Here is a 248,565-nt window from a genome sequence, read left to right on the forward strand (position 1 = left end):
AAGTTATGTTATCGTGCTGACACTAACAATCTTTGTTAAAATGTACAACGTGGAAATGCCGTTCCATTAACGTTACAGTAAAAACGTTCTCTGCCAACTTTGAGACCTTCACTCAACATTGTCTTAAGTTACGGAACGTTACTTGTCAGCTGGGTATATCGTCTTCACCATACAATTCTACTGTTTTCTTGATATACAAATGAACGCCTTCTGTATACAATCGTACATGAAATTAAATTCATTTTATTGGCGACCAAAATAAGCTTTCCCTGACCATTCTGAGGCACTGTTGCATCACACCTCTGGGTCCCAGGTTCGAGTCTCCGCCTGGGTCACATGTGAGCGGAGTTTGCATGTTCTCTCGGGGTTACATCCGGGTACTCCGGTTTCCCCCTCATATGCCGAGGCTAACTGGACTTGCTAAATTGCCCGTAGGAATGCATGTGTGAGTGAATGGTGTGTGAGTGTGCCGTGCGATGGGCTGGTCCCCAAGGATGGACGGACGGATGGACGGACGGACGGATGGATGGATGATTATATGGTCATTATATTTACAGCATAAAAACCTAAAAAGCAAGACAATTCACTACTATAACTTTAATGCTGCTTGCAACCTTGAGCAAGGTTTCCAATTACGCCGAGCGGTTATTAGAAGATGAATTTTAAATTTTTTATAGAATATGACTTAATTACATAATAACAATAATAACATTAATCGTCAGTAAAAAAAATAGGGACAATGACAACAGGTTAATAGTGGGTATGTTTAAAACAATGACGATAGTTTCTATCTACATATCATAAGCAGTTATCTCAGTTCATGAAGAAGCGTCTTTCCTTTACTTTTGATAGGTCTTGTTATTTGAGTTTTTATTTTGCCTAAGCAGTGGCCACGCTCTCACTACGAGCCCCTCCCAGACGGTAAATCTGGACGCTCTCCGTCACCCGGAAATAGTTCTACCGTCTTGTTGATGTCACCCGCCCCAAGAAAAATGGCAGAGTCGGAGGAAGAGGTGGATGTCTTGGTTCAGAGAGTTGTGAAAGATATCAACAACGCCTTTAAGAAGAACCCCAATATGTAAGTGTGTTTCTGAATAGGAGAAGTCGAGTCAGCGTGGGACGTGTCATTGCCACGAGAGTGCGGGGGGGGCTTTATCGCTACCTAGCGTTTGTTAGTTATGCCAGTATCGGTCGTTTAGCTAACCGGCTAGCTGAAAAGCCGCAACGTTAATGATGTGCTGATAAATTCACATGTCACGGATGTGCCACTGGCAAAAAGAAAGTTTTTAAAATTCCGTATAAATGTACTAAGGGCGTCATTGCAAGTTACTTATAGGAGTGCTAAGTGGTAACTGTATCTAGCTAGGAAGCTAACTGGCTAGTTGGTGACACTGGGTGCATCTGTATAATCACACAAGTTCCAGTATGGAAACCGGGCGGGATCTCACTTTGCTTGTGTATACAGTTGAAGTGTAGCTTGCGTTTATCAATTTTATTTATTTATTACATAACTGTTTTGGCCGAGAAGAGTTTTAACTTTGTCTTTCTAAATTTTAAGGACTACGTTTGTTAGCCGAATACTTTGCTCAATTAACAGCAAATTAGCTACACATTTATTTTAGGCTTTTATCAGATTTTAAAAAGACAATGCAACGTTTCAGTTGTGTAGTCAATGGTGGGCGCGTATTACGTACCGCATATAATCAGAAACTATATATTTAGCATTAGTCGATACAGTTTGTAGTTTTTAAGACATGTCGCGGAATTAAAATAAAAAATGTCATTTCATATATTCTGTTTTGTCGCCGAAAGCTTTTTTAGGCGTGGATACATCTCTTAGCAATAGGTGAACAGATGTACAGAATTAATTATCTTTCTGTTGAAATTACCACTGCTGTGACTTATAGTTTTGTAATTTGTATGTGTCTCCTTGTAAAAACATTTTGTGAGGACAGTTTAGCTGCCTGTAATCAGTTATCTTGCTGTTGTAGATTTTTTTTGTTGTTGTTATATAAGAATGGCTTTTATGTTGTTGACTCGTGTTGTTGTTGCAGTGATGAAATAGGTTTGATACCATGTCCGGAAGCCAGGTACAACCGAAGTCCCATCGTGCTGGTGGACAACAAGCTGGGCATGGAGAGTTGGTGTGTCAAGTTCCTTCTACCTTTTGTGCACAACAAACTTTTGTTGTACCGGCAGCGTAAACAATGGCTGGAGAGGGAGGGTAAGAGTCTGCACCACTCAGCTATTTATTATTATTATTTTAATATATATTTGTTGACCTCTGTGTTTCTGTTCAGGAAATACATTCCTGTGTATCTGTTGGAAATGGCAGTAGGTCAAAGGAAGATAGTGAATTGGAAGAAAACTACCTCTGGCTGTTCTATCTACCTCTAAAGAAAATGTAAATGACTTTCTGAACCAACTTTATTGTTCATATGCATTTATGTAGCAAAAAAACAAATGGATTTAATCTGCAAGGAGATTTTGTAAGAATTATATATACTGTAAATGAAGGTAGGTAGATCGCACATTTGACCCTATTCGCATGCAAATGCGCTGGTAGTTTTTTCCGTATTCCTTTTCAGTGCAGAGTAAGCATGCCCCCCACCACAAGTGTGTCCCCCACCACATTCACAATGCTTCTGATGCCCCTGAGAATAAGATTTATTGATTCTAGCAGTTGGGAGAAGCTGAGGTACCTTTCTCTTGCACTAGTTTCTTGTATACAAGCACCAGGGACAGAGTGTCAGATTAGGACCCAGTGGTCCTACTTTCATGAAGTAATATAGTTCCACCATTTTAGCATCTGCTTTCCTTTTTAGCTGTTCCAGAGGCTTATACTTTCATTTCTTTATGTTGACCTTAAAAGTGGTAGGTAATTTTATACCTTAGACACGCCCTGTGAAATGAGCTTAACATATTTTTTTTCAGTGTCATAGTAGCTTTTCAGATGACTGAGTAACCCAACTTTTATTTTTTCCTTTACCATTATTACCGCAGGCATGCGGTATATTCATATCTATGATGTACAGAAGTGTTTTTAATAACAGATGTAATTTTCACATAGTTACTTTTCCCTATACTAATAAACTGTGTAATTATAGGATTGAAAGTAAGACCGTGTTTATGTGCAGTATTGATCATATCACAAAGGTTTTTGTTTGCCAAACAGCTCTGGAGATATTAGGCAGATTGGTTTATTTTGGGACATTGAGACTGGAATTACAAGGTGGATTGTCAATGTGTGTAGCGCCATTTTAAAAGTGATAAAACACCCTCTCAATCTGATAATTAATTGTGGCTTACGACCTACTTTTGCATGTTCGCAAACCCATCAAATTTTTTGCAGAAATGTACATGACGACCTGACAGTACTTTTTGTCCCATTGAACAAGATCATATGAATCATTACACGAGTTTCTTTTTGTGTCAAAAAGTCTTGCATGCAAAATTAAAACAAAACAAAAAGTCATCAGCTCATTTTCACCTGGAACACATGCACTGTTCTGGTCTCATGTGCCTTTGAATTAAATGTCTTCCAGCATTGATCGATATCACCTGCACACTGCTGCTGTTGAATCCAGATTTCACTACTGCATGGAATGTCAGGTATGGATTTTTACTACCTATGTCGTGAACTGGCCAGTTGTTATAGCAGAGAACAAGGAAATTATCTTGCATTAAAAACCTCATTTTGTTTTATGTAGTATTTTAGAAGATAACTGTAATATAAAAGCCAACTAATATATCTCAGTAATTGCACCGGGCAGTTACTCAGAAAATGTCTGCGAGGAATACATAAGAGGTTTAGTAGTCAGATTGAACTCTCCCGTTCTCCATTTAATTTCAGGCTTTCTTCATTCTTATTTTTAGCCAAATGAGCTATCTTATTGTTCCTGTAGAGTGACAGCCAGTGCAAGACGGCTCAGTTTAATAGAAAAATATCCTTTATAAAATTTTTAGTGTTCACACCCTTGGCTGTTCAGCACTGTCAGTAGAGTGTAAGTGCAGATTTTATTTTTAAGTTTAGCTGCACATCAAGGCTAGGCTGGTGTTTAGAAAATGTCTCATTTTAGTGTTCGCGTGAAATTTTGCTCATTGCATTGGGAAAAGCGTGCAAATAAGACAGGCCTGCCAGGCCAAGAAGGGTATAATATAATAAATATGTATATGATGATACTTCTACAGTACAGTTTATCATATTGTGGACACAGTTTTTATTAATTGATAACCTGTGACTGTGTTATGCTCTTAAGAAGAACATGCTGAACGTCAAAGTGTGGAAGTATTTTAACTTGAGTAAGAACCCTGTTGAATTTGGCGATGGAAAAAGAAACCGCTGTGTCCAGCTCATCAAAGAGGCATTTGTGGCTCCGGGTGTCTGGAACTGCCCTCAGTCAAGACACTGTGTCCTGCTTTGTTGGGTCATTGCCTGGTAAGGGGTTCTGTCCAAAGGAAGCCCCAGCAATGAGACTGAAGTCAATCCTCAGTCACTGTTACTGAAGCCCACACGCATCATGGCCACTTGACAGAATAACGAGATATTACTCGTTTGCTTAAGGCAGTCCGGTAGGGTTTGATTACAGTGTTACGTTTCCAACATTATGGTTATATAATTGTTATTGTTTTGACAGTGACAGCTATGGGGGTGCAACAATATTTTCTGATTTATTTAATTTTCTTCATTTTTTTCTGCCTTCAAAGTGCCAGATGAGTTGTGATGATTTTGATGGTCTTTTTTTTTTTTTTTTAAGAATTTTGTGAACTTTTTTGTAAATGGGGTTACGTAAGCATCTTTTTTTAAAAAAAAAAACAAGCCTCTAAAAACAAAAGCGATTTGTCCTTTTGTCAAAGCAGTGTTTGTTGAAAGATTCTAGGAGGTGCTGATTTCAGCTGGCAGAATCAAAAAAAAAAAAATTTAAGTGTGGCTTCCAATAAACCCCGAAGTGTTCCTACAAAGAGAATGGAGACAAAGTAGAAGAAGTGAACTATCTACGTACATGTACGTGAAACGTGATTAATCGATATTTCTTTGCCCATGGTGTTGGCTATTTCACGGTCGTTTGGCGGCTGGTGAAAATAAGCACCAGCTTTGCCACCCTTTTCATTCCTGGGATAACAGCATTTTGTTGACTGTAGTCTGGAATCTGTTTGGTGACTGTCGATGGCTTTCTCTCTTCTCAGTACAGCTGGATAGGCATGAAAGCTTAAAGAGGATTAGGATTCTGCATGCTAGTTGTAGTGGAGGTGAAGGTTTTTTTCGGAAACCGCATCATTGATTTCTGTTGAGCTCACCATGATTGTTTCATGCAAAATGAATACAGTTTATAACGGATTTATTGGACTAATGAGTTCAGTTAATCATTTTCCCTACCCTTTTATGTTTGTTTTCATAAATGATTAAAAGTGTAATAGTAATGTAGTATGGTAAAATTCACAAATGTTTCTTTCATAGACAATAATAATACTCTACAAAGACTACAGTAGTGTTTTATGATTAAATGACCTGATTCCAGGCACAGTTAGTTGATTTACTCCTAATTTATTTGAAGTCGTCTTTATGAGAGACCTATGCCACATTGACCAAGCGGAAGGAGCAGTGGTAGCTATTACCCCTGTCTAATGCGGGCTCTTCGTGCCTATCAGAAAAGGTGGGAACTGTGAACTGATAAAAGCCACAATGAAAGAGATTAAGCATCTTCTTGCTAGAACTTTGTGAAGCAGTTTCAGTTACACATTATAGTAAGTGTCTTTTGGGAGTCCCTAGCTGCTCAGCTCAGCACCCAGTAGCTTCTCATTAGGGCCTATTCATAGACTGTACATTTGCTGTCGTAATGTCCTGTCTGATACGCTAATGGGTTGTAATTCTCCTTTATAGTCGTCATTTCTAATTCTCTGGGTTAGTTATAGGACAGCCTTATCTGCCAGCATGCTGATTTAAATAAGAGTCATTACCATGTTCTGGATCATTTATTAGGGAAGCGCTTTTTTTTTCTTCTTTTCTCAGAAGCGCCATGAAATGCGTTATCATATCACATCACCATTGTTTGCAATTGTTTTTGTTTTTTTTTGTTTTTTTTTTTTTTGCATGCTGTTACCTTAGTATTCCACAACTTACTGCAATACCAGACTGAAATGTCTACTGCAGTAATCAGTGAAGTCACCATATTTTTGCCCTTCTTGCTGAGCATTGGCAACGGATTTCAGATTTTATCCATATCGATTCCTAATTATATCATGTCATATTGATGGGAATAAAGGAATAGCCTGACGTTCATGATTAGCATAATGAGAAAAATTATGAATTGCATTAAGGGGGATTTTACATTTATTTAAGAGTGTGTGTGTGTGTGTGTGTGTGTGTGTGTGTGTGTGTTTTTACAGATGGTCATTTTATAAATGACCATATGGTATCCAAGAGTATTGTTGCTGAAATTCCACAGCTTTCCCTACCTGGTCAGAAGTACATTTGCTGACATTCATCCACTCTTCTAGCTTGGAACGTTTCTTAGTTTTGAGCTGTCACTAAATCACTCAGATATAGTGGATGCTGCATGATGTCTGTTTGTCCCTACGTGTCGTGATCCTTTAAAAAGGGGGCTCTCTTTGTCTAGGAAGGAACTGGCACAGTGTGGGGTGCTGAATCCTGAGAGGGATCTGTACCTGGGCAAGCTGGTCCTCACCAAGTTCCCCAAGAGCCCAGAAACCTGGATCCACAGGTGCTGCACCGCAGGCTGATTATGGTTGCTGAATTTTCACCAGAATAGTCTGGTGTCCCTTATGTGATTGTACCACTTCTTTTCCACTGCGACATGGTTTTTAATAGGGGATAGATACCCCAATTGGATTCAAGTTAACGAGTAGATTCAGTCCAGTAAGGTTCTGATTCCCAAATGCCTGATTTGGATTCTATTTGGACTGTTCAGTCAAGGCATTCACTGAAGTGTGATCAAAATAGATTTGTTGTTCAAACATCAACCGACACAGCACAATAGTGCTAACAAAAGTGTTAATATTGCAAAACAACATAATTGTTTGTTACCACTACATGATGAAAATAAGATGACAAAAAACAATATATAAGCATAAAATTTATTCTTGTACTTATCCGTAAATACACCAAAATATTTCGTCCGCTTTTTCCTCTGCAGTTCTTTTATCCAGTCAGAAATAAATGAATTATACCTACAGACTTTTAGTAGCTTTCATTTGCTTACCTACAACTGTTGGAAGAAAAAACAGATGATTAACAATATTCCCATAAATGACGACAAATCAAATCCAATAATATCCATTTTCTCATCGTTTGCTTGTTTTTATATAAGGTCATTTCATGTCACCATAAACCGCGCACTGAATATAACATTAACTGCTCTGCCTTTACCCTGATTTATTGCATTTCAGAGATGCCTTTTCCCTCCTTAAAACATTACCACCAGGTGTCATTGCAACTTAAATCCAGTGTGTCAGCTGTAAAATGGAATCTGTTAATGTACCCACTCAAAACCTGCCTGTGTACATGAAAATCACACCTACAGACCTGGGCGTAAAGTTTCCTTGTCCTTTCAATTGTCGTAATAACGTTACATGTCCTCTAAAACACATCCTGTTACTGTCAATCAGACAGGCGTTATAATTTCTATTAGCTGTATTTGCTGCGAACTCGATGCCATTTTAAATCCTTCCAAATCCTTGAAACCCTTTTTGAAAAAGCTTCAGAGAAGTGTCTTTACATTGTCATTTAACCTTACGCCCTAGTTGTGACCTTCACATCGTGTGATTTGTTCTGCTGTGAGGTTGCTTATGACAACTTCTAAATTAATTTGACTGTATTAATGTTATCCAGTTGTCCCTGTCGGTTTTAGTGAAGCTGCGCTGGATGTTTATTCTTTGACTCTGCCACAAGCATAGCTAATTTCCCTAGTTTAGCACTTCTCTGGCGCTTGGTTAAATTAGATCGATCCGGCAGTTGGATACAGTAATGGGATACCATAAGACTGGCATTGCTCCACTCAAGATTGGTGAGGAGCACTGTGGTATTCCCTGTTACAGCTTGAGGGTTTTACTATCTCTGTTTTCGTTATCGCTTGTGTAATTTGGTGTTTTTAATGGTCTCGTTAAAAAGCTAGTTGACCCTTTATCTTGGCCGTTACTGTTCTTTCATGTGAAAGTTAGTGATGTGGGTCGATTTCCCACACAATTATGTGACTCTGGACCGTTTATCCAGTAGGATTTCTGCCCATTTAGATGGCTGTGGGTTCTGGTCCAGTGGCCAGCAGATTGATCATATCACCACTGAGCCCTTGAGTAAGGCCCTTAACCCCGGTTAGCTCCAGAGATTCTGGCTGACCCTGTTCTCCAATCCTCATTCCAATATCGCTGTTAAACGAATGTAAATGTGTTGTACTGAGCTCCACTGTTCGGCCACCCCAGGCGCTGGGTGCTGCAGCAGGTCCTGCGACAGTGCCGCCCGCATGCCACGGAGCAGAAGGAGCCTGGAGAGGTGGAGCTTGGTGGGGCACAGGGCTCGCCCCCCGACGAGCGTCTCCAGCGGGTGCTGCGGCAAGAGATGAAGGTGTGCGCCGAGGCTGCCAGCCGGTACCCCAGCAACTACAACGCCTGGTCCCACCGCATCTGGGTGCTGCAGAACCTGGCCATGGGCAACCTGAAGGTGACCCCCGCACCTCGCCGGGCCACGTGTTAATTCCATTAATCCCATTAATCCCAATGGGAGATACACTTAAATGTGTTATCGAAGTTTTATGGGACCCCATTGGTGCATACTTGCCCAGTCGTTGAGTATGTGCATCCACTATTTGTGTTTTTACTACTCACTTGTGCAAAGCAAGCCATGCATTTTCACGTTCATTCACCTGAGTGTTAAGGTAGCAAAGTTCAAATGTTTAAAGGTACAACAGCAGCTCTATTTCTGGTAATCCTGCTGGTAAATTCAGTCACACGTCTGTGCTTTAGCTATCGTGTTTTTACCTTCTGCCACCCTGTTGGGCTAGTGATCACGCCTCCACCAACAGGCATCGAAGAACGGGGGTGTTCGTTACATTCTACTTAGAGGAATATGTAAATCTGTGGAGCTTTATGCAAATTCTTACCCTTTTTAAAACATTGGTCAGCATTTTCAAGCAGAGCAATTTTCCTTTTCATTCGACTCATCAAATTTGTTTTAAGTTTTATTGCAGGAAAGAATTGCCTTTACATATTATTCCAGGTATTTGAATAGCTTTAGCATATTCTGTGGAAGTGCGAAGGCACGCCTAGCGTATCAAGTGATGAAAGTGGGCCACACATTAAACCAGAAAATACAACATATAGAGCTATAAGCGATTGTACTATCTGTAGTGAATCATTTTGTGTTAACTTCTGTGTTTGGGAAAACAGTGGCTTAATGTCTGGTCTTGTTGCCTCTAAGGTTGGGGGTTGGAACCCTGCCCTCATTTTGTGTATATAAGGTTTACGTGTTCTTCCCGTGTTGCCTCTCATGGACCAGGATGTGCTGGATAAATAGTTTGAAGTTAATGGAACATTTTGTGACAGTGAATCTTAACGCCTGGAGAATATGAGTGACATTTTGGCAGCTGATCCTGTATCCTCTTTGGTTTCTTATTCTGTACAGATTCTTCATGATGAACTGTCTTCAATGAAGCTCTGGGTGTCCACGCATGTATCTGACCATAGTGGTTTCCACTACCGTCAGTTTCTGCTGAAGGCGCTAGTGGCGGAACTGGGCCAAGCCGCGGACGCCTCTTGTGGCCCATCGCAGGATCCGCACCACGGCCACTGGCCCAACGGCGACGGCGCCGCTGCCGCTGAAGAATCCCGGACAGCCAGCATACCCGAACTCTTTGACAAGGAGCTGGAGTTGTGCACTGACCTGATTGAGACCTACCCGGGTCACGAAACGCTTTGGTGTCACAGGCGAGTCCCAGCTTGATCAGTGCCAAATGTGTCTCGCCTAATATGGAAAAATCTTGTGCTAGCATCGCATCGGATTTCTTTACTGGTGACTGTTGGTCCTCCTGTTTTAAACCCCCCTGTTTTAAACCCCCCTGCCCCCCTGTTGGTTATCGGTTAGGGTCAAGGGCTGGCTCTGTTTGGATTAGGAACTGCAGCTGTTGGTTTTCCCTTAACTACTAACACCAAAGTTACTGGTAACACCCATGTTACTGCAAATCCCTGACTGGTTTAATCTACTTCTTGATAGTTCAGTAGTGTATGCAGTTATTACCAGTGCATCATCCTAGTCCTCTACCTAATGACATCACTAGCTCCTGCTATTGATGAGCGTGTGTGTGTGTGTAACTATCGCACTTATCTCTGGCAGGCGACACGTCTTCTTCCTCTGGTATCACTGGAGGAAAGAGCAGTCCCAGGATGGTGGACGACAGCCATCTCTCCTCAATCACGCTGATGAAACACTCAGTGGTTCCCTGGGAGCCAGTGCAGGTAGGAATGTCCAAGCCATGGATGTAGACTCGGCACTGGAAGACAGCAAACAGACCAACTACACCCAAGACAGCAAGCGTCTAAAACGGGGACCCATGCAGCTCTGTCCCGGGCTGCCTTCTGAACACAGCTTTGTCACCAAAATCCTCAGCGGCTGCCGGAGCCCCGAGCAGGGCCGTTTTGCCACCGCCTACAGGAAGTGGCTGGACTCTGTGATAGGTCAGTGACATCTCAATTCTGAAACCCAATAGGTCATGTCTGTATCACCCACACTGTGAGGCTGGGTGTCCAGGCCTCGTTTTCCCCTTCATAATGAAAATTGGATTTTCAGTTAAAGGTCTGCCTGATGCTACTTGTCACTCAGATCAGGTACTTCTGTAACTCAGGTCTCTCTCTGTCCCTGAACAAGGTTTCGCCTCATCAGCTGAGTCGGTCGTACATCATTCTCTCTCAAATAACATATCATGTGAACCTTCGCCTTTTAAGTGACTCGGTCTTCCAGACTTTATCCGCTTTAACTCCTAATTAGACAGTACATCTCATCAACATTTCAGTAGACATTTGAATACCTGATGAAACAAATGTCTTAATACAAATTAATGCTATTGACAGCGTTGAACAATTTATTTATGATACAGCTGTCATGTTTTGTTACAACATGTATCTAACGAATGGTAAGTCCGGTAACTACTGGGACCTGTGGAAATAATGGATGTACTGTTAAAACTACAGTGAGAGTCTTCCGGTAGATGGAACAGAATGAAAGGTGACAGCGTCAGCATTTAGCTTGAATGCCTTCCTTTATGGCTTTGCATTTGTCTGGTTTGCGTTTTTGAATGTGGTTGGGGGTTCGGCTGCAGATGACCAAACGTAAGCACACTTCTCCAGAGCCAGTATTACGCTTATGGTCAATGTATTGCTGTCAGTAACGGAACGCTATGATATGACAGTCTGGTGTTTAAGCACAACTATTACTGTTCACCCGCTCATTTAAAAAAAAAAAAAAAACCTCTCAGTTCGGTCACCGGTTCTCATTCTGAAGGGGAATTTTCAGTCTTAAGCATCTGATCATGCAACATGCCGCCACGCTAACATTGTTCTTACGACTGCTGTTCTGTTGTTTTGTTTTCTTATATAACCAGTGTATTTATTTGTGTTCATGCTAACAGAGTTTAATTTTGGTTGTATGTTACTTTACCTGCCTTGTACTCATTTGATTGCTAAATCTGTGCTTCCATGTGGCACTTGTCATTAGTGGCTGCGGAAACAAGGAGTGGTTCTGTGAAAATAAAGGCAAACATGAATAAACGGATTTCAAAGAGTAAAGTGAAAGTGGGAATACTCCTTCCATAGCACTTCGGCTCTGCCGCGGCAGTATCGTTTTCACACTGTCAGGACGTACTGTACGGCAAATGGGGAAGGACACACTAATTTGTTCAGTGGTCATTTGTTTTGTTCTTGTCATGAGATATTTTGTTTTCAAATATGGATGTAATGTTATTAGTGATACTAATTATACAGTTTTGCAAAAACTAATTTTTTTTCTTCTTTTGCTGATATGTATTGGCAATACCTCAGGTCTGTGTGTGTGGAGTGAGTGGTGTGTCGACTGGGTGAACTTTTAAGTGGTCAATCCCTCTCAGAGCTCATTTCTTCTTGGGGTTTTCTTCCAGTTACTTTGTGTGCAAATTTTAAACTCACCGGTTGCACAGATGAGAAGTTTCTGTCTCACAAGTAGCCCTGCTGAGTTCTGAATCTTAAGCACTAAAATGCACCGCATCATAAATCACTGCTAAGTCATAGTAAAGTGGCCCCTTAAAACAGTCAGTGTCACTTACTCTCCCCTCCATTTCTATAGTATTATGATCTCTGGGAGATGGCGCGGGTATGTGGGGGGCAGGTCATGCAGGCCTCAGGGTTGTAATTTCCCTGGAAATTGCCACCACAGCTGTAATGAAATACCAAAACGAGAGGAAGAGCAGTGTCTGTTTGCCCTGCTCTGGGATTCGAACCCGCAACCTTCTGTTTCTTTGCTAATGACCAGACACAAAGTAATATATTATTTTAATCTGGATTATAAAAAAATAAATCACTTGGTTCAAAAAACTGCAACACAAATGAAAACCAAGTAGAGGAGTGATGTAGCTGGTGGGGTAATTTTATTTATATTTCAGGGTTTCACCTGTTACTTGTTGCCATCATGAGTACATTTTGGGTGTTTCTGTCAACATTTTCTGTTCTCTGTTACAAATGACCATGTGTAGAGAAGGTGAACATTACGAACAGGAGCCCTGGTTGCTAATTCTGTTAGTAGTAGTTTGTGTGGTAGTTGCTTCAATGCTTTTTAATTCAATGCCTATGAAATATGTATCTATTTTGAGTACATGTGCACTTTGTATACAAATGAACCCAGGTACAATTATATTTGGTTGAATTTAGACACTGTGGGTCAGTACAAAGATTGTACCAGTAATGTTGGTGAGCTGCAGTTCAGTTTAATGTAGGTTAGCTTTCTGGTGTTGGAACAAGTTCATTCTGATAACACACGTACCTGGCATAATTTGATACTGAATGGTATGGACTTGTGAAAACCATGCTGTATTAACAAACACCTACAAAAAAAAAACAAACATTTCAGTGTTGGCAAAACGGCAGTCTTGGAACAGTTCTCATGGTTGAAGATTGGCCTTAACACAAACTGACATGGAGTCCTTGTATAGAAAGAATGGCATCGTATACATGTTCTCCTCGGTAACTGACACACACTGTACATTATGACATTGTACATTGCATACACTATGTGCTTATAACTTGAACCATCATACAATAAAATGTCTGTACCTTTCTATTATGAAACATACTGTGCATTGAACCTCCTTGTATGTTCCGTATGTTACATTCTGCTAACGTTCCAAAAGGGAAGGATTAAAGTTTTTGTTCTATTTTCTGTAACGATTTTTAAAAAAGATCATCTGTTATTTCTCCTGTTGAATGTTGTCTTACGAACTGTGACTTAACTTAAGGGACCCAGAGAATTACTAGTACTGGAAATTTTCCAAGACTCCATATCTGATTTAATTTGCCATCTTTCAGTTGTATACCTCACTCCACTCAATTATTCCTTTTTATGTAATTAGCTTAATTCTTACCGGTGAAGAAGGGCATTGATGGGGGGGGGGGGAAGTAGTAAGTGAATAGGGTGCAAACAGGGTTAGCTGAGTGGGTGCTAGAACGGACATCTCCCTTGGTTTCTGGGAGTGACAGAAAGATGACTGGTGAAAGCATGTGGCTGCAATGGATGAGGGTTATTATAAAGAACTGAATAGCCTTGAATACATTTAGTAAATGAGCAGCTCTGTGTAAGTGCTTCAGTGTTTCTTGGGTTTAAGTGACAGCAGGTGTTGCATCCGTGTTGTCAGGAGTTGTTGCAGACAAACGCGAGCGCTTATGTGGAACATTACGCCATGGCAATATGTAGCTATTAATTGGCCTTTTGCATTCTTATTTATTTTTTTAAAGATGTTTTTAAACATGGGCTTGGTTTTAGAAATACACTTGATTTGAAATGCAGCCTTAGTTTAAATGTCGTGCACTGTGCTGTGAGTGGTTACCCAGATGCTAGTGATCTTTTGAGGGCTTCCACCTAAACACTAAGCTGTTATATGCTTTGTTTAGAGAAATACATATATATATCTATATATCTATATAATTAAAGTATATTTAAAAAGGCAATCATTGGATTTGTCTTACTGTGTTTTTGGGAGAATTCTTGTTTTGACTATTAAACCAAGCAAAATATTGTAGTACCAAATTGTCTTTCTGCAATTCACTTTTATTAATCAAAAATGCTTTCTTGTGTCTCATTTGTGAAACTAACACAAGCATATCCATTTTACTACTTTAAGGGTGTGATAACACATACCTTATTAAATTAAATTGTAAATCTATGCAGAAATGTTTCTTTAATGAAGGTTTTTGAGCTTAAAAGCAAATGTAGCTTTTGTAGATTTTCATTTTGTAGAATTCCAATCCCCATTGTCGCAGCCCACCCCCTCCCCCCTTGAATATAAATTTATAATAGGAAAGGTGTTCATATTCATAATGTCTTATCTGTAATTTTGTATTTTAGACTAATACATTTTAAAACCACTTTTTTCACCTTTGCAGGTCTTTCATGTACAACTTGCTTACCGAGTGAAAAAATAAAGTTCTAAAATATACTTTGTTTTCTTTCCCCAAAGTTGTGAATTCCTTCGTCATTTGAATATTCCAACTTGAGAATTTGTTCAATAAGCACATATAATGAATCTCTTCTTGCCTGTTGCACAAAAACTCACCTTACACAATGTACTGTATTCTCTCAATAAACTGAATTACTGACCATGCCAACTTGAAGGCTTGTATGTTTATTTTGGTTCACCCAAGTTGTTTGCTCGCTCATGTTCTGCTGTATGGACTGTTAGCCGAGCCGTTAGTATCACCCTGTTTCTTATCGAAGTTAATCTATTCATCCAACTTCCTTCACCACTTATCCAGTACGGGGTTATGGTTGGCCAGGAGCCCACAAAAAGAGAGCAAGGCCCACTGTGGGCAGGACCCCTCCATTGGAGAACACAATCATCCTCATTAAAGGCAATGTAGAGATACCAGTTCATCTAACTGTATGGTTTTGTACCTGGGGGACTGTATGTAAACACGGGGGGAATTAGAGGCAGGAGTTCAGTTCTGAATCCTGGAGGTGTGATCCTACAGTTCATTAGGTTTCCACTAATTCCCATATAATAACAGTACTGAGGTCTCTGCTGCCCAAAAACCTTCTGTTCATATCAAAAATTAAAATCTCTGTTTTGCTCATTTACATAGACTTTTTCTCAGTTTGCAGTTTACAAGAGGTGACTGTTGGTATGAACATCACCGCTGAAATCACAAAATACTTAATACATGCAAGTACATTCCAGGTGTGGTATTAACCTACACGGTTCTTTCGCCACTGAACCTAGTTGTACTCTTTATTCTCATGGCTAATAGATGTTTGTCAACAGAAACATTAATCGGAAAGTCATATAGAAACACTATTTCAGTTCCTCGTATCAGTACTGCAAATGGAACAGTGCACAATAGTAAAACCGATTAGCCTGGGGTCCCTATTCAGAAACGACTTTGAACAACACTCTTAAGATCGAAAAGGCGTGTTGAAGCAAAAAAAAGAAAAGATCTGTCTGCTAATGGATCATTTAGACACACAGGGAGGCTTGGGAGATGAGCCCTCTTTTAAAGATGCATTTGGCATAGTCAGTAATCCGGTATGATGTCACAGTGCAGAGGGAGGGGTTGCGCTCCCACGGACAGCTGCCGGGTGTAAGAGGCAGGGAAGATGGTGGAGTCGCTCCGATCCCTGTGGTCCATAGGGGCATAGAGCCGCTACTGATGACACACAGGTAGGATGAGATTTTTACTTTTGGGTTCAAGTTATCCGGAAATGCGAAATATAAGCTCATTAAATAGGTTATGAGTAGCAGTATGTAAGCGGACTGGGGAACTGCGATGCCTTACCGGCGTTGTACTGTAAAGCTTAACGCCGGAGAATTGCCGGTCAGAGAGTATTTACAGCAAGGGCAATGGCCCGATTGATGATGCACATTCATCACCAAATCATCCCTCTCATCAGTCTTGCATTAGTGTACCTGGTTTGCTGAAGAAGATGTCTTGATTTGGTTAGGTTTGTGTAGAAAAACGCGAACGCCCACTTAATTTATTTTTACATTTGTCCACTCGGCACAGCACATGAAAGTGATCGGCGCTGTATGTCATCGAAACATTTACGTGCGCTTCCAGCTAAAATAGTAATCTGCGGGCCTTTTAATTTTTATTGTTCAGTATTAAATGCTCCACCCTTTCAGACTACTATTATTGCAGGCAGTGGGTTGGATAATCTGTTATTTTGATGTCATCTGAGTGGGGAAAAAAATCTAGTTCACTCGCTGCAAATAGTTAATGGTGCACAGTGTGGCGATGGCAGGTTTCAGAGCAATCATACAGTAAATCCAGTTCGATTTGTGTCAGCTGCAGTTCGGAAACTTGGTATGCTAAGGGCGTGTGGGGAATAGATCAATGAATTAGTGCGAAACACGGACCTTGTCGCCCGATGGCTTCGGCTTCGCAGTGTGTAACAAACACCAACATGGGTTGTTGCATTGTGGCAGACCTTGTATGACAGCGATTGTCCGGGGGTGACTTTGTCAGTGTCGCAGACGCGGCGGCAGCCCGTGGGGACCAGGAGCGGTATTTTTTGACAGATACTGCACTACAGTGTGTATGCAGTTGAATGGCGGCCGCAGAGTACGCTTGCGCTGTAGGCGCTCCGGACCTGCCTTTCCTGCCCAGCACTTGCCTCCCTAGTAGTTCACGGTTGTGTCAGATTGCCTGCAGGTAGGAGAGCGAACTGCCGGTGCGCCGCGTCGCCAGAGGAGATGATAACAGACGTTTAAGGTAAACCGCGAAGATAAGCTTTCTAAATATTATCAAGGCTCGTTTTTCTTTAAAAGGAAAAAAACCTGCTTTTTCTTTCCAGTTTCGGTCCCCTTCTCTTCCTCCGCAACGTTGCGCCTTTTTTTTTTCTCCTCCCATTAATGGTGTTTGACCAGGCAGGCAGGTAGAGTAACGTTTACGACAATGTCAGTGAATCCCATGCATTGATAGGCTTGTGTGCACAAACGCACATGTGCAGAAACAGGCGCTCCAAAAGTGATGTTCCAATAAACATCGTTTAGAAAAGAAAAATCTCCTTGTATTTAACACGTATGCACGCATATAGCTGTTATCGGCATTTAGCGCAGTGCTACACAGGTGCATGCTGCGAAATAGGATATCAATAGCAGGGAATATTTGTGCTGCACTTTACCTTGTGGACAAGGGGGTATTGTTTTATCGGGAATGCGGTCGACGCGATGTAGGATGTGTGGCTAGATGTAGGATTTCAGATTGTGATGCGGACAATGGCGTATTTTAAAGGTTGTGCATGTTATCAGTCTTCCTTTAATATCAGCAAGCAGAATCTGATAGCAGAGATAACGATGCGTAATACAGAATACCAACCCATTATATACTTATACGCTATCGTTTAGAAATGGCTACAGTATGTATAACGCTCAATGCTTTAAAGTGTTTAAGATCATTTTTTACCAAACTTGTTTGAAGTGTGAGATATATCGGTTTGCGATATTTTTTCCTAAAAGCGGAGTGTTTATTGTAATCTGCTGTTTTCAATGAGAGAATCTGTCACTAGAAACTGCAAGTAATTCTTTCTGAAAGAGTAAAAATATGCCGGTGTACATGCAGCGGTGTTGCCTGTGTGATAGCTGCTGCTGCTTATTATCACAGCTGCGAATACTGATCAATAAGTCGCGGGTCAAAACAGTGCGGCCGACACCGGTCAGATGCTGTCAGTTTTGTACAGTTTGCTACTCCAGTCACTGGAAAACGCTTTGCATGCATTTTACATAGGCTGCATGCATCTGCAGTGTGAAGTTTCTGAAAGGGCACATGATCAGTCAGTTTAATATTGGCAAATGCTAATATGTTCATGGTTGTATGAAGACAACAACAGGATCAGTACTGCAGTGTAGGAAAATTAAGTTTCATCATTGGAATATTAATACTGAACAGCTTCCTCATCACAGTGTAATGTAATGTATTACTTGTATTTGTGTTTGCATGTAACTCGCTGGATGTCGAGTGGAATGTTTGCGCTGCGCGTGTCCAGTTTGGTTTGTGGCAGCCATGTTATCTGGTGCCTGGTGGCTTTATTTGATTCTGTCATCATAACATATTTCCTATTTTAACAGTGTGGTACGTAAGGCTGTCAGTCCGGCCTTGTGCAGGAGCTGGTAACTTGCCTGGGACTGACACTGTAATTATTCTTCAAACAAATAATCATTGGGGTATTTCTTTAAACGAAGGAAAGTTGGACTGGAATTGTCTCTCTCTTAGTGTTGATTTTATTTGGGTTTTTCATGGAGGGAGTTACAGATGAGGATCAAATCCGTTCTTGTGTTTTAAATGGTCTAGGCAGGTAAAACCCGATGAATCAGCTGCCTTTGGTGGTTCTGCGATGGTCTTACCTCTATGGATGACCATCATCTTAGCTGCTGGTTAGCTCACACACAAGGCACTTGATCCTGTGGAACTGAACTTCAGCCTGGAGAAGCTGAGAGCAGAGGAGACCTAATTAATGCTGTCTGTGCTGTCGTGCTAGTTCTGTGCATCATGTCATCTCTGCTGAATGACTTCAGAAATGTTTGTTTTTAACGGTCATAAATATACATGGGCTAAATGGTGTGAACCTGTTTACCTGGAGATGTCAAGTAACTTGAATTGTGTTAAATTTCGTATGAGACCATATTTAAAAAACATGTATTTTTCTGTTCAGAATAGCTCTTCTTGAATTATTTGAACCAAAGGAATACCAAATGTTAAGGAACTGAATGCCACAAAGAGAATCATAAAATAACAAAAGATTTTAAGAGTTATCTATTGAATATGGGATGTTTATCAATACCAAGATTGCAAGGAATTTACTTGTGTTCTTGGGAAGACCAATCTTGCTAACTTGCCTTCCAAGAATGAACTTGGGGTGCAATGAATCATGGGATTGTTCTCGTTGGCAGGGATACAACTTTCTGCATCCTTGATATTTAGGGCGGGGCAAGAACTACATCTAGGGAATTTTACCACCCTCCGTACTTTGGTTCTTGAGTATTGGAACTGTACTTTGGCACTGGAAGATGATGTCACAAGAACACAACAATGGTCATATAGACATTTATATGCACCCATTGAGTGGAATTCAGAACCAAAGTAAATTCCATAAGGACCTTCATTTGGTGTATTTAATCATGCTTCTGGCCTGCTTCATTGTTGCTCTGCAGTGTATCAGTTCGGTTGAGGAATTAAAAATGTAGTGATGAGGAAAATAAGTATCTTTTTCGTTGTGGGTGGCAGTGTTGGTTAGTTATTACCACATCGTCAGATTCATGACTAATTCTTCAAATTCATCATAATTTACCATCACCACTCACCCCGCTACTCTGATATGGATGTTTCACGTGAATGCACGCACGCACACACGCAGACCTGTACTTATAACTTTGTGGGCACTATCCATTCATTTACCCATTCAGTCCCAATTCCCGACAATGACATCCTTATCCCCCACCCAGCCCTAACCTCAACCATAAATAACCAAACAGAATACAAGATTTTTGATTGCAGTCACAGATTTGTATAAAATTGAATTTCCCCTTTTGGGGACAGAAAAAATGGCCCCCACATGTCAAAATAACAGGTCATTATCACATTGTGGGGACATTTGGTGCCCACAATGTACTGTACATGTCACTCTCACACACACACACACACACCCCTTCATATCTCACCTTACACACACACACACACCCTTCATATCTCACCTTACACACACACACCCTTCATATCTCACCCATCACACACACACACACACACACACCCGATGGGAATGCCTCTGGAGCACCGAAATACACTCTTTTCTTCCTCATTAACCTGCTCACACTTCCTGTCACCAGGACCACCTCTGTGCCGATTAGGGAGCGCACTCCCTCCCTCCAAGCCCTAATCACCTTCCGGCTCAACAGCCTGTCTCTTTCATCCGAGGCCGCTCGCTCGGTCGGCTCGCCGCGCAGCAGGGCAGCGCCAGCGATCCGGAGCACCGGGCCTGATCCGTAATCAGGCCTTGCCGCATGATCCCCAAGAGGTACCGCCTGCCTGGGGCTCGTCCATCAGTGTCGGCGTTGACGGGCCCCATCTCCCTGCTCCTGTCAGCCTTCAACTGATGTTTGGTTTTCGGCTCACGATTAAAACGGCCGGGCCCGGAGGTGCTGGCAGTGGGGCACTGGAGGGGCTTGGCACCTGGGTGTTCGAAGGATGCCCCTTTAATGAATATTCACAGCAAGGGCAGACCATCTCACAGCCAGCTTGTTATTTTTCCAACTCGCTTGCGCCGCAGACACACGAGGATAGATTACATATAACACGTGCACTGAAATTTAATATCAAAATATTGTAGGACTGGCTCATCTCCCAGGGTTGGTATTCATGACCTTTTTAAGTTCTGGAAGCAAAAAAATAACAAATACTGCAATACTACCTTCCCAAGCTTCACGGGTTTTGAAATTAAAATTCTGAGGTTGCTTTATTTTTGAGGCTATGGCTGTTGTTTTCCTCTCCACATCTGAAGTGTGTCCTGCAATCTCATTTTTAATTATTAGCCGTTTTTTAATTGCAGAACTGTCAGTCGCTCTTTATATCACTCCTAGCAGTTCTGTTCACTGTTATTTGCTGCTGCTTCCGTTTGCTCTGCAATAGCTGCATAAATTATGCCCTTTTATTTTTGCTCCAGTGGTGTGAAAACGTGGTAAGAAATCGGTGGTATTATGCTTATTTGTCTGAGAGGAGTATTTCTTACTCATCTATATTTACAGTGCTGCTTGAAGATGTGAGTCTGATTTATTTTTTTTTTTTAGTTTCTTAGTTGTGTTCTCATAAAATCTTTACCTGAATTCCTATATTTTAATGAGGATCATCAGAATAACAGCCAAACACGAAATAGCTTTTCATTATTCATTGAGCAAAATATCTTTATGTAGGAGAAACGCTGATCAGGATTTGTGGAGAATCTTAGAGATTTTCAGCAAGGTTTTGCTTTCAAAACAGCTTCAGCTGCCCCAGATCCGTGCCTTTTTCCATGGACAGTCATCTTCTGGGTTTGCCATTTCATTTCTATGGTGCTGGGCTCTCACTTTCGACCCCGAACTCCAAAGCATGAAATCTCTTCTCCGTAATCCATGTGATGGTGGAAGCTTGAGTTCCAGGGTCTTAAGCTCATGTTCTTCTCCAGAATATTTTGGTAATTCATTGACTCGCTGATGCTGTGATTTGCACCCCCATAAGTAGTAGTCACCCCAAACCGTCACACTGCCAGTGCAGTTCTGAGTGCTCTGCTGCTGATCTGTTGGCTGACCTTTTATGAATGACATCGCTGTTCAGCTGGTGTCCCACCAAGGCATGAACGCAGTGCAGCCGGGGAAGGTGCAGCCAGGGAAGTCAGCTGGTTCTTGGTTATTGTCCTTTTTAAAATTGACTATCGCTTTCTCGCCAGTCTTTTTCTAGGCTTTTCCCTGCCGATTTGGTTAACTTGACATCCTGTCATTTACTGACTTGGGTATATTTATCTCATTGCCTGAGGTAATGAACCTTGCGGTTTATTTTTTTTTGTTGCAAATGCACTCATTCTCCATTCATCCATCCATCTTCAAGGACCGCTTAGCAAAAAAAAGTCCATCACAGGACATACAGGGCATGGTTCATTCCAGACAGGATGCACAGATTGGCAACGCCGGTCACCCTAAACCACACGTCACTGGAGCATGGAAGCAAGGATACCTGGAGAGAAGCTGAAGGAACTCGAGGAGAACAATGCAAACTCCTTTTGAGAAGAAGGGCAGGAATCAAGCCTGCATTCCTGGAGGTCTGAGGCAACCCACTGACCCTCCATATCGTCTGATGAAAAGTTACCTATTTTTACTGAACTGCGTGTGTCAATTCCTGCACATAATACATGTGCTTCATGAATGTCTTCTGCATAGTACAGACTGATTTTGATTACATCACAGGCTTAGCAACTGTGAATCTGACTATTTCTGTTCTAGATTTTTTTTATGAATCAGTGATTCATACACAGCCTCACATTTGTCAATTATTTTCCTTGTCACTTATTTTGTGGTTATTTGCAATTGTTCTTTCATAACTGATGTTCCTCTTTGGAGTGGGATGTTGCATGACAGTATAATGATATCAAAATAGGAAATGGTAGCACTGCTGACTGCACATGGTCACCATAACGGGTTCAATGAATTAAAGTATGTTTTAGTACAAACTTGAATATTTTGCTAGATCTTCTTGTGTGGGGAAATGTGAGAGCAGGAAGCACAATGAATTTGCGGTACTTGGTTCTACCGTCTTGCTAGTTTCTAGACATCATGCGGAATGTCTAGAACGTGCAGTTCTTTTAAAGCGCGATGTCTGTGAAGTTCCTGTTTACAGATACCGGTTCTCTGAAGGACATGTTCTTAAATTTGTATTGTCCAAAGACGCACAGCACTTCAAACCCGGCTTCCCTGCTCGTTGCTCTGACCCGATGTTCTCCAATAATACTCGTTTATCCACTGCTTTTCTTCGATGACAGCTCTCTTCCTTTGTTGAATGAGCGTGAAGTAATGTAAGTTGGCAGCTCGTGTTTACTTCCATTGGAATGAGAATGAGTAAAGTTACATAAACGCCTTCGCCGTTTAAATGCTCGGAGCAGCCATTGAGAGCTTTAAGGTAATTTGCACTGAAGCCTGCTGCCGCGTCTGCTTTTACATTCAGCTCTGATCCACCATGTTGGTTTGTTTTCTTGTCTGGATTTGTTACTCACTGGTACCTCAGCCATCAGTGTTTTGCCCACTAGCATGTGTTCCCTGTCACTTCTGTCATTTTTTTTATTCTGCACCCGGTTCCTCCGTAATATACTGAGAAGCTCAGCATTATTCCCATAAGAAAGGTGTATGCTCAGTGAGCAGAGCGTCACTCAGTTTGATACAGCCTAGGTGATCTAGAACAGACCTAGGTGGACCTGTTTTGTATTTTTGTGTTTTTCACCGGCCCTTGCAGTCAATATGATGAAAAAAATAAACGGGTGAAGTTTTGTGTTTAACTTCCATAAATAAATACAAATTCAAGTGCTACTTCTACATTGGAAAAAAATGGCCCCAGCTGTTATGGTGAAACTCTGACTTGGTCCTACACAGAAGATTGTTGCCCTGAGCAGATTTAGAATCTAGATGTACATGAACAGCCCAGGAGTCTGTCTCAGGCAGCAAAGGGACACATGGCAGGGGTGCATGCTGGACAGGATGCTAGTGAGCACAAGATAATTAATACAAGTATCACTGTAACACTTAACAGGTTAAAAGGGCATTGGTAGTTTGTGGCACAATCCAAAAGGTATTCAAATAATGCCATATCCTCGGAGCTGGACATTTGTAGCTGACCACTTGCTTAAATGTAGGTAACCTGTTGTACTGGCAGATGGGGAAAGTTCAGGTCCATAAAGTACAAATCCAGACTAAGATTTTGTTTCAACCAACCGGTTGAGTATAAAGAGTCACATTCACAATGTGCTCAACCGGTTGGTTGGAACAAAATCTTGGTTTGGATTTGTACTTTCTGGACCTGAACTGTCCAGCTCAGAGTACTGGCATGTCAATGAGCAGACTTGAGCTCTCGGTGCTGGTGGGTTGTCGTTAAATGGCTCAGAACAGTTTAAAACGTCCCTGAAATATGATTTATGCTTGAAGCGGTCGCAACAAACTAAAGCTTCAAGAGGCTTTAGCTTTCATAAGCCATTTGTTGGCTCCTCTGTTTGGCTTGAATTAAATCTCTTTGTCTGGTGTAACCCCCGAGCCCCATTGTCTGAGCCGGTGACGTCTCCGTTTGAATAGGCGGGACAAGATGGAAGACGGCAGCTAACACTAAGCTTCCGGTTTGCTGGAACTGGTTTCAAAACATCGGATCAGTGACCGTCACAAATTTACTTAGGCTGTTCTTATCCGTTTTGGGGTGTGCCGTCAATTACACTGTGCTAATGAGTGTGTTCAGCCATTGCTACTTCCTCAGATTTTTTATGAATTAAAATGATTCTCTCACATGCTAACAGGGATACGGCGATTGAGACGGACCAGTCATTGTTATCTTTGTCAGAAGATTTTTGATGCATGGATGATTCCCTTGGATTTTTTTATATTGAGGAAAAACTGCAGCAGAAATGTACAATAAACGTATAAAGGTGAAATATTGATTTGATAATATTTTGGAGGTGGAGCATGTTTAGTGTGTACAGTCTCTTTTAAAGATGCAGCTCTACCCTGAAGATGGTTTGGAATTGTGACTGTAACCATGATTTTGAATTTTGTCACCAGAAATATGTAACTCGGATCATATTGAATCTGCATGTGTATTAAGTCACATATTTCTATTGAAAGGACTGACTGCATGAATAATTTATGGTTTGTTTTTTTTTTACGGTGTGTAAAAATGAGTACGTGGCAGTTAGGTAATAGTAAATGGTAAACGTGCTATTCTGTGATACTGACATTGAGAGAGACTGTTACCCTGCCTTGCATCCTCTGCTTCTCATGATTCACTGGTGCAATGAGAAGACGAAGGCGTGTTGGCAAGACGCTCACGGGGGATTGTAAGAGGCCACAGACTGTGACACATTAACACCCCACCAGGCAGAGAACCGTGGGTTTGTTTTTCTTTATGGAGATGAAATAAATGAGGCGTAGGTTTCTTCCAGTGTACAATTACGGAACTAGACATTAATTAATTTACCTGTTGTAGTACAACTGTGGGTCGTGTGGTGGTTTAGGTCCTGGGACTGCAGTCTGAAGGTGGACATTACAAGTCTTGGGAAGGGCCGTGCATTTCACTGTGAAAGGCTGTAGGGTCGATAAGTTAGATGTTAGATTTTGTGGAACATCAAATGAAGAAATTTATAGACCCAAGTCTTCCGTGTAAGTGTTTTGTAGGAGGAGGCATTTAGCCCTACTTGTGAAACGCTGACATATAATGATTCATTAAATAGCAATGAGTATATTTTGGTGCTGACGTTGACTAGCCTCGCTAAATACTCCACTCCCCTTCCTTCTTCGTCACGTCCTTTTCAAAAGGCCTCACCTCTCACCAGTATCCGCTCCTATCTACGTGCATCGACCCCACCAGTGTTAACACAGAGTCATCATCTGAAAGAGCAAATGATAAGTGAGTTATGCGAAATGCTGACTCAGCTAATGGTTCCCCATTCCTCCGTGCTAAAGGCACCGTCAGCATTCAGCCGGGGATTTACAATTCAGATCTACGTCTCTACGTGTACGATTCACGGGCTACCCAGGTGGCCGAGCGCTGCCGGTTTTTTGGCAATCTGCTGCTAATGGTGCAACTAAGGTGACCTTGATTTGAAGAGAGCCAGTTCCTCATCACCATGGGAGTTTTATTGGCCTACATTTAATATATCAATATCTAGGACAGATTGTACGACTCGCGAGTTGAAATGTAGACTGGCAAAGACTTACAATGGCTGGCAGCAAAAGAGCACCTCTGTGTTTCACTTCTAAATAACTTTGAGCAGACCTGTAAGCCGGCTTGTTGGCAACTGAGCGTCCTTCTGGGGCTTGAAGTAGCTGCTCACCAGGAGCAGATCGGAATATAAAGGCTCGCTCCTCATTTAACTTGTTAAAGTCAAAACAAAGGAAGCCTAAGCCTTGAAGGGCACACTTAAGGGCTTGTTTTGGAAATGCTGTTTGGCTGGCTCTGTTTATTTTGCTGTAAACCTCTACTGTCTGTTGCCTTAATATCCCAACACAAGAGATGCTAAGAAATGGTTCAGTCTGATTTAAGGCCTTGCTTCACTTCCCAAATGAGTCTCACTTCCGTGTTTATTTTTGAAGATGAGCGTGGGAGTGTGGGAGGGGACGGTGAGACGCCTCAGACAGTGTTACGGTGCTGCACAAATCAAATATGTACTATGTCTCTCTCCCACACAAGAGAGTTTTATTAAAAGAGTCTTCTGGAGCTTATTCTAGTATATTCTATGGATAAAAAGGTATACTAAACAATCTTGCCGGAGGGCCTCTTCCTTTGAGTCATTTAACCACAATCTGAGCATAAATTCTATTGAATTTCTTAGCTGACACAAGGCAACAGGCTCATTTCAAGCAACAATCTCAAGTGGCCTTCAGCACCATTCTACCTGTTGCCTTTGGAAAAATTTACAATAATGCGATGCGGTGAGGCTATACTCTCGTTCTAATGCTCACTGCTAAAGCACGAAGCTTTAGCCTGAGTTCAGGATACATTAAAGAAAGAGGTTGCTCAGAAATATTACATTGGATCCAGCTGATTCAAATTTAATATAAATTCTAGGCATGCTGTCCTGTTTAATACAGAGCCGTGCAACTTCAAAAATACGGCCCAGTGGAGGCACTCAGAAATCCAGGTGAACTGGAGTCAGACGTCAGATAGAGACTTTTGTCCAGTTTAAAATGTAGTTCCTTGGCTTAAAGGACTTCCACAGCTTCAGCTCTGGCTTTAAATCCACAATATCCACACATCCCAGTTTTGGCTTCTCGGCCTGGATTTCTTTTGAGCCACGGAGCCTAATTAATTTCCGAAGGAGACGGCAATGAATACGTGGTACATTCGGATTTACATATTTCCAAGTCTCTCACAGAATTAAGCGGAATTTTTAATGTTGCAGGATTATTTTCAGCTCCAGCGTGCGAACCTTTGAAGGCACATAATTATCTTTAGCAAGGTACGCCTGATTCGTTTGAGGGAAAAGGAGCTTTTCTGTGAGAAGAAAGAATGCTGGAGAAACTTGAAATGTGGGTCAGATTTTATTCTCAAAGTATTTATTAATTGAGTTTAAGGGGCTAGATCCTGCATCGTGGTGGAAGCATTAATCCACACAACATGGCGATGAGTTTCCTGTTTTATTTACGACTAACAATTAGCACTTCAAGGCTCTTCTCTCTCTTAACAATATTTATACCTAATTAGCATTATCTTTACTCTTTTGGTTTCAACCTAGGAGGCTGAGGTCAAATTCAAGAAGCTTCCGGTTTGGTCTTTTTTTAATGTGAATTAATGTTATTTGTTAAATGGTAACAACAGGGCACTTGATGTGTTCTTTGATACACAGCCTAAAAAAAAAATAGATGTTGATTTCTTAGTTATCAAAAGATGTTTTGGATAATGATTGGTATGGTGATCTTCCTCTGGTATATAGAATCTAACCTATATTAAATATAGCTTAGGATTCTAACTGCTGTGTCACCAGTACCGAATCATTTCTAGATTGGAAGCTCATTTCTCGTCAGATTTGCACTGATCATTACGTCACTGGATGCAGCGGGCTGCCTACATGTGAAATTTGATTTTATTGAATGCACGAAGTCGCACGCAGCTTATTTTCAAATCAGGTTTCACTAGTAAAAAGATTGGGCAAGGATTGGCAATCTCAACCTTACAAATTTGTAGTATTATTAATGGCAGAAGAGTAAACAGATGACAGCAATAATTTATTGCTCAGTGTCCAAGTGTACATTTGCTATTTTTAAAATAGCACACCCTCTGTATAACTGATGCTGTATATACTACTGAGGCTCTGGAAGATGATTAACGAGCGTGGTATCACACTGTCACTTGTGCCAAGGTTTCATTTGTCAACATCCTGTTGGTTCCTCGAATTTCTCATCTGTGTGGTACCTTCTATTATTTTCCCTTCTATCTATATTTCAAATCCGACGTCCTAGATATTTATTGGCAGGGAGAGAGAGGAGCAGTGATTGAGTTTGTGGAGCTGAGCGTTAGTCTGTGAAGACGTGTCTCTTCACCACGTTAAATGGCCTCGTGGTCCATGTTCTCACGGAGCACAGCAGCTTCACACCAACCCTGTAGCAGGAGTATTGAAGAAGACTGGGGCTGTCGGGATATTGCAATCATTTGGTGAGAAGGAGCTAAGTTGAGAGGTGGCAGAGGTGTCCTGGAAAGAATTGGTGGTAGCTTACAGGGGTTAATTTGTAAACATTATCTGAGGTCATGCTACTTGAAATTATTGGGTTGGGTAGCGAGGGGCGGTTTGTTTACAGTCACTCTTACAGTGAACAGGCACATTGGCTGCAGGTACTGCTACTGTGTATCATTGATAATACTGAAACAACCACAAAATGTAACATTATTTTCATTGTATTTTAGATGGTTTGTATATTAATTGCAAGATTTTTTAATGGTTATTCCATACATATTTGTACTGTGTGTGTGTGTGTGTGTTAACATGTGAAAACAACTTACATATTGAAAGCCATGACTATGGATTTCATGTTAAGTTTGAAAACATTCCTTCATGCTTCAGGAGCAGTGGTTTCTCTGGTGATAGGAAGTGTTGAGGGGGAGACTGTAAACAGAGCACAGAAGCTTCTGGAAGTGCATATTGAACCATGGTACTTGTACATTCATGTGGAGCACAAGGCCAAACAGTTGACCAACTGCAGATCAATTGACTGCAAATGTCACCCTGGTGCGTGAGCAGGCAGCTTAATGAAAAACGACCAGCGGAAAGCTTCGGAGCGCGTTACACTGTGGCTGAGACGCAGTGCGGATCACGCTAACCGACACCTGGCAAGGTTCAGGGAGAAAGAAGTGGTCAGGTTGTGGGCACCTCGACAAGGCAGAAGAGTCATGTGGTTTGGGGTATCTTCAGGCCTTTTTTGGGAGTGGCTGCGTAACTCCAACAGAAAGAATAACCGAGAGCCAATAAGGCTTGGTTCCAGCAGCGTGAGGCTCTCGGGGTTTCGTAACACGGGCTAACATGGCTCAGACATATGGGTTCCTCTCCCTCTCTCCTCCCTGCAGCAATGTTTACTGAGGCTGGGCACCTTCAGCTTAAGCAAATAGTGCTTCTCCTTCAACCATGTCACGTCTGTGACAAGAAGCGAGTGCTTTGTGCTGCTCTTAACCCTTTCATGTTTTATTTGTGGCATAAAGGTGACATTACTGATTATGAAGTGCCAGAGACAAATTGGATTTTTACCGTAGTATCCCTTTGTTTTGCATTTACCCCAGAAAATAGTCAGACTCTTCTGTCTTACTGGAGAAGCAGAAGTAGCTCGACTTTACATATTTAAAAGGAGAGGAAGGGAAATTACATAATGCCCGTCTTGTGATTTTTACTCCCTTTCAAAGCCAAATTTAATTTAAAAGGTTTAAGCATCTTTTTATGTAGAACTGTTGGGGAGGTGTTGACTGTTTTTTTTATTTATTTTTTATACCCAGCGAATAAAAAGTCGTACTACTGGCTAACTGGAGATGAATGCTTAGAGATGGAGTTGCATCCCTTGGTATATATACCTCTTTTTTTGATCAAAGCATAACTTTGCTGTATAAAGCACCAGATAAAAGTAGAAGTGCACTTGCTTGATGCTGGTGATCTTTACTAAATCCATGGCAACCTCAACCAGCATGACTATCACGGCATGCTTGAAGGGTGTGCCATTTCATCGGGATTAAGGATGACCAGGTCATGCTCGAATAACTTGAAACGCACCCCAGAATTGTGAAAGAAGAATTTAGCGAAGAAGGAAAGTGAAGGACAATTCAGACAAATTACCTGGCCTGAACACGGATGCCAATCCTGTAACACTTGTGCAAGGCGAGTCAACGCAAAGCAACTAACCACAAGCATCCAACATCTTTGGGGATTGCTGCAAAACGGCCGTGAAGACGTGCCGGGTGAGTTCCTCACGAAACTTGTGAACTGAGTCATGCTATGCATGTCTGTGTAGATGTTGTCCTAGCAAATGCTGGCTATTTCGAGGTTTCCAAGACTTAACACTTCAGTACTGCGCCTGTGTGACTATTCATTTGTGTACGTATAGCTATCCGTCTTTTCATCCATGCATTTTTGTGCTGCAGGTCGGGCTTGTGGGGGAGCACAGGGCACAAAGCTGGGGTACACCCTGGATGGGACTTAATGTGTGGATGCCAAGGGTGAATAGAACACATAAGAACGCAAGCAGCATGTACCAAAGTAATGAAGGGAAAGTCACCTCTTTCAGCCTCACGTGTCGAGCCCCAGCACTGTTCCATCCCTGGAATCCCGCTAAGCCGCCATGCTTTACTGCACATGCTCAGTAGCTAAGGGTACAGTAGCATGTGGCATCAATGTCCTTGCCAGCTCAGATGTCACCTTCTTGGCTTCAGGGAGAATTGGCCCCGTAGCCTCTTCTCTGTGCCTTAGTATGTTCACATGCTGGCTGAGTTTTGCTGTTCTGTAGTTTAATCAGGCGAACCCGGCTCTTTCTTTGCATCAATTTGTGTTCGTTTATGGCGATCCTGTTTTGTGAATTAAGTGGTTACTAAGCAGGGAAGCAAATCTCGTTTTCTCAAAGTCATTCCCTTGACTTTGCACAGGATGTGTTTGTAAAAAAGCAGATGGTTATATAAAACTCCACAATCTTCACAGGGGAGGGGGGGGGAGTCTGCTAATCAGAGTGGAACAGCTTGAATTTGGTTTCCCTGATGTTGTCACATGGTTTGTTGTGCTACTGATTGCTATGCAGCATTTGGGACCAGAGATTACTCTTCTGGAACCCGCCCCCTTCCCAAAGGGAGCAATTACAGAGGGGTGTAGCTGAGGGATTTTTGTTGCCAGCAGACCAATGGGGGCACATCTAGGTCCTGCTGCTCACTACTCACCACACTACGAAAGGGGGGATTCATATTAAACACATCAAATGTTTGTAGCACAGACAAAGACAATTGGTGTTTTGGTTGCTAATTTGTCTCATTTTTTACTGCATTTGAATCGTCTGAACAGATATCAAGACAGAAATTGAAAACACTCTCTGTGCTCAGTATATTCGTGGATAAAGAAAAGTTGCCTTCAAAAACCAAACTTGAGCATCAGTTTTCACAATTTTACAGTTACACACCTTAATTGCGAAGGTTTGTTTTTTCCTCTGTCATCTAGAATGCAGTGTAATGTAATAATGTAGGCGGAGGTCTCCACCCGTCCGTTTTCTGTAACTGCTTGTCCAATTCAGGGTCGTGGGTGTCTGGAGCCTACGGGTCCAAGGCAGCGACCAATCACAGGGCAGCCCTACAGACAATTTGGTCATTCCAATTGGCCTGTTTTTGGACTATGGGGGAAAACAAAGTACCCAGAGAAAACCCCACAACGACACAGGGGACACATGTAAACTCCACACACAGCACCTGGACAGAGACTCAAACCATGGTCCCAGTGGTGTGAGGCAACAGTGTTTACCAAAGTACCACTGCAGATCTCCACCCACTTCTTAATAATATAGAAATAATAACAGTGGAGTGAAGGATGTCGATTCATTTCAGTAGAATTGGTGTCTTATATTTGTATTTCTTAGATTCTTCCTTTTATTGAACATCCATATAATCATCCTCCATCCGTTTATCGAGTACAGGATCGGGGGGGGGGGGGGGCGGACCACAAGACAGGATACATGCACGCAGAGGTAGCAAGTTCAGGTTCAGAAAGTACAAATCCTGGTCAAGATTTTGTTACATCCATCCAATTGTAAACCATAAACCAGTTTAAACTGGTTGGTTGAACCAAAATCTTGATCTGGATTTGTACTTTCTGAACCTGAACTTCCCACTTCTGCGCACACACAGACACAAGTACACAAACTCACACATTTTGGGCAGTTGGCAAATTCCATTTGGCGGCATGTCTTTGTTCTGTGGGAGGAGCTTAGAGTGCCCAGAGAGAACCCACGCATCAACAGTAGAACAGGACAACTGCACACGAGGCTGGGGGCGGCGCTGGACCCTGCCAATCCTAGAGGTGCGAGGCGTCAATGGGTGGCTGAAACCATAGATAAAATCCAGTAACGTTCTGTCCTTCGGTTAATGCAGCAGTTGAGGATAGAGTCTTGTTGGACATTGGTTTGGGAAATAAATTTAGGTTTACCAATTTTGTAGGCTATTGCTCTCAAATACCTCGGAGAGGGACATTGGTTTGAGTAGGAAGAGAAAATGATGACCCTACTTGGCCATTCAGGTTAGGGAAGGAGTTGAGACCTATTGAGCACCAGACATTAGGCTGTTAGAGAAGATCTGCGGGCAGCTATGGTCACGCATGCATGGGGCTGTAGGTTTAATATCTCACTGGTGTGCAGTTCAGCGAGTCAGGAACATGTGCCTGTGATTAGAGGGTCGCTGGTTTCAGTCCCATGTTTTGCAGAGTGATTTTTTTTTGCATGCATTCATCAATACCAATCTAGATCAGGAAATGGAACTGGAGTTGGGATTGGAAAAAAAAAACTATGGGGAACAGAACTGGAATTGAAAATAGAATTTCAGGGAGATTTAAATTCCAACTCCAGTTCCCTTTCCTGATTTGGATGGGAATTGATGGATGCATTCCGGAATGGCCCCTGACCATGGCCCCTGACCGTGGCCCCTGACCGCGGCCCTTAACCCCGAATTGCTCTATGGGCCGTCTGGTCCTGCATTCTTAAAAACAGTGTATCGCTTTCTGCTAAATAAATAAAAAAATATATATAAATAACCATAAGTATTTTAAACGACGTGCTGTCTGTCGTAGCTTCAGCACATGCATGTACAGTACGTGGGACTCCAGCCCTTATTTTTAGGGCAGAGATATCTGATGCAGTTTTGATTCAGGCTTCGGTTTTACGCTGTTTTTCTGCAGATCGCTTATTCCTATAGCATTAGTGCTATCGTTACTTGTTTTGCAGCTTGTTTTTTGTTTTACTTCGAAACTTAATGTAAGAAGCATAGAAATGCAGGTTTTTAATCATCGATATTAATATAGCATTTTTTTCTCGGTGTGGTATCACTGGTTTTTCACATAAACCTGAAAAATGAATCACGGACGACAAAGACTGTTAAAACTTTGCCCAGGAGTAGATAGAATTTTGTTTTTTTTAAAGACAGCAACTTAAAAATCACTGCTTTGTTGGCAGAGTAGGTAACAGTAATAATAACTGAAGATGCAGTGTGCTGTAGAGATGCATTGCCAGTAGGATTAGCCTGACACGTACAAAACACTTGAAGCCACTTTTAACAATTACACTGATACGATGAGAGGCAACCTTATTCGATGGTAAATGAAGATGCACATCCAACAGGGGAAAATGCATATCACATTCATCCCAGGTTTAATATTTACATGTTTTTTCACACATTCCTACCCTTGTTATCGTCGCTACTGGTGCTGGTAAACAGGGTAATTCACTACTGCAAACAAGGCGTGCTGTTTCACAGTTCAGTGCACTGGGAGGGTAGCTGTGTGTGTCTGTAATGGACACTGATGGAATGTTCCAGAAGTATTCTTGCAGATTTAGCTATGCACCCAATGAGTACATTCTTTTTTCATTTTGAGCATGTTTATTAAATATTCATGATTAACTTGACTCAACCATATCTCACTTGTGTGCAGATGCATTTATTGTACAAAGACTATATGCTGAAATTATCGATTTTGGAAGAACTTATTTTTCAGGCATTGATCACTTACTGTGTCACGGACTAAATGACCTCATTGATTGTAAGTGATACCTTCTTGCCCATTTGGAGGCGTTACTATAACACAGGAACTGGAGAGATACTCATTTTACAAGCAGAATTTGTTTCTTGGCCCTGATCGAACACTGTACCCATGCATGTCAGGCTGCTAACGCAACCACATTTAGTTTATTTTTATAAATATGATGCATAAAACATTAGAGACACCAGCCTGATGTTGCCTTGCCCCCTTTTGCACTCCGCAAAGCCATTATTGTCGACTCCTGTAGTTCTGCTGAGTGTCTTTTGGGTGGTAGATCATTCTAGACACAAGGCTCTTGGGCTGGAAAAGCATGTGCAGTTCTCGATACACCCGGAACACTGCACCTGGGACCTACTGTCATGCCCCATTCAAGAGAACTTAAGTTTTTTTTTTTTCCCTCACACTCTCTTTCTTATATAATTGTCTCAATCCTTCAAAATGCTACTGTCTTCTCCCCCTCAGGGACACTTTAAGTGGATTTTTATATGTGAATTTATTCAGGGGATTTAGATTTCACATGGATTCACCTGCTCATCCTGTGTGCGGGAAAGATCAGGTGTGTCTAATGTTTTTCATTCTTATTGTTTGGCCTTTTTCATTATACTGAAGAAAGCCGCGTGAATATAAGCTGGCCCAGGGTTCTCGATGGACTGGAGAAACCAGGGCTGACTCTCACTGGCAGACGGGCAGAGCTCACCGAGTGGAGCGGGGGTCCTGCCGAGTTCCTGAAAGCATGCCTGGAGCCACAGAGTGAATTAAAGAGCACGTTTACCCCCAGCCCACCCCCCTGGTCACACACGGTCATCCCGCTGGGGGGAGCGGAGATCGCTGTCGGAAACGCCCACCAGAGACCTGGATCCGGGAAGCGTGTCGGCAGGACGCTGCTTTAAGTGCTGCGGTTAGTGCTCTAAGCGGCCACAGCGAACCTTCCGCCTATATCTGACGATTTTGCCTGGGGAGGGGAAGCCGGCAGCTACCGTGGGCAGGAACCAGGGACGTGTCTTCACATCGCCGCAGGCCTGGCTGTGCTTGCCCTCATTTTCACATGGATGGTGGACAGTGATAAATAGTTTGTAGGTTTCCTGTTTACGGTTTGACAACACCTGATACTAAGTCACAGTAGAAATTAGTTGGGGTGGGGGATTTGGTTTAAAAAAAGGCATGGGGGGTGTATTTACCATTATAATCTATAAACATTTGCAGGATTATTCCTTTGCAGAACATGCTCTAGCTGAAAATTTTCATTGAGCTTGTGCTTTTAACCAAATATATGGATTTATTTAAAAAAATGCATTTCAAAATAATATCTTACAAATTCAGTTAGTGGGAGTATCAACCAGGAAAGGAAGAATTGTCGGAAAATGAGTGGGTTCCATCCCAATATGTTAAAGTTTATCTGTGTAGCGGAGCACGCCGAGCACACACGAGTTCACCAACATGAGCTTGGAGCAGGACTGGTCAACTCGACACGGGAGGTCAGCTAGGGCGTCGACTTCTCGGGGGGTGCTGACTGGGCAAGCCAGTTTCACCTGTGCTGGGTCACCATTAGGGAGCATAATGATGTTCATATCACCGGGGAATCAGAACTGTAGCACAGACACTAAGCATTTGGTTTGCTGGGGCGTTTCTGCTGCCGGTGTCTTTTAAGGTTCTGCTTCATTTAGTGGTTGACTGTGCTGTTCATGAACAAACACGGCTCTCCTCCTAAATTGCGGACTTCAGCAGAACACAACTGAGGAACTACATCCCTCTCAGCACCGGCAGGGCAGCTGTGGATCAGTGCCGGTTCTAGACCATTTTAACTGGGGCGAGGGGGGGGGGGGTCAGATTGGGACCAGTTGTTCTGCTGGGGGGGGGGGGGGGGGGCAGATGCATTTGACCTTAATGTCCTTCAAGTATTACTTGCACTGAAATGCTAACATTAAGAAGCAAAAATAAATTTGGAAACCGATTTGTGGTCACAATTTGCAGTTTTTATAAAAATGTATCTGATTTCCTGTTTGGACTGTCTTGCTTCCTCAAGCTTGATTATTTTTGCTGTCATTAACTTCACCAACTGAAGCGACTCGACCACCCAGCGCCCACATGTCGAGAGCGTAAAAAAGAATGTGCTTACGACCATTCCCAGCGCACAAAGTATTAGCCCACATATTGTACAGTGTATATATAGCGATGATAATAATCATAGGGGTTATGGGGGTGTCAGCGGACCTGTTCGGGACGGAGCATGCCCAGACTCAGGTCTCATAACCACAGCAGAGACTGTACCACCTGATGCAGCTGAGGGAAGTCAGAGTCTCCTTGGCAACCCTAAAAGCACCACGGAGTGCATCCTGTCCATGAACACTGCATCCCGGTGTGGTTCCTGTACCACTCCGCACCGCGTAGCTCTGCAGAGAGATATTTGCATAGTGGAACGCACCTCCAGACCTGCCCTCCCCTGTCTGAGAGACGCCTATATCAGTCTCCGCAGAGATCATTTAGGACTCCGCTCATGCCAGTAACTGCCTGTGTGTCTCGCTGAAATCAGGGAGATGCCTGTCCTGTCTGATGTCCGAAACTGGGAGACTTCAGGGGAGCCTCTTTCCTCAGCCCATCAGCTTGCTCAGCTTGGACGTGCCTAAAGCCATTTGTACAGCTGATTGTTAGTCAGTTACTGCATTCCATGTCCACTGCAAGTTGCACACCTTCACGACTATGCCCCTTGCACTGTGCTGTCTCCTCTGCACTGTAAAATGCATATTTTCAATGTGTAGTCTTTTTATTTTATACTGTATACATCCTATATACATTCCTTATATACATTCATACCTTGTACAGCATCGCCCCTCTTCTTATATTCCTTTATTGTATTAAAATTTCCACTTATGAAAATTCTATTGAACAACCATATTTCCATTTCGCTGCAAGTTGTACTTGTATAACTGTACGTGATGAATAAAGATCTGGAGTCTTGAATCTTGGAATGTGCCGCTGATTTGCCAAAGTCATGGGGTTGCTGTGTGGCTCAGTGGGTTTGGAGACTGTGCCTGTGATTGGAAGGTGGCAGGTTGGAATCTGAGTGTCGTCAGCAGAGTGATCTCACCACTGGGCACTTGAGCAAGGCCCTTAACCCCCCTCCCCCAGCTGCTAATGCCTTGTGTTCTCTGATGCCTAGGATAGGCCTCAGCCCCCCACAACCCTGACCAAGATAAACAGATGGAAGGACAGATGAAATAACAGCATCTTTCATGTAACAGTTTTTTTGTTCTTTATCTGCTATAGAAAACGGCATATTGTAAAACGTCCGCTGTGATTTGGAGAGACTCCTGCACCAGAGGCTATTAGACATTGTTAAAACCAATCTGAACGAGAGCAGTCGACATGAGCCGGCTGTCTGGGTAGCCCGTCCTGGCAAGCGAACTCTGTCATAAACATCACATGACGCACCAGCAAATGGCCTGCAATCTAGCAGACAGACTGTTTCAGCTTTTTATCATTCCCCAAAACAGGCGAGATGATATTGCTTTGATCCAGTTATTCGGTCAGTGTCAGTCTTTCACAGTGCTGTAAACCTTTTATAATTCATGTTCCAAAACGTGGAGCCGCATTTCTGTTGAGACTGTATGGTTGGTTTCGCATGTTGTTTTAAGCACTAGCAGTACAGATCGTGCAAATGGAGACCTGGTATATTTGGCTGTATGGTGTGCTTATTAGCTTATTGGTCAATGTATCAGGGGTCTTTCTCAATATCTGTGTGATCTTGGATTATTTCATTATTTGGTCATTTTTTTTCCTGCTCTTAATATGGGGAACTTAAAGTATGTTTTTGGGCCAGTCAGGTGAATTCCTGAAAGTTGGTGTCCCCACCCTTGACTCCACATGCAAAGCCGTGAGTAAAAGGTACAGAGCCACTCCTTGTCCTTGAAGGGCCAGTCATGTGATCGCATGGGTTCATGTCAGGTTTCTCACAATGGTTAGTTGTCTCCGCTGGTTATTTCTGAGAGTGTGTCACCCCGTCACTGAGCTTGCACCCGAGCCGGCTTTGTGGCACCCTAATCTCATGGGCTGCAAATCCTTTTATTATTTTTTCCAATCTCCGCCAAAAAGGCATATTTCCATTTGACTTGGGGGATTGTTTCGTGCACCCCTGCCTCCCCACTTTGACCGTGTGGCTCGCCCCTGCTTTCTGTCTTCACTCTGGAAGAAGGAAACGCCAAAAATAAAACTCGGACCCGTTCTCCTGTTCGGAGATTCCCAGAGTCACATGGACACCCCCGCGCCAGCCCGGCTTTCCCACAATATCGTTTTCAGAGTTCGCCGGTCGGGTTGCCGCTGTAGCCCTGTGCTGGTTCAGTGCTCGTGGAGGCCAGGTGTCCGTGAATTCATTTTAATAATAAGTGCATAAAGGGCAACCAAAAAAAAATAATAGAGCAGAAGTAATCCTTAAAAGAACAGGACGGCTGACTCCTTCTGCGCTCTCACCCATTCACTTGCTTTGTTTCCCCTGAAGGACCGATATTGATCTTGTGTGGATTTTCACTCCCTTACTGACGTTGTGCCCGGATCTCCACTTCCCCCGCTTGTTTGTTCACACAGCCGGTATCTGTGTCCTTCTTCCCGCCGGGATGCCGTGCGGCATTTTCACGTGGCGTGAGCAGTGCGTGCCGTTCGGTGGGGAGATACTTACGTGTCTCCATTCGATTTCCCCCCTGGATGACAGATGAACCGGGGGCTCTGTGACCTCGTCTTCATGCATGAACAGAGAGGGAGATACTAGGGGCCTGATATCAAAGTCTGGAGCGTCTGGCTCTTCTGACTCCTTCTTTATGTTACTTCTCCTCCCTACCCGCTCCCCCTCTCCCTTGTCTCTCTTCTTCTTCCCCTTCGATATCCCCCCCCCCCCCCCCCCCCCCATTGCACAGTGGGTCTGTCTGACTTGAAGTCCCCTGTCTGGTGACACTGGGCCTCACATCACACCCAGCCTCTGACTAAGGGGCGACTCTGTCCGCCTCCATCGCTCAGCACGCAGGACCTCCAGAACATCAGCTCTCTGGACCTGAGCTCCTCGCCTGGGCGGCAGCCGAGCCCCACGCTGAGCTTCGGTCCCAGGGAGCCGCAGAGATAAATGATCCAGGAAGGTGAGAACTTTCGGGGCTCCGGATCTCTCTGCTGCCCTCCGTCTCAGCTCCCAGTATGATGTCAGAAAAAATCTGTTTCTGGGCGACCAGGTCATGCGTGGAAAAATAATCTGCTGCGTGTTTGTCTCTTCCTGTCATTTTTTCCCCTTATGTTAAAATTAGGGCATATTTGTAGCCTGATAAGGTGGAAACAAGCTTTTAATTTATTTCAGCTCTAATTAAATGGAAGGTGATGCAATATCTGGGGTTTGCACCTATCTGCATGTTACACCACCATGGCACCAGAGGATATTAAATTTATTTTTAATAAAGCACTCTTCTCGAAGGTTTAGCGACGTCTGATTTGTGCCAGTTTGAGGACGGCTGGGAAAGCGCTGGTTCCTGGTGGTGTCTGCCCTACTGCAATGTCAGCTGGTTTATGGTTTTTTAAAATCGCTTCCTCAGTTGGTGGACTTACTGGAGCATTCTTGGTAATCATGGCAACCATGGATCGTCTTATATTTCCCATGGATATAATAAATAGATAGATATACTGACGCAGGACCATCAGAAAAACAAACGTATTGTCTTCCATGTTTGTAGTCATATGAAGCTATTGTGGCTTTAGGTATCTATCGAGGTGCCCGATCTAAAAATTATGCTGCCAGTCTGATCGCTTTTGATAATTTTTCATTTTATGGGCACCGTGGTGGGTTGGCGTCACAGCCATCCTGTCTCCTGCTTTGTGCCCTGCGCGTCCTGGCAGAGGCGCCAACCTCGTTGTGTCCCTCCGCTGCATCGGTGGATGCGGATCATGCATGACGGAGGGATGGGTGGATTTTTTCACTGCGGCTCATTTTGTTGCATTCGTGAGTCGCTAGCCAGCGGCAGGCCAGCTTCACGTGACGTTAGTGCTTTGCTGCGGGCTTCTAGCTGTTAAACAAATGGGGTCTTTTAACTGTGATCTGTAACCAACAATCTGGTTTACACAGCCGCAGTCTGATCTGGATGCGGGTGGCTGATAAATTAGCTTGTGCATGGGTCGTTATGCTCATTGGCCCTCTGGGCTCTTTGTTATGCGTGTCACTCCTCTGTCGTTATGCTCACTGGCCATTTGGGTTGTGTTACAACTTCCATGCGCCCCCCCCCCCCCCCCAAACAGTGGGTCCAGCGTGTCGAATCTGGGCCGGAAAGTTAATGGGCCTAACGAATGACCAGTAAAGGGGACATCCACCCCAAAAAAAACGCAACGGCTCACACGTGCATCCACATCGATACAGACACTCTTCTGTGGTACGGCCTGTGCGAGAAGCCTGTACGGCGTCCCTCCTGGGGGGGAGGGCAGATGGCAGCTTCGGCACACAGAGGCTTGAGTGTGAGTCCTGCCCACGGGTGGGGCCATCTGCTGTGGCTCCTTCCCCCAGCGCTCACGCTCAGCCCCCCCCGCCTCCCAGTGTCCTGGTGCTCGGGCCGCGTCAGAACCTCTCTACGCGGGCGTGTTGCGTCGGTCCGCTCTGGTCCCGCTGTGCAGCACTGCGTGGCTGAAATGTGTTCCTGTTCAGTTTGTTAAGGAACTTTTTGTTTTGTTTTTCCCTGGTTCTCACAGTAGAATATTCAGTATAATACTGATACTTCTTTGATTCCCATGTGGAAATGGCCTTTTTGCCTGTGCCATCTCGCTCTCCGTGAGACACACAGACAGAGATACAGGTGAGTGCAAGCTCAAGGGGGGGGGGGGGGGGGTCAGTAGGCAGGATCAGTCAGCATGCAGCATCCCTGCAGCAGCTGAAGTTATGGGTCTTGGTCACCGGCACAACTGCAGCATCTCTCTGTTGGCCACGGGATTCAAACCAACAACCTTCTGATCACAGGCATGGAGACGTAACCCACTGGAGTTACACACCATCAAGGCAATATGAGAACTGTACATGTGAAAAGAATACAAATTTTTTGTCTTCTGTTTTTGTTTTATTTATATGATACTGTAATTTATGGGTCACGGTTTTCGTATTGGAGTCCTCTGGAATTTGTCATGCGTGTGATAGCTGATCACGCTGATTTCCCACTGAAATCCTCCCTTAAACCCCTTAATGTGTGACCCTAACTTGCCGAGTCACTTTAGTTCCCTGACATTTATGGTAAATGGTCATTATTAGGTGAAGATTACTTGGAATTTGGAAGTTTAGATGTGACATGGTGTGATGAACTGTATATCCAAATCCAGCATATGGGAATTCTTTGTTGCCTAAACTGTGCTGCACTAAAACCCCAATTACTGCTTTTCACATGCACTGTTAATAATAAGCCACTAATTATGTTTTCTTCCTCCCTCTGTCACACTACTGTGACCGTAGCTTCCAGTTGCCGGTATTTTCTACTGCCACAGCAGGCTAAATTCACCAAACGAAGGCATTACATTGTATTGCCTCACATAATGGATCTGCACGTATGTTAGATACCAAACACTCATTGGCTTCACTTATACAAAATAAATAAATAAATAAATTAAAATAAATAAATTAATTAAAATAAATAAATAAATAAATAAATAAATAAATAAATAAATAAATAAATAAATATTTCTCGTGTTCGTGCTGGAAACACTATAAAATTATGGAATTTTACAGTTAATTCAATGGGAGATAAAACAAATACACAAATAAATTTTGAGAAAATGGACGGTAGGCTTTTAAATATGCTTTTTAAAGACGTTCAACTCAATTTGATCGGAGTGTGGCTAAGTACATGCTCTGGCCCATAATGCACTGTAACAGCCAGAACAGCGCCATGTCTCTGTTGTGGTCAGGAAAGGAATCGCACCTCTATTGCGAGCCACTAGAGCGCAAACGTGCATATTTGCTGCAGGGAAATTTTGCACGGTTTTGATTTCAGTGAGACAGGAGCCAGAAAAAAGATCCAAATGAAATCTGAATCACGTCGTTTCTCTATAAAACATTGATAAAGCATTTTATAAATTCTACTACAAGCATATGTTAAGCCATTGATCACTGAGGCGTGAGGACTGTAGTGTAAACTGGATGGGATTGAATGAAACATGTAAAGGTTTATTTGCAGCAATTCCTAGGTGATGTACCTTGCACTATCCTGGGGTCAAATTGACCCCAAAAGCGCACGATAGGTGACTTCTCATAGTAACATAATTATTGTAGGAGTGTTTTAGTGATGATAGTCCTTCACAGAGCCTGTGTGTGTGTGTGTGTGTGTGTGTGTGTGTGTGTGTGTGTGTGTGTGTGTGAGGGCTTGCTTGCCTGTTTATGTGGGTGTGTATACATTTGTTTTTCTGCCTGCGACAGGTCGCTTTTATTTTTATCGTCGATTAAGTAGCTGTTTGTGAATCTGAACTTTGCAGTGCTGAGTCCATCTAGGCACCAGAGAGCTTACGTGCTGGTTCTGCTCCTTAGAGCCGCTTGTGATGTTGTTCTGCCCCTTTGCATTGGCTCAGGGGAGTGCTGTCCATGCTGGAACACTAACGGTGTCGGATGGTGCTCGGGTCGGATGATTCATGGAAAAAGGCTTTGCCCATTACCGTGTATCCTACCATACATTTTCCATAACTCTTTATCCAAGGCAGGGCTGTGCTTGGAGCCTATCCCAGAACAGGGCATGAGGCAGTGGACACCCCGGATGGGACGCCAGTGCATCAAAAGACACACATACTCAAACACTATCCACAATCTAGAACTCAGGTGGGGAACCTGATCCATGTACAGCCAGTGTGGGTGCGGGTTTTTGGGATGATCTTTCAATCAGCCAATAACTGTTGGTCCCCAGCACTGGAGTTGAGAAGCACTGCAAAAACCCACACCCACAGCGGTTCTCCAGGGATCCGGCTCTCCACCCTTGATCTAGAGACACAAATGCATGCAAGTGCATGTTTTTGAACTGCTGGAGGGAACCAGAGTCACGCAGACAGAGAGAACATACAATCTGCACCAGGCAGGAGTGTTAGATCCACAGCTGTGGAAAACTGCAGTTTTTTCCTCTCACTGAGTCACTGTGCTGTCCGTATATAAAACCTGCTTTGTGTGATTGAGTAGGTATGGCCGTACACACGACATATTACAAGGCATTTGCCGAATAACACAGGCTGCAGTAAATCTCATGGGAGAGTGTTTTGGCAAGGACTCGTGCAACATTCGGAAAGGAGGAGGACAGCCGAATATAAGATATATTTTACATCTCCATGTGAGATCGCAGGGACCATGCACAGTGTCCCCAAGATGCCAGAGAGAAAAAAAAGGGGGGGGGGTCATCTTCCGTTGCCCTCTAGAGTAGAGGATACTGTGAAGGGTTCAAAAGCAGGTGGTTCTGGATTTGATTTCCAGCAAGGGCATAACATTCGGGTGCCAAGGACTCCAGGGTCTAACTGTAGACCTTCTGCAAATAAGACCCAGTTGTTTGGAAAGAGTCATGCATTGAAATATGGAGGAGTTCATTTATGTATGCAAACATATTTCACTGCCCATGTACTTTTAGACGTGCCCTGACCTTGACTTGATCTAAGCGAGCTGCAGTGATCCATTTTAATTTAAATACGGCCCCCAATCCCCTGGTTTTCTCATTGCCAATTCTATTTAATGCTCGGCTGTCTCTGACACTGCTCTGGGCCTGGCAGGAGGCAGAGAAGGCTGCAGTGCTCTGCTCTGGTTGACACCCTTTCCAGCTCAAGGCCATTTTCACACTGTGGGTCACCACCACCACCCCACCCCCAAACCACAGAACAAGTGCTGCATCGCAGTCATTTCGATGGTCCCTAGGGGGCGCCGATGTGACATTGGCTCACCCCTGTGCATGAATGCTTTCTCTTGCACTTGATCACTGCTGAACTCAGAGTGACAACAGCTAATTGTATCGCTGCAGGAAGGGTGGCTTGAGACGTAGTAGGGCTTCCCAGTCCAAGATCCCTGGGGGATCTACTGTGTGTTCTGCTGTTTGCTGCTCGTCGAGCTCCCAATTAATCGGGTGTGATTACGTTCTTCAATGTCTTATGACTGGCAAGACATGAGAGTTTTGATTTCTCAGTAAACGATTTAATACGCAACAAATTAATTGTGTACTTCAGTAGTTAATTGAAGATTTCTTTATCGTTCCAAGCCCTTCAACAATTAGGTGACTGATTGCTAGGTGCATATCCATTGTTTTGTTTGAGGCATTTGGGAATTGAAGTTTCACCTCTTTATTTGTGGACAGTACCAGGTAAAAGTTTGGACCTACCACTCCAAATGGTGGATCACTCTGCCGACCCAGGGATTTGAACCAGCAACCTTCAGAGTCCCAACCCACAGAGCTGTCCCCCCCCCAAAAAAAATGTTTTCTTGTTTAATACTTTTACATATCTTATTTTATAGTTTTGATGTCTTTATTCTAAAATATAGAGAATAGTACAAATAGCCTTTCTTTGGAACAATTTTTTTTTTTCTGACTGGTAACTTTTTTTTTTAAAGGCCTTTCTCATTAGTGTTTTGTACCAGACCTGCCAAGGTTGGGCACATTTATAGGTTATATAGCGAAAAAGACATGTTCCGAATTGCCTGCAAATGAAATGACATTTGCCCTAAGTCAAGGTACAGCTGCTTTCACATTCTCTCCTTTGAAATATTCAGGGATAGGAGTGAAGCTTGGGGTCAGAGATTAATGTGGCGCATTTGAAGCATCTTTCAGGGTTACGGTGCTGCTCAGGGGTCCAGTGGTGATGTGATCATGGGATTCGAACCTGCAGCCTTGCAGTCAGGGGGCACAGAGACCTAACCCGCAAAGCCATGCACCCCCATGATCTCTCTCTCCATCGCCCGTGGATCGTGCAGAGTGCCATCGATCCCAATACTCCTATAAACTTGGGCTGCTGTCTCTCTGATCATCGCGTCATTGTGACAGCGAACCTGGTGGCAAAATATCTTAATAGGTTTTCTTATTGCCTTAGTGGAGGTTCAGCTTTCTCAGCACTGATCTATGTGTGATGTCTGATGTGTGTGAGAGAGCAATCACACCCCGAAAATGCTGTAGTGCCGTCACTGCCTACATTTATATGGACGCCATTGTGCTTCAGGTGGAAATCTGCCTTGTTCTTAGCAAACACTAGTGGCATTTAGGTATGGCAGCTTTGTAGCTTTTCTAAATAGGTCATATTGTATTTAGAGGAAGGGCATGTCCTGGATTTTGGGGGGGGGGGGATTCCTACTTTTTGAATGCTTAATACCTATTGTCATGTGATATGTAGTGTTACATTGTCCATGTAGTGTTACATTGTTACATTGTCCAGGTAGTGTTACATTGTTACATTGTGGCACATTAAATGTATTTTTATACATGTTCAAAAGACATGATTATTTTTATTACCAGGTTGCTGCACTATAAAAATAAAGATCTTTGCAGGCCACCTGGGATGGTCACTTCTTGCAGTTTTACATATTCAAATAAAACTGACGACGTGCGCATTGTGTTTGCAGCTTCCTCTGAAATGTGTTACATAGGAAGGAGTGAAATTAAAACCCATGAACATTAGCTAGTCCTCTTTGAATTAAGAAACTTGAAATAATTAGCAAGGGCTCCGGTTGGGGGAAAATCACTAAAATCAGACATGGAAATTAGCTGCCATGTTGCTGGAGAGACTGAGTAAATGTTCATTGTTCTTTGCGAAACGCAGAATTGTGACTCTCCAGACATCCATTAATGATATGTTGCAACAGCTGTTATGTTTGCAGTAGACGTCCCAGTAGGTAATTATTTAGCTGTGCTTTTAAAGGCTGCTGTAAAGTATTATAAATCCATATATGCCAAGTTGCTTTAGTCCAATGGCGGCCTAATTTAGCCTTATGGTCAGACTGAATTGTGAAATATTTCACCATTTACAGTGAGCTGTGTTCATACACTGAGTTAGTGAGGCAAGTTACACCTGGTGGAATTGCAAGTGGGTCTCTAGGTTATAGACAGAGATAATACGAAATTCTCGTCAAGACAAAATATTGACCTTGACCCTCCCTCCCTCCTTTTGGTATTTGTGTGGCAAAATGCAATTAAGTCTGCGATGGCGGGGGTTTGTAATCTAATCTGTTCATAGTAAATTGCAGGTCTAATTTGATTTGCCTCCCAGCAGATCAGACTGTGAGACAGGAGAAATCCAGCTTCAAATGAGGTGTAATATATCTTCTACTAACATCATGTTACCCCAAGGATGTCGTACCTGCTACAAACAGCATGGACTGGCCGCACAAAACAAGACGTCCACCCTGACCCCATCTGTCATCCTGGAGCCCTTCGTGCCAGATGTTTCATGGTTTTTCATTCCAGCCACGGTCCACTGAACCATATTCCTTTGGCTGCCGCTGGTTTATCAATGTCATGCGGGCCGTGCAGTGCATGCATTTACGGCTGTGTTTTGAATTACATTCAATGCCATACACAGTTTCTGAAGATGGGGTCACACATTCGAGATACAATGTAATATAACCATTAGAGGTATCAAGTGGTAATTGTGTCACTAAGAGCTCCCCATTAAGCAGGGGCAGATCTCAGGGGGGGTTTGTAAAAATGTAGTCACTCCTATTCAACCCCCACCAGAATAATAAGAAGGAAATATGGATCATTTAATTTTCCAAGGGGATAGAAGAAGCATGGTACATGGCAGTACCTCTCCCCCATAAATATAACTGCCCCCTGATGGCTACCCCGATCAAAATTTTCTGTTGGTGCTATTGCCATGTTCTCCTCCATCCATCCATCTTCTGTACCTGCTTGTCCAGCACAGGGTCACGGTGGTCTGGAGCCTCTCCTGCAGGGGAAATTCCCGGAAGATGGGCACGAACACATTGCTGAGCACACACTGCATTCATGCAAACCTGCAGGGTATTTGGAATCTCTAATTAACCTCAGCAAGTTTTTTGACTGTTGGGGGGGGGGGGGGACTAGAGTACTCGGAGGAAACCCCACGATGACACTGGGAGAAGATGTACTTCTCCACACGCACGAACATGAACCCCGGTCCTAGAAGTTTGAGGCAACAGTGCTATCATCTGCCGCGCCATCGTTTCCCGAAAATGACTGAACATGCAGTGCCGCGTGTCCCCTTCACTGCGAAATGCTTGTGCCTTTTGTTTGTCCCGTTTGTCCGTATTTGGCCTGATGAGGTGTCGTGCCTCGCACGCATTCGGTGACTCACCCCACACCGTCACTGGCGATATGAGGCACGGCCTTTTAATGATCCGCGGGGCCTGTAACCGCGTCTCCATGCGCCGCAGCGGAATGGTCCGTTATTTCTGCTGCAGATTTTTTGTTGCCCATTTTACACATGAATTCACGTCGCGTTGTGAACGGGACTGCAGTTGGCGATACTTGCACCATTCGCATTATTTGAGCTATACTGCACATCTCCGTTTTTCCACCTGGTTTTCTTTTTCCTTTTTCTTTCTTATTCTATATCACTTTCTCTTCCTTATGTATTAGTGTCAACGCTTTATCTCACTGCAGGTTACGGTCTGACTACACTGCGACAAGTGTGACGAATAAAAATCCTTGAACAAAAACAGTGAGGGGAAAAAAATTAAATAGTCATGGCCTGTAAATCTGAACGGTTCAGGCGAATGATAGCAGCAAATTATCTGTTAGTGTTTTAGGACAAGGTGTTCTTGGACGCTGCGGGTTGGATGAGTGCGGAATTCTCTATGACGTCATTGCTAGTGGAATGTTACTTTGACACATTCTGAATTGTTGTAAGTTCAACAGTAATGTCTCCTTCTGTTCAGCAGTTTATATGCATTGAGACGTTTCTTGGCTGGGGCGATGCTCAACATCACCTTGTTCCCTGTGCCCCCCCACCTAACATATTTGTATCTGAAAGCTGAGGCTTGGTAAAGAGCAGCCAAAGGGCAGCGTGTGATGCTCTTAAGTGTATCTGAAGGCGCCGCAAGAACGACACAAGCTTGTTCACATGCCCACCGTCGGCATCAGTGTTTTCTTAGACCTTTTTTCTTCATTCCCATTTGTCCTCCAGAGGGTAGAGTGAGTGAGCAGAACCCTGGTGAGGTTCTCAGGTAGAGAGCAGCAACAGGAGAGCTGTATGCCTCCACTCCATCTGGGCGTCCCCCGGGTCACGCTTCAGAGATGGAGATCACAGGGATATAGAGAAGGTCCTCTTCTTCATCTCTGGCCTTCACAGCTACTGTCCAGCATGCTGTTGCTTCCTGCAGCTGGACCTGTCATGATGAGCATCAACTGGAAGTCTAAAATTCATGCACTGCCTGTCAGCTGTGAGTGTCGAGGTCTTGTGGTTCTCGCTGATGACTTTATAGTTCGTGGTTGATCTGAACTGTATCTTTTTTCATCAGTCTGTGTTTATCCTCTTCACCCCTCGTCAGACTGGGGCTGATGGACCGTGTTCGCATCTCACAGCGCCCTCCCACGTGTCTAATGGCGCAGACCAAGATCTGGCATGCAACGGCTGCCCCCTTCCCTTCTAATCGCATTGTCCAGTCCACGGTCGCATTTGCCCGCTGTGTAATGCGCAGCTCCTTCCTGGCTTGGCTGTGCAGTCAGGCAGGGGGCGCCGGTGGCCGATTAAAGCTCCGTGGTGGATCTTCCAGTCACCCGCCGGAGGCGGAGCTCCGTAAAGCGTGATCCCATCGGCTGGCGCGTTCAGCACCATGAAATATTCATTCCAGGAACACGTCAGCTGTTGTGCCACAGTGCTTGTTTGGTTGCTTGTTTGATGGGTCATGTGACCGCTGGCCCAGAGCGATGAAAAGCCACTCCTCTGCTTTGTTTCATATATGATTGCTAGTCTGTTTTACCGCCCAAAACACAGTAACTATGCCGGCACTAAAACTGAGAAGAGTTTATGTTGAATGACAGCGTTTTCTTCAAAACTGAGTAATTAGTTGAACTAAGAAATATTGTCATAAGATAAAACAGAAGACCTGATTTCACTTATAACTCTGTTTTGATAAAATATGCAGGGACAGTGTTTTTGTACGGCAGTGTAGCAAGTTGATGATGTTGATTTAATGTTCATTTAGTATGAATGATGATTCCATTTGAACATAAAGCTCCAAATGATTCTGTTAATATGGAGATATAGTTGTGTTTCCATTTTATGGCAGATATCTTGACTAAATAAGTATATATGCAGAGTTTCAGCTGGACAGTTTGCCTCCACGTGTCTCAGCGGTAACGCAGCCATTGTGGTCTGGGGCTGTGGCTGGGTGTTGGGAGGGGGGGCATGGCAGCTGCAGGCCGGAGGTGTCCATCAGTCATTTGTAATGTCCATCCCTGTCACCGTGGCAACCGAGTAGCCCGGACCGTGTGTTTTTTCCCCTTTGTTTAAATCCTTTACTGCTAAAAGGATCCTTAAACCACTGTTGCTGCACAGTTAAAAGCCCTTTTCTACCTTGTTTTGAAACGATGCCCAGATTCCTTCCCAAGGTTCTCTGTCCTTGTGGCCATTATAAGCATTGATTTCAGCTATTTATTTCATTTTGAGGCTGTGACTCCGCCTGATGGGGATTGCAGATGTAAGGAGCATAAGGGCAGGATTGGCGGGTCTGGGTTAGTGCTCCATACCTGAAGCCTCATCAGCCGTTGTGTGGGTAGGGTTGGCCCATGTTGGTCGGTTGGTCTCGTTCTCTCTGCAGTTCCACTCGAAGGAACGTTTATGGGACGGCTGGCCAGCTCTCCCGACCAAACAGGCTGGGTGGTACATTATGGATCAGCGTCTGTGAGGTCTTTGTCATGCAGGAGTTAGAGTCCTATAGTCAGGCTGCTGCTGTGTATAAAAAAAGCCACGTTTAAGTCATTACAGGCGGTTGGTCGTATGAGTTTCTCAGGGAATCTGGAGGATGGATGACAGATCAGTGACAAACACGCACATGTTCGCCGCATCTCACTGGGGTTGGCGTGCCTGCAGTAGGACACACGGCTCGCGGGGATGAGGGTTTCTCGCCTTTGCTTTGCAGGTGGTGCAGTGACTCTGCTGCATTAAGTGAGTTTTGTGTCTCTTGTTTGTCCCCGCAGACTCTGCGCCCTTGTCCTGCATGACCCCCGGCCCGAAGGACAGCATGTGTCGTGTGTAGACCTGAGGCAACCATGAACCACCTGAACGAGGCGGAGCGGGAGGCGGAGCGGGAGGCGGAGCCCGGCAGCGGCAGCCTGGAGCAGAGCGAGGCGGCCGAGGCCGAGATGGGCGAGGTGGAGCCCCAGCCATACGCCCAGCACCGCCGATCCGGTCGGGCCCGGCCACAGAACGGGCACAGCACGGACGGCGCCCCTGAGAGGCCGGCGCACCACCAACAGGGCGGCGCGCGGTATCGACGTTATGAAGGCTCGGGTGGTGGCCGCACCCGTGGGCAGCGAAGGGGGGAGGAGACAGAGGCAGAGCGGCCGCACGTGCCCAAGCCCATCCCACGTGCAGGCGTGACTCGGTACCGTCGACAGGGGGATGGCGAAGCTCGCCTCCGCGCCCAGCAGCAGAGGCAGAGGCAGAGGCAGCAGCGGGAGGCAGAGAGGGCGGAGCTCCCCCCACCCGCCCCGCCTCCCCTGGAACGTGAGGACCCCGAGGAGGACGAGGGGGCGTCTGGCCTGGCCCGCTCTGGCAGCACAGAGAGCGGCTTCCACAACCACACGGACCGAGCCGAAGGCGATGCTGTCATGGCGCTGGAGCCGGAGCGGGAGGATGATGGCGTATATGGTGTGCCCTTCAGGCCGGAGGCCGAGGGCTACACGGAGAGCGCCGAGGCCGAGCAGCACCAGCCCCACCAGCAGCCCCACTACCTGCCCCAGCCGCCCCCGCTGCCCCTGGAGCCCCTGCCCAACGCCGAGCGGCCCCTGAGCCGGGATGCTGAAGCCCTGAATCCCACCTACTCCAGCTACGTGTACGCTCAGCAGCCCTACCAGGCCGGAGAGGCAGGGGGCGCCGGAGAGCCGGAGGACGAGCCGTACTCGGAGCCTTACGCCAGCTACGGCATGCAGGAGCACGTCTATGAGGAGATCGGCGATGGCCCACCAGCGGAAGGGGAAGCCGAGAAGGAGAGGATGCAGCAGCGCAGGGCTGGCTTCCGCCTCTTCGAGCAGGAGGACTTCCGGCAGCAGGAGGCCGTGGGCTCCCGGCTGCACCACTATGACGAGCGCTCCGACGGCGAGTCTGACAGCCCTGAGAAGGAGGCCGAGTTTGCTCCCTACCCCCGCATGGACAGCATGGACCAGGAGGAAGACATTGACCAGATCGTGGCCGAAGTCAAGGAGAGCCTGAGTTCCCAGAGCCTGGACCGCATGGGGGCGGCAGAGGAGTGGGCCGAGTCGGAGCACACCTCCCAGGAGGAGCTAGAGGAGAGGAAACCCCCGGCGGATGAGGAGGAAGTGCATGGGCTGACCGCAGCCAGCCCCTCGGAGGAAGCAGCCCCGCAGAGGGAAGGCAGGGAGAAACGCGATGCCATCTCACTGGCCATCAAGGACATAAAGGAGGCCATTGAGGAGGTGAAAACCCGGACAGTGCGCTCACCGTACACCCCCGATGAACCCAAAGAGCCCATTTGGGTGATGAGGCAGGACCTGAGCCCGACCAGCGAGTGCGAACTTCAGCCCCCCCCAGGGGTCGATGTGAGTATCGGCGAACGCCGCAGTCACACTCTGAAAGGCTTCCAGGTTGGCAGTAGAATGTTACATCTAAGGGCAAAGCCAATGCGAATAGCTTAACATGGATTTTACCTTCAAAAATGGTAACTGTCATGCTCATTATCACAGGAAGTAACTCACAAAAGTAAAATTAAAATGACAGAGGTGGAAAGTCCCTGTCCATGAAGTTCAAATCCAGACCTAGTTTTTGTTTCAACCAACCAGTTGATTAATCTGTGACTCTTTATATTTTGATCTCTTTATATATACGCACACACACAGGGTAACACCTTCTCTCTGCATGTTAATGCAGCAGCGTATGAGGAGAAAGATCTCCAGACCCATTTCTGTATTTGTTGGCCCCATCAGCAGCTAAGCGTGTTTGTTTTCTGGTAATTCCACGCTCCCTCATCTTTGCCTTTGTTTCCCGTTATCCTGCTGGTAAACACAGCGCCCCGATTAAGCTTGCATTCTCACGAGCTGTAGAGACTCTCGTGGAGATGAATGGCCTGCCTCTGTTAACATAATGGAAAGACTTTGGCTTATCGGGGGGCCTCTGGGCTTCATTTGTATTCGGGGGGCCACCTCATGCAACCCGGGCCGCGCAAATAGACTCGTCTGCCCGTCACTGACGGACCAGCGGTGAGACAGAAGCCGATAATCGGACAGATTGGAAAAGACAGAGAACGCAGTACTGCAGATAGCAAGGGAAGACGCAAAGCAAAGGGTAAGACCGTGTGTTAGTGCTGCTTCTGTAAAAGCTGTGTTCCAGCTTCAGGCCTTTTCCTGAATCTAAAGGTGCCACATGTGGTAGAACCATATCTGTTTTTCCTATGAAACCATGAGACTGAGTGAAGAAACAGACGAGATGAAAAAGTGTCGCAGAGTGGACAATAAATGCTAGAATCAACTTGGGAAATATGCAAATGAAGAATGAGTGTCTGGATGGACTAATTGTTTAGCAGCTTGGCATGGAAATCCGCAGGAAGGTATCATTAACATGCAAGAAGAAAGAAAAAAAAAAACACTGTCATCAATTTTACAACTACTTCTGTCTTTTGTTAGGGAAGCCGGTGCCAAAATCAGACAGAAATCTGCTTAGAGGAATTTCGCAAAGAAATCTTCCAAGAAGCCCATGGAAAAATGCGTAACAATCCACACCGGGCAGAGGTGGGATAAAATTACCCGGCATGAGTCAGCAGAGGCACGGACTGACCTTAAAAATACATCATTATGAAGCCAGGAGATGTGCGAGATCCCAGCCAACATCCCAGCCTGTACCTTGAAGTAGCGTGATGATAGCACTGTTCAGTCAGAGTCAAATAAGCGATTAGCTGACGTCATTAACATTATAATGTGAATTAGGGAGGTCTTATGCGGCTCCAGTCTTGTGTAAAGAAGAGGCCCCTAAGAAAGAGCTTCCTAATTCAGCGGAACTTTTCAGTAAGGATGTTTCAGTTGTGCTTGACAGACTCTGACAGACCTGGTGGCCCGGAGAGCACTGGCTGTACTTGGAGCCGCTGTCAATGGGAGCGAACAGAGCGGTGGTTCTTTGCAGAGTGTGGGAGGAAGCCGAGGAGACAGCGGTGTTGTGTGTCCTTATAAATAAACTAAAGTGCGACTCGGACCGGCTCCACCAGAGACACCTTAGAAGCCCGCGGTCGCGGCCGGCAGCGCGTGAGGTTCGCGGTGTTTTCGGAATCCTTGGTCTGCAGCAGTGCGTTTTCACATAGAAAGTCATTCAGTTAAAGACCTCAACAGCTGGCCATTTCCTGTTGATGTTTGTAACTTTATTTACACAGGACACCCAACCATAAACACCCCCAAACATATAAACAAAATCGAGCATATATTAAGAACCTATAAGGAAAACATAGATTTAAAAAAACTTAGTTTAATGTTTAGTTTATTTTTATTGGAGTTTCAATGCAGACTGCTAGATTGTCTAACTAGATTTTAAAAGAGGATTTACCTTAATTTTCAGCTATATTTATGGCAGGATATGAGAACTTTATTAATACCGGGGGAAATTCTTGTAGTAATTTGCAAGCTAATTTATGGTAGGGAGGGTTAACATCCATCCATGCGCCTATTGCATCAAATAGGGTCATGATGTATTTTTGAAATCTTTTCGAAAATTTTGCATCCAACCGAACACTGACCTTTGGGTGCAGATTCTGCATCATTAATGCACGTGATGGTGATGGATGCATGAGCAGCATCGCTCTCACCCACTGGCAGGAATTCCTTGGGTTCTCATAGCAACATGCATATGGATGCAGATGTAGTAGCAGGCTAACAGCAGACAGTCTGTTCATTATGTATCACTATTCAAGGATTTAATGGTCAATTATAATAAATTCTGTTCACAGTTTAGCTGACATTCTACTGTTCACAGGTGGCCCTTCTATCTTTTTTTATAGTTTAGGTTAATTAAAATATTGTCTGTCTTTGGACCTTATTTACTAATTATTTTCAATCAAAATGTGTCGTTGCTATCATAATATGTTTTGTTTATGGTTCCTGTTCTTTTCGCAGTTGCAGTTAATTAGATCTTACTATGAATATTTCAGGTTGCGCGGTTAAATCAATAATGTGATACAGAGTCTGTATCGCGGCATAATGTCTGCAGTCATAAAGCCTTGTGGTGAAAACTGCCCGACTCGTAGATTTGAGCAGGCGGCCGGAGCTAAAAACGAAAGGGTTTCTCGTGTAACAGAGTAAAAGAGAGACTGATCAGAGCTGCCAGAGGCCCCCAGAGGCCCCCAAAGGCCTGCCGGCGAGACAGAGATTGTTTTCTTCTCTAAACAAAAGCTGAGAACGGCTCACACCTCACTCCATATGAGCCGTCAGTCGTCATCAAAGTTTAGAGGAGTCGCCCGGTAACCGTGCCACAGACGTCACTGTTGTCTTCTGCTGCTTTCATCAGGGAAATGCAGAGATACGCAGGAATGGTGAGACTGACCTAGGTAGACCTCCTGTGAGGGACTATGTTAGGGGAATACTTTCCCGGTCCGGTCATACCCATCTGAAGACTCAAAGAATGAAAACTAATACTGAAAAATTTAATTAGTGTACAATTTCCCTATTAAATCTTTATTTCCTTTCTAAATATCTTTCACACCGTCACTGGCATCCCATCCCATCCCTACCACAGCTTCATGGCCTTTGCTACTTGGATAGGATCCATCCGCACCCCACCGGTTAGGATATGCAGTTGAAGGATGTCAGTCTGTTCTTCCAGCTGTCTGTCTGTCTGTCGGTCTTTCTATCGGTCTCTCTGTCCGCCAGGCCGTCTGTCTGTCTATTGGTCCGTCTGCCTGCTTGTCATTCTTACGAAGCCCCTCGAAGTCAAACTAAGGCACCAGGGGGGACAACATGGAGATTTTTTTTGAGCGAGACGCACTAATGAAAGTAGGTGCTCAAAGTACAAAGAGAAGTAAAATTAGAACTATATAAGTAGAGTCCTTCTCTGTATGGATGTTAATTAGTTACAGTGTTGGCAGAAATGATTGTTGGCATTAGCAGTCGTAATTAAAATATGAGAATATAGCCAAAATTTTTCATGAGCTTATGCACAAAGTAGCATCAGGGAGCCTCCTGAGGGCTACTGCAGTGGAAGCGAGGTCAGTCCCCCAGCAGGGCTCTGGGTTTGTCGCTGTCCACAGTGTAGCCGCTTAATTGGCTCACGCTCCATCAGATGGATTAGGCGGCCGGTTCCTCTCTCCCTCTCTCTCTCTGTCTCTCCCGCTCGCTCTCTCTCTCTCTCTCTCTCTCTCTCTCTCTCTCTCTCACAAAAACTGCATTGAAGAAGGTGGCCGACAACACAAACATTGTGGGGAATTTTGTATCAGTCAGTGAGGCCATGTCCTTCTTAAGTTGTTCGAAAAAAGGCATCGTTTAAAAAGTGACGTAAGATAACGTGTTATCGGAGGCCACGCCAATTTGATACTTTTCCCAGGACCCGAGGACTGGGTCTGCCCAGTAACACTTACATCACAGCGTCGCACGTACGCCATTGAGATGGGATCCACACTCTTCTACCGCCCCCTGCCCACGTCACACTGTCGCTGTCGGATTCTCAGCACGTAAGTGCGGTCCAGTCAAACCCTGCCCCCTCCCCTCAGTCCACCCCCCAGCCCAGCTGCACCATGAAATCATACCCAATGTCAATGATGGACTTGTGCAGAAAGTCCTTCATGCTCATTGTTGGAAAAATTATTATGCTCCATATGTGATACTTCAATTGTATAATATACCAGGCAAAGCTCTTGATGTTGCTTGGTGTTGAATATCAGTCAGTCCTTTGTAAACAATTCTCCTTCATCTCAGCTCCTATTGTTGGGGGAGGGATTGTTTTTTTTTATTGAGAGAAACTAATCAGTTTTTTTCCCCAAGGAAAAGGGAGGAATAGTCAATGAACCTGTCTCAGTACAGAGCCACCTTCAGTACAGAACTGCTTCAGCCAATCAGCTCTGTCGTCTTAAAAAATAATCTATGTAAATAAATAAAATATAGAGAAATTGATCCAGCACAACACAGACCCGCTCTAAAGCACACGTGTGCCTCAGTCAGATCCCTCCGTTATTGTTGAAGACCATTGCACTCTGATTTGGCTGCTTTGCTGACTTGATGTGACCGACTGTGTCCAAGTTTACAGTCTGTTGGGCATGAAGAGAGTATCAGCTATCAGCCAGCTCTTTATATGTAAGCGGTATATGACTCTACTACACACACACACATATATATGATAGAACTATTTCATGGCTCAGTCCATTGTCTGGGAATGAGGATTTATAGTATGTAGAAGGTCCATAGGTAGGGAGTAGGAATTCATTCATTGCCTGTCAGGTGTGTGTTAGATATGCATCAGCGCTCTGGTTCATGGTGAAGCCAGGCACCATTCTCAGTAAACACGTACATGAATCACATGTTGGCGCTTGAAGGCATTAGCCCTTTCGTTTCCAACAAGAGCTGATTTTCCCGCTTGTTTTTTTTTGTTCGAATGTTGATATTTTCCTTGCTGGAATGAAGGGGTCAAGTAAGAAAATGGTAATTTGGCAAACGAGGGAGCCAGCTTGAGGGTAACTGTCGCACCTCTCGCCGTGTTCCAGGCAGCTCCGGAAACACGAACGTCACAACAAAAAAGGGCAGTGTAGTGTGGTGTAGAAAACGGTACGAAATAAGTCTTTACCACATTATGTTAGACTAGATTTTCCATGCGCCACATTTCCCCTGCTGATCCCGCCACCGTCTTCGGCTCCATCGTTCAACGTCAGGTTTTTTTTCCATAGCATGATTTATTCAGTGTGAGCTGGAGAAGCAGAAAAGATCAGGTGTAAATAATTAAACAGGCCTCTGTTAGCACAAGCAAATAAAAAGCGTTTCTTGGCGTGCGTTCACGAAACACAGCACCTCATAGATGTGTGAGATGTACAGATAAAGGAATAAAGCAGGAAATATGGTTTCTGTTATCAGACACCCTGATTATGTGACTTGAGAACAATGGGTTTTCTAAAACTGTCTCACTCTGCTCAAATTGCTCAGTTGTTTTCCGATATTGGATTTTTTTTTAGAGAGTAGAATTTATGAACGTTTTTCGATTTCCATCACCGTAGACGTAAGGAGAAGCAGAGATTATGAAATTGCGTTGGATTCTCCTGTTTTTATGAGAAAATGAAATGAAGTATGACTGTATAGCATATACAGTCCTTATAAATAAACTGAAGTGTCCACAAGAGAACTTAGATATGTTTGATGCATGGAAAGATTTATAAATGGCGAATAAATATTGAGGATGGATGGATAGATGGATGGATGGATGGATGGATGGATGGATGGATAAATAGATGTCTCATTATGATATGAACACTGAAGCTATTACAGTTTCAGTCCCTAATGGGATTTGCTGAGATTTATAATGAATGGTCACTCCTCACTCTAGCATGGATTGAGACAGTGTGAGTAATAAGACAATCGCAGGTTTAGACCTGGTGAAACTGAGTGCCTCAGCTCTGAGTCCATCAGGGTGACATAGGTTAACACCCACGTTTGGGCTGACGGGAATGAAACAGGGTGACATCCAGTCGGACGGAGTGGCCCGGGTGTAATTGGAGCCCCTGCACCCCCCTCCCCATTCACACGTGGTCTGTCACCGGAGCCCGGTTCCTCTCCAGGTCATTGTTTCCGTCATTGTGCGTACAACCTGAGTAAGAAGCACGGTGCGGCCGGCTCTCCATCGCGGGGTCTTCAGTCTGGGATCTGCACTGCCGTTAGACTCGTGATCTGCAGCGCGCCATGGAGAATTTCTGGATGTACCAGGAGGAAAGTCACCAGGGAGACGAGGTTCGGGTCGGGCTTTTCTTTGTGTGCGTTTGAGGTGGTCTGGGCTCGTTCCTGTTCGAGGACGTGCTGCTTTCGGTCGTGTGCCGTTTCCTGACATCGTCGTCCATTGAAACTCGCTTAACCAAGAGTTAGTGGAGGCTGGGGATTTGTAGACAGGAAAATGTTTAGTCTGTGTTGTTCACTGAGCTTACTAGTCACTTTGGCATAATATATAACAAAAACAAGCAAGCATATATATATATATATATATATATATATATATATATATATATATATATATATATATATATATATATATAATATGCAATGTTATATTTTTTTATATAGTTTAATCGTTCTTTAAAACAAAAAAAACCCATGATGTATGGATTAGATCTATTTAAAATTCCAAAATGGTTGACTTCACAACAGTTTGAGGTTTTAGGTTTTGGCCAACCTAGGACAGAGGGCAGGAAATTCAGTCCCAGCAAAGGAGGGGAGTGAGGGCTCTGTCCCCCATGTCGTACCCGAGGAGATGCATGTCCGCTGTCGCCTGACCTCCTCTCCTCTTTCCGCCGCGGAGGTGCACACTCACACTTGCCGAGGCTGGGCTGGTGGACTGCTGTCTGACAGAAGAAGTACAGTTTCAGTCGTAGTATCTGTTTCATACTCCTTGGTCATCGTGACCGAAGTCATGTGGCAGCAGTCGTCAGCCTTTGGTCTGATATCGCCTTTGCTTTGGAGAGATGAGTCACTCTCCCCCCCTGCTTCCTCCGGAGCTGCGGTAACTTTTTCTCGTTTTTGTCTCCTCAGTCCCCCAGTTCAGGGTCCACCTCTCCGCAGGGGGCAGGGTCCTCCAGCAGGCATCCAATGCTGCCAGAAAGGAGCGACAGCTTTGACTCGTCTCCTCCAGCCGGCAAGGAGGTGCAGTCCGCAGTGGCTCTGGAAACAGCTGGGGGGGAAGGAGTGTTAAACTCAGAGCTACCTCAATTAAGACACTTATGCAACTTCTTCTACTTTTAACAGCCCATGCTTACCACCTACCATGTATTGTATGAAGGAACGGTAGTAGCCATATTCTTGATGTGAATGCCGAGTCGGAAACAAAGCCTGGCTAACTTTTGCTTTTTGTGTGAGAAGATGATTTCGTGTTTTTGTAAGCTGTCCTTATCCTGAGTCTTTTGTTGTGTGTTCGCAGTCCAGGAAGAGCCTTGCTTCGTTCCCAACCTACGTGGAAGGTGAGTGTCGCGAGCCAGACCAAAGCGAACAATGACGACAAGCGGTCAGTGAGCCAGGAGACTGACGATATACACGTTTGAGAAATCGTTGTATAATTATAGAATGCAGGAGATGATGGATTTTAAGTAAAGGCTACGTATCGCCGTTAGCTTGAGAGTATGACTTAACGTGTGTCACCAAACACCCACACGTCACCTTCCTGAATTCCAGCGGTAGTTTAATTCAGTTGGGCCTTCTCCGCCAAACCGCCATTACCACGTCACTCCGTTTAATGACGTCCTCTCTAGCTAGAAGCGAGTTATTTGTCTGCCATGGCAGGTTGACGGGCTTAGAGAGTGATCCCTGACATTAAAGTTTCCCGGGTAGGGTGTCTGTGTTCGTGTGAGGTCTCCAAGGCTTCCCTACCTTGACCATACAATCATACACGTTCGTAATGGTTTGCAAGAAAGCAACACAGGTCATTTTCAAACTTGTAATTTTCTGCCAGGCAGGCCGTCATGCTCTGTGACCTTTTAGAAATTAGGACCTCTCTTTCTCTCTCTTGCGCACACACACACACACACACACACACACACACACACACCACTAATTGGTTTTTCAACAGCAAACCTTTCTTTTTCTTTTCTCCCGGGGCCTTTAATGCTTGAAGCCCATTTATTGCACCGAACAGCAGCTATTTGTTGTGTAATTGAAGCTGCTTGTAGTAAGAGCCGGGGAGCAAATTTTTGATTGCATAGGATGTCGCCTGCTTATTGGTGCGCAGCAAAGCAGCAATTTATGATACCTACCGTGATGGTTTTTTAGTCGAAATCACAAATCCCAGCTGGGGCCTGTTGAAAGTTCACTTTAAAATTGCCCACCATGTGCATTATGTACAGTTTTGATATTGTTGCACAAGTTCAAGGCTCTTATCAGCAGTCAAAAAGAGAGATACCTCACTCAGGCATACGGCTCTTGCAGTTCCGAGTGGGTCTCCAGGGGCTGAAAGCTTGTCACGCACTGATTCAGAACATGTCACTGGCTGATGATAAGGTCGGCCCCTCTGTATGAATTATAGCCCCTCTTATGTCCCCCAGTTAAAAATGAAGTCCTAGAATCGCCCCTGTGGATGTCACTTTTGATGTGTGATATCTGCTTCTGCTCCTCCTGCTTCTGCATGTCATTGTCATTATTACTTTCGTATTTTGTCACGCAGTACCTGGGCCCTGTGACCCGGAGGACCTTATCGATGGCATCATCTTCGCAGCCAACTACCTGGGCTCCACCCAGCTGCTGTCAGACAAGACCCCCTCCAAGAACGTGCGCATGATGCAGGCACAGGAGGCTGTCAGCCGCATCAAGGTGAGGCTCCGCCCTCAGGAGCTCTCCGCGCAGCTCCTCCGTCACCCTCCTTCCCATACCCAGAACAAGATGGCCGACTGAGCGCGTGCGCGTCCGACATATGGAGACTTAATGGTTTGTTAACATACCGCACCGGTTACTCGGGGTTTCTTCGCGTTTACTTAGTGGTTTGATTCTATTTTTGATCTATTCAACATATATTAATATATAATTTGTTTGGGGGGTTGGGTAGGGGCTAGAAGGAAATGTGTGTAGACTAAGTAAAGGTTAATACACTCAAGCAGTGCATTATAGGTTTTCAAATGCATGGCTGTGGGGTCAAAGAACAAGGCAGTGCGCAGCAAACTGCAGTGACTAACATACAGTGCAGTGCTTGGAGCACGTTGATCTGCTTATAGGCGGTTAGTATTACTTGGCATGCACGTTCGCACCAGAAGACATTATTTTCTCAATTACGGGCCAAAAAGTACTTTCTCCCCCCAATGATTAAACATTCTGTTTATTTTCCGTTCATTTTAAATCGTGTTCTACATATGGAATTTTAAGCAAAGTTAATTAGCATTATAATTGTACATAGACTTACGACTGTGATTCGTCTGGCTGGCACTACGTATGCGGCTATAGACAATTAATCATTTACCATCATCATCAGAGGAGGTGCAGGGGATTGTAGCCAGAGGCGGGCGGGCGGGTGGGGTGGGTGTGGAGGTGGAGGGGGTCACTTTGTGATATATTAGGGTGCTTTGGACCACATTTTCTGACACCTTGGTTCTTCACTCCACTTTACTGGAGATTGGAATCGTACTTCTAATGCACACATAATGATTAATAATCTTTAAAACAAGAAAGAAGTACATTTGTATGTTTCTCCTTTAATTAAAATGTTCTGGCCATAGAGAGTATAGTGCCGCTAGGATTTCTACGTTGTGGTATCATTTTTACAATTTAGTGTCGTGAGAGAAGAGGTTTTAACATATATATATTTTTTAACATGGTGCTTGACTTTGAACATGAAAACACTTATTACCGCAAACAGCTGATGCATGCTCCAGGGTCGCTAAAGGGCAGCATAAATGCCGAGTCGATCTCATGAAGCACTTCTGTGTTTATCGGAAGCCTGTCATTACGATGGTCTTGCCCTTATACAAAGTGATTCATGTCTAAGCAGTGATAAGACTTGTCAAATATCCCATTCGTCCATTTTCTAGCCGGTTGCCCTGGTCAGGGTGGAGAGGTGGTCTGTAGCCTATCCCAGGTAGCATTAGGCGCAGGTCTGGGGTACAACCTAGACAGGATGCCAGTCCACTGAAATATATGAATAACAAATAGACCATATGACTGTCGATGCAGCTTTGTATGTTTACCCGTCCTTGAAAATAAGCTGTTCGGGAATATTTGCCTTCAAGAATTTCAAAGATGTAGCGTTACCAGTGAATGGGCTATTCTGATGCTTGAGTGTTAGAGACTTTCGTTTCTCATTTCATGCCAGCTGAGCTGGGCTTTCCTGCCCATCAGTGCCAGTCTGTCTCTTGTCTTAACCGCCCACTGAACTTGTATTTTTTTCATGTGAAAAAAAAAAGTAACAAGCCAAAGATTTCTTTGACCGTTTGTTTTGACAAGGCATCATCGAAGTTCTTGTTTTCAATTTTGATTCAATTTTTCGGTCCCTTTTATTTATGGTACGTCAGGAAACCCTCCAGAAAACAGAACATTGAAATCAGACACTCCGGAATGTTGCACTGACTGGTTATTTTGAACTGTGTGTTTATCTCCCTTTCACCCACAAGATGCATAAAATTCCCTACAGTGTGACTGAAATATGGTTAACGATGTCATAGCTATTGGGCTGGATATCGTAATTTGCATTCAGATGTTTCGATACTCAGAAAGCTGTAGCTATGCCGGCATCTAGATAATTCACATTCTTTGTAGCAACACAGACCTCTAAAATAGTGGAAAAGTGTTTTCACTGCTGAGACATATTATATTAAACCACTGTTGTATATAGCTGCATGAATGGCAAATGGATAACGTGCATAGAGCAAGGCTTACAATGATAACACAAGTAACAGCCAAAGAAACATTATGCAGGTTAAATTGTTTCTATTTTTACATTGTGATGCTGTAGTTTTCAGTATGTTTTGTATATGAGTTAATGAGGCCATCAACAATTGCCATCCTGAGATGTGAAACTACAGGTTGTCTACTTTCTTTACTCAGTATACGCACTAAATTTCTATTTTTATTAACAAAGTCAGAGGATCTTTATTATCTTAGATCTGACGTTGAAAATTGACCCGCATTTTTAAACATATATTTTAGCATAGCGCTATACTCAACCTTATTTATGTGTTCAAGCTGCATTTCAGCTTCAATTTTTGTTATACAAGCAAAAAATACATATACTAAACCATAATGCAGTGACTGGGGTGTCTGAGGTGACTAATCCTCTGCTACAATCAAATGCAATGACATACATAATCATTCACAAAGCAAGTGAGCCACCTGGTGGTTAAGCAATTAAATGAAGACCATTGACTGCTAGCATAGGATAAGCACTCGGGATCAACACTCGGGATCAACACCGGGGATCAACACTCAGCATGAGCACTCAGGATCAACACTCAGGATGAGCACTCAGGATCAACACTCAGGATGAGCACTCAGGATCAACACTCAGGATGAATGCACAGGACCACAACAACACATTGAGCCTCTGAGCTTCTGGCTTGTTATAAATAAAGGGTCACTATGGTGATATTATGCACCATGATCACTTCTTTCTCTTTCATTGGTCTCGGTAGAAGCCTTTGGCTTTAAAATAATATTCCCAGCCTTACAGATTCACACACACACACACACACCTGTTCCTCAACGTGTACATTTCTTGTGCTATGGTCTTGTGTGACCCCTCCCCCCCCCACCCCCTCCCCCCCCACCCCCTCCACCCCCGCCGGCACCTCAAACACCATAAACTGTAACCGCCTCTGCGGATAACTTATCACTTGTGTAATTACCTTCCACCTGACCCCCAACCCTCCTGCCTGACCCTGTCTTCCCAGTGCTGCTCTAACCATTCTGCTGTCTCTGTTTGTTCCATGCTAAGCAGACGGCCCAGAAATTAGCCAAAAACAGGAAGAAGGTGCAGTAATTCTTCACTGGTTTGGTATTATTTTTGCCTGTTTCTTTAAATCTGTGCCTCCTTTTCTGTTCCTTTTTTTTCTTGGTGCATTTTCTGGATCCGGCAACCAAGTAACACTTATTCGCCCATGACCGCAAACATTTGGTTTCTTTTTTCCATTCTTCATTACACACCACTTTCTCGTCCTCATTAAGCTGTAAGCAAAGAGGAACACGTACCCCAGTAAGGACCTTTCACAGCATGTCGGCAGTGAGTTGTTGCTGGATGCAGAAAATGATGGTGCCGGAGTGATGCACTGCGCTGTGCCTGTCTGTTAAGTGCTGTTGATGTCGTTTGTGTGCATATTTCGAAGCTTTTTTGTTTTTTTTTTAATCTTTTTTTTTTCCTTTCTTTTGCATCACGTCTTGACAGAAAGGCGGTACATTAGGCAACGTAGTGGTGCAAGATGATGCCTCTAGTGTAACTGAGTCTGTTTATAGCCTTCTGAAGCAGCACTAACCTATACTCGCTCAGTCTGAAGCCCGTTTATAGCCTTCTGAAGCAGCACTAACCTATACTCGCTCAGTCTGAAGCCCGTTTATAGCCTTCTGAAGCAGCACTAACCTATACTCGCTCAGTCTGAAGCCCGTTTATAGCCTTCTGAAGCAGCACTAACCTACACTCGCTCAGTCTGAAGCCCATTTATAACCTTCTGAAGCAACATGTACCTACTTTGCTCAGTCCGAAGCCCGTTTACAGCCTTCTGAAGCAGCACTAACCTGCACTGATTGCCAGAGCTTCGTTGAAGGGAAAGAACTTGACATCAGTCACATTGACTGGCATTTGGGGCTCTTCTGTAATTTAAGGCATATTTTTGGATCTGTGATACTTTTTTCCCCCCACTGTTCACCCTGATAAATTTTTGAAATTTGCTCATGCCACTTAATATGCAAAAACAGAAGAAGAAACCCTTCACAGTAACTCAGGCTGTGTTCTCTGGTCCTAACATCGTGGCATGTTGCTTTGACCTCTGACCCTTGACTTCAGGACTGGATGTGAAGCAGGTCTTTTCTAACACAATGATGCTTCCCCTGGCTTTGACTGAGAGACTGTTCCCATTCATTCCTCAGGCTCCAGAAGGCGAGGCCCAGCCAATGACAGAGGTGGACCTCTTCATCTCTACCCAGAGGATTAAAGTTCTGAATGCTGACTCACAGGTATATTGTAGCTATATTCCTCCCTATGGGAACATGTCTACCGCAAGTGCAAAAAGGCGCAAAGCACAAAATGAGCAGAAATGGGTGTTAATTTTAAGTTATTAAGGCATAAGCCCTCAACAGAATAAAAGGAATACCGGAAATTGTAATATTTTTTATGTACGTATACCTGCGTTTTAAAATAATCCAGGTAACACCAGCTTCCCCATGAGATGCTGCTTTGAATGGTTTGATTTTAGCTCTGAATTTTGGGATTTTGTACAATGTCGCAACCTAAACTCATGTTGTTTGCATCCAGAAAGGAATATCATAGGTCTTCGTTAAAACATCACTGATCGTACTGTTCTCTCCTTTGGGTATCATAGTACCGTATGTGTTAATGTGATTGAAGAAATAATATCGCTTTATGACCTTAACATTAACGCCATTTGTAAAAATGCCCTATAATATGAATATACAGACGTTGCATTTGATTCAGTCTGGTGCCTGGCCATGCAGAATTAGTTCAGTGTCATGTAAATAATTGAGGTTGCTGTCACCACAGGAAGGCTGCTGAATTATTCATTGTGGTTTGTGTCAGCATGACAGAGATGTTCTAGGTACTAAAAGACTGTCGACCAGTGTGTTTCAAGCAGATCCTGTGTCATTGCTAATCATGGTGCTTAATTTTTAAATATTAGTTTGGTTTGAGGTTTTTTCCTGCAGTTCTCAGCCATCCTAATGAGTGAATATTCACAAAGGATTGTGCATCTCATCTTCTAAAATCGCATCAGCCGTATGTCAAATAACATAAATAACATTATAATTAGCTATTTTATTCTGCCCCACCAGTCTCTCCAGCACCCCCCTTTCGTTCCTGTTTTTCACCCCATTCCTTATACCTTCTTCTCCTCTCACGGCTGTGCTGTTTGTGTCTTAAGGTTCCCCCCCCCCCTTCCTATCCTGCTTTATCTCACATTCTCTTTCAAGCTGAAATAAATTTAACCAATTACACAGCACCTCGTGTAAAATAAGTCTTGTGAAATCTGCTGTTACGGTCTTTCTAGTAATTAAGTTTTTGTTTAATGTGGAGAAAAAAATATTCATAAAATTAGGAAGTGCTCCATTAAGGAACACTAATTCTGGAAAACAAATTACTTTCTTAAATATTACTGCATACTTCCCTGGATGCCAGAGAAATGTCATCCATAATTGTGTTTGTAAGAAATAGATTTTTTCCAACCAAAATTCTTTATTGAAGTCTCAGAGGTCGCAGACTGACCTTAGGAATTTCTTGGTGGGACACATAATCGGAAAACCTCAAAACAGTACTTTCTCTTGGATCTTGTAGATCCAAGTAGTTTTTTCTCCTTTAAATATAATATTTTATAAAAATGAGCCTTCGGGGATTTCGGGCCTTCTTGAACCCATCCCTTCATCCTTTGATCAGGAGACCATGATGGACCACCCCCTGAGGACCATCTCATACATAGCAGACATCGGGAACATTGTGGTTCTGATGGCCCGGAGGAGAATGCCCCGCTCCAACTCGCAGGAGCCCCTGGAGGCTGCAGACCCTGCCCAGGATGAGAAGCGTCAGTACAAGATGATCTGCCACGTCTTTGAGTCAGAGGATGTAAGCAGCCGTACCAAATTCCCCCTTGTTTCTGCCTTTGCTTTCTCTTCTTTCTCCTCCTTTCCTTTTTCCCTCTATCTGCTGCTTTGTAGCATTATTGCCTTATCCCATCTATAATGGTGTTCCCTCATCACGCTGTCAGAACGATGGTTTACAGGCATTCATATAATTTGCAGAGCATTTTCATTATTCTGCTTTACGTCTATTGTGCTGTGTTAATGTTCTCCTGCTATTGTTAATAGCATAAGCCAGACTCAGACTGCATTAATACACGTAGCTGCACCACGTTAGATATTTAATATTGCATTATATATAAAGATGTGCTGTTTTCATGAACATTCCTGAAGCTTTAAAATAACGAGGCCATTTTAACTTCAATGAAGTGTGTTCCCACGGCTGAAGGCCTTTCTGAGATCTTGTACAATTAGTCTGCTGCTCTCCACCGGTTCCATTTACTGCTGACATAATAGACCTGTTCAGGAACAGCCCTGACAGATACTAGAAGAGCCATTCTGAGCAATTTCTGAGATATTTATGTTCATTCAGTCAGATCTTCAGCCCAGAGTTATAATTATTAGGCCAAGAATCCCAGCTGTATCAATAATGACCAGGGGCTCAAACACTGCTCTACCTACAAGCCTTCTTAAGGGGGGAGGACTATCTAAAAAGGTAATTGTCATTAATTTCCTAATGAATCATGAGCTCAGAAGAGCAAGCACTTCAGGTTAAGGCAGCGGTTTGGGTCACCGGTCCTGTAGTGAATATTTCAACAGCTACTGCAACTTCAACCTTTTGTTGAATTTTTTGTTCAGCTTTGTTATGAAACAAGTGTTTGGGCGAAATGGTATGAGTGCTGCATACCTTCCCGCATCAACAAAATGAATTCAAGCAAATCATCGGAAGCAGTTCATAACAGGAGCGTTGTAGGCATAGGTGTTGCTGAGAGCGACCCATTCAAAGGCACATGGAACGGCCCAACCGGGAGCCGCGTCCATGACATTTACATCACTCTTTGCTACCAGATGTTTAGTCAAACTGCCGGTGAAGGATGTTTATTAAAATGCGGAATTCCAGTATGAGAGGACGGGACATTTTTGTGAATTAGGTACTGAATCAAAAACTCGGTACTGCATCAATGTGACACAGAGTATTAGCCATTTTGCTCTTTATTCTCTTTACGTTTATAACAGGGTGTCAGAAAGTAATGACTGGATATTACTGCTTAAAATGTTTATTTCATATTCATCCGTCCTCTGAGCACTTATACTGGTTAAGGTCATCTGGAGCCTGTCTGGGGCAGCACAGGGAACAGAGCTGGACGAAACCCTGGCCAGGAAGCCAGGCCCCTGCAGACACATGCCCCTACTCGCACACTGCAGGCCGTACATGGTGCCAGTTAGCGAACTGTCTTTGGACTGTGGGAAATAACAGGGGGAGCATGCAAACTCCATGCACATTTCTGGCCGTCCAGTCCTGGAGATATGCACTAACAGCCCTATGCACCAATACTACGTTATACAAAAATAACAGTAACGTTTTTTTGTTTTTTTGATTATTTATTGGAGGTTGGGAATTTTTTATTTGCATGTAAGAAACCATCTGAGAGTGGAATTTATTGCACTCTCGTTTTTAAGTAGAATAAGTTTAGTCAACTGCAATTGTGGAGTCTATTTGCTGCGCGGGCAGCTTGTGAAATAGAGCATTATTTTCTGAATGCTTCTTGAAGCATCAGTGCTCACAATGTAGCGGCCAAGCTGATGGAAGGTCTCCCCATCATTGATCTCCCTATGCGTACCCTACCCCCTACCAGGCACAGCTCATAGCCCAATCCATAGGGCAGGCCTTCAGCGTGGCCTACCAAGAGTTCCTGCGCGCCAACGGCATCAACCCCGAGGACCTGAGCCAGAAGGAGTACAGCGACCTTCTCAACACGCAGGACATGTACAACGATGACCTCATCCACTTCTCCAAATCTGAGAACTGCAAAGATGTGAGTGTGTTTGACTGGGGCAGACCAGGTCACGTGTAGCCATGTTTGGGACAGACCTTTCTTCTCTTATTTGCATGGTAGCTAATGATTTGCTTGTCTTTACCATATGGCAAGATCATAGCATATGCTAAAAACATGGTAATCATCTGATATGTCAGCTGAGAAAGACACATTTCTGATACACTGTGTCATAAATACACAATCGTTTTAATATTTGTGTGTCGGGTGGTTATTTTCCTTTCTCGAGTCTCCAAGGCTTTTGGCTGTCGAAATTATGAGAGTCCATCTGATCAGTGAATAGACAATCCCTGCATGCATTTTAAGAGTTTGACTTCTTGTTGCCCATTAGGTTTACATAGAGAAGCAGAAGGGGGACATTCTAGGGGTGGTCATTGTTGAGTCAGGATGGGGCTCCATCCTTCCCACCGTCATCATCGCCAGCATGATGCACGCTGGCCCAGCTGAGAAGTCCGGCAGGATCAATATTGGAGACCAGATCATGTCCATAAATGGGACGAGCCTGGTGGGACTGCCCCTCTCTACCTGCCAGAGCATTATTAAGGTAATGAGAAACGCAAGCTCCTTTTGTTAAGCAAGATACTTAAGCTGAATTATTTTAATAGATTCATCAGTGTAAATGGGTAAGACAATAATAACATCAACAAAATAACACCAGAAGAACAACACTGAGATCAGTCTAATGGCGAACCTTCATCTGGCTGCTCCGTTGATTCGCTCCAAAGCACTTCACTTCTCTCCAGTTCAGAGCAGAGATGTGATAAGTCAGCCAAGGTTTAATGGTTTCTCTGACTCCCCCCTCTTTCCTCCAGGGACTAAAGAATCAGTCTCGGATAAAGCTGAACATTGTTAGATGCCCGCCCGTTACCACTGTTCTCATCAGGAGGCCAGATCTGAGGTACCAGTTGGGCTTCAGCGTACAGAACGGCATTGTGAGTATCTCTTGTGACGTTGAGCTTCACGTTAGGAACTTCTCACTACTGCAACTCAAGAACTTGGCCAGAAATCACAAACCCGTTTTTTTTGTAACTTATGGTTACGTCATGGCAGATTTGATAAGTCTTGGTGATTGATTCACTCATCTGGTCTTCCCCTGAAGATCTGCAGTTTGATGCGGGGCGGGATCGCGGAGCGCGGCGGGGTCCGCGTCGGCCACCGCATCATTGAGATCAACGGCCAGAGTGTGGTGGCCACACCCCATGAGAAGATTGTGCACATCCTGTCCAATGCAGTCGGGGAGGTGAGCTGTTTTGCACCTCGACGCTTTGAAAGCGTTCTAAGAAGTAATTTTGTTTAACTACAGGTCTGAAGCACTCATTCTTGCCTTCCTGTAGATCCACATGAAGACCATGCCGGCTGCCATGTACCGCTTGCTGACTGCCCAGGAGCAGCCTGTTTACATCTGAAGTTGACCGGAATCCCGACTTCTGACCTCAAATCCACAAAACACCCCCCCCCATCCCAGGAATCCCCCATTGCGCCCAGAGGCTGTAGTACTCTGGTGTACAGTGCTGCGTCTCTGTGTCTGTCACATGTCCCCATACTCCTTTACTTTTGTGTATACATGTGTGTGTGTGTGTGTGTGTGTGTGTGTATTTCTACATTTATCATTTTGTCACCAGCTTTTTTCTTAAACATTTTTTTATTTTTTTTTTTTTAAAGAATTTCACTGCCGCCGTTTAGTTTAAGTAGCCTTGAACATATTTTCTCTTTGAGAAAAAAACAAAAAAAGTATTTGGAAGAATTTGAATCTGCGCTATCATCCTGGTGAGAACATCGCAGGGTAGCGGGGTTACACTTTAGTTACTTTCTTCCTTATGGTGGTAAATCTGTCAAGAACCATAAGATGGGAGTGTTTTCTTCGGTGGAGCTGAGAGTTAACAAGCATTCCTTATGCATTTCATTTTGCTCAAACTTTAAAGGGAATCCCTTATCTTTGGACGCTAACTAGGAAACTGGACCAAAGTAAATGCTTCGGAGAAATTCCTGAAAGTTTCCAAAAGCACATTTATATAAGGAATGCTGTTTAGGATTTACTGTTATCCAGTGGGACATCTCACATTTTCTTTTTTTCTGACAGTAAAAGGTGTGTTAAAATGATGTAAACTAAAGCATAGTTTATTTTGGCTTCATAGTTTAGTAACCATGGTTGTTGCTCTAGAGACGGGTCGATACACAGAATCACTGTAGTCTTTGTTTTTGTGACTTAACTCCAAGAGATGCTGAGTTTTGTTTGTTATATTAGTTGATGTCCCTGCAAACAACAGCACAAACAGAATTTTAAAGACTTGCACATTTGGGCATGAGAAAGGCATATGAAAACAGTTCCTTTATAGCTTGTGAGGTCTGCCATGCTTGTACCGAGTGCATAGCAGGTACACTGTAAATAGAGAGTAACTAAGTTGCAGTGTAACTACAGAAAAAGCTAAACATCCTTTCAACTGCAAACATGTCACAGAAAAGACTGGATCATTTTAGTGCTGCAAGAGCACTTGTTAAGGTTATTTGAAAAGTACCCTTTCATCAACACTTCATTATGGTTTGTTAACATTTACCATGGTGACTCAAAGACCCCAATTAGATCTTTTCTTTAAAAGTGCAATAAGTACAGGGAATTTCCAGTCTTAAAACAAGGAGCACTTTGACCTTCGATAATTTAATTTTATGAAATCTCTAATATCTAAAGAAAGGTAATTATTTTTTTCTCAGGGAAACCATTCTGTTTGAAACGTTCATATGTGGTGGTGGGGGGGGGGGGTGGTGGTGGTGGTGACAGTTAACATTCAAATGATGCATTTTAGGATTGAGATTGGATTGTAAATTAGGTTACTTAAATCTGTACAGGAATTAAGAAAATACATATTTATATGAATGTCCAGTTATCTGGATGGATTCAGTGATTTAATTTGTTGAACACCTTATAGCAGCAGAAATTCATTCAGGCCATGATGTAATGTTGTACTCTTGTTTGAGTTTTATGACACTTTGGCCCAGGTAACATGCCCTACATGATCCTTTCGAGTAGCTGGAGAATTATGTTGTGGAAATTCAACTTCCAGAGGTAGTTAGTTTAAACCCTCTGATACTGACTGATTGTAATCATGTCTATGTGCTTAGTTCTCCCTCGGCTGGTTTCTGTATATATATTATGATAAATGAGTAACTGAAAAAAATCATTTGAATTTGATGGTGTGAAATATTTCAGGCTTGATAGCTGTGGCATGTTGGTATCGTGATTTAAAAAATAATTTATTAGTCAAGCTGGAAGGCAAGCAAGGATTGTATAACATTTAGGTCATACTTTAAAATACTTTGATTTACATGTAAAATGTAATTGGTTTACATATCAAGCATCATATAAATATGGAGGTAACTGGTAATGTTTTTCTTAATTTTTACAATAACATGCATGCAGAAAATATGAATCTGTCCCATGGCCTTGGTCAAGTACTGGACATTACCTCAGCTCTCCTTTAGACGGGTCATGAACTCTGATGAACTGCAGCCCGAAATAGCAGGTCTGTGCTTTGGATTAATGTTTACAAAGGGGTGCAATGTATTTGGATGGTCAAGCTGCAGTTATACACCAACTTCCTTTCCATCACCTGGTCTGTGTGCATCTTTTCCAGTCCCCCGCCTTATTAGCGTCAAGGTTATCCTACGCAATCATGTTGGCCTTATCGTTACTATATATATATTTTTTGGACAAAACGAGAATGACAAGAGACCACTTTGTGTCGCATGGCATAGGGATTCATCAGCTTCATCATTCTTGCTTACGGTTTTCATGAAATGTGATTTCCCCCCCCCCCCCCCCCAATTAAAAATTACGTAGCGTTTAACCAAAACCAGCTGCAAAACATAATAGTGTATAATTCTTGTGGATCCTTTGTGAGCCAGACTCTGGAAATTTTGTTGATATATAGATTGGTCTTTTAACCAGACACTACCGAATACAGATTTTGACAGACATGTTTCATGTAACTCTTAACATGTGTCGGGTTCAGTGGTACTTTAGCAACAGATGATGATTGTGAAATTAATGTACCTTGGGGCGACTGTTGTGAAAAGAGCTTTATAAAAATAAATTGAATAGTAGTGGAAAAGAAACGTTTTGAACTCAAGACACCCATGTGTCAAATGCGTGCACCTAGTCTGGGCAATGTAGAGGAGTACTAAAATGCAACAAAGATGTCCTTTGTATAAAAGAAAGGCATTGAAAGACACTTGAGTAAATAATGGCTGTGGGTTTCACATAGTCTAGTGTTTATAAAATGCACTTGTTTTGAATGTAATTAATCTTAACTCTTGTTTGTCAGTATGTCAAACTCTCTGTAAAGCAACAGCAATGTTTATTTATTTGCTAGCTTTTTCTGTGGCGTTACAGTTATAAAGCTGCATTCCTTCCCCAAGGCTGGAATGTTTGTAACAGTATTTACAACAATAAACTACTTGCAGAACAATAGAACTGTAGTCGTTTATGTTACTCCCTGACTGGGGGTTCGGGTCTTTATTGCATCTGTTATAAGTTATTTAGTTGTACAGCTGGATACTGTACCATTAAGTGACTGGGCAGAATGCACCTGGCAGCTGGGAAGGCATGAGGATGGCTACCCACAGGAGGCCCTACAGCAGGTAGGACAGTGCTTAAGAGCCAAGGCTTATAATTAGTGTTGGCCAAATGAAGCTTCATGAACCACTTGATATATCTTCTGACCCCACTAGATGGTGCTCTATCTGAAAAATGCCCCAAAGCAAGCCAAGAGCACCAACTAGTGGGGTCAAAAAAATACAGCAAATGGTTCATGAAGCTTCATTTGGCCATCACTACTTATACTAGAATTTTAGCAACTCAAGTCTAAAGAAAGACTGCATGTAGATCCTGTATTTTCACTTTTAAAAAATTATTTGAATAATAAATTAACCATGTCAGCCAGTTACGGACTGAGCATTCAGGTCGACATATCAGTTCCAAAAAAAACACCACTCATTCCCCAATGCCAAATTTATTATCTCATGTTCTCTTTACACAATGGAAAACCATGCCCTTGTTTACATTTCCAGGGGACAGTGTGATGCCAGTTCACGCAGCTGTAAGCTGCTGCATCACCGTGCATACAGTATGGCAGCAGAGTTTTAGACGGCTAGATGGCATTAACTCTGAGCGAGGTTAGTCTGCAGTAGGTATGGGTTTATCACGGGACAGACCCATTGGAAACTCCGAAGCATGTGATAATACTACTACCCACGATTTCAAAGCCGCCTTCCTCCTATCACAAACCTGTACACAGTGACAGGGGGACGTGGAAGGACCCTCCACACAGGAAGTACATCACGCCACATTGCTGAGGGAAACTTATTGGGTAAGCGCCACCTTTCACACCTCCCTGCCTCAGCAGAGACTTCCATAGATATGGAGACAAAAAAGTTAATACACAATATTAAAAAAAAAAAAATGACAACTAAGGTCAAATACACACATGTAGCTCTTTTATAAGTCAAATTTTTAATACATACGTGAATATTTGTTCCTTTGTTATATACTGATTTTTTTTTATATGCAATTAGATGAGTATTTTGGCATATAGTCTACAAAAGAACCAGCAATTATATATGCTTGGTAAAGACAGAATAGTGATAAGTATCACTCTGTTCTCAGCAGAAAACCCAAAAAAAGGTTTAATATTATTCCCAACTCCAGTTTGAAAGAAATGCCTTGATTCGCACCCTGTCAGTAAAACTGAAGGCACTATCCTGAAAGGGAGCTCATTCTAGCAGTGAGGGGGGCATTTCAGGGTCTACTTACCGAAAAAAAAAGGAAATGCGATGTCTGGGGAGCCCAGCGGCTGCAGGGAGTCTCATCTCCAGGAGGTCACATGCACAAACAAGCACGCACACGGGAAAACGACGCACGCCTCCTCAGAGTAGACCGTGTCTGGAACCGGCTGCACACTGCAATCCTTTATGAAGCAGGTTCTCCTCAGCCAAGTGCAGTGGAGGGTGTTCTCCACTAGAGGGGGTGCCAACATAGGTATTCTTTGTCAGCATTGGCTTCTTAGAGGACAGTCTCTCTAAAGACCCCAATAAGGCTGTGGGGACGTTCGTGCTCGGCCCGGGACCCCGCCCGGGACCCCGCCCTGGAGCTCTTCCTTGAGCCTGCCTTCCGTTCTTCGGACGGTAGCTCCTCCTTGGTGAAGGTGCTCAGGTCCCCACAGCTGTGCAGGTGCAGCAGGGCTGGCCGTTTCCTCAGGGGTAGTGTCTGCGAAGCCACCACGGGTTGCGGTTGCAGCTGCGGCGGCTGCACTGGCTGCGGCGGCTGCACTGGATGCTGCGGCTGCACTGGCTGCGGCGGTTGCACTGGATGCGGCGGTTGCACTGGCTGCGGCGGCTGCGTGCGAGGGCCCTGGGGATCAGTCATCATGACCTGAACAGGTAAGGACAAGGAGAGGATCAGATACACTTCTGACCCATCTTTTGATGGCAAGAGGAAACCCAGATAATAAGCATGCGAACTCCATGCATATGCAGTGGGGGCTGGGATTTGAGCCCCCAACCCCAAAAGTTTGAAGCAACAGTACTACCCACAGAGCCAAAAAGCATGAATGGTCAGATTAAAACTAAGTGCGCCTCTACAGCAGCCGCTCCCTATCGCCCCCTGCTGCTCACTGACCTGGTCGATGAAGCTGGCACTGCGTACGGCCTCCTCCATATGCTCCTGGTCGGAGCGCAGCACGCTCTTAATGCTGTTGACCAGCTCCTGGACCTCCGGTGTCAGGCTGCTGGAGGAGTGCTCCAGGAAGCGAGTCACCAGCTGCTTGGTGTCCTGGTAGCTCTGGTAGTCAACCATGGAGCTGGGGCGGGGCTTCCGGTGCCCCCCCCTGCGAAGTGTCACCGCTGCGACCTCGGGCCGGCCCTCCGTCTGCGTGGCGGCCTCACAGCTCAGCACTGCGGAGAGAAGGCAGCAAGACAGCAGCGAGATTAAACACGGTCTTATGACGCACTGCAACACACTTCGCTCACTGGCGGTTCCTGTGTGTGCATGTGTGCGCACGCGCTGGTCCTCTCAGCAGAGGTCTTGAAAACTAAGATGATGTGACTACCGCTGTGACTCTGAAGATGTAATAGACTATATTTAAAAGGCTACTAATGTGTCTGCTGACAGATGGAGGAGCCGAGGAGCCCCCCCCATCTGCACACACAGCAAAAAAAAAAAAAAAAAAAAGTTTGCGTGTGTGATGAAGATCAGGGGTATGATGCAACTATTTGCAATTTTAAAGTTTTAATTTGCACCATTAATTAGAAATAATTTTTTTAATACATGTACTTTTAAAAACTTTGAAACTTGGTTTTATTCAATAACCTCCTAAATTCGGGTTCAGCTTCAAATTCTGTGTCAAATAAGAGAGACAAATCCAAAAATATATTCTACACAGACAGTTACTAAACATATGATTTACCCACAATGTGCACAATGAAGAATGACACAGAAATGATGTCTGACAGCATATAAATAAATAAGACTATATTGATCCCACACTGGGGAAATTTACTTGTTGCAACAGCCAGTAAATAAAAGGCAATAGAAAAGAAACAGACCAAAAAAATACTGTAAGAAATACAATAAGGTGAATATAATAAATAAATATCAATTCTGAACATAAATTATCTATACTGTGAGGCTCCCTGCACTCAAGCTAGTCTCAGCTATCAACCTCTGAGGCATTTTTGACACTGATAGCTGTAATCTCTTTGGGGAAGAGGTAGTATATGGTTACAACTAAAACGACGCTATCAAATTTAAAGCAGATTTTAAAACCTGACATTTTTAAAGGTGTAGGAGATATGTAATGAGTATTGAATGAGTATTGGACAACATGTAATGAAGACAGGCCACTTTACTAATATGCTGTACTTACACCGCCCACCGTGATGAGCCCCGCCCACCCTGATGCACCCCGCCCACCCTGATGCGCCCCGCCCACCCTGATGCGCCCCGCCCACGAGCTATTGCATTAGCACCACTCGCTACCTTTGGTGGTCAGGTCCAGCAGGATGGGGTCGCTGTTGGACCTACGGACATGCTGCCGGAAAGGATCCCTGGAGGCCAACAGGAGAGCCTGCACAGGTCTGCGCTGTACCTGGGGGGGCGTTGGGATGTGCGAGCATCCTGGAAAACAGCCAAAGTACCCCCCCCCCCCCGATAATCCCGTTAGCACAAGGGCTACACTGCCTCGTTAGAGATGACAAATGGGCGCCGGCTGTGGCATGTGAACCCGCCCCAAGCGAAGTGGGAGGCGGCTCAGGAGCAATTGGGAGAGGTGGGGCGGAAGAGACAGAGATGCCCCAGAGGGTGGGTTGGCATACGGGAGCGAAACTGCCCCCCCACCCTGCCTGCGTGCACAAACACATGGGGCCGGACCAAATGCGCCCTTTGTCAGGAGTCCCACCAGTGGCTCCTGTCAGCATTTCTCTTTAAACCCCCCACCACCACCCCACCCCACCAGGCTGCACAGCACAAGACCAATAATACAGGCGTACAAAATAATTACTAACAGGAGCCAGCACCATGCGATACAATATTCAAATTCTCGATAGCTGGTCGGTGCCTGGAGCCAGTTTCAGGAAATGAGAGGCGCCTTGGAGAACAGGAACGTGACGCATCTCATACGGTGAAATGTAATATATTTTGTGCTTCACACAAAGCGCCACTTTCAATTAAAGAGAGCCAAGTACCAAGAGTATGATTCAGGCAGCAGCATGCATACCGGGCGGGTGCATGTGTGTGTCCTGCGACGGACTGGAATCCTGTCCCGGTTGCACCCCAGCCTTGTGCTCCGTGCTGCTGGGAATGAGCTGCAGACTGTCCCATGACCCTGACCAGACAAAGCGGTTAGAGCATGGATGTCTACCAGATTCATCTATACCGCAATAAACTCAAACAAAAGGTGACATTACTTATACCATTATATGTGAACATGCATTAGAAACTATTATAATACATGCATTTATCTGTATAGTGGAGATGTCAGACATCTCAGAAATGAAAATACATTATGCATAGCTGCTTGAAATTACAGAAAAAAAACCGAAAACTGACTGAATTATAGCAAATGAATTTATCAAAATCATTTTCCCTTGACAAATGGCAAAATGATGCCATTTCACAAATGAAAATAAATCTCGGTAACATTCCAAAAAAGTAAAACAGGTTGTATCTAAGGACTCACATGATTTTCTGCAAGATGTGTTAATTTCTAATCTGTTTGAGAATTTTCATTAAAATGGACTTTAAAATTCTAGAAAAGGTTTCCCCTCTTAATTTTGGTGAATGTCAACATGTTATTAACAACATCAACAAAACGGACAAATTCTGATTTGAAAGTGAGGTTTATTGCTTTTAAAACCACTTACAATCCCTAATACTTTCTGTGGATTAATGGCCTTGCAAAATGTGAGCAGTCAGTCCTGCTAAAAACGCCTGATATCACACCACGAGTCGCACTTGTATTTGCACAATTTCAAGCGGAGAGAAAAACCCTACGCAAACTACAACGATCTTAGCAAAAATCAGCTATGCAAGTGAACAATAGTGATGTCCGATTTGTGACTGTATCACAAACCGGTTCTTTTTCAGAGAATCGATTGAACCGGTTTTCAAATCGGACTTTTTGCACATCCATGCATTTCACAGGTCAAAGTCTCAGATTCTAAAAATCTAAACGTATTTGACAAATTGTTATATAAAAACAGAAAAATGTTTTTATACACTTACATTTGCTTTTTGCAGGCTGTCTGCAGCCACGTTGCCTTCACTGCCCTTCTGCATACCGTACAAAATGATGGACAAAATGACGCGTCATGAACCATTTGGTGTAGCTTTTCACCTCCGCTACATGGTGCGCTCTGTTCAAAAAAGGACACTAAGCATGCCCCAAAACAAATCAAGAAAAATACAGCAAATGGTTCATGAAGTGTCCATCACTACCGTAATCTGCTGTATTTGTGCTGTGTAAATGCTCAGCCATATGGTGGCTGTGGCTCCAGACAGCGCTTTATGGGCCATTTGCTGTATTTCCTGCCAATACTTGATGGTGCTCTCTGGTCAAAAAGGGCTCAAAGTATTCCCCAAAGTAACCCAAGAGCACCATCTAGTGGGGTCAAAAATACAGCAAATGGTTCATGAAATGTCCTTTTTAGCCATCATTACTCCTAACAAGGGTCAAACTTTTTTGAGAAAATAGTTTATCGTGATTTTTATTGTGATATATTTTTTTAAGTCAAGCTTCAGTTCAATGTTCAGCGAGTAATACATTTTAAACATATGACGCGTTACCGCGAGACAACATCAAAATACTGGTCTATATTCTAATGCAAGGATGAGAATGTACAGATATGAACCGATTACAAAATGTATTTATTGTAATTTTTTGTAAATTAGCAGAAAACAAACATAAAACAATTGACAAAAGGTGACTGTATTAAGTTATATAATGTAATAATAATAAAAATAAAACAATTGCAGTAAAAATATAAAACAATTGGGATCCAGCGGCTAATGTTGTTTGTACCCCAAATAAAAGGACCTTTCTGTAAACAATCTCTGACCATGAAATAGGTAGGCAAATCATTTATAGCTAAGCAGCGGAATCAGTATCTTTGCATAGCGCAACGTTTCCGGTTTGTGCGCAACATACGCAGTCATCTTAGGCCACTTCTGTTTGGTGAGCATGATTGGCACGTGAGGAGCACGGCATTTCTGATTACTGTCACGCAAGGAGGACAGCATGCATTTGTAAAACTATTCTCATGACCGTGTTAAGCCTAGGGTCAGACGTGCTGAATAATACACATCCTAAATCGCAGCCTTTGCGATTTGCATAATCATATTCTTTAAAATTGCAATTTCAATTTGAAATCAGCAAATCATTCATCCCTACTCCCCACTCTCGGCAAGTGACAAATTAACAAGTTTAGCACGTTCAGCTGAAGCGGATATGAGGTGATTCTCATAAGGCCCATAGAAGACATCCATGCATCCATCCATTTCCGTAACCGCTTATCCTACTGGGTCGCAGGGGGTCCGGAGCCTATCCCGGAAGCAATGGGCACGAGGCAGGGAACAACCCAGGATGGGGGGCCAGCCCATCGCAGGGCACACTCACACACCAGTCACTCACACATGCATCCCTACAGGCAATTTAGTAACTCCAATTAGCCTCAGCATGTTTTTGGACTGTGGGAGGAAACCGGAGTACCCGGAGGAAACCCCACGACGACATGGGGAGAACATGCAAACTCCACACACATGTGACCCAGGCGGAGACTCGAACCCGGGTCCCAGAGGTTTGAGGCAACAGTGCTAACTACTGCACCACCATGCCACCCCCCCATAGAAGATATTGATAATATAATTTATAGATGTATTATTATTTCTTCTTTTAAATGCACATAATTACATTACGGGGCACTGGTACCATTATTATTTAATCCATTTTGTTTGCTATAAGTTACTACGTCTTGGAGTCACGTTCCCCTAGCTCTGTTTTTCCTATTGGATATGTGTATTTTAGTATGTGATTTTAGTGAATGTAAGATTTTTCAGGAACGCTTTAGTCACATTGTAGCAGGATTGACTGTATACACAACGAAAGCCTTTACTCTGTACACATCAGCCACTGGCATATGCAAGTCGAAAACTTCATGCTTCAGTATGTTTGATGCACCAAAGGAGTTTCCCTCACCTGCTCTGGTCGTCTGCAGGTCACAGCTCTCACTTAGACCCTCGGTAACGATGGTCATCTGAACTTCCGTCTGCAGGCAAGGCAGGCGGTTATAAAGGCTAGGGCTAACCAGGCAGAAGAAGCATGCAGATTATTTAAATCACCCTCTCGGCCATAACCGCGGCTGCGCAGCAAAGACAAAATGATTTTTGAAGCATATTATTAAGATGCGGTTGGGTTTCTTTACATCATTAATGTCGATGATCGTCGATGTTTACATAGACCAAACCCACAAAACCTTGTACAATAAATATGTACCTGGACTGCAGTGTGTTTGTAGGAGAAAAAACCCAGACCTGCAGAGGATTACCAGAAGGAGAATTCCAGCAAGGTACCTGGGAGGAAGTGTTTTCCGACTGTCCGGCAATGGCTTCGTAGGGTGGGGGAGGGTCCAGGGGACAGAAGACCTCCACCCCCTTGATTCTGGCACCATATATATGAGGCAGAGGGATCACGCTGTCGCCAAACATCCTACGAAAGAGTGACCCACACATGAACCACGGAGTCCACCGTAAGTGGGAGTAGACAAGACGAAGAGGCGGGGGAGGAGCGTACCGTCGAGCCAGTCGAGGAGTATAGGAGTAGAAGGTGGAGAAGTAGGACGGGGGTGGGGCCGGCGGGACGAACTCGTCCGGGTCGGGGACATTGGCCGTGTCCTCGCCTTCCTCGGCTGCTGACCGGGGCTCGTCCTGCTGTAGAAAAACAGCCTCAGTCACCCCTAGAGCAGCACAGCTATTGGTCAGCTGGTGGCGAATCATTGACCAAATCGCTCCTTCCTACAGCTCGAGTTACCCTGGACAAAGGCCTCGGGCATAAGCCAGTCACTCGGGTCTCCTTTATGCTAAAAACTCAGCCAGTTTGGACACTATAAATGATTACATGCCAACTTATGGTCCTCATAACAACCTGAAGACTATGAATAAAAAAGAAAACTCAACACACCCAATTATCTATACGAAACTGAAATAGGCATGCTTGCTGCACCCAGGAAATACCCCCCAAGCAAGCGTATGCAAGCGGATGAGAAGATGCTGCGGGGGGGGGGGGGTAGTTTGATGCTTGCCGACTCACTCACAGCACAGGGGCGCCGCGCTGCGAAGATCTGCAGGTACCGCAGGGCGGCAGCCACCATGCATACCGCCGTGGTCAGGGCATTAAGGGCGCAAAGGGCAAACAGAACTTTCTGGAAGGGGGAAAAAAGGAAATTTTTTAAATTGCAGTGGAGTGAAGAGAGGAGGACCAGCACTGGACAGAATCACTCTAACAAGGCATATTGACACTAACAAATAGTAGTCGATTAAAATTATGCCCTCCTATCTGTGCAAACCTGGATCAAGAAGGCAAAGGATGTTTTCCTATATGATGCAACAGCAAAACCGGAGTAGGGAGCCTAAGGGCACTTTTCCACCACACCAAGTATGGTGCTTTTGGTAATCTCAGTAATTTCGCTGAAAAGTAAGTAAGGTACCTGGTGTGGTGGAAAAAGCGTAAAAGTAAGTATGAAAGCCTCTCTCACATACACAGTATTTCTAGCATGCTTTCACTTTGACATAGTTAAGCACCCCCCCTCCCCCCACCCAAACATCCAAACCAGAAGTCAGCCACGAAGGGCTCGCACTTTCCATCCCTTGACTATTCCTTACATACTCTCTGCCTTGTGGGCCTCGCCCATACCCAGACGCACGCAGACCAACCTTGAGCAGGACCCTCATGGTTTCACAGGAGTTGCCGGGGTTGAGCTTAAACGTCTTCTCGTCGGGACACTCAGCGCTGAAACCGTCGGCACAGCACAGGCAGACGTCACCCGTTAAGCTCTTCGAAGGGGAACAGTAAGGCACACTCAGGTCAGAGCACCCGTATGCCGATGTGCATTTACACCCCGCTTCACTGAAATGGTGAGGGTTATGGTAGGACTGCATTATTCCAGTGTATGATGGCATATATGTCAAGGTCAAGATCGACATGTTAAATGAAGAACAAATAAGATAAAGATCTGAATGACTGAGATAAGGGTCAAATGGTTATGGCCAGACTAATGGGTCACAGCATCTCCAAAACAGCAAGGCCTGTGAGGGCTCAGTCAGCCATGGTGACTACCTGGCCATGGTGTTCAAAAGAGTTACAAACCTTGATTCACTGACAAGGTATTGGGCAGCCAAGACTCATCAATGCGAGATGTGAATGAAGGCTTTCCTACAGGACAAACCAATAGACAACATCCCAGACCTTGAAATGCACTGTCATTACGAGATCGTGGATGTCATTTGCTTCATGTGGGAGTAGTCACATTGTTTTGGCTCATCAGAATTACCCAGAAAGACCAAGAGTCTATTGGCCTTAGAAGAGCTTTAGTCTGACCTGCTTGGCATGCTGAGACCCTCACCAGATAGAGGATTGACGAAGATTTTATGTATGTATATATGCTCCAGTGTATAGCGTTATTATGAAACAGTCCTGCCAAGGCTGCGTGCTTTAATACTGCAGTTAATACGGTAAAGCAGCTCCTCAGGTCTGACAGTGGTGCACTGGCTGGCAGACTGATACCCAAAACCTAAATAGTCAGGTCTCAGCATCAACAGCACAGTCTCCTATGGCTTTACTGACCGCATTAACTTCTGAAACAACTCCAGCAGAATACAAAGTCAAGCACAGCACACTTAAGGAGAGCTGAGGTAGAAGTTCACAGTTTGAGATGGACTACCTCCTCAAGACAGTGTGCGCGCAAAATAAATTGAGAAATGCATTGTTTAAGAGGTCTGGCTTGTCCTAATGGGCCTTCCCAATTGAACTGAATTGATTCAAAAAACCCCATACAGACAGAACCCACATTCAATCCCCACTGTGCCCACCCCCCACTCTCTGCCAACTGAGAAAATGAGTAATGAGCCCCCAGGCCCCCCTTAGCCTAAGCTCTCCCAGCCATTCCACAAAGCCCACACAACGACAAGGGGCTCATGCATGCTTATTGAACAGGCATCGATACAGCGTGTCGTGGAATACGACCAGATATTCTACACTGGCGGGATTCATAATGAATAATTAATTTTTCAAAATACCACTAACTAAAAATACTAAGCTTTTTTTTTTGTTTTGTTTTTTTAAAGAGGCATCACTGGTTAAATATGTCGATATTTTTGGCAGTGATTTGGGAAAAAATAGTGTCAAACGGGACAGGGATAAGTTTAGTGTCTCCACTAACACGTGACCTCCTAACATGTGACAATTAGTCTGTGGTAAAAGACTGACGGGGGGAGGGGTTGAGTGAATACAGAGATTATAAATAACTCCCATCCATCTCCTACTGAAGTAAAGTTGGGGGGGGGGGGGCTCTCCATCTGGAGTCGACAGGTTTATGCGTCTCTTTCTAGACACCCCGCCCCCTCGATCACCTCCAACCACCCCCACCATAGCGCCTTGTGTTTTAAACATATCATTTCACCTCGTAGAGGGGGACAGGCTCCTCAGTCGCTTCTGAAACACACACCAGGCCAGAGCAAACGAGTGCCGGTGCATGGATGAGTGTAGAGGTGCCATCCGTCTCCTGGCATTTTAGGGGCATTTTCGTGTGAGAGTTCACCTTCAGGTGGGGCTGCTGCGAAGCCGCTGACAGCCCAGCTCCGTGAACAGATGGCTCACCCAGGAGGCACCATTAGTCACTCCGAGAAGAGAGGCTGCAGCCAGCAGGGCACACAGCAGGGTGCCAGTAACCCTTCCCAAACCAGCGTCCTGCATTTCACCGGTTCGCAACGGGAAGCATGAGGAGTTTGGAGGGGGGGGGGGGGGGGGGGGGGGTGTGCCGTGCAACATCCTACGGTTTAACCTACACCGTTGATGCTCCAAGGTATTTGGAGTGAAACATTATACGTTCATGATCAAACGGAATTCCTTTAAACCACAAAACGACTGACTGCGATCACACGGATGTGGAAATGGGTGCATTTCCAATCGATATTGCTCATTGAAAAGTACAAATGACATGGAGCAGGGTACTTGGTGCAGACATTCCTTTACAGAGGATGCAGAACCATGGCCGATGTTAATAAATATCATCCAGGAAGTGACTCTGCCAGGCCAGAACCGTCACTCCCCATTAGCCGCAAACTTAATTAACTGAGCATTACAGACAGATCAAATTAAGAACCTATTTATCACTCGCGGTACAATTTAACTCGAAAACATGACAAACAGAACATAATAAAGAGAGCAAGTGAATAGCACTAAGGATGAACCCGTGATTATGAGAACTACGACAATCCACTATGCTAAAAACAATTAGCTTATAATTGTTATCCACTATTATCCATTTCTTAAGCTCGTTGTTCCTCTTTGTGAGTCATTCCCGTAACCAGCAGCAGATATGACATACTTCCTGGGAAAGTACAATAAACATATCACCTCGATATGCTAATTCCTAATAAAAGAAACGATATCACGTCTGCATGCCGGGTGAGATGTCTCACAATTTTCACATTTTCACTCCGTGTTCCACTGGAGTAGAAACAGGATATTAACGCTAATTAACTACTGGATCATTTCAGCACAGAGTTCAGTTGACAAAGGTAACTTCCTGCTCTTCTTGTCATGTCTCACTTCCCATCTGACACCTAGCAGCTACTTCCTAAACCTCATTTATTCATCACGTTGTTTTTTTTTTTCTTTAACAGTTAAAAGCGACTTCTCATTTCCATACTGGAGAGGAGCAAGTTGGATCATTTAAGAAAGCACACTGCTGCAAGCTACAAGATATTAGCATGTCTTTTTTCAGACACGTGAATTTTATTTTAGATTTCCACGATGACTATTTTTAAATTAACTGTCTCTACGCAATGGCAGTTTAAGTTGATCATCAAACTCAATGCTATCCATGAATAATCAAACCTGCCAACATGAAGTTCTCAAAAATCCTGCTAGCGACGGCTTTCACATCACTGGTTCTTACCATAATAAGAAAAAACAGCTCGATAAGAGTAAGACGATGGTTTGGTAAATAAGTTCCCTTACTTTCGTGACTCCAGTAAACCCATCTGTGTTGAAGGTGAGGAGGTGGGGGGTGTAGGATCAGCCCACAGCTGGATTACGGTACCTTGCTGGCTGAGACCTTGCTAATCTTTGGCCCAAGCCACTCCTCTTTCTGGCTTTCGGGGAAGCGCTCTGAGAGGCAGTGGTGCCCAGAGATGGGATTCTCTCTTACCAGCTGACAGTGAGGCTTGCCGGACACCAGCTGTGCTCCCTGACAGCATAAGATAAATCCAGCCAGGTTGAGCAGGACACAGACCACGGAAAGGAGGACAAAGAGGTTCACCTGCAGGAGACAAGCATGTAACTATTGGGGGGAGGGGAGACAGGCATTGCATTGAATAATGCTGGGTAGAACGAGAGGTGTTCAGCACATGGTTTACATTCTTCTGGATTCCAATATCTTCGTTAATATCTTGCCCACACCAGGAAATATGCGAGGTCTTCTGGGGCCAAGCTCCTGCATTGTGCTCTTCAGTGCCGTAATTTATAAATTACTATCCGGGGGTAAAATGGGAACTAAACAAGTTCTCCCAGAGGCCAGACCCGGGGTCCGTCTTGGCTTTAAGGATCTACCTCCGTCTGTGACTCTCAGCCAGCCTCTCCAATTACAGACCATAGACGCTACATATTAACCTGGCATAACCTCTCAGATTAAAAACACAGCTGTCAGAGGTTCCTGATTGGCTCTGCCCCGGAATGGTATATGCTTTGTACAAGCACCTTACATATAGACATCATTCTGACAACAGACCACATACAATGGCTTCTGCAACAGGAGAAATAAAGCACATCACAACATTCATTTCAAATGAAGAAGCGTCTCAATAAAATAAACACGTACGTTTTTACAGTGACCCAGTGATGATACTTAGTAATACAGAGATCGATATATAACAGCAGGCAGAGTAGAGAGAAAATTGACTTGTAAATGTCACTGGAACCTCTGCTTTACTAAAATTCTCCAGAATACAACTGCTACATGCTTGGCTTAACTCTAGCACTAGAGAACAATTCAGTGTTTGCAAGGTGCGACTTTATGAAAGAACAACGCCGACGTCGAAATGGCAGAACGTGCGAAAATGACCCGTGTGAAAGATCTACTCTGAAGAAGCTCATCTGTCTGCTTTTAACGTGAATCTCACTTTCATATCAGACTGCAGATTCGCAGCATGATCCTCTTACGTCAGAATGCATGAGCTATAGCGTGTGCCAATGTTGAGCCGTGCAAGAGCCTAAATTTATAGCCTCTATATAGCATGCAGCAATAGGTAGCCGTACTGATCTCATAAGCCCTGACAACATACGTCTACTTCTAGGCCCGATTTGTGATTGGAGACTGTGAATAGATGCTACAAAATTTGGCCCCGACCCTCCCAATAACACTCCTGAAATGGCCTTTGGTGAAACTTATGAATAGACTGTGAAATTGTGCGCACACACAAATAGCATGCGGCCATGCCAAATGCTGACTGTGGAATCTCTCTTACTAATAGACAAACACTCATTCAGGCATTAACACAAAGGTACACATTCCGGAGAACTTTGAACAGTTGAGTGTCCACAAAATGCCTTTAGTATAGCTAACCAAGGCTCTCCCAGAGGACCGTAAGTCGCCAGGACTTTGTAGGAGAAATGTTTACTAATAATCATGGTAGCATGGTGTAAAATTCTGTAGAACGTTGGAAAGGTTTATTTAAGTTTTTTTGTCTAACAATGAAAAGCAGGTCTATACCAATAGTAGAGGCTCAGGCCTATAGTCACAGGGCATCACACTCATTATAATTTGGTTTTCTCCCAAAATCAAGCAAGGGCTACAACTCAGCTGACCATGCGACTTTTTTTATCAGAATATTATTAGATGTATAATTCCAGAAAGTTTGGTATAATACAGGGCTGAAGACTAACACATGTACGGACTTAAGCCACCTACCAGAAGCAGCATTGGTCTTCTCCATGTTGTGAGGCCTATGATTCCTGAGACTATAACCTGCGAAAAGGCAAAAAGGAGTGGAGTAAAAAAGACAGATACGCAGAGTGAAGAGACAAGACGCACAAACACGGAGAGGCAAAACCGACATCCAACCATGTCAGGCATGCAGGAGAGCACATGCACCTACATGTACTGTAGGGATGGAAGTTAAACTTTTCATAACGTTTGCAAATAACTGGTGAGCAGCTGCAGGGCAGTGGTGAAGGTTTTAATGCACTGGAGAAACATACAAGATGCCTGTGTTGTGCCTGCAAGAAGCAGGCAGCACATCCACTCCTGCTACCATGAATGTCACAAGGCACACAATACACACTGAATGTCATCTGGACATCAGGAGAAAAGTGTATTCAGCTATTTTTTAAACTAAAGGAAAGCATAAAGAAAACCTGAACTATAGGCACGTAAAGAGCAAACAGCTATGAAAGGGGGACTACACAAGTGTAATGTTAGATGGCCCTTTCCACACTCGTAACAGTCTAGCTGTTCTAACACCACTGCTATCAAAAAGCCAATACTAGGTAAGTATGAAAACCTCAGTAACATTTTAAGATGTGATATGTGAAAAACTACCAGCCCTCCAAAGTATTTAATCACAAAAAATATATATTTTTAGGATATTTATGGAGGAGTTAAGTATGAAGAACAAACAGCCACGACTGCCTTTTTAACAATTTTACTGGAAGGGTGTTAGTGCTTGAAAACTAGAATGAAAAACGTATTTTAATATCAGTTGTGCACCTCTACCCAGTTCTTTAAAGGAAGCCTCATTACTCAAATACCAAACTCAAATTACTCAAAAACCCATAATCAGAAAAACAATATAAAATTAACAATTTGAGCCTGATAAAGATAAGTGGACTAGAGGACAGAAAACAATATAACTAAGTGTGTATGTCACATAACTTTGATATAAGAACATGGAGGCAGTGTACACTCAGCCAAAATATATTTTGCAGTTGCAACAGATATCAGAAGTTGCTGAACCAAAATGCAAAGGAAAACGCCGCAAAACAGTCATGCGCTTTGACAAGCTCCAGAAAATCAAGTCATAACCTGTAAGTTGGCCTCAACAGCAACAAAGTTACTCCAATCAAATATCTGCATTGTAAGGGGCTTACAAAACCCTACATATAGGTATAACACAAAATGGCTAGTTGACAAATTTAGTTCTGCAAACAAGTTTATTAGAAACAGACTCAAAGCATTTTGAATCCAAAGTGGTGCTGAACAGCTTTTAACTGGTTAATTATCAATTATTCCACAAAACAGACCATAGCAACTACCATAAAACAAGAAAAAAAAGCAATGTATCAGGTACATTACTAAACTGACACACTGGTAATTGAGATACAACTGAATGACATCACTGCGGGATAATTACAGAAAAACTAAATATAGCGAAACATCTTCACCTATGACCTAAAAAGCTGACTCCTTATATAGCACTGACTTTCTTAATATAGTGTAATGTTAATTACTGAGACACCAATTTGGTGAATTCAGCTACAGTATTATAGTACATAGAACAGTGAATATATAGCATAGATTCGTATATAGTTGATATAGAATGGTAGTGGAGCCCTTGCTATTGGGTTAGTTATGCTAAAACTGAACTTGACACCAAGGTGAATATCTGCAGTCAAAGTTTATCCTACTTATCTGGGCCTTAAACATTAACAACAGTATTGGTTACCTCCAGATAGCCCAAAGACAATAACATCAATTCAATTCAATTCAATTCAACTCAACTCAACTCAACTGAAGTCAATGCAATTACTGTCTCCTAATGTTCACTGACACTTGACTTACAGCAAAATCGGATATTCAGCTATCAAGCCAGCTTTCTCAAACCATCTCCAGACCATCAAGAACAAGTCTGAAGGCTCTGACGCTATTATGCACCTGCAGATCACTGGGCATCACACTGGATACGAATGGTGTATGAGTATGTATATAACTGGAAGAGGTGAGGATTTTCAGAAACAAGATATTCCAATACTGTACAACACAGTACTGCTGTCCCAGGCATCATCGCCAATGTCTTTTGGCAACACAGCCACTCTGCTAATATCACCCACAATAATTAAATGCATAATCTTTTTAATTCATAAAACTAGTGTTACTAGAAATAGTTACATGCATTCTTCCATCTTCCACCCCCTGATCCAGATCAGGGTTGCAGGGGAGATGCACCCTGGCCAGTTATATTCAAAGGCACACTTTTCCACACAGATATTTCAATTATTGCAATTATGATAACGTTGCCATTTTTAAATACTTGTTTCAGCCACTAATTAGACTGCATTAATTGCACTCATTCGGGCGAAATTGTAACACCATGGCGGCTGTCATCGGGTCGAATCAGAGCCGTACCAGTCACGCGGTGCTCGACATGATTACTATTCATTGTTCATTGTATTTATTCCTCATTAAACGGGCTGGTTTGCATGTTTAAATACAAGTGAAAGCAGCCGGAGTGGCACCTTACTCCGGCTGCAGTGGCCGTTTTCAGGGCCCACTTCTGGGGGATACCTGTTGATGTTACCGCGCCGTTAACTCAGGTGTGCGACCGATAAACGCCCGTTAAAAAGCTGCCGGCTTAGTTAGTCGCTCACAAAGCAAACGGTTCCTGGCTGGTCGCGCCTGTGCGTGTAGCATGCTATTAAAATTAGCCAGTAAAATACGGAGCCGCGCAGAGAGAGCGGATGACCACGCCGGCCGCTCCCCGAAAACAGGGCCGGGAGTCACCAGAGCCGTACTTACGGAGGACCCGGCCCAGAACGGGCACGAATTCCGGATCGGCGGCGAGCTACTGAGCGACAGCGCTCCGAAGGACAGCGCCACCATGGAGCAGCCCAGCACCAGCTGCAGCAGTCCCAGGGACAGCAGCGGTCGGCCGGGGAGCAGCGCGGGGATCAGCCGCGACTGGGAAGCAGGCATGCGAGTCGCACCGGCAGAAATGCAGCGGGGGCGACTCCTGTGAGCCGGATCGGCTAACTGAGACGCCAGCGAGACCCCAGCAACAGGACAACAAGATCCAGGGAGGACCACAGGCAGAGACATCGAAGCGGTTCAGTCCGTGAAAGAGCTGACGGCGCGCAACAAAAGCCGATCCACAATGGAAGGCATCACGGCATTGTACTCCTCCGATAGTTTCCCCCCCCCCTCTTTCCTTTTTTTTTTTTTTAGTTACCGAGTCTTTGTCGGGATATTTTCCACCAATCCATTATTTATTCTCCCCATGTTCGTCTACAAATAGCTGAGTTTTAAGTTTTAAAATAACTGCTCTGTGACCGGGTGTTTGGATTGCATTTCACATACTTTGGCAGCGGGTCAAAAAGGGGAGGGGACGCGCTCACTTCGAAGAACCACATGGGCGCAGGGCCACCACAACCTGCTTAAGGCTCCCGGTTATTATTCAGAGCAATGTCGGGGGAGTCTGTACATCCTGCAGTCATGCATTGTAAATATGCAGCTGGAAAAAACTTGACTATAGTGATCTATCAGTTTAAACCCTTCCGTTCTCTCTCCAGGGCAAGTTCTGTTGATTTAATAAGTCTTGCCTCGTTTGGGGATAATTGATGACTGGTGTAAAGTTTACGATTAGCATACCGATTCAGTCACATCCCGTCTCTGTAATAAACCGGTAAGATGAGTATAAACCGAATGGATGGTTGCCTTATCCCATTATACACTGCATCTATTTCTACACGGAGACAATTTGATGTATAAAGTGTCTTAGCGGGGCGATTGAAATCACCAGGAATTGTTATATTTGTATGCATAATTATTAGTCGTGAATGATATTTATAATGCTGCTGCAATCTCACAGTAACCACTGTGACTGCTGCTAATTGCCTTTTGCTTCATAAACTCATTCATGTAACGCGAGATGGAGCATCTGAGATGGTCTACACAGACTACCTGAATTTTATACGTAATCTTATATAGTGATTGCTGTTTCATGGGTGGTGATCCGTTTACCCGATGTACCACAGAGCAGGAAATGGAGAGGCTGAACACATTTATAGTAGTAGTTTTTCTCCGTTAGTCTTCCAGCTGTCTGGCAATTGAGGTTGGCTGTACTGTATCAGAGAGATCTCACTGCCAGACATTTCCTGGCAAAACCGTCTCGTTGATCTACCACTGTATCTATCTATGGAAGAGGGAGGTACCAGTTGGCAATGGAAGGGCAACACTGAAACTCCATTAACTTAAACTGAGCTGTACCCAGGGGCGCAGTAAAGGGAGGAGGGGAGGGTTAGCTTCATTCCAATGGCCCTGGAGTGACAGGAGCCATAAAAATGCAAAACATAACTAGATTTGGGGCCCCATATAATATGCTTTCATGGGACTCAGAATCTCTAGCTGTACCCCTGGCTGTATCACATTAGTTCCAAGCTTGGTACCAAAATCTTGAACTCTCTCATTCTGTAGATCTCCAGGAATTTCGGTGTTACTGTCGACGGTAATTCTTCACTTTGACCATGTAACAGCCCTCACTTGTTCTTGCTCGTTTCTTCTGAAATATATCAAAACTGCTACTTTACTCCACAACAGTTTGCCTGTTGCAGTCCATTATAAGATCATTCCATCACTTTGAATCGTCCACTCCCTGGTTTTCATTCCTTAACCCTTCACCTCACAGTCCCATCCCTCTGCCTTTCTCCATATTTCCAAGCCCTTAACAAAGCAGGGCATCCCATGCTCTGAGCCCTTATTCTCCTGGCTAACTGGCACATTTTCTGCAAATCCAAAGTAACCACTAGTGGTTTCTTTTCTCGTCTCTGACAGTCTAATCTCCAAATTCAGACGGTCCGCCTCCTTGGGGCCCATTGTGCGTTGGATTAATCATCTTTGAGGCAATCTTGTGATTTATGTAATTTGCCACACCTATAGATTTTGCAGTCAAACACTGTGATTTTTAATCACCGAAACACTTTTTAAAATCAGTCTCAAATCACACGTTTCAATAAATCTATAGGTGCAAAATATACAATCACCAAATTTATTTTAATATATGTAAATTATCTGGGTAAGAAGGCAAACTTACTGTTTAAGTAACTAGTGAAACTAGTAAATTAATTTCATAGTTGTGTACAACGAGTGGAAAAAACTGTGGGAAAACTGGGTTAATCACTTTTAATAGTGTATATAATAAATATCCAGGACACTTACCTAGCCCATTCTGCAGAGCTGGCTGGTACAGCCAGATTGGAACACATGGGAAATGACCAGCTGCTCTCAGACACTTGCTAAGGCATGTTCCAGTCTCAGCCTGAAGCTGGGCAGTACCTCAACCTGGCATCAGTTACACAGAAGCTTTGGGTTTCTCAGTAAAACTGAGATGCATCATTAAGGAAAGACTAACCTGAAGAGGAGGACCGCCAGCATACAGGGTTCCTGCCCTGCAGCAGAGACTGTGACATTTACAGTCAACTTTTATTAACATCCTTTAACTCCTTTCATGTTGTTCAAGTCATGCGTTATTCCATCTTAACTCAAATAACACTACAACTGTATAATTATATTATCACTGGGGCTTTGCAGTACCGTACCTGGAGGTACATTTGCAGTTTTGGAATTTCATTCCAGCACCAAAGATTAAGAGCTCTGCATTATTTACAATTAAAATGTAGCAGCATCCCAACATCACATTGTCAGGTTCGTTACATAATTTATTTTTCTTAACTGATAATAATAATACAAATCCAGCTGTTCAATAAAACTTTGAGGCCAGACTCCATTCAAATCACATTTCTCAGGCTATATATAGTATTTGTGAAACACACTTGAGCTCCCCCTGGTGGTTAACTCTGTAATATATGCAAAAGCAGGCCACAGGGATTGAGGTACGTGTCTATACATCACGTAGTAATGAAACATTTCTTTTACCAGTGTAACTTACTAATGAAAAAGTGTTCAACGCAGCAGAAACATTAACAGAACTGGTTTATTATTTCCTTAGTTTTTTTTTCCAGAGTGAGGATCCCAGAGGCCAATGACATGGCTAGAAGTTTGTGTACAGAGTATGTGCGATTTATTTTAACACCAAACTTTTGTAAAATACATTTTATACTGCAGTAAAAACAAGTGTCTTTATATTATTTATTATAATACTGTTTACCTTTTTAAAAAATTAACTTGTTAGCTTTATTTGTATTTGGTGTAGCAAATTAAACTTCAAGGGCTGACGCAAGACCAAAGGACCATGGTCTCACTCTTCTCACAGTTATATCCAAACAAGCGGAATGCTGCGAATGAAAACCATGTTTGAAACACTTCAGCTTATACATGAAAATACAGTAAACCAACATATAATCAAGCAGATGTAGTATACATTCAAATTTTGTGGTCATAACACAATATAAATTTAACACTTTCATATTCCAGCCAGTCTTATCAGAATCCCTATTCTGAAACAGACGGTTCTGACCACACGCCGCTAGCAATGAAGACGGGGGGGGAAGGACATTTATTGTTAAGGATCTGGTGTTGTTGGTTCCCTGTTATCCCTTCAGATTTGATGGTTCTCTGCTCGCAATGGGCTCGTTTGTTCTACGTGCATCACACAACCATGGTGTTCAAAGGAAAAAAGGCACTTCAAAAACACATTAGCAAATCCCAGTGTGCGCATGTGTGTCTGAGCGTGTTCACAGGAAGGCAGGAATAGATGGAGAGAAGGTGACCAAACGTGTAATTACAAATGAGCCGGTGACACAAACTGGTAGTCGTTTCGAGGTTTACAAAAACAAAACGTAACAAAACAGGCTGCAAAAAGTCAATAAGTTTTGGTTCGAAGTAAGAAAAAGGGAGACGTGGCGATCGTTTCCAGCTGCTCTGTAGAAACTGAAATGTTTGCATAGGCAATCGAAAGTGGCTCCTGATTAATAAACAAAACAAGTAAATACAAATAAATCCAACTTTTTTTTATCCACATGGACAGATATTTGAACTTCTTAGAAGCAAGGACAACTTAAAAAGAGGAAGGCTTCTGAGTCAGCAGCAGGGAGTGTATGTACCCTGTGGAATGGTGGCCGGCGGCCGGCCGAGGCTGTCTGCCTCCATAGCTGCCTCTACAGCTCAGTGTCCTGGTACTGCTGTGAGCTGGCAGGGTAGCCCCGTGTGTTCTGCTCGGCCAGCTGCTGCCGGTAGTCCTCTTCCCCGCCATGGTAATATGCTGGCCGGCTCTCAGTGTAGGGCTGCTTGGAAGGCGAGGTCTGGGGCTCTGGGCGCGAGCTTGAACTGGGCACAAGAGACGAGCCGTTATTCTGTCAGCTCAGTAGGTGGAATCCCCCCACCCCAAAGACCACTGTATCCTGGCCTGATCATACAACATTTGCATTTATTTATTTAGCCAATAAAACCAAAGTGACATACTGCTGTGAAAGCAGGGTGAGCCAGTCCAATTGGGGCTAAAGGCCTTACTCAAGTGCCTAACAGTGAAATGATTCTGCCAACCATGGGATTTGAACTTGCAACCTTCTTAAACTGTCCTAACCCCAAAAACCACACAATGCCCATTTAGTACAACAGTTAATCCGTTTAGAACCAGGTCACATTAAGCAAACTGTCCCAAGAGTTAGGTCACTTGCTGTTACAACCCTACTGTTTACCCCTGTTGTTACGCCATAGCCACAGAGGGGGGCGCTGCTGGTATATCACTGCATTAATCTAATGAAGCAAATGGGGGGAAACTAAAAATGATTACAATATTAAAGTGGCTTTAAATGTCTGAAAAGAAATAAAATGCTAGTAGTGCAGCTGTTAAGGAGCTGCACTCGTGAATGGCTGGGGAGTCCGACCTGGTCCCAGAAAAACATCAGGCTGTATAATTTACTAAAATGTAAATATCCTTACAAATAAGAAAGAGAAAATCAATAATAAAGAAATAAGAGTAATGAACAATGTTTTTGCATTTTCTACTGACTGAATTGCTTCGTCCGGCAGATGTCGTGTGGACGTTGTTCCAACACTTGAAACACTTTCACTGGAAGCTCAGCTCACCTGCACATATGCCTAGTCGACTTCTTGATGGCATGAATGTTTGTAACATGCTACTTGCCTCATTTCACTTTGGACAAATAAATGTAGTAAGTGTAAATAAATATAAATAAATGATACCACATTTTTCCCCTATGACCAACAGTTTATATAATCTCAAAAACATCGAGAAAGTTCTGCGTGATGAGGCATAAGCTGGGGCGGCATCAAGTCCTGAGCAAAGACAGAACAGATATATTCCTGCCCTGATCAATATAATGATCACAGTCAGATGATTAGATTTTGTTCTTACCCTATTGGTTGCGGCCGGCTGAGGTCGGCCTTTGGTGGCTTCAAAGGAACCGCATAGATATCCGGATGCTTTTGAGCAATTTCCAGCTAAAAAGCAATATGACAATAGGAATAAACCAATCAATATGCCTCACTTAATGGCCAAACACCAGTATCTAGGCTAAGCTAATGTAAATGAAAGCAAACAGGGCGGTGCTGCATACGAATGCCGAGCTCACCCTGGCGTTCTGGGCTTCCTGCAGCTCCAGCATCCTCTGCGTCCGGGCAAAGTGGTCCATCTTCTCGAAAGCTTTCACCTTGCCAAGAAAGGACTTCTGGGATGGGTCTTCTGGGCTCGCCGGCACCTCAGCCCGGTCACCAGGGGGCTGGCTGTCAGGCGTGCCCCTGGGGATGCGGGACCGGTAGGTGGGTTTGAGGGCAGTGGGGGGTGGTAGGGGCTTTCCGCTGTAGGAGTCCTGGCTGCGTGGGTGATCACTGCTCGTGGGGCTGCTGGAGTGAGAGTCGTAACCTCTGCGGGGTCTGGGCTGTACGCGAAGCCCCTTGTCTCGGGACTGTGCTTTCATCTGCAAGGGTAACAAACCTTGTCCACAACAGCCTAGAATGTACAACCGCCCACAACACATACAGCACTCTTGTGAGTGCCCCTGGAGAGACCCAGCAGACGTGGTCTTACACGAGCCTCACCCAGATTCACAAGTTTAATAGCACCCAAAGCTACAGTGCTACAGTACATCCTAGTTCAAAGCATATTTCCTCCAATGAGTGGGGGGCGGTAGGTTGCTGCAATCACAGCAGTCTGTGAGCTAAAACCTAGAGTGTGGTATCCAAAAAGCAAGCAATCTCCATTTATTACTTTCCAGTTCTCATGAACATGGTGACGTTCAAAATAAAACCCAGCTCCTTACTTCATAAACTCAAACATCTCAGAATGATAAATTAACAGAACCTCTGAGTAAAATCTGCAAGACAGAAAATTGCATAGAAGTTTCTTTACAGTACATAATTCACTTGATATATGCTGCAAAGAACCTGTTTCTATAATGAACAGAACCTTATATGTATTTCAGACCAATATTGCAGATGACAAGCTACACAGAATGGATTTGGAGGGGTGTGAGTGGAACCCTATGGCATCACAAAAGCTACAGAAATCCTGCTTTGGACCACTGAGCCTCTCTGTGATGAGTCAGAATCTCAGGGAAGACACATTTGCCTTGGAGCACCATTCTTTAAAAAGAAGGGTAGTCAAATATTTGTTTTTTTTTCTTTTTATAACAGGATGGAGAAAGAGAAGGTTGTGTGTTGGTGGCTAAAGGCAGGTAGTAGTAATAACACAGGTTCCTTTCTGACTGCCCTGCTCATTACTCTCTTTCACCTCATGACCACCAATCTGGCACTACAATAGTGTGGTTAATGGCATCTAGGAGAATAGGAAAGGTGCGGGGGGGGGGGGGTCTCACCTTGGGTGTTTCAGGGACAAAGGAAGGAGGGGGGCTAGATTCCCGAGGTGCCTCCCGAATCCCAAACGTCTTCATGCGTATTCGTGAATCTGGGCTCGGTCGCCTCAAAAGCTACAGAACAGCCAATGGCAGAAAGACCGGTGTGAGGGGAGAGGGGAGGCTGGGTTTGGCCCTGGGCACAGGGAGGCTGCCTCAGGACTAGGGCTGCTCGATATCACATCGCGGTTACATGACGCCTGCACAATAACCACCAGGGTTTTCGGTAATGGGCGAAACGTTTGTCCGGAAGCTGGCTTTCAGTACTATATGGATGTTTACTTACGCCCACAATTGGTTACGCAGATTTGCAGTGTGCCTAAAATGGTAATATTATGAAGCCCAAAAATTAGTATTCTGCATAAATTCGGCGTATCCTTATGCTTAATAAACGTGTGGGACTTTAAAAAGCAAGAAGGACCACCGACATCGTCTTACCTTGTTTATCCACAATATCTCCTCTTTATGAAAGATGATGGGGTTGCTGAGCTGTGCCCTTCTTCGCAACCACTTCAGTGCTTATCGTTTCCATGATCTACCAAACTAGTAGCATGTGCTGTGCTATGCTAGCTGAATTTATACAGATGTCTAACTTTTGAGTGTCGCACTACACATCTTACCTACTGCTTACCAAACTGCGGCCATGAGTGTAAACTTATGAATAGCACCAAAATGCCAGCATCCGGACAAACGTTTCACCCATTGCCAGAAGCCCTGGTCATTTTTGCAGAAGCGCCATATAATGGCGAATACGTCTCAATGTGATATCGTGCAGCCCTACGCAGGACACAGTCTGACGATAGACGAATGTGGGCCTGTCCAGAAGAATCCGTGTTTGGTCGGGATATCATGGGTTATTTGATAACACAGGGCCAATTAAAGCAGGGATCCTCAAAAAAACGGTCCTGGGGCCGGAATCCAGCACAATTTCCAGTTTTCCCTGTTCAAACATATCTACTAATATATATAACATATCTACCTGATAATTAGCTAATTCGGATGTGTTCCATTAGGGAAATGTGCTGAATTGTGGCTCTCCAGGACCGGAATTGACTAATCCTGAATTATAACAGCATTTGAAGGTGTGTTTAATGATGGCTAAGTAGATGGTACACAATGCTGATATTTTCTTTACTGAATATACCGAATACTGAACTTTAACCTTTATGCTGAACTTTAAACTGCAGGCTCTATTTCTGGTATGTTTCTTCAGTTCCAACAAAAAAGAGAGATATTGTCTTGATAGTTATACTAACTTCACAATGTAAGGAGCAGAAGATTCATTTCCACTTTTCACGCAATATACATATATGTCTGTGCATATATTATATGACACGAGACCTTCCTCACCAGAATAGACTGCAGAGAATGTATTATATCCAGTATTGTGCGAGACCTCACCTCTTCAGCTAGGACAGGCTCGGAGGATCGACTGATGGCAGAAACATGCGGTTCGCCTATCGGCTCGTCGGGCTCGTTGTCAGTGTAGGCTCCGCCCTCATCGGCCGTGTCGTCGTAGTCACTGACAAGCCGGCTATCCATACTCAGATAGTCGGCACTCATGGCTGAGAGGTAGGACATGCGATCGTCATGGAGATCAAGATCCCCCTCTGTCAAGTCCAGCTAAAAGAGACACATGATGGATCTTTGTACAGAGAGGAACGAAACAAAAACAAAAACAAAAAGAACCAAGCTGTAGACCACCACCAACTGAAGAAGATGTTCAACAAAGCATGCAAAGAAAACATGCACAAGAGAGGGATCGGAGGCTCTTCTTGGAGTGTGAAAATCTAAGATAATGATAGAAAGAATGAAGTAACTAAAGGACATGCATTAAAAAAGTTGTTTTACCATTAGAAAATATGCATAACGTGAAGAATTAAAGAGGTGGAAAGACTGCCAGCCTTCATAAGGCTGAATCGAGAAGCTGGGCTACGATGGGATGCTGGTTTTTAGCATGTGGCCCCCGCCTCCATTTACCTTCCCTTCGGACACCCAAACGGCCTGAGCCTGCTGCTCACGTATGGAGTCCTTCACACTCCCGTACCACGCGTCATTGGTAGAGTTCAGATCGATCGTGGCTGAGGGGATCAGAAGAGGCGGCCAGAGGAACACAAACGACATGTCAGATACAAGATAGGGAGCGAGCCAGCAGTACAAGCATAGGCTTCGGTAAGCTGCTTGTTTACCGATTGCAGACTCATCTTTGCTTTTGAACTGTAACAATTAAGTAGCGTTTTAACAGTGATAGTACTTGTTATTAATCTATTCCGTTTTGTCCAGAAGTTAATTCCTGTGAGTGCGACCTTTGTCACATCCATGCAAAGCTTTGCTGCTCAGACTGACCAGTAAAGAGATGTGAGCAGGTCTTCCTCAGCTTGACCGCCTGGTCGTGCAGCTTCCGGGAGCTGCGGTTGGAGCCTGGGATGAGACGCTGCCGCATGCTCTTTACTCCCTGCTTGCTGTCGGGGTTGAAGAAGATGACGATGGGATACCACTGAGTGTAGTTGAGTGTGTCCACAGCCTTTGGCGTCACATCCAGCAGAGCGTGCTTCTCCTGGGTGGTGGAGCGAGAAAGGGGGCGTGGGTGACAGCAGGTCAGCTGACCACCAAACGACCTGAATCTGCCTCTACATACTCGCGATGCCGACAGAGAGCGGTGTGACCCAAACCTGCTCAATAATCTGCCGGATGGTGTTAAGGCGCACCACGCCTGGGGACTTTTCCGACCCCGCATCTTTGGGCTCTGTTTCTGAGGGAGAGATGTGAGACCGCCATGAATGGAGACTCACTACCCAAATAAGTGTGTAAATAGTGCAAATGAGACTTAAAGTTGGGGGGAAAAAAATAATAAAATAAAAAATCAAAAACCCTGTCGGCTTCAGGACTGTGAGCTTCCCTGGACCACAGTCTTGTTGCTACATGACTGCCCCAGCACAATGGTGTAGTACTTACTGGCAATCAGGAACTCATTAGGCAGATCTGAGGACAGCTTCTCAATAGCTGCATCGGCGATGGGTCCAAACAGCACCACAGGTCTCTTGAAACCAGCTGAGACAAAAAGAGCAAAGCAAGGTCACACTCCGGCATGTTTCCTGCTACATATATGTGCAGCATCCAGGACTGTAAGGCTTCAGTTAATCAACTACCAGTCGAGAAGTGGCTCCGTGTCCCCAACCCTTGTCCTCGTGGCAGCTTATCATTCTGGCCTAAGGACAAGTTACACTGCAGATGCTTCCAAATCAATAAATCTCATTAACGAGTCAATAAAACGCATCCTAATGTGCTTTGCACCACTGTGATCCTGAGACATGCTTGGGAGTGCAGATTTGTTTTCTTTTCTGCCTCTTCTCGTCGCTCCCCTGTTACTTTCCAAGCTCTCTGAAAAGCCTCTTTTTTTCCTGAGAGTCTGCAGCCACAGATGGCACCTGGGATCTCCAAAGGTCCAGATATAAGCAGTAAATCCCTGATAAATCCCTGCACCAAGTTTCAGTTGATGTAGGATGAGCACGATATCTCTATAACATGGTTATACAACCCTGTCAGGTGCACCTCATATTTGACTGATATAATCTGGTCACTCTTGATTAAAAGGTCACCTGAAGTGTCCAATCCCTCAGAGGCCATTGTCTGTAAGGGGACATGCTTAATCTAGAGCACACTGTAACAGGCAAGGGAGTCAAGGAGACTAAAAGGACTTACCTTCCCGTAAGACCACCCTCTCATAGGCAGGGAACCGGGTGCCGATGGAGGTGGAGCCCATATCATCGCGGGTCTTCCGAAGGTCCTTTTTCCGAGCTGCCCTTTGGCCACGCAACCTCCAGAAATCAGCCCTGTCGTTTCCTGCCCCCTTCTGAGAGTTCTGAACACTGGCCATTTGATCAGCCCTGATGATGAAAGACAGAGACGTCAAAACATTTCCTGTGTGTAACTTTTATCGTATTATGTATGAGCTGGTGACTATATGCTGCTATCAACCTGGAGAGAGACCAAGCTCTGTTAGGGTACAGGCTCGTCAAGGGAAGGTAAACGAAGGACACACTCCAGCCTCATCCTCTGTCAGTCTAGTCCTTCCTCTGACATTTTCTCGTGTCTAAGCATCTAATACGTTACTTACAAGGGATTGGATGAAAGTAGCTGTAAAGACCTTTTATTCCTGCTGGGGGCCCTAACTCTCCTCCTGTTCTCTATCCCCTGCGGACTGGCGCAGGGAGGCGTGAGCCACTGACGAAGCTCTGCTGAAATTGATTTAACACCTAGCACATCACTCACAGCTGCTGGGCCTTACGCTAAGGGCCTTTCTCATTCTCACCGCGTACGGTGCGAGTTTAAAACCTCAGTGCCGCAAGCCGCATGTGGAAATGCTGGAAGCTCACAGTGTATCGGGGGGGCTGATGCAAGGCATTCTTCAATTGCGTCCTACAAGAGACTCTAAAGGTGAAGAAAAATGCCAAACATCCTGCAGCACAAAAGGACTGTGGTGCTAGTACAGGTAATATTAGTAGCCGTAGTAATAATGCGCAACCAATCCAACAAGAATAGCGGCATAACAGCATCAGCGTTACCTGCTTTTATTCGGAATGATGCCCTTCTCCAGAAGCCGGTTGTCTCGTCCGACTCGAATAGCCAGCCAGTTGCCCAGTTTTCCATCATACAGGGTGTCCACCACCTTAAAGATCTCTCCCCGTGAGAAGGACAGACCCTGTGGAGACTCCTTTTCATACTCAAAGTGGGTCCTGATGAAGAACGAGTCCCCTCGGCCAGATGCCAGGATGTCCTTGTAAACTGGAACAAGGCAGAGAGACAAATGAGCCTATGGTTGGGTCACCTCCAGTAGGAGCACCTGCACCTCTCCAGCGTTAAATTACAGAAAGCTGGGCTGCACTAAATATAGGATGTAAAAATACATTTAACATCAAACACAGAAAGAACTTCACTGTGATACTATATTTGAAAGGGTTAACTGGGCCAAAAAATGTACTTGGTGTACAGTCCTCCACAGATGGCTAGTGAACTAAAAATGTATTTCATGAAAACATCATTAATACGATTATAATAGTACTTTCACCCTTTAACTAATGACTTATCCTATTAAGGTTTGTGGGAGGATCCTGGAGTCTATTTCAGGCATCACAGGGCACAAGGTACAGCCTGGATGGGATACCAGTCCATTGCAGGGCACATGTGCACACACACGCAACTTAGATACACCAAAAAGCACGTTAGTCTGTGAGAGGAAACTTGCATGACACGGGGAGAACATGTAAACTCAATACAGGGAGAAAAAAGGAGGGTTTCGAACCCGCAACCCTAGAGGTGTGGGATATCAGAGCTACCTACTGAGACACCGTGCCTCATGAGTGAATCTTAAATGTATTTTGTAAATGCATACAAAATCCTTTTTTAGAAGATATCCAAGCAATTATTGCAAGAAGAGGGATTGTTACTGCCACCTGCTGTTCACTTTTCTTTTTACGGAGATGAATGAGGCAGTAGTTCAGAAAAATCCATGCAGTCAGAAGTACTATACACGACTATTGTATTCTTAGTGTCAGTATTGTAACGTTGTACAAATTCTCAATGATATGTTGCTACAAACCTTTGTAAGTATCTCTGCTGTGACAATACAGTTTCCCATTATTTTTTTTAAATGGGGCTAAACTAGTATAATTTTCTACTTAGAACAATAACACAACCCCAAATAAGACTCTTCACCCCTCCCTACTTTATCATTCTGCTCTTAATTCCCCCCCCCCCCCCATACTCCCTGAAGCTCTGAGCCAGTCTGATATTTCCCCCCCTCTCAGCCTCCCTCTGGTAGGGAGGGGCAGTTAGCCGGCAGTCCCCTGGGGGGGCGCTGTACCGGGCAGGGGGACAAATAGCAGCAGCTACAGCCGAGGTCATTGCTACCCAGCCCACGTTCCTTCCGGTTGCACCCTGGCGGGACCCAGATACCAGAGTTGGTGGGATTCCAAGTTCAAAAGCATCTCCAAATGCTCAGCCCTCTCTCACCCACCTGCTTGCTTTACAGAATTTGACTTGCTAATGGATTACTGCTCCACAGATGAGCCCAGGCTCACACAGGCCCAGCAACACACACACAAACGCACAGACACACACACACACACACACACACACACACACAAGCATGCATATCGCCTCAGCATCGTGTTAATGTCAAATCTGTACTGCAAAGTAGGGCACCTCGCTGGCAGTGCAACACAGAAACTACCCGCATAATCAAAGGGACCTGGCACAGTGGTAATATGACTGTCCTCGGTCATGCTGTATTGCTGCTTGAGGCAGGATGGCGGTATTATAGTATTACAGCCTTGGAGAAAAACACACAGAGAATCTTGTATCACTGTGGGCTGGATGAGCCTGGAAACCCAGCTTCCAGATCGCATCCTGTTTCGCCGCTGTCCTGGCATGCTGTCACGTTCCAGAGCTTGCTTTGCATATTCTAAAAATGCCCTTTTCCCTCATGCCAATCCTGCCAAGGGTGGGAAAGAGTTGTCCCGGCACCACGAAGAGCATAGGCCATGATGTCACCGGCTAAAACTGGTTCCTGCCAGTTCTTTTTCTAGTGCCGATGCTACCAGTTAAACTATGAAACAAAGATGGCTGTGAGCATGTCGCTGTTAAAACACTCAGGCTGAACAACAAAAGTCTGGTCTGCAGTTCACTGATGTACACAATGAAGGACTCATCATTTTCATTATGTGTCATTCTATAATTGCATTAGTTTTAATATTTTTTAAGCAACACATTTAGCTATTGTAGATATAGACTGATAAAATGAATGAGCCCTAATGAGCCCTTGCTGCGTCTTGCGGGGGGAGGGTTACTGCAAAAATACTTACAATGTGATGTGCATTCATGTGAAAGCGGCCATTGTCACACCCCTAGTTCTAGAACGTCTAATTCTCAACTATTAGTGCCATGCCACTGATGTAGACCTCTAATGACCACTGTAACCCCAAAGCCAGTAATTACGCGAATTGTGGTTAGAAAACAAAATAGTTACTGTTGTGTTTTTTAAGGGACATGCTGAAAGTGTAGACAGTGGGTGTTTGATGGGAGTGGGGGGGGGTTGGCACACACCATCAGACTTGCTCTGTGCCAGTATGGTCATGGTGTCCCCTTTAGGTATCTCCAGCAAGAACAACACTGCTTCCTCTCGGACGAGGCCCCTGAAGTCGACATTGTTCACCTGGAGGGATGCAGAGGGATGCGATCAGCCAGAGTGCAGCTCCGCGTGACACCAGGCATCTGAATAGTCCAGTTACAGTGCAGATGGTGTGTCATTAAATCCCACTGCTAACACCAAACAGCAGCAGACTGGAGCACAAGATTTTCAGAAATCGGTACTTGTTTTTAATGGCTTATACTAAACTTTCTCAGATGTCTTAGGAGACTAATTTTCTCAAGTTTGTAAAATGACAGCTGCGAAAAATGTAACAACAGCGATAATCAGAATTAGGGAACACAAGATATCACAGGATTTAAACCATGACCATCTGATTGAAGGTTATGAGGCCACCTGTCCCCTCAAATGGCCCAAAACATTATTTTAAATTATTTGCCAAACATTTCAGTATAATGGGGTATATGTCTGCCTAGTAAGTATATAAGAAACTATGTATTACAGGACAATATGAGTATACAAGACAAAAATGCAAATGCCCACAGGAGTAATACGGCTGGATATGTGAATGAGATTTTTTCACATTTTATGCCATCAATTTCCAAAACTTCCACAGGAAAAACTTGGAAATTTGGGATGTTGAAACCCTTGCAGACTATGATTAATTGCATTCACCACATGGGCATATGCTGGTATCCTGAGTGATAAAGAATGATGTAAATATAGCCGAAAGACACAGGCACCTTCATAATTTGGTCCCCGGTTTGGAGCCCCTCTTCCTCGGCAGGGCTGCCCTCCTGAACTCCTGCTATGAAGATACCCACATCGTTGCCCCCAGCCAGGCGCAGACCGACACTTTCCCCCTTCTGGAAGCTCACCATCACAGTGTTGCTCCTAAGAAATGAAACAAGCACAAGTTGGGGCTGCTCTCTGACAGCTAGCCATGTACCACTTGGCTTCACCACATGGTGGCGCTTAACTAAAAACACCACCAAAGCTAAATCAACTGCAATTGCACTGACTTGTGAGAGACATTAGTGAAATACGTGTCATATGGAAGCCTGAAAGCTATCAGGGATATCTTTGAATCAAAAGCAAAATATCTTTGAATATTAAGATAATCCAGCTACTAATGAAATTTAAGTACGTTATTAAAAGTATATTACAATAACGATGAAACTAATTGTATTCAACCAAGAAAGGAAATGACATTAATTTAATTAAAATAAGCGCATTACTGAATTAAGCTTTTAACATCCTGTACAATAAACACTAATTTGATAACACGACAGTTTGTTTCACAATATTGTTTTGCACAACAAAGTTTCATGGCAATAGCGCTGAGCACCGCTGTCAGTCTCATCTCTCTGATCTCGCTTTCTGTGCTTGGTCATATGTTACAGTGCGATCCAGTTGTCATGTAAACAAATGCTTTGTACAGCTCGGTTCATAAAAGTTCTGTGCAACTTTCAGTAATTTTACTTTTAGGTTAGAATATTATAGCATTAAGCATAGAGCATCTCCTAAAAGTGCATTTTAAAGCTACTTACCCATAAGTGGCCTCGTCCTCCGGGCTGGGCCTCAGCAGAATTTTTGGAGTTGCATTAACGACAGCTAAAATACACCATTAAGATTATTAAGAACACAACTGATAAAAATAATGTTATATAATTACGAATAACAATACTAATGTCTTGGTCTAACATGTTTTCTTCACAGATTAGATCTATTGCAATAGCTAGTTTCCGAAATTTGCCAAGCACCATTTATAAAGCCTTTATAAACATATGGATGGTTCGAGGCGGATGGATACCAGGCGGATGGATACCAGGCGGATGGATACCAGGCGGATGGATACCCGGCGGATCCTCCGTTCGCGGCTCCTCTGCATGCTCCTGCTGGGGTTGGTTGTCCTCGGACCCCCGGAAAGAGGATGGCATGCTACCCGCCCTGCCCTGTTTGCTCTGGGGCTCATCCCTGCACACAAAAGTGAAAGGGGGAATGGAAAAAAACATGCAGTTCCCAGGAAGATGGGGGCAATATGGCCGGAACATCATATCACAGTATACTATCTGAATTTGTAACAATACTGGACGCATATTACATTTTAAAATCAAAATCTGCTCTATTAACACAGACTGATTTTGGTTCCACTTTACAATAAGGTTACCTTTTGTCACTTACAAATGGTAGTAACTCATTAATAAGAAGAAATCTGGTATAACTTGCTTATCATTGTCTAGTTATGATTTATAAAGTGTTACAAACCTAATTAATAACCTGCTTTTAAACCATTTATAATCCCTTTATACGGGTAGCCTTATTGTAAAGTGACACCCTTATTTTTTAATTTCTGAAAATTATTAATACTATCCACACATCACCTGGTCTGATCACGGGTTTCACAGAGGTGAGTGACTTTTCCCTACTCTACACTCCACTCTACCAAATCAAGATGTTTTAGCACTACGGGTGGAAAAGCCAAGCATGGGCATTCATTTACTGCTATCACACTCATGAAGGGCCACTTACAACCGACTTGGAGAGGCACAGTTGGGTTGTGTATCCTATGATTTTATACCACAGTGCTGAATTCTCGAATCTGATTGGTCAGAAGGGTGATGTGATTGATTGTCTATAACCGTACATGTAGTGTCAGGTGAATCACAGTAATAAATCTGTGCATCATTACAAACTTTAATTCAAACTAACATTACATAAAATTCCAGATGAACACAAATTTTAAATAAAGGAAACTAAAAATTAAAAATGTTTAATCATTGGAAAAAGACAGGAGGTCTACTAATGTGTTTTTGACATTTGAAAATAATGTCTATGTACAAACATGTACATCAGATTTGTAGTTACAATGGTAAAGGCGGGTTAATGCGCAGCCTGCTGTTCTTTAACCTTTACATATTGTCTTAATAGATACTTTGCCAAAACAGCATGCAGCTCTGGTGGTATTTTAAGTGCTTTTCTCAATAGCAGCAGGGAGAATACAGACCAAAATGTCACAGCCTTTCCCACTATGTGACTATGCCATGCAGGTGACCAAAAACCCAGCAAGACAAAATGGAGGGTGGTTATGGGAAATGGCAGACTACAGGAATATTCTGGCCTGTTACCCGGGCTTCTCACGTATCCTCTCGTTTGACGAATGCGACGAGAGGTCCGAATGACGGGAGCGTCTATCATCCTGCGGGGAGTAGGAGCGATACGACTCGATCTCAGAGATGTCTGCAAAAAGGGGAGAGATGGATACATTAAACCGCAGCTTTTCTGTTCCCACTTTGCACCCAGCAGAAAACCCTCCACACTCCCTCCACAAGCCCCAAGAAGCACCAGCAGAAGTCCTCGCATACCACAGTAAAGCAAAGTTAGATACATTTCTGCCTCGTTATAATATCTGAAAATTAAAAATATATATATACACACACACCGCTGCCTCCTTCAGCTCAAGAGTTGCATTTAAATTTGATATCTTGATATCTTTCTAGCAGTGACATGTGCGCATTAAATATTTATATTATTCCATAATATAATTCCATAATACAGCATTTCTGGCTTTATGACTTTTGTATGGGCAATTCAGGCAAAGCGTATGTGCGAAATCTACATTCTCCAGCATGAATGATATAAAAACCAAACAGAAGAGGCAGTGCCCAGCATGTCATTATAAAGAGGCAGAGTACAGCATATGCATCGTAAGAACAACCTCAGAAGACCAAAGAACCCTAACCAGTCTTTACAGGACCCAGGTGTGAGACTTCGGCAAAGAGCAGCTTGAATTGTCCTGGTAAACAATGTCACAAAATAAACAAATTACACGCTTCTGCTGTTCCCCTCAGGATAAATGTCACATTTTAAGTCCACAAACTTTTTATTTTGGCCCATGTTTCCCCAGGACAATTCAGAAAATCATAGTTAATTTACACAATGAATTAATACACAATTAGACAGCAGGACGACATTATTAGGGCCGTTAAGAGTTTAAAGATGAGGGTCGGACCAAAAAGCAGGCTATCGTTACCAGCGTTTAATGAGAGCAGTATTAGGCCATGTGGTACCCACACTGCTCGCTCTCAGCCTGAAGAGAGAATATAACACAGGGTGCATTTTCTAAGAAGACGACGTCTGGTTTCCAAGAAAAGATGCGGCTAGATTTTCATTTAAGGGTTTAAAAATGGCACAGATGTGGGGGACATATGCAAAGAACTACGGTTTTGAACTGATTTTTCTTTTTTTTCCACATTTGGTGTAGGCTTTCAACCGAAGTGCATTCATCCGAAGATTCGCAAAGAAAGTAAAATCTCATATTTAAGAATTGCAGGAGGCCAGCGAAGCCCAGCTGTGAGATATGGGCCAGCTCCCACAGAACGTGGAGACAAATTACAGTTTACATAAGGCTGGAAAAAGTACAATTACAGTTTACTTCCTGTGGGGGGGAGGGGGAGTCAAAGAAAATCAAGGGGAACAGACCCGGAAGTCTGTTAGATCAAACAAAAATGAGTGAGATCACAGTGCAGAAAAAGCTGGCATTGTAAACAGCTGGACTGAAGGCCAGTGACCACACTGGGGGCTTCCAAAGTGTGCCAAAACAGGTCAGCCAGACCGACCATAAGGCTGGGGGGGCAGCGTCCTTGACCCCCCATCAGCCAATCACACACAAGTATAAAAAAAAAAAATTAAAAATTTGGGGACGTTGTTTTATAGTAACCATCACAGCAAAAGATAATAGCTTCTAGTTACTGTTACGATCCATGTTCAGAAAAAAGACAGATGTTCAAAAAGGTGCACAACATTGTAGGATGATTCCAGGAAGCTCACCCTATTTACAAAGAGACTTTAAAAACTGCCAAAACCAGACAGGCACATTTGCAGCTATAACATGAACACTGTGGCAAGAGAGTGAGAATCAATTTATGCGAGATCAAAAGTAATGGAGAATACAGCTTAAGGTTCTCCACAAACAGATAATAATTTAAACTTAATAATGCATTATTATTATTAATACTAAAAAGATACTGCAGAACTAAGAATGTGAGCTCCAAGTCTGCAAGTTAAGAAAAAGCTCACGTCCAGAATGACACAGCCAAATACGGCATTAACTAAAATAAATCACACCATACAAAATAGAGCATAAAATATTTTTATTGATATTGGAAATACGAAAAAGTTAGCAAAAGATAAATGCAAAAGCTTTACAATTCTGTCAAGGCACAGTCATTTTACAGATAAATGGCAACAAAAAGGTGAGTCTCGGTGTCCATCTGTTAAAAGTATGATACTTTATCTGTAAAAAGAAAGACACAAAATAGATTTTTTTGTAAAATCAAAATCCTCGGTCAAGGGAACTTCCTGGAATGAAATGCAATGAAAGGAAAATAAAAGCATGGAAGATCTCATAACCGAGTACAGAACACAAAACGACAAAAAAGAATCAGCCGGATTATTTCAATCTACAGGATGACACAGAAGCTACCAGAAATGCGAGACAGCGTGCCATGTAACCCGGCCTGTATTTTTAAACCACTTAAACTCTTAGAATGCCCAAAGGTTATTCTTAGATTCAGTGGGGCTCTGGCAATTTATTACCAGCAGGAAAAATTCTACCATACTACACAGAATATACGTCGCTGAATGCGAGGGATTTTTAAAAGAAATGGCAAACATACTTTTAATGTTAAAATAATTCAAAGTGATGCACTATGGCCGTTAAACTGCTAACCTGAGTAAAACAAATCATAAAATAAATGGTGTTGCCTTTAAAACCGATCATTAATCCATTGGTATGAGACCTCTGGCCGAGGTAATGGACCATGTTTAAGAGTTGACACCTAGACCTTGATTACTGCACTCTGGTCAACAGGAGTGACCCCCTTTGATCAGGAATAATGTTGTACACTGTAACTCGGATGGGCGCAGCCACGACGGACCACAGCTCTGCACCTGCATTCCCCGGTCAAGCGCGCAATCCGCTGTTCTGTAGCACGAGCCTCTCTTCCAGGATCTCGCTCTTTGAGGAGCACTGGTAGCACAGAGATGCTCTCACTCCGTTTCTGTACTCACCATCAGGCTCCGAGTCGCTGTCTGCCAGAGCGGGGATGCGGATCAGGATCTGCCTCCGGTCCCGCTGGACCACCAGCTGCAGCTTTCCCCGGGATTTCTCAATTAGCTTCCCGGCATCGGCCAGGGACAGGTTCTCCGTGACCGTCCCGTTAATCTACAGGGGAGGTGGAGGGAACTGGCATGAATGGAAAGGTATCGGGGAACATGGCGACACCCAGGCAGAGCCTTGTGTCACGTAGAAAACGCAAACGAGACGCAAAAGCGGGTGCCGTGTAACCGAAGGTAACCCCAGAGAAGACTACTGACATGGTCTGGCCATCATTCAAACCTGGGCAGCATGGCACATCACACCTGTCAGCCAATGTGTATCAGTGGGACACAGATTCAGGCACGCAAACGATTTAGGACATTAAGACACAGATCTCGGGCCCATGAAATGATTATTAAGCTGTTGTAAATATTAGCAAAATAACTTCTTCCAAGACATGTTCCAGGAAGCAAGACTTTGCATCAGTAGCATTAGGCAAATATATAAAGGATGTAGATTTTTTTGCTGGTAGTACCTGGATATATCAGAATGCATCCTTACAGAGGGAGAAGGACCAAGAACCAGCAGCGCAACCTCATGCAGACAAGATCCGTGCCCAGAGTGTCATTTATCCTGCTACACTGGACATCAAACTCATGAGCCCAACAAGATCCTAACAGCCCAACAGTGAACCAGTCTATGGTGTTATGTAGGTACCTGCACTTTTACGATTATTTTTTTGAGCAATGTCAATATTTTTCTGCTTTGTCATCAATCAAAGTCATTTTGGTGACACATTACTTGAGGGGGCACAAATAATGTAGTAGTACACTCTTACTTAATGTGTAAATTAACCAGAAACTAAATATTAGTTACATACTGATCCTATGTCCGTTCGTCATTAATCAGGCAGAACAGTTTATGTATTTTGTACATTTACTAAATTTGTACTTGAGTAGTACCTGAGTTAGCAAGATACTTGTGCCCCTTTAAGTAAAGTGCTACCACAATTTTTTAAATAAACACTGGGTTATACTGAACATTACAGGGTTTTAATTTATTTACGAAGTTTACACCTTCAAATTAACAGGCTTTCAGGGATAAAGAATCAGATGCCACTGTGAGAATGTGTGAGAGTGTATACATATGCCCACAAAGCTACGCCCATTTATGCGTTGGTGCTGGAAGTCACAGTAAGGCTCTGGGTACCTTGAGAATAATGTCCCCTTCCCGCAGGGTCCCATCCTTGGCTGCCAGACCAGTGCTGGTCATCTCTTTGATGAAGATCTGACTGCCCAGGCGAAGGCCGTACTCTGGAACCAGACACCAGACGGTAAAGACACAGGGACTGGTCAAGCAGGAGGAACCACCAACACCCAGAAACAGACGCCACCTCAAGGAAGGTCAGAGGTAACATCACTGCCCACAAGCCGCTGGGATGCAGCCTCCATCCCTTGAGCTCTAGGCCCAGGATCTCCATAAAAACATCACATCATGCACCTCCCCCAGTCACATGCTGTTATCACATTGTTTGCCTGCATAGATTTATAATTGCATTGCGAGTACGGAATAAACAGCAAAGCCAGTCACTCACTGCAAGAAGAACTCGCAAGTAAGGGGTGAGTCAGGCATAAACACGAGAATATTCCAGTGAACCTTGCGATCAAAAAAAATAAAACAAGACAGCACCACAGCAGTCTTTCACTTTGGTACAATTTAATTCAGTAAAGAAATAAGACTGGCCCTGTTGATTTAGGTAGAATTTCACAGGAAAAAAGAACAGGACCCAAGCGTGGCTGAGCTGTCATAAATAAATAAAGTGCTATATAATTAACTCGCGCTTCTGTAATACTGGTGAGATCTTACATGCCACACAATGCCATAATTGTGCAGGTACAACATTTCTAGCTGAAGTGCAGAAGTCCTACCTTCGTTGGGCCGGTTCTTCACTAGGAGCACGTTGATGGGCTTCTCCAGGCACTCCCGGTCGCCATCGTGGGCGCGTGGGTCGGGGGATGGGGAGCGGTCCGGCAGCTGCTCCCTGCTGCGACTCGGCAGCATCCGCTCATCGGTGCGTGGCTCAATTCTCCTGCGCTCGTAGCTGAGATCGCGGTTGTTGTAGGTCTGGGTGGGACTATTGAGGTCACGGTTGCGGTCGACGCTGCGCCCCCTGCTGTGATCCTTCAGGTAGCGGCGCTCGGGGCTAAGCTCGCGGCTCAGAGTGCGCCCCCTGCTGCCGTCTCGCCGGTAGTCCCGCTCGTCGCGCTCCACACTCCTGCCCCGGCCGTACTCCTGGTCGCGGCCATATCCGCGGGTCCGGTAATCGGGCTCCAGGTACGCGCCCCTCCCCCGCTCCTGCTCCAAGCTTTGGTCCCGTTTGCGGGGGTAGCCCAGGCCCCCATTCCCCTCGGGCCAGCTGGGTTTGCGGCTGCTGAGACTGCTGTGCCGCTCGTACTCGTCGTAGTCGGTCGGCCAGTCGTGCGCTTCGGGGGAGGGGGGCGTCTTTACAGTCTGGACGGAAACCTTGCGGGGCCTCTTCACTGTCTTTACAGAGCACACACAGGAAGAGCTAGGATTACGCATCACTGCATCCTGCCAATGACTGAGTGAATTATTAATGCCCAAGCCCAATTATAAATAATAAAAGTGTTAATCCACTCATTTTAGGTCTGGAAATGCTGTCTTAGGAGGTTAGCAATGGTAAACTGAAAATTTTTGCTAGGATGCCAAATGAGAGAGAACACAAGCTGAATGGCGTCATATTACCCTCCACTATTACGCATTTATTTATATTACTAGAACCCAAACATATTATCTGCTATTAGATCTAAAAATATAAATATTAAAATATTAAGATAAAATAAAAATATAAAACATTACTAAAATATCAAAAACTACCTAACCCATAGCAAACTAATCATAAGTAATAGCAAAATACATCCTAACCCAAAAAATCCTCTACAGGAATAAGGTCTTTAGAGTAGACATGAATGAGCAATTTACTGAATAAGACCGAAACAAGCCTTTGAAAAAGAAAAAAAAAAATTGTTTGCAAGATCTTGTTTCAGTATTACATTTGTTGTAAATGGCAGTTTGAACCATTATAAATGAAATACAATCTTTGTATGTTATGCAAGTTTAGCTAAAAAAAACTAGCAATTTACGATATTGTGCTACACATAAGGCAAGCTGGTTAAAACTTATATTTTATATGAAATATTTTCCACAAAAGTGGGAGACATTCTCCGGAGAACAAGAGCAGAAACACTCACAATTTTGGCTACTTTCCCACATTTTCTCAGTTGCTGCACAGCAAATGAGTGAGGCACATTATCCATGGGGATGGTGTTGACCAAAATAACACGGTCATTTTCGCTGTGGGGAAATAAGAGTGACGTTCGGAAAACAGAAGACGCTGCCATGACTACCCATCATTAAGTACAAAGAAAAATGCACTGAATAATTAAGTTGCTACAGTCATTACGTTCACCTTTTTGATCACCTGGTAACAACCGATGTCTAGGAATAGTTATAAATAAAATAACTGAGCCTTCTAATTTTAGGTCAGGAGATATTTTTAAAAAAAGAATCTACTGGTATCCTAGCAACTGTAAATTACCTCTGCCCATTTATGGTGCCTAAGTTACTATACTGTGGCTAGACAGGTGTCATTTGACAAATACGGGCAGAGTGGAAGATTGACAGGCGCAATAGCAGAAGTGTAGTGTGTACTAGAGCTGTCCGTCAGCTGGGCCTCCTGGGAGAACATCTGACACGATGATGGACGTCTCCCCGCTCTCCACATTGGGGTTGTCCCGCCCGCCCGTCACCGCGATGCCAAACCCCATCTTGGAGTCCTACATGCAGGCAACGAAGGAAGCAGAGGAAGACAAAGAAGAAAAAAAAATCGCTTAGGGCTTCCACCGGCTTCGACGGGAGGCTCCGTGATGAAGCTGTACATCAGAAAGGCCAGAATTAACAATGATTCCTTCACACTGATGCTGCACCCAAGGCAGCCCTGAAACTAGCAGGAACACAACCTTGGAGACGAAGCTCACTTACACCTCCGTGCCATTAAGATGCACAGGCCCTTGATTTATAGCACCATATATAAAAATGAGAAATTAGCAGGTAAGTCACAGCACATCCCTCACGTGGACCCAAAGCTCCACGAGTTACATGTTTATCAGTAGTTCTGCTTTTGTTCTTTGTGGATTTCACAGAAGTTCCAACAGCGAGGGTGATTAAAATGACATTTTTAAGGTTTAAAAACAGAACAGGAGACCACTAACCACTATCCTGCGTGATTATTTTCCACTGGCAGGGCCGCTGATTATCGGCATGCATTTTAATGATTTCTGCATCTGTGCTCGCATTCTGCTGTGATCTTTTGCTCCGGAGACAGTGAGCAGTAGCCCCCCCTGTGCTGATGTGACGCTGAGCGGGGGTGGCAGGTCTCACTCAGGGCAGGCTGGTGTTCATGGCTCTCCGCCATGCCTCTGGTCAGGATAACCCGACTACGCCCCTAGCGGTGGGGGCCTGGGGTGCCCTCTAACTCCCCCCCACTCCCCATCTGCACTTAATCACATCCCATACACTGACTGCTTTTACGCTCCCCTTTCAGATGGCTGCCATGGCAGACACTCTGGTCTATGAGCCCTGCTCTTCCTTCTCGAATGCAACAACATCGCTGGAATAATTATTTCGAAAGCTACCGTGAGCCAGAGGCACAGACGAGCGCCTGCTTCCTCACGGCTCCTCTTGCACGCATCATCTTAGAAGTCCGACTGCTACCTGGGCTGCCACAGGCGCTGGCGGCCATGTAGACGGCAACGTGTAGTGATGAGAGAAATGTGGCTTCACAGTCCGCAGAAGGGGGCACTGCCAGGCTCCATTAATCATTGCCGGGTTTCCCCCACTGGGAATGGCTGGGCAATGGTTAAAGTAGCTAATGACAAAATTACTCCATCAGCTTTAGAGTCCCACATCTCCCATTTCCATTATTTCAGTCCAATTTAATAAATAATAAAACTTAAATAAAATTATTAACGGCTCTTTTTTATCCCCTTATCTCAACTTTAGGAATAAGTGTGAAATCCAGCTTGACGATGAGAGACTTCAGATTCTTTCGAGTGACACTCTTTTTGTAACCCATCTGATAAGGATAATAATTGCCTCCACAGGGAAATTATGCTGTAAATGGGTAATCCGGCATATATGATTAAATCACATTTGTCGACTTGTAATTGTAGGCCAACATTAATAGGTCATTTTAAGGACCATTGGTTTCCAGCCTCTTAATTTAAAGTCACCTCAGCACAACTTCAGTGGGTCTGTCAGGCAACGATAACGGGATCATCTCAGGAGTCACTTCACCTTCAGTCTCTCATAATTGTTGCGTCTTCCACCCACAACACTGACTTTTCTAATTTTATTTAATTAGCCATTTGCTGTGATCGGTTGATTACGATATAGCATTCATTTCCTTTTGCTCTTAGGCTATTTCCCCAGCATTCTCCAGCGTAGTCTTCTTTTCCATGGGTCAGCTGACTGCGGATTGGTACATGACAAAAGCATGATTTGCTGACGTCAAAAAAAGAAGTGTGTGCTGGATTTTCTGATCAATCCTTTCCTTTTTTGGCTGGACAGACTTTTCAAATATCCATTTTTTAATAACAGGTTTTACAGTAGACAATTCGTAAGTATGAACTGTCCGTACGAACTGTCTATATGTGACAAAAACACAATCCCCGGAATAATTTCCGGAAAAACATCTTTTGCCGGTTAAGAGATTAGCTTCATCAGCACATTAGTGTATCTTCGCTCATCCCTCCACCCATCATCTCAAGGTAAGTTCTGTGTAAGTGGGCTGAGCAATAAAGAAAGACTGCAGGGGACGCTGGAGGGCACCGGGCTCACAGGAGAGCTGTGCAGGAGTGAGAACTCACCCGCTGTAATGTCACAGTGTACTGCTCCCAGATGGTCTCCTCCATTCCTGAGGTCTGTGGGGGGGGGGGGGGGGGAGAGATTAGTGACCGAGTATGAATTCATAACACAAACTGATATAATTTGTAGTATGTGGACAGTAGGAGAGAACTATCAAATACTGCTAAAGGTTTTTTCTGCTAAGTCAATTGAAATCTCAGATGGGCTATAATGGAAAGTTCATTCCACCTGAGGACAGGAACGCCCTCCAAAAAGACACACATACAGATCGATGGTTTAATGATTAACCAAAACTGACCAATGTGACCCTAACTCTTTCACAGTGTTTTCTAACCACAAAACTGACGGCTTTGCTCAAAATGTGAAATATTTAATGATAAGCTGAGACCAACTACTCTGGGGGAAAAGAAAAAAAAAAAAATCGAAAATAGAAAGCAAACTGCACAAACACACAAGCCTAAAGGAGCACATGACATACACACACCCCACACCCTCCCAATTTGGTGATTTCATTTGATTGGTGCTTCCAGATATTCAGCCTGGAGTGAGAACACACGGTAAGCAAACAGGCATATTCACTTCCCCTCACGGGGGGGGGGGGGGGGAAGAGAGACACAAAATCAGCTTCCTTCTTTAGGCACCAGACCTCAGGCAGCATGAACACAAAACAATGCAGTGTGTGCGGGTCACATATAGATAACATTGTGGGGACCAAATGTCCACACAATGTGATAAAAACCTGTTATTTTGATGTTGTGGGGACCGTTTTTTGGGTATCCACAAGGGGAAATTTAATTTTAGAAATATCCGTGATAGAAATCAAAAAACAACAAACGTTTTGTATTTTGTTTGGTTACTTGTAGTTAAGGTTGGTGCTGGGTAGGAGTTCTGGTCGTCATGTTGCGATTAGGGCTTTGCCAATAGAAATGAATGGAGAGTCCCCTCAAAGATGATATTACAAACCTGTGTGTGCGTGCGTACGTGTGTGTGTGTGTGTGTGTGTGTGTGGACACGTGTGCGAGCGTGCCTGCTCGAGATTACCCTCCACCCCGAGGTCGGCTACAGTTCATGCAGGGTCAGTGCTGCCCAGACGACCCATGACTGAAAACATGAGGGCAAAAGAGGATCAGGCCACCTGCCCCCACATTCCCATAAAAAGAGCATTAAAGCTTAATGGGCCCATTCAGAAGTTTCTCAGTGTCCCCTGTTTTCTGCGAGTTACAGGTATGCCAGTGTGAAGCCTATTAGTGTTTTAGTGGTTCACAGATTCAAGGGGCTTTCTAACCACCTTGACGATTGAATGAATGAATTAATTAATTAAAAACACACACCCCACAACTGTCATTCTGCTTAAGCAAAAACTGCAAACGGACGAGAGAGCCTCCCCAAACCCCACGGTCACTCCCCAGGAGTCTGGCCCGCGGGCCCCCATTCTGACAGCCTATCACACAGCTCAAAAAGCATGTCTCTTGGACCGAGACTGCGGACACAAGCACCCCAGAGGGCCCGGGGCCCCATCCCTCATTCCAAAGGGTCACAGAGATGCCAGAGCCCTCGGCAACCAATGAATAATCAGCAGATACGGTGCGAGCATCTCATCTCAGACCTCACCTGCTCCCACGCTCCCCCCAGCCTGGCCTTACCCCCCGAAACCCTCCATCCCCTTTCTATGCCAAGGCTCCATCTCATTGGCAGCTGCCTTAGCTATGTGTTTCACGCCAACCAGAAAATGAGGCGGCACACCCACCACGCTAACATGTGGGTCACGCCCCTCAAATGTACACAAACAGGCGTGGTCGACAGCTAAGAGGAAAAACAAGCACGCATCACCGGCCAAACGACACCGCCTTACAGAAACTGACAGCCAGGCAGAGGTCCTCATACAATGAGACATTATTATTGTTGTCGCTGCTACGCTGACCCTCCCATCAGATTCCCCCCCAGCACACAGCCCATGCAGCGTGATGACATCATCCCGGGCGGCGTGGGCATGGTAACAGCCACGCCTAAAAAGCCACATAGCTGAGCCGTGAACAGCACAATGGTGCCCCAGAGAAATCCGTTAAATCTCAATCGCTCGTGAAGCACACTAATCCGCCACTTAAGAGGTGGCCATCTGCAGCCTCCCAGCTCACAGCGAATCAGGGATCAGGCAGCTTCAAGTATTGCTTTTGATTACTAAATGTTAGTGGCGCAAAAGACGGCCGCGAGAGCCTGTGCCGGCAGAGCCCTGTGAAAAATGGGACGCATTCGGTGACCAGCACGCGGTGATCAGTGAGGCATGTGAACCCTACAAACAGCCCTGCGTACGAGACACTTCATGAGTATCTGTTTATGGCTATCAACAAACACTGGCAACCACTATCAGCAACCAGGATGAAGTTGAGGAAAACCCTAACCAGTCACCCTTCTGGCAGTGCAAGATCCGGGACTGTACTGTACAGTGGGAGCATTTCATTGTTCGGTAGGACTGTTTACTAAACACAAAACAGCGTAACTGCATATTTTATCAAAACTGAGTCATGACTGAAATAGGGTCCAAGGCTCTGTTTTATCACATGACAAATTATCTTAGTTCAACTAAGTACACACAGTTTGAAAGAAAACGCTATTACTCAGCTACCTACTACATATACAAGCATACACTCAAAAAACATCTCAGCTTCAGTGTTAGCATAATTAATGTGTTTTGCCTTTGTAGGGCAGAATAACCAATACCAGTTTTATCATCCAATTTTATTCATTTTGAACTAAAACTAAGTCTGACAATTATGAGCATGTTCACAATCCGAAACAAATTATAGTGTGTTTAGAGAACAACAAAATGACCTGTCCTCATTATGTGTTTATTAACCGTTACGTATCTATTGTAGCAGAACAATATTTCTGTTATTGCAAAACGTCTAAATGACCTTAAGCCGATGACTCCTTTGGATTAAAGGCAACTTCAATTATTTGTCATGTTACATAAACAAATAAACTCATCTGACTAATTCTTAACATGTTCAAGATGTTCAAAATATGCAGAATGTTTCATCTAGAAACTGGTCTGATTCCTTGTCTGGTGATGTGTCTCTGGACCTCATCAGTAATGCCGTCCTGCAGAGGCTGAGAGATAAACCTTTGTCAGAAAAATCAAACTCATATTAGATGTGTTAACCGTATTAAGGAAGGCTTAGCCCCTCTAGTCTAACAGAACCATCTGTCCCAATAAACGCACAAAGACAAAAAGCGGATTACAGGACTGCAGCACCTGGGTTTCATCATATCATTTAGAAATGAGAAAACGCCTCAGTTTAACCAAACTGACATGCAGACAAGCGATGCCGCAGGGAAGCTGCCATCCACGCATCCGAGCGTAATTTCCAGGGCAAGTGTTCGGGATTCATGCATAACACCAAGCGTTTCCATGGACTAAGCACTATTCAAAATGATCCCACCTGTGTACTTCCACTCTTTTCTCACATTCCGCTGCTCTAATACACACAGACTCATCTTTCCCAGGCAAATTCAAATGACTGAACTGCACCAGGACGTAGCGAACAGGAAAAAAAAGAGCCGAACATTCGCAGACCAACCAGAAAGAACTACTATAAATATCTCAGACATACACTACGATACGCTAAAAAATATTTTCCCACACTAAGAAGCAAACAGAATGAAAGAGATTAACAAAAAAAAAAAAAAAGTCAGCTAAGTTGTAAAAGCTCTTTACTCTGATGCGTCCTAACGACTTATCGCTACTGCAACGACGCCACAGCCCTCCAGACCATCCTGCAGGTCAGCTTCTCACGAGCAGAGCAGCGAAGTCCCCCAAGACGTCTCAAACCCGCATTGAGTTGAATCAGATAAAGAGAGGTCATGATGAGGACCCCCCACTCCCCGATGCCCTACCAGCTCCAAGAGGCACGAGGTCCCCCGGCTCCGCCAATAGAGGAGCAGGAATCCGCCCGTGGGTGCCCTGGCCTTGACGCGCATTCCGTACGATGCCCCTCCGCACTCCCCATGCTGCCGCTGCCACCGAGCCGGGCAGCAGCCGAACAGCAGACGCTCCAGGCTCATCTCTCGCTGGCCCTCACACTTAATTGAGCCAAGGAGATTAGGCAGCCCAGGCAGAACTAAAAATAACTCACACGTTGCCCGAGGATCCGGAGTCCCTGCACGGCACGCGTCCATCGTCTGCGCAACGCCGCCTGCATGCCGGGTCCCGGGCTGCGTCGGCTGCCGGCCGGCCACATTCCGCCATGCTCCCCGCCAGGGGTTGGGGTGTCATTCACTGCCACGGCCCGCCTGGCCTCAAGTTACGCAACCCTAATACGGCGCTGGCCTACTTTCACACATGGCCCCACGCCTCATTCCTACAGCTCTACACACATTTATGGCTCAAATAAATGGATACGCAAATGGCAGCACCCCCTTAAATATTTCAAAATCCGACAGTGTGGGATATGAAGTTCTCTTCCAGGTCAAAAACGTTAGTTTTTTTCTCGATGTTCTCAGGCCAATGAGATGCATGTAGGTGAATCGGTGCCTCTAAGTTGCCCGTCGTTTATGATCCTTGGTGTGTTTACTGTGATGGACAGACATCCATCCCCTCGTGCTCTTCATTTCCTAGGATGGGCTCCAAAATAAGTGTGACTGCATGTGAGATTATGGACAATGTGACCCCTGATTACTGAGCAATAATCAAGTCACATTTATCAGATATAAAAAGACTTTCAAATAATAAATATATAAACAGCTGAAGGATGGCTAATGTTTTATTTATTAATATGAACTAATTTCTAGCGAACTTGAAAATCTCCTTAGGCAAACAGATGGAAATGATTCCGGAAAAATCCATCAGGACCCAATCGGATGCCTGTTTAATTATGAGTGGGGCCATTAATCTGTGTTAGCAGGCCCCCTCACCCCAGCCCTATCTGGCTTGCTCCCAGGGGCCAGCCAGGTGAGCGCCATGCGGCGTCGACAGAACCGTCTCCGTTATCGAGCCTTATTGTTTTTATCTGTAGCAGACAGACATGGCCTAGAGAGAGAAGCAAGAGTGCCTTCGGGCAAGATTCCACGAACGCAGTGTGCGAGGGAAGACCCGGAAAAGCCCACGCAGTAAAGAAGATCGCTTCTGTCTGGCATGAACGACGGGGAAGGATTACCTGGGGATCAAAACTGAAAGGGAGCCGGGTCGGCCTGCTGTGTGAACCCCGCGCACGGGCACTACTGACAGCAGCATGCAGAGATCAGCTGGAGGCTGGGCCCTCGAGCCTTAGCAATAAAAACACTATTTTTAACTGACACCTAACCCTTGTTTCTGCGAGGAGGGGCCCTGTAAGTGATCTCCATGCACTGAAAACAGACAAACAGGGAGGGGCGTGCCGCTGAAACGAACACCCACAACGCACATTTGTCTCACTCCGTTTTGGTGTTCACTCCATTTAAACTTCACTAGGAGAGATGCCAGACATTCCGGAGTGAAAAACATCCGAAAGACAGGATGCTCCATTAAGTCAGGGGCAGACTAACACGTGCTAAAGGGGGCCTGGTTAACGTGTTCACGAGCAGTTTGTGGTTTTGATTTCGCGACCCTGAACGTGTCGGGAAGATGAATGCGCGGAGGAGTTTCGCAGGCGACGAGAATCGATAGACCTCGCATCACAGCCATGGCTCAAACGCTTCCCTTCTGCTGAATATACAATTAATGCTGCAGCTTGACTGTAATGGTTCCTATGGCATCTGACATTTTTTCTTACGCAAGGTAGAGCTACGTGTGGAGATGGAGGTATGGCTTCCTTATACCACATTTACATTTGAGCACTGTTACTGGGGGGGGGGGGGGGGTGACTGATGGCTAAAGTGCTACTGCTATTAAAGGTCTCCAGTCAGACATCAAGCTGCTATCAGATACCCAAGGATTACCACACCTTCCCTGAAACACCATTAACATATTTCCCAGCTTTACAGTGTGAACCAGAATAAGGGTGAATATCATTAGGCTTGCATATGAAGAGGACAGACCTGAATAAATCACATTTGTCATTCTAGCCGTAACAGGCCTCGACTGAATAAATCTATAAATGAGGAGGGAGAACTGCTCAACAGGCTCATGGGACAAGCCATCACTCTGCCAGCTGCTCTGTGATGAGGACAAAGCGAAATTAAGACACAAGTCGAGGTTCTGCCTCCAGAGCCATTGTGCACCAATCATTCCTGAAGTTAACGGAGGCCACTTTGTCTACTACAAGGAATGCATGTCTGCGTGTGCGTCTGTGTGTGTGTATAAAAGTGTGCATGTCTGTGTAGACAGCGTGAAAAGCGCAGCCCATCTGCAGGTGGTCCTTGCCACATATGGAGACCTCATTTCCACACCGTCTCCGCCCACCTGTCTCAGCAGGTGTAACGTGCACAATCACAAGCCGGCCACAAGGGCAAAGAGGAGAAGCACACCATAAAGACAGCCAAACCCAGGGCAAAGGGATCCAAAGCAGGTGTAACAGTAGACTCATACAGAAATGAGCAGAGATCAGCCTGCAATTGGCTGTGCCCAAGTGACTGCATGTGGTCAGTCTGCCATGTGGTCTTGAAGTCTACCTACAGCATTGATCCCATTTCAAAATGACACTTACCGAACCAATGCTGCCATGTTTCCAGTACCTTCCTATTTAAAATAAAGCCTCTGTGCATAACATTTGATGAGCATGAACATTACATAAGATGAAACCAATCACCGCCCCCTTTTCACTATTCACACCGAAATCTTATTATGCGATTGGCTGATACTTCTGAAATGGTACTGAGGTGGGCTTCTGAAGCAGTTTGAAAAAAATGTATGGTACAAAACCAGAACAAATAGATTCTATTTTGAAGGATTTCACAGTTTTAAAAGGACTTTTATGTGAACAAGACATTTCATTCCAAAGGATGAAATCCTGAGTACTGCAAGTAATACCACAATGAAGAGAGATGTGAATGTTCATGTTGTAACAGGACTGACACCTCAGCTATCAAGTGACCTTCACCAATCCTTGAAAATTTCATTACAGAGCTATTTGGATCATTTTGGACTAAAGCACGTTATGAGACACAGAAGATTTCTTTGTAAATCCTTTCTTGCACTCAAGCATTTGTTTGTTAAACAACCATTGCTGTATAAGTCACATATATTTTTAAAATGTACTTTGTGTGTCGCATTACTCCCTGCTGTAAGAATGAATGACTCTAGATAAAGGTAAATCAGGCTATCACCCATAGCAGCTGTATTAAGACACTACAGGCAGGTTGTAGAAGGAAAGTTCAACATCTCAGTGGCTGGAGCTCATGTCTTATTGAAGTTCTGCTTCCCTTTCATTTTAAATATTTAACACATCTTTTCCTCATAAATAAAAAAAATGCATTCTGGAAGTACTGGAGTCAGTAGGAGAAGAATTGAGAGGACTGTGTGTGTGCGTGGCATGATTCAGATGTGAGGACGTTATGTTGTGAGCATCAAATGTCCTCACAATGTGATACAAACCTGTTATTTTGATGTTGTGGGGATCATTTTTTTCTATCCCCACAAGGGGAAACGAAATTTTATAAAAATCTGAGACTGCAATCAAAAAACTGAAAATGCTTAAAAAAAAACTTTTTAAAAAGTTGTATTTTGTTTGGTTAATTGCAGTTGAGGTTAGTGCTGGATAGGGTTAAGGTTGTCATGTTGGGATTAGGGTTTTGCCTATAGAAATGAATGGAGAGTCCCCATAAAGATACAATTAAAAAACCTCTGTGTGTGTGTGTGTGTGTGTGTGTGTGTGTGTGTGTGTGTGTGTGTGTGTGTGTGTGAGAGAGAGAGAGAGAGAGAGAGAGAGACACCAAGACACACACAGACATATCACTCACAGCGTTCATACTTCCTGCAGGGGAGGTAATGGGACGAGGGAAACCGGGAATATAACCATCAAAATTACCAGCCTTAGATTTGCCGCCCCAGTGTGCTCCTGACACTTCTGCATTTATCCGGTCAAACACATTTTTGCATTATTTAAGAGAGTTAACCCATTGTGGGATATGGTGATATAACTCCAGCTCATTAAATGAAGGTTTCTTCTTCAAAGAATGCCGGGGAAAAAGAACAGCAACGTGACTCTCACAGATAAAAATCCCTCTAGTGAGAGAAGTCAGCAGTGACTTCACAGAACATCCAGAGCAGCCTAACACAGATAATTATTCTTACTCATATTTATTATCCACTAGATACTACGTGGGCAGTTTAGATAAAGGCCGCTAACAGGGCAGCTGTCAGCCAATGACACTGACGGTGAGGTTTTGGGGGGGGTAATAAAGCGAGCTCTCGCCCTGCCAGATCAATGCCGGCCACTGATGCATGCCATGTGATGGTAGCGCATCAGTGACAGCCTTCTGAAGGGCGATGGAGTGGTTTTTTAAAGCCAGAACATGAGTAAGCATTGAGCCGGCTACCTTAACACACCTGTCACAGCCACTGCGTCAGCAGGATGCTTAAAGAATGTCTAGGGCCACGCGATACAACACAGTCCCACTGGAATGGGTTTGTCAGTTTACAAAAGGCAAAAAGATTCAATTCGTTAGATTTTTTTCTACATTCATATATTTAATACCATGTCTAGAACTTTGCCATGCTGCTGTCTGAGGAAATCCTATCCGATCTAGAATCCCTTCCAGGCAGTTCACCTGCATTGGATAAAGACTGAGTTAGCACTGCAATTAAGCAGTGACAGAGAAGCACTGAAAATGAAGGCCCACCACCTTCACCTCCATCAATAAAACCGACTAACTGGCATTAAGAATGCATACTTCCATCTGAAGCACTAGTCGATATAAAAGAATCCTGGGTTCAGAGGTTTCATCTTTCTTTATTTAATAAATTTCCTAAAACTGGAAAACCAAAAACGATGGTATCACTGTGTATGGCTGACATGCCTGCAGATGCCCAGTGAAACACAGTACATTTTAATAAAAGTAGGACAGTAAGTTTTTACTACATCATGTTTAGTGCATTACAATTTGTACTTAGGATCACGGGTGTAACCAGATCAACCAACCCAAAATAAACACCAGCAGAACAATACAATACAAATCAGAGAAAGTCCAAACAAAATACACACACATACACACACACACACACACACAAGCAAACTGTGGCACTATGTTCGTCCACGTTAGTCAAATTTATTTGTACGAAAGGTTACTCTTAAACATAAGCCTCAGGGAAGCCTGCCAAAACGTGATGCTGATGCATTTTAAAGACGTTAGAACGCATTTCCACCAAATACAGGCAGTGTAAAAAATGAAGGACAGCAAGTCATTCAACTTCATTCTAATCAATTTTTCTACATTTCTTGCCTAGAATCTCAGCCGTTTCCTGCTATGCTTTAATCAGAGGCGTATATTATTAAAGGTGCCTTGTCCACTATGTTTTCCCATCCTTCTTTTGCACTTAACCAAAACCCAGAGAGAATAAAGGTGCCCAACACCACATTTCATATACTGGTTTCCATGGCCAGAGCTAAAACTACATCAGGGACCCACAAAGAGAACTGAGATTGTAAAGAATACATATAACAAAAAAAAGTAAATCAGATTCTCTAGAAATATATTTACGAGGAGATGCAAACAGGCATTAGGGCAGGAGGAGCTCGGTATCTCTGTGAGCTTCTGAAACAGGATATGCTGCTGCTGATGGCTCTGACCTCCTCAGAGGCAGACTGAGTCATTAAGAGATCGCCATTACACACATGCCATTCAGAACCATGCGGAAGACAATTGGGTATCAGCAGATCAGCACTGCTCAGAATTACGACTTTCATCTGAACACTGAACAACATCCGTGTCAGAAGCAACTGCTTATCAGAGCTGTCAGGACATCTAAAGCCAAACAGACCATTAAATGAAATCAGGGAGAAGTCGGACACACCCACACCCACACCCACACCCACACCCACACGATACAGCATCTCCACTGGAATCAGATTTTTTAAAGAAGCTCCCAAACCCACCACAACGAAGAATGAAGGTGTTCAAAGTGACAGCACTGTGACTCTTGGAGCTGGTACGTCATCACAGCCTAGTGATTACAAAAATAGATATTACTGAAAATATCTCCCCACTTGTTTTGGCACTTTTATACTTTTATTTCTCCATCCATCCATCCATCCATCCATCCATCCATCCTCTAACAGCTTATCCTGGTCAGGGTCACAGGGGGGTCTGAAGCCTATACCAGGCAGTACAGGACACAAGGTTGGGTACACCCTGGACAGGATGCCAGCCCTTCACAGGTTACAGATGCACTCACATGGACAATCATACATAACGGGCAATTCAGAGATGTTATTAGGTAAACTGCACGTCTCTGGACTGCAGAAAGACACGGGATTACCCAAAGGAAATCTGCATAACTCGGCAGACTGAACCCACATAGGGTGGAGGAGAATTTTTAACACCCAACCCCGAAGGTGTGAGGCAACAGAGCACCAATACTGAGCCAACGTGTCACCAATAACATACTTCAGCTTGTGAAGCGGTAGAGGATGACGCCTATACACTCCTGCCTTCAGTGGTGCTTGTATTTCCCGTGACATAAAAATTCTGTCTTTGGCATGTATCCATCTGGTAGTTTCCCAGTCAAACCTACTTTATCTTAACGGTGTTCATTCAACGTTGTCGCCACAGCCCGGAAAAGAAAGCCCAATCCTCGCCAAAGCATTAACAGGCATAAGGCAGTCAGCCAATCAGGAACGCCGAGTCAAACGACTCACCTTTAAAGTTCAGCCTTAAATACAACAAACCTGACTGCACAAGTTCCACGTCACAGTTGCTAAGGTCTCAACGCTCAGGTTTCTCTCCTCAGTGCCGAAAGGCATCTAACGAATAAACGCCTGCATGACCCGGCTGAAAACGCTGGACCACAAATGGGAAAAACATACTGACAAGTTCTTTAGATATTTGTAACTCATATGACGAATGATGCGTGAGAGCTAGTGGCCCATGTCACTGAATAACTGCTTGTGATAAAAGCGTGTGAATCTCAGGCGAGTAAACACAAAGATACCTCCCAGAAAGACTAACAAGCTGTCAGGCGCTCAAGACAGTCATCCTTTATATTACCATTAGAACAATAAGATCTAAATAATTAATAACATTCATTAACCATACGGACGGGGAATGTTCTAAGTTCTGAATCATCATTCACTTGTTATGACAAGTAAAAGAACATAAAATGCAGACACCCTCCTACAAGAACTACAGGCACCCAATAGGTTAAGAAACAGCACATTTCAGAAGCAGCACCTTCATCTTCACCTTCCGTTGAGACTTGGTGTTTTTCTGCATTCCATCAACATGCAAAAACTTCCTGAAGCACTGAGGGAACGCCATTAAGAGGAACTGAAGCAGGTGACACACAGCTGGCCAGGTGTGCGACCAGGGCTTACCTGTCTCCTGAATCTGACAGCCATTTTGTGCGCCCAGTGTAAAGAGCTGGAGAAGCATGTGAACAGCAGCCCTCAAAGCTCGTCGCGTGCGTGCTCAGGTGAAATCCACCCTGCGACCATCAAGTACAGCTCGCACAAGACAAAATAAAGAACAAATTCAAGAGAAGAGACTTTCTCCCTCTCGAACGCCAAGCCGACCAAAATGCTTTGCAGATTGATGGAGGGAAACAAAAAGCAGAGACAGAGGGACATAGGCTAGCCAGCACCACACCTGCATTGAGCCCAGCCAGTCAGAGCTGCCCTCTCGATCCTGAAACATAATACAGCAGTCACCTGAGCCTTATTCCTTTTCAACAGGGCTACGGACATCCGCTTTAACAGACATCTTCTCCATAAATAAACCTCTTCATTTTCTTTGTATTCCTCTCAATATCTATGAAAAAGACTGCTTTTGAACAAGTGCCTAAACAGTATATTAATTTGTATTTTCTGAAGTTCTTTTTTTTAAAAAAAATTTAAAAAGGACATGCTAACCATTACAATGACTATCATAAAATGAAGATGACCCACCCCCCCCAAATTAGTCACTCACTGCCAGGAAACACCTGCTCTTGGTCACAAGGCAGACGCTCTCTGAGACCATCACACTGTCACATGGTGATCAGTCTGACAAAAGCTGGGTACGGCAGAAGTGTGCAAACAATTAAGCAGCACTTGCTCGAGTGATCATGTTATTTCAGGAGGTCTGAGCACATAAAAAAAAAAAATAGATACAGAGATACAGTCCATAGTCCTCGTGTTGATCTGAATTTAAAACTCCAAGTCCAGCTCCACCTCTCGCTGTGCTTTCAAGCGGACAAACAAAGCACCTCTTTAGTCCTAACTGAATTTGGTGTTGTTACTACAGCCATGTTGGAATACTCATCTACTGAGCTGCACATCAGCAGGTTCTATTAGGCTGGGAGTAGCTGGCGAGTAAACATATTGTAGCTCCCCATTTTACGTCCTTATAACATGGTACAGCATACCCTCATTTAAAACACGCTCTTCACTTAGAATACTAAAAGCTCTCACGTCTGTGTGACATCAACACATACAGTTTAAACAAAAATGGTTCTTAGAAACATTTAAACTATATGCGGCTTGTTGTTTCTATGCAGAAATTAGGTTCTCCATCCGGCTGGACTTTACTCCCTTGTTGTCAAAGGAAGTCTTTTCAAGTTAAGCTAGGGAACAGATCTTCTTCCTCTCCACTTCTGCCCAATTAGCCAGAGCTTGTCCATACGTTTTCTTGTCAAACTTATTTTGTGTCCAGTGTTTTGTTTCCCCCTGATAAAGATTTTTTTTTAAAGGCATGCTACACTATCAAGCAGGCAATCAGGCTTTAGGACCGTCCATTGTTCTTGCAGGCCTCTGGAGGAAGTTCCACACTAATTGTGTCAGGACAAACAATGTAGTAGTGTTCATGCCATTTGAACCAGCTACAGACTCCACCCTCCACAATCAGAGATGTTATGCAACAATGGTTCCAGCTTTCCTTGTCAACCAACAGCACATACATTTTTTTTCATGGATAAAAGGCAAGAGGTTTGTGTTACCAAAATAGGTGCAAATCATAAAAAGACATTTAAGCGTAGCACAATATCCTGCAGATTATCCCTTGTAATTAATTATAACTACATAGCACAAATAAAAGGACATATAAATACCACAATAAATATAGATATTTTTAAATCACTTGGGATTGCTTTTTTCCAGATGGTAGCACATAGGAGTACTTGAGAGAAGCTGTCATGATGAGGGTGATAAACTCTGCACCTTCCTTAACTAAACTCATATTTGTCAGTGGGTTTACGGGTTTAAGCTAAAGCTTCATTTATAGGACTACAAAGTCACATAAAGACCACCTGACAAGTTTAACTAGAAAAAAAATACTACAAAATTTGGCAGTTATTCATACCCCTGTAAAGGGACAACATATAAAGTTCTTTATCAGCGGATCTCTGAAAGAAATAGCTCACGGTCTACTGAAATGCACAAAAGAGTTATATTTTAGTTTCCGTTAGCCAGGTGAACTGACAAAACGCACATCCTGAGTGCACTGGGAGGGGTTATTTATAAAGGAGCCCGTGCCCCAAGATCTCCTGACATCTTCGTTTTATTTTCTTTTACGTTCCATGCTCTTGACTCTCGTCTCCGCTTCCCTGTGGACCCAAGGGTGTGGTGACAAAAGCAACAGAAAGGAAGTTCCCTGCAAACCGTCCTTTTCCTGCAATCTCTTTGGATGGGCCGTGTTGTATTAGTCATGTTCGCAGGGGGAAAAAAAACAACAAAGCAAGACAGAAACTCGGGCCGCAGACTATAAGCAAGACAGGCCTGGGGTCGTGGACTGTCCTGTTATCTCTCTGGCATCCCACTGGCATAAAGGTCATTCCGAATAACTGCTGAAATAGCAAATTCTAAGAAAATTTAAAAAAAAAATGGCTTTGGGGCTGATTTCCTAAATAAGCAGAGGCTCTACGTCACTGATGTTCCTAAATAAACACATCAAGGCAAAATTTCTGTAGAGGTGGCTTATCCCATCAGCATATCAGCCGTCATTCAGACAGATCCCGCGTTCCATCCTGCGAACACGCAGAGGCTGTGTCTCTAGTTATATCGCCCTGGCAGCTTGCCATCAAGGCACATGCACGAAAATAGCTCCGGCTACTGTTGTTAGGGGAGATAAATGAAAAAAGACGATATTACTGTTGTCATGGAGAACGCCAGTTTCACATGGAAAATGCACATGCAGGACATTTTACCAGTGAAAGTATTTCACTTCAGCCTAACATCCAACGCGTTGCGTATCTCAAGTATTTTTACAGGCATGGATGCCATAAAGAGTATTCGACACTCTGGAATGAAAATTTGGATATTCAAATATTTCAGTATTACTACCACATGAAAGACTTGAAATTCAAGGCTAGAAAAGTCACTTCCCTATATTCCCGCAACAGCTTACTTTTGAATATACCGCAACTTTACAGCAGTAACGGCTACAGAGCAGGAAAAAGGTAAAACACTATAGGCTTATGTTAACCAGTGATGAAAGGAAGAAGTTTAAATTAAGCTCCGCAGATGCAGCAATCTGGTCTGAATATATTGACCCTAACCCCTTTCAGAAGCATGTGATCTGTGGGGCGGGAACGCAAATTAAAGAGCTTCTTTCTGGTTTGGCTGGGACTTCATAACTTGCTTTCAACATCCCAGATAAGGCACTAAAAACCATGGAAGTGTTTCTGTGGAGCAGGATGTAATTAAAGATGAGTGCACCACCCACTCTGAGTACCTGGCATTTCTACACCACTGGACTCACAAACTGGTTGGAAAATTATGTCAGCGAATAAGAATCCCCCGCACTTCACGGAGTCTGTACGTCACAAGCCAGCTGGCACAAACTGCTTAAGCCCAAACCCCAAACTCAATGTCAAAGTCTGCACATTCTCCATTATTTCCAGTAAAAGTCCAGCTCACAATGTTTAGAGATGAAAGAATGAGTCACAAGTGAGAAATGAGGGCTGAACTTCAGCCCTGTATCAGCCATGCAAACAGGGCGCTGTGAGAGCTACACCCAAACTCCTTGCACACCTGCCCCTGAACATCTCTTAGCACTTCTGAACACATTCTGACAGAAGCTTTAGCCTTTAGATTATTTTTTAGATTTCTTTTTTTTATTTATCTGTCCTCTCCCTAACACTGATAACTTTACTTTTACTCTCAGGTTATTATTCTGAAATTAGGGTTTTTCTTTTTCATCATTTCTTTGTGTGCTGAGATTTCATGGTAGCCAGATCATAAAATATTTCTGACAAAAGTAACAAACATTGTAAACCAAGTCTTTGGCACAAGTAATAATAATAATAATAATAATAATAACAGTAAAGACAGGACAGAACAGTGAGTAGCTTAGCCATACCAACCCATCCTATCATTACAGACCAACAACCTCCAAAACCATCTTCTGGAGAACCACCTGCCTTAGCTTCTGCCAGATATCAAAGTAACAGGGGTGGGTTGGGGTGTCACACTTCTTTGCCAAATTTTTAAGGGCAAAACTAAATTTAATTATGTAGATATATATACACACACACACACACCTATATATATATATATATATATATATATATATACACACACACACACACACACACCTATATATATATATATATATATATATATATATATATATATATATATATATATATATATATATTAAACCCTTAAACATAGAATCCTATGCATTCAGTTTAATCAGTTATAATCCAAGTTGTAAGGAAGAAAGGCAGCGTGACACAGCATTACAGGAAATACTGAACAGAAAAGGTCAACAGCCCATAGAATAATCAGTGCAACGTCAGAGGGCATCCAAGAGCCTTGTGAGAATTCATCCAATGAGTTTAAATTTTAACTGAGGCAAGCTCTCCATTCAGTAGGACAACATTTACAAATCCCATGGTCGAAACTCCAGCTGCACAAACAAGCTGTCACTTGAAACTACATTTCTTTAGCACACCTCCACTCAAATGCTTCAGTACTGGACACTGGTAACAGAATTATGAGGTCAGTATTGCTCTGCAGCCATGATTTACCATTCTGTTGTGTTCCCATTTTTGTTTTGAACCCAACATTCAATATGATTGGACAGATTAATCTGCTAACCAACCCCAAACCAGCCGGTACAAGCCAGAGATTAACTTTCTTTGCCTCAGTATTACAAGTACAGCTTCACACTGGTACAACAGTTCCAGGGGTGCATAGACTGTCACGTGTTCCTATTAGAAAGGTACACTTAAAAAAAATCTCTGAACAAGTTATGAAGTATTTGAATAAAGTTTTAAACCGCACTTCACCAGGTCAATTAAGCTACTACTATTGCGGCATCTGCCAACAAACACGATATCTCAGTTCGTTAAGACGGGTATTAATTCGAAAATCAGCTCACAGTACCAGGATTCAGGAGACCTTAACCGGCCATCGGAGCTAAAGCTGTACCTTTATCGCACACAAGATTCTCCCAGCAGAAATACTTCCATGTAACATAACTGGAAATCGTCATTTGTAAAACGCTCGCCATGAATTTAATTCGGGATTTCGCAAAGAAGTCCGGCCCCATTCTGCTGGAATGAGAAAGCGCCTTAATGACTCAACATTTTACTAGAAATCTACTGCTCTTTCTAGGTAATGAGCCCCAAACTTGCATCGAAAGAGTTTTCCTCCACAGACCTCCGAATTTAAGGACAGCGGTTGCTAAGTTACTTAGGTATGCCTGCCTCAGGGGAGGATGTGGCATTAGTCATTTTTTATAATAAAAACTCACGGTTTCCATAAACATAGATGTAATACGGTTTCAGCATAGTTAATGTCATACTCATAGTGACAGAACTAGATGAGAAATGCTTACAGAAGCGCAACATTGCAACAAGTCTGTACCACACTAAAATAAAAAAAGGCCAAAGACATTAGCAATTTAAAATACTACCCGAATATCTTGTTTTCTATAATTTCCTATACACACGTAATAAAGTCAAGGACATCATATAAAAATCACGACGTCAGAAAACCGTGAAAGAAATATATACGGTGCCATTTTAAATTGGATGAGAAGAACTGGGAGGAAAACTCAACAGGTGAACTGCGGTGCCCGAGTTCGCGATCGCAAGCGCGTCAGAGTTTTTATTTCTTTACAACTTTTTAATCTAATGTTATGTTCATTAATGTATTGAGGAAAATAAAATGACAAGATCTGAACAGTTTTAAAAATATAAACCGTAAACGATAACGGGTCGCGTATACGGTATATAAAGCTAGCTACTTACACCACCGTGCTCATTTCTGCCAGGGTAAATCACTCTCCCCCCTTTTACTGGCATCTTCTTTCTTTAAACTTGCTTTACAAAGTTACGGATATTTCTGTACACTTCGTTAACCGCAAACCAAGCAGCTGAGCTCTATAATGTGACTGATCTTCTTTTGGGCTTTTCAGGGGCTAACGAAAAGCATGGCTCTTGACAGCAGTACTTCTTCCACTCTTAAGCTTCACGAACATCGGCTTCTTGAGAACAACCCCAACGGATTCTAAATAGCCTGAAACATTTTTGCAGGAAAAAAAATTCAATCGACCCAACCTACTTTAAGAACGTACCACCATCGGGCGGGGGGCAAGCTGTCTTCATTATTTAAAGGATAATAAATATTACGCTCCACTATCGTTTTATTTTTGTTTGATTGTCCATAAAGAACGCTGATTTAAAAAAATGTTATTTTATGCCCCCGATAAGATGCCTCAATAGACATGATTGTTTTAATCTTCTTAGCTCTCCCCTCAAAATATTGGATTACTCCAAGTTGGTTACATTGATTTAACTGTTATCTGAAAGTTCCAAAGCAAACAATTGTGTTGTCTGTTTATGTGGACATTGCGATCATTGTTTTGATCTTTCGGTTTCTAAAGTGTCGTATACATCTCGGACATAATGAGGAAAGTATGTGGCTACTTCTCTAACGGCAAGAGTGTTTACCGTGAGTGGTCGCCGCTGGTGTTGTACGTGTTTTGCGATGACCCACAACAATGTATTTCGAAATTACTGCGTGAGTTTCGCACGCAGTCAACAGCGTGGAGTATACCTCGTAGCATACGGTATATAATAAAATAAACTGAAGAAAAAAAACCTCGAGGTATTTTTCAGAATGCGTGTCTAAATATATTAAATATGCAAGCAAATGAACAGAAGGTCAAATGAAGCTGAACAATCCCCAGGCAGATTTCAGAAGTTTGAGTTTACAGTGTACATTTTTGTTTACTAAACCATCCATCCATCCATCCATCCATCCATTTTCCAAACCGCTTATCCTATCGGGTCGCGGGGGGTCCGGAGCCTATCCCGGAAGCAATGGGCACGAGGCTGGGAACAACCCAGGATGGGGGGCCAGCCCATCGCAGGGCACACTCACACACCATTCACTCACACAGGCACACCTATGGGCAATTTAGCGACTCCAATTAGCCTCAGCATGTTTTTGGACTGTGGGGGGAAACCGGAGTACCCGGAGGAAACCCCACGATGACATGGGGAGAACATGCAAACTCCACACACATGTGACCCAGGCGAAGACTCGAACCTGGGTCCCAGAGGTGTGAGGCAACAGTGCTAACCACTGCACCACCATGCCGCCCCTGTTTACTAAACCGATTAAGTATTTCTTTTATTTTTTATGATGTGAATATCATATAATGTGACAAGAGTCCTTCATGTAATAGATACATGGTACTCTCTTCTTAAATATAAGCAAATAATACTCATGAATTGTGTACGAAGTCAACACAGGCTGGGCACAAAATGACCAGACATTTGCACACTGCCATCACAAGTACAATGCCTCATTATCCTTCCCTGTCCACCCCCACCCAACACAGGCAGAGTAGAAAATGACCAATACTGAACTTCTGTTCCAGCTACACATAAGGTCACTATGAGATGCAGTGTTATAGCTGTGATGGGCCAGCAGTGTGTGTGTGTGTGTGTGTGTGTGTGTGTGTGTGTGTGTGTGTTGGGGGGGTTGTATTTATTATATTGTGGAGACCAAATGCTACCACAATGCAGTCATATCTATTACATTTTTAGCTTGTCTGGACATTTTTCCACAGTATTAAACCTCAATTTTATAAAAATCTGAGATTGCCAACAAAAACTAAAATAGCAAAAAGGCTTATTTATGGTTAAGAAGGCTGGGATAAGGTCAAGGTTACCATAGTTAGGATTTGGGTTATGTCCACAGAAATTAATGGAGAGTCCCCACAATGACAGGTGTGTGTGTGTGTGTGTGTGTGTGTGTGTGTGTGTGTGTGTGTGTGTGTGTGTGTGTGTGTGTGTGTGTACACTTGTGCACCTTTTGTTTTTGATCAGCCTGGACTGCACGAAGGCCACACATTCACATCCCCCAACCCCTGGCCCCTGCGTCTCACCCAGCTTGTGAAGATATTGGTTTAACTGCACTGCAGTGGCCTAAATGCCAATACATACTTAGACAGTACACTGGAATATTTGAGCGATGCTCACTCTGTGTCTGTGTCTGTGTCTGTGTGTGTGTGTGTGTGTGTGTGTGTGTGTGTGTGTGTGTGTGTGGCTGTGACTATGCGGCTGGGAATGAGCACTGGTATGCGATGTTACTCCTATTTTTGGTCATCAAATCTGGCAGCAGAAGGTGTTGTGTGTGCTGGCAGAGCTTGGGAACTCACTGAATTAAACACCTAAACTGAATTTTGATATTAAGATGCATGGTGTGAAACACTGCAATCTCTGCAACTGGATTAAAACACATTAGTCCAGTAATATTAACATGCCACACTGTCATCACTGAATTATTTATTCAGCGCTTTAGATTCCTATGGTGTAGTGAAAGAAAAGAAACCATTTTTAATAGTGTAGGAATTAATACAATTAACGTAATGAGTCACAAAGATCAGTCCTGAGAAATCCAGCATGTCTGATGTCTGGTTTGCTTCATGGAAGGCCATTGGGAATTTTCAGTGAGTTGGTGTGTCAAACTCACTAATTAAAGTAGAGGAACAGAAAATATGGTAGAAATAAAGCTCCCCCTCCCCCCAAGGATAAAAGTGTTAAAGATTTCTGGCATCAGTCAACAATCTGGCCTGTCCTTCATGTCATCTGAAGGGTAAGGAAAAAAAAATCTCCAATAATCTAAGACAACACCTCAGCGTTTTCTAGGATTTAAGGTGAAAGGTGATGGGGGTGGAGTAACAGACAGGGACAAAGGAGGAGATGGCATGAGAGGGAGATGAAGAAATGTATGGGCAGATTATACAGCAGATCAAGGAGAACAATCTGCTATAAAAACTTCAGCTCAACATCCATTTTTTCTGCTATGCTTGTCTGAGCTGTAATTGTTCTCATACTCAGTAAAGATGTTTTTCATAACTCTGCCAGTTATTAAGGGATGCTTATCTGTGCACATTCATTTTGGGTGATCAATCAGTCATCTAAATAAATAAATAAACAAACAAACAAACATGTAATGGAATTTGCCACTACTGCATTTGAAATATGCATTCCAAGGAAGGGAGATGGAACACCATCTGAATGGGATGAATTAATGATGTTGTGAAAAATGTGAGAAGCATGTGAAACCAAAGCTGAGTTTTCTACAACATTTTCCACAATAAAATTTGTGATGTAAATAAACATTATGCACATATCCTCGAGTATTTTCAGAAGGGATAATTTGGCCAAGAGTTGACAAACAGGTTATTATCATACAAGTTTCTCCAACTAGAAATTTTAAAGAAAAAAACATTTTGATAACTAGGTGAAAAGCATTTTAGTCAGACTATTGCAAGAATATGATTAAAACCAAGTCTTGAAATGTCTGGAATTGTCAAGTTGCAAATAAGTCAAAGGTGCAACAGTAAATTTACTGAGAACACTTCTCCGGGGGGGGGGGGGGGGGGGGGGGGACTTTATGTAAGCAATAAATATTACTGTAGCTTGCATACATTATGTAAATAAATAGTGACCTCAGAAACAAGTTCATTTTCATTTTTGTCTACATCATGGGCAATACAGTGAATCCTACACTCATTCACTCCCATATCAGGTAGACTTTTCTGCTTCCTGGTAGTAAAGCCGAAAGATCCTTTAGATGCCTTCCAAATCAGCAGGTAGAGAGCATGTGCTCCAGGTTGCTGTAGTAGTGCCCCCAAGTGTTCACCCTTGGTAATTATATTCTGCATGAACAGCATGTGGTGGCATAGAGGACAAGAATGTCAGCATACAAACAGCACCAATCGAAGAACCTTCCAAATTTACCAGTGTTCTTGTGCAACTTGGAAAACGAAGATCTGTTACGCTAAATATTGTCTGCAACTTCATCTCTGTCCTTGAGATATGGATTTAAGATGGGAGGTTTTTATGCAGTCTCAGTTTTGTTGTAACTTGCATTATAATGTGTAACCGGGAATATGCATAAAGTATTTGCTTTGACCAATCATAATCTTGATACAAATGATATTTGGTCCCTATTCTTATTGAAATAAAGGTTATAGTCTTTGATCTCATTATATCTCTCCATGCAAAGTTATCTTTGATGCAGATTTAATTAAACAGCTGTGCAATAACTAAGACTCCAGTAATATCCTAAATAAACAGTTTGTTTACTTGAACAAATCAGAACATTTTTCAAATAACTATGCTTAAATTCACATAACTGGTGTTCAAGTGCATCCATCTAGGAGAAATGTCATCCTGGATCAGAGTTTCAAAATAGACCTAAATAAACAAATTTAAACTACTAGAGTCTTAGCTAGTCCAGTCAATTTAGTACAGTGAATATTGTACTCTACTCGTAACTGATTTACTAGAATAATTCATTCTTGTGTTACTTGATTTAATAATGTATAATAAGGTACAATGTGAATGTGATCAACTAAAAAGGTGGCATTTCCCCAAAGATATGAAATGATGGTGTTAATCACAATTTGTGACAATAACGGACTACAGGTGCAGAACCACCAAGGATGGCAGGAGTGACGTTTTCTTCCTCTACAGGAGACGGAGTGAAGGTTCGGCTCAAACCTCCCTCCCTGACGCAGTAAAACCGAGCGAGTCATAGAGGAGACTGATGAAGGTCACGCTGGTAAGCTCCTACGTACAGCCTCTGCAGGGCTGTTGCATAAATCAAGCCCGTAGATCTGCAGGCTCAAGCAGCCAGATGTGTCAGCTTGCAAGTAAAATACATCTTCTTAAGGGTACGGGGGGTCTGAGGACATAATTCCACTGACAGGAAGTATGGCCGGGGATCCCCACATGGGACGATAACCCCCCAAGGGTAAGTGAGTGACACATACAACACAGGCCCGACAGCCATCTGTCGGCCAAAACTTTCCTAAAATGCCTGCTCTCAGAGTCCGCAAATACTTCCAGAATATTCCAAAAAAGGGCAGGATTTTTTTTTTGGAGATTCAAACTATGCCAGGTATCATCATGATTATGATTAGGAAAGTTACGAGAAAAATCACTGACTTCGCTCATTTTCCCTTTGACCTCAAACAGCCCATACCAATGAAGCTGAGAATCAATAGACTCACAGACCTACTCACAGACATTTTCTGCATGTCTTAAGAAAATATTTTTATGGGACCATAGTACAGAAAATCTGTGCAGTAATCACAAATGTGTATAATTTGCTGGTTTTATATGGGGGGAAAAAAAAACAAAAATTAATGAAATCTGAATGACTGAACAGCTACTTTCAATGTGAACTCCTGCAGTGTTATTATGGGTTACCTTATGGATCTTTTCACAGCTTTCAAACACACCAAAACGAAGAGCTTTCAAATGAACAAAAAGTTAAACACAGGATATTATACCTCCTTTCTACATCCCAAGTGCCAGCACGGGCCTCTAAAGGAACCAAATATCAATCCAGCAAAAAAGGAGAATGAAAACAAAAGAAAAATACCTGCTGAAGCTTTGAAAAACTGGACACAGACAGCCGTCTCGTTTCTGAAAGGGACCTGTACTGCACTCCGGTATCCCAGTAAAATGTATCCCAGGAGGTGCTGGCAAGGGACAAGTCTGTGGCACACTGGTCCCTACAATGAAATTAGCAATTAGCCAACAGGCATTAACACTGTGGTTAGGGAAAACAGCCAACACACATTAACCTGAGGAATGTGGACGAAATCACAAGGAACTGTGACAACCTCACACTACTGACCACCCATCCGGGGTGAGCACGGACAGCATTCTTATGCTAAAGTACCCCAACATATAGAATGTATGAATGCATTAAGCGACTTGAGGGAACTCGAGAAAAATCAACCAATCAGATCGGGCGTCAAAAATGGGGTTGTACCGAAATGATTTGTACCGTAACTGCTTACTAAGATGCTTACACCAAATATTCAATCCAGGGCACTGAGTACTTTTTGCAAGCGACGCACTGGCAAAGGTGAATTTTTATTTTGTTCACAGTGTTTGAAACCTACAACAAAATGTTATGACTAATGATAATTATTTGAAAATGAAATGAATACACTAGTATTTTGTTTCCTGGTATCTGGTTCACAGTGTACGACTGACAGGCACATACAATCCCCACTGCAGAACCTCAAATTGAGGGGAAATACAGGATTAGATACAGAAAAGGGTCGCAATAACTCATGCATATTTTACCCTCTAAACTTCACTGTGACCTGATGACATTAGAGTCTATTATTTTATGGGGGGAAAAAAGTGTGAGAGTCTGTTCAACATGCAGGTACAGTGATGCATTCTCCTTAGGATGGGCAGGGCATCACCACTGAGATAATGTGATTTAAGGCAATATTATTTTTATAGAAGTTCTCCTTTACATTTGGCAAAGACGTGGCTAAGGTCAGAGAAACTCATACGGAGCTTCAGATTAATTCAAAACCTAAATGCACCAACTAAAAAACATGAATATTTTTGTACTGCGAAATAGGGACACCATAGGAACGATGTCGAGATTAATGTGGCTTCTCCATGTTTTTTTTTAGTATATAGTACAGAATAACTTTGACTGCATGTAGGATAGTAGAACAAGAATTTGTAAGCCGACAGAGGGCTTTAAGCAGAACCACTCCAGTAAAACATCCAGCCATATAAACGCATAAAAATCACAGCAGATAAAAGCGTCAGCTGAATTACTGACAAGCATCCATCCATCCATCTGTCCACTAAAGGTTCATGGCAGATCTAAACATTTCCCACAAAGCAAGGGACACAACGCCGAAGTCACCTTGGATGGGATGTCAGTCCCTCACAGGACACGCAGTCTCACAAATGCACACACTGACATACACATTGACACACACCATTTAGTTACACCAATGCATGTCTTTGGACTGTGGGGCGACAAGTACATGAAAGAAACCCACGAGGACATGAGGGTAACTCGTAAACCGCACACACAGAGCTAGGAACAGGAAACATCTTGATGAAATTACGCTACGAAATAAAATTCTTATATTCTGCCTTTTGTAGAGCCACTGAAACTCAGAGGTAACCCTAAAACATAGCAGTTTGTTTACCAATATGTCAATTCAAGTCCGTTCTGTACACCCTTTTAGCTGATAATGGATGTAATGACATAGTACATCATTCGTCTTAAACAGCTCATGCTGTGATCCATATTTCTAATTAAAAGTAATAAAAAAGAATTAATAAAACCAATTTGACCAGGAACTTGAATAAAACACATGATTATTAAACCCAAGAGGTCCACCCAGGTCAATCTGGGGGGGATGATGTGTGAGGGCAGGGGGGGTTACGTGTGTAAAAAAAAAATCACTTCCTCAGGGGACACCGTCTTTCCACAAGGACAAAAGATACTTCCATCCCCCAAATAAATGACGGCAGGAATGCCGCGTCCATCTTACAACACCTCGGGGCCCCAGCTGCAATCAGCACATTTCAATCCAATTCCAGCTCCTGTCGTTTAATCAGCTTCTCGCAGGGAGGAAAGGAAAGCACAGTAAAAACAGAGCAGACTTGCATCAGGAGTGCTAAGAGCTCCACGAAGGAACTGCGGAACACACGCGGAGATTAATGCCGGAGACGTATCGAACGTGACAGAAGCCGGCAAACGGCCCGGTTCCGGGGGTAAACCAAGTAAAGTGATCTGTGTGTGGTAAGGGACAGCTACAAACAGAAATGGGGAACAAACAAAGAGACACACAGCCCTAAACAGTGCTAAACAAGTATGTTTGAAGGAGATGTACCCACCCACAGTCAGAATGAGCTTGGGATTGAGCACAGAGAGGCTGGGGCTTGGCTAAGAGCCCTGTGAAAGCGGAGCTTGTGGTGTAAAAACTATCCATCCGACAAGCTATCAGAAAATGAAATACAAACACACACACGCACACACACACACACACAAAACCAGGCAGTGCCCGCCTGCTACTTTTGCTTGCATGTATGTATGTATGTATGTGTGTGTGTGTGTGTGTGTGTGTGTGCGTGTGTGTGTGTGTGTGTGTGTGTGTGTGTGTATGCGCGTGCGTGTGTCAGTACGTGTGAGTCCAAAGTTATGTTTCGGTATCTGCGCCGGCATGAGCGATGCGTCCTCCTCAGACTGTCATGGGCTAAAGCGCAAAGCAGACGGTGTCAGATATGACACCTAAATACAGGAGAACAGTGGGTGGAAAATAGAAGCTGCATCCGAAATTCCTCTGAGCGGCTAGAGGAGGAGGAGGAGCTGGACGCAGACTCCAAGGCAGCTCGTTACCGGGCAAGGCGGGGAAGCACCTGGGAACGATGACACAGACACCTGCTCCGACGCCGCTCCGTCAAAAAGTATATTTATCTGTAAATATGCATGCGCTCCCCTTTTTGTGCATTCCACAAAATACACACACATTTTTTACTACCCCCCACAGCAAAGGAGAAATGGTGGGTGGGGGGCATTGCATAGAACCCTCATTAAACGTTTATGTCACCAGTGACATTTAGACTCGGCAGAATCCAGCAAAAGGCAAGCAAAGGTTCAGTAAGGTCCAGGTAGGTGGCGCTAGCCTGTGGGGTCGATCAAGGTCGAAGGCATCGGCATGATTATGGATACGAGGGATGGCGGAAACATGCTGAGCAAGGCAAACATCCATCTCAGACCCACTGCGGCCCGCCGGCATTCATGAATACCCAAACCGGGTCCGATCGGGGCCTCTGCACACTCGCCACGTACACAACCATTCCCCGCAGGTGCGGTAACATGGGCGCTCAGCACCGTGGAGGCAGGAAGTTAAGAGCGAGTGCTGTTGCAGCATTAAACTGCGCAGCTGCAACTATAAGTAACCCCTAATTGGCCCACTTTACCAGACATCATCCTGCTTTATCCGCATATCTGCAGGTAGAGATTTAAACTTAAAGCAATATTTACTTATTTAAAAACAGGAATTAAATGGCCGCTGTGTTACCGTTAATTATACAGTTTTTATTACACGATCCTCGGGTAGCCCTAAAGAACGGGAGAAATCCTTGCTAAAAATCAGGGGGGGTTGGTGCGGGTGACATGTGCTCTAGGGCTGCCTCCCAGAGGACACTGTTTAAAGGGACACAGACAGATTTCTGTGCCCGCCTGAACCGGGGGCTCTCTCGTGGAGAGATCCATCTGCTCCTGCTTAATTAACACTGCTGCACGAGTCTGAGGTGCACGCAGTGGGGTGGGGGGAGAGAGAGAGTGGGGGGGGGGGGCGGGAGGAGCAGATATAATGCAATTAATGCAATCATGGAATATATGAATTCCATGAATATAGCATTATCACTTCTTAAAACCTCAACTGCTATAGTAGTCTCTAGTTGTTAAGCCTTGAAAAATGCACAGGTGCTGTGACTAACGTCGATTCAGGATGCACATCGGCGTGGGGTGAGGAGAGGAGGAGGTTAGGCCAAGACATAGGGAGCAGGAGTCAGGGCCCGACAAGGACAGAGGGAAGAACAGAATTAACCTTCCCTCACCTGTCCGGTGGAGTCCCAATGAAATCTCACTTCATTTTCACCCCGCTTTCATTTTAGCAAATGTTTGGCAAATGGGGGAGGGGCGCACAGTGGTAATACTTTCCTCCTTATTAGTTACACACAAAAGCTGCATCCAGAGATCTCACACAAAATTGAATATTTACAGCAAATAAGAATCAAATAACACTATTTGTCATGATGTGCTGTATACATGCTTAAATTAGAATATGATGAATTAATTGTGGCAATTTCTAGACACAAGAGCTTCATCCTTTGATTACAAACCTGATTGTGTTCATATTTAACAAATTTAGTTCAGGCTCTCCAATTTAAATTGTTTCGGTTTTGACACAAATGTGTTTTTCTTTGTGTCACCCTACTTTTACAATAAAACAGGACAAACATTACCTTGAAGAGGTATTTCAGGAAATGTACACACACACACACACACACACACACACACACACACACTCACACTCGGGTACAGATGTCCGAAAAGCATAAATCACATGCATTCGCTTACACACCCACCTACACATTTGCACCAAGTGCTGACAGATTGCTCATTCTACCAGGTCCATGTTAAACCATCCATCCATCCATCCATCTTCTAAATGTTTATCCTGGTCTGGGCTGAGGGTATGTGTCAAATCACCAATCTTAATCTGTCCCCCTAACTAAAATAACTAAAATATACACAACATCATTTGCTGCTACAGAAAGTGAGCTAAACTGCAGAATAAATGGATGTCCAGCTATCCCTAAGAGAATGCTTAGGCTCTGCTAGCTCCTTTCTCTCCAAATAGCCTATATATAGACCAGCTTCATACCAAACATTATTTATAATTTGCTCCCATCAACTGATTCACAGGAGGCTGTCGTCTTATTCAGCTTGAAGGAGAGATGTGTTAAGTTCTGAAGTTGCTCTGGTAGCTTCCCTGTGCAAAACTCGTAACACGGTGCTTTGGGAATGCATGGTATATAGATTTCACTTAAAATACGGGCCGCTTCAATTAATTCCACTGCCGAGTGGAATCTCAGTCAATCTCATATGAGGATACATTATTTAAATGCTCTTCAGTTTCTCAGTAATAGGAAAGAGAAGTGCTAAAGGTTAACAATTAATGTTTAAAATGCCTGTCACACACACTTTATTGCAATTCTAATTATTTCAGTGCCATTAGGAATCGCACAGTTTCACATGCACATCCTCTCAGAAGCTGGGCAGTTCCTGCGAAATAAGCACTGATGCAGTTCTGCCCATCTTCAGAGTCTCCGTGCCCATATTTAGGTGTCAAACATTTTCAAAGGGAAATGTCCAAACTGGAGGGTGATGCCAGAAAAACTGAGAGACAGCTGGGAGGAACTGGAAATGGTACATTCACAGAGCGAGGTGTCCATCTAGTAAATCCTCTCTGAATTTACAGGAGGAGCTGTTTGACCTTTACTCACACATATACTGCGAAAATGAACATGGGTGGGAAAACAGCCCATCGGTGCCATCAAGCTGCCTCAGATTCTCAGAACTAATATCCCTAGTTGGCCCCCTGAGTCACATTTCACCGTTTAAAAAAAAATAAAAATTAAATCACATTTTCTCCACAGACACGAGTTTACGTGTTATTGTATCTGTTTTTATCTACGTGTCATCTTTCCCAAAAGCTGACCTGGCCAGACGACAACCCACTGCTGTCAGACTTTACAGGGTTTATCTAGGACATCGATCCATGCGTCCAAATCGCTCGATCGATAGGCGAACATTCATCTTCAGAACAAGGTTTATGGCGTGTAAGGAGCTGCCTGATTGGAACAAGAAATACAACCACTGCCCCCCCCCCCTCACCCCCCCATAGCAGATTCCCATGCAGGTCAGCCGTCGTGGCTCCACGTTCTGCTGAATGGACAGAACACACATTTCTCTCTCATCCCCACAGAGACATATAGGACCTGTGTGTGACACAGAAATGTTATAATCACTGTTGCAATAAGCATGTGCGAGATCACAGTCCAGAGACGCATGGACGGCTTATGAATTACGCCTTAGATAAAACTGCTGAACTGCTGCTTCAATAATGTATCACTTCCCTGACTTTTTTTTTTTTTTTTTTTTTTAATATCACCGGTGAGTACACAGCGCAGATCCATCTAGGGTTATTGCCACACAGGCCATCCTGACACAGTATTTGTCAATGCCGGCATTTTGCATCTAAGGTCAAAAGAAGACAGCAAGCTGAGGCAGAGAGCCGCAAACAAACCACCTACAGACCACTCCCTGCCGGACCCAACACACTTCTGGTGAGCGAGCTCACGGTCAGTCCGACAGAAGGTAACAGCCCGACATAGTTAATGACTGCTACCACACATTTGCCTTTCAAAGAGGTTAAAAATCAACCAGCTCAATATGAAAGTCTTTTAATATTAACTGGCACCCCTCTGCTTACATTTCCTTGCGACTGTCTTTCTTGTATTTGAAGAACACAAATTCTTTCACTAACTCCATCACTGTCACCAGTGTCCTCTTTTTATCCCTCTTTTAAACCTCTACTACCATGTGACGTGCGCACACACACACAGACTCCATATACACACACATACACACACACACACCCCAACACAGTCAAACACGAGCCAAGCCAGGCTGCTGCAATCCAGCACACACAGCCAGGAGCGCTGAAGCTCTCTCACACGCACACACGCTAACACATTTCATAGTGCACAGCACAGAGCAAAAAAGGAAAAACACACACATAACACTAACAAAGGACAGAAAAGACGAATGATATAAAAGCAGGGACAGCATATATCAAAGCCAGGCAGAAAAATACCACACTACAATCTAACTAAGCTAACTACCATCCTTTTCTGACTGAAGTTGTTCTCCTCTTCCACACCAAAGGATGAGTCTACCTTTCCCTCCGCCCAGCAAAAGCATATGTTGCTGGAGGTCTCGAGTATATCCGAAATGAAAGAAGAGATTCCCAGACGCATGGTGGCTGGACTGGAAGGGCAATCGCGACTGATGAGAAAGCTGGAGGAGAAAGAGGCGTGGACTCCTCGGCTGTCAGAGCGGAGTGCTTGGGCGGACCGAAGGGGCCCCGCTGTGGATGCTGCTGACGCTGTTACCGCTGCTGCCGCTAGCGCCGCCGCCGCCGCTGCAGGACCAGCGCGATGTGCCGTGCTTCTGGCGCACGCTGACTAAGACAACAGGTGCAGCCTGCGAGCGAGCGAGCGAGCGAGAGCACGCGTCCCCCTCCCCGCTCCCACGCGCACGCACGGGAGAGGCAGCGCCGCGGGGACACGAGCCGCGAGCCGAACGACATCCGCGGAAACCGCTACTATCCTTTACAGAAACTCTTTTCGAATGTATAAAGTATCAGTGAAAAATACTGCTTTAATCTTTATTTATTTTTTTCTTGGGGTGGGGGGAATACAAGTATTTTTGTAGGGTATAAGCATTACGCATCTTTCTCTACAGCAGTGGTGCTTGTCAAAATTACACATGCACCCAGAATGCATCTTGGATGAGTGACGAAGGAGAGTAGTAGTAAGCTGGTAATATTTCAGCAAGACCTTTATCTTAGTCTGAGAAACAGGGAAGTGAAAAAATGCATCCCTAATTCCCCATGGTTCCTTCATTCCTTCCAGTGCTGTGTGCCGCCTGTCGCTATAACTCCATACAGTCTCCCCCATGGTGCCCCAAATTTCCTGTGCCAAAAAGGACATCCACCAGGACATCGGTGATCCAACACACAAAGCATGCTGCTGTCAAGCTGATTTGAAGTTTCAAATGCAAAAGAACTATGTGGTCATATGCTGTGAACTGTTAAACCTGGAAAAAAAAGTCTCATTCTATATTAACACCAACGCACGCACTGAATGGTCTGTCCCGTACTGTTTTTCTTATTTATTATTATTGTAATATTGTATATGCAGGAACTGAAATATTGTGTAATTATACACTCACGACAAAAGATAAATTATGTAATAGTAAGTGCTACATTAATCTGATGTCAGGAATTCAAAATGACAAATTTGTTTTTTTTGTTCAGTTTAAACCAGTACATATACATATGCTGACACACACAGACACAAGCAGATCCTCACCTACAGCAGTTGCCGTTTAAACAAATCCATGTCCAGTTCATTACATTTTTACAAGAATAAACCCAGAAAAGCCAGCAAATGATGCAGCAACGATGTAGGAAGGAGATTTCGGGGGTGGGGGGGGGGGGGGGGGGTGTAACACATTGATAGTTTTGCCAAAGTTTCGTCCTTCATTCTGAATTTAATATGCCTATTGTTTAACCTAAAAAAAAAAAAGCTTACGTTACAATCCATGTATAGTGTGTGTCATTGTCAGGCAAACAGGGGCAAAAACCTGATCTGACAGCGAGTCCCCAGTTCTGGTGCCTTAAGCAGAATAAGAATGTGCAGCAGGATGCAAGAATATGGTACAAATCCGGAACACAGGTAAGCAACTGTAGGCTGAAACTTCTGCGGTCGTGTAAGCCATGCCAATGCTGTTACAATATTAGTTACTACACTGGGCATTTACACTATCTTAATACTGCATGTTCTGTGAAATGTGATAGTGAGATTTTGTTGTAATATGCAAAGGTAATGTATTCGGCTGAATAACTGATGTTGCAGTTCTGCGTATTAAACATGTACCTGACTAATGATACATACTACATAAGCGCACACGACTCATACTTGATGGGCCAGCAAAATGTTTCGTGAGGGACCCCAGGGCCGATCTCTCTATCCCAGTGCAACCCTGGAACACTGTACAAGTAAACTGCTCCGATAAAATGGATCAGCTGAAAATGCAGGCAGTATATAGTACACTACCTGCCAGTGAGTAAAACACCAATACAATATATTTACATAATTTTACATTTTAAATAGTCTAAATACCCCTGTTGTTACCATATAATATTACACCTTAGTACAGCAGCAATAAGACGACATAAGCAGTGCCGCTGCCATCCAAGCTGAAAGCGACTGGAACGCGGCTTGCGGCTCGCGGCTCGGCCCCATCTCCTGCCATCGCAATCACCCCTCTACCGGCTCTGCCTCTTCCCACACTTACTCTGACAGTTTCCACGGCTTCCGCAGGGGTGGCAGCAATTCCCTTTTATTGAGGGGGGCAATCCCAAGGGCTGCCCGCATCACACTGATGAACTTCTTGTACTGCATGCTTTTTTTTATTATTATATACAGTCACCTATTTTTTTTACCTTGAAAGTCTATATCCCGAAAGCCCTGATACTCATTTAGCAGTGCATAGTTTTTATCTTCCCTCCTATATAAACACACAAACTACAGCCAGACCAATTTCAAAATCCTTAAGCTGAAGAAGAAGAAGAAACTAGAATGCTTTTGGTGGATCTCAAGAGCGTCACTCTTACATAATTGAAAAGGACCTTTGAACATTACACCAATGAAAATGCTGCAGGGGGATAATTGTGTACACTAAGCCTCAGCAGATAATGTGGATTCCCCATATTCTCTGTAATCCCTAAATACAGCTCACCCAGCTCTCTGCATGCATGTTAACCCTCCACAAGAACACGTTTTCTTAAAAAAAAATAAAAATAAAAAAAAAAAAGTAAAGATTTACAAGGTGGCTACCTACCTCACATTCCTCTGCCTGCATGCAAATAACTGGAATTCTGGGTTTTGTTCCAGTAGAAAAAGAACAGGGGATAAAAACAAAATGTCCACTTGTAAGAACATGAGCTTATATTATAATTACACAACAGGCTTACAGGGACAGATTATGCTGTGTATAGTTCGTAGGATGAAAGGTACATGGGTCCCCACCACCAGAGCAGCAGGTGAGGCTTGGGGAGAAAACAAACAAATGAATGAGCCTGGAAATGATGCGACGTTTTCACACTGACAGATAAAACATGACATGCCTCTTGGGGTACAAAGATTCCCCTAAATCCAGCTGCACTTCAACCTCCAGCGCTGAACAGACAAAGACCTTCTGTATCATAATCGACATCTGACCTTAACTCTTTTTAACCACTTACCAAACAAATCCCAAAATTCGTATCAATGCATGTGGCTAAATGTCACAGTTCATCCCACAACATTCAGGACAGGAACTTTACATATTTCTAGAGCTGTCATGAATGCTCAATTTATTTTTAAAGCATTGATTAAAATTTGCTTTCTTGGACTTTCAGGTTTGAAGGACTCGCCAGATAATGAGAGGTTAGCCATAGATGGAGGTCTAAGCTATGTGTCCTTCATCCTTTTGGAGTAGCTTACCCTGTCTATCATTAAGCAACGAGTTTATCAAAGTAGTCACATCATTTCACATAATATATAATATGGTACAAAGTAACCACACAATATTAATTTTTTTTTGTGAGCGTAACTTACTGATGGTCTCAATCCAGCCGACCATCGTGGTTCTTTTGACGTGACAATTGATTGTTATCGATATTGCATACTGTGCACAATGCAGCACATCATGTATGGACTATTGAGGATGGCATGGTGGTGCACTGCGTGGCATTGTCACTGTACAGTGCCACTTTGTGTGTGTGGAGTTTGCAGGATCTCCCCATGTGTGCTTGTACTCGATTGTCCAGGTTCCTCCAATAGTTCAAAAACAACTTAAGAGAATTAGATTGCCTAAATTCACCATGTGAGTGAGTGACAGGGTTGCAAACTTACGTTTTCAGACTCTCACGCTCATGCAAGAAATCTTAGAGCAAATCTATATATTATTCCATTATAAACCTAAAATTAGCTACAGCAAAAGTATTAGGGTAGTTTTAAAAAACATATAGACCGTTCACAAGATAATAAAACTCTTACAGACATGTAAATGTGTGGGCAAACTGGCACTGCAACCAGCAGAATTATAGGTACGATACACACCCTATGAACAATCATGACCAAAGCTGGCAGCCCCAGAGTAAGTGTGCACCTTGCCATGAGCTGGTGCCCTGTCCAGGATTGGGCCAACTGCAGTATACATTGTATAAATATTAAATTACGTATACACCACTACTCAATTAATAGTCAAATTAATCAGTAGATCACTCGATTATTACTATAATCGAGTGATAGTTCCATATATTTGACAAAAAAGGTACGTTTCTGAGACGAGAACCCTTATAAACATAAATTATAAGCACAAAATCCAGTTTGAGTTACTTGGAATTAAGTGAATGTTACATATGTATATTATAAAATACTGCACTGCAGCCTTTAGCCTGCAGTGTACCAGCCTAGCAAACCCCACAGGGCCGTGTGTTTAGGCTGCTGTTCTCGATATTTATCTTCATACCATTGTATGAGTGTAAAACACCTCAATCAGGAAAAAAAAAATTGCATACGGAGAGAAAGCTTTCATGATACAGCCGTCCTGTTCTGTGATCTCGTGTCTAATTAGGGCTTCGAATACATTTCATAAGTATCTCATTTGCCTTTGAAAAAGGCCTAAATAGAAACGTATAATTACTCGTTTCACTACTGAATGATTATTCAAATGTGAATTAAAAATAGGCAGTCCCCGGGTTAAGAACGTCCGACTTACAGACAATTCGCACTCATGAATGGACAGCCATAAAAACCTATTACGTTAAAAACTCGGGTGCAAAACACTGGTTCGTAATAACGAATATGCACGTTACTTTGTGACGTTTGCGAGAACATTGTGCAGCTTCAGCAGTTCATCATCTCGAGGTTCAGTATAGCAGTGCACGCAGTTATTTTAATATTACTGCACAATCATTTTTATTATGCATTGCATTATTATTTGTCTGACTTACATACAAATTGGGGAACGGATCTCGTTTGTAACCTGGGGACTGCCTGTACTACCTCAAATATTACATGCGTTATGTGGACTGTTCTTTGTTTTCGCCCGTTTGGGTATAATGCAAATTAAAAGAAATAACAGCAACCTAAAGGACACCAAAGAAGAGAGAAAAATCATGTTGTTCATCTGGGTACAAGCCATAATTTTCACAAGCAGAGACAGCTGACGCCGGGCCTGATGCAGCCTTGAAGCAGCCAACCCTCTATCTTCAATAACCCCTTATCCAATTCGGGTTACAGTGATCCTGAGTCTGTCCCAGGAAGCATACGGTATGTTCTGGACGGGATGCCAATCACTTGCGGATGCACACGCACGCACATACAGCTCACAGATGAATCACTCAACATCCAACACAGGAAATACTGTAATACCGCTACTATAAAGCTAAAAGTGCTTCTGCGTCTGGTTTACGATTACAGGACTTTATACATTATATTCACTTTCTTTGTAATCTGGAAATGCTGTTGACATTCTGTATGTATTATGCATAAGTTCAAGCTCACAGTTTACTACACTGATTGATTCATTCAGTGTCCTTTTTGCTTAAGACAGTGCATTTTAGCTGCAGTTCCCCTTTAAAAGGCATCCCTGCGTAAAGGAGTTCACTGGATTTATGGTTATTCTATGAGGGGGTAGACAGACGTCTTAATCTGGAAAGAAACATCTACGTTACATTCAGAATTACATTTTAAAAAGTGATTTTTGGCCATTCGATTCCCAGACAAGCCATTAACAAAATATCCTAAAAGCATGTTAAAAATCATGTTACATGGCCTGTGATATCTTTAAATGTGTGAAAATGGGAACAGTTCTCAATTTTGCAATCTGCTTTTAATCTGGTAATTATTTGTTATCACCTGCAGACACTGCAGCAGTAGATTAACAGTTAAATAGCTGAATAGCATAAACACATTTTGTGGAGTCTTTATATCTTTAGGAAAGAGATGTTACAAGACCAAATGAAATGGGACAGGAACCTGCGCAGTGGATCTGGAATATTAAGGGCTTTTAATGAAGTGGGGAGTGTGTCTCTTTGCTTTCATTCATTTTACTAAATTAATCAAATCGTCCTGTTTTCTCAGCCCCATTAAATCAGCCTGTTTCTCCACAACGTTAGAGAGAGAGAATCCACAGAACCATCAATATCTCTCTATGGCCGTTGTAATCAGCTTACCCAAGAAATTTGTGTCTAGGTCATCCCTGCCTCAATTTTTCTTCAATTTTCAATTCCTCACATATTCACACATGCGCGCGTGCACGCACACACACACACACACACACACACACACACACACACACACACACACACACACACACACACACACACACACACACACACACACACACACAGGGAAGCAGAGCAACTGGATCTTGCAGTCTGACACGTCACCACGAGGTCCAACTCGGCCCAGCCATCGACGGCTCCACACCAGCAGAAGGCCGCTCCGCCCCGCCCCTGTCACAGCTGCAAGGCGCGGGGGCGCGTGCTCGCCTGGCACCCATCCCTAAACCCCCGCTTTCCCAAGGCCGCCATCCATTCCAGCACAACTTCAAGAAGTGACGCGGTACCGGAACTTGGCGGGCGAGGCATACAAAAAGGAGTATCAAGCCACTGACGTGTGTGTCAGAATACAGAATGGCGTGTGAGTGCAGGCAGCGGCATGAGGGAAACGTACGATGAGGACGGCGCAGCCGGAGCGCAGAATGCTGTGACACGTCGGCTGCAACTAAGCAACATCGGCTTTCACCGCACATCCTTCATACCGTCAGCCATGTTTACTAATCAAAATGATCTGCAACCTGCCATCTTTTCACCACACACACATTCAAAGACACTCATACTTACACACACACACTCACAGACACACACACCCGTAATCCCAGCACTCCATTAAATATTTCACAGATGGGACACCCAGCAGGGCACACCCATCACTAGGGCTCTCAGTCAGACAGCCCTAACGCCTCCAGGGGTCCAAAACTGAGTGTCAACCTCAAAGAACTTTGGGGACTCCGACTTATAAGCAGTCAAACTCATTAAGCTCAAATAATATGCTTGCGAAGTAAATATGTCCAAGATTATTAGCCACCAAAGTGCAGTTGTCAAAAGCTAACTGCAGGCAATTTTGGCCCCCCTCCTTACAGCCCACAGAACCAGAATTTAACAATCCAACCCCCCCGCCCCCACCCCCAGCAGCACATCCTCTCCATGAATTCTTAAATGAATCTCAGAAATCAGCTCTGCCAACTTCTGGAGGTCTGCAGTGCAAGTGTTACCTCGGGCTGCGGTATTCTAAAATCCAGTCAGCCCACCCCCATGGGGGGGGGGGGGGGGGGGGTACTTCAGAAAATAATAAACTCATCATTCATGTCCAATTTCTTCCTGTCTTTCCATCCAGGACAATCGAGGAATGAGTAAACACATGCCGCCATGCGACGCTGGAAATCCTTCAACTGCAAAGATGGGGAAATGAAGACAAACAATACACCCTGATCACTGGATCCCACTGATAATTCCCAGCCTTATTAAGATGGGCTTGTAAGATATCAAGATAATGAGGGCCAGGATTTCAGATCTTGTTTACTTCTTGTGTAGCACCGGGCTGTAACTTTACTAAGAATTATAGGTACGATACACACCCAATAAACAATCATGAAAATACCTAAATGATGAATGCCATGAAGTGGACCACACAGTGGTTAGCTTAGCTTGGTAAACGCCTCCACAGCCACAGGCTCGATCCCCAGCTGTGCCATGTACAGATCTCCTTTTCATCCAAAATATAACACAACACCATTGCGCACCAATCTGAATCGGTTCTTCAACACATTTCATTCTTACTCACCAGCTCGGCCCTCCCCCAACACCCCACATGCAAAGACTCCACTGCCACCCCACTTCCCAGACCATCTGCCTCTCTCCTGACCAGGAGTGAGTTGAAGAAACTCCATACGGACAGCAGCACCATCCAACACAGCACCGCTCTACAAGAAAGGCCAGGGCAGGCACTACTTCCCAAGGAAACAGCGTCCAGCGTACTTCTCTGCACTGTGGCCTTCTGGCGATGTGACATCAGTTAGCATATTAACAGCTAGGAAAAACTAAAAGGTGACGCAGCCTTATAATAAGTTGAACTATTTCACGGTTCATTTTTTGACCCTGAACCCTCTGGAGGTAGCAGTAGAAAAGAGGATGGTGGCAAAAATTGGTCAACATTATGTGCAATTCTGTCCTCGGCCTCCAAGGGGCGCTCTCCTAGAGCCCCTTTAGCCACTGGCCCATTCCACCACAGTGTCCTAAGAAGCACTGCTGGGGATCCTTCCTGCCCGCTGCCATCAGGCATTGCGATACCTCCCCCAGGCATCATGACAGTATTTAAAAGACAAGGGCGTGCGGCATACTGATACACAACAATATGCATAAAAAGTACACCCCTCGTAATTTACATATTCTTTACTTATATATTTTGCACACAAGTCTTGCATTTGCACTACACTATAGAGTCTAAAGTATGCGGACACCCCTATTAATTGAAGGAATTGCCTAATTGGGACACACCTATTGTTGACACAGGTGAATAATTAAACAGTCAGTCACGCAATATCCTGCAAACATAAGCAGCAGAACGGGCGGTTGTACTGGAGCGGTTAGCGACATTCCGCTTGGCACGGTCACAGGGTGGCATCTTTCCAACAGGTCAGATTCACAATTCTGTCGTGCTGGAGCTGTCCCGGTAAACCGCAAGCGAGGTGATTGTGAAGGTCAAAATGTCTGGGACAGGGTTATTGAAGCCCTCAAGGTCCGAGCACTGCTGATTTTCCAGCCTCCTTTTACCTGCGAACCAGGTGTGAAGCCTCCTGTCAATCAGAATCAGTCATTCTTAAGCTACCTGGAAGAACTGAAAACAAGGCCTTCAGTGTTCCAACACCTAACGGCAGAACATTAATCCAGAGAAGTAGGAGCTATAGCAGCAATGAGCTGGTTTAATGCTCTTGGTTTCGGAATGAGCTGTTGAACAAGCTGGTGTCCACAAACTTTTGGCCATATAGTGCATGTGTTCCTTTCTCTTCTTGGGTAGGCAACCAATTTTCCCTTAGGATGAAAAAAAGTACATATCCATACATTATATGGCCAAAAGTATGTGCAATCACCCATTCTGCTGCTAATGTCTGTTGCAGGATATTGCCTAACTGTGCTTAATTATACACCTGTGTCAACATCAGGTGTGGCTTAATTAGCTACTTCCTCTAGTTAAATGAAATGTCCACAGCTCCACATACTAATGACCAAATAGTGTATGAATGCATGTATACCCTGATCAACCACAACATTAAAACCACTGACAGGGGAATTGAATAACATTATGTCAATACAATGGCACCTGTAAAGGAGGCCATTATATATTAACCTGAACAATCAGTTATTGAAGTTGATGCTTTGGAAGCAGGAAAAATGGGCTAGCATAAAGATCTGAGTGACTTTGACAGGGGCCTAATTGTGATGGCTAGGTCAGAGCATCTCGAAAATGGCAGGTACTGTAGGGCGTTCCTGGTATGCAGTGGTCAGAATCTACCCAAAGTGGGTCAAGAAAGGCCACCCAGTGAAGCAACAATAGGGTTATAAACGCTCAAGGCTGACTGATTCATGGATCTGCTACTAATGTCACAGGACACCTTCAGAGGTCTTGCCGAGTCCATGCCTAGATGGGTCAGAGCTGTTTTGGTGCCACAAGGGGGACATATTCAATATTAGGCCGGTGGTTTTAATGTTATGGCTATGTGTATATATCAGCTGTTGTATGCAAGTGCTTACGTACAATCTATAAATAGCTCAGTTTCTGACTCTATGTACATATTTTTAACATTAAACACAGAGATCAATTAGACCTGTTAAATAAATAATACCTTACCTACTTCATTTTGTTTGTACTGTTCCACATACACTGGCTTAATTTAACATAGAAATGATAATATATAATGTACTCTGTACTTTAGCACTTAAGCATTCTGTCAAGAAAGGGTTATAAATTGTATTTAACAGAATGAAAAATGACTTTCCATCTACCAAATACTCCAGTATTAAGTTACAGGGGGAGCCTGGAGCCTATCCCAGCTTTGGGCATTACAGGGGAGACATGCAGGACAGGATACCAGTCCACAGCAGGACATACACACAAACCACGGGCTATTTACCAATGCCAAGTCACCTAACCTCATGTACTTGGACTGTGGGAGGAAACCGACACAACAGCAAACTCCATATACGCAGGGTGGGAGTGGAATTCAGACTCCCCCCAACCCTGGAGATGTGAGGCACACCTGTGTCCCCCCCCCACTGAGACACCATGATTTGACTTTACAAACTGCAATTCCACAAGCATGAAACAGATTCAAGAGTGGAACTGCTTCATATCTGACGTGCAGAAAACACACCTCCTCTAACACATGAAGTATAAAATGCATATACTTAAAGGTATAACAGACAATTGGAAAGACATTTTGTGGATACTGGCAGTAATACCAAACCATTCAATTATGCTATAAATTAAAACTACAAAAACAACAGACAAAGCAACAGATGTCTCAAGTGTTCATACAATAAGCACCTGTCAAAAAGTGGTTTTTATATTGCACTGCAAACTGACGTCACCTCCCAATAATCACAAGCAACTAATACAGCCCTCTGGACCCCCTTAAATGGGTGGAGACCCCCCCCCCCTCCCCAATGTTATGCCCTTGACCACAAGGTACAGGATGTTCGCACAACATTCACAGAAAATGATGCGAAACTGCCGACTGCTAGCCACAGCCAGGGAAGTGGAGCACAGAACGCTCATTTTTATTACTTATAAAAATGAAACCGCGAACATGGCTAACAGCAAATTTGATGGGAACTGCCCTTTAATCACTGCTTTAGGGATTCTGCAAGAGAGGACAAAAGAAACCTGTTTGCTAAAAAGCTAATAGTGACAAGCCCGATTAATAGATTTAATTTTATATAATAAATATCCAGACTGTCTGTGCCCAGATGCTACCCTGAGAATCTGGCTAACAGCATATGTATGTGTGCGTGTGCGTGTGTGTGTGTGTGTTTAAATTAGACCTGCAATACACCGTTAGCAGGGAGTCATAGTGTCTCAGCAGGCAGCCCTGTAGCCTCACGCCTCCAGGGCTGCCAGCTTAAATCTCAGCCCCAGCTGTGTATGTGGGGTTTGCATGCTCTCCCCATGTTTGTCTGCGCTTCCTCCAGCTATGTAGCTATGCCCAATTCTGAATAGAATCCAAACTCATCACAATCATGTTCTAGATACGCAGTTATGTGTGAATGGATGCATGGCCAGATGAGCAGATAGAAATCATAAACATGCTGGTTCCCAGGCGAACTTCACACATTCAAAATGGGTTGTAGGAATATTCTTAATTATTATAAACTCACACAATTTAAAATATGCCTTTACTGTAGGTGTGAGCTCTAAATATTACACTGTCTCGACTGTGATACCAATTATTTTCGGTTCCTTTTCGAAGCTAGGGCATGATTTTCCGGGAGTGGGAAGCCTCATCCCAGCATGTCCCAGAGAGACTTTCACAGTGGCGCGGGGGTGTGGAATATTGAGACAAACTGCTGTGATATCCAGCAACTAGGAGATTTCTCTCCTTCATCAGCAACTTTATTGCATACCTTTCTTTCAGAGCAAATGTTTCATAGCAAAAAAAAAAAAAAAAAAGTCTCACGACTGCAAGGCCGAGGAAAACCGCAAAACTTCCCTGGGACTTCAGTGACATCACCATGATTGTCTGTGTACCCGCTAGCTGTGGACATTGAAGAAGGGACTGTCGAGCTCCACTAAATAATTCGACACAAACCGCCTGCCACTGCACTGCCTACCCCTTATTTCTACTTTCTGACTGTATTTTTCCCCCATGCAGGACATTTCCCTCCAAAAATAGATAATATCACCCCTTTCACACAACAAGCAGTATCAACAGAGACCCTGTCCTCTGCGCTTCATCAGTGTCAGCCTCTGACAGGCCTATCGCGCTGGACGCCGGCCCACAATAAAACGTGCCCTTTATTTCTTGGATGGCGCTGAGAGAAAGAAACGACTCTGTGCAGATTATTTCTCAAGCAACTGTGGGAAAATTTAGCAAGGTCTGGCTGGTTGGCTGATGGGTTGGCGTCTGGGATCCAGATGACTTTTATTCCAATGCAAGTTTTTTTTAGAATGATAATTAGTCCAGAGAAAGAAGTAAGACCACACAGTCACACACACACACACACACACAGTGTGGATAGCTGGCTGGCTGGCATTGACGCAGTACATTCACCCAGGTTACTGCTAACATTCGTCCTTGTCTTTTGTGACAGATAAAACTCCAGGTATGCATACATTATAAAGTTAAACCATTTCCGTGACATGAATATTTCTGCTATTCAGGTGCATTTTTTCCCCCAGTGTCCTCAAGAGAATTTCTTTCTGAGAGGTTTCACTTGCAGCAATACAGTACTTTCAGCAATGAATTCATAATCAGGTTCTACACAAAATGTATTATAAGAAACATTGCAAGAATTATAATTCAGACAAACATTAGAGAGGAAAAATGTTACAGAATCCGGCAGAAGAGCCAGAAAACGAAAAAAAGTCCTAATCGGTCGCAGAGGTGCATTTAGTTTCTGTTTAAATTTATGAATCGAGCAGGTTAAAGCAGGTTAAGAAAGAAACGTCCATACAACATAAACACAACGTTCAAGAGAGTATATATAAGCGCCCACCGGTTCCCAGGCTGTTTTTGAAGTATACAATTCACGCAAGTATATAAATATAATAAACGTACCCAATAGCAAAAACAACGGAACAAGAAGCGATTCTACTTATTCTAACGAATGATCTACATGGAAAAAAATGACGATTAAATACCTATCAAGTGGAACGGTCTAGCTTGCCCCACACCCGATACGACCAGATGTAGCAACACATGAAAATACCTTTACTACGCATACTGTGAAGTATAAAAATTCCCCATTACAAGCCTCTAAAATTGGCAACTTTAGACTTAAACTTCAATAATGCCGGTTAAGTCGAATCTCTCGACCGTCCAGTACACCGTTAAGCTAAAAGGTGGCGTTTTACGTTACCTTACCTCGGGAGTTTACAGCAAAGTCGAACCGCAAAGCATGAAATCCGGAAAACACCTCAGGCGAAGCAGACAGTCGGAAGACGGCTTCCGGGATGGTACTGACACCCGATCCAGGTGAGAGTGAGCCACGGACAGGTAAAGGGGCGTGGCCTTGCGGCCGCAGGTGACCCACGAGCTGCGAATTCATTTTACTGGGTGGTTCGGGGAAACTCATTAATATTCATGACGGAAGCACGAGCTGATTGACCAGTGAGTGCCTTAGACAGAACTCGTAATAGGGTTAGGCACACAGTATAAATGTTTAGGTATTACTACATTCATACAAGTGTCCATTTAAGGACACAATATGTACATGACACCAGTTAGTTAATGAAGTAACGCTACTCTACATAATTTACCTTATCACCATTAGCCAAACTTTTGGCAGCAAAAAACATGTCGAAGGGAGTACGTTCACCGGCCAATTAGGTAGTGCTTCTTCGTGAATGTTAATGATTTTTTTCCGAACTACCTGTAAACAAAAATCGCCCCTGGTGGCTCAGCTGCATCCGCAAGGCCACGCCCACAGCGGGCGCCACGTCAGCGCGTCTGAGCCGCGGGTATCACTGTGACACTCCGTGTCGGGTGGCGTCTGCTTTCACTAACCATTCGATCAATACTTGTTAAATAAACTTTTTACGTATAGATGAATATAACATAACATATAACAGGGATCTTTAAAAAATGTCACTTAGCAAAATGTATTTATTTATGTATTTATTTATTTATTTGACTAGCTTTATTTGTTCACACCAGTCCCATGATAGAACCTGGAGAGGAATTTGAAAAAGCAAGCACGTCTTCAAGCTATATAAGTAACAGCGTCTCGTGAATTTAGTCTATTTTCACTTGTTAGAGATGGGTAAGATTACTTACCAGTTGCCTCGCAGACCTTCTGAGATATAGGGCCATATTCCAAGGGGTAAAACATATAAGGTTGTACGATACTTCCATGTTTTATTTTCACATATGATTTTATGACATAATAGACCAACAGTCAGGCATGGACTGGTGCACAGTCTGTCCTAGGCTATAGCCTATACCCTAGAGTCCTGGCAAGCAAGAGAGTCCAATTCCACTTTGGGAAAAATGGAACGATTAGTAAAATCAGCAACATCTGAGTGTCTGTGCTGGTTGAGGTAATCCACCCCTGTATATGGTGGTCTTGGAAATTAGAGTACTGGCTTGCAGTACTGGTCCCAGCCAATATAATGCCTTAGGCGAGCATCACCACCAGCATCCTCTGTCTGAGGTGAAGTGAAATTGGCTGGCAGATCAGCGCCCCCTCAGAAACTGTCGCCCTAGGCCGCTCCCTATAACACCTACAGCACTGATCGCCCCCTGCTGGGTTGGTTATGAGTCTTCTGATGAAAAGAATCTTATTCACAGGCACATGAACTCTTTGTTTGGGCAGAAATCAAGATGAAGTACAAGGAACATTCATTCTTTTGACAACAGCGTTACGTAAAAGACCCATGCTGTAATCACTTCAGGGCAAGTGACCTAACAGTGTAGCCAAAAATTATTTGTACACTGTGAAGGGTCAATGGTTGATGATGAAATTACATATTTTGAAAACAATTCCAGAATGTGTTTTGAATAAGTTTTTATTGTTCCTTTACACAACACACATATAATTGTACCATTTTAAAGTTTGTTCTTTGATATTCTCAATATCATTTCCAATTTTGACCTTTTTTTCCCCCCACAGTGTACAAAATTTTTGGCTACACTGTATATGGGAAGATCAAGAGTAACATTACAACTCTCGTCGAGACATGAGGTTGAGATGTCCCTTGTCTCGTGGAACCTGCCCTTCAACATAGAAGATCAGTCCTCTCTGGCATTTTAATTTGATTTGAACCCTGATTGGCTCCAAAACCATAACCCTTTGTGCTGGAACTGCAACAGACCTATGAACAGAATCAAACATCTTTCCTTTCATAATGGAAATTGCAATAACAGATTACATTTATATAGTGGCTCTCACAAACCCAAGGTCAGTTTATCTCTTTTTTACTTCTTCCTTATAAACATCTACTCAGTAAAGGCAGAGAAATGGTCGTCAGACAGGAAAGTCCTAAAGTCATGGAGAGACCGAGGAAGAGAATTCCAGAGTTTATGGGTCAATAGCACTGAAGCACCAACCATCCATAGTGAGAAACCTGGTGCGAGGGGGGAGGAGTAGAATACTTCTAGATAATGGGAGAGGGAGGGTGGGAGAGTAAGGGGTCAGGAATTCAGAGGTAAGGGGGCACAAGGCCATGTAGTGCTTTGAAGGTGAGAAGCAAGATTTTGAATTTGATACAGGACAGAACTGGTACCTAGTATCATTGTGAGAGAATGTGGGGTGTAAGCGGTATCTGAGTATCAAATTACACTGTGCACTATATTATACATACACACATACACACACACGCAAATATATAGTGGAGTTACCAATAAAAGGATATTTGAGAACTCAGAAGAACCCACAAACCAACATTTTATTAAAGGTAAAAAGCCAGAAAATCCAACTGACATGAGCTTAAAACAATGGGTCTTTTGTCCATCTGTGTCTCATAATCCTTTTTTTATCTGGTGAAAATGGACTGAGTATATCCTGGGGGAAAAAAACAAGAATTCCACAGGGCTGTAACTGTACAGACAGGTTTTACAGTAATCTGATGGATATTTTCAAAAACAAGTCACAAATCCATAAAATCATGGGCAGTTATTGAGCAAAAAAAAAGTAGGATTATTAAATGACACCACACATGAAGAGGCCTGCATATTTACATGAACTGTTTCACTATATGGAAGGGCAAACCGGATCTTATAGACTGGAGCACTATGACTGTTGGCCTCATCTTGATTGCATTAGGGCTACAATGCAAACATTTCTAGGTTTGGGAAACGTATAAACAAACAGAAGCAGTTCATCCATACAGCCAGGTTCAGGGATGAATCAAATGTGACAGGTCCATGTCGCGCTTGAAAATGGCTGAGAATTCCTTGGAGAGCAGGTTCTGCAGGCAGACGCCGTCGTGGGAATAAACCCAGTGTGTGCCATTCCAGTCATAGCGCTTTGGACCGCTGGAGGAGAGGACGGAAGAGCAGAGGTGAGCGGAAAGCCGCTGGGATGCTCAGAGGCAGTGTGGGGACCTGCCCCTGGGCTCGACATAGAGGTCGAACAAGGCCAGCAAACAAATTCTTCAGTATTCAGTGACACACACATGCAGGTTGGATTATAGTAGTAATATTCTGGTCCTGCCCTGACAGACAATCACACGAAGCATTAATGTGCTATAAAGCTAATACAATATACCAGGGGCGCCCACACGTCTTCAGCTTGCAAAGCTACTTATAAATGACCAAGTCAAAATGATCTACCTACTATAAAAATGCAAACCATATATTTATTTATAAATACAGTATTCATTATTATTATTCATTTCCCTTTGCGATAAAGTATTTTTGAATTGAATTTAATCTACAATATATGTTAGTGTACCTTGCGTAACTGCAGGAACCCATATTGCATAGTACAACTCCGGGACTTTAGTTCCTTCACCTTCCTCTTTTTCAGCTCGCTTTTCAGAGGGAAGTTAATGTCGTAGTTTTTATGAACAGTCCGAAAATGCTGCTCCCTTTCCCTTCTTCGGAATAGCAATAGCAGACTGACAAAAGCACTTCGAATATGACATTGTGAAAAAAAATTCGTCCCATTCCGTATGGAAGTGGTAGGTTTTTGGCTTCCTACTTGGTTCAGCTCCCCCATTCATTTTTATACCCTTTAAGTTTAGTAGAAATGAACTGGAGGCCAACTAGGCGACTCGGTACTTTGCTAGAGTTTTGACTTAACGTGGTGACCCGTGTGTCAAAAACAGATCAGATGTCAGACTGGCTGCCCTGTACATTAATCAAGTGACAAACAGCCTATCATCCATCCGAAATATGACATCATCCATCCTCTATTTTTTTTATGCCATGCGATCAACCCACACTACCTTTGCGATCGACCAGTAGATCGCGATCGACGTATTGGGCACCCCTGCAATATATGTTTAAGGTTGCTGTAAGTGAAGGGTGGTGGCAGACAGTGCTTTTAAGATCCAGCGTTGTGTTTACTCTATGACGGCCTTGCCGAGAGACTCCGTACCTCGTTGGAGATGAGAGCCAGATCTGTCTGTTGGGCGTCTGCTTGTTGATGACGTACGTGCCATGGTCTTGGCCCACCTTCACTGTCAGCACCCCACTCTGTCAGAAGAAAGCAAAATGGGTCTCATCACCCCCCATAGCGCCTGACTAGGTGGCAAGAGAGCGCTAAACACGATTAGAAGGCAGGCAACAGCTACTGTAGGGCCTCAAATGCTTTTTTATCATCTATGCCATCAGCTCACGGTCAGACACAGGACCACAAACAGAACAGCCAGCTGTCCCAGACCTTATTGTTCTCAAACCCGCTGCCTTTCAGCTCGAATACATCCGAGTCCACAAGATGAGTAATGATGAGTCTCTTTCCTTCTCCTGCGCCCTCTCTCCCCGCTTGCAGACTTCCTCCCATAGCAGCAGACTGGAGTCAACAGCTGAGCGAATGAAATATGGCAGGAAAATGCACCGCCATCGAGAGAGAACCCCGCGAGCAGCCAGAGGCCCTACAGAGTAACGCTGTCACCGTGCTACCACACGTCCCTGCTTGGAGGGCATGGCAGAGACCCCTCCTGCCTTTATCCAGCGAAACACCTTCCATACACGAGCAAACAGTCATGCTAGCTCAGCCTACAGCACACAGCACACACACGCCGCTAACGTGCTAACCCCAGGTCTGCAGTGGCCACCGGCTTGACACACACAGTATGAAACTTGTACCCCAAGTTTTCCTTTATCCACTACCTGTGAAAGTAAGACAAAAAGTTTCATTGAAAAGCCTTTCCTCAGAAATGGAATTTTAATATGCAGTCCTGGCTAAGGCTTCTGAATCTATTTGAATTAACTTTCACAATAAATTATTTTAATACTGTACTTACAGTAACCTACCTTACTGAGGCATCGTGACTCGATATTTTCATTTACAGCTAGTAAGGTGACCTCCTAACTGCTTTACTGTTAACAGATATACCAATCTTAAATTACTATTAATTTAACCAATGAAGTAACTAAATAAAGCAGATTTAAAAAGACACTCGGTCCAGGGGTTGGGGGTTCAGACCCCAAGTGAGAAATCATAGTTGATTTTCTTTTATTTCCTTTAATTCTGCCTGCAGCTACAGCTGCAGCTGTTTTTGAACCATTCTGGGGCGAGGTCTTCCACTAGATGCTGTTAAAACTAAAAATAGAAATGCAAAAAAATCTGGAGCCTGAAATAATCTACTGAGCCATAAAATAAAAATAAATAATAAGATCTAGCTCTACAGGGGAGGTCAGAGACCTGTAACGGTGGGCCCTTACATTTTAATCATTTAATTTTGCCTGCCTGGCTAGAAATTCTCAGAAAAAGGTTCTCTCAGCCACAGAAATCGGAGATGTTGATTTTGGCATTAGCAGTCTTGGGGGGGGGGGGGGAGCCGGCCTCACAGCCAGGCAGGCAACATTCCCCAATCCGTTAGCACCGACGGGTCAGCGCCAGTCCTGCAGAGTGATTTAAAAAGTCACGCTGGCATTAATCACCATCGTGCCGGCCGCTCAGAGACAGACACATCGGCAGAGAGCGTTATAGATCTTACCGGGGCATTTATCCCAGAGGAAATCTGCGCTCGAGCATCCTCGGTGCTTTGGCACATCCCGCAGCATCAGCCTTCATTTGCACACACCCCCCCCCCCACCCCCTGGATGGACCCCCTCCTCCTCCTCCCTCAGGGAAACCGACTGCCAGCTGTCTGACGCTAATCTGACTTGTGGATGAAGCAGAGGTCAGAGGGAACAGTGCAATGGATGAGCCAGCACTCCAGTCGGTCCCTCCCCCCACCACCCATCCCCCTCCCCCCCGGCTTCCCCAAAGGGGGGGGGGGGGGGGGGGGCATCCAGCGAAGTCAAACATTTACAGATCCTTCCTTCCTCACAGCCAGTTAGTTTAAAAAGCAAAGTGCCCCCACCTCCGTCTGTGTTCATGTACCGTGCCTTTGCAGTTCATGCTTCACGGATCCTGCCTGCTAACTAGGAAGCCGCTCCGGATTTTTTCTCTCTGCTGCGAGAGACACGACAGCCGTCAGGCAGTGTGTTCAGCTCAGACAGCGCTGCCGCTCACCCTCGACCTTAACGCCTGGCTGACCTTGTCCTTCGCATGGCCCAGCAACTGCAGGCCTCATCCGCGGCGCAGGCCTGTGTTTAAAGTCACGCTTTCCTCCTTTATGAGTGCTGACCTGCTCCTCTGAAGCAATGCTCTCTTTACAAGAGACAATGTACGTATTTTTGTCCATCGCAGTAATACAGTCATAAGTTATTTATAAGAAGTGGGATATCATTCGGGAAATATTTGCTTAAAATTTTTTTTTTTGGATAAAAATTCAACCTAAAAAGTAATGTTGAGGGACTCGAGGTCCCGGCAGGCCTTCCTACTTAAGCAATTTTCAACGTTTTTAAACCCGAATGCAAGCAACTGTCAAACGACTCCTCTGTGAGGCCATCTTGAAAAATTACAATTTAGTTTATAGGTCAGAATAGTGCGAGGAAGTGTTGCGACTCACAGATTGGAGGGTTCCAGACTGCCGTGCCAACTGCGGCCGGGCCCTAATTGTGCTCGTTGGACTGGATCATAAATCAGTCCCAAAATGGGGACAAACAGAGGCTCCTCAGCACAGTGTGGCTTACAGGAGCAAGATCTCAAACCGCGGTACTGAGCAATGTTGCGATTATTCATCTTTCAGCGTGGCTTTGGAGCCTCCTTCCTGAATTTTAATTCGCTGACCATAAACAGCAGGCCGCAGCAAATCGACCCACTTCATCTAGTCTCCTTAAAGGCACATGACCCTCGGACTTCTTACTTAACACTGTGGCCTACACTGGATATGGACAGAACCCTGATACACTGACATGCATAGACACATAAATACACGTAACCTGTAAAAATTCTCAAAACTACTGTCTTTAAGAAAAACCATCCACAATATCATTTAACTGTGCGAGGAGCCAAAACACTATGACCACCACAAAGTGAAGCGAATTAGGTTTACGATCTAGTAAAAACGGTGTGTGTCAAGGTCTGGGATGTATTAGATGGTAAGGTAACATTTTGTCTACCTAGTAGACATGTTGAATGCAGAAGAGATGGGCAGGAACAAACATCTGAGTGACTGTGACAAGGGCCACATCATTATGGCCAGATGACTGGGTGAGAGCATCTCTGAAACAGCAAGGCCAACAGAAGGGCTACTGCAAATGGCAGATAACTGATGATGGCTATGGGAATAATGTGTCATGGCAGACAGGGCATCAAGCATACATATGGGGCACAGTAGCCCATGGTGGCTCCTATCCACTGTCAAGGACGCCTACAATGGGCACCCAAGCATCTGAACTGGACCTTAGAGAGATGGAATTGCTCAGCTGGTCCACTGCATTCTATTTTTTGTTCCCTCCTGTGGATGGCCGGGTATGGGTGGAATATCTGAGTGACGTGCTGGACTAATGAGTCCGATCCACGGCTACGTAGCCCAATACACAGCAGGGCTCCATGCAATGTGTCATGACACATCACTCCTGTGATCATCATCAAAGTTACCCATCACCTGTGCAACAGTACCCCTTCTGTTGGTCTGTACCACATGGGATTGTCTTCATTCACATCTTACATCGATGAGTCTTGGCCACCCAACACCCTGTCGGTGGTTTGTGGTCTTTCCCTCCTCAGACCACTCTCAGAAAGTACTCACCACGACTATAAGCACCCCACAAGCCTCGCCATTTTGGAGATGCTCTGACGCAGTCTTCCGACCATAAAGACTTGGCCCTTCTTAAAGTCACTCAGATCTTCATCCCTGCTGGTTTCTTCTGCATACGACATGTCGATTACAAGCACCAAATGTCAGCACACCATCTAATATATCTCAAACATTAACACAGACCATTTTCATGAGATAGACAACATTATTCACTTCACATAAGGGCGGTCATCGGTGTGTAGTGCAGCAAAAACTACCCCTGACTGAAATCATTCTAGATGCAACATCTACCCCTAGTGGATACTTTAAGGACTGCAGTCGAAATTAATGGCAGCAACAATGTCACTTGTCTTCATTTTGGAAAAGAACAGAATAGAATAACATTCATTCCTGTGGGGAAATTGTCATTTCGCCAATTCCACCTTGTTTTCCACGAGACAGACATACATAATAAGTCAGACACACAGGTAACAGCACAGGGTCAACCAGTGTCTAAAGCCCTGGAACAATTAGGGGTTGAAGGCCTTACTCAAGGGCCCAGCAGCGGCCGACATCAGTCTGCTGGCTCTGGAATTCACACTGCACAGTCCAAACCTACTGAGCCACATACCACTGCATTATAATATGAACATAGCATGAACATACTTACAGAAAAGACAACGTCATACTCTGGTGAGGTGAAAGGCTCGTCGGAGAGATCCTCAAAGTATTCCGCCAGTGTCTCCAGAGTTTCATCTGCTAATTTCTCATACAGTGCCTCAGATACCTCACTGTAAGATTAGAGACAACTATTAGCTATAACAGCCAAATTAGCTGATCAACTTTTTAGTCTTTTATTAAACTAATAATAAATCTTAAAATACTTAAAAGATTTTTTTTGGCCATGAAAACTCCAAAGGTTATAACTGTTTAATTAGACCAATTCTTAATTAAAAACAGATACTAATAGAAAATTAATAACTGTATTGGGCTAAAATGACTATTCATTATCTGTATGAAGTGCACACACTAAACAAGGTTCAGATTTAAATAAACATTTCTAACTATTACTATTTCTTTAGAACTTGAAGAATCAGTTCTTACCCTGACTGAGCCTTTTGTTCTTCGGCACAAGCAACACGTGTTAAGTAAACATTTCTTTTTTGCGTCCTCAGCAGTAGTCCTGGATCTAATAACTGTAAAACAGAAGGAACAGTTGACGGTTAAACGCATTTACTGTATGTAATGAACAATTCTGAAGACTATACAGGTCACAGGAAAACGGCGAGCGAATACCCTGCCGGTTCGGATGGGCGTCCATTGGTCACGGACAGGAGAAGACGCGGTTCTATCACGAGTCCGAGACAATATCTTGTCATGCTAAGTCAACATGAAACGAAAGAAAAATATCCATTACTACCTGTGCTTAGAAGGGACGGATACCTAAGTTATATACTCGGTTTCTAACGTAATGCCATGGGCCGTCAAAACTGGATTTGACAATGCACTAACATGATATCCATTTGCTGTGAAATAGTTAGATTGTGGGTCACTTTAACCCCGTAAAGTGTTTTAAAGCGTCCACGTTCCTTTCAGTCTAAAACACGATTAACTGTCAGTGACATTGCTGCCCGGTATCCTCGCAGCAACTGAGAGCGCCGAGGGCTAATTTATGTCTAATAATGCTGCTTTCCTTAAGTACCCACCTGGTGTAACGGGCATCTGCCCCCCTCGGAGTGTATTCTAGCAGCTCCCCGTTCTTGCTTTACTGTCGTAGTTAGATGAAACCGGTAAAACACCAAGCGTTTAAGTGCCAAACGTGACATGGTCGTCTGTCTGTACATGACAAATCTAATCCGCGTTATCGATTGTACGTGCCTGGGATCATGCGCTTCCTACTTCTGCCTGAAATCTCGCGAGAATATAACTCGAGCTCAGGAATGCCGGTCGTGTAGTTTATCTATCGCGTTTTAGTGAAAATGCACGTTTTACTGCATGTCCTGTCATTGCTGGTAGTAACTCATTTTGCTGTCTTAGGGCTTCCTTCAGATATGCACTGATATATATATATGTACTGATATACTGAAATTAATGTTACTGATAATCTGTTGATTAAAAGTACTCTTTATAAACATAATCATCGTATTATGAATGTTTTACATGTTTCTTTAATTAGGGTGACCAGATAATCCATGTCTGGGAGGACACATTGAGCTAGGACAGGATTTTTAAAATACCATTTTAATTAAAAGAAACTGGATCTCAGTTAAGTACCGAGTTGGCTATTTAGCCAAGCACAGGTGCCATTCAGATTTAAAGTAGTTTGTAAAACCCGGAGTAGCTTGAAGTGTCCTTCCTGACATGCCTAGTATCTTTAATCAGTCTCAGTGTTGTTACAGAAGGCTGCATTCACTTGTTATATTTGTTGTGCTATCTGTGAGCTAGCCTTCAAAACCTATACACAGGGCCAGTCAATCCTATAAGCTACAATAGGTGACCCCATGGGACACCAGTTTCTGAGGAGATAGAGACATGCCAGTCAGTTTCACTTTGCCTCAGATGGGGGGGGCTAGGGTGCTACATCGTCTAGGATCGGTACTGCGCGTGTAATATACAACACAGTGGGAAATGAAACCATATTAGTTTATGATGGAATTTACAGGAAGCAGGTGTCTGCAAACACAATATATATTATATTTTGCATTGAACTCTGCTAGTAGTTGCAACAGTAATTCCTGCTATTTGTGTTGAAGCAGCACGAGTGAGAAAATGGGGCAGGGGCGCCGCTAGCAATTTTGGGCCCTATGACAAAATATGAGGTTGGGCCCCCCTACCACACCCATTCAGATCTCTGGGGGCCCCTAAAGGGCGTGGGCCCTTAGAACTGTCCCAACTTTCCCCCCCTTAGCGGCGCCCCTGAAATGGGGTGTCATTATATAAATCCTCCAGCACCTTCTAACACCTTGTAACAGTAGCATCCAATGCTTCACTTCCTCGGCTTGAGCTCCTACTCTTCTACTCCCTCCCCGCAGGCTCTAATGAATCATATGCTTATCCTTCAGTTTTAGCCATAGCTAGAAGCTGCTCTTCTCAGCCTTCTCAGCCAGCTCCTTCAGTATCTTCTTTAACTTAACTCCTGACACTCCAATGTCCTTCAATAGATGCTGAGTAGATGTTCCAAGAAACCTTGGCAACACACATGGAAAAGTTTTAAAAAAAAACAAAAAAACTTATGACTCTAATGCATTTTACCCAAAGCTCTTTATATGACATTCAAATAAATATGCAATTCATATATCTTAATGTGTCATTAGACATATATGCAAATTACACATGGAATTAATGTACCATCAAATATATATGTCTGGCAGTCATGTACAAGCCATATGCAATGTATGTGTCATTAGTCATATTTCTCCTTTATTCATGTAAAATGCATATTTAATTTTGTCAAACATATAGGTTTTACATTCAAGTACATCCATCCATTTTCCAAACCACTTATCCTACTGGGTCGCGGGGGATCCAGAGCCTATCCCGGAAGCTATGGGCACGAGACAGGGAACAACCCAGGACAGGGGGCCAGCCCATCGCATGGCACACTCACGCACCAGTCACTCATACATGCACACCTATGGGCAATTTAGTAACTCCGATTACCTTCAGCATGTCTTTGGACTGTGGGGGGAAACCCCACGACGACATGGGGAGAACATGCAAACTCCACATATGTGCAACCCACGCGGAGACTCAAAGCCAGCTCCCAGACGTGTGAGGCAACAGTGCTAACCACTGCACCACCATGCCGCCCCCATTCAGGTACAATGCATATTAAATGCATGTTTTGTCAGTATTAATTTCTATGCATAATTCTTTGCATAAACTCAGCTGAACCATGGACGTCGTTCCACACAGCTAGAATGAGTATTTTGAAAAGGTAACATGCTTTGTCGCTTGATGCATTCACTTTGTGTTCTGAGGACATAACATGAATTTTCTCATGTTTAATTAAACCGACTGAATGTGGAGTGATCACACGTTTTCATTAGAATAACATAACAAAATAATTTTTTACTAAGAAGCAACAAGCAATAAACAACAGCAAGCAATAAATAAAAATTTTCTACCTAAGCCACATGTTATCAAGTAGGGTAAAATGTAAAATTCATGTGAAAGTTTAATGTTTTTCCTATAGGCTTGTCCCTTGAATTCCTTGCATGTTAAACACTGACTTGTGAACAAAAAAAGCATAATGCATTGTTATATATAACTGAAATAAGAAAAATGCATGATAGTCTTATATGAACTACACATTTTCTTTCCATACGGGAATCCACCTCCAGTCCGTTCTCCCTGCAATCCGCCCCCAGCACAGCATGCTGCTGCCTCGTCCTCTCTTTGGCTCCACCCCCTCCTTTCCATGGCATTGTAAGTTCAGTCATTATAACTTTTTTAGCTGTTATAGACTATACCTCCATGTCAGGCCTTAAGGAGGTGTTGAGGATGTCAGTGGTGAAATTTGGCTGCTGGCTAAGGTCTACTCTCGTCTTCCAGTTATTTCTGGGAGCTAAGATTATTCTGGCTGTGCAACATCTTCAGGCTTCACGAGGTGATTCAGCTGTACTTGTGTCGTGATGTTTGTTTGCCTTAACTCTGCACATTTCCAGGTCTTCCACCTACTTGCACAAGACCTGGTCATTGTGCCACCTGCGTTACCCATGAGCCAAGTCCATCTCGCACCACCTAGATCTGATTAGGTACCTTAATATTGCCCTTGGTATCTTCACAGATCACTCCTCTCAGGTCGTCTGGCTGACTTGCAGTCGCTGCCTGATTGCTTTCAACGTGTATCATTCTTCCTCATCCTGGCCACTTCTGTGATCCGCTTTGCTTCCCTCCCCTCTCCCATCCCAGACCAGCTCTGTTCTATCAACAGTCTCTCACAGACTGGTCTGTTGATCCCTTTATCCCCAACAACACTCTGCCTTTTGCCTGCTTGTAGCCCAAAGAGGTTGACTTGAATGGCAGTTTTAATGCATTCCTCTTAAAGAAAACAGCATCTGAAAGACATTGATACAAACGCAGTCATTTCCTGATGTAACTGTTGGCTTGGGCATCCATATTTGCAACTATGGCAATTTAACACATGCTCCAACCAATATTGTTATAGTGCAAACTGGTAACACCAGACCTTGAAATAGAAGCCCCCTCTTCACCATCTAAGCCCCCTCTTCACCATCACTGACATCTACTTATCTCATAGCTCTGCTGTATATTCACCCCCCCTTGCTGTTTTGTCAGCATGGGGAATCCTCCTCTGCTTAGCCTGATTATCCCTAATTCCTCCCCAAATGGAGAGGCTGCAGAATCTTAACGGTATAATCGTCATCCTAGCCAGGCCCAGTGAATCCCATAGGTGATACAAGGCAGCCACTTGGGATGCTAACTACTGAGGGCATTATGCCAGCCAATTTCACTTTGCCTCCAACAGGGGGTGCTGGTGGCGATGCTCGTCTATGGTGCCACATCGGCTAGGACCTGTACCGATCTGTACCAACTTTGGTCAGTTGTCTGGCGTGAGATTTTCAGTTTGAGGCAAGTCTGTACTCAGATGCACACGCATTTACATGTAACAGTTTCATTACCTCATAAATAGTCTGTAGATGCCGCTTTTGGTGTAGCTAATTTTAGGTTTATAAAGGAATAATATAGATTTGCTGTAAGATTTCTCACCAGATGCGTGACAGCTGGCAGCCCTGTCATGTCAATAATTCCTCCAGCCTCTTCATAAGTCCGGTTGCACATTCGGCTGTTTTGAGAAGGCTTGTGACGTTATCTGTGCCGGGCCAGGAAATCTCAGGCCAGAATGTGCTCAGGTTCACCAGGTTGTCTGAGGATGACCTCAAATGTGGCTGTGAACGATATGGCCGAGACCCAGCACCTCATCGCCCTTCCCGCTTCCAGCTGCTGCCAACCAGTGATGCACTCGTGCATCCTGTGCCATATCGTCATGTCACCATGGAAACTGCCTGTCAAAATCCCGATACATGCTGGTATGTGGAAGAATTCAAATGTGAAGATGAAAAAATGGTGAGGAACTGATCCATAGGCGTCTGGCAAGTCTAGCCAGACCAGATGGAGGTCTTTGTTCTCCCTTTTAGCAGCCTGGATCTGTTCCCATATAAATGAACTATGTGATATACACCCAAGAAAGCAGTCTTCTGAAGGCTTGTGCGTAAGGTACTAAACCTGAAAACCACAAAAACAATGTGTGGGTGTATCACAAATGTTGCATACCTCGGTAAAACAAAACCCTTTCTACATGGGAATAAAAACACGAATAAAACACTTTTTTTTAGCATAACAGCTTATTTATTTCTTCCATATAGCAGTATCTTTTCTCTATAAATATGACTTTACATTCAGAGATTAAAATATGTTCATCTTCAGCAAGCTGTATACATTTTTAAAGTGAATTAATAAATTATGGTAAAATCCAAAAATCTAGCACGAGCGCAATAATGATATCCAAAGACTCTGATGTGCTCTGAATCATTATCAGCTTTTAAGTGTTGAAAATGTAATATTACATGGTGATGTTGAGGATATGCTTAGTTCACAGATATCCTGAGAAAATGCAATTTCAGAAACGATCCTCTGAAACCAGTCGCGTATCAAAAAAAAAAATCATTTATCCTTCATTATTTGTGCATCTTTTCAACATATACGACATATAATGTATATGTGAGAATGTGTAAAAATGTGCCTATTCACTATTTAGTGATTTGGTAACCAACCAGAACCAAACTGTATGACAGTATTTATTACACACATTCATCATTACAAACATGGAAAGTGCTTTTTTTCTAAACAAATGCACAGTCTGACACCTCTGCAGACCAAATCTGTCCAGATAGGGTCACAAAAAGCTTCTGTAATGGAAATAAAAGGTGGCGTGTTCATCACCCTTCCCCATCACTTCGTCACACAGACCCGCTGATGGGCAGACAATGTCAACACACCCAGCACCTCTCTTCTGGGGAGGGCACTGGGCACACCTGGCATTGGCATACATATTTTAAAGGAATGTTTCTGACACAAGCCACTGCAAAAGCATAATGTTTGCTTGCATGGATCCAAGGAAAAGCGTAGAAAATTTGCAGCCCCTGCGTTCAGGTGGTATAACCATTGGTGTGATTGCTTAGATTTTCTGTTCCAGTCTGCAGTGAGTGGGCGTCCTCGTCGCTGATTGGCCAAGGCCCACGGCCTGCGGACCAGGGCGTGGAACGTTGGATGAAGCCGCGCTCCAGTGGAATGTGATGCCCGCCAGATGGTTGACTAGAAGGACGTGGTGGAGAACAAGCCGTATGCCCCTCCCCCCCTTACTGAAAAGGTGGAGAAGGACCGTATTAGTAATGATGCCATTTTATGCGATAGTCATTTACATAGGAGACATGCAACGGAAAAAGACTAAAAATACACTATTTCAGTGACGGATCACATAGGTATCCGTGTTCTGCAATGTCTAAGTATAGTTAATTACATCACCCTTTTATGATTAAATTTACTGCATTGTATGTTTTTTTTGTCACTTGTATGTACGAATTACAAAATAAAAAAAATAATAAAATAAAAATAAAAAGTTTTTTTTTGTGAAAAAAGGCCTTAACCCTCACACCAACACACTCTTTACTAGTGATGGGAAGGTCATGGGGTTGAATCCTGTGGACAGCAGAGTGGTCATATCATTGCTGGGCCCTTAAGCAAAGCCCGTAATCCCAAAATAATACGTAAATACGTAAAGCCCGTAATCCATGTCTCATGGGAGAATAAGAAGGGGCAGGGAAAACTAAAGAACGCACCTATACTCATACTTGTGTCTCTTATGAAATAATAATGTAAAGTACATTATTGTTATTGTTGTTGTTGTTGCTTGATTATAGCTAAGGAAAATTAGATCTTAAGAAAAAATTAGCAGTATTACAATTATCAATGCCACAAAATACATAGATGTAACCATAAATGTGACCATAATTAAGATCTCTGATAGGGATGAATACATTGCAGTTAGTTTCCCCCAAAAGAGCAGTCCAATGGGACTAAATATTCAAAGGAGTTTTGTGATCGAAGTTCGTATTAAGGATGCTGTTCAGAGAGATTAACTTACTAAGTAGACGTCAAGCACAGAGCCGTCGTCTCTGTCCATATCCAGTGTAATTTGCTCGGGTGTCAAGCAGATGGCGCTGTCCTCCAGCGTAAATGTGGAGCTCGTGGCCAGTTCATCTCTGAGGGGGAGATGTGAGATAAGTATGTGATCAAAAGGCTGTACCTCCAATCAGAGCAGCCAGAATCATAGCTGGGGCCATCTAGGTTAAGGATTTTGCTCACATGAACTTCAGCCTCTCCTGGAAACTGAACCAGTAAGCTTAGAACTCCTTAACCACACCATTTATAGGCTGTAAGCCAACGAACACAATTTACCATCCCAGACACACAGTGCTGTGGACAGCGAGGACACCGGTCAAACAGAAGATGGAGGGACACTAGCGGTAACACTAATCAAACTCAAGATCTCACCCAGCCTCTAAAGCCAATATCTCAGCTCATTACCATTGCTTTCCGTTAGTAATTATAAGCTTTAAATTGAACATTATATGCATAAACTACTTATACAAGAATACATCTGTTATTCAGTGCAGTATCAACAACTCATTTTTATAATAAACTTCATGGCCATATCTGAGAGCAGTGGCTGTTTCTTATAATCTGTAACATTTCCTGCCGTCTTCACGTGGCATGTATTCATGCAATTCCTATAAAATGTTCTTCGTGTGATTAGAACAGAACGTTATTAAAGATGCACGATGTGCTGCTTCAACATTTCATGCATTAAAATAACTGAACATATCATTCTCTAGTGTCCACCCTCAAGCAAACAGATAACCAAGACGGATTTGCTCCAATCAATTATCATCTGCCATAATTAACCAAGCACATGATGTAGTTCACAATTGTATTTCTGGTCTTTGATTTGTACATTAATAGACATTGTTTAAAGGTGCTACTTTACCCTCTTCTCTGAAGGGAATTTTACAAAATGTTCTTCTGTTTTTAGATGTCCATATGGAACATTTCCACGTGGAATCACATTTTGAGAACGTGCTTATGAAAATGTGCAATAGAATTTTACACGTATTTAGTATACACACAGTACTGTATGATTTAGTGCTGTAGTCCTGACTCTTTATGCCAAATAAGTACGGATATGCATAGTACGGATTCGCAGAGGTGAGGGATACAGGAGACTATGTGTCTGTGGTTTCATCTCTAAGTATCTACACAACATGTTTAAGCAGATCAAGATGTTTATCAGCCACCTGATATAAACCATCTTTTTATCATAAGCGTTTTCACTGACTTTCTGCAGGAGAAAATTGTCCCTATGAGTTCAAAATCATTTCACTTGCTACCATCCATCACACTGTTCCTCTAATAAAGGGTCACAGTAAGCTTGGACCTTCACGCAGGGGACACCCTGGATGGGGTGCCAGCCTTTCACTGGGCATACACTGTACAGCGAGTGGGGGGCATGGATCAAACCTCCAAGCCTGGTGGTGTGAGGCAACAGTGCCACCAATCGAGCCACCGCCCCTCCCTACTGGCATTCTGCAGACCTCACACTATATACACTAAGGACATCCAGCATCAGAGATCAATGAAACCACAATGTGCCAGACATGATCCCTGGTTCTGAGCAAAATAAACAGCAAAATGCTCATCTTTCAACATGTTTCAGTTATTGTTTTATAGTGAAAAACATAACAGCTTCCTGCAGAGAGCATCCTCTAGGCTCTAACAGAACTGAAACTCGGAAACATGTGGGACAGCAGTTGTAAAGCCAGCAGGATAGGGTCGCCATTGGCTGAGACGGACAGGGCAGGGTCGCCATTGGCTGAGACGGACAGGGCAGGGTCGCCATTGGCTGAGACGGACAGGGCAGGGTCACCATTGGCTGAGACGGACAAGGCAGGGTCACCATTGGCTGCGACAGACAAGGTATTTTTTCCATTGGCTCATTTTTAAAAGGGTGAAATTTCACAGCAATGTTACCTCTCTGGCTTATGTCACTGTCTGTCATCCCTCTGATGCCCATTTATGTGTTTTACATTTAAGTATAAAACGGCTCCTCTCAATGAACAACACCCGACGATTTCGCTGCAGGGATTCCACAAGAGCATTCAGCACAGCAGGCTGTTAAATGCAGACACCACAGAGGGGGCACTGTGTGAACGCCACACGAAGTCAGGGGTCAAAGTATAACCAGGACAGTAAGCAATAATGTGGTGACTGCTACAGGGTGGGGCGGCGAGATGTCGAAATGCCACATGATAAAGCAATAGGCGCATTTTCCCTGATGGGTACGTGAGAAGCTGACAGGCGTCTGCCTGGTGCAAGAGGGTTGAAAAAAATATATAAATATGTACAGAAAGAGTACAAAGGTAGCATGAGAGATATCGCCTCCATGTCGCCTCTGTATAGGTAGGGATCCAGATAACAGCCGGACGGGTATGGAAGTGGGTGGGTGGATTTACCTTTGCTTTGGGTTGGCCTCAAGGCACTGCTGGGTAGTGTAGAGGGAAGAGGAGGAGATAGTGGTGGCCATGGAGCCGGCCTCATAGAAAGCTACAGGGAGCAGAACCACATAAGTAGGAGTCAAACACTATGACAGGGATATTCAACCTGCAAGTGACTCTCTGGCCCTTAAAACTTTCAGAAACCACTTGAATCTCTTGTCCAAGGACAGTGGGGGAAATGGCTCTGATGGACACTCTTTGGAGAGCATCTGATGTCTCGTCAGGGTCATATTTTATGACTCACAGTGCAGGAAGCCCAGTCCTAACGGCAATGTGGCTCCTACCATATAGCGATTATGATAAATTGATTAAAAAGTGCAGCATTTGCACATTCGACAGCAAATACAGCAGAACTATACATCAAACCACTATATAGCACTATGAAAAGTCACTAGGAAGTCAGCATCTTTTCTAATAGGAGGAGCAGCGCTGCAGCTGTCTGGGAGCAGTACCTCGTCCATCCAGACTGGCGAGGCTCCTTGTCCCGCTGAGTCTGTCCTTCCTCTCCTCAATTCCGTCTTCGCTGGGTGAGGACAGGATCTCTTGCGAGGACGACTTCAGGGCCGGGATGGAATTCCGGGTCCTCTTGGACGGGGACGGCCTGATGGCTGATGGAGAGAGAGACCATTAGACGGATGGACGGCATCATTGCTCTGGTGCTACAACCAAGAGCTGATGCTTCTAGTCGAAGAGGACCATGGGAAAGGCCATCGGTAGCTTTGGCGGAGAGCTGCTGTGGACAGCTGTACTTTGATGGAGATAAACGTATCCTGAAAGATAAATGCTGTGACGTACATCAGGTGAACATGTCTTACATGATCTGACCCAGTGTTTTTCAGTCCCGGTCTTGCTACCCGTTCTGCCTGCTCATTTTCAGTATAGTTGTCAGTTATGGTTGAGACAGTAATGGAGTACATAGAAAAATTTAAATCATGTCCATGACAAACGGACATTAACTTTTTTCAGCTCAGTAACAAAAATTAAAAATTAAAAAGAACACACAACCCCACAGAGTCTAGAGTGAACACACAAACCCACAGAGTCCAGAAAGAACACACGACCCCACAGAGTCCAGAGTGAACACGCAAACCCACAGAGTCCAAACAGAACACGCAAACCCACAGAATCCAGAGAGAACACGCAACCCTACAGAGTCCAAGACCGAACATGCAAACCCACAAAGCAGAAACAGGACTCAAACTCACAACCCATGCTTTTTATATACAGCATAACTTTGAAATCCACAGTAGCTAAAAATAGTAAATTATACTGTAAAATGAAAGCAAACAGCACGCGCCCATTTTCATGTAAAGCAGAAGTAATGCACTAATACACCCCAGGAATCTCACTATTGTTTAGCCTTCAGGAAGCTGTGGCGTAACGCAGCCTGCACAGGCAGCAGACTCTGTGCGCAGTATTTATAATATCCTGCCTATTCCTACTAACTACAGCGACATCGGCAAGCGGTAAGTCTTTACCAGAGATGTCATAAAAGGGTCACGTCACAGCAGAGATAACAGTGGCAACATAACAGCAGAGAGACATTAAACAACAACAGGGACAGGACTGTTGACAAGGTGAGAATCAAATGAGGTTGGATCTGATGAGTCTATTTCCAACCGCCAGATGAAGCTGTAACATCCTGTGGGCTGAACTCGCACGCGGGCGGGTGCAGTGAGCACCTGCAGGTTCTCATGGCAGCAGCCACGCGAAACAAGGTGCTCAAATGACACTGGTGACCTCCGCAGCTACTGACGAGTCACCCACACCACTTAGAATGTACTTCTGTTTGATTAATCCAGGATCATTTTTGTTGAATATGAAAAATGCACCTACATCGCCACCTCTGCAGGTTTTTGAAGCTGCCAGGATACTTACTTTGAATCTTCCTGAACACTGTGGAGCTCATGAACTTTAGAAATCTATTAGCGTAGAAACTGGGTCTGTGTACCGACACAGAGTCCTAGAATGAAGAAAATTTGATTTAGTCTTTTTGTCCTCTTGGACGGGGAAAGTCAAACAGAGTTTCACGTGCGCATGTATGTCGTGTGACTTACGCCATCATACACAAGCGCTTTCCAGGAGTGTTCCAGCTTCTTAATAAACCTAAGGGAACAGTGAACGGAGGAAAAACATCGCAGTCAGGAATATTATACAGTATGATCCTCCTGCGGCTGATGTGTCAAATTTAATACATGAGTACACTTTCAGTAAAGTGACATTTTCATGTTGATGCCAAAAAGCACTCATGAAATTTCAGAAAACATGCAGTACACATTTCATCATATACATAAATAATGATAAAAATGTAAACAGGAATAAAACGTCGTCGAATGCAGCAGACATACCTGTAAGATTGCAGGATGTCGATAATACCCAGAAATATGAGAAGCCTCTCGTCTTTGTGTGTTTTGGCAGGAATGCCACCCATCCTGGTAATAAAAACACGGACAATTCAACACAACTGATTCGCTCTCTTAACTCTTTCTTTTCTTGTCTTTCAGTTGAAAGCAAGTTAACTTATCGGCGCAATCAACGCACCAAAAAAACGACACCTGTACACGCCAATGAAGAAGCAGCATGTCTAGGCATGAATGTCATTCTTTGGCAAGGTCACAAATTCACTAGGAAGTGCAGGACTGTCCTCCATGAGTTACCCTTCATTTATACATACACTGCAACACTTTGCCCATTAAAATTATGAAGGGACTTCTCGTCGTCCAGATCATGTGACCCACTGTGTTGGCGTACATTTCTGAGTGTCAGCCTCCCCTGTCTGGAAAGCGGCTCACAGTCACTCACGTATCATCAGTGGTGAGTGCCTCGCCCGCCTTGCCGTCCCCCTGAATGGACTCCATGGCTGTGGAATAGAGAACCTTCTGGGCCACTGGACGCTTGCCGTCTCCGCAAGCTTCTGCTATGTCCCCGTCCTTCACGCTCTGGTCCAGCACATGCACCCCCAGCAGCAGGCTGTAGTCCATGATCTTGAAACTCTCCAGCACCTGAGCACGGGAGAAGGAGCGCAGCGGTCCATTACATGTCCTCGACCCTGCATTTTGGTGATGAGAGGACTCAGGTCAAGTGGGTTTTAAACTAAAGCCTTCAGAAAGTATCTCAACGAAAGAAAAATAACTGGACCCTCTGAAAGACAAGTGATTGACCTGTGAAAAGAAAGTCTCTCTTCATTTCTGTTGTAAAAGAAGACCCATGTTAATTAAATCACAGTTTGCACTACTAGTTTGCCCTATTATCCCATATATACAATGGCTGTTGATTTCTTTTGACTTCTGTACTGTTTGTACCACAATTTAGTGATGGACAACAGTGGTGAAATCTGTTAGAAAGAACCTTGTTTTCATTTAATATAATTGTTGATATCATAGTTCTACATCTTCTAAGGCCTACCTGTTAATCTGATGCACACAGCACAAACACCACAGTGTAATGAGGACTTTTTAAAAGGAGTAACCACAACACGTGTTGAACAGTGGGGTCCAAAATCCCATGGTGCGTGGTGTGTGACATCAAGCATTTCTCCACGGAAGGCTTAGGGAGTCAGAGGTCAGCTGAGGATGCCACCGAGGCCTGTGTGGAAACCAGGCCCTGGATTTAAAATGCCCGCTTTGCTTTAATCTGGGCCTTTAATCTGGATCGTTCGAGGTGCAGTAACTCCCTGAAACACTCCCAGCAGCCACCTCATCTGCAAAGGTCTGCCACCAAGGGAAGAACCGGAAAGGCTTCGTTTGACCTGCCAGTCACACATTTCCTATAAATTACTGTGCATAAAAATATAACCTTCACACCAAATTTCTTTGTGTATGTGAGCAGCCTGATGACGAATTCATGTCTCAAATCCCTTGTCATGTGCCAGCCCACTATTTTTGGCTCTGTAAATTTCAGCGGAGATTAGAGTAATGCTTTAGGGCTAATAGGAATTTTAATTAAATTGATGCATTTGCATCGCAAAAAGCTATTTCTAAACACCAGTGTTAATTTCACACAGGCCCTGCGCTCCTCATTATTACTGAACAGACCATCTAAAACGAGAGCTGCATGTCGCATCAGGCATTACATGCGACAACCTGAACCAGGAGCAGTATTATTTTCATAATTCTGAAAGAAAACACGACTATTCTTAGATTTGCATACTCCTAGCCTCCAGAATGAGTCCCGTTAGCGAAAGAAAAGCAAACAAATATAGCATTTATTGGCATTTTTTTCTGCAAATTTAATCATGTGTTTTTTTTGGCAAAGTTTATCTTGTGATGATTTGTCAAGCTCAAAAAGTATGCTGGTATGTATACCTTACATTCACATTTGAGCATGTTTATCCTGGTACTAACAGTGCAGTAACACAGCTTACCCGGCGATTGCTGGCTGTTAATTAAATATGACGTCAGAATGTTTAACAGGAGTGCTACATGAACTTGAATTACAGTCACGCAAAAACACACAAAGAGACAATAGCCACTGACACACAATATGAACAAGCAAAGAAAATGACATGGCCTTTGAGAACTAGGCTTAATGGCGCAGGTACTGCGTCACAAGGAAACTTACCTAACAATCTCCCAGCCTGCAGCTGTGTTTCGTGGTATGTGGTTTTTGAAAGCAGAACCGGATTCGGAGGTAAGTGAATCCTGTCCTACTGTTTCGTTACAGGCAGTGCTTTTGGCTGGCTGGCTTTTTAAGATCTCTACGCATTGTTCATTTCAGACATTTAATTTTTTGACCGTGCCCTGCAATGGATTGTTCACCCTGTGCTTGACTATTCCCTGCCTGGCACCTATTTCTGCCATAAGTGGCTGCGACCCGGCATAGAACAAGCAGCATAAAAGATGAATGAATGAATGAATGAATGAATGAAACTGCATTATAGATAAACGTTTCTCACTCTTCTGGTATCTAATTTTAATGACTTGATGCACAGTATAAAAGGCAGTACACACTAAAGTTTTTTTGCCCAACAAAATACAATTACTAACAATGCAATACAGTTTTTAACTACCAGCACACTGTCTCTGTTGCCCTCCGAATCTTCTGTGCTCTGTTTCTCTCTGCTGAAGCACCTCACACAAATGCAAATACGTATAAGCTCATTCGGAGCCGCTCGTTTCCCGACAAACCTCTTTGCAAGCTTCCTGAAGCGCCCATCATATTCAAATGTCCACCCTTCTGATAACACAAGCCCCAGTGTGGAAATAGCCACGCCCATTCAGGCGAAAGTCAGCCACGCAGACAAGCTTCAGCTTCAGCTTTCACCCTAATATTGCCGCAGTTCATAAGAAGGGGCAGAAGTGCTAACATATTTAGCCTGAAGCGAGACATTGTTTTTCATGTCGGACTACATTTCTAATAATTCAAAAAGCCCAATAAGCGGCCGATTGTGATGCGGAGAAGAAGAAGCTCAGACCTGTTCTGAGCTGCATCCTCTGACATGTCTGCTTCAGTACGCCGACATTCTTGCAGTGGAAATGCCCCCGGGAGAGGTGAACGAATGAATGAATGAATGTTACGTTTATATAGCACTTTTTAAGATACACAAAGTGCTTTACAGAACCAATGGGGAGCCACTTGAACCAGCACCACTGCGTAGCCCCCACCTGGCTGACGCGATGGCAGCCATTCTGCACCAGTACTCCCACCACACAGTAGCTATGGTGGGAGGTCAGGAGAGAATTCAGCAGTTAGATATAGGGGATTTGATAGGGCCACAGTGGGTGGTTTTAGCCTGGACTTCAGGGAACCACCCCTCCTCCCTGCCTAAGGATCTTTTATGACCTTGGAGAGTCAGGACCTCAGTTTTACGTCTCATCCGAAGGACGAGTGCCCCCGTCACTGACCCCCCTCCCCCATTAAGCTTCCGCTACTCCAGGCAACTCAGCTAATAACCCCACCCCCCCTACACCCTACCTGCTTCCTGCTTTGGGCTAGAAGATGCTGAGTCAAGCTTTTACTGTCAGGGTACTTCAGCCTCCCCAGAGCTTTGCAGTGCTGACATTTCAATTGGATTTATTTCATTGTTTAATCAATGAACAAATAAGTAATCCATCCATCCATCCATTTTCCGAACCGCTTATCCTACTGGGTCGCGGGGGGTCCGGAGCCTATCCCGGAAGCAATGGGCACGAGGCAGGGAACAACCCAGGATGGGGGGCCAGCCCATCGCAGGGCACACTCACACACCATTCACTCACACATTCACACCTATGGGCAATTTAGAAACTCCAATTAGCCTCAGCATGTTTTTGGACTGTGGGGGGAAACCGGAGTACCCGGAGGAAACCCCACGATGACATGGGGAGAACATGCAAACTCTACACACATGTAAGGTGGAGACTCGAACTCGAGTCCCAGGGGTGTGAGGCAACAGTGATAACCACTGCACCACCATGCCGCCCCCCAAATAAGGAATAATAAACTTAAATAGATCGTAATTAAAAATAAAACCCGCAGTATTTAGATACAGGGAATGCAAGTATTTTCTTGTTGGTTATTGGTCTTCATAGAACGGTTTTCTGGTGAATTTCTGTTCTGAGAAAGAATTTTTGGAGATACTCTGAGTGTTCTGGTTCCGGAGGTCCAAAGCCACATAGAACATAGAGCAAAAGGAATGCACCCTAAAGTTGAAAGCGTTACAAAAAGTTTACAACATTTTCAATGAATTCTACAATATGTCTTGTCTAGTATCAAGAAGCTCACGGCAGTAAGAGATAAATGTCTGGGCACCATAATGATTAGTATTTAAACCATACTAAACATTTTCTTCTCTGAGAGCGTTTCGGAAGACCTAACAAGGCAACAATACATGGAGGGGATACTTGCACATACATCAGGAAACAGGGAAGTGGAGTGTTCCGTATGGTGACGACACTGTGACACACTTTCAAGATGCACGCAAAACCTGGAAAGACAACTAACTTCCAGAGCAACAATTCCACCCACACATCTGTCTTCCATAATCCAGGGTCAATGTCAGAGTGAAATGCGATCAACTTATGGGGAAATGCAGAATCATTCTGAAAAAAGCCCATGTAAATACGAGCAACCAAATACACACCATATATCACGCGACGTGTTTGCTGATATAGGCAAATATAGCGTGAGTTATAACGAGCTGATTCATCCATCTCAAGCGAAAGTCAACAAACGGAACAAAAATATACTTGGACTTCTGACCTAGACTACGGTTGATATGCCAACGACATTTACATTGACAGGCTGCTCTTGACTTAAGTGAAACCGACTTCCGTAAATCCAGACTTAAGATATATAGTTTATGCTAACGTGAACAGGTGACGCGTCTGTAAGTAAATTTACTGCGAAAATACAGTATTTAAAACTTTACCTTTTCATTTATTTAATATACGTTATTCCGTACATATATGGTTAGTACAGTGGGACCCCAATACCCGTGGTTTCAATAACCATGGTATCAGTTATCTGTGGCTTACTGTGGTCCAAATAATAAAAAAAAAAATCCAGAAACAGTAAATCTCGGCTAAGATATTTTGAAACGAATACATTTTTCTCTTTACAGATTATGTACAGGCACATGATACAATCATTTTCACTGGAAAATGTATAACAGTAGCCTAAGTTTTTTCTTTGTTCCTTTGTCCTTTTTCACTGCTATCATCCCTTGATACATTTTTTCATTATATAATCTCTTGAGAATTAGGCTAAAATGTCAGAATCACTTTCATTCGAGAGAGTACAGTACTGCAAAATACTGTACAATGTACTTTATTATTACTGTATTTAATGTTGGTAATGTCCTACTGTACATAATTTATCAATTAAACTTTGCCTGTACCTGAAAAATGACATTATATATGGGGGCCGCAGATGGTTCCCTATTACCCCTGGTTTCGGCAATCCGCATATAAGTTTAGGAACGTATCACCGATGGATACGGGGGGCTACTGGATATTTTTGACTTATGTGTTTTTCATTATAAGGTGTCTTAAATGGTAAATCCGATTTATGTAAACTAACGTAAGGATTTGTGGAACAGAATATTGCCGGCATTTATTTATCACACAAATGGGAAAAGCTTGGAAAGCAAGATCACATATCGCCGCGGGAGCAGCTGAGGTTAAGGGCGACATGATCACTCTGCTGGCCACAGGATCAGAATGCACGACCTTCTGGACATCCGAACCCACTGAGCTACACACCACCCGAGTACCGATAAACCTAAAAAGGCTCAGGATAAATCCCATGATTAGCTTGTCATTACAATTGTCTTACACAGCAGGGGGCGACGTGGCACACGCAGCTTGCACCGTGACACGTGCGATTGCGGGTCCTTTCAGAGGCCTGCACTGCAGACCTCCTCCCCAAACCCCTCCCCCTTTACAGCAAGGACCAAGGGTGCAGAAGTAGCAGGCTTGAGGGGGGGGGGGTGTCTTGGACATAGATGACGAAGATGATCACAGCAGTGTGTGTCTGTGACTCATCGTAATTCGTTCAACCTTTGAGCAGAAACCCTCCAACCTTTCAGAAGCCATGTGCTATATAAGGAGACAGGGAACCAAAATGCTTGGGTGAATGGGCAGCACGTTTCAGCCCGAGCTTCAGGAACCTGTCCCAACTTCCCCTTTCTCGTAACGGCCGAATGGTAATGACAGCACTGAGGAAATGCTTTCTTCTTCTGAGGGAAGTTGAGCGCAAACAAACAAGTTCCTCCAAGGTCAGCGTGAGGCGCCCAAGTCAGCGTGGGACTCAGTCCTTATCTGACAGCTCGATGAATGTGACTCGCACTGGCGTCACCATCCTCTGAATGACCACGGCACGGCAACACCTCTGGCAATTCTGGACCAGCAGGGCCAGAACAGGCCAGTGCTCCTCCCTCGGTTCATTTCATTTCACATTCCTCAAACCTGGCATTTCCCAACCCGTTCTTCAAGGATCCCCAGACAGTCTGCATTTTTGCGGGAACTGGGAGAGGGCAAAAATGTGGACTGTCTGGCAGGGAGCAAAAATATGGAGTGTCTGGCAGGGAGCAAAAATGAGGACTGTCTGGCAGAGAGCTGGGAGGGAGCAAAAATATGGACTGTTTGGCAGAGAGCTGGGAGGGAGCAAAAATGTGGACTGTTTGGCAGGGAGCTGACAGGGAGCAAAAATGAGGACTGTCTGGCAGAGAGCTGGGAGGGAGCAAAAATGTGGACTGTTTGGCAGGGAGCTGGCAGGGAGCAAAAATGAAGACTGTCTGGCAGAGAGCTGGGAGGGAGCAAAAATGTGCACTGTCTAGGGGTCCCAGAGGACCAGGTTGGGAAACACTGCTCTAATCCCGCGGTAATCCTGGCCAATGACGTGGAACACCACAGAATCTCATTGGATGACAGAGCTTATGCCTGACCCTCCCCTCCCCTACCCCCCACCCAACAATTTCCCAATTGATCTCAGTTACGGCGCAACATGACACACATGCTTCTGTATCAGTCAGGGCCCCCGACGTGGAGATTTTGCTGGCTGGTCGCTGCACTCCTGCCTTAGAGCTTTGTGGGAGCCTTGGTGGTGGGACGTCTTTGACAAACAGTCACGTCTTACTACATTACAAAGAAAAGCGGAAGTGGGGGAAAAAATGCAATTTCAGATGAGGCAGCATGGGAAGTCAGCTAAGGAGAAGAGGAGAGGAACTGAAGGGCAGGCATTGGCCAACAATGTGTGCCAACATTTCTGTCAAATAAACACTGATATATAATAGCTGATATTCAGAGAAGGCTCCTAAACATCCATCCATTTTCCAAACCGCTCATCCTATTGGGTCGCGGGGGGTCCGGAGCCTATCCCGGAAGCAATGGGCACGAGGCAGGGAACAGCCCAGGATGGGGGGCCAGCCCATCGCAGGGCACACTCACACACCATTCACTCACACATGCACACCTACGGGCAATTCAGCAACTCCAATTAGCCTCAGCATGTTTTTGGACTGTGGGGGGAAACCGGAGTACCCGGAGGAAACCCCACGACGACACGGGGAGAACATGCAAACTCCACACACATGTGACCCAGACGGAGACTCGAACCCGGGTCCCAGAGGTGTGAGGCGACAGTGCTAACCACTGCACCACCATGCCGCCCACGGCTCCTAAACAAACCTTCTTAAAGCCCTGTCTTAACACATTTTGCTGTGAAACAACTGAAGCCTTTCCTTGAGAACCTGTTCTTTTTGCCGAGAAGAGTTTTAATCGGCTCTGCTGTTTAAAGAACTGTCACATGTTACCTACTCAGATGTCGCGAGTCAGCAAAACTGGGCTGGGAGTTAAACTGCTGATATTTGCTTTTAAAATGCCTCCCTAACCCTTATTAACGTGGTACAGACGTCAGCGAAGGGGTGAGAGAACCCGAAACATTACAGAGCGGCACGGAGGCTCAGATGTGGAGGGAATCATTTTGTAACGTGACAAATGAAGTATTTTTAAAGTTCCGCTCTGTGGCTGGTGCTGCTTGTGGGTCTAATATCTAGCAGCGTGTGTGTGTGAGTATGTGTGTGTTCCTGTGAACTTCTTCTGGTTTCTTACCACAGTCCAAATACATGTGGTTTATGGTTTATGAATTAGTTTCTTCAAACTATATTATGTGACTGTGTGGAGGCCCCGCCAGTGTGTACCATTGCCACGTCCTTCCTGCTGAGTGTTTAGCTGCCGCCACGGCGATAAGCGAGCACTAGGCGCTAGGCGCGAATGCAGCACTGACCCGGCAATCCCGCTGCAGGGTCTTCATCAAGGCGTTGTAGGTCTCAGTGTCGAAGTACAATCCGTCATGCATGTCCTGGAAGTCCAGGTCCTTGTAGGTGGGACAGGCTTTCTCGCGCTCCTTGCGGTTTGCCCGTCGCTTGTATGTCGAGCCCTTCAGGTCGTACTTGTAGTGCATCTTCACAGAACGTGGTAGCACATTGTTCATCACCACCAGCCGGATGTTCATGCCTCCCGACTGGACGCAGTAGAGCCCGTAGAACTTGGGCAGCAGTGTCCTGGGGTTCTGGTTCAGGTTCTGAGAGGAGCAGAGCGCAAATCCGGGAACAGGAGCATTAGAGGAACATCCTGACTGCAGATGCGGACGTATATTCTCTATTATACAAGTATTTTCTTCATCATAATGTGCACAGAAAATTATGTCTAAACGATCTTCATGTTGGTGTAACATTGTGATATTGTGTCTGTCACTGTCAGCCATTTCAAAACCTCCCCTAATGTCACCCCAGTATTTGGAGTAACTGTCAAATATACCAACTGTATTTGTTTACTCAACTACAAACATACCACGTTTGACTAATCAATACCGCATCAAGTAATTTAACTAATGAAATTCATTAACTAAGTGAGCTGGTAGTAATTTAGTAAATACATGGAATGGTTAGGGTGCCCCCCAGGAGAGGTCTGGGCATCCTTTGGGCATTCATTGGGCATTCTTCTAACCATCTAAGACATCAGTAGGTTTTTGAAGAACACATAAAATTCTTGCTACTTTTTACTGTTTCTTTTCATTTGCAAATATTCTGACGTTAAATTTGGTCTCTGAGCAAATATACACTTATCATTCAAAAATATAGCTTTAAACTTTTTCTTTCACTGGCCAAGACTTTTTTTATAGTACTCTACACACAGTGGTACCATTAGATGAGCACTCAGAAAGGCACCTTCGCTCCCAAGGTTGTGATGACCTGAGCCTATTTCGGCAGGAAAAAGTCACAGCTATGATGATAGCCAGCACCCTAAGCCCAATACAAACTCCGGGGTGATGTACACTGGGAGAGAGGCCGGTTCTGACCAGGCCCGGCCCGGCCTGAGCGGCTCACCATGTAGTAACCCGGGAGAGAGGCCGGTTCTGACCAGGCCCGGCCCGGCCTGAGCGGCTCACCATGTAGTAACCCGGGAGAGAGGCCGGTTCTGACCAGGCCCGGCCCGGCCTGAGCGGCTCACCATGTAGTAACCCGGGAGAGAGGCCGGTTCTGACCAGGCCCGGCCCGGCCTGAGCGGCTCACCATGTAGTAACCCGGGAGAGAGGCCGGTTCTGACCAGGCCCGGCCCGGCCTGAGCGGCTCACCATGTAGTAACCCGGGAGAGAGGCCGGTTCTGACCAGGCCCGGCCCGGCCTGAGCGGCTCACCATGTAGTAACCTGGGAGAGAGGCCGGTTCTGACCAGGCCCGGCCCGGCCTGAGCTGCTCACCATGTAGTAACCCGGAAGAGAGGCCGGTTCTGACCCGGCCCGGCCTGAGCGGCTCACCATATAGTAACCCGGGAGAGAGGCCGGTTCTGACCAGGCCCGGCCCGGCCTGAGCTGCTCACCATGTAGTAACCCGGGAGAGAGGCTGGTTCTGACCCGGCCCGGCCTGAGCTGCTCACCATGTAGTAACCCGGAAGAGAGGCCGGTTCTGACCCGGCCCGGCCTGAGCGGCTCACCATGTAGTAACCCGGGAGAGAGGCTGGTTCTGACCCGGCCCGGCCTGAGCTGCTCACCATGTAGTAACCCGGAAGCAGTTTTTGCAGGAACTCGGCCTCCTTGTGCTGCACGGTCTTGATGATGAACTCGTCGTCACTCGTGAGGTAAAACAGCGAGCCGCTGGCTCCAGGGTTGGACAGCTCGATGAGGGGCTCTTTGCAGATGGAGTACTGTGGGGGGGGGGGGGGGGGGGCAGAGGGAAAACAGGAGGGAGGGGCTTTACAGAGCTGATGCTGAACAAATCCAGATTTTCCCTCCTTGTCATGCTTACGCACGCAGATCCACACGCAAACCCTGCAGGCCGATCCCGCCCCCCCGGGAGTCCAAGCTGTAGGTACTGAGCGCAGACACAGGGTGGAAACAACAGGCCGTGTTGGATTTCATGAACTGGCATCCCACCCAAGGTGCCCCCCCGTACCCTATGGTGCTGGGAGAGAGCCCCCCCCCCCCTCACCCACACACTGACCAGGATAAATGATTGAAAGATGGATATTTGGATAAGGGGTGGGAATATTTTGGACCTGGAAGGCTGTGTGACACTGACACCCCTGATGGCAAACAGAGACCCGGCAGCAAAGAGAAACAGCAGGGACTGTTGAAGTTGGAAATAAAAGAGCATGATAAGAATCATCGGGAAGCAGGAAAGACGTCCTCTTATTACAGCCCATTACGCGCATTTGCATACAGCTCCACAGGGCCGAGCGCGTCTACGGGGAATGAATTGAGACTCTGTGTGTGCGGCCCTTCAAAGAGCTCACAGTAAACGATTCCCGCTGAATAATGCATGTCTGTTAATTACGTAGAAAGGCAGGTTATTCGTCACTCTGGTCTGCAGGGTGACATCACTGCCGCAGAGCGCTAATTCAGGCCTTTAACAGAAACATGTAAAACTGCAGGGATGAGCGGGTGGGTGGGGGTGGGGGGCATGGGGGGGGGGGGTGATCATGTAATGGGACAATGCTAAATAACTTTCCTTCACACCAATGTTCAGATTAAAATGTGAAAACCGTATGAGGATGACATGTAAGAATGAGCGAACGCTGGCCGTCCCTTTAAAAGCAGGCGGGTCGGAGAGTTCCGAGGGTGTCGGATCCCTGCAAATCCCTCGATCGCGTCGTGACGAACGCCACAACTCCCCCAGGTAATTAACCCCGATTCGCTTCTGCCACGTGAGGCACATGATTAAAGCGGCCGATGCGAAGGCGCCCTAAATTACCCCCCCCCTGCCCCCCCCAGATAAATCCAGCACACAGGATTGGAAGCACTCCAGCACGCCGCTTTCCAGTGCTCGTCCCCCTTTCGCTCTCTCTCTCTCCCCCCACCCTCCAGAGCGGCAGGGTCTGCGTAGGCAGCAGCGATGGAAGCTGCAGAGAACAAAGGAAGTTTCTCTCTGTTCTGCTATCAGTTCGTCAGCATCTCTGGATTCCTGTTGTGTGGAATTCTGTAACTGGGGCATGTTCCAGGGCCCAGGGATCACCTCCCATTACGCCCCCCCCGTGTCACACCGTGTCCCACTACGGCAAATTCCCGTAATACTCCCTCAATATTTTTCCAGTGAAAGTTTTAAAGGCTTCCTCACTTCCTTTTCGAAAGTGTAACTGCAGCGGAATTCTGAGACTGAGGTAAAAACTGAGATGTTTGCGGTTTCTGGGTTAGCGAGTGAGCGTGCAGGAGACAGGAAGCAGACCATCAGGGTCTGAGGGGAGGAGGGCAGGGTGGACCTGTGGGTGTGGCTAGAAGGGGGTGTGGCTCAGTGTGCATCACATGTGGGTGTGGCTAGAAGGGGGTGTGGCTCAGTGTGCATCACATGTGAGTGTGGCTAGAAGGGGGTGTGGCTCAGTGTGCATCACATGTGGGTGTGGCTAGAAGGGGGTGTGGCTCAGTGTGCATCACATGTGGGTGTGGCTAGAAGGGGGTGTGGCTTTGTGTTCACCACATGTGGGAATGAATGGCTGTCATGCAAGGCCATGGCTTGGTGGGTGTGTCTGTCACATCCCAGAACTTACCAGGTAGTCATCTGGCTTGATCCCAAAAAGCTCCCGGAAGTAGCGGAAGGCCAGAGGGGCGTACGTCTTGAAGCGGAAGTCCGGGTAGTGATGCGCAGGGGTTAGGTTGCTGCCCTCACTGAGCGAGTCCGCGTGACAGAGGCAGGTAAACAAAGCAAGACAGGCGTCAATATTACATAAAATCAAGCCATCCACCCTGCAAATACATAATAAGTACTAATGATACAGAGTGTATATAATGGCTAATGATATACTAATTAGGAAGACAGCAACCAAACCACATGGAGTGTAATTAAATGAAGACACCAAGCAAATAAAAAATGCTGCACACAATTAAGCAGCAACTGAGGCAGTGAGTTTGTTTATCGGCTTCCACTTCACCTACAGGAGCTTCTACGCGTTTAAATGGAAGCGCAGATGAGTGTGACGTCCGAGAGTCTTCACCTGCAGACCTCTCCACTGATCCGTCTCTGGATGGCCAGATCACCGAGGGCACCAGGCCTAATTAATATGGCAGCTGAGATGCTTTTAATCTGTGCCATGCTCTTAAAAGGTTCGCTTGGATTCTGACCTCCTTTGGGTCCAGCAGTCGATATGCTAAAAACCGGAATCTTCTCTCAGTTTAAAAACATACTACTAACCAATTCAGAAATCACTGGAACTTGCTCAGTCACCAGTGCTTGTTCACCATTCCCTATTTCCGAATGAACCTTCCGTGTAAAAGCGTTTTGTTTTTTTTTTTATCGCAGACACATTTGCATTTCTTTTGGTCTTCCATGGTTTGTTTTCAAACATTTAATATTATATAAATTTGATAAAGAACTTTTAAAGGAATTTTAATGTATTTATGATTTCGTAATATTGCAGTTATGCTTAAATATACAGTCTCTCCACAAGTTAAAATGGCGTTATTTTCCGATAAACCTATCGTAAAGAGAAAATATCGTAAGGCAAAAATGCATTTTAATGCAGCACACCTAACCTAACAAACATTATAGCTTAGCCTAGTCTACATTGAACATGCTTAGAACACTTACATTAGCCTACATTTGGGCAAAATATATTAACACAAAGCATAAAAAATTCATTAAAAAATTCATAAAAAATCAAATGTATCGTAATCGAAATTTACGTAATTTATTGACTAATGTACTGAAAGTGAAAAACATTTCCCCATCCCAGGGAGCGTCTGTAATTGCACTATATGCCATTTTCAGGCATCCCGGGTTAGGTACAGTGATTTCGGGCTGTGATGATGGTAAAAGTTGTCCCCCAGTGGTGGTCAGATTTCTGAGACTTTACACGGCATCTACAGGCGTCAGGGAGCTGCTGTCAATGTGCGGGAGACTCCGGGGCCTACGGGGAGAGCTGGGATGTCTGCATTTTGTATTTATTTACTGCGATCACATGTCCACCCGCGCTTTTCGCGTCAGTGGTGAAAGTGTTTTTTAAATGCAGTGCTGTCAGTGTCCCGTGTCTTTACACAGTCATCGCAGTGCGTTGGTCCCAACGCAAGCTGGCTGTTTGGCAATAGAAGAATCGTAAACCTCCAATCTTAATGGAGCCATCGCTTTCCTCCGGACAGTCCCCAGAGTCACACGCTGTGTTTTCACAGCAGATTAGCCGAAGCCTCGCAGGTACATTTTTGCACTGCGGTGCCAGAGAGCAGGAGCTGGTCTAAGCGGCTTTTCCGGGCCTTGTCTGGGTGAGGCATCAGCGGCTGATGGGGCTCCAGGTCATTTATAAACGCCTTAATTAGGCCGTTCAAAGCTCCGTCGGCTCATTCTCATTCCTGTAATTTTACCGATTACATCATATTTGCAACTGGCTGAGAAGGTTTTCAAGCAAAGAACGTTTATATGGATTTGTGCAAGACAGAGTAAATGGACTGCATTTATATAGCGCTTTTCTACTCCTACGAGTACTCAAAGCGCTTTACATTTCATGCCTCACATTCATCCATCCACACACTCATTCACACACCGGTGGCGGAGGCTGCCATGCAAGGTGCCAACCTGCTCACCGGGAGCAATTTGGGGTTCAGTGTCTGGCTCAAGGACACTTTGATGGGGTCAGGAGGAACCAGGGCTCGAACCTGCAACCCTCCAGTTGCCGAACGAAAGCACTACCTCCTGTGCCACCATCTTCCCCAGAGCTGTTTAATACCCTACTTTTTATAAATTATGAAATGCACTGCAGTGTCACCCTTCCGCTGAACATGGAAGAATATGAAATATATGAAACTGAATGTTTTCTTGAGTTTTGCGTTAAATGTGTTCCCATAAGGTTTGCAGCTGCAACTAGAAAAAAAATAGCTTGCGTAATTTGCCAAAAGAATAAGAATCTTTCTTGTAAGAATCTTTTGTGTTTAATTTGATTAATATCCATAAATGTAGATGACCAAACGCAGAGAGCTTTAATGTGGGGGGGGGGGGGGGGGGGCTGTACTGTGTTATAATACCCCTCCAGTGTAATTAGTCTGTACTAGCTTTGAAAATTCCCCTGGATAAGAGCACCTTCCAAATAAAAGACGTTAGACGATAATATTATTTGTTTGGTATAAGCCCTTATCCAAGGTGACTTACATTAAAAGGGCTATTATGTTATTTTAAGCTGTTTATAAAATTGGTTGTTTGCAAAACAACAACCTAAGCATGCTTAAAGCATTTTACAGGTCTCTGTAAGCTGCTTCCAAACGTACCTCATTTAAAGGTACGTCATTCATCTGCATATGATGTGTGCATGGCTCTAAGTGGTAAATACTAAGCAGAAAGAGTGAGAATTTCCGTATTGTCATTGTACGCAATTTATAGGACACTGTCTGACGTGTACCTGGGAAGGAAAACGCTCTCCACCACATAGAAGTCCTGCATGAGCACATCCCTGTCGGGCTTGGAGGTGAGGTTCCCCACCGTGTAGCCGATGCCGAGCTGGATCGCGCCTTTCAGTGCGGACGACGTGGTCTGAGAACCAAAGATAAACCCGCATAAATTTAAAAATGAGCAGATTGCAACCTGTCTCTGCTCCATCTGCTGAAAAACAACCTGTGCGTTTCGTGCAGAGGTAGAAATTTCAGGTCCAGATCTAGATTTTGTTTCAACCAACTAGCAGAGTACTCTACGACTGTGACTCCTTAAACTCAACTGTTTGGTTTAAACTAAACTGTGGTCTGGATTTATACTTTCTGGACCTGAAATTTCTACCTCCTGCCTCATGCAAGATGTTCATCAAGTTCACTTTCATTATCATACCGAAACAGCGTATAAATTTTGTTGTTCCTGTTTCTAGCTATTAGTCCTACAAATAAACCAAAATCCCCATGTATTACACCAAACTAACAGACAGTGTGAGTACTAAGCTTTGGCGTGATTCCTAAATTTTTATTTGCTTAGAATTTTCAACCCCTAAAGGCTGAACAAACAGACCAGATATCATCGGTCTATGAAGAGGTCACCTTAAGAAACACTATGCAACCGGATTTAATTGCTTTATTAATAATCAAAGGATCGAAGCCGCAGAAATACGTTTTCAGTAACATAGTAAGAAAAGAAAACCCCAACCCAGCTAAACATTGCCCTACATACATCTAAAACCCTGTGACTGTAATTCTCAGTTAAGGAGCTTTCAGCGAATCTACTCATTTACAAAACAAAATCACAGTGTCTCAGTACGGAGCCCTGAATGGACCTGTTCAAAAGTTAAAATGCTCTTAGTAAGTGGAGTGCACGCGAAAGTATCTCATGCGCACACGAAAGCAAGTCTTGCGTACGTGAAAGTCGCGAGTACGTGAAAGACGTGCGTACGTGAAAGTCGTGCGTACGTGAAAGTCGCGCGTACGTGAAAGTATTTTGTGCGCATGCGAAAGTAATTTTATTTTTTTGCACAGGCTGCTTCAGGGGCTCCGTACCTCAGTGTTACTAAACTTGGGGGAAAAAAGACTAAAATCACATCAAGGCTCATTTCCCTACTGGTACCTTCTTGTAGGTCTTCTCCCCACTTGTACTGCGAGACCCTCCAACTCCATTTTCTGTAGCTGTTGACATCTTTTGGACAGAAAATACATTTAGACAGAGACATTAATATTTTGTAAACTGAATATTTGAATGCAATTATTTCATGTTTTTCAGTAATCAAATCAAACGGTTACACTGATTAGAATTTGTAGATATAAATTATGGGCCTTGCACTCAGAACACTACAACATGTTATGAAGTGTTGACTTATCTTTCATATGACCATATTGATGGTGCTGTGAATGGAAAGACTATCGAAGTCTTAATCAGGGAGGGTACCTTGCTTAATGAAAAGCTCCGTTGGTTGCCCGGTGTTTACATAACTCATTCATGAGGTCCGGGGATCCAGAAGGAGCCTGCCGATGAACAGGAGAACATTAGGGTCAGAAATGCATCTCCCCGACCTGGGATCCATCATAACCATTCACACAACATATGTCCAAGAATGAGGGGACTGCGGCCATTACAGCAAGATATCAAGACAATGAATCAAACTAATGATGCCAACCAGCAGAAAAGTTAATCGTCTCTGTATTAAAATGCCACAGGGGGTAAAAGAAAGATAGATTAATGGATTAGTCCATTAATCTCTTGGGGTTTTACTGAGAATATTCCTCCTCAAAGGAACAATGAACCTTGAATCTCTAGGCCTCCCCCGTAACATGCAAAGCACGCTAAGTGCTATTAAACGTGGATAAAGAATCTCAACACAATCACGGCGACCACTGTTATCCACAACTGGCCCGCGTGTGCAGACAAACTGTAACACATCATGATGCATTATAGTCTGAAGTAGTGTTTTTCAGCTCACTGTGGGGATCTGGGGACGTGCGAGTGTGTGATGCCTGTGAGCAGGCTGCAAAACTTGGCCATTAGTTGTCTCCTGAATGGAAAGGATTTACAGCTATGGGGCCTGCTGCTTTATGCTGGGCCATATATGGAGACTGATGTCTCAGAGAAAGTCCTAAACACCATTAAAGCTTGATTAAAGGGTCAGCTGAACAAAAAAAAAAGAAACAATTAATGGATACTGAAGACCTTACAGGACCAGAGGTCCTGACAAAGTAAACAGAGCCTGAGTAGAGGACTGAGCAGCGGAAAACAGTCCCAAGCAGAAATGACGTCACCATAGAAGACCTGGCATCTTTTTCTACACGTTGATGTTTCTCAGAATCGTGGCAATAATTTCAAGCACCGTGGTGGCAGGCTGTCCTGGGGTGGCTCAGAAGAGATGTAAGTGAACGCTGAATGCGGGAGCAGAAAACCTCCATGCTCATAGTTTGACGAACAGGAGTGCCGTTTGTTGTTTAATTTTCTGGTTGCTATAACATGCCACAATGATAGCATCTAATTTAATTTAGAACAGGCAAATTCTTGCCTATTAGGAAAATGAGATGGTATGTGTGGATAACAGTGCACACACTGTGTTGTATATGTATTATTTAGTTGTAAACTTTTGATTCCTCCACTGGAAGGTTTCTCATTCTCATATTCTGTTTAGGGGCCTAGGGGCAACGCTTATACATCTCTGATGTCACCATTCCAGCTCTGCTCCTGGGTAGAGGGGATCTTCTCCCCGTAATTGTGAGTGTTTTGTTGATATTGCTTTCTCCCCAGAATGCCATGACATTCTGTTCAGGTGAAACAATGACCATGTGTGTATTTGTGTGTGTGTGTTTTTGAGAGAGTGAGAGAGAGAGCAACGCAAAAAGAGCCAGCGAAAGCACCCTGAAGCTCACTGGCAGCCAGACACTGAATGTAGCTCTTCTGGCCATAGTTAGTTCCAGTGACTATGTGAACCTTAACTGGAAACTGACATTTTCATTAAAGAGACACAGACAGGTGACGATTTGACAAGGCTAACAAATATCCGAGGTGCCAAATGGAGTCCGGATGTCTCCATGCTGGATCCTCCAATGCTTATTTGTTTTCCAGTCAGAGAAGCAAACCGGGCACGTGTGCGGCTCTCAGCCTATTTAAGGGAACAGGATGGAAAAAAGGGGGGAGTGACCTCATTCTCATACTGACTGCAGAGGCAGGGATCTGTGCGAGGTTGCGGGGGGGGGGGGGGGGGGGGGTGATGGGGGGAGATCAAAGGTTCTTGCAAATTCAGCTCACCTGATAGTGAATAAGGACCAGTTACATTCCTGGTCATTCCTGCTAAAAGAAACCAGAGTGTGAGATGTTCTGCTTATTGCTTATGTGCAGATGAAAGTCACAGGAATGTGATTAAAGTGGTAAATTCTACATAGGTGGCGTGTTTTATCTGTCCTCTCTCAGGTGTTGGAGGTTCGCAGGGCTGAGATTGGGAAGATCCCCGCAAACAGCAATGGGGCTGTTATCTGCATTCTAAGTGAAGTTCCACAAGACAGAGACTAATAGCACTGCTGTTCTGGAGGGCAAAGCCTGAAACACTGTAAACGCTGTTAACGTCAATGTTTCAGCACGCTGACGTCGGCCAAGGAAATGACTCGCTGTGCGACTTCCTCTGCAAGGATACTGGCAGGCAACACATTCCCGGTCTCTGATAACCAATTAGCTCTAATTAAGTGACGCTTTTTGATGTCGACAGCAGGATCCCCATCAGGGCGTGTGTGAGTTCTCTGCTTATCGCTGCCATTCTCACTCCCTGTCATCTGGTTCTATTTCTCCTTTCCACATTCTTCATTACTCTAAATGCCACCTTGGAGCTTCTCACTGTCTCTCCCCGAATAAAAATCAACTGTATTAAGTGTGTAATCAGCAACCAACCACCACCAAATATAAGCCCAGAATGACTTTCCCACACGTTATCCATCCATCCATCCATCCATCCATCCATCCATCCATCCATCCATCCATCCATCTGATCCAATACTAATTGATGTCAGAGGTGAATCACAAAAGCCTGGACCCACAAGTTCCCTGATGTTTCTGAAGCCTAAACTAAACACCTGGATAGAGCTGCACAGCATGGTCATGAAATATAAAACACCATTTGACTTAATATACGCCATTTCCATTTGAGTTACTGCAGCATTCGGACATAATTTAGCTTCTGGTCAAGCAAAATAAAATAAAAAAGGTGGAAGCCAGCATCATCCCAGCCTGGCGTTTCTCTACACAGACCCCATGAGACCCAGGGCCATGGATACATCCCCAGACTCTGGACCAAAACCACAGGATTAAAACATCTACATTTTAGACTATCAGCTTTCATATAATGAACACACGTGATCATGTGACTCAACTGGTCCCACATTCATAAGCTCTTCCTGCATGTTAGTCTCTTATTTTTCAATACATAATTTGTTGGGTTGGCGCTGGTAGGGAATGTCTGTGACGGTTTATGTCTGTTCTGGAATTTCTTATGAAAAATACCTTTTACTGGAAATATGTGATGTTTATCTTCGGCAACCTCAGTGGCTCCCACTTTAACTTTCAAAAAAACTACAGGAAAAATACTCCTGGCCAGAGAAGACACTCTAAAGAGCTTGGACTGATCTACTCTGATAAGACGTTCTAAGCCCACAGCCCCCCTGCCAAAGAGATGCCTTGTTTCCTTAACTAAGTTCATGTCTGACCTCGCAGAAAAAGAAAACATATTTTGAAGCCTCAAGGCAGTTCAAATAAACTTGTACCATAATATTTGGACCATGCATACTACGCTCTAGACAGCAGAATTAGTTTCCCCCCAGAATGACAGATGACGCTTTTCAGAACGCAGTCTGTTAAGAATCACCAACAGGTTACGCTTTGTCTGCACACATTTTGATATTTCCACACCCTGCGTCACATTAATCACCATTGTAAACATATACAGAACTGCATTTAGCTTCTGTTTATTTTTCTGAAGTGCTTCATCCCAACACAGTCGCCCCAGAGCACTTTACCTTTACGTATATAAACAGGTACCGCACACTTTGCAAAGAGAAAAAAGCAATGAGAGGAACAAAAACCTGTTTGGCTGGACTAGGAGGGAAAAGAGCTCTGCAGGTTTACCAGAATGTGTAAGTGGCACTAATCTTTATGTCTTTATATTAGGACAATAAATGAACTGATCCATTCATTTAAATGTGCTGATGAAACTCAGTGATGAATGAAGAACAACATGGTTACCTGGTTTCACAATCTGTTTGGAAGATTTTCCCCTTTAACCTATTTATTGTGATAACCATGGTTTTAATAAGGAATATACAGTATCACGACTCTGGGTTCTAATCATCGTGCACATAAGAACAACCAGCGAAACTCTAGGGTCTTGGAAAAAAAGCAATTCGCCCTTCACTGTAGAATGTGAGGAAATCTAAATTACAAATGAAATCACTGCTGTGAAATCTGGCTCCGCTGGCAGCCCGAATGCAAAGGGATACGTCACAAACCAGCAAAATCAGTCCGGTCCAATCTCATATGACAAAGCACAGCTGAAAGAAATCAATATCAAAACTCCCTTATAAGTTCATTAAAACTATCCCCCTCCACACCTGGCCAGTGATTGGAATTCTTACTGCATCCACAAACATAAACACAAACACGGTAGAGGGGTTGCCATAGTAACCTGGTTATGCGACTCTGAGCTGCGGCGGACGGAGTCACGGCCGTCTTTCAGAGGCCCTGGAGATCGTCAGTGTTGTCTTTGTAAGGATGGGAGTTTTGGCGGGGGGGGCTGAAAACAATAAGGGGAAGGCGGCAGGGGCACTGGCAAAAGTACAATATCATCGCCATGCTGCCATGCCCCCCACCCCCAGTGCCAGAGATTAAATCGTCCTAATGCCAAACCGGCCCCCTAGTGAGATGGTCTTCTCATTGTATGATCGGTTTAGTCACCGAAGGGTAAATCAGATGGATGACAGCTTCAGAGAGACCAGGCCAGACCCGTGGCCAGGAATAAATGTTATGGTGGGTGCAGCAACCAGAGATGGACAGTCCAGGTCCAGAAAGCAAAAATCCACACCAAGATTTTGTTTCAGCCAACCAGTTCAGTACTTTGTAACTCTTTATACCCAACTGGTTGGTTGAAACTAAATCTTGGTCTGGGTTTTTATTTCCTGGACCTGGACTATCCACCTCTGCCTGCAAACCTACCCCCCAACCCCCCGAGACTTTGGAGACCAGGGAGATTTTGAGGGGCTTCAAACTCATAATTATACTGCCTGGCTTTGCGCGTGATCTGTAACAAATTTCAGGGGAGGAGTGGAGGGTTCAAAGCCGTTATTTTACTATGTGGCCACGTGCCTGTTTAAGTCACATGTACATGGATATTGCATTATAAACACCACATGGACAGTGATAAGAAGGGCCAGTGAGCCAGTGAGCTCACAGAAATGACGGCAAAGAATCCTCCACCAGGTTGACCACGGCTGATTTTTACTCACTGCTTACAGTGTAGCAGTAAATAACGGAGGTGCACAATCCTACAACTGTCCTAGGTTTTGAGCATGTTTATGACAAAAAAAAAATCCTTCAAAGCTGTAAACAAAAATAGAAGTGTAACAGTATCTTCTCAGCAGTGCTATTGAAATAGTTTGCATATTACAAAAAATAGCCACTATGTTGCGAAAGGATAGTTTGAGCCCGTTGATAGATTTCCTGTGGCCCGGAGCCAGGCAAAAATGCATTATTAAATACTGTAGCTGTTATACTGGCTTTATGCATTCAATTACAGCAAAATAATCCAAGCAGCACCTGCACAGGCCTGTACTTGGACTGCATTGCTGATCGCTGTCTAACTTAATCTGCTTCAAGAAACTCCTTCGCCTACTTACATGTCCGCCTGACTGGTATTTTCATGTACTATCCTTTTACTGGCCACTGCTAGGGGGCGGCATGGGAGGGGAGCAACAACAACAAAAATAACAATAATGTACTTTACATTATTATTTCATGGTGGTGCAGTGGTTAGCACTGTTGCCTCACACCTCTGGGACCCGGGTTCGAGTCTCCGCCTGGGTCACATGTGTGTGGAGTTTGCATGTTCTCCCCATGTCGTCGTGGGGTTTCCTCCGGGTGCTCCGGTTTCCCCCCACAGTCCTAAAACATGCTGAGGCTAACTGGACTTGCTAAATTGCCCATAAGTGTGCATGTGTGAGTGACTGGTGTGTGAGTGTGCCCTGCGATGGGCTGGCCCCCCATCCTGAGTTGTTCCCTGCCTTGTGCCCATTGCTTCTGGGATAGGCTCTGGACCCCCTGCGACCCAATAGGATAAGCGGTTCGGAGAATTGATGGATGGGCACTGCTAGATAGTTTCCCCAAAAAAAATCACCTTATCAGTCACACAATTTATGCATTTATTGGTTCCAGGTTCTGCCATCCTTGTTTGTATCCCAAGCAGACAAACAGATGGAGGAATGAAGCACCAAAACCAAATGCCTTAAAAAACCAGAATAGTGCAAGAGAGAGAGAGAGACTGAAACATGCCACAGGTCCTCCCAACCCACAGCCGCTGTCCCCACAGCTGCCCTTCACGCTGCCTGTATCAATGTCAGTCTCCGGCTTTCGCAGGGTCACTCTGGTGCCGCGGCAGGCCAATGTTTGCCTTGCCTGTTGTTTTTCCTTGAGGCTCACGACTGAGCTGTGAAAACATCTCCTCTGATAAAGTCAAATGAACTTTAATCAAAATCAAACAATAAGGCCTGGTGTACAGAGGGAAGCATGTACAGAAGCCGTATTACTGCACTTTAATTTTTATCATGCTCTCCATGCATCCTCCAAACCTTGTTAGGCTCATGAGGTTTACAAGACTATTTCCATTACATTTAATAATTTAGTTTTTGTCAGCTAGCCCCTGGTGCAATCAAAGGACATGTTCAAAGGCCCAGTAAGAAAAAGGAACATCGCTCTACCAGCAGTGGCATTTGAACCGACAATCTTACAATCGCAACCACAGAGGTCTAACTTGCAGAGCAACACACATACCGTTCACAAAATCAAACCAAAGCGATGACATGGAATATTTGGGGTAGACAGACTCACTTCTCTGAAGTTAAACCTTCAAATCCCGCCTCTGCCCTGTATGTGCGGAATTACTACGTGCGCCTCGTTTCATGTGAGTTTTTCTTCCAGGTTTCATCTGACAGACCAAAGACATGCAATTAGGCTATGACTGTGTGCCTGCATGCATGTGCTATGCAATGGATGGTGCAATTGCTAAAAAAAAAAACTCACATCAGCTCTCATGTGAGAGGTTTTGCATGTAAGTGGAAAAGTGTTTTATAGCCTGATGAGAGTGAAATTGACCATGTTGGCCTCAAGTTTAAGTGCCATGTTAACATAGAGTTAATTCTGTGCATAAATCTTAGCTGCACTGAGAATCAGGCTGGTCAGTCAAGGCAGGTGTTTCCTGACTCAGGGACTGCTTGGACGTTGCAGGGCACAGAAGAGTCTTGCAGAAAATCCTTCTACAAACTGCCAGAGACTGGAGACTTGGAAGAGAATTCATCTTCCTGCAGAACAGTGACCCGAAGCGTATAGCAAACGTCACATTGAAAGGACTTAAAAATAAAAAAAGTCAATTTCCTACAGTGGCCTGGGCCGGAATTCAATTAAGAATCCACTGGAGAATTAAGAATTTCTGTTCCCCTTCTGTTGCGCAGTGGGGAATAGGAGGAAAATCCGATGCCCACATGGTCAAAAGTAGTAGAGAATCACCCATCCGTACGTCTGAGCGCAGACAGAAATTCATGCCCGAAAGATAAACAGAAGAGCGGAGCTTAACGACGACAAAAAGCAAACAGAAGGAGGGTCCCGTGGCAGAAGAAGCAGACTGGCAGGGAGCGGGATGGCGACTAAGAGACCGCGGCTACATCAATGAGCGCCACGATTGGCAGACCCAAGCCGACAATGGCCGACGTGACCGACACATGAAATATTAATAAGCGACATTATATTAAAGATCACTGCAAGCTAGGGATGGATGTACCTACAAAGTGCAGCTGTTTCTTTGATGTCATAACATGTAAAACGTCAGTCACTTAAGGACAACCCATGTGCGACTGGCCCAGGCTTTTTAGATAATTCATGGCTCAGAGGACAGAGTTTGCCCCTCGGGGGACCTGCTCATCTAAAGGCCCCAGTCTGGCATTGTTTTACCATACAAAAGAGTATTTGTTCAGTTATATGAATATGGGAATTGAAAATATACAGAATCTATTACATAGTATCTGTAATAGTCAATGTAGCTCAAAATGCCATTTAGTCTGAAAGCCAATTGGTGATCCAATCCCCTAACAATGACCTCGCATTAACATTCTGTGCAAGTTTTAGCTATGGCAAAACAACTTTTTAGGTTTCCAAGGACTGACATTTCCAAGTAACTCCATTGTGGATTGATCTATTAACACCAGCTGGTGTAGCGAGGATGGTAGACCAGGGGCAAGAGTGTTCCATCCTACATGGATACATGGCTTTCTGGTTGGACCGGTGTGAAAAGACTACAGCTGATATGAGGGAAACCTCTTGGTTTCATGCTAATGGGGGGGGGGGCGCAGGTTACTGTATTTACTTTAACTTCTTTTCTGGAGCTTATCTGTTCATTACACAGTTAAAAGCAGCATCAGTATTTCACCTTATCTCTGTTCAGAGCGGGTTCATTTTGTTTTGTACGTTTAATTCTAGATAACGGTCCGGCGAATCGGGCACTGCACCGGCAAGTAGATAGGGACTCCGAACGATGAAGAAGCTGGAGATCAGCGCCAGCAAAGACATTCAAGGTTACAAAGGACCACGTGGAGAACAAACAAGTGGGGTCTTGGTCAAATCAAGCGCGAAATTTTACGCACGTACAAATGACCTCGTTCTGGGCATATTGTGAGAAGGGCCAACACACACCAGCTTGGAAAATGTTGCTGGAGGTAGACGAGGACGACCAGCAACCAGAGGGAACAATGAACATGTTATTGAGAAGACAGAAGACTTTCTGGAGGAACAGTGTAACACATAATAGTAATAATAATAATAATAATAATAATAATAATACCTACTTATCACTGCACACCTACTTGTCAGCTACAGGACTGTCTTTCCCTTCAGCCCCATCACCCTATGAGCCCTATGGGCCCCTCAGGATGTAGACAGGAGTGGAAACCATGAACATACCCAGAGGTTCATGCCAAACGCCCCCCCCCCCCCCCCCCCACCATCGGGAACTACGGCCCTCCCAATTAGGATTTGCATCAGACCACAGTTCACAGAGCACGTTGTGATAATCCTCACCTACGTGAGGCTCCCCTCCCACTTTCCAGACCACCACAGACACCCCTGACTGCTTCCATGAAGCCCACGGCCCAACAAAACACAGGGAGGAGGAAGCCGGACAAACAAAGTACATAAATAAAGGACCAACACCCACGAACTGGTAAGGAACAGACTGCTCCCGTCCAACAGACCTCAGTCTGTGCGGCTTCAGGGAAGCGGCACTTTTATTATAGAACATAATATGCAATGAGATAAGCGGTTAAGTGTCTAAACTATGATTCATCATCCAAGGCATCCACTAATATCGTCACGGTAACATGGACAGAAGTCCGCCGCCTGTCTGAAAGTCCACAGCGGCCTGCAAAGCGACAGCAGGGTCCAGTGTCTTTGATAAATTCATCTCCCTCCACATTTCCCACAGGAACCATCCCTACGTTCACAGCCGTAAAACACCTCCCTGACCACCCCTGAACACACAGGGCGCACAGCAAACGACCGACGCAGCTTTAAGCGTTGGTGTGGCAACTAAGACAGAACATAAAGAAACACCCAGTATGTAAACTGAGACGCAAGTGCACACAGAACAGCAAAACATACACAAACCAGATACCAAAGGATGGTGTATATTCTCTCTGTCTCCCTGGCAACCCCCTCCTTTCTGACAGTCAAAATGTCTCAGCCTATATTTGCTCAAATGGGAAACCAAATTGGAAAAATTCAAATGAGGGAGTTTTCAGAAAAGCAACGGGCAAGTCGTCTATTCCTGTAACAGACATGTAATGGCTAGTCAGGCTCGAACATTCACCCAACGCAGAGTCACACACACAAACACACCAAAACAATCTCTCAGGTTAAAATACATATATTTCCCCTCACCTTAAACTGGCAGCCAGGCAAACGCTGGCGGCTCCCTGCCGAGAATCGCGTGTCCGGACGGCGGCTGTGTTAACAGTAATAACTCTTTCGGAGGCGATTTGGTGGTGGGAGGGGAAAACAACAAGGGCCCATGTGACGAGCGAAAGGGCCGAATACCAGACACTAATAGGGACGTGCGGAAACGGCGGCCGGCTGAGCGGGACACGGGGCCGGAGAAACATGCAGCTAAAAAAAAAGAGAAAAAACCACAAGAGTCTTAGAATCACAGACGTGGGATTTTCATAATTCCGTGAGTCTCTAAGCAGCAACAAAACTGTCATTGTGTTAAAACTAAGGAAAACTGGCACGGGGGGGGGGGGACAAGTCCTGTTAGTTGAGCATGCAGGTCGTGACTTAGATTGAAGGGACTACCCTCACCCGTCAACGTCATAAGACAGTCCAAAGTACATTTATTCATGAACTGCTGGAAGAAACTACGGGGACTGCTTCCAGAAAGAGGAGAGGCGAGGGGCAGTGAGTGCAGCACGGCTCGGAAGAAGCCTGCATTTCAGAAATCCGCTCGGTGTTGGAGACGGACGAGCAAAGGACAGAAATGGAGAGCGTGGCGTGAGCCTCACTGGTGAAGTGATCACAGCGCTTTCCGAGGTTCGAGGTTCGATATGAATGTCCTTAAAGTGCCACTGCTAGCTGAGAATCAGGCATTAAGGAGAATACCATCCCAAACCATTGAAGGGAAAAAAACTGTTCCTGAAGTGCTATGGGAGAGGTATAGTGCAGGGACTGGTCACCCTGCTTGATGATGTAAATCATTTTTATAAAAATGACTGCTAAATATATTAAATGTAAAGCAACCCTAAAAAAATGGGGCATCAACACTGTTAAAATCCATCCATCCATCTATCCATCCACCTTCTGTACCCATGGGGCCTCTGGAGCCTATCCCAGAGGCCACGGGTGCAAAAACTGTTAAAATATACTTTAATAAGATGTAGCAAGAGAATCATAAACCACAGTAAAGGTAAAATAAGCAGAAGCGATTCTCCCATCCAACAATATTTCATAAGTGCTTATTCAGTCCAAGGACACAATGAGCCTGAAATGCTATCCTAGGAAACGCGGGACACGAGAGGGAGGACAGCCTGGACGTGACGCCAGTCCATCGTAGGATCACAAGCACAACCACACGCTATGCACCACATCAGCCAACTGTGTGTTTGAAGTTATTAAGTTATTAAGACTCAGTGAAGCCAGAGCAACTCGCTGAGGTCTAACACCAACTGACCCAAAAGCGGCGTTTATACACGAGGAAGGACTTCTGTGGCTGCAACCGATTCCCTGCCCAGCAACATTCTTAGCACTTCCGTTTTTCCCCAACACTGAGGAACCTACTGCCGGTGTCATTTACATCAGCACAAATTTCCTCTGTATAAACAACTCTTTTGCATAAAGAGCGTGGCCAAGACAGAGAGTGATTTGCATGTTCATTGTACCTTCTGGTGCAATGGCATCCTGTCCAGAGTGTGTCCTGCCTTGTACCCTGTGCTGTCTGGGAGAGGCTCCAGGCCAACCCAGCACCCCTGACCACAATCAGCAGATGGGTGGATTTACACTGATTTTTGCTGCAAAAAACCCCCACACCTTATATGTCTAATGTCCACCCAGACCACCTTCCTACAGACTTTATAAATGTTTCCAACAAAAAAAGCTTAAAAAAATCCCGAAATGAACATGCCAAAGAAATCAAAGCAGGGAGTGATACAAAACAGTGGAAGATTCTGTGACTAAATTGCTACTCACACACGATGGAAGAGTTCTCACACGCAGGGGGAAATAAACACTCACGCAAAACACCAGAAAATTTGAGAACAAGGCAAGCAGAAGTGAATAGATTCATTACTGAGGAGCGAGTGAGATGAAGACAGCCTGCCCTGGGGACAATAATCTTAAATACACCAGCTATTAGCTACATGGGACAAAAGCTATTATTTCTTAAACATAAAGACCATGGACATGAAATACCCATAAAATATGACCTCCCTGAAGCAATAATCTCTGGGTGGTGCTGGATGTAAAAACAGAATCAAGATTATCATAAATAAAAGCCTTTTGAAAAGCAAAAATTAACAGAAATTCAAACTTCAAAGCCATGTTTTAAACGCTTTTTGGTATTGGGAGTGAAAACAGGCATATGAGAAGTACAATGCCAAGAAGACAGAGAGAACGAGGGGAGATCAAGGCAAGACTGCGTCTCCGATCGCTCTTCAGCACCTATGACAGTGAGCTGGCAAAGGTGTCGGAAAACTGAGCCGGCTGAGCCCTCCGGCCTGAACGTCAGCGACATCGAGCCCTTCCTGTAAGCAGACGTACGGTTCTGCCCGGCAGCCAGTCTAAACGGAGTTCACGCAGACCCAGAGCGTGCCTGGCACCTAACGTCAGGCTGCCCCGCCAAAGTACAATGTTCTCCAGACGCTGGAGATCGTGGGAAGAGGAGACACGTTCCCACCGTATTTACGTGCGGAGACAGGTGGCGTGGAGACCGATCCAGCTGCCCTCACCACCCTTCCAGGTGTCAGGCTTTGCATGCGACCCTGGCTCTCTTTGTGTGCAGTTTGCATGCTCGTGCTTATCGGAGTGTTTTCTGGCTTCCTCCCACAATCCACAGAAAGCAAGCTTCCAAGGAGAACAGAAGATCCTAACAGGTGATTGGACAAGGGTGAGGACCGGCCGTACGCTTCCCAGGGCAGACTCTGAGTCTCCATGGCTTAAATGGAAATGAGCATTTACCGGAAACGCTGGGACATGGTATTTAAACTTAGCAGTAAAAGGGAAAAAAGAACCTGCCCAGCTAGGTAAACAAAAATGTTACTCACCAAAATACCGTTCATTTCTTAAAATCAATTAGTTCAAATGGAAGCAACATTAAAACCAAATGAGGCTAAATTGCACTTATCGTGACACATGACAGGAACCGTAACGAAATAACAGAAGAGAAGCACACCGTCACCAGCACACACAGAAACATGGAGAAAAGCAAAAGTTACCCCAAAGAGAAAACAGGCTATAAGGGGCAATGGGAAGCAAAGGGGAGCCTTAGTGCAGTGCAGACCAAGGCAGCAGAGAATGGGCTAAACTAGGCAGACCTGTCAATCCCACCCACCACTGGTTCATACAACCTCAAAACTGCAGTTCTCCCTTTAGGAGGAACACCATCATGTGTGATCAAAGGACAAGAGGTGGTTTGTAGGCATCTCATCCAGACAAGGCTCACAAACATGTGCAGTGTCAGAAGGCATTAAAACGAGGTTTCCCCGGGATTAGGGGGTAAGTGGGCTTTTAAAAGCACTCGGCTCTTTGCAAAAAAAAAAAAATCACTTTGATGAGATTCCCATTCAGGTCTGGTAACTCTTTGCAAACTATGCTTGTGTTTGTAATTGTCATGTGGCTGAATAGTCCTGTATCCGATATCAGTCTAAATAAGCATTCAGAAGCATTTTCCAATTGTAAAGCGAGGTCAAGGTCAAATGTATTTATATAGCATGTCTAAAATCAAAAAGTACCAACGTTTTGTACAGAGCAAGACGGAAAACAAAATACAACAAACAAACAAAGGTTATATATATATCTATATATGTGGTTGTGTGTGTGTATATATATATATAGAGAGAGAGAGAGGGAGAGACAGAAATAGAAACTAAACACAAATTAAGCAGAGCCATTACAATAATCAAAAGCCAACAAATAAAACTAGAACAACATACTGTGAATGAATAATCATGTATTTCTATGGAAAATTAAACAAGCAAACAAACTTTCCATTACCGGACAGATTGTTTGATTAAGGCAGTTATACTGAAACATTTACATTTAGAAGTATGATACAATCAAGAGTAATACTTAAACTCGATGGATATCTGAAGCTCACATATGGGACGTGACCCGCCGCCCTGCCGTTTCCCTGGTGACTCTGTTTTCGATCTGACGCAATTTGCATCGGCTGCTTTTCTTATTCAAACCTCCTCCTACAATGACCTTTTCTATCTATGGCAAACAAGTAAATCTGCAACCTGCACCTGCAGCTTCACCAGAGTGGCAGGAATAGAGCGGACGCCACAAATGAAGTTCACCCCCCACCCCCCCCCCCCCCAAAAAAAACATGTGGCATAGTGGCAAAGATCCCCCTTCCCTGTGTGTGGCAGGACCTTCCTGAACCTCGTGAAAAACGTGCATTTATACACAGAGGGGAAAAAAACCGTCTTGTAATGAAAGGCATTTTGTTCAGAAGAAATGGCCTTCAGCAATTTAAACGGTTTTGCTTCCATCCTACAATTTTTCATGTCCAGGGAACAATAACCAGTGATGACAACTTCGACAGAAAGCTGAGAACTTAACATGCAAGACCTGTTAATTTAATCGAGATCACAGCATTTTAGAGAACATCTTAAGAACACCTCAAAACTGGTACAAAAAAACAAAGCAAAAAAGCACAAAAAGTACTTTGTACGCTGCAATATTTAAAAGGTATGTTAAGTGTCTGCTATGAATACCAGTGAAATAATAAATTATTCAGAGAGCTGAGAGATATTCCCAAACGGCAAAGTGTAAATGGGCTGTATTTCCAAACTCACATCCCTGAGACCGGGGGCTCGCTCATTACAGTCTGTGGTCCATTTTGTCCCATAAAACTGCAGTGAGTAACAACCAAACAACAGTGAATAACACCCAAAACAACAGTGAGTAACAACAGTGCTTCTGCACTGTAGGGTCAGCACCTTCTCCTATTTTCAACTAATTCACATGGTTTTAGCCAGGGGCTCCCAGTACAGAACCTGGCAGACTGGAATATATGCAGAATTTTATTCTACCCAAAGTGCCCACAAGCTGGAAAGAGCTAATTAATTCCCTAAACTGAATAATTCCTGTGTCCTCAGCGTCCCTGATGACATTGTTAGTGGTTTGAAGAGGGCAGTAAAGGCTGAACATGGAGAAACCTCCCAAAGCCATAACTGTGAACAGAGATGGAGAACCGGGATATACGTCAACAGTCTATAAGGGAGGAGAAGTTCTAATACACACCTCTCCAGGGCACAGCACCAACTTCCCTCAAAGCGTCACAGGAGCACAGCACCAACTTCCCTCAAAGCGTCACAAGAGTACAGCAACGACTTCCCTCACAGGAGCACAGCAACTGTCGCATGAGATGTACCTCACTTCGGTGAGCTGGAGGTACGTGGCCCATTCTCCTTAGCAGACCACGGGGGAATCATTCAACACAGGCAGCCAAATAGAGCCCAATGCAAAGTGTTCAGTGGCAAACACAATAACAGCCAGTCCATCTGGACAGAGGTGACTGGGAGTCCAGAGTGGAATGCATTGTGTTGCCATGGAGATTCCTAAAAGAGCGGGCCGGGCCTCTCTAAAGCAATCCTCACTCTGCCTGCAATGGGGCTCCTACAATACTATGTGAATCCGGTATCGAAGGAACGGACACATCAGGAAGAAAACATTCCACTCAGTGTGGCTGCCAAACACGGCTGAATACGCCTTTCCTTTGCTGTGTATCACCCATCAAAATTGGTGGACAAAAACAACCTGCAGACTGGGGAAGGCCAACGAGGATCTCGTCACCAGCCAGAAAACCAGAGATGCTGTGGACCAGGGTCAGGGAGAAGCTGGATGGACGCACTTCTGTAAGAAAGGCATCACGTCAAGAGGCGAGAGGTGAAATAGGCAGCACGCGAGCATCAATGGCTTCGCTCCATTCACAGAAGCATATAAATTCATTTGTGTCTGTGCGTAACAATAGAAATATCATTTAAAAAATGAATAGATAGATAGATAGATAGATAGATAGAAAGATAGATAGATAGATAGATAGATAGATAGATAGATAGATAGATAGATAGATAGATAGATAGATAGAGCAACAGGTTTAATCTTTGGTTTCTATGACTACGAAGAACACGTCCACCTAACTGTAAGCTACATCGTGCGTGACATCATCAGGTCACGTCAGTTAGTTTCAGAGCACACCATAGTCTAGTGGCAGAAATGGTGTTTACAATTTCCTGGGCTAGAGGAAATGGCCGCCACCCTGCAGCAGCACGATCAGCAACGCCTGGTCCTCAGACTCTGAGATCCGAGATGTCCGGCATGTATAGGAAACAGTGTCAGGGTGATTCTGGATGTGATTGCCTGCTGGGCGGGGGGGGGGGGGGTCGCATGGGGCACCCTCCCTCCATATCCTCATAAACCTGTGGACGGCGCTGCTCCATCGGACAGAACCCCCGGCCATTCACCCCTGTTGTGATACTCAAATTGTCAGCGCACCCTGCGCTTGGGGGTGGAAGACACAGGCAGGGAGTGCAAAATAAGCTAAATTGTTGACAGTCAGTTAGCTGGATCTGGACCTGCTGTCAGTGTTCGCAAAATGTATCTGCGACATAGCAGGCTAAGCCTCTCTGCCTGTCGTCTGAAGGCTGCTGATTTGACCCCCAGCCTTGGCAGGATAGTTACATGCCTGTGGGCTCTTAACCCCCAGCTGCAGGGCGGCTGCATGCTGTGCTGCCCCCCCCCACCACCATCCTTGCTTTCACTTGTCTGTGTCTCTCATAGAGTGCAGGATGGGGTAGGTGAAGAAAAGTGTTCCAATGTACTTGTGCAGATGGAAAATACTGGATCATTTCTACCAGGGCAAGTAAATGAGGCTTATAGGCATTACTGCAAATGTACAACTCAGACCTCCAGTTTACAAGTCTGTGCCAATCCTGCCAGTAGGAGAACAAACATTTTCTTGGGTTTTCAACATGATCTCGTCAACTGCAACTATAATATATTAATCATGTAGGGGAATTATGGCATGATCATTTTTAAGGTATTGTTTAAATGTTTCTTCTTTGAAACCATTTCATTGGCATCCTTCAGAAATTAACGTTATGAATGACTTCTTATAGCAAAAGAGATAAACTGGTAACATGTTACGTAAAGGGTTACATTACTTTGCACAATCCGGTTCCTTTGAAGCTTATATTGCCAGAAATCTGTTAGGGGCCACCGTTAATTTTCACTATAAAGGGCCTCTTCACCAAGAAAAATGTCACAAGATGGTTTCTTCTGCCCCAGAAGGCGCCCAACCGTCCCCAATCCCAGCAACTCTGACTTCTATTAACTTGTCTTCAATATTAAGTCATAGCACGTGTGCTCGGTGACCTGAAGATTTTTTAAGTCACTGGACCCGTTGTTCCAGAAAACTGCACATCAGCAAAAGGGATTTAAAAAAAAAACTCAGCGATGCAACAAGCGCGACTTTGCCGTCTTTCTGCTACTTTAACCCTTCGCTCATTCGAAGAGCCACTCGCGCCTTTTCGTAATAACCTGCATTATGACGTCATTTCACGTTCCACAGCTGGATCCCTTTCCCGGCGGTCACAGCTGGATGCTATGGTCAGTCTACGATGCGAAATGAGCAGCCAAACGTAGCAGCTGTTTACTACAGACGGGAAAACGCGACATCCAGGGGAGCTACTAAGGAACACAATGTTATTGTTCGCATTGCTACTTGTTTATTTAATTTAATGGGAGATGCAGCTCTGTCACAGCTGGCTAAGGTCCCCTCCACCGAAGTCAGCTCACCATCTGCAAATTAATCAGCTGTCTAGGCTAGAAGGCAAGGAAGTTTATTTTATGGCACCTGGCTCACGTAGCCAGCTAGAGGGAACAAAAAGACAGGTGGAATCGCCGTAACTTCTGGAAGTCGGTTTAATCATTCCTTACCTTACCAGTCAGTTCGCCTGTTTGCGGAATCAGAGAAATGCGTTTCTTAGTGACGACTGTTTTTTTTTTTTTTTGGTTGTCTTCTGATCTGGGGGCCCGTGTTATTCCAGAAATCCTTGTGCTTAGCGAGCATATGTGAGAAAGCAGCGCTGCGGTGTCTTTCGCCGACTCGCACTGGCACTATGTAGGAACAAGCAGTCCTTCGCGAGGATACGACAGTCTCCGCCCCCCAGGGTGCGATCGGCGCTCCCCAGCCCGGAGTCCTCATCGCACAGCCTTTTAATACCGAGGCACGCAATACCTCCAGGATCACCTCGGTTGTTATGCCTTTATTTCAGAAAACTGAAAAGTAAAATGCTGCAAGGACATTTATAGGTCGTTTACAATATTGCTTGAGCGGAAAATGCCTGTTTCGTTAATACCTGACTGTAGCTGAACCGATCTGTATGCCATAATTTTTTTCACACAGTAGTTAGGAAATATAAGGCAACTGTTCACAGATAGTTGTGTTTTGAAAACGAAAATCAGCTGCGTAATTTTGTCATGTTTGGCTAACTTATATGTAATTGCAGAGTCTGTAGCCTGTGCAGTCAGTGTAGTGTAACATTCAAATCTTAGACTAATATTTTGAATATATTTGGACTAATAGTTTGAGGAGTGAGATACATTTTAAGCTTCGTTTATATAATTTCCATGTGACTTTTATGACTTTAAAGAGATACGTGTCTAAAACGGACATTTTCAGCCTAGTTTAATATCAAACGGCCAATTATGTTACTTTATAATCCATTGCATGATGTATTGGGTACATGAATGGTCCAGACGGTTGAAAATTTGTATGGGTTCCTCGAACAGAACACACAGTGCTGTTTTCTTCAGGTATGTTTTTTTTATGGATTCATGTTATTGCACAGCGCATGGATTTTGTCGCTCTGTGCGCCATCTAGTGGCAAGATCGCTAAGCAGGTTCCTTAGGTGGCATATTTTCGGTCTTGATAGACATCGATCACTCAGCTTTAGTCAAGCAAAACAAGGACCCCTCAGTTATTTCCAAAAACCCAGGGAGACGGTAAAAAAGAAAATACAAACCTCTTCATAATTATCGGTGTAGTGACTTAAAGATATCTGTAAAGCGATTTGTAAAAATATTTTTCCACTAATGTTTGTATGTGATTTTTTTCCTCATGGTTATCCGTGGCACAATGTTTATAACAAAACCGTTTATTTATATTGTCTTAATGAAATTGACATTCACGATTTTATTTGTATATTCATATGAGTATAGCTTTACTCTATAATCAATGCAAAACCAAGAAAAATGCCAAGGAATGACAGAGGTCCGTTTAACAGAAGAATTATGTTTTAAACTGATACCGCTGTTTTTCAGAAGAAATTTTAATTTTATAAAAACACAAGTCAAATGTAGTTGCTCGCTTGGTTCTAATATCAGAGATAATGGTTGGATTGAGATTGAAATGAATCTCATTTAGGTTCTAATTAGAACCACAAACGGAACAACAATTTCATTTTTTATGAATAGCAAAGTATTGACCACTTTGCTGTTATCAGCGTTCCCTTATATAAGCCTAGGTAAGCTCGAGACAGAGCTCCTCAAAACAGTCAGCTGCGTGGTTTCCTAGCAACATGTCCGGTCTCTGATAATTGTATAGAAAAGTGTCCAGGAATCTCCAGTGAAACAATTGCCACTCAACTCATTACCTGTAGGACAGGTTACACTGTGGGTTTTGTGTTGGTTTTTAGCATGAATAGTTCAAATCAGGTTATAGTGTTCTGATAAAATAAACACAGGTGATTGTCATACAAAAGCTGAAAATAATAAAACTTCCAAATGTAAACCATTATTTTTATATAGCCATGTCACACACACTGTAAATGAGATCTCTTCCTTAATATTATTGATCCTGCTACTGGTAGTATTTCATGCCATTGATAATAGACAGATTGAAGATGGTTAAAGTTCACAAAGATAAGGAAAGATAAAGAAAACCATAATGGTATTACGCAATCCAAAGCGTTACATCATTAATCTTTTCCCACGCAGAGTCTAGTGCAGAGCGCAGACACACACACACACACACACACATACGCACAAGCTACCTATATCTTTGTGGGGACTTTCCATTCATTTATATGGGCATAACCCCAGTACCAAGTATGGCAACCTCAGCCATAAGCAACCAAATAAAATACAATACTTGTGACTTTTTTAGATTTTTTTTTATTGCCCTCATTCAGTTTCACCAAAATCAAAGTAACGGGTTTCTGTCATAGTTGGTCCCTACAATGTAATTCATACATGCCCACACATATTGATGTTACTTCATTTAACTGGAAGTTTTTGGGCTGTGAGGGAAAACTAGGGTACCTTTGCACACAAGGATGGAGAACACAAGCTCCTCCCCCTGAGGCACAATGCCCTCCATTAACCTTTAGGCCTTCAGGCTCTTGTACCATCTATATTAACTGAGCAAGTCAACCCTGTAAGCTGGGGCTGCTGAAACCTCTTCCTTACAGGCTGCATCCGTCACACGTTGGCTGTTTTGTTTGATGTTCACAGCACACAGTAAAACAAACACACCTAGTTTGAGTTTTTCTGTTACCTGTTTCCCTGTGTAGGTTGATTTATGGTTTAGTTCACAGTGCGTTTCCCCTTAATTTTGACCTCCCATGGCATTTGTTGTTGTTTTGTTTTATATATATATTTGTTCTCAGTGTGTTTAGTTAGTTCTGTTTTTAATAAACCCAGCTGTCTTGAAGCTGATAGAGGATCCTCACTTCATTCTGCCCTCCCCATACCTCAAGTTCATAACAGGCATTTCTGCATTTTTTTCCCAGCAGTTATTAAACTGTGTAAATATGTACAGTTTTTATGATGGAAGCATAGGTGAAGGTGCTTTTAAAATATGTTCCTCCCCCTGATATTTTGGACTCACCGATACTCTGTGTAATGACTGGATAAGCAGTGCAGGAGCTCCAAGTTTAATTCTAGGGCTGCAGTCCACAGACAAGCAAAGGGTCAAAAAGCAGGTAGAAGTAAATGAAGCCGAACAAATCCGAATCGTCCAAAAATGCTGTTCAGATACAGACCGGGGTCAGTAACAGGAATAGAGGGCAAGTAACCAAATCCAAAACACTCAGTAAGCAAGAAGAAACACAGGAGAGCAAGTGGGGATCAACAGCATAAAGTAGATCATGGACCAGCCACTTGCAATGGTGTAACACTCAATACTCCACAAAGTTACCACTGAAACCAGGACCCTTTAATCTGTGCCTGATTGATCCAGTTGATGATTTACAGATGTGTCTAATATTGAGGAAAGGTGGAGTAGTTAGTGGTTAGGCGTGGTTGAGTGGGTGCTTGGCTAATACAGGTGTGACACCCTGTTCTGGTTAAGCAGTTATGGAGAAAACCCTTGATCAACTCAGTGGACTGTAAATAAAGATATCGGCACACTTCGTGGTCCATAAAATCAGTTTCCGTAACTTCTTAATGGATGAGAAGTCACAATGCCATGCAACCTCCCCCAGGAAGAGCAGAGCACAAGTAACATACACATTGGACAGGATGTGATACACACTCACACACACAAAATTTGTATTCATAACTTTGTGGGGACTGTCCATTCATTTCTATGGGCAAAATCCTAATCCCAGCAATGACAACCTCAACTCCTGCCCAACTCTAATCTTAACCGTAAGTAACCAAACAAAATACAAGACTATTGACATTTTTAGTTTCTTGATTGCAGTCACAGATTTTTATAAACACACACACACACCACAATTCAAAGACCCCAGCTCACCTAAGCTAAATGTCTTGTGGAACCAGGACAGGAATCCAATCCACAGCCTTGGAGCAGTGGAATCACCTGACTATGAATGATGCCTGTATTTAATTAAGTTTCATTGTCACTGAAAATCAAAGGGAGCTGCATAATTCAGAGACAGACCTGATGTGTAATTTTCTTATAATAATAATTGTCTTAGACCGTTTGCCATGGAGGGGTGACATTGCAAATGGGTCAAACGAACTGCGTCATCCTGTGTGCAGCCTTCAGCGCCACCCGACACAGCTGAACGTGGAGGAAAGAGCTTGGCCCCCCCTCAGAGGCCAACATGGATAACGGACTCATTGATGGACTTTCTCTTCATTCTTAATCCCAGATTATACCTCCCTTTTAGCAAGCATGTCCACTCTTTTCTGTGTTCAGTGATGTTAGTCTGCCCAGGGGGGTTGGGGGGCCAGTTGACCTTGGACCCCCAGAAGTTTCTTTTTCTCCTTCCTTGGGAGTTTTTGGTTCTTCTCCTCCCTTGTCTTCTGTCTTTCTTCTTTCTTTATTCAGTTTCTTTCCTTCCTTCTTTCCCGTTCTGTATCTCCCTCTACTTATGTTGTATGTATCACAACACAACCCTGTAAAGCACTTTGGGACAACTTTGTTGTGAAAGACGCTATATAAAAATGAATCGAATTGTATTGAATTGAAAAGGATGAACCGGATGCTCATCTTTCTTAATCTTAATTAACTCCTTCAGTAATCCAGGTCACCCGGTCAATGAGAGCAGAAACATTTCATTGACTAAGAGTACAGCTCACACGCAAAGCAGCTTCCCAAAGCAGCACGTGAGCTCAATGGCTGCAAAGTGATTCTCTTTTTTAGCTTTTGTCATCAAAGTTTTTCCTTTATTTAGTTTCTCATTTGTTTTTATGTCAGATACACAAGATTCACACTGATGGCACAAAGAGACAAATAAACAACCAAATCTGATGGCGAAAAAATGTTAAGATTACCAGGGCGTGTGTTTGTGTCTGCTCATGCATATATTACATTGTGGGGACCAAATGTCCCCCTCATGGTGATGAAAACCTGTTCTTTTGACCTGGGGATATTATTTCGGTCCCTACTGGGGAAACTCCATTTTATAAAAATCTGTGACTGCAATGAAAAAGCTGAAAATGCAAGTAGCCTTATCCTTTGTTTGGTTTATTAAGTTTAAGGTTAGGGCTGGGTAGGGGTTAAGGTTATCATAGTTAGGATTAGGATTATGCCTGTAGAAATGAATGGAGAGTCCCCATAAAGATATTTGCATATACCTAATCTCAGCGTGTGTGTGTCTATGAAAACGTAATGTTTTCTATGTAAGCTTTAGGATTTGAGGAGCGGTAGGTACATTTCAAGAAATCGGCCATTGTTGTGTTTCTCATCCAATGCTCAACATGTCAGTAAACACAGATATTTTCTGCCTTATTTCCTGTTGTAGCCCCTAATGTGCTGCCAGTTATGTTATCTCAGGTTATTCAGGGGCCTCATCTTCACCAACTTCCAGAAATAGGCTCCACACCCTCCCCCCCCCCCCCCCCCTCTTCCTTCTCTGGATTTTTTTTTCTACTGCTGGTCTGATTGTTTTGGAATGATTAAAGCAACATTAAGACTGAAATAAGCATACTGCATAGCTATACTTATGAACGTGATACATTGTATTACAGTAACACTGTAGTGAAGTGTTGGCTGATTCAAAGAAAAACTCCACTTACTCTTCATCAGGACATTGCAGAAAATATGAAACACTTGTAACAAGAATTGCACGTTTAATGTTTTACACACCTTATGAGACACAGTAGCAAAACTAGATACTTAATAAATAAATTGATTCAATTTGCCTTTTAAAGACTTTGTTTTATATAAGATGCATTCTTTGTTGTTTGATATTGTTTAAATTCTGATTGAGTTGCCTCCTTTGTCCCACACGCCATCAAACTGTTCAACTCCTCACTGAGGGAGAGGAGGAGGAGGGGAAAAAGGAGGTCAGAGTAGGACGGGGAGAAACAATCGAACATTTGGACTGTGCAATGGACCACATAACTGTGCAATCTCATGTGCAATACCGCAATATCTATTTGGCTCTTACTTTAGTACATGTATTTTAAATTCTCTTATATTGTATTTTTTTTTATTGTATTTGTAACTTGTAATATGCTGGTGTACTGCTGCTGGAAAGTAGAATTTCCCAGAGGAACCTTCCCGAGGGATTAATAAAGTTCTATCTATCTATCTATCTATCTATCTATCTATCTATCTATCTATCTATCTATCTATCTATCTATCTATCTATCTATCTATCTATCTATCTATCTATCTATCTATCCATCTGTTATTGTGTTTGAGCAAAAATCAGCAGGACACTAACTTAACAATAATGTCGTGGTTCAACCTACCTGATCCCGAGATGCAAACTACAGTGGCACATGAGCCCGACACTCTGTTCCTGTCACTCATGCACAGCATGGCTCCAACAAAGCGAGGAATGCTGGGATGTGACTGCATTTGGAAGGTCCTGGATCATTGTAAGGACCAGCTGCGGGCGGCATGGCTTAGCCCCACCCCTTAACGTACACACACGAGAAGATTCTCACTCGCCTTTCTAGAACCTGCTCGTCTTGGCCTGTTCATACAGCTGTCAGCTACTCTCTCCTCCCCCAAGACATTTGGGAGGTCAGACACTTTGTAGTGAACTGTCAGCTGTTATGCCAATTCCATAATTAGCCCTGTCCAGGGTCAAACCAATATTCAAAGGGGTGACCAATTTTTTTGATGCAGTTATGGAGACACCAAAATGAAATAATGTGAGTGTCTTACATTTGGTATACAAAGTCAGTTGTCTGGTGATATTGATTATAGCTGATTGACTTGTGCTTTTAAAATTTGTTGTACTTTTTTTATAATGAATGACCCCGGGGGTCAGAATCCCTCCCACCCTCTGGGAGCTTGTAGTGACTCCCGCCAGCATTCTGGCTCTTATCCAACTCATTGAGATATATATGGAGTATGGTAGCTAGTCACAGTGGGACAAGTTCAGTACCGTAACGGTTATTGAGAAGAGAACTTGAAAATCACTATACGGACTAGAGGCGGAAGAGGACGGACACTTAGACGAGCAAAGGTACTGTGCGCAGCAGCGATTTACATGTGTTTCACATGAAGGTGATGCAGTCTGGTGTACGATGCTATGTGTGTGTGTTATCACGGGGAAAGAGGGGGCATGGGTGTTATCCACATGTCAGTCCTTGTCAGTGGCGAGAGGCCACAGGGCCACAAAGCAATGCCCAAATAAGGCCAAAGACAAGGGCCTTTAAGGTTTGGTAGAACATGCGCTGGGCCATTTGGTGAAGGGATTGGGGGTGAAGCGCAGACCACAGAGCAGAAAGGTACGTCTGAGACTTTTTGAATATTTTTTTTCTCATTAAGACGTATTGATTTTACATTCCAGAGCTGTTTGACTTCGTCATTCATTTTCGCGTTAAATGAAGTGAAATCTCAACACGGCTAAACTGCTAAAACGATCATTACAATGGAAACTAAAAAACTGAGTAATGGATTAAAAATAACCCCGTCTTTTGTTCTAGGGTAGCATTACACCTGGGTACAGTTATGTTTTATTTCCGTACATTTTTGGTCTAACATTCAATGACAATATACAACTATTTTTGCATGTACTAATTATTTCACACCTTGTACCTAGTCATAAGCGTGTGTCCACTAATTAATGTACACCGAGAGGAACATGTGATGGCTTTGAACCAATAACCTCCCGTTCCTGTTGCAGATGGAGGACCCAGTGCAACTTAAAGATGAAGGAAACAAACACTTCCAGGCAAATGAGATTGACAAGGCGATCGAGTGCTACACCAAGGCTATCAAGAGCTGCAAAGACAAAAACCAGCTGGCAGTTATTCACCGGAACAGATCAGCCTGCTACCTGAAAAAGGTAACAAGCAGCCTTTATGTCGCTTATTTAGGTGACCAGTTTTGCTTTTTTCCACTGCTTTGAACTTCGTATTGCTTTGAGCCTCATGCGATATTAACATTAGTTTCAAATCTATATTATTTCAGTGAGTCCTATATATTGTAATCTTAGATTAAAGTTTGCTATATTGTATTGTTGACTGTATACATGTATATATCGGAGGCTGCAGTATTCCTGGGTGTATGGGAAGTGTCATTTTTTTTAATAGTGTGTATTATAAATTGAAGCAATTAACTTAAAATTTAATTAAGTAAACATCCCGGGTGAATTTTTAATTGAATTTTAAATTACGTGCAAGTCTCAGCTGGGTGTTGCACGTCACATTTAATCTCTCATTCGACATTCTGCTGGCTAATTTGCTATTGAATGATCACTGTGCTTATTCATTAAGGGAAGTCCTACCCTGGTGCATCCATTAGGGGGGGCAGACTTCTTAGGGCACGGACAGGTCTTCTTGCAGGCCTCTTATTTTGATTTGATGCCCGTTTATTTGTTTTCCATCACAGGAAAATTATACTCATGCCGCCTCAGATGCTTCTAGAGGTATGTTTAACCGCAGAAAATAAATCCAGTGACCCGTAGAATTAAATCTGTATGTTTGAAAATAAAAAAAGGCCAAAAGAAAGCATTAATGTAACCCCCCCCCCAATTAAATGCAGATTTCATGTTAACAGTCATACTTTAGTTTTGTACATGAGACTGATGTTTCATTTGAGTGATCAGATATAAGACCTTCTGTTGAATATGGTGAAAATTACCATGAAAGTCAGCTGTATGATTTCTTGTGGTGTAAAGTTACATAGAAAATTACAGTGTTTTACGGGGCATATATAGCTTCTGTATATGGAATGTAATTCTGACGCTTCTGAATAACCACTTTCCTCGAGCAGCAATTGATGTGGATGCCAAAGACATCAAAGCACTTTTCAGGAGATGTCAGGCTTACGAGAAGCTCGGCAAGCTTGACATGGCCTTCAAGGACGTCCAGAGGTGTGCCACCCTTGAGCCCAAGAATAAGACCTTCCTGGAAACCCTACGGAGGCTGGGAGCAGAGATCCAGCTAAAGGTTAGCTCTCCTTTCTGGAACATTCTTCATAAAAGATTTTATAAAGGCACTGTTTACTTCAAGGTAACATTTATCAAACAGAATGGAGAAATTAGAGTAACGTATATCATCTGTAATGATTTAAAGTATGAATTACTTTCATAATTTCTACTTCTTCAAATAATTCTCGAGTAATCTGTTTGTTTAATCTCACTCTGCTGATGTGACTTAAGTTCGGTTTTCAAACCGCCAATCTTTTTTAACAGCTGAAGACGACGTTTTCTACAGATTCCCGAGTGCAGAACATGTTTGACATTCTGCTTGATGAAGAAACGGAAAAAGACAAGATAGAAAAGGTTGGAAAGAAAAGTGTAGAATATTTTTTTAATATTTAATGCCACCATACTATCATGAACTCTCACCCCGTTCTTATAGGGTAAATAAATATAACATTGTGCAATTCATTACCTTTATAGGCCGCAAACAACCTGATAGTGCTGGCAAGAGAAGATGCAGGAGCAGAGAGAATCTTCCAGAACAACGGTATCCCACTGCTGATGAAGCTGATCGAAACCGGAAAACCTGAGATGATTCTGGCCGCGATCCGGACCCTGTCAGGAATGTGTACAGGACACAAAGCCAGGGTGAGTGAGCAGAGTGGAGATGTGTGTGGCAACGTCATCCACGTCTATAAAAATGATAAAATCGTATCACATGATTGAAATATGACACAACCACAAGCATTTCTCCTGCTGGCTTATATATCAGCGTAAGCCTTGGAAGGCCCATGCAAAACTCAAACAGGGGCAAACAGGGGATCAGGGGATAGAGGGAAGAAGGGAAGGAATCGGAATGTTGTGGATGGGTCTGGATGGGCTTAATGTAACTGACTAAGAGGAAAAAATGGTTAGAACGAGGCCTTGACTTGCAGATAAAGATTGTGATGTTATAGGCCAGTGTTTCCTAACCCAGTCCTCAGGGACCCCCTTCCCCTACCGGGGGCTGGGAGGAGGCAAAAACATGGACTGTCTGGGAGTCCCCGAGGCCCGGATTGGGAAACAGTGTTAAAGGCTAATATGTATATATTCTGTGGTTGTTAGATTACATGATTTAAATTAGTAGATATTTTCAGGTAAGAATATGTCTTGTCCTCGGTGGCTTATTTTGTAAGTTTGATTTCTTAAGCTTTTCCTTGAAAAATAATACAAATGTAACGTTTATGTGTAGCCCGTTGAAATGTACTTTTTCCACCCACAGGCTACAGCGATTATCCATATGGTTGGCATTCAGAAATTTTGCAGCATTATGGGAACCGACAATGAGGATATCGCTCTGGCGACTTGTAACTTGTTCCAGTGTGTGTACGACTCACTTACTGGAGCGGACAACAGGGCTTATGGGAAGGAGGAGGCCATTGTCCTGGGTAGGGAAGCCCTCAGCTTTTCTGTTGAATATTGACCAAGTTGAGTAAATGGAGGCTATAGATTAACCTGCAGTGGGTACAGATTTACCACTGTATGCATAATTGCCATTAAATAAATATAATTTGAAACATTTACATATATGATTGTGTGAAGCCATTTCATTCAAAAATGCCAAAAAATACCTTCAAAATGTGTTTTGCTACAGATACAACCAAGGACTTGAAGAACATCCTGCTGGCGTTCCTAGAAATGATAGTGAACAAGAACGTCTCAGGACATGGTCGGGATCAGGCCCTTAACCTCCTGAGCAAAAACGTGCCAAGGAAGGACAAGAAAGATGCAGATCATTCGAAGACCCTCTTCACCATTGACCACGGTGAGCAAACTGCATGTTTAGCTTTGATTAGCCGAGTTTGATTGGCATGTAGCAGGTCACGCTCACCCCTCACCTACATGTCTGCTCTCCAGGTTTAAAAAAGATCCTGAAAGTTTGCGGTCAGGTACCCGAACTGCCAGATCAGCTGCCTTTGACCGATAACACGCAGCTGATTGCCAGCGTTCTCCTCAACAAGCTGTATGAGGACCTGCGTTGTGACCCTGAGAGGGACAACTTCCGGGATGTGTGTGACGAGTACATTAAGTAAGAGTCTCGCTGTCAGCTGTCATGTGAACCCCACTAAAACTACCATCCCTCCAACCATCTGCACAATGTAGGGTCATGTAGGGAGGGTCTGGGGCCTTTACAAGGGTGCAAAGGTCACAAGGCAGCAGTACGTCCTGGATGAGATGGCAGTATTAAAAATATCATATGAATAATCTCGTTTTCCTTGCCAAAAAGACATTTTCTTTCAAAATACAACCACCGCTGCCAGGTCCATCCTTAGATGAATTGAACATTCATTGTGCATTTACATATTTAACCTGTCTCTTGTGTGCACCCTGTCTGTTTTTAGAGGGAAATTTGACCCGAAAGATATGGACAAGATCATCCACGCCATCAGCGCCCTGTCGGGAGTGCTGCAAGGCCCATTTGATGTGGGCAACATCCTAGTGGGGCGACAGGGCGTCATGGAGATGATGGTTGCACTGTGTGGCTCAGAAAGAGAAGTGGACCAGCTGGTGGCCGTGGAGGCCCTCATCCACGCCTCCAGCAAGATGAGCCGCGCCTCCTTCATCATCAGCAATGGAGTCTCCCTACTTAAGGACATCTACAAGAAGACCAAGAATGAGAAGATCAAAATCCGGTCCCTGGTGGTGAGTGAGACCCTGGGAAACTGAACCTTGCATCTACAGGATATAATGTACGTTGCAACTGAACCTCACGGCTAAATAAAACTAAAAGAATCTTTTCCATCATTTTAGATTTAATTTAATCTAAAGTTACTGTTTGCTAAAATCAAACTAATGCCGAATGAAGCCCTTCTTAAACAGGCTTAGATATTTACAATATGGAGACCACAACAATAACACAGAATAATAATATTGTCCTACCCAAACAGCACGAGTAGAGGGACATTAAGTCATACTGACAGTACATCAGTTATGCGTAGGGACAGAGTTACAAAACGGTATTATCCATCCATCCATCCAGCTATCTCTTACCTCTTTTCCAGGTCGGGTCGCGGGGCAGCAGTTTAAGCAGGGAAACCTAGACTTCCCTCTCCCCAGCCACTTTGTCTATATATTTTTCCATTAATCTGAATGGGTAGGTTGAGTTTTCCCATAACGTTCTGTTTGTCTTTGTCCTTTCAGGGTCTATGCAAGTTGGGGTCAGCTGGTGGTGATGATTACAGTATGAGGCAGTTTGCAGAAGGTTCCACAGAGAAACTGGCCAAACAATGCAGGAAGTGAGTCAACTCGGTGAAACTGCTCATACGGTGTTGTGGCAAAAAATAAGGTTCCAAGGCTCCTGGTTTAGACAGAGGAAAACATGCTGTCATCAGTGAATTTCCTTGGTCACCTGCAGTCAGGCAGCCACTGATGAATGCTTAAGGATTTTAAGTTAACCTTCACAACTATACTTTGATTCCAGTCGACGGTGAGCTAAGAATCCCAGTCCTCTTCTGCATTTTAACAAAAAGTAAAGTAGTTTATATTGAAATATATCAGGGGTCATTCTTAGGTGTATTTCAACAAATGTGTCTGACCCGTATATCATATAGCATCTACATCTTGTCTCATGTGCTGACACTGGTCACGTTGTAAAAGTGCTCCTTTATGTTCCGCGTTACAGATGGCTGTGTAACTCCAGCATTGACGTCCGTACCAGAAAGTGGGCAATAGAGGGTCTGGCGTATCTGACGAATGACGCCGATGTGAAGGACGACTTTGTTGAAGACGAACCAGCGTTGAGGGCTATGTTTGAGCTCTCCAAGGTGCCTTAGAAGATTCTTGCACAGCAAGCCGATTTGACATGTTATTTTTTTTTTATCAAATGAATTAACTTTAAGATACAATATATTATGTACAACAATGTACAAATATATATTATTTTACATGTTTCAAATATACCATACTCAGGTAACTAGTCATACTCGTGTAAGAAACTTAGCAGACAACCCAGGCTCATTGGAGACCGTTCCTCTTCTTCTGTACCCAGTCCACAGACAAGACCATCCTATATGCCGTAGCCTGCACACTAGTCAACTGCACCAACAGCTATGACAAGAAGGAGATCATTCCGGAGCTCGTCCAGCTGGCCAAATTTTCTAAGCAGCATGTGCCTGAGCAGCATCCTAAGGTAATGCATCTCCCATTTATCTCGCAGCATCCCCCCAACACAATATCTCCCTATTCCATCCTGAGATGTTCACTCCAGGAGTCTCTAAAGTCGCCCCGGACAACTCAGACTGTCAAGGACTGGGGGGGTCACTCCCCTTCCTTCATTCATCCCTTGTTTATTGTCCAAATAAGTCCAAATATGATTCTCTGTGGCTGGGTTACTGGGTTACTCTGCCTCTATTGCCTTTGTCGATGGGTGTATTGGCGAAAAGAGGCAGCGGGCACCCACAGCTTGTTAGTCTGTGAAGGTGGCAGCAATCACAAGGAAACTTCCCACCTTCAGGACAAGAAGGACTTCATTGTGAAGCGAGTGAAGCGGTTGTTGAAGGCAGGAGTCATCTCTGCTCTGACCTGCATGGTGAAAGCGGACAGCACCATCCTAACCGACCAGACCAAAGAGATGCTCGCAAGGTCAGTATTAATGTAGCACACTTAGTCTCACTACTTTCAAAAAGAGTAACGCAGACTACGGAATGTATTATGAAACCAGCCAGACATATTAAAATGTGAAGGCTGATTGATGACGTCAGTACGTACATTTCATAACTCACTCACTGCACTTTGTCGCATTTCTGTGCAGAGTGTTCCTATCTCTGGCGGAGGACACTAAAGATCGCGGCACCATTGTTGCACAGGGAGGTGGAAAGGTGAGCGCTTAGGAAAGTGTTGCTGTCTAATACACAAAGCAGCATGGAAGAACTTCCTGAAGTCAAAGACTGTAAGACACCAGAAATAATAAATCAGAATATGCCGACTAGTTCTCACTCATATTACAATCGTATGTTGAATAGACAATAATATATGCTAAATGTTTCCTTTTAGTTAATAAGCATTTAAATTCCTGACTATATTGTATTATTATGAGCTACTTTCTTGGCTTGTAGTAATGTAGATGGATTAATATATAGATATATAATATTTTTACCAATACATTTGTCTCAGGAGGCAGTATAGAAATTATTTTTACATATGGTAAAATGTCAGTGATTTTCAAATGATATTTTCTCGATATTTTAGGATATTTTATCACTTATAGAGAGATTAGGAAAAACACAGTGAATCTAAAATTTGGATATACTAGCTCCCCAGAATGAAAACTGTGTCTGACATGACTGTCATAGAGACATAAAAAAGACTTTTGGCACAATAGTCACATGCTTGCTAATGTTTAAAAGTATAGAATCTGCTTTTGTCACCAACATTCTTTTCAAATACAAAGTTGACTTTTTCTGTTTATGCCAACATTTGAAAACATTCTGTTCATTTCATGCATTTTTTTTAACATTATCCATCACTCAGCAATAACCAGGTGCTTTGTGTGGTTATTTCAATATTAGTTTAAATACTAGAACTCGTGGTAATAAGTGGAAATTAACAGGAGAACATTTTAAACTGAACAAGTTTAAGGAACACGTTTGAGGAACAAGTTCTTTACACAGCATGTAGTTAGAGTATGGAATAGTCTTCCTGTTAGTGTAGAGCAAGCTAAATCCCTGGGTTCCTTTAAATCAGAGCCAGATAACATTTTAACAACTCTGAGCTATTAGTAAAGTTCTTCCCAAATGAGTTTGATGGGCCGAATGGCCTCCTCTCGTTTGTAAATTTCTGATGTTCTTATGGTGTTACACTGTGGACATGCTGTTTGACAGCTTTTCACCTCGTCGCCGCAGGCGCTGATTCCACTGGCCCTGGAAGGAACAGAAGTCGGCACAACGAAAGCTGCTCACGCTCTGGCTAAGATTGCGGCCATTTCAAACCCCGAGATTGCATTTCCTGGCGAGAGGGTAAAACCACGTCTCATCATATAAAGTAGTTGTGCCTGTTCCTTCCCTGAGGGATGACATGTTCTGGATATTTTAGTCTTAGTTGTAGTCAATACTGCGAATATACATGGAAATTGGTTGCAGATGGTAAAAATGTTCATACTGAGGGCGTGCCACACTTAACAGATCCATTCACAAAGTAAATGTGAAAATACTTCTTTAAAGCACGGCATGTGCATGTTCCCAAAAGGCTGAATGACTTTATATCCCTTTGTCTTCTTCCCTTCAATGTATGACAGATATATGAGGTGGTGAGACCCCTGGTGAGCCTTCTTCACGCCGACAAGGACGGCCTGCAGAACTATGAAGCTCTCATGAGCCTCACCAACCTAGCAGCACTTAACGACAAGCTGAGGTGAGTGTACTTCCTGTGACTTTCCTTAGTACTTTCTGTGGCCTTCCTTTGTAGTTGATGGTTCCTGTGACCTTCCTTAGTGCTTTCTGTGGCCTTCCTTTGTAGTTGATAGTTCCTGTGACCTTCCTTAGTGCTTTCTGTGGCCTTCCTTTGTAGTTGATAGTTCCTGTGAGCTTCCTTAGTGCTTTCTGAGGCCTTCCTTTGTAGTTGATAGTTCCTGTGAGCTTCCTTAGTACTTCCTGTGACCTCAGGACTGTATGTAGAGTGGGTTCACATGTTACAAGAGAATAATGTACTTATACTTTAAAGTAACACCACATATTCTCAAGTATGCTTTATCTAAATAACATGGCACAACTCTAAATTACATGAACCAGGCCTTTTTGATTTGTTCTATTACTCAGTGAGAAAAACGTAAAATTCATGCATTTCTGCTGAGTGCAACACAAACTGGTTCATAGTCTGATTCACTCAACCGGACGTATGCACCGTGCATAGTAGATCCACAATGTATAATTATTAACCTCCTCCTCTGTGGATTACAGAGTGAAAATCCTAAAGGAAAAGGCTCTTCCGGAGATTGAGAACCATATGTTTGAGGAGCATGACCAGATCAGGCAGGCGGCTACAGAGTGCATGTGCAACCTAGTTGTGTGTAAAGAGGTGAGTAGTGTTGATGTTGGCTAGACTTTTAATACATCTAGATACATCTTCAGCTTCAAACCCAAGGAGAATTTGTACCTAGTTTACACCGAGTCTATATATTTGAAAACTCATCGCAAGAATTTTCTGTACTGTGTTTAAACCTTTACATCTTTACTTGATGTGAAATTAAGATGACATGGAATTGACAGTGACAGAAACCAAATAGATTATTAAAATCTAGCCAATTATAAGCTTGCCTACTTAATGTGGAAAGACATCTGTTTTCAGACTATATTACAGGTTACTTAGGATGTTCAAGGCAGGAAAACTGCACTGATGCTTACACAAAGACAAAAGTTCTCTGCTTTTATTTTATAAGCAAAGTGGGGTTTTTAGAAATGCAGCGTTTGGATATGGTTTAAAATACCAAGCTTTATATGTCTGTGTGGGTTCTCATCCACCCAGGACACGATAATCTTAAGGGCTTGAATCGAAGGCAACTTGACTCCTTTCCTCAACTTCTTCAACGTGTCACTTCTCATCCGAAAGGCTTCTTCAGTTCTCAGTTCAGCAATGAGACTTAGAAACATAAAAACACTCTGGTTATTTTGCCTGGGTGACGCTGTGTCCTTATCATCTGCAATCTTTTTGGGGATCCCAGGTGCAGGATAAATACTTGGAAGATGGAAATGACAAGCTAAAGCTTTTGGTGCTGCTGTGTGGCGAGGATGAAGAGAAGCTTCAGATAGCAGCAGCCGGGGCTTTGGCCATGCTGACAGCCGCGCAGAAGAAGATCTGCACTAAGCTGACTCTCGTGGTAGGAGCCCAGCTGCACCCCCTACCTTTGGCTGACACCATCTCACCATCTCAAACTAGTCACACTCCACCTTTTCTCTCCCACTTGATGCTGTAACTATAGCTATAACTGTAACTATAACTGCTCCGTAAGACTGTCATACCACAAACTATTTTATCATGTATTCTTTCATCCATCCATCCATCTTCCAAACCCCTCTTCTAATAAGGGTCAAGGTACCTATGTGTTCAGTGACTTCAAATGAATCGCTGTAATGTAAATATTCAATAAGCAAGTCATAACAGTCACTGACACCAAGTTAGAGCATTCCTGTTTCGCGTGACATTATAATATTAATATTTTACGAACTGTTATTGTGTTGCCCTCACAGACGGCCCAGTGGATGGAAATTCTACAGAGGTTGTGCCTCCATGACAACCCGGAGATACAGCACCGAGGCATCGTCACTGTCTACAACATAATGGGCGCCGATGATGAACTGGCCAAGAAGCTGGTCGAGAGCGAGATGCTGGAGATCCTCACTGTTATCAGCAAGCAGGAAGACAACCCCACAAGGCAGGCAGTGATCGACACAGCCCGTACTTGCTTGACGAAGGCCATGGACCTCGGTCTAATCAAACCCTTCTCCTCTTAAATTGCTGAAGAGGGGGGGATGCATGAGGACTTATCGCTTTAAATCCCCCTCTTTTGCGTGGCATAGCTGCCAAAACATGGGATGCTTTTTTGGAAAAATGGAAAAATCAGGAAGCCTTTGAAACCTGAATACAAATGCTCGCAGGCCCAATTTTTCCAATATTAATGTATGAAATAGTTTTGACTGAGAGCTACTCTGACTAATATATCTGTATTAGGTACTTTTTATACTTAATGACACTGTTTCAGATCCAATGTTTTTTTTTTTAATACTTTTTACGCCCTGCATGAAGTTCATAATAGTGTAAAAAGCATTTTCTTTGGCTTTTTGATGGCAGATAAAACACCTAAGGTTGTATTTACATGTTATTTGGAACAAGTACGTAAATCAAGTTTTATAAAAATATTACCATATTATCAAATATCTGTTAACGGTCTCCTGCTAAGTGCTGGTATTTAGACAGCTCAATATCACAAGTTTTTAGGTCGATGTCATGAACCAGTGATGAGACATATTTTAATGTAAACTATAAGTATTCAGTATTTTAAAGAGGAAATATACATCATTTTATTTATAATATAACCATTTCAAGGGGTTAAAATGTTTTAATCTTAACAAATTTACCGAAAATCTCATCACTGTAATGCTTGTATTTAAAAATGAATTAAAGGTGAAGTTTTTCACTTATTACACAAAACCAAATGTTGAATCAAATGTCATGAATTTGTTTGTTACATGTTAAATATCATTACCCAACTCAACAACAAACAATAAAAAGATTTTGAATAAAAATAACGTGACGTTTTTTCTGCCATTACCACATCCTGTTATTTTGTTTCCTATATTGAAACATGCAGTGATGGTGTAAAAAATCGCGTGAGTCTTTGCATCTTAAAATTTTACTTCTCTTTTCTAATACACACAATAATCTTAATTGCTGTTATCATGTTTTATTTAGTATTTCACAGTGAAAATCGTGCCATTTTCCATATTTAAAAATGTGTATAACTCCTCTAGTGAACCTGCTGAGTCATAATGGCCGCGTGCATTATTTCCACATGCTGTAAGAGAATCTTCTGACAATACAGTGTTGCGCAAAAGCCTTAGGCTGCCAAAAAGAATTTGTTTACATCAGGTTAATTTTGGTGTAAAACTGTGATATCGTGTCTGCCAAAGTGTGTCAGCGTAATGATTTCAAAGCTCCAGTATTTGCAGTAACCATCCAATATTATATTTGTTGACTACCATAAAAAGTCATTTTTTGCTAGTATTTTAATATAAACTGAATTCCATTTTTTTCCAAATGGATAAGTAATGCAGCAATAAGTGACAATAGGGCAGCACTTAAATGGATAACTGAAAATGCTATCATTCTTTGTTTAATGGTGATGCCATTTTAGATATGACAAACCTATTTTTTTAACAGCACCCATTACAGCTGGAAAGAAATTGGGACGACCTGTTACTAATTAGCTAATGTTGGGATTATTAAAACTTCATTCATTTTAAAAGCATGCCTTTTATATTAAATACAGGCATGGCCGAAAATATTGACACCCTCACACTTTTTGAAAAAGAATCAATTGTCAGTGAAATAAGTTGTGACTGACAAAAGTAATTGGCATCCACAATTCCTTATCCCATATTCTGTAGAGCAGACATTTTGCATTTGATTTATAACTTAATGTATTATTGTGGATTATTCCCTGCCTCGTGCCTGTTGCTTCTGGGATAGGCTCAGGACCCCCCGCAACCCAGTAGGATAAGTGGTCTGGAAAATGGATGGATGGATGAAAGCAAATGTAAATTGCATGGCCAAAATTATTTGGGGACTAGTAAAGCAAGGCTTCTGGTTGGCTCTTGTGGTTACACAAGTGTTGTGAAATTCTTCATCTGGTTGAGGACGCAGTTGATAACAGTGTCTGATTATTGTACTAGGACCACTTGACTTTCCTTGAAAAAAAATCATAAACGGTTGTGTACAGCACAGCCGAAATGTTGCCCTCTCATGTTACAAAATTCATGTGCTGATAGAATTTGGGGAGGATGGTACATTGGGTATCCCCATGACAAGAAGGGTAGTTTGACTGGAGAGAGAACCAAGGATGTAACTTCAAAACAGATCCAGGGTGACCTCCAAGATCAAAGATCAAAGGATGCCTGACTGGAGCTTGCTAAAATGCATGCTGAGAAGCAACAGTGCTTCTGAGAGAATATTCTATGAAACACAATGAGAGGTTTTTGGTAATACAAATCAGCTCCGTGTTCATAGAAGAGAGAACAATGCTTTCAAACAAAAGAACGCCTTTGCTACAGTGAAACATTTCGGAGGCCTAATGGTGGTGCTATTGTTCGGCAACTGGAGGGTTGCAGGTTCGAGGCCTGGTTCCTCCTGACCCCATCAAAGTGTCCTTGAGCCAGACACTGAACCCCAAATTGCTCCCCGTGTGCAGGTTGGCACCTTGCATGGCAGCCTCCGCCACCGGTGTGTGAATGAGTGTGTGGATGGGTGAATGTGAGGCATGAAATGTAAAGCGCTTTGAGTACTCGTAGGAGTAGAAAAACGCTATATAAATGCAGTCCTTTAACCATTTATGGTGTCACAGTGTTGCCTCAGGCATCTAGTGCCTTAGTTGGATCTGTGCAGGACACAATGCAATCGGAAGATTATCAATGCATTCTGGAGTGAAACATATTGCACAGTGTTAGAAATCTGTCTCAGTTGCAGGTCATGGTTCCTAAAGCAGGACAATGACCCAAAACATACATCTAAGACAGGCGTGGCAAATCTTATTTGCAAAGGACCGATGTATATGCAGGTTTTTGGGATGACCTTTAGGTCAGCTGTTCAAACCCAGGTGTGAGGACTCTTCAGCCAATCTTCATACAGCATAGGGACTGGCATAATTAGTAAGCTAATTAGGTAGTTGCAGCAAAAACCAGAATATACAACGGCCCTTTCTGGATAACATTGCCCCCCCCCCCCCCCCCCCCGATCTAGGAGCTCCCATAAATGCTTGAACACAATAGACTGTTATGGAGTAGCCGGCTTTGAGTCTTGGTCTGAATCCAGGTGAACATCTATGGAAAAAGCTGGAACTTGCAGCTGGAACCCATGAACCCTAAAAGAACTGTAGCAGTTGACTCCAGAAGAGTAGGACCAAATGACCTGCTCAGAAGTGCAGAAGTCTCATTCAGAACCAAAAAAAGTGCTTGATTGCAGTTATTGTGTCAAGGGTGTGCTATAAAATACTAGGTTGTGGTCCCACTAATTTTGTGTATATTTTCGTTTGTTTGATTATTTATAAAGTCATAAATCAGAGCAAAATGTCTGCTCAATGGTGGAATAAAGTTAGTTGCCAGTTACTTATGTCAGTTTAATCATATTTCAATTGTAATTCATCTTCAAAAAGTGGGTAGTGTGGTATTTTCAGTTCTTGCAGGCTAGAGGAGGAAACAGAAGTCTGTGGCTTGGTTTTTTTAACACTATTTGGCAAAAGGTTTACTGACACTGAACTGAGCCCTGGTTAATATCTGCCATTTCTCTTTCACTGGCCTTGTGCTCCACCCAGTGGCCATCATGGGTATATGCACATTTATATGCAAATATGTTCCTAACATACTGCATGTACTACAGGAGGGTACCAATACTTTTAAAAGTATCTGTATATATCAGTTACAAAATAAGCCTTGGTCTCAAAGTGAATGAAATGTTAATTATTCTAACATGGGCTAGACAGTAACAGGTTGCCCCAGATCATGTTATAAGGAAGGACTTATAAGGAAAACTCAATTACCCAGACTGCACATGGAAGGATATTTCGCGTGATCTTGTTTTCAGTTATCCATTGAAGATATCTGGAACATTCTGCTATTGTTGTCATTTACTGCCACATGCTCTATCAGCTGTCCAAATCATCCATCCATCCATCCATCCATTTTTCTCATTATGGACAAATTGTGATTAGCACAGGAGTCCAATAACTAATCATCGCTTGGATTATGATCAGGCAGGCCGTTCCTCCCAATCACACCCTTCCAGGTCTCACTGTCATTACCTACATTAGTACTAAACTCCCCCAGCAGAATAATGGAGTCCCCAGATGGGGTGCCTTCCAACACCCCTCCCAAGGCCTCCAAGATGGCACGGATTGGAGGGTAGCTGAACGTAATGGCGTCCTCCAAGTTGGCCAAATCCAATATATCAGGCATCCCAGCAAAAACTAGAAGATTGGGAGAACTAGAAATGTACCAGACAGAACCTGGAAGCTGGTACGCCACTTCATGGAGACTGAACATTTCATCGTGGGAAATTCTTTGTGTATTCCTGCTAGTATACACTGTGTTCTGTACTTGCTTAACACTGTGTGGGCAATTCACAGGCATGTGTTCCACATTGCTACTGCAGGCTTTAGATAAGGTGGACCGATATGTTAGATGGAGCTTGCCCATGGTCATTGTGAAGGATGTGTATAAAAACCTCTTTTTTGGAAGGAATGGAAATTCTTTCTGTTTTTGCATTGCCATGTTTCCCCGGCACATGCACACTCTCACCCCCCAGGTAGTGAATCAAAAATAAATTTGTCGCCAAATTATCCTCGGGGGCGGCATGGTGGTGCAGTGGTTAGCACTGTCGCCTCACACCTCTGGGACCCGGGTTCGAGTCTCCGCCTGAGTCACATGTGTGTGGAGTTTGCATGTTCTCCCCATGTCGTCGTGGGGTTTCCTCCAGGTACTCTGGTTTCCCCACACAGTCCAAAAACATGCTGAGGCTAATTGGAGTTGCTAAATTGCCCGTAGGTGTGTGTGTGTGTGAGTGAATGGTGTGTGAGTGAATGGTGTGTGAGTGTGCCCTGCGATGGGCTGGCCCCCCATCCTGGGTTGTTCCCTGCCTCGTGCCCATTGCTTCCGGGATAGGCTCTGGACCCCCCGCGACCCAGTAGGATAAGCAGTTTGGAAAATGGATGGATGGATGGATGGAAATTATCCTCATCTTGCTGTACTAGGCAGTGCACATTCTTTTTAAATTCTGATGATCCCTTGTCATATTGAGTTGTCCTAATATGGTAATAACGCTTCATCACTCATCCACCATGTTTTTAATATTATAATTAACATTAGCATTCGGTTAAAACGAAAATCCATGCTAGATCTTCCTCCCTTAAGACTCCTATATAGGTGTACATCACCCCCCTTTGGCTCCAGAGGTGGAAGTGAAAGTTTTGTAGCTTTCGGCATTAACAAGAATGGCCTCCATTTCAGCCTGAGTAAACTCCTACTCTTTTCGCATGAAAGATATCATTTCTCAGTTCGTTACCACAACTACCACAACTATTGAGAGATGAGCCTTGAGAGTGGCTGTTGGATGACGGTATTTCAAGGAATATATGTTATGTGCACTACAGTAAAATATTACCCTAGTAGCCTCTTCAAAGGCTGTTGAGAGATGAGCCTTGATAAAGGCTGTTGGGTGACAGATTTTGGCGAATTGCATGAATAGAACTATGACAATATTGCAAAATTCTTGTATATATGTATAAAACTATTATTATAACTACTATAAATGGCACCAATAAAATGTAAATCTCAAGTGGCTGTTAAACCTTGAAAAAGGCTGCTGGAATAAAATTTAATTTGTACTATCAATGTAAACAATTCCGGGATGCTGCGAACAGGACGACTGTGCCTTATCGGTGCTGGCGAAGTCTTAAATAGTTGAGTCCGTTATTTCAAATTACAGCACTAATTTCACTGGTCCGTTTGGGTGCTTCGTTTTTTGTGATTGGCCATTGCCTTACGACCATCGATAATCAGCGGACGGGGAACGTGAGGCTCGTGCCCGGAGCGCTTTCCTGACGCGCGCCCCCGCCCACCCTCTGCGCAGTTCGGGCGGCGCGTCCCCCCCACCCCCTCCCCCCGGCTGTGTTAGACAGCACGTGACGTTGAACTCGGGGGTTACCTTCCCTCATAATTGTGACCCTCCAGCACAAAACTGTACACTTGGGTCAAAAATTAGAAATTAAGATTATGATATCAATTAAATGAAAGAGCACAAAAAATCATCAAAAAATATCTAAAAATTAGGCCATGCCACTTCCTTACGGTTTTGTGCTGGAGGGTCACATATTAGAATTTTAACGGTGAAAGTCTTTATGGCCAGATATGTGTGTGAGAAATATGGTGATTTTTGATGGCTGTTTTACTACATTAAGTCACATTAAGCCTTTTCCTTATAATGGGCGCCAATGGAGGGGAAAACGCTTAACGTAAGATAAAGTCCATATTCCTTGTATTTAGGTTTTGATTTTTTTGTCAGGTGAAAGTATTTATGACCAGATATGTGTGTGAGACATTTTGGTGATTTTTGGTGGTTGTTTTGGTACATTAAATTACGTTAAGCTCTTTCACATTAAGCGTTTTAGCATGTGCCGACTATCTTCGTGTCTAAGGACATTAAAATGGCCAGAACAAAAACAAAAGATGGTATGTTGATATGCTATATTTGTCATGCCCGGCTCGTCCGATCCTCGTGTGTGCCACGCCCTCTAATTATCCAAGTGTGCTTCCCTGATCTTGCCCAGCTGTGTCCGATAATTTTCGCCCAGTCCTGTCTATTTCAGTCCATGTCTTGCTCTAGTTTCTTGTCCGTCATTGACGTTGTCAGTGTCAGATGTTTCCTGCTCCGATAATAAATCCCCGTTTTCCCCAACTTTGCCTGCTGCCTGCCTGTACGCTCACCCGCGTATCCACGGATCGTGACAATATTGCTGTGTAAAAGTGTTTGTCTAATTGCAACACTAAGAATTGTTTTTAAGTATTTATCTTCATAATTGTATAGATTCGTTTTCTGATGGGAGGCCGCGGCATTGGGGACGCCGTGAGGGGAATCCTCAGATAGATACAGATAGCTCCTGGTCACATTACAGCCTGAAAGGCCGAAAAGGAAAGCTGTCCCACTTGGGAACAGCACTCCACCATGTTGTTTTAAGTAAGCTTTTAAAAGACCCTTCTTATAATCATGCATCTGTTTTAAACAGAAAATTAAAAACCACATATATCGCTAAATGAGTTACCTAGTATGTTAAACGGTTAGATTTCACAAAATGTTGTCCATTACATTGCATAGACCCATTAATTAATATTTATTAAATACTGTTTTTTTAGGAGCTTGTGCTGCACAGTGTCCGAGGGTTAGCGAGAAGGACATTGACAATTGTATAGGGGACGCACTAAAACACGCACCTCACCGTGCCAAGATCCACCCAATACATGTAAGTTTTTTTGTTTTTTCTTCGGAGCAGTTAACTCTTAAAACTGTGCTGCACATTGATGCCATTCTTAAATTCATAGCACCTGTTCACTTAAACCAAACAAGCCAAGGTGCTGTAACATTTTATGGCAACACAGGAGGGACATGCAAGATATTAGTGTAACTCATTACTTTTATTACCCTTCACTTTCTCTCTCTGTTAAACCTTTGTTTCTGTCACAAATTCATGGACACCTACTCAAAGTTTAACCACTAATAATCTCACTTTTCTCTTATATTTGCACACTTTACATGGCAAACACTGGCTTCCTGTAGCTGCCTGCATCAGATTCAAAACACTGCTGCTCGCATACAAAGCTGAAAACTGAAACTGAAAACATTCCTTTTTCAGAAATACCTGAAGTAGTATTTCTGTATTCTTACTCGGCTCTTTTCCTTGTGTGTGTGTGTGTGTGTGTGTGTGTGTGTGTGTGTGTGTAAAAAAAATTTTTTTAATTGCACTTTCTCTACAGAGTATTCAGATAGATGGTATTCATAGCCTTATTGAGCTAGTATCGGAAAAATTAATCTCAAAGCACTTATGTAAGTCGCCCTGGCTAAGGGCGTCTGCCAAATACTGTAAATGTAAATGGTTAATATTTCAAGTTACCTCATGGCCTGTACACCTAAGACTACTTAAAAAGTAATTGAAGTGACTGAAAAATATTGTTATTTATGATTTTCAGGCAGCGGAAGAAGAACCTGGACCGTCTGCAGCACATCAGAATGAAGACAGTGACTGGTTTTCTCTCACTCTCTTTCTTTCTTTTTTATTGATAGTGTTCTTGGATGGTTTCATCTGAGTCATTTTTGGTCCAAAACCAAAACATCTTTCTCTCTCTCACTCTCTTGAATTATGAACAATGAAATAATAACTGAAATGCATTGGATATATATGTTTTATCCCTGCTCAGGGAATCAAACAGTGCTGCGATTGCAAATTTAGCTGGTCAGCAGATTGGTTTCACAGCCTGCGCTTCTGTGGGTATGTACTGGTACATATTTATTATTTATTGAATTATGTATTGTCACGGGCGAGCAGGACGGAAGATCGCTCAGGACGTGCGAGCGATCCACAAACAGGCAGGCAGGCAGAAATCGGGGCAGACAGGGGTTTATTCACGCCCGAGCGGGCGTCACATGTATAATGTTCTTGCATAAAATTGTTTTCTTTATTGATTAATTTTGTTTACCTTCTTTTTGTTTGTTTGGTATATATATTTTGTAAATTTGGTAGTATCCCTTTAAGACCATAGGTAGATTTTCTTTCTCACGCAGTAGTATGTAAGCAAAAGGTTTAGTTTAACTGGTTTTAGGAAAGGTGAGGGCTTAGAGCCACGCAGTTATTCTGACGTGATTGTACTGACAGGAGTGGAAATATCTAATTATTTTATAAAAAAATATATATATTTTATTTTATCAAAGTTTTCATTTTACATGAGCGCAAGTGTACGTCACTTTGGCTGAAAGTATCTGCTAAATAAATGCAAATTAAAATGTAATTTTACATAGATACTGTAACCTTTTCTAATGGGAACGATCTTGTCTTTGATGATATATAAATGGTTAAAATCTACTTACTTTTCTGTTTTTTTTTTTTTTTTAATGAAAGATAGCAACCTGTGTGGTGAAGCAGAACAACACAACTGATCTGGTGAAGGGCTTCTTGAAGAAACATCATCCGAAGACACGAGAATCCAGCACAAAAAAGAAGGATGGGCCACATGTTAAAAATTTGTTTATTACTCCTCTTTGTTCTTACTTTAGTAAATGGTAAGATGTTACTTATCACTTAATTTGTTTGCTGTTCATAGATTGGGACATTTTACTCTTGTTTGAACTGTTCTTATACTGTTATTACACAGATGTTTTCCATTCACAGTGCTCTTTATGTAACGTGACAGTGGTGGTAACTGTAGTGTAACTGTATTCTCACAGGACCCCCACAGAAAACGTGTATAACTTGCGACAGTGACTGTGCCAGCAAAGTGAGGAGAGTCTTTAAACATGCCACTAACAGCTCGCTCTGGCTGGGAAATCCTCAAGATCTTCCAGATTGCGGCAGCGATTTGCAGTTGCATGTTTTATGTCGCTACAACGGACAGATCCTTCTGCCAACTGTCCATGGTGAAGAGTATGATTTTGAAGGTGAAGAACATTTAATCACAAACACCAAATGTAAGTATAACAGATAGGACTCTTTCAGAAATGTTACATCTGGGAGGATTCATGGGTGTTTAAAGATACGTTCGCATACAATTAGGCTATGATTACATTCGTTTGAAAATATACATTATTATGGCAGATACTTAACAAGTTTTGTATTGTTGAATGAAATGCTCTAAATCAACCCTGAAATGTATGTTTTTGCATTCTCTAATAAACTTTTAAAGTTATTAATATTATTATTATTATTTTTTAGCCTGCCCAGAATTGCGCTCTGAAGTCGGTAAGTGTCACCTGCAGGGACCTGTCTGCTTCTTCCGTGTTTATGTCATCATGTAGTCTTAATGTTTGTCTTCCTGCACTGTTAATTCAGATTAACCTCTTATCTAGGTTTTACAAACTACTTCACAATGATATGGCTGGACACACATCACAATTCATCAATTGGATCATGATGCTAAATGCACTGAAACATTCTGAAATTATGGAAATCATTATTAGTTATATGCCCATTTATACTTTTAATTAAAGACTCAATAACTTCAGTACAGAAATTAGTTGTGTTTCTGGAATATTTTACCTTTGTGTAGCACCACACCAGATGCGTTACTCATGTCTAACTTCCGAGATGAAAACCAAAGTCTGTCCACACGTCTCATTTGAATGTTGCTGGGGTTGGACAGCTCGGTCGTGGCGATTTGTGTAGCAAACAGCAAGCCAGGTAGCATGACCTAGCCAGTGGTAGGAGAAGCCATATGACATTAACTGGAGATTTGTAGCTACTGCATTCTCACTGAATTGTAGTCGAAGTGTTGAAAATGTCAGTGCAAACTATAAAAGACAATATAAATTCAGTTCATTGACTGATCAACATAACTCTTCTTTATGATTTGTATTATTCAGATCCACAAAAAGACTCATCTCAGCCCAGTCATGGTTGGAACTGGACAGTTTGGGTCATCAGTATAGGTATTTATCTGATGTACTGTCTTTCTTTTAGCTGGACTGCTGCTCTTTGCAGTGAAATCAGAATGAACAAATCCTGCTTTGTGTAATGCAGACGGTGTCTGGGCTGTAGCCTCTTCTAGGTAGCACTCGGTTGGGTGTTCTATGTATCGATCGGGTTCAAATTACATGACCTCACTTAAGAAAATATGCTGAATAAGGAGCCTTCAAATAACAATCAGTTGTACTCATTCTTTGTTGCAGCCAGTGTGATGTTGATGATCCAGTGAAAGAAGAAAATCAAGCTGTAGTACATGCCTATTTTCCATTTGTACTCATATTTCTTCTTTTACACCAAGCTACTTTTATGCATTAATTACATGATACTAAAATCGCTTTAGCAGCTTAATTTACAGTAATCTTGCATTAAGAATGAATTAAGAAAAATTAAGTTACTTAGGGTAATCTTCATGATTAAGGAATTATTATTAACATTGGCCTCCATTTCATGAATAAGGTAAACCTGAGAGCTATCCCCCTACTGGACCAGCAATAATCAATCTTGCTTGCTCTGCTGTCATATAATCGCCTGGTCTTTTTCACTACCGTCTCCTTCTCTCATCTGTAGCTACATCCGACTTATTGCAGTATTATGTCACAGACATGCCCCTTTGCACTTTACTCATTATCTAGGTTTTTTTTCCTTGCTGAAACTTTCTTGATGTGTGTGTTTCTGTATATGAATAAATATCTATTTATCTATAGTTTCTGTGTCCTTTATTTTTTTCCTGTGCATTATCACTGGAGTGGCATACCAAATTTCCTTATATGCAGTACGATGACAGTTATTCTTTCTTCTTTACTGTAAAGAACAAAGAATAACTCATCATACTGCATATAATGAAATTTGGCATGCCACTCCAGTGATAATGCAAATGATCTTGTGTACGTCTCAAAGATGAGATGTCTATTTTTGTGTATTAAATTTACAAAAGGGATTTTATATACATAATAAGCATATTAAATAAAATTACGGTATACACTGCAATGTTTCAAATAACCTTTGGAAAAATAAAATTTCAAAACATGGGTGACATATTGTTCCAAACTGCTAAATCGTCATTCAGTGTGACAGTTCGCACTTTTGTTTCCCCTCGACACCTGCCCATGCTTCTCTCGTTTCTGCACCATGTCAGGAAATGAATAAAAGTGAAACTATTGTATCTGATCTGTATCTGTATACTTGTCCATAGTACATCTGCATATTTGTCCTTCTCTTTAGCAATATAGAATATCTGTATATTACTAATGTTAATTTATCCCCATCATTAACACTGCCTTTATCTGCTCACTTAAATTATTTGTACACAACTATTCCCACCTCTTTACATACTCTCCTAACTGTACAAATTGTACATACTGTATTTATTGCACTTGTTACTCTCTGCACTTCTGATTAGATGCAAAACTGTATTTCGTTGTCCTGTATTTATACATGTGTAATAACAAAGTTTAATCTAATCTAATCTAATGTCCTGCAAGGTTGACTACTGCAATACTCTACTCATTGGCCTTCCCAGGAAGATCATTAATTAAACAGCTACAACTAATTCAGAATGCTGCCTCTAGAGTTGTAACAAAAGCTAAGAAAAGAGAAGCACATCATTCCATTTCTCAGCTCCTTGCACTTGCTTCCAGTTAGAGAATTGAATTCAAAGTACTGTACTACTTATTTATAAGTCACTAAATGATTCCGGTTTAACAAGTACACTATACTGCCAAAAGTATTAGGACACCCCTCCAAATCATTGAATTCAGGTGCTCCAATCACTTCCATAGCCTTAGGTGTATAAAACCAAACACTCAGGCATGCAGACTGCTTCTACAAACATTTGCGAAAGAATGGGTCGCTCTCAGGAGCTCAGTGAATTGAAGTGTGGTACCGTGATAGGATGCTACCTGTGCAATAAGTACGTTTGTGAAATTTCCTCGCTACTATATATTCTATGGTCAACTGTTAGTGGTATTATAACAAAGTGGAAGCAACTGGGAACAACAGCGACTCAGCCACAAAGTGGTAGGTCACGTAAAATTACAGAACGGGGACAGTGCATGCTGAGGTGCAGTGTGCAGAAGTCACCAACTATCTGAAGAGTCAAAGCTACAGACCTGCAAACTTCAGGTGGCCTTCAGATTAGCCCAAGAACAGTATGTAGAGAACTTCATGGAATGAGTTTCCATGGCCGAGCAGCACTCAAGCCTTACGTCACCAAGTGCAATGCAAAGTATCAGATGCAGTGGTGTAAAGCACGCTGCCACTGGACTATAGAGCAGTGGAGACATGTTTTCTGGAGTGACAAATCATGCTTCTCCATGTCTCAAACATACAAGACACCATATCTCATGTCCTACACACTACCCTCACTCATGTGGATGGAAAGAGGGACAATTATGTGAGATGCTGTTGATAGACTACAGTTCAGCATTCCATGAAGCCACAGATGTAACAGTCACACCTTCAGCTGTGCCTCCTACCCACATAGAGTGGGTGGTTAAGATTGGTCCACCTGCTGGAGGTGCGAGTTGGGTCCGATTTTCCTGGGAAAGGAGAGGGCAGCAAGATTAAATGAAGAAGGGTTGTGCCGAAGGCTTTTAACTTTTTAGACAAACCAGACATGTATGGGATACCTGGTCGAGTGTGTCTGAAAAACTAAAAAGGAGGAGTGACTGTTACATCCACCCACAACTCCCCCCTCCCCCTTTGTTTCACTCAGCAAGTCTACTCAGGGCAGGTGTGAAGCAGAACTACCTAGGAGGACAAATTTGTCCAAGAAGCTGCTTGGATGAGCAGTGAAACATTTCTGCCTTTCAGGAGAGAAGTCCAGTTGCCATGACTCAACCAGCAGGCAGTTTCACCTGGATGACTGAGAATCTTCACAGACTTGTATGCACAATGTGTACAGATTAATGGTAAATTCATCACACCTGGGCCTCAGTATAAACCAACAAACATATAGCCCTTTCAACCTGACAGAAAGTCTAAATGAAATAGCTTGCCATTACAAAAATCCACAAACACATCGCCGTCACCACACCATCGAAGCAAGATAACTTAAAATACCTTGCACTGCAGCCAGGCACAGGAGAATCGGCAACGCACCGGAATCCCCGTCTATTGATTGGATGCAGGGAAAATACCGAATCAAGCCCCTTATCCCCGGCTTCCTCAGCGATACCAATCAGTATGATTGCGTGAACAGAAACAACTGTGCAATGCAGGAAGGTTGGGCTTACCATGGTAACCATGTAAACAGTTTACCAGTCTGACGTAGCCCAACACATGGCCTGTGAGTGACGTAGCCCTCAATGGTTACACACATTACAAAGGTACACGTGCTGCAAATTATGCATAATAACTCCCCCCGCCCCTACGGATCGCCTCCCGTGACGTATCCGCTCCTTTTAAAGGTAGTGTCCAACTCGCGGCAGAAGCGACCGCTTACTAGAAGTGTTGCCAACTCTCTTTATTTGTTAGGGCACGTCGCTGGTCGACCTGTCCATCATAGACGGACGTGGTGTCATTGGACCTTCCGTAGTTGGTCACGCCCAGAGCGATTTACATGGTGAAACACCGCGCGAAGTTCGGGAAAAGAACTTCGGGAATGACAGCGGCGTGCGTCTGTTTTATCCCTTTCTCCTGCACCCCACACACCTGATAACACCCACAAACGCAACGCGGAGTATAGGCAGGAACTGACCGGTTACATTTGACGCCGTACGAGGAATGCAGACGGAGAGCGACGCTGGAAAAGCTAGCTGTTGGGGACTTCTTCAGCGTTTATTCGTTTGGAAAGCTTCACGTCAGTAAGTTTTTTCTCCCCCCAATGCTTAGCAAGGTGTGCTCCTACACGGTTGGTCAGTATTTAATTTACTGTTATTTATTTTTACATTGAGTTGCTCTTTAGCGAACCGCGATTTATACGCGCTACCAATTTAGTCACGAGTACTATGCTGTTGGTAATGCTGTATGCCTGTTGTTTAAGAAATTATTTTTTTGAATCTATTTTTTTTTCTTTTCTTAACTATACGGTTAATGTCGCCGTAGTACAACTACTCTCTGAGATTATCAAGTTTTTTTTTTTTTACTTTCTTTCCTACAGGGTACTCTTATGCTCTAACGACGGTGTCATTTCTTTGTTCTTTCCTCTCTCTGCACCGGCTTTGATTCCTTAGGCACATAACCATTTCATATATGTTTTTTTTTTTTTTTTTTTTTACCATGGATAGTGAGGGCTGACTTGATATGGATGGTCTATCTAACCCAGCTAGGAGTTTTACTGTACGTGGTTTCGGTAGGGGCGGGGCTTGTCTTTGTCTAGTGATGAGAGGAATGGAGTACCACCTGTTGTGGGGAGCAGTGCTATCCAGGCTGAACGACATTACTTGGGTTCCACTATGGAGCCCAATACTTCCACTCCTGTTTCGCAGTCCAACCCGAACCCTATCCAGTTGGTATCATCTGATGTGCTAAATGGCATAATCACCTGTCACTTCGCAGCCAGGTTGGGTTAGTGCCTGCCAAACTGCCACTTCAGGAACCGGTGCCCACGCTCCTCTTCCTTACCTCACATGACTGGGTCATCGGCATCCCCAGGGGCTGCTTTAAACTAACCAGCTCATGTCAGCGGAGGGGTGGCATGGGCGAAGTGGTGAACTCCCTCACTGAACCCATTGACCTGAAGTCCATTTATGAATCGTGTTCCAGCTCGCTCCCTCAAGATAAGTCGGTTGTCTTTGTGGGATCACAGAGACTTGAAGGTGCTGGTGAACTATTTTATGCTTCAGTAGCGATCAGCGGCAGACGCGTGCTCAGGGGCATGCTTGATACTGGCAGCATGTCATGCACTCTCAGTGAAGAGGCAGTGTCCAGTCTGGTGGCAGCTGGTGTGCCTATGCATATCCAACCTGTGCCTGATCAAGTGGTTCTCGTGGGATGCGGTGGCTTGATGACAAAACCTAAAGGCATTTATGAACTTGACATTAAAATTTATGATTTGTAGTTTTCAGTACCAATACTTGTTGTTTCTGGCCAGAAGAATGACCTTATTGGCAGTAACGTTCTTAGACCTGTCATTCAGTCAGTGAAATCTTTTGAAAACTATTGGAAGCTTATTTCTTCTGATTCCTGTGATGCTGAGTGTGAGCAGTTTATCCAGCTCCTCAGTTGCGTTTCCCGTTGGTCTGGCACAGCTCTGCCCAGAAAAGTGGGTACTGTTAAGCTGGCCCATGCAGTCACACTGCTCCCACAGTGTGAGCACATTGTGTGGGGGAAGTTGCCACCAGATGCCCCACTCTCACCCGGGAGCACTGTTATTGTAGAGCCGACCTCCTCTCGCTCCGCGCCCAAGAACATTCTAGTGGGGCGGGTTGTTACACCGATGTGGGGGGATCGATGGGTTCCTATGAAAATCCTTAATGCTTCTCAGACCCCTATCACTTTGCGACGTAATGCTAAGTTGGCGGATGTTTCCCTGTCTGGCACTGGAGGATTTGTGCTTGACTCGAGGCCTCTGCGAAAATGTACTTGTCCCTGATGGTGCTGGCCCCAGCCCACCCAACGTGTCTGATCTGGAACTGAGGCTGCGTGATTCTGGTTTGGATGACATTCATATTGACGGGTGGGAAGTATCATTAGATTGGAAACAGAAGCTAGCTGACCTCGTTCTTTGATACCAGGATATCTTTTCTAGGGGGAAATTGGACTGTGGAGAGGCCAGAGGTTTTGTGTATCGTATTCGGCTGTTTTGATGACAAGCCGTTAAGACTGAACGGGTAATGGGAGTCCTCCGTTCGGCGATGCTTGTGTTGCATATTTATAAGATCAGGAATAAAGAGGGTGTGGAGAAGGTCGTTCATCGCAATGTACTCCTTGTTGCCAACTTCCTGCCCCTGCCTAGTGACCTACCTGGCAGAGTGGAATCAGTGGACTGCACCTCTTTGTGGGTTCATGGGCAACCTTCTGAGTCGGGATCCGACCGGGAGGTAATTGGTGACTTACCTCGTTTTGGGGACTTGGTTTGTCCTCGATATCCCACTGTGGCTGGTGCTGGTGGTTCCCCATCCCCTGTAATTAACGCCCCCCACCCTGTTCATCTGTCTGCCAGTTCTAGTGATCACCCACCTTGTTCTGTTGTGGGTGTCCATGATCGTGTTTCTCGGTTTGGGAGGGTTATTAGACCAGTTAGGCGGTTAGTGGAATCCATGGTTTAGTTACAAACATTTGTGAAGCGCAGTAAGTAAACGCAAAGTTAAGTCAAATTTTTAAGTCATGATGCGCAAGGGGCCTGAGTCTGTAGTGTATAGGGCACTACTTTAACCTGCTGGAGTTTCCTGGGGCGTTGCTTGGCGCAGAGTGTGCCCTAGTTCTCCATAACCCTCTTGGAAGGGGTAGTTCTTAACTGGTCTGTGGTGAGGCACCGTTACAGCCCTTGTTTCTCAAAAGAAACTAGAATGGTTGTATAATTCTAGGGGGGTGAATGTGACGGGTTGTTTTACTTTTATATTTATACAAGATTCTGTGTTTCTTTTTCTGTTTAACCTGATGGGTACAATATCCCTTAAATTTTCCCATGATGCTCTTGTCCTGCATCACCCCTCCCTCTGTCTTTTCCCCTTTATAAGGGTCCCGACCTCGTTTCCTCTTCCCTTTGGTGTATTGCACACGCAGGAAGAGGTGAGGATCTAGTGGCAGGGTCCCCTGGGTTAATAAGTCAGATATTGAGTATAATCATTTGATTTATTATACATAAGTAGGGGATAAAAAACATGTCTATACATGATAAGCATATACGTTGTTTTACTTTGTGTAGAGTGTGAGAGGGCCTGAGCGCATGAGGTTTATCCCCTTTCTAATTGTTCCCAACATAGAGGTTCAATAAACGTCAGGAACGACAGCGGCGTCTGTTTTATCCCCTCC

At 43.7% G+C, this 248,565-nt stretch overlaps 7 protein-coding genes and 2 long non-coding RNA genes across 33 annotated transcripts; 5 read left to right on the top strand and 4 right to left on the bottom strand.

Annotated features, from left to right (window-relative positions):
• The first annotated feature begins 871 nt into the window (after positions 1-871).
• ptar1 (protein prenyltransferase alpha subunit repeat containing 1) lies at positions 872-14,849 on the top strand. The gene is made up of 7 exons (XM_048992002.1): positions 872-1,078; positions 2,055-2,224; positions 3,546-3,612; positions 6,618-6,722; positions 8,437-8,674; positions 9,635-9,936; positions 10,343-14,849. Exons 1-7 carry the CDS (start codon positions 972-974, stop codon positions 10,689-10,691), a joined length of 1,338 nt encoding a protein of 445 aa, XP_048847959.1. The 5' UTR covers positions 872-971; the 3' UTR covers positions 10,692-14,849.
• Positions 14,850-15,740: 891 nt separating this feature from the next.
• Positions 15,741-72,756, top strand: apba1a (amyloid beta (A4) precursor protein-binding, family A, member 1a). Of its 7 annotated transcripts, none has more exons than XM_048991886.1 (14): positions 15,776-15,902; positions 38,611-38,826; positions 49,828-51,408; positions 58,561-58,671; positions 58,946-58,985; positions 60,182-60,327; positions 63,437-63,469; positions 64,579-64,665; positions 66,095-66,280; positions 68,091-68,270; positions 68,620-68,832; positions 69,101-69,220; positions 69,388-69,528; positions 69,623-72,756. In XM_048991886.1, exons 3-14 carry the CDS (start codon positions 49,900-49,902, stop codon positions 69,692-69,694), a joined length of 2,838 nt encoding a protein of 945 aa, XP_048847843.1. In that variant the 5' UTR covers positions 15,776-15,902; positions 38,611-38,826; positions 49,828-49,899; the 3' UTR covers positions 69,695-72,756. The 7 variants fall into 7 exon arrangements, with proteins under 7 accessions (XP_048847866.1, XP_048847843.1, XP_048847893.1 ...); XM_048991894.1 differs by lacking the exon at positions 15,776-15,902 and adding an exon at positions 16,661-16,953; XM_048991901.1 differs by lacking the exon at positions 15,776-15,902 and adding an exon at positions 27,323-29,886.
• A 522-nt stretch (positions 72,757-73,278) lies between these two features.
• fam189a2 (family with sequence similarity 189 member A2) lies at positions 73,279-90,574 on the bottom strand. Of its 4 annotated transcripts, none has more exons than XM_048991970.1 (12): positions 89,841-90,574; positions 87,018-87,074; positions 85,260-85,370; positions 81,763-81,882; positions 81,144-81,251; positions 80,624-80,757; positions 80,404-80,539; positions 80,030-80,099; positions 77,054-77,161; positions 76,318-76,455; positions 74,959-75,233; positions 73,279-74,712 (listed from the first exon to the last, which is right to left on the bottom strand). In XM_048991970.1, exons 1-12 carry the CDS (start codon positions 90,138-90,140, stop codon positions 74,344-74,346), a joined length of 1,926 nt encoding a protein of 641 aa, XP_048847927.1. In that variant the 5' UTR covers positions 90,141-90,574; the 3' UTR covers positions 73,279-74,343. The 4 variants fall into 4 exon arrangements, with proteins under 4 accessions (XP_048847927.1, XP_048847918.1, XP_048847945.1 ...); XM_048991961.1 differs by having other exon boundaries at positions 80,624-80,760; positions 89,841-90,573; XM_048991988.1 differs by having other exon boundaries at positions 80,624-80,760; positions 90,271-90,572.
• Positions 90,575-93,012: 2,438 nt separating this feature from the next.
• LOC125718170 (tight junction protein ZO-2-like) lies at positions 93,013-159,160 on the bottom strand. 11 transcript variants are annotated; one of them, XM_048991840.1, is made up of 24 exons: positions 159,027-159,160; positions 139,023-139,155; positions 116,064-116,117; positions 113,848-113,972; positions 113,388-113,490; positions 112,044-112,659; positions 111,325-111,428; positions 110,088-110,241; positions 107,144-107,255; positions 105,829-105,992; positions 105,566-105,629; positions 104,759-104,909; positions 103,973-104,081; positions 101,434-101,653; positions 100,571-100,755; positions 99,824-99,919; positions 99,541-99,620; positions 99,215-99,425; positions 98,849-98,949; positions 98,270-98,491; positions 96,833-96,943; positions 95,591-95,935; positions 95,374-95,459; positions 93,013-94,322 (listed from the first exon to the last, which is right to left on the bottom strand). In XM_048991840.1, exons 3-24 carry the CDS (start codon positions 116,106-116,108, stop codon positions 94,154-94,156), a joined length of 3,573 nt encoding a protein of 1,190 aa, XP_048847797.1. In that variant the 5' UTR covers positions 116,109-116,117; positions 139,023-139,155; positions 159,027-159,160; the 3' UTR covers positions 93,013-94,153. The 11 variants fall into 11 exon arrangements, with proteins under 11 accessions (XP_048847797.1, XP_048847806.1, XP_048847823.1 ...); XM_048991849.1 differs by lacking the exon at positions 139,023-139,155 and having other exon boundaries at positions 159,027-159,128; XM_048991866.1 differs by lacking the exons at positions 139,023-139,155; positions 159,027-159,160 and adding an exon at positions 133,677-133,697.
• Positions 133,870-139,029, top strand: LOC125718293 (uncharacterized). The gene is made up of 3 exons (XR_007384810.1): positions 133,870-134,066; positions 138,110-138,389; positions 138,867-139,029. It is a non-coding gene; the product is annotated as an uncharacterized LOC125718293 (long non-coding RNA).
• LOC125718299 (uncharacterized) lies at positions 142,789-147,257 on the top strand. Its single transcript, XR_007384811.1, has 3 exons — positions 142,789-145,364; positions 145,935-146,245; positions 146,684-147,257. It is a non-coding gene; the product is annotated as an uncharacterized LOC125718299 (long non-coding RNA).
• Positions 159,161-161,530: 2,370 nt separating the features above from the next.
• Positions 161,531-168,796, bottom strand: fxn (frataxin). Of its 2 annotated transcripts, XM_048992030.1 has the most exons (6): positions 168,607-168,796; positions 168,197-168,280; positions 168,005-168,096; positions 167,571-167,691; positions 163,204-163,301; positions 161,531-162,137 (listed from the first exon to the last, which is right to left on the bottom strand). In XM_048992030.1, the coding sequence occupies exons 1-6, from the start codon at positions 168,742-168,744 to the stop codon at positions 161,999-162,001; spliced, it is 672 nt and encodes a 223-aa protein (XP_048847987.1). In that variant the 5' UTR covers positions 168,745-168,796; the 3' UTR covers positions 161,531-161,998. The 2 variants fall into 2 exon arrangements, with proteins under 2 accessions (XP_048847987.1, XP_048847997.1); XM_048992040.1 differs by lacking the exons at positions 167,571-167,691; positions 168,005-168,096; positions 168,197-168,280; positions 168,607-168,796 and adding an exon at positions 164,768-164,855.
• A 4,912-nt stretch (positions 168,797-173,708) lies between these two features.
• On the bottom strand, positions 173,709-220,311 carry pip5k1bb (phosphatidylinositol-4-phosphate 5-kinase, type I, beta b). Of its 5 annotated transcripts, none has more exons than XM_048981452.1 (15): positions 220,057-220,311; positions 196,284-196,360; positions 195,966-196,034; positions 194,824-194,954; positions 191,992-192,109; positions 190,003-190,155; positions 188,239-188,535; positions 180,337-180,536; positions 179,883-179,966; positions 179,592-179,640; positions 179,413-179,497; positions 177,987-178,142; positions 177,493-177,583; positions 175,068-175,185; positions 173,709-174,285 (listed from the first exon to the last, which is right to left on the bottom strand). In XM_048981452.1, exons 3-15 carry the CDS (start codon positions 196,032-196,034, stop codon positions 174,283-174,285), a joined length of 1,554 nt encoding a protein of 517 aa, XP_048837409.1. In that variant the 5' UTR covers positions 196,284-196,360; positions 220,057-220,311; the 3' UTR covers positions 173,709-174,282. The 5 variants fall into 5 exon arrangements, with proteins under 5 accessions (XP_048837409.1, XP_048837399.1, XP_048837380.1 ...); XM_048981442.1 differs by lacking the exon at positions 220,057-220,311 and adding an exon at positions 213,827-214,043; XM_048981423.1 differs by lacking the exon at positions 220,057-220,311 and adding an exon at positions 213,822-214,043.
• Positions 220,312-220,654: 343 nt separating this feature from the next.
• unc45b (unc-45 myosin chaperone B) lies at positions 220,655-231,964 on the top strand. The gene is made up of 20 exons (XM_048981395.1): positions 220,655-220,781; positions 221,445-221,606; positions 222,152-222,188; positions 222,536-222,711; positions 222,957-223,046; positions 223,167-223,334; positions 223,948-224,113; positions 224,320-224,490; positions 224,583-224,754; positions 225,068-225,368; positions 225,867-225,961; positions 226,348-226,489; positions 226,714-226,854; positions 227,179-227,306; positions 227,476-227,542; positions 228,566-228,679; positions 228,958-229,073; positions 229,619-229,736; positions 230,380-230,535; positions 230,906-231,964. Exons 2-20 carry the CDS (start codon positions 221,445-221,447, stop codon positions 231,167-231,169), a joined length of 2,784 nt encoding a protein of 927 aa, XP_048837352.1. The 5' UTR covers positions 220,655-220,781; the 3' UTR covers positions 231,170-231,964.
• The last annotated feature ends 16,601 nt before the right edge of the window (positions 231,965-248,565 follow it).

This window comes from Brienomyrus brachyistius, chromosome 2 (assembly GCF_023856365.1).
Source record: "Brienomyrus brachyistius isolate T26 chromosome 2, BBRACH_0.4, whole genome shotgun sequence".
Lineage (NCBI taxonomy): Eukaryota > Metazoa > Chordata > Actinopteri > Osteoglossiformes > Mormyridae > Brienomyrus > Brienomyrus brachyistius.

Coding starts and splice junctions, on each gene's coding strand:
- LOC125718170 (XM_048991794.1), bottom strand. CDS start 133,417: ATGCCAGTAAAAGGGGGGAGAGTGATTTACCCTGGCAGAAATGAGCAC. Junction 105,993..107,143: donor AGGATACGTGAGAAGCCCGG/GTAACAGGCCAG, acceptor TTTTGTGTGCAG/GGATGAGCCCCAGAGCAAAC. Junction 99,621..99,823: donor TAATGAGTTCCTGATTGCCA/GTAAGTACTACA, acceptor TCTCTCCCTCAG/AAACAGAGCCCAAAGATGCG.
- fam189a2 (XM_048991961.1), bottom strand. CDS start 90,140: ATGTCTCTGCCTGTGGTCCTCCCTGGATCTTGTTGTCCTGTTGCTGGG. Junction 87,075..89,840: donor CGTTCTGGGCCGGGTCCTCC/GTAAGTACGGCT, acceptor GCCTTTTCGCAG/GTTATAGTCTCAGGAATCAT. Junction 76,456..77,053: donor CACACACATGCACCCGCCCG/GTATGCATGCTG, acceptor GCTGTTTTCCAG/GATGCTCGCACATCCCAACG.
- ptar1 (XM_048992002.1), top strand. CDS start 972: ATGTCACCCGCCCCAAGAAAAATGGCAGAGTCGGAGGAAGAGGTGGAT. Junction 1,079..2,054: donor TTTAAGAAGAACCCCAATAT/GTAAGTGTGTTT, acceptor TTGTTGTTGCAG/TGATGAAATAGGTTTGATAC. Junction 9,937..10,342: donor GAAACGCTTTGGTGTCACAG/GCGAGTCCCAGC, acceptor TATCTCTGGCAG/GCGACACGTCTTCTTCCTCT.
- apba1a (XM_048991909.1), top strand. CDS start 49,900: ATGAACCACCTGAACGAGGCGGAGCGGGAGGCGGAGCGGGAGGCGGAG. Junction 66,281..68,090: donor ACGTCTTTGAGTCAGAGGAT/GTAAGCAGCCGT, acceptor ACCCCCTACCAG/GCACAGCTCATAGCCCAATC. Junction 68,833..69,100: donor CCTGCCAGAGCATTATTAAG/GTAATGAGAAAC, acceptor TCTTTCCTCCAG/GGACTAAAGAATCAGTCTCG.
- fxn (XM_048992030.1), bottom strand. CDS start 168,744: ATGTACAGACAGACGACCATGTCACGTTTGGCACTTAAACGCTTGGTG. Junction 168,281..168,606: donor GCAGATGCCCGTTACACCAG/GTGGGTACTTAA, acceptor ATGTTGACTTAG/CATGACAAGATATTGTCTCG. Junction 163,302..167,570: donor AGTATGACGTTGTCTTTTCT/GTAAGTATGTTC, acceptor TTCTTCTGACAG/AGTGGGGTGCTGACAGTGAA.
- unc45b (XM_048981395.1), top strand. CDS start 221,445: ATGGAGGACCCAGTGCAACTTAAAGATGAAGGAAACAAACACTTCCAG. Junction 225,369..225,866: donor TCAAAATCCGGTCCCTGGTG/GTGAGTGAGACC, acceptor TTGTCCTTTCAG/GGTCTATGCAAGTTGGGGTC. Junction 226,490..226,713: donor CTATGTTTGAGCTCTCCAAG/GTGCCTTAGAAG, acceptor TTCTGTACCCAG/TCCACAGACAAGACCATCCT.
- pip5k1bb (XM_048981452.1), bottom strand. CDS start 196,034: ATGTCAACAGCTACAGAAAATGGAGTTGGAGGGTCTCGCAGTACAAGT. Junction 179,498..179,591: donor AAGCGCTTGTGTATGATGGC/GTAAGTCACACG, acceptor TCTTCATTCTAG/GACTCTGTGTCGGTACACAG. Junction 175,186..177,492: donor GAGGCCAACCCAAAGCAAAG/GTAAATCCACCC, acceptor TCTCCCCCTCAG/AGATGAACTGGCCACGAGCT.